Here is a 261796-nt window from a genome sequence, read left to right as displayed (position 1 = left end):
GATAAATTCACAAACCTAAAAATATAAACCTGGATTGTTGCTTAGTGGCTAAGTCGTGTCTGACTCTTGGGGATCTTCCCGACCCAGCGATCAAACCTGAGTCTCCTGCATCGGCAGGTGAGTTCTTTACCGCTGAGTCACCAGGGAAAGCATAAACCTGGATACAGAGTGTAAGTTTCTAAGGATTAAAGACTATTGGAAAATGGGCAGCATCTATGAGTGGAGAGTGTGTACAGAAAACTCTAGCAGCCAAAAAGCATAGGAAATATATGCAGCCTTTAGTCAAAGAAACACGAAAACAAACAAAACAGTAATTTTTTGTCGATCTGGCTTCCATTAGCACTTGGAAAAAAATCACTGTCATCCAAACTAGGTGATTTTGAAGGGTTGCCTCAGAAATCTTTTAAAATCATGTGCCTTTCGATCCAGTAACTCAACATCTAGGTATTTATTCTAAAACACTCGTGAAAGTGAAAGTGAAGTCACTCAGTCGTGTCTGACTCTTCGCGACCCTGTCGACTGCAGCCCACCAGGCTCTTCTGTCCATGGGATTTCCCAGACAAGAGTACTGGAGCGGGTTGCCATTTCCTTCTCCAGGGGGTCTTCCCAATCCAGGGATCGAACCCCAGTCTCCCGCCTTGCAGGCAGACGCTTTACTCTCTGAGCCACCAGGGAAGTCTATACCTAAGAGCATTTATCGTAGAATCAAAATCATAAAATTGACAATGACGTAAAATACCACTACAGTAATTTCCTGTTACCACTCATCTACAATTGTTACATGGAACAACGCCCAAGTGGGAGAAAGTTCCAAAACAGCGTCTGATGTAATAAATTGCATTTGCCCTCTATTTACACACACACACACACACACACACACACATGCACGCACGCACGCATACACACACCCCGGGGGTATGAGAAGCAAAACTCACGGAAGGATCCTAAAACAAGACACTAACAGTGGTAACTCCCTAGCGGTCGTACCATGATTGGTCTGTATGCCTCTGTATTCTGTACATGAGTGCCTTATGTCTATTATGGGAAAACACTGATTAGAAGATGTAGGCAATCGTTACCCCCCACCTGATAGACGTCCACATTGATTCTAAACCTCCCTAACTCAGGATCTGCAGCAGGCCGGTTAAGATTCCCATCTGTGCTTTACAGATGGACGGAGGGAGACAGGCAGGTGGAGCTCCTTGCCCACGGCAGGCAGCAAGCACCCGGCTCCATCATCTGGAAGACAGGCCACCACTGCCTCACTCTGCAGCCAGGAGGCGGGCAGGACCCCAGGTGGGGGCAGTGCCTGGGGAGCTGCCAAAGGACACCCACTGTCCAGGGCAGGGTGGGAACCGGGGCGCCCAGGCCCCAGAGCTGCCTGTGCACATGTTATCTGAAACGCAAGATTAAGCCCACAGTCTGGGTTTTCCAGCCCAGATACAGAACCCGTACTGGAACCGCACATGAGAAAAAAGCCTCTCGGAAGCTGGTACTGCCCATCTGTGAACGTGGCTGGCAGCGCCCGGGGCGAGCCTGTTCCCCGCTCAGGGCTCTGCTGACTCAGGCCGGGATCCCCCTTCTCCAGCCACAGAGGCTAAATCATCTGAGGTCTGCATGTGGTACCGGGGGATCCCCACGCCGCAGGCCTGCCCTGGGGAGCATGACCTGTACGGGGGCGGGTGGGGGGTAGTGGTGGTGGTGGTGGCTGGGTCCAAGAGAAGCGCTCAGCCCGCTGGGACGGCGACACGGCCAGCAGGTGGCGGCCCACGGGTAGCACTGCTTTCTGCACAGCAGTGCAGAGGGGCTGGTCCCCATCCCGCCCCTCCTCCTAACCCCACTGAGGGCCTGGCCGCCGACCAGCTTCTGTGCCAGGGCCTCTTCCCTGGGAACTGCCTCCTGACATCAAGCCTTAACTTCAATTTTGGAGCATCCACACACCTCCAGATAATGCAAATCCATGAAAACCTGATCTCTCAGCACTACCGGTGAGGCCTGATGAATGATAAGAGAAAAAGCACCAGGAAGGAAAAAATGACATTAAGAATGAAAAGCTTCAATTCTGTCCCACAGGGCTTTTGAGTGAGGTCTCAGCCTTTTGCCTGCCTTGAAAAGAGTAAATGTCTGTTTCCGCCACCCACCAGTCAGCATCACCCCCTTGCCTGCTGACACACGCCCATGTCACTCAGGACCAAGATGCCAGGTCACCTGCCCGTCTGGGGAACTGACGGGTAGCCCTGGATGCCCAGGCTGCACCACCATGTCACCTGTTCTGCGAGGTCCAGCACAGGAGGAAGAGGAAGAGGGACAAGGAGGGACAGCCCCACGCGCCCACAACGTGGCTCAGCCACCCAGCGCGGCCACACCGGGGGAGGGACCAACGCCAGGGTGTCCGCGTCTGACCCCCATCCCTACCTGGAAGGCGACTTCAGGGGCGATGGCCGGATGTTCCGAAGTCACTGCGCCAAAAAGAACTATCTTGGAACCGAGGCAGCAGGACTCGGCAGGTCAGAATTTTGGCTTGGTCCCCAGAGATGTCACGTTGCACCGCAGTTCCCTCTAATCAACCGTCACACCAAACACCACTGAAACCTCTACCTGGGGTGACTTCACGTTCCCTCCTCTTCAGCCTTCTGCCTTTTTAGACCGCTCTACCCAGCACGCAGCCCAGCCCTTCCTCGCTCTCGGCTCCGCTCCTCACCCTCTCGTGAGCCGCTCCTCGCTTCCTGCCCTGGAACTGGGAGCCCTGCAGACAGACCTCCAGGGCTGCCCACCTCCCACCACTCCACGTCTGCTCTGCCTTCTCACCCAGGCCACCTCTCCCCTCGGGATGTTTCTCCACGCGCTGTGTGTCCAAGTCCAGGTCCATCCTACCCGGCACTTGAGCTTTTCGCAGGCCGAGCTGCCTGTCGTCCCACAGGCTGATGCACGCCGCCACCACAGCACGCTGTCGGACCTGGCGTGCCGATGCCGGGCGAGAGCCACTGGACCTGAGTCATAGCTCAGCACCTGTCACGACGCCCGTCCTCCCGCTGACAAGCGACCCCGTGTCTGAACGAGCTGCCTACTGAACACCTGCCATGTGACGTGTGGCAGTGCACTGGACTCCCTTTCTCAACCGGAACTAAGATTTATGAAAGTGCCCATCGCCGGCTCCCTCTTATAATGGGATGCGCTGAAATGAACAATCAGGGCCCCCCAACTAGTAGGGAGACACACTGGGGTTTGAGGGACAAGACCGCGTGATTCTGAGGCTTCACACCCCCGCTGACAACAAAGACCCCAGTCAGCCAGGAGCACAGAGACTCACAGCTATGCGGCCACGGGGGGCTGCCTCTGCCCGGGGAATCGGCAGCTTCGGGGTGCTGAGGTCACACGGCCCGAAGGTCTAGGCAGCAGCCCCTGACTGAGACGTTTGACACACATAGAAGCGGCCCTAGCGCTTTGAACTGTTTAAGAGCTACTTTGATGAACTGGGTGGCAATACACAGACGTTCTCTCTACGGCTTATTTTAACTTTTTACTCGTTTGAAAACAAGATCCTCTCACAATTTAGAAAATAAAAACAAACAAAACAGCCAAAAGCGCCTTCCAACTTAGCATGTGGGACTTCCTGGACCCAGTAACAATCATCTAATAAAAAGCCTGCTGAACACAGTCCCACAGCAAAGCATTTCTTCTGAGGACAGAGCCAAACCACGAGGCCTGCAATCGCCACGTGAACAGAGCTGGGGAGGTGTGGTAACGACGGAAAACGAAACACGCAGTGTCACCGGAAACACACAGAGAACTGCCCCACGCGGGTGACACGGCCACCAACACCGAGTCGAGACGGAATCCACAGATGCCGTTAGAACTGAAAATGCGCAGGGTTGCTGGAAACAAGCCTGCAGGGACACACTACATCCCAACATGTGAGAGCCTGCTGATTGGGGAAGTTAACTCACAAGCACCACCTGTAAGGCAAAAAGAGGAGCCGGTATAATCAGACTTGAAAGGTATTTCAATTAATTAGTCTTGCCCTCAGCAACAGCCGCCACCCGGTCTCATGGTGATGGAGGAGCTGTGTTCAGACCCCTGTAGCACACACCACGGGGTCTAAAAGATCCGGGCAACATCCCCTCGTTCAGCTTTCGGGGGGCGTCTCACATGAGGACGCTGCAGAGGCTCGAGGCCTGACCCTCTGCGGGGAGCCCCGCTGAGCCCGGCAGGGGCTGCTAGCAGGCCTGGCCAGAAGGCACCTCACATTTCCGGTCACACAGCCTGCAGCAAGGCGGGACTTCAGGAGCCGGGCCGTCTGGGAGGGCGAGGGGTTCCTGCTGAACTCCCAGCATGCGACGGCCATCGCCAACAACACAGCCAACTGCGAGGCCGCCGCTTAAGCCTGCAGTTTTCAGAAGGACAACACACTAGCTGATTTAAAACAGCCAAGTCCTTCCACACATACAGGTGGGGTCCATGTCCCCAGCCTATGAGCCTGGGCCAGCTGTGAGGAGTGAAGCGGAAACGACACGGGGATGGCGAGCCGGGTCACCGCGGCCAGGCAGCTCCCACCCCCTCTGGAAAGGTCAGCTGTCCAGACAGTTCCTCCTGACGCACTGCCCAGGGGAACCAGCCTGGGCCAGGAGAGAGGCCCCTCGTGGGCAGCCCGGCAGAGGTCAGCCCTCCGGCCCAGGAGCCAGATGTGAGAGGGGAGGTCCCCAGACAGTCCTGGCCCTGGGGACTGGGCCCCCAGGAGCCCGGTGAGGAGCCACCACACCCTCCTACAGCCAAGGCCTTGCAGAGCAGAGACCCCCGCACCGTGCCCAGTCCAGACCCCAACCCAGTGAGTCCGCAGCACCAGACGCTGGGGCAAGCACTGACTTCTGAGCAGCGCCTCCTGCGCCTCAGACCTGCAGGGACGTGTGGATCTTTAAGCATACGTGGAGCCGAGGGGTCCTCTGACGGCCACCTTCCTGATCAGGACCCAGGGGACAGCGGTGGACAGCACAGACAGCCCAGAGCTAGGAGGGCCCTCCGTGCCAGGCAAGGGAGGCCGGGAGGCCGTGCCCAGGAAGGACGTCTGCAGGGCACAGTGAGCTCCCAGAAAGCAGGTCCCCTGCCACCCAGGACCGATGCTGATGCAACGCTAGCCTCACCGGGCCTGGGGTGGGGGGACAGAAACCACGTGTCAGTTGGTCCCAGGGTCCCCTTGCGGCCGCCAGCCTCCTGGGGCCTCTCTGTGCACACCCGCGGCCCACGCCTGCCCACATCTGGGCACCTCCACCCTGCCGCCCAACCTGCCCCCAGCTCCTGGTTCCTCAGAGGGAATAATTGCCATCAAGAGAGGGCTCCGACAGCATCCCCAGCCCAGGCTGTGTTCCTCGCCTGCCATCAGGATAAAACAGGGCTGGGGGGGAAGCTCACCGGGACCACCTGACCCCCACCCTGCGGACCAGTGGCCACAGTCGGGGTGTTCCCCCAGCCCTCCTCCTCTCGGAGCCATGACCCCCTGCCCCCGCCCCCCCAGCTCACACTGCGCCCACTCCCATCTTAAACAAGACAGAGAAAAGGCAAGACACTGGAGAGAGACACAGACCAGAGGTGAGGCCAGCCGACGGCCGCAGAAGAGGAAGATCAGCGGGCTGAAAGAGGACGGCCCTCAGCCCACAGACGTGCCGCAGAGGAACGTCCTCTAAAGAAGGACGTGCAGGGTGTCCTCAGTGAGCCCCAACAGACGGCAGGGGCAGCAGCAGTCTCTGGCGCCCACTCCCTGCTCCCGCGGCCCACCAGCTGGCCCCACGCGCTCGTCTCCCCCTAGCTCCTCGCCTCCCTCTCCAGGCAGGCAGCCCCCGCCCCCGACAGCCCCCGCCCCCGCCAGCTCCCCTCCCTGCTGCTGCTCTGGCCCCTGCGGCCTCTCAGCCGCCCTGCCAGCACTCTGACCTCCGCCGGGCCGCTCCCTGGTCCACGCCGCCCGAGCCCCCTGATGCCCTCACAACACCTCTGCTAGGATGGGCCCCCTGCACTCTGATGGCACTTGCCCACCCCGCCCTCCCCAGGAACCTCTGCTGACGCTCCCCCAACCCCTCTGAACCCACTTGGCAGGGTCATCAGAACCCTGCATGGCTAACAAACACCCACCCCCAGTCCATGTCCTCACCTCAGTCGTGAGGCCAGGCCAGAGCGCTGGTGCCCCGTCCCTGCCCCTCACACCTGGCCCACGACAGGCCAGAGCGCTGGAGCCCCGTCCCTGCCCCTCACACCTGGCCCACGACCGCCGCCAGCCGCCCCCACTCTCAGGGCTGCACCGCGCAGGTGCCTGCAGCTTCGCCACCTCTGCTGCTGGCACGCTGCCCCTGGCCGCCGCTCGTCACCTCCCGGCGGATGCCCCTACAAGTCCTAACAGTCCCCCTCCGTGTCCACGCAGCAGCTGTAGACTGGAGGGCCAACAGTGCAGCAGCTCAAACCCCCAGCGGCCCCCACCTCAACCAGAGGGACAGTCCTGTCGCTGCCCTGGCCGGTCTCCCCTCTTTGCCCCTCAGGCTCCTGCCTCAGGGCCTTTGCACCCGTCACGTCTATTTGAAACCTTGTCCTTGGTGATCCCTGTGGCTTGCTCACTTTTTCACGTGTTCGTTTAGGTGTCACCTTCTTAAGAGAGGACACTGCTGACCGCCTGGCTAGAAACAGCAGAGCGTCTGCTCCGCCACCCCCTCCCACTCAAGCAGCCTCTACAGTGTCCGCAGCCTGGCGTGCTCCACGTGAGTCCTCCCTGCACCAGGCACACCCAGCACTCAGGGCAACACGTGGCGGAGAGCAGGCTGAAGGGCCAGAGTGGCCTGATGTACCAGCTCACGTAGAGTCTCATTTCCTTTTCACTCCCTCACCATGGCGGAGTCTGCTGGCTGTCTGCCACGGCCTGGCTGCCTGCTCCTCTCTGGCACGTGGGCATATGCTGCCCAGCCACACGGTCTGTGCAGGCAGCGGAGGGTTAGGTGTGTGTAGGCAGGAGGTCGGCTGTGGGTGGATCCCTGGGAACCCCGTGGACCTCCCCTCCAGGCCCCTCGGCTGCCCCGGGTAGAGACACACTGAGCCTGGCCCCCGGGACAGAGCGGGAAGCCCACACGCTCCTGGAAACTCACACACAGGCTTGGACTCCGGCAGGAGCCGTGATGCTGGGGTCTCGTTAGGGCTCCACGTGCCCCAACTAATGACACACCTTCTGCCGCCACTGTGCTTTCCACTATGAACACGGGTCTTTTCAATAGAGTAAAACCGAGGTTAAAAACAAACATTACGAAGGGAAAACTTCAGCCTCTCTTTATATCTTTTTTTTTTGCTATAAAACATGGTTTCTTGTTACATATCAGAATGTTCTCAGGCTGGGAAATCTACAGGGCCATGTGTACAACACTGCCATGGCGACACAGCAAAAGAATACTTCCTTTCTTAGCGACAGATTTAGAAGCCAAGTGTTTCAACTCAGACTTTATTATAAGAACGCTCCGATGTTTGTTTTACCTTACAATCCCAACACTTCGAAAAGAACTGCTACTTGAATGCTAACAAGGCACATGCTGAAGAGCAAACATCACAATGCTCTTACCAAATGAACCCCAGAATGTCCTTATACCAAGAGGAGCATCTGAAAAGACTAAATAAGCTTTAGCTTTAAGAAATGAAATTTCCTTGCACCCTTTAAGCAAGGCTCCCGTGGCTGATACTCACGGCTGAATCCAATTCAACCGAGCACTAATTCATCTGTAATCCCCACACTTGGAACCAACACAACTCCCTGAGGGGACACGTAAAAGCAAATTCACCGAACGACAGAAATCGGAAACCCCCCCATCTGCATAACCAGATATCTGAGACCTCACTTCTAAACGGTGGCATCCTGGAGAGGCACAGTCTTTCTGAGTCAGAATAATTAAGTAGGAGTAAATTTGCTGAAAATCAGAGAGGACTGTTGGGTCTCTTTAATCAATTCTATATAAGAGAAAGAGGCTCACAATTTAAAACATACCAGAAATGTTTCTGAGTTTTTCAGAAGACTGAAAAAGGCTGAATGACACTGGCCCGTGGCTTGGACTGTGGACGGTGCCAGGTGCGGAGTGCGGGCTCCCACCCTGAGATGACACAATCATGGCATTCTCCCATCCGCGCCAGACCTCTGGGCACACCCAGTGCCCTCTGCAGCTTGGCCAAGGCAAGGTCGGGGTCTCCTGCATGCTGGTGAACCCCTCTGAGCTTTGGTGGAACCCCAAATGTCATTTTTGGTTGGTCAGGAATCAAAAAGGCATCCTTCAAGGCCGAGTGTGCTGGTGCTTCTGAGCTCAAGGCCACATATGGGGATCTGGGGTCATGAATATGCATGAAATGATCAAGGTGGGGTTTGTTTTTTGAACCACATCAAAATTAATGCAACATAAACTTTACCATCCTAACCATTTAAAATGTACAATTTACTGCCTTTTAGCGCATTCACAACATTCTGCAACCATCATCACGCATTCTCAGAATGCTTCCATCACCCCAAGAAGCAGCCACATGCCCATTAAGCAGCCTCCTCCTGCCCCACCTACCCTTGTCCCCTGGGGGCCACTGATGGGTTCTGCCTCAGCCTTCCCCTATGCAGGCATTTCACACAAACAGACGTGCGGGGCAGAACTTCGGTCAGGGCAGTCTTGCCAAACTGTCTCCACGCAGAGCCGTGCAGGGGCGTCTGATGGCCTGCACCTGGGGTCCCGCCCACCTCAGGGGCACAGCCTGCCCTGAACTTCCCGGGACGACGTGGCAATACTGGAGCCGCCAGGCCAACGGGAACCCTGGGACCAGCCGACAGCACCCTCGCACACAGTCCAGGCTCACGGGCCTCCACAGCTTCCTCCTGCAGGCAAGTGTGAGCAGGGAGATGAGTGACCAACACAGCCGGTGAAGTTAAGTGACGGGAACCTTTCTGGAGGGAGCAGAAGCCGCAAGCCTGCTCAAAGGCCTCCGGCTGGCCCAGACGCAGAACGGGAGCGGGCACGCTAGGACCCCTCGGGCAGGGGAGACCTCCAGGCCCGTGGAGGTCCTCGGCCAAGTGTCAAAAGTCACTGTTCTCCCCACTCTGTCTAACACTCCCGGCCTTCAGGTCTTGGAATATACTATGACCAATATGATAAATTAGGCAGAATACGTTGCTTTTTCGTGCTTACAGCTTAGTCATGTTCACAGAGTTTGACTTAAACCTTACAGCTGTAACCTGCCCGACAGTCCAGCGTTTAAGGCCCCGCGCTTCCGCTGCAGGGGCCGTGGGTCTGACCCCTGTCAGGGAACTAAGATCCCACACACCGTGCGGTGCGAGCAACAAGACAGAAACAAACACGCACCTTACAGCCCAGAAAGGTTTCCTGAAAGTAAGGTTACGATTCCCCCTGGCAACACATGAGAAGCAACACTGAAGAACCTGAGCCGAGGTTTAATTAGCCTGAAGGAAGCAGGTAGCTCCCAGTCCCCGAGGAGGGGCTCAGGGGGCCCACCAGCAGGGCCCTGCAGCTGCCCGCTCCGCCCACAGAGCAAACTGGGACCAATGGCAGCAGTCTCCCAGCTCCGCGCAAGGCGAGCCCCCAACGGGAGCCACACACGCTTACGGATGGCAAGGCTCAGAGGCATGGCAAACTAAGAATCGTATGATTCAAAAATTTAACGTTTGGAAATAACACCAATTTCCATCAACAAATGAGTGGATAGAACAAAAGGTGGTCCATTCCTAGTGAAATACTGTTCAGCCATAAAGAGGAATGAAGCCTGACACCTGCTACAACCTGGATGAACCCTGAAAGGAAGCCAGATACCAAAGTCCAGCTCTCGGCTAGTTCCACTCCTATGGAACGTCCACTCAGCCACACACACTGAGACAGAAGGCAGAGGAGCAGCTGCCAGCAGCTGCCAGCAGCTGGAGGAACACGGGATGGAAGACTGAGGGCGGTGCGAATGTGCTGGACCCAGGCAAGAGGCAACGGTTTGCAGACACTCTGAATGCACTTAAGGCCCCGAACGGTACACTTTAAAATGGCAAATGTTATGTCGTATATATTTTATAGCACACACACACACGCATGCATTTTCTCAGCACCGAGCTCTGAGCCCCGTGGGGAGGAACGGCACCCCGCTCCGGGGTCTCTGGTGGAGACACACTCACTGCAAGGCCATCAGCTCTGGCAGGGTCTTCAGATCTTCAACAACAGGTGAAAGCAGTGCTCACCTGGGGCTCTGCGAGCTGCATCTTGAGAAAATGAGCCTGTTGTCTTTTTGAATATCCATGTCATAGAGGACAGAGATAGCCGATCGGAACACAGGTTTTTAGCCGTTTCTTTCATGATACTGACTCCGCCTCCTGCCTCTCTGCAGCCCCCTCCAGAGCCCGCCCTGCTCAGCCCCTGGGCACACAACGCAGCCCCTCTCGTCGTCGTCCCCACAGTCGTCAGTGGAGACCCCAACACATGGTCTCCATCCCTCTCCCGGGAGCGGCTTGGGCCTCGCTGGCTGCCCACAGGCTGGGTGCGGTGCAACGCGGGCGGAGAGCAGGTCACGGCCGGCAGCACACAGGGTCACTCAGAAACCTCACCAAGTGGAGTGGCTCACAGATACCCAGGCAGGCACGGGTGCCAGGAAAACCAGCAGGTCCTGCACTCTCGGCCCACCATCTACCAGCCCTAAAACGCCAGGCGTCCTAAACACTAAAGGGGCAGGATGGGAGCAGGAGCGAGGTTTACTGCTCCAGAGTGATCCCAGGGTCACCTGCAGAATCAGAGAGCAGAGTGTTCTGAAGGCCTGGACGCCTCAAGGAGGGTCCCCCACGCAGGACCAGCATGGCCAAGATGCAGATCACGAAGCCACATTCAGCACCAGGTCTGTCTGTCCGCCCGCGTCCAGCGCTCTGCCCCTCCCATCCACCTGGCACCTCGCGCTGCACTGGGCCTCCCTCCACACCCCACCTGCACCACCTGCTGGGACCGACCCTTCCAGACCCCATCGACCAGCTCAGCAGGACCACGGCTCCCTGACAGGCTAGCCAGTCACGTCGTGGGGGAGATGGGCCTACAACATGAAGGGAAGGAGACAAACACTCGGAAACAAGCCGGCTGCCAGTGGGCTGTGCGGGAGACCAGGGCATTCCAGCCAGGTTTCGTGGTTTCAGCAGGGTTTCATAGGAAACCCGCTTTGAGCAGATCCTGAAAAGAAGGAATTTCCATCCGCAGGCAAGGGGGCCAGGAGGGCTGGGTCCAGGGGTGGCGAGGGCAGGTGCCGGGGCGGGAGGAGGGGTGTGGAGGTTGTGCCAGCAGCGGGCAGCCGGCAGCCAGGTGGGCCGGGCGGCATCCCAGTCCCGACGCCGCTCCAGGGGTTAGACTGAGTTCCATAAATAGCCGGCAACCTTTGGTTCTGTCCAAGCGGGCAGTGTGACCACAACAGGGCCCCGGCCGCAGACCCACAGGACAGCGCCAGCAGGGCACCTGCCGTTTCCGACTCCCGCAGGACTTGCTGTCTGAAGCTCTTTCCTGACCATGAGCCTGCACCCTTTACCCGCTGACTGCTCGCCCATCTGTCCCCCAGATCGCAAGCTCCCTGAGAGCAGGAACCCTCTGCTCTGGTCTACTCTCTCCTGGGTGTCCAGGACAGGCCAGAGCAGGTGCCCCCACCCGGAGCCCAGAGGGCGGCTGGGGGAGGGGCAGTGCTGCCCTCGGCCACAGAGAGCGAGGTTCCTGCCCTTGTCCCTGGGCCCGGCTTGTGACAAGACAGCAGGATGTCAGCATTAACTCTTCACCGACAATTTCCACACACTCGGAGTGGCTGTCTGCTTGTCAGCAGTCAATTAGAACGCATCCTCTATGTAGGTCGCACCGTTCGCTCCCATTTTCTCCTGGGGCAGGTCAGAAGCCACGAGCAGAAGCCCGCAACCAGCACTGTGAGACACAGCGGGGTGATGGGCCTCACCCCAGCACACCGGCCGGGTGGCTCCGGGCAGCTTCTTGGGGAGGGAGGGGAAACACGCCGTGCTTGTTTTAATAGCAAAGCATATTTTTTCTTTTTTTGCCAAGCATATTTAAAAAAAATTTTTTAATTGTGGTAAAAGTCGCATCATTTGAAACATACTATTTTAACCATATCTCAGCACACAGCAGCTGGCTTGTGGCGCCCAGGGCACTCACGCTGTTGTACAACTCTCACCCTCATGTGTCTCTGGAGTTTTCCATCTTCCCAAGCTGAATCTCTGTCCCCAACACTCATGTCCCATCTCCCCCCGTCCGGCATCTACCAGTGTACTTTCTGACTCTGTGAACTTGACTATCCTCATGTAAGTGGAGTCGAACAGCATTTGTCTGCACCTGTGAGTATCCTTTACTTTTAAACACAGAGGTGATGAAGAGCAAGCAGGACGGTGGCAGGGAAGGGGGAGGGTCTTTGTCTAGGCCCACAGAAACGCTTTAAACTCAGTCCGGATGCCAGCCGGGAACGGAAGCACTTCTAGACCGACAATCTCTCTCAGACGGACACCCAAACGCAACGCATGCTCAGGGCGTCAGAAAAACCATCAGCATCTGCTGGCAAACATGGGCTTTCATGACAGACAACTTTCATAAACACCTCCTCCAAGCACAAGCAGGTTTCAGAGAACTACGGACACCGCTCACGGGAGCCACCTGTTTCCACAAAGAGCTCTGAGACCTGAGGGAGAGCCACGCTCCTTCACCAAGAACCAACGGACGACCCGTGTCCTTCCACACCGGAGACGGTCACTCCTGCAGCCTCCCACCCACACCGGCTCCACGGACAGGCCATCCAGGTCTGTCCCAGCCCCAGACTCCTGCTGCAGTCCCAGCTGGCAGCACAGACAAGAACTCAGACTCCAAATCAGACTGACTTCTTCGGTAGTTTTATGAAAACATGCATGTAAGTCGTGAAACCACTTCATCAAAGTGGAACGTCTCTCTACACACTCTGGAATTGAGACGGTTCAGGAGCCTGAAACCACACAACGCAGGGTTCTCCTAACTGAGCAGTTCTCCCCGAGTGTTCCTGGGCACTCCTGGGAGGCCCCTAAGACCCTTTGAGGGGCTTCCTGGAGTTAAAGCCATGTTCCTCGAGTCTGAGCCGTCACACGCCCTCTCTGCTGGCAGGGACAGCTGCAGCGCCCCAGCTGGGCTGTCACTAGTCCACCAGCAGAGACACGCTCCGGTGAGAGGAGCAGGAGGCGGTTAACCTGGCCATGTGCTTAAAGGGGCAGCAGTGCCTCCTGAAGCGCTGCCTCAGGCCTTTTCGATCCATGTGACAGAAACAGGAAACGCTTGTTCCCTAAGAACAACAGGATCTCGAGGAAGAGTGACCACACCAGGTCGAGCTGTGGACTGACCCCTTTCTCAAGAGACTGGAGCTGGGACCTGTCCCTCCAGGAAAACGGCTGCCAGTATTTGCTATAATAATAAAGTTCAAACTTCAAAGTGAAAACTAGAATTGTGGAAAACATGTGCTTGCCACCATGAGCGTAAGGCCCCCAAACACTTAACGGGTCTGTGGCGAGCGCAGCAGAGATGTGATGTCCCTGAGCACGGCGCCTCCCTGTGTCTGGGAGGCCGGTGTCTGAGATCCAATGTCCTCCAGTGATGACACGGACACCACAAGGCCACCGGCTACAGATGGCCACCGGCTACAGACGGCTTCACGCCGCACCTGGCCCGGTTTTGGATCCTGCAGGACAACTAGCTTTGAAGAAACTACGACTTGTTGCATTCTGACGCGGTGGCAAAGAGCATGCACAACCACCTGTGAAGACCAGTAACACTCCTGCCTTCCAGCCACACACCAGCATGAGGCCAGATTTTCTTCATATACTTCAACCCAAACAACACATCTCAGCAGACACAAAGCACAAACTGACTGCTGCTTTTATCAAGGTAAACCTAAAAGAGATTTACAAAAGCCTGAAACAATACTATTCCTTTTTTTTAGTTTTAAAAAATGCTTTCATAAAAATATATTCACACTGGATTTCTTGTCAGCACAATATATTAAATGTTGGTCATTACAGCCCATCTAACATTTTAATGCCCTCAATTTTAATATCCTATACAGTAATGATGGCTCTAACCCACATAAACAAAGGGTCTTTTGGCTCTCCGGTAGTTTGAGAATATAAAGAGGTCCTGAAACAAAAGGGTTTCAGAACTGCCTGAACTGATCCTTCTATGGGTGTGGCTTGTCACCCGGATGGTTCCACCGTGCGCTTCTCCAGGAATAAAGTCAAGGGCAGCGCATGCCAGGGACACAGCGGAGCAGACGGAGGCACTGCGGACAGGCCATGAGTGATCTGCTCCCAGCAGAGGCGGAGACGGGCAACACCGGAGGCTGGGTGGTCTGACCACCGGGGCGGCTGCACTCGCCCACCACCAGCACCATCGACCAGCGACGGCTTCCCCATCGGTGCTGCGTCTCGCTGATGTGAGCGCTGAGCACTCCACAGCCCTTCTCTGGGAAACCACCCACGAAGACGGAAAACAGACACAGAAAGTGTCACCCAAGTAAACAGAGAACCAACCACCAGTAAACAGGGAAGTACGTCGTCCACGCTTGTTCCAGAGGAACTGGGATGATCCACTACAGGCCTCAACGGTTGACTGACTCACAAATGTCGTTGGATGAACCCTGCTCGCTTTCTCCCAGTGCAAACAGCCTGGGTCGGGGGAAGGTGGGCACCGGTCTGCGTGGGCAGTGAACTCTCTGGAGCCGGTAACAGAGATGCCTGCAGTGTGCACACTTCCTGTCCGCTTTTCTTTTTTTTTTTTTTTTTTTTTTTTGAGGTTTGGCAAATCATTACGTAACCTCCAAGTGTATCCAGTTATTTTAGTTCAAACAACTATTTATCAAGTGCTCAAGTAAAAGATAAACATCATCCACTTCAAAATACGTCATATTTCACCAGGACAAGATCGGAGCAAACAGGTTCTCTTCACCACTTCCAGGGAGCAAACAGCGTCCCCAGTGGGCACCTCGATGGAGGGTCACTGGCCGGGGCCCGCTCTTCACCAGGTTCGGGATCCCCATGGGTCACAAGACCACAGAGGAGAGGGGAAGGCCCCTGCGGACTCTCAGAAGGGCCACAGCCTGCCCTCCTGTTCCTCAGATCAACCCACACCCTCTCCCCCAACCTCCTGCACTAACACGCCACATGGTGGAACCGGGTCTCAGCACAGTGGCCCGCTATGACGACACATACCAAGGGTGACGGCCGTCCTGCAGGCCAAGGGGAGCAGCAGCATCTGGGCCCCTGGGGCTCACCAGGCATAGTCCTTTTCATTCTGATGTAGAAAGTAGGGGAAACGGGCGCTGAGATCCAGGAGCTGGGCTTTCACAAGGCCCTTCCCCCATCACCCCATCCTGGTCATTACCCTCCACCAAAGCACGTGAAAATGATTGGTGAGCACCAGGGGCAGTGAGAGGGGAAAGAAAGAAACCACCTGAGATGTTAGTAAAGGATGGTTAATGGAAATTCCCTCTGGGGCAAACCAGGGCACCACAGCCCAGAACAGAGTTAGAAATCCACGGTTTTAAAGAAAGCAAAACACAAGTCAGTATCCACTAATTCAAAACAGCATCCCTCCACTCCCCACCCCCCAAATCAACTGACTTCTCTTTAATTAGAATACTGGAGAATCCAAACCCACCTAAGCTAAGTCCATTTTCCCCTTTTACTGTGTAATGAAGTCTGCCCTACTACACGGAACGCCCTTACAATGTCCTGCACATCCGCGTAATTGCGGCAAAGCCAGGCGGCTGCCTCCCCGGGTGCTCGTCAACCCCAGGGCCCTCGCCACCTGTCAGGGCCCTCAGAGTCAAGGCCCCAGGACCGCAGGGAGCTGTCCAGGTCTGAATCCGGGCCCGGTGCTTCCCGCCGTGCGCCCTGCCTGCACTTTTGTGCCTCCGTTCCCTCTCTTCTAAAATGGTGGGGGGGGGGGGCTAACAGGTCCCACTAGGGTCGAGTCCACACCCGAAAAGCACCTGAGTGCCCAGTACTTGGCCAACAGGATGCCCACCGAGCTGCTGCGGCCAGCACTCAGCTGGCTGACCTCTGGCACCTCACAGTCCACAGCCGGCAGCTGAAGCCACGTCACAGGTGTGACTCTCACAGCGCCCTCCTCAGACACAGACCCGTGGCCACTCCCTGCAGGCCAGCACCATTCACTCATTCACAGCTTTCAGTGCGGCCCACTATTACCTGCTTCCTCAGTCCTGTGATGATGCTGTGAACAGCACTCTCAGCTGTACAGATACAGGTATCGACTAGCCAAATACAAACACTGCAAGCAAACCACTTTTAAAATCAACAAAAATGCAATAAAGTGGACGGTGACAGGCTACCACGCAGCACTCAGGTCCTGGCGGCCCAGGAGCGGCCAAGCAGGGGTCAGCCTCCACCAGCTACCTACCCCGGTCCCCAGGCCCCACAGGTGGCTTTCAGTGCCGCCCCGGGCCCCGGCCGGCCCACCTTGCACGACCCTGAAACAACCATCTGAGCAGTGGCAGAAACAACACCCAAGAACCGAGACCAAGCAGCGGGGACCTCTCCACTAGCGGAGCAGCAGCCGGCGTTCCGGCACTGGATACAAGGGCACCCGCGTCACGTTAGAATAGTCATTTCTGCAGAGTGCAGCATATTCTGGGGAGATAAACACAGGTTGGGTGAAACTTTAACACGCTTAGAGTAGAAATAGTCTTGCTTATTTTAAAAAAGGGGCGAGCTTCTTGCAAGGGTTGGTTTCCAGCTCCCCATACAGCTTGGTGACACGTCGAGACGCTCCCCTTCTGTGCACCACGGCTGCCGTCCACAAGGAGGTCTGCTTCAAATTAAAACCCGCTATTGAGCTGCAGCACAAACGGGGCTGCTTTGCTTCTTCTGGGGCTTTGTTTAGAAAGGACTTTGACAATGTCCAAGCAAACAACTGGGGCCAAAGGCGGGAAAGCCCGTCAGAGGCACAGGAGCACCTGCTCCCAGCCGTAGGGGCGCTTCAGAGGCACAGGAGCGCCTGCTCCCAGCTGTAGGGGCGCCTCAGGAGTGCCTGCTCCCAGCCGTAGAGGGCGCTTCACCATAGGGGCGCTTCAGGAGCGCCTGCTCCCAGCTGTAGGGGCGCGTCAGGAGACATGCGCCACAGCACTCTCTGTATCAATCTGTAGTCTCTCATCTCCAAATCAAAGCTCGCCCCCAGTGGACGCGTCTTTCTGGAACATAATGGACGACCCCGTGGACTGATGGACGTGCGGCGACGTGGGGCTCACCAGGGCAGTGGTGGGGGAGCTCTGGGGGTCTGCACTGCGGGGTCCGCGTCCTCGCACAGGCACCCCCGGGACCAAGCCCTGTCCAACTTATCCATGCCCGGGGTCCAGGTCAGAGAGGAGCCTCCCCGCCCGGCCCCGGCCCCTCCTCAGCCACGCCCACCTCCTGCAGCCCTCACCAGCCCCAGGCAGCGCTAGCACAAGCAGGGCTCTAAGTGGCACTTTCAGATTCCCCCAGGAAGGGCTCGTTTCTCAAAGAAGCTGCGACATTTCTTCCACCTGCTAACATCACCAACCCACTCAAGTATTCCTGCCTGGGAAACCCCATGGACAGAGGAGCCTGTTGGGTGACAGTCCAAGGGGTCACAAAGAGTCAGACATGATTTAGCGACTAAACAAAAAAGTCACTGCAGTAATAAGAAGTAACATGCGTTGAGCACATCCCAGGCACCAGCAGGCACTTTCGCATGTTAACTTATTTTACCACCACAATAAAACGGCTGTTAAACATGATCTCTGTAACAATCAGGCACGTTGAACACAGGTAATGAAACAATCATATGACACTGATAACTATGAGTAAGTATGCATAATCAACATTTGTTGGAACTAGATATCTCTCGATATTAGATATAAAATATAATACAGTATGTTGACAAATGTTCTGCTGGCTCTCTGATACATCATTTTACATGAATACATAGTTATCACCCCCATTTTACAGGCACCAGAAGTAACGAGATGCCACGAACTGGGACGCAGCTGCAGGGGCCCTGCTCGCTTGCCGGGGGGCTCCCCTGAGGAGGGGAGGGCCTGGGGGAGTGGAGCAGCTCTCAGCCTTGGGGTCCAGTGTCCACTCAAGGGGGACTCACAGGGGTCCCGGAGCCCACCTTACACATGGGGTGTCTGTAATTAACCACAGAGGGTAGGCACGGCTAAGAGTATGTGCTTCGTTTCTGTTAAGCCGCCTGTCTCCAACACACACACCCGTCCACCAGATAGACCCTGATGACCTGCTTCCCAGCAACGGCACTGACGATGCAGCCAGGAGGCGTGGTCCTGCCCTCTGGCAGCTTCCAGTCAGCGAGAGACGGGACTTGGCCGCCCCTCACAACTTCACTGGGGACGGTGTGAAGGAGAGGTGCATGTTCCAAGCGCGTGTCGGGATGGTGAGGGGCCTGCAGCCATGGAGTGCCCAAGCTCCCCGACCCGCCGGACCGTTGCCAAGGCGCTGCGGAAGCGCTGGCATGGCACCCTAGGGGAGGCGGTGGCGAGGATGGTCCCACAGCTGAGGGGCACGCAGCCACAGGAACCAAGCTGCGGCTGTCCCTGGAGGCCACCACCCCACACAAGTGCCACACATCAGCTTTACTTTAAACATCACTGTAAACATCCCCTCAACAAATGTAAACAGCCTTCGGAATAGCTCATGGTATTAGGTGAAAAGAGACAACGCAAAATTTTAAGTGTAGGCTGATCCCAGCTATCTATGTATGTACAGGAAAAAACGTCTGGAAGCAAACACATTTGCTACTTCTTCCAACGGTCATTACCTGTGGATTTTTTTTTTTTCAATATCTTCTAAATTCTCTGAAATAAGCATGTATTCCTTTTATCATGAAAGATAAAATAATTAAAAAAAAAAAAAAAACAGAACCAAAAGGCAACAGCGCCTGTGGTCACCTCCCAACAGTAAGAAAGCTCGAGGTAGACCGGGGCGGGGTGGGGCGTGGGCCCTGCCGGGGGCACACTGCTGCTCCTGGCCTAGGAAGGCCGCTCCCGGCCCTCGGGCCCACGCGGGCGGGCGGCGTGCGGGCTCCTCAGTGTTCCTGCAGCGCCTCCGCCTCCGCCTCCGCCTCCGTGGGGCACAGCCAGCCCTCCCGGCGGCCGCCTCTGGGCACCCAGTCACCACGCTAACGGTTCCAAGCGAGGCACCTACAGCAGCAGGGTCCCTGAGTCTGCCCCATTCATTCCCTTTTTGGCCACACTGTGCGGCTTATGGATCTTGTCCCCCAACCAGGGATTGAACCCACGCCTTCGGCAGTGAAAGCCTGGAGTCTTACCCACTGGACCACCAGGAAAGTCCCTAAACTGAATCTCTCATTTACTAGAAGAGCACAGAGGGAGAACTCAGGAGGACTCCGGACCGAGTGCCCCTGGCCAGACGGTGAGCAGCCACATGCAGACCGGCTCTCCAGGTAGCCAGCCTGTCTCTTCAGGGGCGGGCAGCAATTCTGAAACTACTTTCCATGTCTGCTCGGCCCGCACAATTGAGCAAATACACTGGGGGCAATGAGACCTAGACTTCTCACTATCTGATGAAGACCCAACTATCTGATGAAGAAGCTATAAATAAAGAGGAAAGCTAGAGTAGGCCCAGAGATACTGGACTGAAATCAGCAATGCCAGCAAGGATGCGGTTTTTAATGCACACACAGAGAAACACCTGTGTGTACGTACAGGCGTGTGAGTACACATACATCCCATGTCCACTGAGAAGCAGGGCAGGAAAATCACAACAGAGGCTGGAGTGTCCTGTAGGTCCAGAAGGGAAGTCACCAGAAAACAGCGGGGGTGAGCTGAGGAGACACGGCGCAGCCTGAGCGAGCGCCCACGGAGAGGGCACAAAAGACGGGGGAGAGAGGGGCTCCAGCCTTCTCACGCAAAGAGGCGCGCGGGGCCGGGACAGCCAGTGAGGCCGGCCCCCAGGCTGGCCAGGGGCTGGCCAGGAAGCGGACCGTCATCTAACAGCCAAGCCTGAGCAAGACCTTCAGGCAAGCTCGCAGCACCGGACCAAAGCCAGTTTCCCGACTTTGGTAACGGCCCTCCAAGGAGCAATACAAGAGGGTAACACCGGGGGGCGCCAGCGTGGGAATGCTGCACCTCTGGCCCCTCTCCATAAGTCTGACATCGCCTCACAGTAAATGAATATCGGGGTGCGGAGACACGGGCCTTCTGTGGTCTCTACTCTTCTGAATATTTGAATTCTTCCTTATTAAAAAGTCTTTTAAAACTCTTTCTCAAAATTATACTCCAATAAAAAAAATTTTTTCTCAAAGCCTGCAGACTCAACTTAAATCTGCCCGCCTCTACCAGTGCACCGCCTCACCGCCCAGCCAAGCCCCAAAGCAATCAGACATCTTCCACACCGCCTGCCTCCTGGCCCCCACGTGCTTCGCCGGCCACCCTTGGAGCCTCTCCAGCGTGCCAGTCTTGGGCATCTTCAAGCCCCCTCCCCCGTTCTCCACCCGCAGCCAGGGGCTCCCGGGAAGCACACATGGCAGCTGTGCGTCCCTCACGCTTGCCCCCAACCTTCTGCATGGAAGCCTGTGTGCTCAGGGCGGCCTCTGCCCCGGCCCCGCCTCCTGCCACCACCCCCCACAGGCCAGGCTGCCCATCACGTTCCCTCTGGAATGTGCCCTCCTCCCATGTCTCCCAGGGATCTCTGGCGACTGAGTGGTGCTCCCCTGCATTCCTGACTCAGTGAACTCGGGGTGGGGGACGCAGGAGGCGCCGTGGTTTGCAACCAGCACTGTCCTCTGGGCACCGGGCAAGACGCCTAGCACACAGCTGGCACTCAGTATGTACCCAGAAAGTGAACACTTTTGACTTCAGACACACAGGCCAGAGCTGGATATTGGACTCTTACCTTCTCCCCACCCTGTTAAATTATGAAGCTTTACTGTATTTATCTAGTTGTCCAGGTTCCAAACATCCTCTAAACTCTAGCACAAAGAAATGGATGTACCTTACAGCTGTTAGGTAGATCTGAGCAAAATGCACCTAAACCTAATATTTTTTCTACTTTGGTAAGTAATAAAATATGCCAGACGTGATATATTACACTACTAACTTCACTTTCTAAAAGGCTGTGATGACAATAATCGCTGTTGCTGAGGATGTGGAGAACCCGAAACCACTCCGTGGAAACAGTCCATCAGTTCCTCTCAAAGTCACAGAGTAAAACCCAGCAATTCCACTCCTGGTACGTGCCCAAGAGAAACAAAGACATATGCCACACACCAACCCGTAGGCGAACGTTCACAGCAGCAGTAGCCACGACAGCCGGAAGGCAGAAACCACCCAAACGCCCATCGATCACAGATGAATGGATGAATAGACTGTGACGCAGCACACAACGGACCGGTCAACCCCGAGGCGCTGACACACACTGAGGCACGAGCCCTGAAGACGCTCGGGGAAAGAGCTGCGGAAGGCCTTGTGCTTTATGACCCCCTTACATGGAATATCCAGCGGAGGCGGAGCCGCAGGCAAGAGGCCTGGTGGTTCCCGGGCCTGGAGGGAGCGGGCAACGGGGAGGGACTGCTCAATGGGCAGCGTTTCCTTTTGGGGTGATGGAAATGCTTCGGAACTAGACAGAGGCGCTGCGTACCTAACCCTGGATGCACTAGAGGCCCCTGAACTGTCCACTGTAAAACGGTTTATGTTCTGTGGGTCTCCTCTCAATCAAAAAAAGAGCCTATGACATTCTGAACACCACGGCCTCTCTGAAACACTGACGATCTTTCTTCTCTGCCTTTGTTGACATTCAGACACACTTGGGACAGACCATGCAAGTAACAGAAAGAGCCGAGGGCAAGGGCTGCAGGCCCGCCCCAAGCTCAGGCAGGGAGGCCTTCCTCACTGTGCCGAGCGTGCAGAGCAGGGGCCGGGGCCTGGAGCGGGGGGGCCACGCCAGCACCGTGCAGAGCCAGCCAGAGCCACCACCCCCCCCACCCCAAAACGCAGCTCTGCAAAGGTCGCCAACAGCCACCGCTCGACAACATGGGCTTAAACAGATCTTATTTCAGAAAAACACGCAAAAATAAAATAGAAACTACTCTTCAAATAAGCGCTTGCTGGGACACCAGGAACTATCAGATAATTCAGCGGGGTGTGTCTCATCCCACAAGGATGCCAACCTCCAGGCCAACCGGGTGGGCACCACCCTTACCCATTGCCCCCGTGGCGGACCCTGATAAACCCCTCTGGGCGCCCCCTCCTCCTGTGATAAGCCCAGACTGGGCTCAGCCCCTTTCTTGCCACGATGCTCTAGCATCCAGGACTGCCTCCATCTCAGGTGAGATGCCTCCTGCCGAAATGAGACTCAAATCCCTTAAAAAGCCAACCAAGTTCTTTCTTTTTCTTCTAAAGACAAAAGACCAAAAAAAAAAAACAAGAAAGAAAATGCCACCCAGAGCTCCTGTAGCCTTACAACCAAATTTCTCACCATCGCTCCTATTTACTTCACAGCACTATTTCTTAGAGAGGTTTCACCCAGACACGCTCTTTTCCTTAATGCACCTCTAGAATCCCGTCACTGAGAGAAGGTGGCTCACCAGCTCCGCGCCCCAGGACCCCATACCTGGTGAAACCACAGCTCCGCCCGGGTCCCACACCTGCCCAGCCCTGCCCAGCCCTGCCTTGGGTGTGCACAGGCCCTAACGCACTCCACCCTCACAGCAAGGGAGGCACTAGGCCCCGGTTTACACATGAAGACACTGGGCTAAAGCCAGGCACGGGTGCCTTCTCAGGCTCCCACTCCACGTGCCCATGGAGCTTCTAACTGGGTGCCTTCCAGGCCTGCCTCCTGAGGGCACAGCTTTGGACAAGAGCTAAGGAAGCCAGGAGGGAGGCGGTTAGTCTTGACTGCCTCGCCTCTACTGGCCAGGTCAGCATAGCTCAGCGTCAGAGACTCTCACAACACCAGGAGCCAGCTTACTCACCGGAGGCGAGCGGAGAGGCTGGGGCATGGAGGGAAGACCACCACCTGCCTCTGAGAGGCTACACGTCTACCTCTGCACGGATGGCCGCTTCCACTGTCAATTTAAGCAGACCCACTGGCAAGTGGCCCCCGTGACCCACTTTCCTCCACACGGCTCGACAGCATCCCTGCGAGGTCGCCCTCCACTCCAGAGGCAGAGCACCAGGGCGGGCTGGGGGCAGGGTTTTCAGAGCGTGCACAAGTTTCAAGTCAACAGGTTTAACTTTTGAACAATCAAGAGTTGACTGCAATAAGGATTTACTGAGTAAAAAGAACACAGACTACAGCAGACACCAGAAAGAGACAAAAGATAACCAAGACGTCCTGGGCAGCAAGCAAAGAGAGTTTACATCCGGACAAAGAAGACAGACCCCCACCACAGCACTGGGTGCTATATAAAGATGCAAAGTGGAGGCCACAGATTTTTATCTCCTGGATTTCTTAGAATTGCCTTAAATTTAGCATATCTATAAAAGAAAACTGACCCCTGCTGCTCCTTCCTCCCCGGGGTCAGCACTGAGAGGCCAGCAGGTCAGCTGGGGGTGTGGTCTTCACCCCTGGCCCCGGCCCAGACACACACTGCCCTGCTCGGCACCGACCTGCCACCAACAGGGAAACTGACCACGACCCCACCAGACACAGACTGAAGAGTCCTGCCACCAGGCCAGACTACCCCTTTCTGCAACACAACTGCCAAGTGCTCTCAGAGGGTCCCCATAACCTACAGAACAAAAGAGCCCTACACTCAGCTCACTTTTAGGTACCCACAGCATCACCCCCCAAACCTCTGATGTCACACCCAGTGCCCGCCTACCTGGACCACCTCTCTTCTCCACAGGCTGCCGTGCCTTCATTCAGGCTGCTCACTTCTTTGCCTTAAGACAGATCCAACCTGATCGGCCAGCCGGCCAGGGAAGTTTTTGTTGTGGAAACAGAGTATCAGTGTTGTACCAACTCTAATGAATTAATGGAACCTAATGATACAATCAACAGCAGGTAGTATTCACACTTAAAAAAAAAAAAAACCCACCAGAACCCAAGAAAAGTAGAACCTGCCTTTGGATCTGACCACTACTTTGCAGGAAATTCACACGGGACAAACACGCTGAATTACACCAAGGGGATGCCATCAGCCACGTCCAATCGGTGGAGACGATACTACATGTGAGCCAGGGTCTTCAGCCCAGCAATAGTAAGCACCGGGGAAGAGGAAGGCGAAACTAGAGGCTGAGAGTGGGACTGCTCAGGGCAGGGGTGGGGGGATGAGGAGCAACAGCTAACGTGCACAGCCTTTCTTTGGGGACAGGAGACAAGAACATCCTCAGTCAGACCGTGGTGACGGCTGCTCAAGTCTGCATGTGCTAAACAGAGCAGACTGCGATCTACACTGAGCTTCCCAGGCGGTGCAGTGGTGAAGAATCCGCCTACCAATGCAGGAGGCACGGGTTCGATCCCTGGGTTGGGAAGATCCCCTGGAGGAGGAAGTGGCAACCCACTCCAGTGTTCTTGCCTGGGAAATCCCATGGACAGAGGAGCCTGGCGGGCTACAGTCCTTGGGGTCGCAAAGACTCGGACACGACTGAGCGACTGAACAACAAAGGTACGTGAGTTCCACGTCAATAAAGCTCTCCCTTGAAGGCGATACCAAAGAGACGCACCAGCCAGTCACGTGTGGGCCTCACCTGGATCCCAGTTCAACCAACTGTGAACAGATCTGGACTCTGAGCAGGTGGTGCGGGACACTGGCAACCAGGGGTTACGGGAGGGGGCGGGGGAGGCGAAGACAGACCCCCTGCTCTCTCGGGGATCTTCTGGCCTGTGCAAATGACCTGAGACGCCTGGGGTCTGCATCGAGCCGAGGTGCAGGACGGGCACCAGGGCCCCCAGGGAGCGGCTCCCGGGGAGACAGGCCTGCCCCCGGGTGCAGGCGCGGTGGCACTCAGGCTCCTCCCCATACGTTCCAGCTGACCCTGGCTCAACTCCCATGCGCAAGCCCCTCCGGGCCGGCTCCCTGACTCTACCAGCCCACGGACATCACTGAAAAAGCTCTGTCCAGCCGCTCCTGGGCTCCACGTCCCCCCAAAGGCTCCGAGCTCAGCCTGACTTTCCTCTCTCCCCTTCTTCTGGCCCAGGTTGCTCCAAAATGCCTTCTCAGTGCAGCTGCACTGGCCACCATGCCACAGGGCCCCGCACAGCACACTAGGCAGGGGCCCCAGACACACCGTTTTTGCACACGCCTTGCTTCGCATCTCCATTCCCCCTCACATGAGCTCCTGCCATTCACCCCCAAAAGCTTGCAATGCCTCCAGCTCAAGGCTAAGTTGTAATTACCAGTTTTGGGCCTGAGATGCCCTCCAAGTCTAATGTATGGTTCGTGGATCGAGGCACACGCGTTCACATTTAACAAGCGGCACACTTGTTGGGGCAGCAGCACGCAGAGGGAACCGAAGGTCCCAGCAATGTCCCCTGGCCCCAGGCGCAAGCAGAGCAGCGTCTCCTGGCTCACCCAGCTCACCACCTGCAGACAGAGCCTGGCGCTCCCTCAGCGTCACCCCACAGGCCGTGCCCATCCACTGCCCAGTCCTGTCTGCAGAGGCTTCGCTACACAGCTGGGTCTACTCCGAATGACTCTGCCAGGGACATGAGCAAGCATCAGGGCTAACCTTCCACTTCCCCAGTACTGAGCTTCCAAAGCAGCTGTGGCCCCCTGGCACCTGTGGCATTTATCAGCGATGTGGCTCTTAGGGCTTGTGAAGTAAAGACCCAGAAATCAGCCAGGAGGGTCATAGAGAGGAGCGGTCACTGGGCAGAACCAGAGTGGGAGAAGCCACTGTGTGCAGAGGAGACCCAAGGATAAACTGACCGTGGCGGGGGGACCGCCATAACTAGGCGGCACCTCTTGCGTCCTCTCCCCAACCAGAACACCTCCACCATCAGGCGTTCTTTTCCTGCACGAGGAGGAGACTGAGGTCCAGGGAGGCTGAGCATGCGCCCAGTCCTGGAGCCAGGACTCAAGTGAGGTCGGCCTGACCTGGAACCCGTGCTCTGGGCTTGCGTCACAACGACACCCAGCTCCCAGAAGCTCCCAGCAGACGTGCCGACGGCCTGGGTTCTGTCCAAAGTCGTCCTTCTCGTCGCTCAGCATCTTCCTCTGCTTTCTTCCCACTTCTTACCTGTACTTCTCTGTTGTTCCTACAAAAAGCAGATGGTGCCACCGTCTGCAAGGCCGGGAGAAGGCCTCCATTTTCCCGGCCCTGCTCGGCCCGCTGCGTGGACGGGCCCACGGCCCACGAGAGCAGCGGCGAGGGCCCTGAAAACACAGATGCTGCTGAGTCGGGAGCATCAGCCAGGCTCTGAGACTCAGAGGCAGTTGCCCCCTAGAGCCCCAGCTACAAAGCACCCTGGTCACGCCTAACACCCTGCCACCTTCGCGTCCTACATAAGCTCAGTTAAAGCAAGGCTGACCCAGGGGGCCTGAGAAGGGGCTTAGCAACTTTCCAGTGTAGGGGCTTCCCCGCTCCCAGTTCACACACAAAGACCCCCACCCAGCCCTCGACCACATGAACGGCCGGCCGGGCTCGAGCTCCTCCACCGACACGTGCCGTTGTGAGAACCGACGCTCAGAGACTGTACTGTTTCACTTTGAGTCAGAGCTGACAGAACATGTCAAATGACTATGACCTATGAACCTCAGTATTTTGACCTTTTATGTGCAACTCTCTAAGAACTAGAGCTCAGAGCTGAAACACCCAGAAGTAACTTGAAAAAAACCCCAAAACAATGCCCCTTGGGAGACTTCCTGGGAGGCAGGAGGCTCCGAGACAAGGATTCAGATACAATGAGACAGTCAGGTAGAAAGTATCTGGATTCCTAAGGTGGCTGGTTTTAACCCTGCCACAGTTCTGTTTATTTGTTGCTATGGGTTCTTAAAGATGGATACATAACAATTTTCACTGCGAATTCATTGGAGTCCCCAGTAACAACCTATAAAAGCCTCCTTCTGCCCCAATTCTAAGTTGCATCCTCAGCAATATGAACCATAACTACAGTCAATGAAAGGCGAGGTTGTCATTCAATCAGACCTTTAAGCTTTACCAGGCAGGGAATCACAGGTAAACTTCACTTCTTATGGTCCATCATAAAGGCCCCTTTAGCACACCCACACTCTCACCTAGACACACACCCAAACCCCCACCCACCTCGACTGGCAACCCCACTCTCTGGAGGCTGACCTCCAAGGTATGTTTCAGGCATAGGCTCCTCCCAGGGGGCCGACCTCCAATGAAGATGCTCCATGGGGGCTGCTCCAGGCTCATCTCAACGTCCTCTCCTGCCCCGCCTCCCAACACCAATGGGTCTCAAGCTCCTTCTAAAAAACAAGCACCTGGGACATCTGCAAAGTGTAATTTCCTGGGTCTTCAGAGGCTTCCCTTGTGGCTCAGCTAGTAAAGAATCCGCCTGCAATATGGGAGACCTGGGTTCAATCCCAGGGTTGGGAAGATCCCCTGGAGAAGGGAAAGGCTATCCACTCTAGTATTCTGGCCTAGAGAAATCCATGGATTGCATAGTCCATGGGGTCACAAAGAGTCGGACACGACTGAGAGACTTTCACATTCAGGGGCAGAGGTGGAGAAAAGCCTTTGGGTGGGTGGCGGGCTGCACCCCCCTCCCCAGGGCGCCAGGTCCCACTCACTGAGCCCAGGCTGTGGGCCAGTCCATGAACTCGTGTCCACCTGAGCCCAAGACCCCATCCTCCACCTCCAGCGCCGCCTCGGCCGCCTAGAACCTCAAACTCGCCGCGTGCACACTCGCCGCGTGGTTCTCCCCACACAGACTGCTGGTCCTTCCCTCCTCCTGGGGATGAGGAGGAGCGAAGCTGCAGGAGAGGCAGGGCTTCCCCTCTTCACCCCGCGGCCCTTCTGCGGAAACAGCCCCGCGTAAAAAGCGGGCTCCACCACACTGAATGCTGAAGATGCCAAGTGGCCGGCCCCAAAATGTCGCTGAAGATAAGTGTGTCTAAATTAAAGTCACGAGCAGCTGGGTCTCATCAGCCTTCCCCAAGGAAGCCCAGGGACCCTGAACAGCCGGCTTCTTTCTAGAAACAATTAAAGGAAACTGGGGGGAAAGATACACACCCTCTGAAGAAGAGATCTTACAAGTCAGTGGGGTGGGGGGTAGCGGGAGACTCTAAAGATCCTCAAAGGCGTAAAACCAAATTCATGTGTGAACTTTTAATAAAATTCAGGATCCAAAACAACCATGAAGTAAACACACTTCTGAGATAATGAGAGAAATTGATTATGGACTGTTAAGTGTGATAACAGCATTGAGTTTTAAATGCCCTCATCCTTCAGACACGGTACTTAAGCATTCAGGGTGAAACCACAGGGCTGGAATCCACTTTAGACTATCTCCACAGAGAAAAGGGGGGAAAAGGAAGATGTGAAGCAAATGTGGAAAATCTTGATAATTGCTGAGGCTGGTGATGGATATATGGGAGCATATGATACCAGTCACCCTACTTCTGTGTACTTTAGATTATTTCACAATAGATACTGTTTTAAAAGTCAAGCGATACATTTTGAGTGTTCATGATAGCAATTCACAAAACAAAAATATATTTTATCAGACTGGGACTCTGTCATAGTGTTGCGTAACAGATTATAAAGAATAAACCCTACTGGCATTTTAAAAACTCTGACATACACCTGAAGTTAACAGGAAATAATATTCTTCTGAACCGCATAAGTTTTAGGAGCTGAACCTTTCACATTTTTTTTTTTTCCTTAAATTTAAATCCTTCTTCAAGGTTTAACAGATCCATCAAGGGAAGCTGGACCGCTAGCCAGCCATGCCCTGCAGCAGCTCCCCAGGGCGAAGCGCCGTCTGCTATTCAGCAAAGGTGCACGGTTTCTGGGAGACTGGCCCAGATCTCTGAGATGACTGGGGTGGGTGAGAAGCAGCAGAGTGCGGGAGGAGTGAAATGACTCTAGAAACCACCGTGAGAGCCCCTCATTCTTAAAGCCACAGTCCTGTTCAGACAACTTTCCTACAAGACCTCCTCCGTGTGGCAGAAGTTACTTTGTAGCAGGTCTGTGAGGAATGTAACCCACAAAAGTCTGAGCACAGTGAAAAAACTGACCAACAAGCCCCCTTTAGTAGGCAATACTGAGATTCCCTTTAAGGTCTCTAAGCGGTTTGGAAAGAAAAAAAAAATTTGTTCATCTATGAAGGTTCAGGGTCACAGGAGAATCCACCCATCCTAAACCACTAACTCTTTCGAATAATTTTAAAAAAATAAACAAAAACAAAAAACTAAAAAATAGTAACTACCTAACTTTAGAGTCCAGATACCAATTCACATACATAATAGCATTTCGTAACAGACATAACACAGTCCATAACAAGACTCTATTTTTAAAGTTAATTTACTTAGTCACTTAATAAGGGTATTAAAATGGGAAGTAGCAAAACTATTTGTAATTTTTTCTACAATCCAGTTCAAATGTCTTTTTATTATTCTAAACTAGGAAATACACTAAAAAGAGTTTCACCGAAGAGACTCTATTCCAGATATCCCTCTTAAATAAAATTAAAAGCCTGAGTGTGTAGAATAAAACTGAACTGTATCACAGCCTTATAATTACAGCACGCTTGTAGAGCCTGAAATTTGGGTTCATTCCCATCCTGCCGTTCACTGGCTAAGAACTATCCTACAGACTCATTTATTTTTTCAACCAAAGCTGTCCGATTTCAGAGCAGGTTTATCCGCGAACAGTGAATGAGAGGGCCCCTCCCCACCAGGCCACGATGCACAGGCCCACATCAGAGCAAGATTCTTCCAAGAGCCATGGAGAACCCGGAACGAGCCTGGAGATCCAGAGAACTAAAGCTTTTTGGAAAATAAAACAGACGAGAAAATATCCCAGTGCACAGCACACAGCACTGGTGAGCGGTTCTTCCTGAAGCTCGTGTTTCAATTATACTCTAACACCCGAGCACTGGGTCCAGTCTACATGTAACAGGTGTTTCTTCTTGGGGGTCAAGGTCAAAAGGACCGAGAGCCACTTCTCTAAAGGGAGTGTATGGAGAGTCTGCTTGGAATCACACACATCGTCCTACTGCTCGCTGGCTGGCTGACCTTCGAAAGGCTCATAGCCTCTCTGTGCCTCTGCAGTCCATCTTCAAAATGACCATCAGCAACTTAGCAAGCTGTCCAGTGGATCAGTGAACGTCAGACATAACACAAAAGCTTGACCTTCCCCAAGGTTCTTCACTTTTTCTGGGCCTCCAACTTTTACATTGAAAATCTGAAAAAATGTTCAGTGTAGTGGCTAAGACTTGCTGGGTTCCTTCAGAGGGATGGACGGGGAGATTCTCACTCACCTAGGTGTGTGGGCTACCCTGCCACATCATGGGTGGGTGCTGCCCACCCGTTCTAAGAAGCCAAGTCTGTCTGCCCCCAGGACTGTGACTGTGACTGGAGCCCTGGGCCTTTCCCCACCAGGGCTGAGTCACCTTCCAGTTAAAACCATTCTTCTATCAAATTGCTGACAGCAATTTAAAAGTTGCTCTGGCTCAGCCTTGGAGAAGCTTTCTAACTGAGTGACATCAGAAAACAAGACAGTGAGTATTCACAAGGCACAGAACTGTTAGTGAATAGAAAGTGTTAAGGGATCCAAATGGATGAGAAGAGCCTGAAGAGGTCCGGCCAAAGCCCCAGCAGCAGGAGTCTTGGGAGGGCCAGGGCCCACAAAGGGCAGGACCCAGCCGGCAGGGCCTTCAGCCCGCTGGAGCCTGGTGGACAAAGGGGACAGGATATGCCCTGTCCAAGTGGCAGGGCCAGCGGGAAATTTAGAAGCCACGTGCCTGGCGGGAGAAGGGAAAAAGCTTAACAACATTTGACCATTTTCTTGCCTCAGCAAGTTAATCGCCCTTCTACTCTGCATTCCCCCCCAAAAAGTTCTTTAAAAAATGTGTTACTGCTCTAAGTTTTTCAGAACTTTTCTAAAGAAAGGGAGGCCGGCTAGTGAGAAAAGATGCTAAGGAAATCAGCACATCTCCTCACCTTCCTCTAGTTAATTGTAAAAGGCAATTAACACTTGAATAAGGAGCCTGTGTGTCTGGAATGAAAATGAGACGCGCGCAGGTTAGGGTTTTAGGGCGCCTTCCTATCCCTCTCTGTCCGCGGTCCTAACTACCAGCAAGAATTGGCCAAAATTCAGCATTTCCAGACTTTCCTTCGGAGAAGGGGCCGCAGAAGTGCTGGCAAAAAGAAAAACGAAACTGAGAGCGCTCCAGGCTCGCCGCGGCTCGGTCTGCGCCCAGCGGCCGCGCTCCTCCCCGCGCCGCCCGCACCCCGAGTTCAGCGCCCCCGGCCGGGGCCTCTCCGCCCCCGGGCGCTTCGAGCGCGGCCCCGGCCTCGGCCCCGTCGGCCCCGCGCGGCGCAGGGGCCCAGGCGCCGGGCGCAGGAAGCCGGGCAGGCGGGCGCCCGGGCCTCGGGCCTACACGCGCGCCGCCCGGCCCAGTCCGCGCTCCGGCCCGGTCCCAGCCCGCCGGGCTGCGGCGGAGACGGGGCGCGGGAAGGGCCCAGGCCGCGCGGGGCGCCCCGACGACTCGGGCCCGAGGAGGAGGCCGGGGCCGCGCGTCCGCCCTGGGGCCGAGGGAACGGCCGGCAGCCCCCCGCGACCCCCAGGCCCCCCGATCCCCCGGCCGCGGTCCCCCGCCCGCCCGCGCCGCGCTCGCGCCCGGCCCGCCAACCGCCGCGGGGAGGAGCGCGCGGACTCACCGGGGCCGGCTCCCGAGTACATGGTGGCGCCGCCGAGGGGCTCCGGGGCCGAGGGGCGGCCGCGCGCGCGCCACGGGCCCCGACGCCGCGAGCCGCGAGGGAGCCGCCGGCCGCACGATCCGCCCCGGCGCGGCCGCCAAACAGGTTTACCCGACGCGGCCGGGGCGGCGGGCGGAGGCGGCGGCGGCGGGCGGGCGGGCGGGGGAGGAGGGGAAGGGGAGGGGAGGGGAGGGGGAGGGGCGAGGGAGCAGGCGGGGGAGGGGCGGGGCGGGGCGGGGCGAGGGAGCGGGCGGGGGCGGGGCGGGAGAGGAAGGGAGGCGCGGGAGGGGCGGGGCCCGCGCGGCGGGGGCGGGGCGAGGGGCGGGGCGGGGCCCGCGCGGCGGGGGCGGGGCAGACCAGCGCGGCGGCCGAGGCGGGCGCGGGGCACCGCGGACGCGGCCGGCGCCGGCGAGGGTGGCGCGAGGCCCCGTAGCGGGGGCGCACGCGGGGCCGGGGGGACCCTGCAGCCACTCAGAAGCGCGACGTCTCCTCCGACTGGGCGGAGCAGGCGGCGCGGCGCTGCCCCCCCCACCCCCGTCGCCGAGACCGGGAAGAAAGAAAAGAAAACACAGCCCTCGCCTCCCCGCGCGCGCGAGCGGACCCTTCCCCATCCCGAGCCCCCACCGCGCCGGGCGAGCTGGGGCCCCATGTGGACGCGGTGCCGCCCGCGCCAGGGCCCCGGCATCGCAGCCAGGCTCTTTTAAGCGATAAAGGAGGAAACGTGAATGTCGCGAAGGTTCCTCCGGACCCGGAGCTTGAACTTGAACGCGCCCGGGTCCTCGCACACTACCACACCGCCACCTCCCGGCGGAGAACCTACCTAGAGAATCCCTGTAAAGAGCTTCAGGTTGTGGTCAATTTTAGCCGCTATCAGTGATCAGATCAAACTGTAACTCCTCATTCCAGCCCTCGGGGCCTCCCCTGTTCCTTTACGGACCCCCTCGTGCTCCTCCGTACATCTCTGTGTTCGCCCCCCTCGTGCAGAAACGTTCTCCCTCCAGCCAAACCCTTGCATCCAGTTTTTGTTTTTCGGAGCCATTTCCAGGGAGGCCAGCCAGAGGTCAACACCTTTCTCCCCTGCTTGATGAGGGACTAGAAACCGGAAGGTGAAATACAATCCAAAATTGCTTGTCATCTTTTTAACATATTTGCCTGCTGCTTTCTTCCTCGGGTAAGCAAGTATTATCTGACACCGTGTACCTGTGACTGTGTTCCGCTGGCCTAGGATGGTACAAAGATGAACGGGAGTTCTGCCTGCAAGCGTCCAATAGGTTTGTTTCTCTCTCTGCAATTCTCAAGGACATTCTTAAATAAATGCACGAGAATCCACCTGCCCTCCAGAAAGAAACGTAAAAAGGCTTCCATCTTCACCGAGTAATCGATATGAATGAGGGGGTCCCGTGGCATCAGCCTCAGAGATGTCCATTCTTCCCCATCTAATCCTCTGCCCACCACCCCCACCCTCATAGCCACCCAGACCACCTCTCCACCTGACCCTCATGCTGTGGAAACCCAAATCCACAGGTGACCCTAGGCAGCTACTCAGCTGAACGTGTGTTTAGGAGCCCAGGTAGCCTGGGTAAGAAGGTATGCCAGGGTGGGACTGGGTACCATCCGGATGTGCCATCAGCCGTAGAACAGGTGATGAGAAGGATGTTTGCTCACCAGGTGGAATCTAGCGATGGAGATGAACACCCTTCATGGAAGTAGGACAACGTGGATGAATCTCTCCGAGGCTGAGTGAAAAAAGCCAGAAACCATACTGCATGAGTCCATTTATAAAAGTTCTAAAACTAGGCAAATAGAACTCCTTCGTTCAGGGAAGCATCATTGAGCAGTAAAATGCTGAAGGAAAAGGTGGTTCCCTAAGCATCAGAACGGGGGTCCTGATGGGGGTAGGGGTGCTGAGACCACCAGAGGCCTGGGGCTGTGGGCTGAAGCTGTTCTGCCCCTGAAGGCGCTGGTCATTATCTTAAGCTGCCCATTTATTTTTATAGACTTTTCTGTACCTTCGCTATATTTCACCATAAAGACATTTAAAAATCATAATCATAAATGTCATTCTAGTTAGGAACCCTTCACGCCCAGTACTGCTCCGTTCCGCGCGGCTCCCTCGCGTTCCCACCGCACTAGTTTCCTCTTTCCTGGCCTCACCACTTTGCTACAATTGCCGCCTCCCTTTGTTTCAGCTCCGCCTTCCGCTTCTTTGATCGCTTGTGTTTAGTAACTTTGTTGCAAGGGCTCCTCTGAAAGTCCGGCCAGACCAGGTCTCCTGAGCGCTTCTCCGCAGAGAGTGCGCAAGCCTGCCCACCGCTCCCGCTCCTCGACGAGGGGACCCCCCTCGCCCACCTCTCCAGGTGGCGGGAATCCGGCTGCTTTCTGCTCTCCTTCTCCCACTAGCTCCAGGCCTACCTCGTGAAGCCACGTCCCTCTCCTATCCCCTCCTCCCAGCTCTTTCTCCTGTGTCCCCAGTATGCCAGTATTCACCATCCACGGGAAAAAAAAAAAAAAAAAAACAGGCCCCTCTGCCTTCTGCCTTTCCCCCGAGGAGTGAGTTCACTTGACCCACTTAGTCCAGTCCACTCAGCTGTGTGTGAAACGCCTCTAGGCCCATCTCTGTTCCTCCAGGCTTTCATCCAACATTTGGGTGTTGACCACATGGGGTGGATTTGCAGGTCTTCTGGGGCCCAGTCTTTCTCCCTGATGTAATTCACTGCTCCGTACATACTTGAATCCTATATGGATCCCTCTGCCTGGCTAGACCTGCAGGGCTGTAGTCACAGCCAGGGATCCCCCAGGTCTGCACGTGGGAGTCACTGGATCTGGAGCAGTAACCCCACAGGAAAGCAAAAGACACTCGGAAAACACTAGGCTTGCTGCTGTGGTCATCAGGCCCATAGGCGCTCAATGTAGGGTTCCTTTGTCTCTTCAAGACTAAAGTGTGGCACTGAAATAAAAGTTTCCAAAAACATGTTCTGCATGTGATAAATGAGGGGTTAGGAGGTTACATAGACTAAGAAGTACTGAGTTAAACAAGACTGAATAGATGCGTTGACTGCAGCCCTTCTCAGAGCGTTTAACACAGTATTGAGTTTTGATTCTAGGGATTTCCCTGGATCCTATCATTTCAGGAACAAGTGAAACACATTTGTTTCATTTTGAGGGAAAATGAACAAATGAAATACATTTTTTTCATTTCAGGAAAAATGTGCCTACACTCCTAAGCAATTTCATCACACTAACCCGACATTAAACAGAAACCAGTTAGTGTGAATACATAAATCACTTTTGTCATTTATGCACTCAACAGAGGCTAAGTCAAGAATCCTGAACACACAAACAAGCAGGGCCACCTCCTTGAAGCACCCACTGCCAGCTGTCATCCCCTGGAACCCGGAAGCCTGGGGTTCCTAATCTATGACCTAATCTATGTCCAGGAGACCCAGTTTACTTCGGAGTGTGTCTGCTCCTCCATGTAATGAGGAAAGAGCAGCCAGGATGCCACTGACATGAAAAAAACTCACTGAAAGTAAGAGGAAGGATTTAAATGTAAACATAAAGCTATAAAACTTTAAAAATAATGGCGAGAGAAAATCTTTGGGTTCTATGGCTAGGCAAACAGTTCTTAGGGACAATCCATAAAAATAAAAGTGGATACCCTAGACTTCATCAAAATTAAAGCTCTGTGAAAGCCTCTGTTAAAAGCATAAAAAGAGAAGCTATAGAGTAGGAGGAAATATTTGCACAGCGCACATCTGACAAAGGCTAGGATCTAGAAATAGAAAGGACTCTCAACATTCCACTGTAGAGGAGCAAACAATCCATGTGGAACGTGGGCGATAGAAATGGAGAGACGCTCACGACAGAGGCGATGCCCACGCAAACAGTCACGCGAAAAGAGGCTCAACATCACTGACCACTAGAAAAATCTGAATTCAGACCACAATAACAGCATGCACCTATCAGAATGGCTGGAATCAAGAAACAGTGACAGCAGCAAAGCTAAGGAGAACTTGGAGAAACTGGATCAGTCCTGCTTTGCTGGTGGTAATGTCCAATGGTAGAGTCTTCAGGGAAAGCAGTTGGGCAGTTTCTCAAAAATCAAACATACAGCTACCACATGACCCAGCAAGTCAAACTCCTGGGCATTTCTCCCAGAGATGTGACCACTCGTGTTTACAACATAAACCTGTATATGAATATTTATAGCAGTTTTATTTGTATAACCTAAAACTGGAAACAACCCAAATGTCCTTCAGTGGATGAATGGCTAAACTAACTGTGGTTGGTCCACACCATGGAACACTCTTGAGCAGTAAAAAAGAGCAAATGATACACAACCACTTGGATGAATCTCAAAAATTATGCAGAGGGAGAAAAAGCCAATTCCAAAAACTTACATGTTGTATGATTGCTTTTATATGCCACTTCTGAAATGACAAAATAATAGAAATGAAGAACAGATTAGTGGTTGCTGGGAGCTGAAAAGGGACGGGTGGTAGGGAAGATAGTGGGTTATGAAAGGGTGCCATGAAGGACCCTTCTGGTGGTCGAAAAGTTCTGCATCTTTGTCAAGGTTAATATGCTGGCTGTGATATTGTATGGTAGTTTTGCAAGCTATTACCCTTGGGGAGATGGATAAAGGGTACCTGGGATCTCTCCATTTTATTTCTTACTTAACTGCACATGAATCTACAATAATCTCAAAGCAAAAGGTTAATAATACAAACACTCTTGTGTGCTAGAAGCCCACCCTTGCAAACACACAGATACCATAGGACAGAATTATTAGATTAATGCCAATGCGTCTTGCAAGGAACTTCTCTTTCCTGCCTGGAGAAGTCAGGTCCCAGACTTAAACCTCTTAAAAAAAACAGTTTGGAAGTACTTTCTGGGGAGTTACAATACAAGCCGAACTCCCAAGCAAGGTCAATTTCCCGGAAGCTCTGTGCATGTCACCTGTGTGGTCCCCCTCAGGTTCAAGGTGGGGGCTGTAGGTCAACTACCAACCCTGTAACTCCCATTCTCTGTAACCCCCGTTCCCCACTGCTCAAGTAGCCAGTTCCATCCCTACCATCAAGGACTGTCAGAAAAAAAAAAAAAAAAAACAGGAACATACGTGCACTGGCAGAGCTCTACCTGTTTATTTGTTGGTTTCCTTCATCTGTCATTGAAATACTAAACAGACACATTGGGTGTCTTATGGGATTACCCATTGAGTGCAAACTACTGATCATCTGAAAAGAGCTGAAACGCCACGGAGATACCATGCACTCCTGGAAGAACGAAGTTAGTAGCTGAGCTGCTTGGCGATTCAGGTGATGTTTGGCACATGTCTTTCTTTATACATAACATCCCAAAGTGTCACGCGGCTGGCTACTTAGTATACTGTGCAGGCTGTATTCTCCTGACTGCCACCTTTATTGGGGAGTAAGAGAAGAGGCCAAAAGACAGCCCAGAGACAAGAGGGTTGGCGGTGGAACTGGAGCCTTCCAGACCCCTCAGCTCTGTCCACCCCACAGTGCCTGGAGGTGAGCCAGCAGGAGGGCCATGGAGGTGAGCACATAGTGTCATGGTGACCTGGTGAAGGCCTCTTTCTGACCTGCCACCACCACCCTCTAGGGGTCTGATGGCCTGGCGCCTAGCGGGACAGGGTAGAGGGCTTGCATGTCACACTCTGTCCTCTGTGAGCTCACATTCTGCTTCCCAAGACAAGGTGAGTCCTTTTGGTTTTATGAACAGTCTCTCCTTAAGCTGCTGCATTTTTGTCATGGGCCTTGATCTTCGCTCATGTCCACTGATGTCCACTGACCTCCACCTTCCAGCAGGCACACTTACTTGACGCCCCTTCAACTCAACACAAGATCCAGGTCCTCCTTGAAGGACCCCGGGTCCCACCTGCCAGGGGTGGGTGACCCTGCCTCCCTTGGTCCCAGCCTGAGGACAGCCCAGGTGTCTGGAGAGGACTACCGCGGCCCCACCAGGCCACCGACTCCTTTCTGCTGCAACTTCTCCTGATCCATGTTCTCCCGAGACCTTGGGGGTGAATGAGGATGTGGTGTATGCAACCTGCAGTGTTTCCTGGAGTCAAAAGAAACAAATACAAGCTATTTTTCCTATAGGGAGAAGCCATTAAGCAAACATGAAATCATATAAAGTGCTAATAAGTATTCATTTTTAACACAACAATAGCTTTATACTGTCATTCTTATCATTTAGTGTGATGTTTCTTCGAAATAATCTACCAATGAACTACCATTCACCAAGGATTTTGTCTGTAAGGTCAGTATTTTTAGATTAACCATAATTCTATATACTGGATACAATTTTTAAAATTAAATGTAAGCAGAATGAAACAATACAAAATCCAGGAGTTCATGTATTAAAAGATGTGCAAAACACATCAGAAATCTATAAAACGTTACCGAGACATTTAATAAGACCTAAATAAACAGAGAAAGAGAGCATTTGCTAGACTCACTAATGTAAAGATGTCACTTGTCCCCACACTGATCTATACATTCACTGCAGTCCCAGTGGGTTGCTTCTGTTGTTGCTGTTGGGGTGGCAGCAGGGGACGGGCCTTGACAAGCTTACTTGCAATTTGTATGGAAACACTAAGGGCACAAACAGCCACGTCACTCTTGAGAAGAAGAACCAGGTGGCAGGGTTTGCTTTCCCAGGTCAGGACTTACTACGAAGCCGTAGTGATTAAGACAGAGTGGCACTGCCCTATCAACAGACAGAGACGGATGGGAGAAGACAGAGGGGAGAGAGCAGCCACGCATGTGCGGGCTTGACTGATGAGGAAGCGGGCACCACAGAGCACCGGGTGACCACGGCTTCCTCATAAAAGGCGCTGGGGCAGTTAGGGATCCACAGGGAAAAATGCATCGCAGCTCAATTCCGGGGAGATTCCAGGCTCACATGAAAGGTGAAACAATAGCAACTTTGTAAGACAGCACAGTGATGTTGGATGGCCTCACCGACTTGATGGACATGAGTGAGCAAATTCCGGGAGGTGGTGAAGGACAGGGAAGCCTGGCGTGCTGCAGTCCACGGGGTCAGAAAGAGTCGGACACAACAACACAGGAGGCTGCTTTCATGGGGTAAAGATTTTCTTTCTTTCTTTCTTTCTTTTTTTTTTGACCACTCTGCATGGCTTGTGGTCTGTTCCCAGACTAGGGAGCAAATCCAGGCCCCCAGCGGTGACTGAGTTCTAACCACTGGACTGCTAGGGAATTTCCCTAATGTTTCATATGAGACATTCCTCTCCATCACTGGCCAACCCATCTCCGTGACCAAGGAAGTCAGCTCTTCAACACCAGAGAACTCCTGGCCTACCTGTAGACATCGGCCCCTGAGGCTCCTGGGCCTGCCCTCGTCCAGTCGCCACACTTTTCAAAGTGTCAAAAGCTTCACACGCCATCCTGTTGCTGGTGGGGGTAAAGACACAGCCAGGTGTGGCCTGCCTCCTTGGGAACAGCCCTCAGCCCTCCACCCTGCTCTGCCTGGGGCCATCCTGACCGCCTCACCACTTGTTCTCATGCTGCTCTGAGCCTGGTTTGAGGGAGTTAGGAAAAGCGAGCCCAGAGGTAAATCTGGGTGTTCACACTGGAGGAAGTCACAGGCCCACATGCTTGTCTTCTGCCTACACCTAGAACCTCACCTCTGCTTCTGACTAGAACCAGGCTCTTTGTCAATGTAAAAGAACTGGTAAAGAATCTGCCTGCCAGTGCAGGAGACCCAGGTTCGATCCCTGTGTTGGGAAATTCCCCTGAAGAAGGGAATGGCAACCCACTCCAGGACTGTTGCCTGGAAAATTCCATGGACAGAGGAGCCTGGTGGGCAACAGTTGATGGGGTTGCAAAGAGTCAGACGCAACTGAGTGACTGACACCTTCACTTTCAAGCCGTGCTGGGGTTTCTGTCTCGGGAAGGTCATCCTGGTGAAGCTAGATGGCCTGTCTTCTCTGAAGAGGCCGTGGGTGGAGCCCCATGGACCCTGAACCTGCTGGGATTAGCATGGCATCCCCGCTGGGGCCTCCTGGGCTGGTGTGGTCAGTGGCGAGACGACACCGTTCTTGTGCCTACTGTGGGGCCTGGAATGCCACTGGGTGCTCTGTTGTGGTCCCCCGGCACCCACAGAGGGCCCCTGTGTCCTCCTCTCTCCACGGCTGTGCACATCGGGCGACCAGAACTGGGCCACGTCTGGACACAGTACAGTCAGCAGAGGACGGGAGGGGGGACTCAATCCACCTTCTTGCTGGGCTTTCGAGTTGAGAAGAGTCTCCTTCCGCCTTTCCTGAGAAAGCAGAGCTGAGTGCAGCTCTGTTGTTCACCTCCCGGTATTTCGAGCTTCCCCCAGCCCCAGGGTCTGTTCTTGGCACCACATGTATCTCCTCCTTCAGTCCTCAGGCCAGGCTTGAACTAAGTGCTTCATCCGATCCTTGACAGCTGCCGCCTCCCGATCAGGCGTGGAGGGGCTGTCCCGCCGAGGGGTCCATAACCCATCTCCTGGTTTCCTCTGACCGTGAGGTTCACTGATGCACTGGTCCCCAGCTTTGTTCACATACTCCCTAAAGTCATTTAAAATATGTTTTATCCCCCTCACACATTAAGTTGACACCTAAAAGATTGCAGAAGTTTAAACAGCTACAAAGAATACAATTTCTGGCATACTGTAAATATTGACACTTAAAAATAAAACTGTCGTATCACTTTTAAATGTAACCAGATGGGATATGAATACCATATCGATTTGACATTCACCATGATACGTTACAAACAGCACACGAGGAACCTCATCATCACTGAGACCCGCCACATCTTTGTTACCCGCAGAAATCACCTCTACCATTTGAGAGTCACATGGCTCACTCTACGACTTACTTCTCTACAACACAAACGTGTATATTAATTGAAATGTTGAATTTTTTTTAGTTCCTGTGAGGCTCTAAGTGTTAAAAAGAAACACACAATTCTTCTGGATTTATTGATCATCACAATTATCAGTTCACAACTGATCAAAACACAAGTATATCATACATTTGGAGGAGTAATTCTTAGCCATGAAAAGGAAACACGTCTTTTAAAGCAACGAATGGGGCTTTCCTTTGGGAATAGCTCAGGGACCCAGGAAGGACTGCTGGCCCGATTCCTGGAGACAAGGCTCGTTCCTGGAGAGGTCAGTGCCGACACTGCCCATGTCAGCGGTGCGACTGGAAAGCTCTCTCTCAGCAGCGTGGCGGCTCTGACCCCTCACAGGTGACATGCCGAAGTCGAGCGGTGACCTCCCTGCGACAGTTCTGTGAGATGGTCCACGGCTGACCCTTCAATGAGCTCTGCCCTCAGGGTGAGGAAAGCCCTGGGCTGGAAAGCACCTGGCTTTCACAGGGGCCTTTACGACCCTGTCAGCAGAGGCTGCATGAAAGGCCTGGCAAGTCCAGACACCGACTGGAATTCAGCACTCCCGGGCCTTCTCCCACGGGAACGGGGTGTTTCTCGCTCCGTTGAGGCCAGGCTCAACCACGTGACCCGCTTAGGCCACCAGGATGTCAGCAGAGCTGCGCTAAGAGGCCTGAGGTGCGGCTGTGGGGTTCGGCCCGGAGCTTGACCCCTGCCCCACCACGCACCCAGGTCACTGAGAGGATTGCTCCTCGTCCTGGCCCCTGGGTGGCCGAGGAGCCTCCAGGCCAAGCGGAGCTGGCTCAGCTGGCCGCCAGCTGGTGTGGAGCTGTGTACTGAGTGAGTGAGGTTCCACCATGAAAGCTGACCCAAAACCCCAAGGGGCTTTTTAAAAATGGGAAACTGACAAACTGATTTCTTTTTTTGGGGGGGGCGGGGGGGGAGGGGCCACACCATGCAGCTTGCTGGATCTTAGTTCCCTGACCAGGGACTGAACCTGGGCTCTCGGCAGTGAAAGCCCAGAGTCCTAACCACTGGACTGCCAGAGAATGCCCTCAGATTTTATATATAACTGAGAATGAGTTAGAAGAGCCAGAGGGAGATACCCGGAAAAAAGAAGAACAAGGTTAGATGACTCATGCCAGTAACTCCAACACTGATTATAAAGTGAGAGTCATTCAGGTGACATGGCCCAGGCAGATTTTCTTATGAATGTAAAGAAAGAGAAAGGCATGCAGTGCTTAAAAACAATCAGTCTACCAGCTCACGTGCTGTGTTTTCTTTTTGCTGTTGGAAATGGGAAATAAGAAGGTTGGAGATAATGAAATGAGATGAGGATTGATCAGAATTAGAGCAGTTCTTGAAATGATTTAATAAATTGGTTTTAGCTACCTCATTGACTAATGCCCATTCACGATGAAAGAGACTGTGCAGACATCCTATGCAATGGATCTTGAAAACTGGGATGGTTCCAGAAAATACTCCAGCTTAATCACAGACTGTCCCAGCTCTGTGAAGGGGCTTCTCTTTCCGCCTAAGGACATGACAACTGAGATGAGTCCTGAGGTTAGCAAAAAAAGAGAACTGCTAACATACACCTGCAAAGGCATTTTTGGCATTTACACTCCTTATCAATGTCTTTGCTTTGCTTTCATGAGATGCCCCTCAGGGCATGTTGGGAACACCAGGGCAACAGTCCAGGTCACCCCTTCCCCAGCCCCACTCCACCACCGCCCTGGATTCAGAGCACCCAGACACAGCAGAGTCTGGATCCCAGGGCCCCCAGTCCTGGGCTGGTGGTGAATGGTCTCCTGAGCTCAGGTCCAGGCCCAGGGTAGACCTGGGGCTGGTGAGGGGCCTTCCTTCTTCACAGGGAGAAGCGTCTGGGGAAGTGGAGCCTCGGGAAGGGGACTTCAGAGCGCTGCCCCCCAGCTCGGAGACTGTGGTTCATCCAGGTTTTGGGACACAGACTAACGACGCCCTGCAGACACTGGACGGGGCTCCCTGGGTCAGGAAGCGCGGGAGCCACATGATGAGATGCAGGCTTCTGAGCCATTCCCACATCACTGCTGGAAGGGACTGTGGTCCGTATCTCCCACACAAGATGTGAAGAGGGCACTTGTGTGTTACGATGACCCACATCCAGGAAATTTAACTGCTAGCTTTCCACCTCCAACTTTATCCACAGGACCAGACAGGGCTGGGACAGCTGTGCCAAGCGCTTCCAAGATGGTGGCGGACAGAGAAGGGGCCTGGTCTGGGCCACGCAGATGGGTCGGTTCCCCGGTGAATCCCTACGGGACACCCGAGATCGTGAGCCTCAGTCCCCCGCACTTGCTCTCTTTTTCTTATTATGGTGAAGTGCACAGAATGTAAAAGCTCCTGCTTCGAAGTCCACGTCCAGTGGCTTCGGCACATTCATCACGTTGTGCTGCCATCACTCCGTCTAGGCCCAGAACTCTGTCAGCGCCCCAGACGGGAACCCTGCGCTCAGCAGCACCCGCTCCAGCCCCGCAACTGCTACTCTGCTCTCTGGGTCCGGCCTCGCAGAGCAGGCGTGCGGACAGAGTCGTGGAGCGTGGCCTCGTGTGCCTGCCTCCTTGCACTGACCATAACTTGACCCTTGGCGTCCTGAGGGTCCTTTTTACCTCTAGGGTGACGCGCCCATCGTTGGTTTCCAGGTGCAGCTGTGACGGAGGTGAAGGTGGGTCCAGCACCCAGAGCCCCTCACCCGTCACACGCCCAGGACCTCCAGCAAGGGCACTATCCAGGGGCTGGGAACAGCTTGGCCCCAGCTCTGGAGTCTCTCTGGCCTTTGTGAGGGAAAATGATGCTGAATGAGCCAGCCTGAGCGCTCAGATTTTCAGCCCCAGGAGCCAGGGATTCCCATCATTTCTTATTCGGGGCCTGTTACTAATAAGACCCAGTGTGGCAAGTGTCAGGGACATTCCTGCTTGGATGTGGATCAAGCAGCTGCAAAGCAGAGCTTCCATCCCTGAGAGTGGAATCTGGGCCCAGTGAGCTTGGGGGTGGGGCTGTCCTGGGTCCACAGTCTTGGTAAGGCTGGGCCTGGCTTGCTCCTGCCCAGAGGAACAGGGACCTAAGTCTGGCCGCATCTGACCTGTCCTGGGGTCACAGGAGGTGAAGCCCCTCACCTTTGAGCAGTGTGCACTGGATATGACGCTGCCCTCTCCAGACCTACCCCCAATCCCAAGGGACCCCAACAACAGGGGCAGTGGTGGAGCCCCACAGGTTCCAAGATCACCCTTGTCCCCTGAGACACCTGCCCCTGAGGGCTGTCTTAGAGAAAGACCCCTCAGAGCTGAGCAGCCAGATCCATCAGGCAGGGCCAGGCAGAAGGGAGAGGGAGGCAGCGGCAGACTCCATGGCCTTGAACGACATCTCAGGACCACCAGAAGGGAAGGTCCTGGGAAGTCTTTCAGAGCAAGACTGGGAAAGACTTGACATGGAGTTCAAAAAACTAAGATTCCAAGTAGGAATTTTGAAGCTGAGTAATATCTGAAAGTAATGGAAGAATAAGTAAACAGAAAAACCAATGATTTTTGACCTTAAAGAGCTAAAAAAAAAAAAAAAAGATTTGGGACTTTGAATTCCAATAAAATGTTCCATCAGGAGCAGAGAAAATAGCGCAAAAGAAAGACGACGCAGCAGAAGGAAGAGGCACCGCTCATGTGCTCACAATGACCCACTCATGCTCTCACAGCTGGCATTGGGTTTGCAGTGACTGCGTGTGTGCGTTTGGGGGTCACCCCCCGACTCCCCGCACCTCGTTTCCGGTGACTCACTTTGGCAGCACACTTCTCATAATTTCCTGGGAAGTGACTCATTAGCCGTCTTCTCCAGATTACTTCCCAAGGTTGGGAAACCGACAAGCCAGGGTCCGAGCAGGAAGAGGGGCAGTGGAGGTGGTCTGGCTGAGACCAAGGGAGGTTGACTTATTCTTCCATTACTGAGGCTTCTTGCAAGAAAGGCGATTTGCCAGGAGCCCCCTCCCTTGTCGGGGCAAGTTGTTGGAGGTCTGTGACTCTAGCTGAGGGTGAGATGGGAAGACAAAGGATGGAAGTGAGGTCTCTTTTGAGAGTATCTGAGTGTCCCTGGGGGATCCCTGGGGAGGTGAGGGCTTGGGGATGGGGAGGTTTGGTCCTTTGGGGACCGGGCCTGGAGAAGGCACAGCAGGGAGGGGCTGGGCTGCACTCCCCCCACCAAGGGTGAGGCTGGTCCAAGGGCAACTCTATTCATCACTTCCGCTGTACAGTCATAAGGGATTTGATTTAGGTCATACCTGAACGGTATAGTGTTTTTCCCTACTTTTTTCAATTTAAGCCTGAATTTTTCAAGAAGGAGCTCATGATCTGAGCCACAGTCAGCTCCAGATATTGTTTTTGCTGACTGTATAGAGCTTCTCCATCTCTGGCTGCAAATATAATCAATCTGATTTCGATACTGACCACCTAGTGATGTCCACGTGTAGTCTTGAGAATCCCTTGGACTGCAAGGAGATCAAACCAGTCAATCCTAAAGGAAATCAACCCTGAATAGTCATTGGAAGGACTGATGCTGAAGCTATAATACTTTAACTACCTGTTGGGAAGAGCCAACTCATTGGAAAAGACGCTGATGGTGGGAAAGATGACTGAGGGCTGAAGAAGGGGTCGACACAGGATGAGATGGTAGGATGGCATCACCAACTCAACGGACGTGAGTTTGAGCCAACTCCGGGAGATAGCGAAGGAAAGGGAAGCCTGGTGTGCTGCAGTCCATGGGGTTGCAGAGTCAGACACAACTTAGTGACTGAACAAGCCCATGTGCCTTAGACTCCACGTGCTGCTGGCTTAGACCACCACAGGCTTTCTCCGACAGCGCAAGCCAGCAGTTTGCGCTCGGTCCTGCGGGAATGCAGGCCAGGCCAGCAGGGGCCCTTCGGGAGGCTCAGGGGAGAATTCGCCCTCAGCTCTTCCAGCTCCCAGTCGCGCAGGATGCCTGTGGGGGCACCACTCCAGTTCCTGCTCTACCTGTCGCACTGGCTTCGCTCCCTCGCTAGACAAGCCCTCCCTCTCGTAAGGGCCCCTGAATTACACCAGGCCCAACCCTGCAGTCCAGGGTAATAGACCCGTATCAATACCTCTAACTTAATCGTAGGAAGAGTCCCAAGTCGCTCTTCCTTACAAATCACAAAATCACATGCAATCTCTGTGGCCTCCTGTCTGGCTTCTTTCACAGCCTGTGGTCTAGGTCCGCCCATGTTGTGCCTCTTCTTTCTATGGCTGAGTTAACACCCCACTGTGTGGATGCAACACGTGTGGATTATCCATTTGCTGAATTTACTGTCTTCAACAGTCCTTGCGGGCCTTTCAGGATGTTCTGTGTCTAAATCACCTGTGAGCTGGAGTGGCTTCCCCTCTCTCCAGCCGGGATGCCCTGTATTTCCTTTCTTGCCCAGCCACTCTGGCTGGAACTTCTAGCCCCAGGTTGACCGAAGTCATGAAAGTGCCATCTTCGTTTTGTTCCTGACCTTGAGGCAATTAAACATTTTTTGATTTGGCCGAATTTTCTCCTTTTCTTCAGGGCACATGCACCGCTCGTACACTTGTGTAATAAAAAAAAAAGAGAGATGAATTTCTAAAGAGAAGTCGACGCCTGAAGTTTGGGTAAATCAAAAGACTGTTCTTCCCCCAGAGGGGAAAAGAACCTAAAAAATGAGTCTGTTTTTATTGTCAAATTCAGCAAAATAACAAACTAATGTCAGGTATGATCTAAAAGCTTTAACAGATGTACAGCCCTCATCGGTGGTACACAAACCTGGTCAGACCTGCGCTCGGAACATGGCAGGCAGCCCCACTGAGGGGACCCCGCATAGAGAGGCTGAGCTGAGCCCGCCTCCTCTGAGGGTGCCCGCTCTCTGGTCCGTGAGGACCAGCACCATTCCAGGCAGGGGCAGGCACTGGCCCACCGAGGATACAGGGTGAATGACTGCGCACGTGTGAACCCAGCCACCGACAACCGCAAAGTCCATGTGCCACCACGTGGACGGGCCTAGAGATGATCGCTCTAAGTGAGCTAAGTCAGACAGGGAAGACAAACACCATGTGATAGCAGGTACATGTGGGATCCCCCAAAACGATACAAATGGACTTATTTATAAAACAGAAACAGACCCACAGACTTGAAAACAAAGTTACGGTCACCAAAGGGGAGATCGATTAGGAGTTTGGGATTAATAGAGACACATTGCTGCTGCTCCTGCTAAGTCACTTCAGTCGTGTCCGACTCTGTGCAACCCCACAGACGGCAGCCCACCAGGCTCCCGTCCCTGGGATCCTCCAGGCAAGAACACAGGAGTGGGTTGCCATTTCCTCCTCCAATGCATGAAAGTGAAGAGTGAACGTGAAGTTGCTCAGTCATGTCCGACTCTTAGCGACCCCATGGACTGCAGCCTACCAGGCTCCTCTGTCCATGGGATTTTCCAGGCGAAAGTGCTGGAGTAGACAACAAGGACCCACTGTTATCTGTTAGTTATACTCAGTATCTTATAGTAAACTGTGATGAAAAAGAATCTGAAAAAGAACACATATATAGTGATAAAAGAATCTGCCCGGCCAACGCAGGAGATGTGGGTTTGATCCCTGGGTCAGAAAGATCCCCTGGAGGAAGAAGTGGCAACCTTCTGCAGTATTCTTGCCTGGAAAATCTCATGGACAAAGAAGCCTGACAGGCTACAGTTCATGGGGTCGAAAAAGAGACACAACTTAGTGACTGAAAAATAACAATGTGTGTGTATATACTGAATCACTTTGTTGTACACCTGAAACAATGTAAATCAACCATACTTCAATTAAAAAAGGTAGAATAGAAAACACTATGTGCACCCCCATGTTAAGTAAGAATAAGAAAATTTTAAAACAATAGCATCAGAAACATAGAACAGGAATACACAAACAAAAGATAATTTAAGACCTCTATTCACACTGAAAACAGCAACGCATTACTGAAATCAAAAATTTAAAGAAACAGAGATCTATTAAGTTCACATTTTTGAAGACAAAATTCTCCTCAAACTGACCTATGAAGTCAATAAAGTTCCAATGACAATAATTCTTTCACTGAATTTTTGGGTAAGATGACACTGGGGTACAGTTAAGAAAGTAAACAGCCATGTCCCAGACTGGGAGAAAATGTGTGGAAAACAAGAATCTAACAGAGACGTATATCCAGGACACCCGTGAATTCCTACTGCCCAGGGGCAGAATGACAAATGGCCTGATTTTAAATAGGGCGAAATATCTGAGCAGAGACTTCCCAGGAAAGATATATAAATGCCCAGTAAGTATAGGAAGAGACTGTTCGACATTATCGTACATGAACACAAATTAAAATGAGATGGAACACATTCACTAGAAAGTCTGAAAGCGTAAGAAACTGATACCACCAAATCTTGGTGAGAAGCTGGAGCAGCAGGAAGCTGTGCATGTATCTGGCTGGGGTGGAAAACAGTTTCTACACGGTAAACAGACTGGCAGTTCTTAATAAAGTTCACACTTAGCATAAGTTCCAGAAATTTCACTCATAGTTGTCTGCCCATGAGAAGTGAAAACACACATATGTATGTATGAAAACATACCTATATTTGTATGTAAACATCCACGGCGGCTTCATTCATAGTAACCAGAGACTGGGAGTTCCCTGGTGGTTCAGAGGTTAGGACTCCATGCTCCCGATGCAGAGGGCACGGGTTCCATCCTGGTCAGGGAACTCGGACCTCACATGCCACGTGGTGCAGCCAAGAAAAGAACTGGGAACTGAAAACAACTCAGATGTCTCCTCCACCAATAGGTGAACAGGTGAACTAGCTGTGAGGCTGTCAGACCACGAAGCATCATCAGACATAGAACGAACCCTGATGAACAGCGACAGGAGTATCCTAAATCACAGCTCTGAGGAAAGAAGCCAGGGACCTAAGGGCAAGACATGCAGGGCAAGACCAGCTCTCCAGTGCAGGAGACCCGGCCAGCCGCTGCCTCAGGGGTGTGGGGACCGGCTGCATGGGGGGCTGGACGTGCTCGTCTGAAGACAGTGCTCCAGTCATTCCCTCAGCGGGCTGACAGTGCGCGGTTATGTCTCAGTAGAGTCGAGAAGGAAAACGGGGCTGTAACCGCTCTCTAGAGGCAGTGGCTGGGGGGCGGGGAGCTGGGACTTTGGGGTGCTGTCCTGCTCCCGAATCTGGGTGTCAGTGACACCAGCGTGCTCCTTTGTGAAGAATTCAATAACCTCAATGTACTTGTGCCCTTTTCTCCGTCTAAATTACTCTTCAATTAAAATAGCGTTAAAACACACGCATTTGGAGACAGATGGAGGGTGACGTTGTGAGCGGGTGTGTGTTCACTTCTTTCACTGCTTTTCCTGCCCAGTGTGGACCAGCATCAAACTGCCTGGTCAGGCAGCAATTGCCTGCAGCACAGTGAGGCTGAGTCCCAGGACAGGACTTCTGACCTCAGGGCCCCAAGCCGGTGCCCAACACATCCACTGTCTGTCTCCACCCACTCTCACAAACAAGATGGATCTCCTGACCGACAGGACCTCTCCAAACTCACCTGCAGCTTGTGGTGCCGGAGGGATGGAGAGTCAGGCCAGGAGGTGGAGGACAAGCACTGCAGCCGGGCTCACAGCCCCGCAGCTGAACCCAAGATGCAGGCCGGGCAGCTCACTGACCACCCCAGCGTGTTGTATTCAACCTTACAATCACCAGCTTAAAGATGAGGACGCAGGGACTCAAGATCCCAACAAAGACTTGGGAGGGCAACATCCCCGACCTTCCTTCCAGGTGCAGAGGCCCAGAGGGAGGGGCTGTGCCCCGGCCTTCGGGTCCCTGCACTGGGAGCTGGGCTCTGCCTTCCCCCCAAGGGTCCCTGGCAGTACAAACCCCAGTCTGGCAGCCCAAAGGCTCCAGGAGATGAGGCTGGGCCTGGGGCCTCATGCTGATGGTCTCCTTAAGAGAGCAAGATTCCCGACTCTGCTAACCAGGTAGCAAGCACGGCACGCCTGCAGAGCTTGATTTCCCATTTCACCGTGAAGATGGAGGGAAAGCTTGACTTAGGCTGGGCAGTTCTTCTGAGTGGTGTTCTTGACTTGTCAAGAGGACAGAGAGTAAAATGAATAATTTTGGGGAGCTTGTCTGTATATTACTTGATCTGACAAGTTATCTGAGAAATTTTAAATGATCTAAAGGAACAGAACCAAAAGAAAGGGTATTACGCCAAGAACTTTACTGGCAACACCTTTTTAATAGGTCAAAGTAACTGTACAGTTCATTATATTCTTCCTGAGAATAATTTATATCCCCCAACAAACTAAAGGGAGGGTGTATTTTTCAAAATTATTTAACAGAATGGATGGTAAAACTGGACATCAAAGGAAAACCAAATCTCTGTTTCGCCCAATTCTCTCCTGGGAAGACAGACACAATGAAGGGTTAGTTAACTCCAGTGGCTGTAAAATAGTCAACATGGCTTTAATCTTTCTTTATAAATTATATAAAAATGGAAAACAGGGATGGTTCCAGAACTTCTTCTCAATGCAGTTTGGAGGTGCTCTGGTACAAAGCATTTCTGCTTCCGAGAGAAATAACATCGCTACAAAAAACTGGCACATTATTCTGGTGAAAAAAGACAAAAGTTTTTAGTGTGTTCTACAGCTAGTTTCCAACCAAATGTTTCACACACCCACATGAAAGTAAAAGGCAGGAAGGAGGAGAGGGTTGTAGTTTTTTTTTTTTTCTGAAATGACTCAAGTCTTCAAAATATAGCTTTTATATTCTTCCTCTGTAAAGTGGTATTAGCATATTGCAACTGAAGAGTGTTCTGACGACAAAAATTCCAGTCTGGATCGCAAGTCTGCGGTTGGCAAAGGGCTTCTCAGCCCCGTGGTTCCTGGAACCCTCCGCTTCCTCCTCTTCTTCCAAAGCAAGGTCTGGCCAGTTCAGGAATCAGCACGTCACCGCCTTGGCCATTTCCACGAAAGCATATTCTGACACAAGCGCAGCCTGTCCTTCATCATTCTTTAAGAGCTTCTCACATACAGCTTTTACTCTCAGAAAAACGCCACACTGTGGATCCCGGACTTTTCTGAACACCATGATTAAAGAGCCGAAACAAAAACAACCCAAATCAAAACGCAGTTAAACTTATGTGAGATTTCCAAGCAGCCGTCAGTCAAAACGTTGGCGCTGGGCCTCGAGGCGGGTGGGGCGGGGGTGGGCCGCGCTCAGTGCGGCCTCGGCTGCCCCAGGGCCTTCAGTCTGGCCTGGTCAATGACGTCGAGCAGGTTCTTGGCGTCCACGGCCAGCGCGTGAGCAGCCGTCAGCATCTGTTTCTTGTACTCCTGCTGCAGGCTGGTCATGACGTACTGCTGGGCCAGTTTCATCTTGTTGATGAGCTCCCCCAGGTCGGAGTTCAGCAGCTTCTGGGCCATCTCGATCTGCAAGGACAAGAGGGTCAGGAAAGCTGCCTGTGGTCACTGCTCAGGGGTCTTGGGTGCTCTTCTTAGCTGCCTCCTAAGAAAGAGACTCTCTTCCCTAGAAAGAAGACGGAACTGGGTCTCCGCCTCCAGGCCTGCATGCCTCTACTGCACCTGCCGCAGGACCTTCCTTTGCTACACGGAAGGTGGTTCAAGGGTGTCAGGAGGCCCCGCCCCACTTGGATGTCAACTCCAGACCCTTCCAAACAGATCAGAGGGCAAAGCGGGGGTCGCCGTGATCTCTCTACCTGCTCTTTAAACAGTCAGCGAGCACTTTTGTGTACAAGGCCCCCGGAGCTGTGGACACAGAGATGATCAGAGAAACTACCCCACAGAGATGGACCTGGAGAAGAGCAGGTCACAGCTCTGAAGAGCAATAGAGATGCCACGGGGGGCGCGCCCCAGCAGCTGGCCGGGACCTCACCCGCTTGCTGGCTTCCACCGTGAAGGGCCTCATGGGCCCCCCGCTCACCGTGCTCCTGTGAAACGCAGCAGGGGGAGGCCCGAGGGGTTTCAGGAAGGGGAATGCCATAACCCAGAAGGGGCGCTGGTGTGTGAAGGGACTGAACCGAGGTGGGGAGAGCTTGGAGGCAGCGCAAGCAGCTGAGAGAGGCTGTGGTCCCTCAGGGAAGAGGGGCGAGGGAAGAGGGGCGAGGTCATGATGATGGAGAAGCAAGGCCTAACCTGAAACGTGACAGCAGACTGCGTGCGTGCGTGTATGCGTACATGTGTGGTTCATGCTGGGCAGGGTGGTGGGTGCACACTGGTCCCACTGACAACCGCAGGAAGAACGTGCGGTAGGGGTAGACTCCCGCAGAGAGCCGGTGCCCAGGGCTCAGGGTGAGGGCCACTGACAGCAGAGGGGCGGCCCTGAAACTTCGAGACCTGTAGGTGTTGAGAGAACTGCGGTGGAGAAAAGGTGTCTGTGAACACTGGGGGGCACCTTGGGGTGGTCACACTCAGGGCAGCAGAGAAGAGCTGGAGGGGGTGGCAAGCGAGGTCGGAGGGAGGGAGGTTCTGAAATCTGGGGGTCTCACCAGGGAGTCAGGACTTGGGGTGGCCTCCGGGACCCCTGGCAGGAGAAGTAGAGAAGTGCTAACACTGGGCCCAGAGGGACCCGGCCAGGTAGACGGGTGGGAAGGTGGGAGGAAGCAGGAGAGCAGGAGGCAGGGAGCCGTGCGCAGGAGAGCCAGCGACAGGGCGGGGCCGTGGCAGGCCTGGCAGCTACGGCTGCGGTCAGACCTGGTCATGCTCAGTCGGTAAAGAATCTGCTTGCAATGCAGGAGACTTGGGTTCAATCCCTGGATGGGGAAGATCCCCGGTAGAAGGGAATGGCCACCCAGTCCAATATTCTTGCCTGGAGAATTCCCATGGACAGAGGAGCCTGGCGGGCTACTGTTTCCTCATTCTGGTGCAAAATTGTTAATTGTAGAAAACCAATTAAAGTTCTAATAAAGCAGACAAAGGCGCTAATCTCCTAACTGGAGAGAAACATAAAGCTACACGGTGACAACCAGGCAGAACCATTTTCCAAAATGACGTTAAGTGGTGTCGTGCAAGGGAATCGATGTCACATACAGAAGACCCGCGCAGGAGCTGTGCCCAGCTGCTCCGCGTGTCCCGACACTGGCTGGGCGGGCTGCCCAGGACACAGCCTCCTGAGGGGATGCAGCGGGGAGGGGGGACCCGGAGCCTCGTGGCCTGGTCCCATCGTGGGGGACAGCGAGCGCCTGAGCAGCTGGCCCAGGAGAAGCACAGAGACACGCTGGTGTCAGGGGCCCCGTGAGTCCTGGGCTGTAGCCCACCAGAGGGAGAAGCCAGAACATGACGCTGCCAGTCGGTGTGAAACCCCCGTCATGGTGACTGCCGAGTAAGAGAACAGCCCCGCTGTCAGGGAAGGTGAGCGGAAACACCACAGGCAGGGGCATGACAAGCACAGCCCCTCCCAGGGGGCACCGGAGATGCAGATGCTGGTGAGCAGACACAGAGAGACTGCAAACATGGCCCAATGGGGCAGGCGGCAGACTGGGGCGGGGGGACCTGAAAACTCACGGTGCTGTTCTGGAAACTTTCTATAAGTCTGAAATCACTTTAAAATAAAAAGTAAAGGAAAAAAAACTAAGAAAACAAAAGCAAGGCCTGCTGGGCTGCAGGACAGACCATGGGCCACCAGAGAGAAAGCAGCAAAGTGGACGCAGGAGACAGGGGTGGCGAGGCGAGGGAAGTGAGCAGGGCCAGGTGTGGGCTGCAGACGCTAAACTTACTTACTGGTCACAGGTTTTCACAGCACTGCTTTCAGTGGGAATTCGGGGTTGCTCACAGAGGAACTCGAGGAAGCGAGCAGGAGGCCTCTCTCAGCCCAGCCCGCTGCTCCGTCCATGCTCCCGAGGACTCCACGGGGCCCGCAGTCCCACACCCATGCTCCCACCTGCCCTCAGGACGCCCTGTTCTTCAGGGCACGGGCACCATTCACCCCACGCGGGCCCCAGGATGGACGGCTGGTCCTCAGAGTCCCTGACTGGGGCGGTGGCCAGAAGGTCACGCCCAGCAGAGCAGTCACCACAGCCCCCAGGGCCCACACGCTGCCCTCTGGATGAGGCCCTACCTCTCGGTGGGTGCTGGCGGGCAGGACAGGAATGGTCTCATCCACCGTGGCCAACAGCGTCCTCAGGGCCAGGCCGACTTCCTAACAGACAGGAGACCACACCAGTGTTAGGACGCACACCAGGCAGCTCCATGCCAGCCATGACGGTGTCTCCTTCCAGCGACAGGACTTTCATTTCCTTTTCACTACTTTGGGGGAAATTTCTGTATTTCTTTTCCACAGTCCTGAGCCTGATCTTGTTATGAGGCAGATTCAGATCTCTGGACACCCACTGCCCTCCTGTCCGGGGAACAGGGGATCAGGCAGGGAAAGCGGGCTGCATGTGCACAGAGACTCTCTTCTCACCCTGGTGTTTTCCGCAGCCTCCAGGGGCAGCTGGGAAGGCTGTGGCTGTTGCTACATGTGGGAGCAAACTCCAGGTGGCACCAGCTCTGGGGCCCACGCTGACCCTGGGGCTTCGTCCACTATGCACACGGGGCACAACAGCCCTCCCCTGGCCACTCAGGGTTTAAAGGGACCAAGTGTAATTAAAAATGGTATGACGCCCTGGGGGTCAACTATGTAAGGACTCAGGTGCTAAGTTATGCCTGCAGCATGGATAAGACCAGTAAGGACAAGGTGCTTCTTACCACTTGATCAACTGACAAAAAGTATCATACAGTTAAAAAAGCAGCTTCTGTAAAGTCACCCTAAAAAGTTTTATTATGTACAAAATCCTGACTGCTTTTGTATACAGTTGAGTTTATCAGTATTTAGAAAAAAAAAAAGCCTGTGGTTCCTGCAAGTTGACCCTTAAGAACTGTGGTTACAGTTGCTATGGGAGTAGGCTGCAAACTCAACCAGAATGGATTAACTGGGCTGTCCACAAAATAGCATGGCTTCCGAGCAGCTATTCCACACTGGGGTTTAAAAACAGCTGTTCCAGAGATGCCTCACTGGTACACTAAAAAGGTTGTTCAATCCTGCAACTCTACAGAAAAAGGAATAATCCTGTTGAAAAGAAATCGGAAACAGGATGACCACGTAGTCAAGCAGTTCCACTTCTGGGTGAACGCCCTGCAGAGCTGCAGAGCTGCAGGCAGGGTCTCCCTGGGGTGCTACAACCCGGGGAGAACCTGCCTGCCCTTTCAAACATAACTGCCTCCCCTGCCCTGGCGGCACCAGACTGTTGGCGGTCTCCTGCAGCTGTTCTCACCCGAGACCACCTGAACCAGCTGCCACCGTTGATGGCTCTCCTGCACAGGACACTCTGGGACCGAGGTCAGGAACAGCAGTGGTCACTGGGAGGCGCAGGCCTTCTGAAGCAGCGGGATGGACGGGCCTGAGGGGCGCGGGGACCCGAGGCCATGTGCATGACGGAGCTCAGCTTACCTTCACCATGGGGACGTACTCCTCTGGCGGGGCGGGCTGGATCTTGCTGGACATCTCGATGACCGCTCTCACCAGGCCCGTCACGTTCTCATACACCCTGTCGTTGGACCGGTCCAGGTTGGCAGTGGGAGGGGGGCTGATCTCCTGGGGCTGAAGCTGCCAATACAGAAGCCGGTTATCTTTCCCTTGTCCAGCAGATGGCGACATATCACCGCAATGCGGCTAGGAAGGGTCTTTAAGAGAGATCAGAGTGGATCACTTAAGGGGTCTTGTTTTAGGGGACACACTTCAGTCTGAGGATGATGGAAAGCAGTTCATCCAAGTGACAAATGACTAAGGCACAACTTTTTCTAACTCTGAGCTCAGTTAAAGGAAATGAGAGGGAATCACACGTGCTGTACTCGAAGGCCCGCTTCATTCAGAGAGGTGATTCACAACTCTAAACCCCCAAAATCATTCAACAGAAGAGGAAAAACCCAGGAACCCCACGCCTCTCTGAGGACTCATGGTGTAACAAGTGGACAAGTGCAAGTCCTCTTTAAACGGACACCCTCTGTGTGCTGGGCGCTGCTGCAGCGGGGGCTGTGCGGGTGCTGCTCTGTGCGGGAGGCCCTGCTCCCTCACCCACAGTCGAGATGGGGTGAAATGAAGGAGCACATGTGAAGGTGCCTACCGCAGGGCCTGGGCACACAGGCTTCAGCAGGTGCTACCCAAGACAACCTGAGCCCTGAAGGCTGCACCGAGGCCCCAGAGCAACCGCCAGTGCGTTAAAAAGTCCAACTGGCCGCCCAGGCATGAAAGGACAGCATGCGTCTATCCTGACAAGACCCAGGCACAGCAGCAGCACTTGTCCTTGTGGACCTGCTGCCAGCGCTCAGCCTCAAACTCTGGGGGCCATCTCTGAGCCCCGGGACAGAAAGCGACAGGAGTGCTCCACCACGGCACAGACGCTCGTGGCCCCCTCTGCGGCAAATACACGTGCTGCCCTGGGGAGAAACCAACCAAACGCGTCCTCCCTGGGCTCCCTGCCTCCTGGTCCAGCTGTGCGTGCAGAGCAGGGTGTGACAGAGAGCTGGACAGACACACAGACACCATGTGCTTACCCTCCATGGCTATTGTCGAACGGAAGGTGAGGACAAGTTAGAGGAATTTGTCAGAGAAAGGGAAAAAAGAAAAACAGTATTAATAAAGGCAGCAGACAAAACCCCCGTAAAAACACACGAGCAGAACCAGAGGAGCAGGTTTCCGCCTGTCGGCTTGGCTCGCTGGCCAGCCAAGCGCAGCCGCCGGGCGGTCTGTTCAGGGCACCCGCGTATACAGTAGGGGTCTGCCATGCACCATGCTTGCTTCCATGAATGAATGAGGAAAACAACATGCAAAGCCCGAGCGTGACAATCCAGCAGCCGTGCAAGGATCCATAGAATCAGGCTCTTTTATAAAGGAAGGAGGCCTATCTATGCTGTGTTCACACAACACTGCCCGCTGGACTCCTGAGGTTCAGGAGGAACGGCACACCCTCAGTCCCTGAGTGGCCCCCAACACCCGACATCCTTGGAAACGGGCTTCAACCCAGCCATCCCGCTGTGACAGAGACGCCTGGCTGGGGGCTGTATTTAAAGATACCAGGAGCTTCATTTAAAAACCAATGAACAAAAAAATACTCCTCATTTGAACCAGTTCTTATGGCTGGGTTCTTCTTTTATTTTAAGCCTAGAAATTTTATTTAATGTTTTCTTTTCTCTATAGCTTTAAAGCTATTCTACTGTAATATGACCGACAAAGTTAACTGAGAGAAATATGGATTTCTTGACTTTTCTTTAGAATTGTCTGAATTCTATATCCTTTGGTATAGAAATTCAGCGGAATCCTAAATTCTGAGGTCCAATCCTCCACGCTGTGTGTGCTGGAAAGGGGGAAGTTGTTACTAACAGCATCACTTCTGAGAGCAGAGGCACTGGCACTGAGATGCTGAATGTGGCGGGAGAGCCGGCTCAAAGGGCATCAATCAGTGTGGAGAGGGGGGCTTCCTCAGGTGTGGCGGCCGGGGCTCCGACAAGGAACCGCAACTGGACTCCCGGAGGAGAGGGTGGTCTGTCCTACTCTGTCTGAAGCTCGTTCTTTTGTGTTCATCCTTTGCCAGCTCTTGTGAGGGTAGCACCACGCTGCCAGGGGCCACTCCCGGGGACCCTCCCAAAGCACCAGCTTGCTTTGCAGACAGCTGACACTGGCCTCCTATTTTCTGGAGCTTGACCACTTGGAGGCCCCTGGCAGAAGGTTAGGACACACCACCAACCCACAGAGACACAGGTAATCCAACCACTCGTGGTGGGAGGGGTCGTCCTGGAAGACTTGGGTAGTTCCGAGCCGAAATGTAAAGCCACCGAGCAGAAACTGAGACTGGTTTCTGGCTATTATTTGGATGAATAACAATTTTACCAGGTAAAGGTAAGCGTTTCTGTATTAAAGAGAGCGCTTCTTTCAGACTGGATTTGATAATAGAGATAAATACTTCACACTTATCAATCAGAGTGTATTTTAAGTAAGCACACTCTTTCCACAAAGACTTCTACTTGTTCAATATCCTATATATACCCTGTAACAAGGGTATTTCCCCATTATATTTATTCATATGTTAGTCCACATGTTAAAAGTGAACACAGGTCAGAAGTCTAAGCTGGTATCTGATCTACTTTTAAAGTTGGCTTTTCACCGCAATACAGGCCATTTTGAGAATTTCTTGTTTTGCTTATGAAAATGAAAAAATGTCACTAACCCAATTTCTCTCTTCATTTTTAAAATTTATGTGAAGAAACCACATCAGGAAAGGGTTTGTCCTCTTCTGCTCCTCTGTGCTGCTAGCGGAGTCACAGGCCCGGAGGCCTGGCAGCTGGGGAAGCCAAGCCCCACACCGTCCCCAAGACGAGCACTCTGGTTTCTGGGAGCTGGTGACCTGCTCTTGGACAGGGGTGCCTCTGGGCCCGTGCTAATCTCTGTGTTGCCCCCTGCAGGGGCCAGGCTGGTCTCAGAGAGCGGCCTCTAGGCTGCAGGCTGATGCGCGCCTGGACATGACGTTTTCTCTGCCTGGACAACCTCTCTGACTCTCCTGCCTCTATGAGGAATCAGCCCCTTGGCTTCTGGTGTGAACCTGAAGGGGCAGCACACAGCATGTGGACGAAAAGCCAGGTCTGCGGCTAAATGCTGGGTCAGCTACAGGGAAGCTGTACCTTTGAAATGCCCTTTAACTTCTGGGAACTGGGGTGTCTCATGTGAAAGCTGAGAAAAACGGTAAGACCACCAATCCCATGAGGCTGATGTGAGCTTTAAACTACACAGGGGCAGGTTCTGCCACAGCAGCTGGCACTCAATAAATGGTGGTTGTCAATGAAACACAGCTTCTCAGTACTGATCACAGCTACTGGGTTCTATCATGTACCTTTTTCTAGGCACCATGAAAAAGGAAAAAATACCAATCAAATCCATACACCATCTTGATTTTAGAGACATATTCTGAGAGAACTGGCCTAATGGGGAGTGGAGGTGCCCTCCCCTTGAGTGTGCACACAGCAGGGGCAGCTGGAGCCCAGCACATGCTGCTGGGCACACCCAGTTGCGGCCGCAAGGGGAGGGTCGAAACCTGCACCCCTGCCCCAGCCACGCGGCCGGACTGGGAGACACTGCGCCTGCTCAAGGTCTTGGTCCCCCAGGCGTCGGGCTCAACCCACCTGTACCATCAGAAGGTGTCCTAGCACTTCACCTCAAAGAAACATCCCGTCTGATAAGAAAACTCTCTTCAGATAGGATCTGACTGAGGCCCTGGACTATCACGTGAGAGAACACAGGCAAAGAGCTCCCAGTAAGGCTGGTCCTGACTCCAAGCGGGGTCTGGAGCCGACGGAGGAGCCCGCCCGCCCCACCGCACATCACTGCAGGGCCGTCACCTGGGATGGAAGGCGCTCACCTTGACGCCCTCGTTGTAACTGTCCCCGGGGCTGCCGAGGCTGGCCAGGCTGCCCAGGTGCCCGGGGGCTCCGGGACGTGGTGGCTTCTTTGGTGGCGCTGCAGGATCTGGTAAAGGAATAAGCCCCGTTGAGTAATGTCTGTTAATGGAAAGGATGGAAACGACTCCCAAATAAACGGAGTTATTACAACAGGCGCTAGTCTCAGAGAGGGCACCCTGCGGGGGTGGGGGCGGGGCATTTCTGGTGCATTAGAGCCATAACTGCTGTTTTCCAGTACTCTAGGCATGGGCTGAATTTGGTAAACATCACACATGCTGTGGTCTGCAGCGGGAGAAGCGTGAACACATCATGAGGCATTCCAAAGCTAAGAAACTACACTTCCTCCAAATTACACAAACTGTGTGATGCGCCAGAATCCATTTCTTAACTTACCTGGTTTGCCCACAGGCTGATATATGTGCTGGTTTCCAGTCTGTGGGGAAAAAAAAGACACGGGGTCAGTGCAGTAGGGTGCATCACAAGACAACAGCCGCCCCGCCCAGGACACCTGCGCTAAACACTAGGCTCAAAAGCCAACGAGATAGGGGAGGGGGCTGCCTGCACGGCCTCGGGCGGGGCGGGCGCTTAGGCTAATAAGCACATAACACCCAGGGGGTGTGGGGTCAGGGCCGTCACAATTCCAGAATTTCTTTAAAGAAATTATGTCCACAGACGTCTCCAGTTGGCTTACAGGAGTGTGAAATCTGTGCCTGCGTCTGGATGCGCCACCACCCCACCCCCATTAAAAGAAGGGGAGCCACTGGGGACAGCAGCGAGAAGAGGCTTTGCAGCACTGGGACATCTACGTTGTCACTATCGCCTGAAGGACCTGGGGTGACACCCCCTCTGATCTGCACTAGCCACAGGCCAAGCCAGGAAACCAGAGCACCCCAGGCAGGCACACAGACGACTAGCCCTCGTCTAGGCTGTCGTGCCTACAGCTGCGATCAGAGCCACCTATCCTAGGCTGACTGAATGAAAACAAGTATGTTCAGAACCCTACCCTACTTTTGAAGAGACTTGCCTTGCTTACTCTAAAACAATAAACTGGTTAAAATACAAGTATTTTAAGGTGCTTTACTTTTTACTGAGCAGAGACCCACTTCTTTAAAACACAAGGACCATGAGACAGCACACACAGACACAACTGCTCCTTACCCAGGACCACAGCGGCTCCCACCAGGTCGCTGAACACTCCCTGTTTCAAAGACTATTGATCACAGTGTGGGGGTTTATCTCAGGGTACTCTATTCTGTTCCACTGACCTATGTGTCTGTTTTTGTGCCAAGACCTTACTGTTTTGATTACTGCAGCTTTGCAATACAGTCTAAAGCCAAGAAGGGGGATTCCTTCAGCTCTGTTCTTTCCCAAGACTGTTTTGGCTATTCAGGGTCATTTTTATTTCCACACATATTTTAAATGTATTTTCTGTTAAAAATGCCATTAGTATTTTGACAGGGGTTGCGCTGGTCGTTTTAGCAATGTTACTTCTTCCAGTCCAAATCCACAATGGATCTTTTTGGGCATTTGTGTTGTCTTCAGTTTCTTCCATCAGCATCCTACAGTTTTCAAAGTACAGGTCTTTTGTCTCCTTACATTAAGTTTATCCCTAGGTATCTTATTCTTTTTGATGTGGTTGTAAATGAGATTATTTCCCTAATTTCTCTTTCTGATAGTTCATTCTTAGTGTATAGAAATGCAATAGATTTCTGTATGTTAATTTTGTATGCTGTAACTTTACTGAATTCATTGATAAGTTCTAACAGTTTTCTGGTGGCATTTTTAGGATTTTCTATGTATAGTATCATGTCATCTGTAAACAGTGACAGTTTTACTAATTTGAATTCCTTTTATTTCTTTTTCTTGTCTGATTGCTATGGCTAGGACTTCCAATACCATGTTGAATAAATGTGAACAAAGTCAGCATCCTCGTCATGTTCCTGATCTTAGAGGAAAACGCTTTCAGGTGTATGGCATCTTTTCAGCATAAGGAAGGAGCACTGTGTGTGGAGATGTTAAATGGGGGACCGTGTGATTTTGCACATGTGGACTAAAGAAGCCCAACATTCTGTCCGTAAAGCCCACCGTGTGTGTGTGTGTGTGTGTGTGTGTGTGTTTGAATGCCGAACACTCTGTAGAGCCCAGTGTGTGTGTGTGTGTGTGTGTGTATGCGTGCATGCACATAGGTGTATGATGGGAAAGGTGATGGGAAAGGCCAGACCCTCACATGTGTGTGTGCGCACGCGTGGGTGTGATGGGAAAGGTGATGGGAAAGGCCAGACCCTCACGTGTGTGCGTGTGCACGTGTGTGTGTGTGATGGGAAAGGCCAGATCCTCACGTGTGTGTGTGCACGCATGTGTGTGATGGGAAAGGCCAGACCCTCACGTGTGTATGTGTGTGATGGGAAAGGTGATAGGAAAGGCCAGAACCTCACTAGGGTGTGCGTGTGCATGTGTGTGTGTGTGATGGGAAAGGTGATGGGAAAGGCCAGACCCTCACATGTGCGTGTGCACATGTATGTGTGTGATGGGAAAGGCCAGACCCTCACATGTGTGTATGTGTGCACGCATGCGTGTGTGTGATGGGAAAGGTGATGGGAAAGGCCAGACCCTCACGTGCTGGTGACTGGCCACGTCTTCCAGGGGCCAGGTCTTAGGGGAGCTGGATTTTATAGCACAGACTACAGAAAGCTATGCATCCTGGAGCTGGCTGACAACCTGGTCTCATGTATGTATGTTTTAATGTATGTATGTACATATGTATGTAGGCAGGCATGTGTGTCTAGAAATGAAGTGGTTTATATCTACCCAGAAGCCTTATTAGGGTGGAAATTTATCTCCTTAAGTCCATTACCCAGCAAGTGGCAGTTTCCCTTTTTTACTGGGAATTTAAGTTTTTTCTTTTTTTATTATTTTTTTCTTAATTTATTTTAACCAGATATCCACTGATGGAAATCCTAATAAAATAATTTTAACTACTCTCACCTAAAGAACAGGGAATATTTCTAGCAGGCTTTAAATGTATTTAGAATAATAAGAAGCTAGGTCTTCAAAGAGAATTTCAGGCATTTTCTCCTACAACATCCAGGAGAAATATCTGCTTGAACAAATTTTCTGTGAGTGTGGAAACGTTTATAAAACATGAAATGAGAGCATACAAATGCGGCTGGACGACAGCTTGTACGTATTTCAATATTTCAGCTTACTACTGAAAAGACCATGTTAGTAATGGGGGAGAAATTTTGTGTACTGTATGTTTTAATAATCTTGGCTGGAATGCTGGTTTCAGTTATGGAACGAGTTATTGTGTTCTATACGACAAATACTAAAAAGTATGGACATCCCATGACACAAAGAGGTCCAGGTCCTGACGAGTATGTGAGCTGCTTACCGGGGCCTGAGGACCTCCGTCCTCCCTGTCAATGCTGCCTCGAGAGAGCCGCACGTCAGGTTTCTGGAGAAACAAGAGCAAACCATACAGTTTCATTCTTGGCTTGAAAACCACTGATGTGTTTCTGTACTAAGCATCTTGAAGAGGCGAAAGTTCCACAGTTTCAGAAACACTCTCAAAGCCCAGAGGTGACAAGTGCAGGTCAGCGGGCCCAGCAGAGCCCCCTTCTCCACACGCATGCACAGCTAGCAGAACTGGCCTGTGCCCTGCCCCACGTGACACACGAAGATGGGCCTCACCTCTCTTCCTAGCAGCACGCTCTTTCCTGAGAAACCCCTGCCCTGGGAGCAGGCACCGATGCTGTCTTCCCAGCAGGTGGAGGCTTACTCCTACTTGGGTGTGTTGCCAAACCAGCAAATGGTCCGATGACGGGTACCCCCCTCCCATGGTGCATCCAGAATTCAAAACCAGACAGAGGAATCTCGACTTAATAAGAGTGGGCGAATTTCACTAACAGAAGACTAAACAAAGTAGGCCGCATGCTGTCAGGGTGTGGAGCTTGGTGGGCTTCCTCCTCATGAAAACAACACCATGCAGTGGCCCCAGCCTGCCCCACAATGGTGCGGGTTTCACAGAGCCCACAGGCAGCCACACCAACACCTGCCTCTCCGTGCGAGACACACTGGCCAAAGCCCATCCCAGGGTACATTCCCCTTGCCCTCTCCAGGCTGACCACTCATTTCTTGGTCTCCGCCAGTGAACCGTCTCTTTCAGAAACCCTGTATTTGGCAGAGATCACACCGGAAAATGGCAACCCACTCCAGTGTTCTTGCCTGGAGAATCCCAGGGACGGGGAAGCCTGGTGGGCTGCCGTCTATGGGGTCACACAGAGTTGGACACGACTGAAGTGACTTGGCAGCAGCAACACAAGAAAAACTACTCTTGTGAGGGAAAGAACGTCCTGATGAGGGCCGGGCGCTGAGGACACTAGCCACAAGCGCCTGTTAGAGGTGGCGACGGAGAAATGAGCTTGTCCCTCACTTTACTTAAATGTGTTTTCAAAAGTGAAACCATCTCATATAATTCCGTAGCCTACCTATGACATCACACAATGGAAAACAGGCAAACATGGGATAATGTCACACAGTATTCCAGAGTGTGAATGCTGTCACACACAGAACAAGGTGGAAGCAGCCTGGGCGCTGGCACTAGTCATCTGATGTACAAGTTCATTCTCAAAGGGAAAAAAGTACTCAACCTCCACTGTCCTCAGGGTAGAAAATGCCACGAAAGCAGAGCAACGCAGGTACGTAGGGTGTGGGACTTGGGTCAGGCCCCTGCCCTCACGAGCTGTGAGACCTGGGCCTCAACCTCTTCATCTGTAGCACGGGTGGGAGGTGACACCACTCGCTGCGTACCACCCCAAGCCTCGTCAAGATTAAGCCAGGTAATGCTGGCAAAGCACTGAGACCACCACGTATGCGTTAAGCACAACAAATGGCTCACCTGCCGTTTGCTGAACATTTGGGCCATTTTCAAAATTTCACCTGTATGAACAGGCTCTGGGTGAACAGCTCTGTGTACAAACCTTTGACTAAATTCCTGAGCACTTCCCAGGCACATGTTTCTAAGAGCCACAGGGTTTGAACATGCGAAAAGCTGTATGTGTCAGCCACCAGGCTGCCTCTCTGTCCCGCGCCTGCCTCTGTCCATGAGGCCCTGTGCCCCAGCACCACTGGACTTCACTGAAAACCCGCAGCCACTCAACAAGCGAAGTGCTACCTGTTGGGACTCCCCCGCCCCTTCCCTACGTGGCATAATGCCTGTTTCTTCTTGCCACAGAGGTGCTAAGCTGCCGTGGACAAGGGGCTTCACCTCTCCTGATCCAATTCCTCACCCATGTGATTATTACAAGGATTAAGTAAGTGCCTGGCACAGAAATGGTTTTTCCAGAAGTCATGTATGGATGTGAGAGTTGAACTACAATGAAAGCTGAGCACTGAAGAATTGATGCTTTTGAACTGTGGTGTTGAAAAAGACTCTTGAGAGTCCCTTGGACTGCAAAGAGATTCAACCAGTCAATCTTAAAGGAAATCAGTCCTGAATATTCATTGGAAGGACTGATGTTGAAGCTGAAACTCTAATACTTTAGCCACCTGATGTGAAGAACTGACTCCTTGGAAAAGATCCGGATGCTGAGAAAGATTGAGGGCAGGAGGAGAAGGGGACGACAGAGGATGACATGGTTGGATGGCATCACCGACTTGATGGACATCAGTCTGAGCAAGTTCTGGGAGTTGGTGATGGACAGGGAAGCCTGGCATGCTGCAGTCCATGGGGATGCAAAGAGTCGGACACAACTGAACTGAACTGGCACAGAAATGGGCACATATGAGATGTTTAGCAAATATGTGCTGAAGGAAGGCTCCCAACTTGAAGTCCTCTCCCCGTGCACCACCCTGTCTTCAGACCTGGACCATGGAGGAAACTCAGAGGACTGTGGCCTGGCTGGGAGCAGAGTCCCGTCTGGGACCCTCTGACCCCATCCTGACGCTTATCTTTCACTCCCGCTAGCTGACTCTGCCACGAGGGGGAAAACAGCTCCAACATTCATTTCCTTTCTCAGAACACAAAGTGGCCTTTATATACTCAAAACGTTCTCATTTTAAAGTTAAAACCCTGCCTTCAACACAGCCCTGCATTAGAGAATGACTGTGCGCACAGCAAGCAAAATAAACAGGGAGCAAAGCTTCTCTCCTTGAAAGCAGCACCCAAGAGGAAAGCAGGACCGCCCAGCGCACTGAGGTACCAGTCAAGGCTGATGGCTCTCTCTTGCCAGTTTGCAGAACAGCTTTCACCGCCGTGGAGCCATCTCAGAAACTGCACGGGCTCATGACATCAGAGAAGGAGGTGGGGACACGCCACCAAGATCCCACTGTAGGTCACGGCCCTGTGCTCCAGGCAAGAGCCTGCCACCCTGACAAATGTGTGCCGACAGAGGGAGAGGGACCTGAGGGATGCACCACTCTCCAAAGTGCTCGAAAAAAAGTCACATCACACAACGAGGTAGGGCCTAAAATTGGATGCTTCGATAAACAGCTGCTGATTCTGATCTATTAGAAAAAAATCTGGGAATCACTATTGACAAATCAACGTTAAGTTTTCAAAGAAGAAGGTGACTCCACCAGGATGCAAGCTGACCTCCCGAATGGCGTGGCAGCTCTGCACCCAGCACAGCCCAAGGACCAGGGCGGGTCAGAAAAGACTTGTTGGTACCAAGGCGTTATGAGACAGAAGCAGAGGACGAGCATCTTTGGAAATTTCTAGAGCAATCTAAATAGTAATTTTTAGGTCTTTTGGAGCTCATAATACAAGTTTCTATATCTTTAAAAAATTTTCCTTTTTTCTAGTAACTGCTTTTTATTTTACTAGAGTATCAGGTCTATAATAGTTTAGAAAAAAAAAAAAAGGTTGGGAGCGGCCCGCAGGTATTCTGGCTGAGGTGCACAGTCCAGACTCTCAGCAGCACTGCCTCCTGGCTGATAGAGAGAGAGAGAAGGCCTTGGAGAGACTAATGGTGCACTCCCCCCGCCCCTACTGTTTACAGGTTACACACTTAATCCTCAATTCCACCCAACAGAAAAGTGCTCTCGCCCTTTAGAGAGTACATTATAACTACTTCACAGATGAATACATTAAAGCATAAAGCGGTCAACAGTTATGTGGGTCACGACAACTAGGACTCTAAGCCCTCACCCGGTTGACCCTGGAGTCTGGGCTCGTGCACTCAGTGTGCCCTTGCCCTGGAACGCTCTTCAGCCGCTAGGCCGGCCCTGCACGCCTCCCTGGGCTCCGTCCTCTCTGCCACTATCGGGGGCTGACCTGGGGGGTAGGCCCGGACGGCAGGAAGGATGGAGGGCCCCGGGTGGTCAGCCGGTGGCGGCCACTGGCAGAGTCTGAGTCAGAGAAGGACAGGATCAGAGCCGAGTTTTAGAAACGTCACCACAGCTGGGGCAGAAGACACAGCTGGGAGGGGACAGGACTGCAGAGAGGCCAGGCGTGGCATTCACTCCCCAACCTCCTCACCTTGCTCCCCAGTTGGTGGGGCTGCGCTTCGTCCACCAGTCACCCAGAATGACGGCTCGCTTGCTCTCGGCTCCCCCGCCCCGACCCCGGCTACCTGACCCAGAGCTGATGCGGCAGCAGTTAGTCAACTTGTCTCATGGCACCAACACTGTTTTGATCTTGAAACCATAACAATGACAATGATAAACCATTCTTGCTTATGAAGATCAACAGGAAACTCCAATGAAAAATCATGAACAAGATAAACCAGGACCTTAAAAGGATGTCAGCCATGACTTACTGGGGACTCCTCTCTGGAATGTGATTCCAGCATAAAACTAAGCAAAATGCTTCACACACTTCATCATGTTAAACCTTTTAAAAGGTTTTAAAAAGTTATTTTTTGAACTATAAAGCCAACAGTATACTTAATAAACTATTATAGACATTAACTTTAAAAATAAAAACAGGAAAAGCAGGCAAGAACTTATTTAATATCAAAGTTGGCAAGAGATGCTTCAGGGGCAATATAAGATACGTAACTGAAAATGAAGGGAAAAAATGTTTTTAAAAAGTGACAACGGTGTATTCAGATAGGCCAAGGAAATCAGTCAAAAAGATTTCATGTGATAAATATTGTTGTATACAAGGTAATTTCCTAAAATTTAATGCATATTCATATACAAAAACAATAACTAAGAATGACTCAGATGGTAAAGAATCTGCCTGCAATGTGGGAAACCCAGGTTCGATCCCTGGGTCGGGAAGATCCCCTGGAGAAGGAAATGTATTCTCACCTGGAGAATCCCACAGACAGAGGAGCCTGGCAGGCTACAGTCCATGGGGTCACAAAGAGTTGGACACGACTGAGTGACTAAAACAACAGTTAATGAGAATGAGACACCAAGCTGTCAGTGAGGGAAACTCTGAATGAACAGGCAGTGATTTAATGAGGGAAGAGGTGGACTTAGAGGAGATTACGAAGCTGTACAGGAGGAACAAGGGTCAGGAACAAACGACGGAAATGTCATGAGTTCGGGGGACAGGGACACCACGCCTGTCACAGGACACCACGCCTGTCACAGGACACGGCACTGACTGGAACCCCGTGGCGTAGGTTACACAATTCATAACACAAGTTGGAGGTTACTGGAGTGACAGGCAAGTTCTGCGTCCGGAGAGTAGGTTGTATGGACTCACACATTTATCAAAACTCATCCAACTGCACACCTAGGATCTGTGTCTGTGGTATGTAAGTTATCTCAGAAGGAACAAGCCCAACAGCTGACAGCCGGCAGAGTCTCCAGCCTTCATTCTGGACACCTGCCATCACTCAGACAGCGGAGCTGGGCTTAGGCGGTCAGCTTCCCCACAGACCAGCTCTTCACAAGGCCTCCTGGGCCTGTCCGCCTTGAAACCCCAATCTGTGTGCACCCAGGCACCACAGGCACCCAGCTCCACAGAGGGTCCCCAGCTCCCCGTGCTCAGAGCAGCTCACAGCCTTGGCCTTCCTCAACCCCCAGGAGCAGCTGCAGACCAGACACCGGTACTGCAAGACGTTCAGCCTAATCTGGAGAGTGTGTGACAGTCACTTTTAAAATACAAGTCAATGAGGAAAAACAGGCTATCTGTCTTATAAACCACTGGCTGTTGATTGAACTGTTTCTGTGCCTGAAGGACTCCCAGAGTCCTGAACATGGCTGTACCCCTCATCAATGGTGTCCGGTCCCTCAGCACAGAGGGTGACAAGAGGCCCCGGGGGATGTTTATGGCCCAAGGGACCAGCCCTGGTCCCCTGGGTGTGGGGCTGTGTGAAGGCTCCCTGAGTCCTGCTCCATCCAGGCATCCTTCCCTTCCACTATTTCAGGAAGGAGGGCTGACGGGGGAGGGCTAGGGAGACTGAGGACCCTGTGACACGCAGAGACCGCTGTCACCACTCCTCTGTCCCCAGGGACTTCTGAGGGGCTATTAGCAACAGCTGTCCCAAGAAGACGCTTCCTGCCAGGAACCCCAGAGGCATATGGGCAGAGGGCTGTGCCCCTCAGACTGTGAACTCAAGGACCTAGGAAGGCAAGCCCGGGGCCTGCCCGTCTAGCCACCGGCCTGTAGTGGCGAGAGGCAGTGTCTTGTGTGCAAGCGGCCACTTCAGTGGGAGTCGTTTCTGTGTGAGCACAGCAGCCATGCGAAGCCACAGAAATGGTTCTGTGTCTGAGCCCACAATGCCACCACTGACGTCCTAGAAATTTATCCGGGAAAAGTCAGTTGGGAAAAGCAAACAACCCACTACTACAAGTCTGAGGGAGACAACGCTCCTGCTCTGGACAAGATGAACCCTGCCGCCATCTGGCGGGACAGCGGGTGCCCCGGGGCTCGAGGAGCGGAAGCACCCAGCGTGTGTCAGTTACCAGAAACCTCTCCTCCTTCTCCAGCCAGCGCTGGTCCTCCTCCATCTCCTGCTGCTGCCGGATCAGCCGCTCCTCCATCAGGTGCGTGGGCAGTGCCTGCCCGAGGCCGCGCAGGTCCAGCGCCGCCGAGTCCTGGGTGGAGGGGGGGTGGGGTTGAGGAGGGTCACTCTCAGGAGTCCACGTATGGTGCTCTTACTTTTTTTCTGTGTGTCTTTCCAAAAAAAATTGAGCAGAGCAGCAAGGGTGGTAGAAATAGGCTCTCTTAAGCTCTGCTTGTGGGAGCCACTTTTCCTTGGGCTTCCAGTTAACATGGGTGACACAACTTTAACAGGTATACAACTGTTCTCTTGCAGGGATATGTTTAAAGAAGTAATTCAAGATGTGTGCAAAGAATGCATCATTAAACAGAGCAAAAAAAAAGTGGAAACGATCTGGAAGTAAAACAACGGGAGGAGGGTTAACTGTGACACATGCATGTTATGGAGTGTAAGGCATGTTTACTCCAAGGAAAAGAACACGAATAGCAGACAACGACAGGCGTTCTTGGATTCAAAGAAGTGTTTTTCAATATCACAGGAATGGTTCTTGGTTTCACCAGGAAAACTTGGTAAAAATTAACACGGGCGGCTGAGCTGGCCGCTGGCCTCATGTAGGGCTCTGGTTTTCAAATGAACGGACTAATGATGGTAGCATCTCTTTATCTTTTAGTTAAAAAGATTCACAGACCCAGAGAGCATCTGATCTTAGAATCAGGTCATCTAAACCAAGAAATCTTAGGATTCAGAATGAAAGGTGCCTTGGGTACAGCCTCATCAATTAACAAGGCAAAGCCCAAGGACATCCAATTTACCTCCACGCTGGGCTGCCACATGGATATCTCCTGTGGTCTGTGATTCCACGAATCTGTTTGGTCCAAGAGAGATGCCTGACCTGGGTAGATGCTGCCAGCCATGGCTGTGACTCCATGTGGGCCAGGGTAGCCAGAGACCTGCGGATGAGCGAAGTGGCCAGGTCACGCTCTGACACAGTGTGGCTTCTGCACAGTCCGGCTTCCAGGTGACAGGAAGTAACTAAGACTGCAGAGGACAGTGTGGCAGCAGAGAAACGGCTCCCCAAAGATGTCCAAGGCCTGATCCCTGGGACCTGTGAACACTACTCGGCAAAGGGATTGCACAGACGTGATTGTAAGTCAGGACTCCTGGGACGGGGAGGTTGCTCTGGACTATCCCAGTGGACCCAAGGAGATCATAAGATCCCTAAAATGCAAGTGGGAAGCAGCAGGGAAAAGAAAAGGGGGTGTGACTACTGAAGAAGGGTCAGAGAGATACTGGAGTTTGGAAGATGGAAGAAAGGGGGTCATGAGTCAGGAGTGCAGGCACCTCTAGAAGCCAGTAAAGCAAGGAAATGGACTCTCAACTATGGCCTCGAGAAAGGTCATCTGTTAGCTTAGACAGCCAGTGCACATGTACACTAGGAAAGCACACATTCTCTACTTTGCACACTTATTACAATGCTGAGCGCAGACCATCCTCAGATGCAGAAGCAACAGGAGGCCAGAAACACGGCTAAGCTGTCGCTCTATAGGCCCCTTCCTGCCCAGCTCACCGTGACGCCCCCAGCGAAGAAGAAACAAGACCCCCGCAGGCCTGTCCTCTCATGAACCAGGGCAGGTGGTGGGAAAGACACGGCTGCACAGTCTGACAGTGATGGTGCGGGCAGAGAAAGAGCGTTTAGTTGGATGTGGAGAAAAATGGCAAGGCAGAAAGGAAGTAGGAGGCGTTTCTCTGTACGGTTCTTGCTCAGTCAAAAGAAGGAGAAAGAAAGGAATCAGAGTTTGCTTCCCTAACTCATCAGGCTGCTTCTGGATGGCAGGACTGTCAGCTACTTTTTAATGAGAGAAAGTGCAGTGAAGTCTGTATTTCCAAACATCAACACACCTTTCAGTGAAGATCTCTATGCGCTGATTTATACCAAAATTCCATACTGATGACACACAGTAAACTTTTAAATAACTTATATAGACAGCTCTCACAGTTTATTTGAATATTTTAATCAAAAAATATTTTACTAAACATGAAATACTATTATCAGTTACTATGTTTCAGTCAGAAGGGATATATTACTGCCAGAGAACTTTTAGGAATTTTCACAGCAAACAGATTTCCAACCATCTAAGGCAGTTTTTCTATGTAACTCCCAACCACGTGAAAGGATCAAATGAGCCTTTCAAGGCAAAAATGCCTGCGGGAAATGCCTTATCACTGTCCGTATCAAGGTGAGGAAACCTGGCGCTTGGCAGAGAATTGTTCCTGTTTGATGAAGACACACGTGTTGATTTATCAGTATCAGCATAGTGTTACTGCCCCACTCTGAACGTGAAGAACAAAGGAACACACCTTGTACCTGCAGCGGATGCATACCTGGTAGTGGTTGGTCTGTACCATGTGCTGTGGGCTGGGGTAAAATCCTTCACTGGACCTCGGACTGGGATAACCAGGTCTGCTGGGCTGTGGACAGATCAACAGAGCATCATATGAATAGTGTTTTGATTGTTTTGGTGAATCTGCCTTTTGTTAAAAAGAATAGAAAAAACAATTTTCTCTAAGAGCTTAGCTGGAAAGAATGATATAGGGTGTGAAGACATTTCATTGGGGTAACAGTCTCATCAAATAATGCTGGACATCAGGATACCACAAGTGAAAATGAAGCTGGATCCTGTCCACACAACATACACAGAAATTCATTCTAATGGATCATATCTCTAAACCTAAGAGCTAAAACGATAGAACTCTTTGAAGAAGAAGGCTCGGGGGTAAATCTTTGTGACCCTAAAGTGAAAGTGAAAGTCACTTAATCACATGCGACTCTTTGTGACCCCATGGACTAAACAGTCCATGGAGTTCTCCAGGCCAGAACACTGGAGTGAGTAGCCTTTCCCTGCTCCAGGGGATCTTCCTGACCCAGGGACTGAACCCAGGTCTCCTGTGTTGCAAGTGGATTCTTTTTGTTTGTTTGTTTTTTGCAAGTGGATTCTTTACCAACTGAGCCACAAGGGAAGCCCTTTGTGACCCTGGGTTAGGCAATGGACACCAAAAACTAGTCAACAAATGGAAAAAAAGATAAATTGAACTTGGTCAGAATTAAAAACTTTCGCATTATAAATAACGAGGTTAAGAAAGTGAAAAGACAACTCATGAATGGAAGAAAGCTTGTGGGATCTTAGTTCTCTGACCAGGGATTGAACATGACAGGTCCTAACCACTGGACTGCCAGGGAATTCCCACAGAGTAATTTTTTAATCTTTTTGAGCCACAAAGTAACTGGACCACTTAGGTTCGACTGTGTAGGGGGACCTAGTCATGAATAAACACAAGGGAAGGGGTAAGTTCACACAATAAAATAAATTTTCATCAACAGAAAACAGGCAGTGGGGTAGTCTGCTGACCCATGTTAAAGGCTAGAAAAATTTCTGATTACAGAAAAAAGCCTCAAAATATACACTTTGAAAATGTCCTAAAGAAAGAAATGTGAGGCTATTTAAATTTTTAAGCTGGCTTCACCTTTGTTCTGTAATACAAGGAAGCCCAACTACCTCCACCTCCACCCATGAACTTATTTAATAGCAGAGCTTTCAAAACTCAGTCACATGAAAATTATTAAAAATCACAGAGATTGAGATACAAAGTCACGTTTAGATGGAAAAGGTTCTTCAGTTCTGTGAGTTTTAGGGGACTGCTGTATCATTGGTGCTCATCACCAACCACACAGAGTTCCTCACACTTCTGGAACCAAAACACGTGCTGTGAACACACAATCTCATCTGGTCGTCCCAACACCCCTAAGAGGCAGGGAACACTGGTACCCCCATTTCACAGATGAAGAGAGTGAGGCCGGGAACCAGCAGGGAACCTGCTCGGTCATCTAAGCCACTTGTGAGTAGATCCACTTGACTTTTGGGCCTGAGAAATGAACTCTGAGGCTCTCCAGTGCCGAACCATTCCACAGATGTGGCTGAGAAAACAGGCAAACCTGTATACACGCAGGAGCCTGTGGAGGCCGCAGGACCTGGGGTTCATAGCTTTCTAGTGGGGACCTAGGGATTCTATTGTTGCTAAATGAGGAGAGACAGAGAAATGTTCTGCTCTCGTCACTAACTGGCTCAGAGACCCCTCAGAATAAATGAAGCACGTAGCCCTCCTTCCCTGGGCCTTAGTTCTCCCACTGGTGGAAGAAGCCAGACTACAGAAACCTTCACCTCTAAAGTTCTGAAGAACTTGGTCAATAACCTGCATTTACTCTAAATGCGTAATAATACTTCCTGTTACACAGTTTAAAACAATGACCAAGAAAAAAAATGGGTACAATATTTAATAGCACTTTGTGTTAAAACAGATTTCTGAACACTTTTCAAAAAGGGAATGAATTGTCAGAATTCTTTTAATATATTTTTAGTTCATCAAATGTCAAATAGCAGTTAGCCATTAACTGCAAAAGAGCCTTTTATGTATACTGTCCAGAAAATGATCTGAACTGGATTATTCTCTGCAAACAAGCTGGTGTGTGAAAACACCATCCTGTCCACGGCAAAAGGAGGACAAACAATCCTGACCTGAGGGGAACGATCAAGGGCCTCCCGGCCCCAGCACGGCTGCGCAGCGCGGAGGCCTGGCCACCGGCTGCAGGCCGGGAGGACGGAGGACAGGGCCGGGATTCTGCTGACCGACGTCAACAAGCGGATGTAACGCACTGCCTGCTCCACAGACAACTCAGCCGCTGGCCACAGGCGAGAAAAGGGCAGAAAATGTGTTCCAGGTTCTCAGCAGAAGAAAACCAAACCCCAAAGGACAGAGTCAGGTAGAAGCAGACTCCTCTCAAAACAAAGCAAACAGTAAAGCATTTATGGCTTAGGTCCCCAACTTCTGCAAAGAGAAACCCCCGAGCCAGGCGTGCTCCTTTCAGCCTGATGATGGGTGGGGGGGTTGTGGCACGGTGGGGGTCAGGGAGTTTGTGGGTCACATCTAATCCAATCATCCATGGCTTCAAACAGCTGGAGGCTGCAGCACAGATTAAGAAAATGAGTGCACAGGAGGGTGGTACTCAGAGAAGCAAATAAAAAACCAAAGTTGCAGTGGTCTTAGAATAACCCGGTTTGGTTTTCTCCACACAGATAGCACACAGCTGCCTACACCAAACCCTCAAGAGTCAGCAGGAGGAATGCCAAGGTCGGGTGGGGGCCTCGCTACCTTGGGCGGCGCTTCATCGGACCCTCCGGAGTCCCAGGATGCGGTGACCTGCCTTCTGGACTCCATCCTCATGCGCTCTTCTTGTTGGACCTTCTCTTCCTCCAGGATTGTGCTGGGGAGACAACACAGGATGTGAGGGAGCTGCTGCCAGGAGCTGGAACACTCGGGACCCGCCCTGCCACCAGGAGCCCCAATGAGAAAGGGAGAGGGGATCGGGTTTCCAGCTTCCCAGAAGGACTCCAGAGAAGCCTGGATGCAAAGGGCAGGTCCGCTCACAGCCACAGCCCAGGTAAGGAAAGACAGCTGGCTGGGAAGAGAGAAGCTGAAAAACCAAAGCGGAGCCAGGATGGACGGTCTGGACGCCCGGCTCCCTTCAGCAGGACCGTTTCCCAGAGCAAGCCCCACGGAGGCACCACATCAGCGCTGTAGGAGACACACCCCAAACGGCCCGGACTACCTTCCTGCCAGCTTTCACTTTAACCAGCACTTCGTCTCATCAGGAAGAAAGGAAACTCTTCTGAAATTCCTGCTGCCTTCACACACGCAGCTCACCACCGGGTCTCGCGGCTGCTCACCCACCAGGCAGCTCAGGGCTCGGTGCCCAGGCGCCGGCACCCCCTCAACCCCAACCTGGGCCAGCAGGGACCTCTGTCCTCCGGGCACAGAAAGCTGCCCCCACCCACCGCCCCACAGCTGCATACTGAGGCTGCCTCAGCCCCAGCCTCCCAGGGAGGCGTCCGTGAGAGAGTGAGGTCAGCTGCCCCAGAGCCTCCCCTTCTAATCTGGGAATCGCCTGTTTGCAGAAGACGTTCTGGCTGCCGGAGGCAAGGGCAGGCTGCTTCTCACGCAGCTATAGCAGGAGATGATGCACAATCCATCTCCTGACCACCCTGAGTCAGCAAGCCCTCACTAAACATGGAAGGCTTTCTTTTTTTTAAAGGGAAGGGAATGTTTTCCTCAATGACCACATTAGCACTTAGAGAAAAGCAAAATTTAGTCAGAATAGCCCATCCCCTTTTCAAAATATGATTTCGGTTTCCTTCCCACTCCATGTAGACAATCATGGCTGAGAAAACAACACAAAGCTTTTAAATGACAAGGCAGGACCGGTGGCACCCTCGAGGCAGCGCGCTGTGCCCGAGCGCCAGCACCGTGGGGACCTGGTGCAGATCCCATGATTCATGGGTCAAAATGTGCCGTGTATGCCTGTCTGAGAGGCTGTGGCCCCCACTGCACTGAGAACTGCCCGTTCCCACGTGCCCAGCGTGAGCACGGATCCTGGATCACACTGCTCCAGTGACGACGGGACAGCAGGCACTGAAGCCAGCATGGGCCGAGCGTGCGCGTGGGCTGCCAAGGGAGACGGCACGCCTCAGGCCCACTCCTCACAGGGGACACGGGCAGGCCAACGAGAGCAGGGGTCCATCGGCCTGAGAGAGGGGCCCCCTCCGATCACGAGCACCCTGCTCTCAATCACCTGACCCTCAAAATAAGTGACAGACTCCAAATCAGAATTTCCAAAATTTCTGTAGTTTTAAACAACTGAAAAGTCCCAAAAATCAAAACAAAAACTTCCTCAAATTGTTAAAATACAGGCAAGCTGTGAGAAGGCCAAGTGTGACATATTTTTAAAGGCAATGGGAACTCTACTTCAAACAGCCCCCATGAAGGCACTTTAACCCATATGGCCTGTCTTCCGAACTGGGTCACCCTGACCTGAAGGTGACTGCCCCCCACAAACACCTCCAAATGGATCACGGGAGGCCCTTGCCGTCGGGAGGCCCCTCGGGCTCCCCTAACCCCGACCCTTGCACCCACACTCACGGTGCCCCTCTTCTCTGACCCACTGACTCCCTTCTGAGTCTTCCTTCTCAATCCTTCATCACCTGCTACACTGGGCACGAATGCAGGGGTAACCAGGCAGCCTCACAGCCAAGATAACATGTCAGAATGTTTCTGAAGAAGTAATTTGTTGCTTAGAGCAGCTCAGAATATAAATAACTCATAAAGAATCTGGTTTTACAAGGGGAAGACTCTTCCATAGATGGAGTAAGAGTGCCCATGGAGACATTTCTGAGCTTTTCTCTTTACAGTCGCTGAGGAACCCAGAGCAAAAAAACTGGAATGTGCAGAGTGTCAAGGAGGTCAAATTTAAACATATTTTCCCAAACTACAAATATTTTTAGTAGCAATACATTCCATTTGAGAGCTTTTAGCTGCCTAATGCGAACTGGCAATGAGCCCGCATGGTTCTTCCTGGGACGGTGGTTTCTAAGTCTCAAACCCGCCGAGAGATAAAGCAATAGAAGATAGTAAGACTTTTCATTTAACAAACATTAGAGCACGTGGTAATCATTCTTTGTTTTATCCACGAGCCTTATTTAGTAAGAGAATTGGGCAGAGAGGGAAAAAACTATTTAATGTGAGTTTTGTTTTTACTTTCCTTACTTTAGGAAAAAAAGTCAAACAAGTCGTCGGCTCAGAGTCAAAGGACATGAACATGTGAAAGCATGCTCTGATTCCAGCAGCAGCACCCCTGGGAACCTGGCCTCCCAGGCTCCGCAAGCTGCCGTGGAGAGGTTTCCCAGGATGTGACTTCACGTCTAAGGTATTTTCATGGAGAGCAAGAAAGAGGTCTGACAGCTTCTTCATTCCCACCACGAAGCGGAGATACTAAAGCAAATTTCCAGTGCAAGCTTTTGAGTGGACGCGGCAACCGGTCCTGAGGGGGTGACCAGCTGCTCCCACCGTCCCAGTAGAAGGGACAGAGCTGGGAGCTGGGTAACCACAGGCAACCAGGCCATCTCAACTTGTGTCCTCGTGTATAAAGAACAACAACACTGTCCGTCCCATTCACTGTTAGGATGGAGAAATTTAGTAGGGGAAGGAAGCCAGTAGGACATTTCAGTAAATGCTATCTAGTTCTGTACTTTTAACATGCCTTGGGTTTTTTTTTTTTTTAATCTATTTCATTTCTGCAGTGTTTTTCCTGATAGTGATTATACTGCTATTCTCTCCTTTGAAACCACACTTCTTCTATGCTTAAATAACTTAAAAAAATAAAAGAAATAAGATTGTACTTTGATCACCTAAACATAGTGATTTTATGATGACATCACAAAATTTGCTTTGGATAGAAAATCAGTCTGGATTCATAGCTACTTAGGCTAATCTGGAAAATACCCAGAGAAAGAGCAGCAAGAAACTGAAGGGAAAAAAAAAAAAAAAAAAAAAAGCCAAGAGGGAAATGGCTTGTTTTAGCAAGTTCATGGGAATACCAGTTTTGAAACATGATCTCTTATAATTACCCAACATTACCTCACCACAAAGGAATGGAATTGACCTTTCAACAAGCACTCCCCCCAGCCCCCGCCCAGGGATCTTTGCAGAAAACAAGTCTGGAGGCCTGAGACGAGGCTGGGATGGTGGGATGGTGTCTCTGCAGCCACAGTAACCTCGGTGCTGCAGCACAGGGTTCTCCCCTTTCTCTTATAAACACACACAGCAGACCCAGCATCTTGTTTCACAAACACAAAACCTGCATTTCTCTCTACTTACTATGTGTCTCAAACTTCAGGAAGTTATGCACTTCTGCTTGGCTACAGTGTCACACATCTCAAAATTATTTTTAAGTTATTTCTACTAGAATCTTACTTTAAAATGGTGACCTCTCTGGTATTTTGGGCAAGTTGGAGAAGCTCCTATGTGACCCCTCTTCTTGCAGACTAGGACAGAAGAGACAACCTGGACAACAACTAGGGCCTGAGACAGCACTGAGCAATCAGGCTCTGGGGGGAGGGGCGCTAGGAGCAAAGAATAGCACTGGGCAAGGTCCCACTTTGATGGCCACTGGCCAAAAAGCTGGCAGCCATCCTACTGGTTTGAAGAACCAGAGGACTGAGTTTGGGTCACCACAGCTGGTGGAAAATGAGGGGGGGAAACCCAGGAAGAAGAGAGCCAGGGAGGGGGTACTTCAAATTCTGAGTATAAATTCTGCCTGAATCACTTGCTAACCCCTGTACCATGCACATATAGGGCAGGCTCTAGGCAGCCCAGCTGAGACTGAACTCAGCTGAATTGAGATTGGAGCTCACAGAATGGAGACAGCTTGCAACTGAGACCTGCCTAGTTAGCTGCCTGCTAAATCAACCAACCAACCAACCAGTCTTCAGAGGAATGACATTGAATCCAGAGTTGCCAAGACTTATCAGCCACAAGTCAAGGGCATAATCTAAAACCGCTTGATATGCAAACACGCAAAATGTAACCCAGTCTCAAGAGGAAGAGAAATCTAAAGGAGGCCGACTCCAACGGCGACTCAGAAATTGGAATTAGCAAGCAAGGGCTTCGAAGAGCTGTCATTTTCAAGGGCATATAGGAAATGCGTTCATAGTTAATGACAAGATAGGAAATGTCAACAGTTAAATAGAAACTATAACAAAGAGTCAAATGACAATTCCATAACGAAAACCAGAATATCTGAAATAAAATCTCCACGGGACTGGATGATCAGTAGGACGGAGATGAGAGGAGAGTCAGGGAGACTAAGGATAAATATATCAACAAAACTTATCCGGTCTGAGGGACTTAGAGAAAAAAGACTGGGGGAAAAGAGAGAAAGAACAGAGTCTGTGGACTGTTGAAGGACGCTATCAAAAGATTTAACATACACAGAATGAGAGTTTTAAAAGTAGAGAGAAAAACTGGAGCAGAAAAAAATAGCTGAAGAAATGACACATTTACAGACTCAAGAGGTTCAGTGAAGCCCAAATACAGTGAATAAACCACACCCAAGCACATCCTAGTTATAAACTGGTGAAAACCAAAGATAAAGAGCAGATCATGGAAGCAGCCAGAAAAAAATGACACATGACATAAGATGAAGAATAAACTGAAAGGCCAGTGACTTCTTGGAAGACAGTGAAAGAAAGCTTTAAGGTGCTGAAAGGGAAAAAAAAAAAAAGGAAAATGCCATCAGTTCAGAGTTCTGTATACAGTGAAATGAAGCTCAATTCACTTTCAGATAAAAAAAAAACACCACCACCACCCCAAAATAACCAACAGGTTCACACCACAAGAAATGCTAAAGAAGTTCTTCAATAGATAATTCAAGAAAGGTCTTTAGGGAAGAACAAAGAGCACTGTTTGGGGTTAAATATAAGATTACCCCCTTACTTTCCTTAAAAGGCTATTTAAAACACAAAGTGGAATCTTATAAGATTACTAACATATATGAATATGTATGATATCTAGAGCAGAAAGGATTGAGACAGTAATTTAAAGTGAAATACAAAGATTAAGTCTAAGTAGACAGCATCACCAACTCAACGGACAAGAATTTGAGCAAGCTCCAGGAGATGGCGAAGGGCAGGGAAACCTGGTGCGCTGCAGTCCATGGGGTTGCAAAGAGTCGGACACAACTGAGCGACTGAACAAGAAGATGGTGAAAAGTTAAAGATGTACAGTTTAATACTTAGAGCAATCACTAAAGTCTGACACAAATGGTATTTCTAAAGTGCAAGTTTGGGGGGGGTGGTTAAACGAGAGGAAGAGGTGCAGAAGGTAAGCCCGTGGCTTCACAGCACCAGCCCCCTTCACCGAGAACGGATTGGGTGCCCCAGGGGCTGCTGTGTCCTCCAGTCTAGGTGAGATGCCCACGGACTGGGGACCCACACGGAGCCAGTGCTGCTCCCGTCGGTCCTGGAGCTCCCGCACCCACCTTGCCTGCCCGCCCCCTTAACCTGCAGCCACTGGTCCTCCACTGTCCAGACAGGAGGGCAGCTGTCCACGTCTGCTCCACTCGTTCTCCAAGCTTTCAGGGAGAACCCTGAAGACGACATTCGGGGAAAGGGGATTAGGAACAGAGAGAGGAGAACTGTGCCAGAAACAGGTGAAGGGAGGAGTGATGGCAGCTGCCTGGCAAGTGTGAGGATTTCACTGTGGGCGCCGGGGGAGGCCTTCGGATGGTAACTGGCAAACATGTGGATCCCAGCTGCGGGGGGAGCTTCATCCAAAGTTCTCTTACAAATAAGACAAGGCAGGGAAGCCAAAAGAATGAGGAGGAGTGCAGGGGCGGGACAGCCAGCGACCCCCCTAGTGGGGAGGGGCCACCCTGGAGTAGAGACCAGGACACTCGTTCTGGGCTGGGGAGAAGAGGGCTGGGGTCTTGCACCCACCCTGTGTTGGCTGCATGATCCAGGCAAGTCACAGGGTGTTTTGAGCCTTGAGTGAAAAGGGCAACAGTATCTCATCCTTGAGAATTATTGTGAGACCAGTAAGGTAAATGGTCTGTGAAGCCATGTAAGTACAAAGGGTTAACTTTTATGAAATTTAAGTTTAAATCTCCCTAGAAATTTGTTTACTTCATGCAAAACCAAGCTGCGCAGCTGAAGGTAAAGCAAAACCACACCTGTAAAGGTCTGAACATCAGGGTCTGGGGTCCCCACAGGGAAGGAACAGGTATGAGGTAATTTTTCATGGAAAACAGTTTAAATTGTACATTAAGTTCCTATTAAATTTATACGTACTATTTATTTTTTACTACTGGGAAGGCTAAGGCCTCAAACATTTTACACTGTAAATACAGGAATAACTGAAACACAGGCTACTCTTCTAGATAAGATCGAGACCAGCAAGATGGCAATGAGAAGGAAAATGCTGATATGATGACGAAGGGGGAATTCAGACACCACCTTTGAGAGGAATTTTGGAAGCAGATACAAAACCACCTGAAAAATACAGCGAAGAAGCACAAGTAATCTCGTGTTATTAGTCAAACCTAGAGTTTTTAATCTAGAGTTCACATTTTAGGATAAATGAAGAATCAGAAAGGATTAAAAAAAAAAACACCCATAGAAAACGTCCATAAGATATCTACAAAATGTCAAAAAGATGTGCCTTGCATTTTGGGATCTGGAAAATAATAGCAACCACTTTTAAATGTGAATAATTAGCTTTTTTTAAAACAGCAATCATTTTCTGTGCCCAAGACTTCCAGGTCCCCTGTGGATCTTCAGATGAAGCTTTGTTTTCATTATTACTTACCAAGTGTGTGTGCCCACCACAAGCATGAAAACTAAACGCATTTTAGATGACTTTATCTAGTCCTGGAGTGTAGGTAGGACTCATGATTCCACTCTTCCGGGGAGTCTAAGTCGTTCGCCCAAGGTCATGTGTGTGCTCAGTTGCTTCAGTCGTGTACGACTCTTTGTGACGCTATGGACTGTAGCCCCCCAGGCTCCTCTGTCTACAGGGATTCTCTAGGCAAGAATACTGGAGTGGGTTGCCATGCCCTCCTCCAAGTCAAACAGATTTCTCGAAGGCCAGTTTTGCATGATAAAGTTAAGAAGCAAACACGACACTATCAAGTTGCAACAACACACACACAACAGCCAGCACTGCCGCAGACCCAAGCTGAAGACAAGGCTCTGTAGTGCAGACACAGGGTGAGGACTCAGCAGGCAAGCACAGGCCCTGGCTGACGCACGCTGGGCGGCCTGCCTCCGGCTGCCACAGGGCCCCTGGGAGACTCAGCCTCACAGAAACTGACAACACTGCTCCCACGGACTTGGGGACCACAGAGGGCCACAGCGGGCAGACGCAGCACACACAGGACGGACGGACAGCACAACAGTGACGACCCTTCCAAGTCCCTGAGGGGAGCCCTGTGCCTAAGCCAGAGATGCTGCCTTTGTTCTGCGGGACTTTCTCTACCCGACATGCAAGCAAATTTAAGAAAACCAGCTGCAGAAATCCATGGAACAGTGTTTTTCTTTCTTCTTTTTCCTTTTGAACTGAACAGTGTTGAGTTTGCCCACCAGTCATAATCATAGCCGGAGAGCTTACTGACTTTAGCTGAGTCTCAGATCAAAGCGCAGAGCCTGACAGTTGACAGACAGCCTGTGCCCCGGACTCAGGTGGACTTGTCTTGAATCCTAGGTCGTAACCCGCGGTCAGTCAGCCACCTGGCCTGTTTCCATTTCCCCACTTGTAAACTGATGATGACAACATCATCTACACCTCCAAGGACCATGAGGGTTCAGATGAAGTACTGTGTGAGAGTTCACGGCACTCAGTCCACGCTGGTTTTCAACGCTGTGATTTCTACGGGTGACTGCAGAGGATGGAGACCTGCTCCCAGTGGACACAGTGTCAGTTTACCGGGCTTCCTAAAGTGCCCAGGGACTGGGGGGCCTTCCAGGCAGACACTTACTAGGTCAGTGTTCTTTAGGATCGAAAAGATCAGGTAAATTGTTTACATTTAACCTACCCTTCACATGTGAAAACGACATGCTTAGAAACAAGGATCAATTCCCAAAGGTTTAAAAAAACCATGGCCGGAGCAACAGGAGCTTTCTTCACTGCCGGGGGTGCTGCACAGGCGCATCCACTTAGAAAAACAGGCGCTGTCGGTACATAAAGCTACAGCCTACACGCATGCAGATGCATGAACATGCACCCACCAGGCATTTGTGCACACATGTTCCCCAAAGACACATCTGGTATGTCCACACAGCAGCAGTCTTGATGCTGTTTGTGTTTCAAAGCTCCAAGATGCAAAGTAGTAGAGGAGAGAAACTACGGTAGTCATAATTGGTGCACGTATAGCAACGAGAATAAGGTACAACTAGCTGAATAACACAGTGATCTCAAACTAAGTCTTGTGCAAAAATAAGTCATAAACAAAAAAGTACACACTGAATGATAGCATTTACGTAAAGCTCAAAAACAGGCAGAACCAACCGATGGTGAGTGGTTACCCTTGGAGGGGGAGCACTAATTGCAAAGAGGTCTCTCTCTAGTGGGTTTCCGGGGTGCAGGCAATGCTGTTTTCTTGTTCTGGTTACTGTGCCCAATTTATGAAAATTCAATGAGTTTACTTCTTGGCATGTCTGTAAGTTCACATCTTCGCATGTCAACAAAAAATTTTTTAAATAACAAAAACTAAGGTACAAAATTTAAATGGATAACTTTATTGCATTCATTTGTCTAAAAGGGATTTAAGAAGCCACATGTTAAATGTTTTCCTGAGATAAAGCTGACAATCTCTTCCTATAAGGAAGCACAGATGTCTTAGTCACACAGAGCACTGCTCAGCAATGCTGACTTTGAACATAACCTCCAAAGGGGAAAATACACCCGTGGTTTATGTGGTCTCCCTGGCACAGTATCTGCCACACGATGAACTGAATCAGCAAGGGACTAAATGATTCCTTCACTCAAAGAATATTCAGTGCACTCTTATAACTTGTCAGGAACACAGTATGAAACGCTAGCGCACGCACTATGAGAAAGTTCCTACTGAGGGATTTCTTACTCTTGCCAACAGGCTGCTGAGAGTTGGACCTCATTCTCCTCAGTGGGGCACATTTACGAACAAGTACCAGGACAGGAGGGGGACTGGCCTTCCAGTCAGAGCTGACCCATCCCAGTAGGACCCTCTGCCAAGAGGAGTCTCTGGGAGCCACTATTCTTAGGACACAGTGAAAACAAGCGGTGGTCCCATCCCAGAGGAGAGGAGCCCATGAGAACTGAGTCTGTCTGCACTGTTTCTCTTGCGGCAGACAAGGAGAATGGGATTGGGGAACATTTTTAAGTGACCTGGGATGAGGATTCCCCAAAATTTATTATTTTCTTTTAATCTTGCATATAATAAAACTTTCAGAAAAGTCACTAAAAGATTCTATTTTCTTGTTTGTGATTCATTGTTATATATAGCTATCCAAGCAAGCTATTATGTTACAAAGTTATATTTTATTTGGTTTAATTGGTAGCCATATTCTACATGTTCAAATACAAAGTTAAGCTTCATTTCTGACTAATACAAAACAAACAGGATAAACTAATACTCAATGACCTGTGCTACCTGTTCACAAGAAAACATCTATAACCTGAGACCTGATGTTTTTATACGCGTGTGTGTGTGTAAATTACTTGCACTTTGCCCTAAACCCTCACCCGGGACACTCTGGGGAGCTACCCCACCTTCACGCCACCATCCTCCAGCCACGTCAGCACTGCCGTGTGCCAAGCATGGGCTCGGCGGCTGTGTGGTCCTCACTGGGTCCCGGAGCCTGGCCTGGGGGTCGGGCGACACCAAGGTGAGTATGACGATCCCTGTCCTCAAGGAGCTTCAGTCTAGTAGGGGATGAGACGTACTAGACTGTGAGCTCCTCGAGGGCAGGAAAAGTGTCTGGTCCTCCTGCCCAGTGACCAGCACCGGCCCAGCCACGTGGTGCCCAGTGTTAGGGCAGCTGACTGGACCGGGCCACGGCCACCTGGGGCTGCGCAGGGTGAGCACGGCCAGAAGCAGCCAGAGCTCCGGGCAGCCTGCGGGCAGAGCAGGGAGGAGGCCAAGGAGGATGCCAGGGCCCATCTCAGCAGGTGCGGGCGGGCGCCTTCCAGGCAGAGGCGCAGGTTAGCGTGGCCACGGTGTGAGAAAGGGCAGGAGGGCACCGGCTGAGACTCAAGGAGCCCCAACTGCTACTCTGGAAGCCTCTAACTGACAGGGGGGCAGCAGGAACCCAGTGAAAGCTGTCCTGAGGAGGGAGCTCGGGTAAGACTGACGGGTGAGGCGTGCAGGGCTGGGGGAGTGGGTCTGCAGACATGGAGGTGAGGATTCCCTAGCGGGTCAGCTGGTGCGCGCAGGCAGGCAGGGAGTTACTGATGGCTTCCCAATGCTGGTGGAGACAAAGGCCCCACCATGACCCACAGAAGGCAAGGGCAAGAGCCAGGCAGGAGGAGCCGCAGCAGCTGTGCTCCAGGATACACAGTGTTGTGCAGCGGGAAGCCCAGGCCTGGGGCTGGTGAGAAAAGGTAGAAACGAAGCTAACGGCAGATGGAGCTGGGAGCAAAGCCACAGGGGATTAAGACAATGAACCCAGAAGGGGCTGAGGGGACGAGAAGTTGGTCGATACCCCGAATGATGGGGAAGGACGAGCTGTGGCATCCAGCATCAAAGTGGAGAGGTTCAGGGACAGAAACTCAAACTCAGGAAAGGTCAACAAGGAACCAAACACACGTAGGAGCAAACCATGAAATAAAGCATGCCCCAACAGTGGCAGTGCATATAGCTGAACTGTATGGAGACTTTCAGCCTGGAGAAAGCGGTCTCAAGAGACCTGAGGGGCCATCACAGAAAGGCCCTGCAGCAGGATAGAGGTGGTCGGGGGGTGGGTGTCGCGGGAGTCATGGTGCGGCCAAGGACATCGAGCCCCGCCTCCTCTGCCGGACTTCAAGATCCGGGGTCAGGACTGTGCATGCTCCCGCTGGACCCACAGAGCCTAGCCTAGAACGAGGAGACGCAGCACGACAGCTGCTGACTGGACAACTGGCTCCCACCTCGCACCCAGGCCCTGCTCCCTCCTGGAATCATTTTCTGTGTTGAGCCGCCTGTGCTGAGCCAGGCTGGAGAGGGTTCAAGCTCTGGGGGTGACGGCAGGCTACAGGAGCTGCCCAGGATTCTGCACCCTCACATTCAGTGATTTTGTGAAATACAGCAAATAAAGAAACTTACCTAAGATCAGGGAGTACCCCAAATAGGAGCCAGGTGATTTGGCATATTAAACCATGGTACTGGCTGGCTGGGTTATGTATTATATTAAAGTATCCTGCTGATTCAAGTATCAAGCCGCAATCTAGACTTAATTCAACAACTGGTTCCTGAGCACACACGAGGTACTGGTCCTAAGCTCTGCCCCGGGGCTACAGGAATGCGTAACCTGGACGAAGGCCGCCCACTGGCCGGTCAGCTCTTTGCAGCGCCTCCGGACACTCAGCACACTGAGGAGCGCCGTGTGCTCCCTCTGGGGACGGGGCTGCTGCAGGCTTGGGTCTAGCGGTACCTGGCACAGAGCAAGGGCCACAGAAGGCAGTCGAGCAGGCGAGGTGGGCATCTGAGCTATGGTCACACAAGCTCTGAGAGGGCACCACACGGATGAGCCTGTCTCTTTTCGGGGCGGGTGGGATTAGGGAGGTGACACCTGAACTGGGCTGTGAAGACTGAAGAGGGGCACCCCGGGGGCAAACGAGGCGGGGGGGGGGGGCAGGGGGTGGAAGGAAAGGCAGCGAGCAGTGCGGGGAGGTCCAGGTGGTCAGGGGCTGGGTGCAGCTGGAGCGGAAGGCGCAGTGTGTGCATAGAGATGGACAGCTGAGCGGGAACCAGGTCAGGAAGGACCCGGGAGCGGCACCGAGCAGTCAGGCTAGGGAGATCTGATCACCTTCTCAACTTTAGGAAGACTCTAAGACACGTGCTTCTTAAGACTAACGAGGTGTAAATAAACACAAATCAGTAACGTAATCATGCTTGCCCAAGATGTACTGAGTAGAGGATCTGCCAGGGAGAGGCAGCCAAGGCCTGCCCCCACCCCTGCCCAGGCCCAGCCCCCAACCCCACTCCTACCTGAGCTGAGCTTTGAGCTCAGTGAAGCGGGGCCGCCGGCTGGGGTCATACGCCCAGCACTTGGTCATGAGGCTGTAGAGAGTGGGAGGGCAGTTGGGAGGCATGGGCAGTCTCTCCCCGTTCTCGATGCGCCCAATCACATCATTGTTCTTCACGCCTTGAAAGGGCTTCACGCCATGCATTAGGATTTCCCACATACACACACCTGTGGGGCGGGAACAAAAACACAGCCGTGAACTTGGCAGGAGGAGGGCAGTTCCCACATTTCAGGAGTGACTTCAGAGCTGGCATATGGGCCAAGTAAAGCAGCGTTCAGTTAGCTCTGCTATCAAACAGAAACAGAAACACTAGTTTAGTAGGATGGGAATAATGAAACAGTATTATCAAGAAAAAAAACATCATTTGTCTAAGAGGTTTATCCTTTAAAAAAATCTACACTAGAAAACACACCAGCCCCCAGCTACAGTGATATTTCACAGCATACCTCAGTGAACTAATTTTAAAGAGGCTGAATGCATTTTAGATTCCCCTCCACTTTAGTCCAACCTGCTCACGATCACAGCAGCTGACCCAAGGCCTGACAGAGAAAACCCTACAGTTCAAGTCTTAACGCGTTCAGACTCTCAGATTTCTCTCAAGGCCCCGTCACTTGGCGCGCTGGCCACGCAGATGTGCCCGAGAACATGCCCCTTGGAGCTTCTGCTGGTGCTGAACTCTCTAGATTCAACACCGCTCATCACCTTCATCACAGCTCTCCTCTTGCAGGTGCCTTTGTGAGTTCGTTGCCCTGCCCGCCACCCCCGACCCTGGAAGCTCCCATCTGCCCCACCACAAGCGTGCCCTGTGCACCTGGTGCCAGGGCAGGGGCAGAGGGGCTGTGACTGTCTTTCGGCATCTTCAGCACCTAAGCTGGTGTGTGCCTCAGACAGGAAGGCACAACTTCACGTCAATGTGAATTAGATCTGAAATTAGCCAAAAGCCAATGATCTCAAAGAGTGTATGACCACCCCACCCCCACCAAAAAACTGCCTTACTTCTGTTTTTTTTCTCACCACTAATTATGACAATATCACTAGTAATGACAACACCAGGTATCATTTCTTGAGACTTCAATGTGTGTCTGGAACTCTTCCTTGAAATTTACATCATCCTTAATCCTCATACCTTACATCTTTTTAAAAACTGTTGTTTATGAAATCTAAGATGCTATGGATTTTAAGATGCATTATTATTTTACATAACCAGAAAGGGAAGGAATATGCTGCCAACTAAATTATAATGGGATCCTTTGTTACCTCTTAGAATTATTTTACTCTTACCAAAGAGCTCTTTTAAACTCATTCAGACAAGAAAGTAGCACCGATATGAACAAAACCAAGTCTACATAAGAATGACAGCAACTGTGAGATGCCTCTGATGCGTCACAAAGCCTAGCTCCAGAAATGCGGAGAGAAAAAAAAACAAAGAGGCATCGCAGACCCTGAAATGTGGAATTCCCTTGAGAGGTTAAGCAACCTGCTCCATGGGTCACAAAGCCGACAGTGAGGTCTTAGGATCTGAAGCCAACTGGACTGCAGCCCCTTCTCCAATCTCAGGGCACCGTTTCCTGTCTGACTGAATTCCTTCTTTCACCTAATATGGGTTAAGGCACTAAGTGGTTGTTGAAAGGCAACAACAAAGAAGCAGAAGAAAAAATGAGAACACATACTTGAGGAACATAAAGTTGTTTTTCTTTACAGGAGAAAGAAGGTGCATAAACTTTAACAGAGCATCTACTGGGAAGCTGCCTGAGATCCAGCAGAGGAAATATGCACAGAGGACCATGCATGGGATCGACGTGGGCATGTTGTGACTGAGAGAGGAAGTGCAGGGAGAGCAGAGAGAGGGAGCCCATGTCAGGGTGGCACACCTGCTGCACACGTGGAAAGGGGACAGTCAGGCGACCCTGAAGGTCAGAACCAGTTTCAACGGGAGGAAAGGATGTCAGGATGAGATGTCTGGAAAGTAGGGAGGAGACGGAGCATCATCCACACCAAAAAGGTGAGTCATTTAAAAATGCAGGTGGGAAGAGGGAAGAAGCGCAGCAGGATGAACGTCAGCCACACGCACACACGCCTGGGGGCTCTGCAGGGACGCAGAGGGAAAGAGGGGGATGGCAGGGGCCACCAGAGCTGGTGGGGGCGAGCAGCAGCGCTGCAGGACGCAGAGGGACAAGCCTTCCAGCCTTGAGACAGGCTGGGAAGGAGGCCAAACTCCAGAGAGAGGTGAAGGGCAGTCAGTCTCAGACACGCTGGATTTGGGGGCCATCATGTCACCTGACGGGCAGGTCAACCGTTTATATCACTCACGTAAAAGTGACGCCACACAGAAGGCTGCAGAGAGGAGGGAAGAGAGCAAAGAGCTTACCCCCCTGAGGGAGGAAGAGGCCCGCGTTAGATGGGTGAGGACGGCGTGTGATGGGGGGGGGAGGGCAGGGGAGGGCAGACCAACTTCTGACTCTGATCAGACAGCGCGAAGTTTATTCCGTAGAACATATGAACTGTAATTTTAACCACAGAAGTTCTCAAATACTCACCAAACATCCACACGTCACTAGCTGAGGTAAAACGTCGAAAATTGATTGACTCAGGAGCCATCCATTTAATAGGCAATTTTCCTTTGGAAGCTGGAAGATTAATTTCAGAAAGTAAAACCTCCCTGCTATCTGCTTAGGGACCTCACAGTTAGAGCCAGCTGAGATTCCCACTATGGGGTCTTTGGGAGAACCACTTTCCCCTTCCTTTCAGTGCTGGTCACGCCTCACAAACAGCTCACAAGTAACTCGCCTTGCCTCCTCCGTGTCCCCAGTGTTCCGTGTCGCCATTACTGTGGCTGTGGCCACCCCGACAGTGTGCCCAACACCTCCCAGTGGCTCGCTCTGCACTTCCCCAGGGGTAACATGCCCTGTGTTACCGAACAGCCTGCGGAGGAATCTCTTTTCATATCTTTTGCCCCTTTTCTGCCCGTGTTCTTTCCCTTTTCACCTGTGAGGTTTGAGCATTCTCTCTATAGCCCAGGTAACAGTCTTTTGTTGGGGATGTGGTTAGCAAATATCTCCTCCCACTCTGTAACTGGTGGTCTTTCCATCCATCTGCCCAGGTCTTTTGCAGAACAAAAGGTTTTAACTTCTGATGAGGAACAAGTTATTACTTTTTCCCTTTTATGCATGTTTTTGGTGTCAAATCCAGGGACTCTTTACCTTACCCTAGATTCAAAAGATTTGCCTCTATTTTTCTTCCTAAAGTCTCACAGTCTTAGGTCTTATAACTAAGTCTATGATGGGTCTGAGTTAATGGGGAGTGAGTGTAGGTTGCGGGCCGTTTCTTGCCCAGGGATGACCAATTGCTCTAGCGCCTTCACTGAGAAGGCTGTCCTTGCTCCATGGACCTGACTACACACCTACGTCAAAGCTCAGCCGAGCACACTAAAATGTAGTTTTTTAAGAGCTAAAAATCACTGAACATACTTCCTACTTGTCACTCTGATTTCTTACCTTTGTAGTAAGTACTATCTTCCATGTATCGGGATAATCCAAAGTCTCCTAATTTTACACAATCATTTGAGGACACCAGAACGTTCCGAGCAGCAATGTCCCTGAAAAGGAAGAATGTGGAACAATAAATTTTAATATGAGGGGAAAACCCCACAAATTGATCTGTATTATATAAAGACATATAGGTACTTTGAAAGACAGCTTATATATAATACAAACAGGAACTTTATTATACACTGAAAAAGAGAGATGCTTTTATTGTTTTACTTCAAATACTTTTGGCAGATATTTACTCACTCAATAATATGGTGATTAGTATCCTGAATAATGGCAAAGAAAATTCTTAAATAATTAAACCACTTACTACTTTTCATACAGTCACACTGCCCACTGCAATAACTGATGGACAGTATAGGGCCAGGGTGTGTAACCCTCTGTTACTAACAAATCTCATTAAATACAATTAAAATGATCTTCAGAACACTTGCAACACAAAATACTAGGCAAATGAATTGTAAGGGCTTTCACTTGTACTCAAATGAGAGACCCAGATTAAGAACAGAAATTCTGCAGAAGGCCAACAGATGTTACTTATGACACTATGGTGTCCTAGATAGTTCCACAACAATACGTTTGAGGTCCACAGTGCCACATAGAGGCTGTCAACAGTATCTGTGGAAGGAACCAGTGATCTGCTTCAAACTCCATGTGAGGAAAAGCCCTCAACTCCATGAGGTCCCATGCCATGGCACTACACAGCAGGACTTTCAGCGCTGTCTATGTAGGAGTCAAGAGGGGCAAAGGGCCTCAGGCACCGTGAGAACCTCTTTCCGCCCACCCCCCCACTCAGAGGCAGCTCACCAGCTTCATGACTGGTCTCACCTGTGTACAAATCTTTTACTCTCCAGATATGCAAGGGCTGTACTAAGCTGATAGGCATACAGGATCAAAGACGCTAGATCCAAACTGTATTTCCTTACTTGCAGAAACGACCGCAGCTTTTTCAACAGTGACCAAAAGGAACAAGAGAAATAATTAGTGTCAGAGACTAAAAATCAATAGCAGAAGAGCTACATTCAACAACGATCTGGAAAGGTCCAAATGCATTTCTATTAGAATGCCTTCAATTCTATCCTAAAAAAGAAAAAAAAAAAAAACAGGCATAATGAAAGAGACACATCATCTCAGAAATCATGCTTAATTATTCTTCATTTGAGATCCAATTGCAAAAATTAGAGTCCTAAAGATTACAGACACATTTCTGAAAATATACAGAAAGATGGTTCCAGGGAATGAATAAAGGTGTGGTATAAAATACCACCAGATAATGAGAGCTGGAGAACAAAAAAGAGAATCTAGTTACAAAACAAGCCTCCTCCACAACCACGGTCAGCCCACCTCCCCAGGCCACCCCATGCCCCAGGCCGACCTGAGCACAAGGGGATGAAGACAAAGGGGAGGTAAAAAAGCCCCCCTTCGCCACCAGGGAATCTTGGGTGAAGAAGGGTAAAATGGTTACGTGTTTACAGGTGTTTATGCACTAGGCTTACGGGTCCATACTATGCCCATCAGGACTAATTCAGCTAAATGCTAATATAGCAAAGAAGGCAGATGAACTCCAATCCTACACAATCTCCCTACACATAAAGTGAAGTGAAGTCGCTCAGTTGTGTCCGACTCTTTGCGATCCCATGGACAGTAGCCAACCAGGCTCCTCCGTCCATGGGATTTTCCAGGCAAGAATACTGGAGTGGGCTGCCATTTCCTTCTAGCATTATTAATGATCTAAGCCAGAAGAATTAGCAAATTCTCCAAAAACAAAAGCAGAAAAATGTGAAAAAAAACAATTTATGTAAACACCCCATTTTATTTGGAAAGGTGTGGGAGAGGAAGAAGAGAAATCCTAGAGGCCTTAAGATATTTCCTTCACCAGAAAGTTTTGTCAGGACTGGAAGTGGCAGGTGACCAAGTGGTTATTTTTTCCCCTCTCTTGCTGTTGCCTAAAGAACATGCCCAGTGATTTGAGAGTGAAAGAAGCAATGTTAGAGAGGTTTGGGTAAATGAATGCTGAATTTAGGTAGATAAATCAGAACCATTGTTTCACCTTTGGGGGACTTCACTTTGGAGTGTCTTTTAGACCATCTAATGTTAGCCACAGTTTCTTCTTAGAGCCTCACAGAGCTGTCATCAGAGCTGGGGAGGAGATCAGGGGGTGCCACCAGCAGCGCCCTGTACCCAGAAGGCAGGGCCAACACCATCGTGAGAGGACGATGGGCCCAGGCCATCTCTGATTCCCGGAAACTAAAACCCCGATTCTCACTAAAAGCAAAACTGCCTGGTGTCCTTCCAGAAACAAGCAATGTGCACAATGTGTTAGATGGTTAACCTATTAGATTTCAGCACCAATGTCACATGCAGACATCTGGAAGGTTCACCCCAAGAGGGCCCATGGAGCCACCTGGAGACGGACAGAGGGCGGGGCCCTGCCGGCCCGCCCATCTATGACTCAGCGGCCTGGGTGGGGACCCGCGTCCAGGTGGTGGTGACACACCGACTTCTGCACTCCAGAGGAGGTCAAATAAGGACATCTGCCCACACTCTGCTACGTTTTAAGAAACCGTGACTCATATTAGTTGGTCTGAAAGACACTGCAAAGTGAATTCCCCCAAAGAGGAAGCAGTAGTTCTGATTTACCTGAATTCAGCACTCATTTACCCAAACTCCACTAACAGTTTTTTCACACTCAAATCAGTGGGTGTGTTCTTTAGGCAACAGCAAGAGAGAGGGAATAAAGAGAACCACTGGGTCACCTGCCACTTCCTGTCCTAACAAAGCTTTGGGGTGGGAAGACCCTGCCGCCTCCACTGAGCTAGGGGACTACTTGGGAATTTAATGAGGACGCTATACTACTATAGTATGTATATGCACACATATACACACTCTCCTATGTATACTATGAGAGTGCACGTCACACACTTCCCTGCGGGTGCAGGCGCAGGGTGTGGGGGGTGGGCACCTCTCCGAGCATGCACTATGTATATGCACGCATATACACACTCTCCTATGTATCCTATGAGAGTGCACATCACACACTTCCCTGCGGGTGCAGGTGCAGCGGGTGGGGGGTGGGCACCTCTCCGAGCATGCACTATGTATATGCACACATATACACACTCCCCTATGCATCCTATGAGAGTGTACATCACACACTTCCCTGCGGGTGCAGGTGCAGTGGGTGGGGGGCGGGCACCTCTCCGAGCATGCACTATGCATATGCACACGTATACACACTCCCCTATGTATACTATGAGAGTGCACGTCACACACTTCCCTGCGGGTGCAGGCGCAGTGGGTGGGGGGCGGGCACCTCTCCGAGCATGCACTATGTATATGCACACATATACACACTCTCCTATGTATACTACGAGAGTGTATGTCACACACTTCCCTGTGGGTGCAGGCGTGGCAGATGGGGGCGGGCACCTCTCCAAGCATGCACTACGCATATGCACACATATACACACTCCCCTATGTATCCTATGAGAGTGTGCGTCACACACTTCCCTGCGGGTGCAGGCGTGGCAGATGGGGGGCGGGCACCTCTCCAAGCATGCACTATGTATATGCACACATACAGACACTCTCCTATGTATACTACGAGAGTGTATGTCATACACTCCCTTCCGGGTGCAGGCGCAGCAGGTGGGGGGACGGGTACCTCTCCGAGTGTGCACAGCTCCATGATGATCCAGACTGGGTTCTCTGTGATGACTCCGATCAACTTCACAATGTGAGGGTGGTCAAACTGACGCATTGTTACTGGGGAGAAACAGGTGTCCACCATCATTGTTTTGAAGATCTTTCAGTTTCCTGAAGACGAGTTCAGTTAAGACTCGGGGCTAACAGGAGTTCCCTGGGGGTCCAGTGGTTAGGACTCAATGCTTTTCACTGGCTGAGAAAACCTCCTTTTCTTTTCCAGGGACAAATCTGACCTGAGGCTAACTGTCCAGGTTTTCCTCTGGAAAGCTGACCGAGCTGGAATGTGTGATTCATTCTCTAAGAAATACCCTTCATGGTAAAACCACCTGATTGGTAAATTGCTGGTGGGGCAGCAGGCGCTTTCCTGAGTGTGAGTGCTGCTGGGCGTCCCCTGCAGGGCCCCAGAGTCCATGCCGGTGGCTTTGAGAGGATTTCTCCTTGACCTGAGAGGCTCTGGCATCCACCACTGTGGCTGTATCACCTCCCAGCACTTTCAGGGCTAAGGAAGCAGTTCCTGGACCACTGTGAGGACTTCCCTGTGGGGAAATGCCAGCATGTGGCTTCCAGTCCTGAACTCCTCTCAGAAAGTCTGATGCCAGAAGTGGCCTGTGGCCGTCACGTGAGTGTGACTGCTTTGCTGAGCCTAAGATGACCAAGAGGGCCCCGCACAGGTACACATACTTAGATGTGAGGACCTATTTTTAAGCATGTACACATTTCTAACATCAGGTTAAGGAAGTCACCTGCCCAGTACTCTAGGATGACTGAGATGCAGGACAACATTCCTAGAACTATAGAACCTCAAACCTGGAAGCAACTTTATAGGCAACCTAGTGCAGTGGTCCCCCCAAAGCACCTGGATTTCACAGACTATTGAAATGAAAAAAAAAATTGTTTTAATTTTGGGGACCAATTCAGGGTTGATTTTTATGTTGCTAAGCAAGGACACAAGCAACAACACAGGAGAAAATGTCTCGTCATACCCACTCTAGTACGGAGCCCAGTGCGGACTGCAGCTCAGTGCCAGGTCCATCTGGGGAGGACAGGCCTCTCTGCTTTCACTCTGGACACCACACAGCTGACCCTCCACATCCACAGGGGACAGGGCCCAGGACCCCCGGGGGGGAACCAAACTCTGTGGACGCTCTAGCGCATCTGAAAACAGCGCAGGATTTGCATGCAGCCTGCGCACAGCCTCCGTGTACTTTGACTGTCTCCTGCAACACCTAATACGACGTGAACACCATGCACACAGATGCCAGAGTAGAGCAGAGTCAACCTTTGCTTTTGGGGACTTTCTGGGATTCTTCTCAATATTTTCAACACACGGTTGGTTGGATCTGTGGATGTAAAACTTGTAGATAAGGAAGACTGTATATCCTACCATCGCACCCAAGGACTACAGCAGCTCTTCTTGCAGACTGACCACACCCTCACTTAAGAGAACTCAAACCCTTAAGGTATTCTCCCCTCAATTTTTCCCACACATTTCAAAAACAGGACCTGTTAGTTTAAAACAAAGAAACAAACAGAAAACACCACACACATCAATACCTGGCACAAAATCCAAAATGTACCACTGAAAGTCATCTCGTCAGTACAGTTCATCACTTCAGTATAGTGTGATGGCTTGGGATAGACATTCAGGAACTCAGTATATTTACTCTTATTTTCAATTGACTTACCATCACTTTCGGTTTTGTTACCCTTAACATATAGTTAACAAGCTTTTCTATTTCCTTGGGAGTAATTATTGAGAATACTGCACAGAGCAGGGCTAAGAGGAGACTGCGGCCGCCAGGAAACTATCTGCGGGACTGAAGCCCACCAGGCGCAGCAGTATGACTCATCACCCAGGGCCAGGCGCACGGGCCAGGGTGGCTGCTGGCTTCCACAAACCAGAGCCACTGCAACACAGTCTTGCTCGCTCCTTTTTGAGTTGTTTGTGGCTCTTCCACACACTGATGGCAGAGCTGAGCAGCAGTGACAGGGACCACCTGGCCTGCAGAGCCCAGGATATTTACTACGTGGTGCTTTATAGAAAGAGTTTAATGACCCCTGATCTAGGACATACTGCCACACTTACATATATAGCCTGTCAAAGCCCTGCAGGATTTTAGGTATACTGCCTGTAGCATGTTTCTCTGAAATTACAGCCTTTCAAAAAGAAAACAAGGTTAGTTTGACCTGACTACTTACAAAATGCTAAAACTGATTTTTGTAATGATGATTCCAAAGTCTTACAAAAATCACAATACCTACTCGGAAAAATTTTAGAGAAAGGTAAGCAAATTTTAAAAGTGTACATTTTTGAAATATACAATGCACTTTACCACCAAAGGAAAAGCACACAGGCTGTTAGGTAATGCTGGCTGATATATAGTCCGTGTTTTCTCAGCCTCGACGCCCTGCAGAAGCACACTAGTTGAGGCGGAAGTCATCGCCAGGCCCTGTCTCGTACTCCAGTCAAAGACCAAGGAACAGGATCAGGACTTGCTCTGACTTGACTGATGAAGTGACCATCTGGTTTACTCCATGACTTATCACTTATTGGGCCGCTGGGTGGTAAATATTTATCGAAATTCCATGTACATGTGACGAAAGACACCAAGATTCATTCATGCGACCAACAGCTACAACCAACTTCTGTGAGTTAAGCGCTGTGCTGGCTCTGGGGCTGAGCCGTGAGCAAAACAGACACGGTCCCTGTCCCCACTGAGACTTACAGTCTAGAGGGAGAGAGAGGCATCGTGTATTTAATTATGGACACTTGGGAAGGGAAAGACCAGGCTCCCGCGACAAAGCCTCTGAACAAGAGGCCCTTCAACTCTGCTGGTCGGGAGGAACAAGCCCCGTGGAAGCAGGATGAAGGACCCAGCCGGAGGCAGGGGAGAAGGAGCTGACGTGCACACAGGCAGGACCAGGGCCTGCTCTCCACAGGGCTGTCCTCAGGAGAGGACCTGCCACACATGACTCTCTACGGCGGCCCCTCGGGATGGTCTGGGCCCTGTTCCCCACTCATTCTCGGGTTCCATCCTGCAGGGACTGTGTCTGTCCTGCTCACCGCCCAACTCCAGGACCTGCGGGCATCACTACGTCTGCCCAACCCCAGTGTGGAGATAGTTACGGTACAAAGTGCCAGGGGATGAAGGGGGCAGTAAGTCAATCTGCCTTCACACCCCAAATGTGATAGCCCCCCTGGAGAACTCTGTACCCATGAGCTTCGACAAATACAGATATGAACTGCATGGCAAGAGAATAAATGTAGCTGCCTCATAAAAGTCAAAACATTGTTTTTCTTCTTCAGAGACTGTTTGGATTTCATAGACAGAAAGTCAAAATGGAGTCCCACAGAAATGTCTACAAACTTACAGGCTTCTTGAAGGAACTTCTCTCTCACACTGTCCGAAGTACAATTTTTACATGTTTTAATTGCAACCGCCAAAGCTGGATTCTCCTATGATGGGGACACATGGAACAAGAGGTCTCTGTGTTAATCAGTGAGCACATTCAGGAAGGGCAGTTTATTCTGCACCTCTGTGGATTCTGGATCAGACAGAATCAGAACTATAAAATCTTAACAGTGGGAGGAACACTTAAAATCCTCTGTAGAAAATCCCCAGAAAGCAGACATGTAAGTAAAATGCTGCAGGTGACTCGTGTCCCACAAACACCTACCCCCCACCCGTGGTGCCTCCGGGACTCCTGCAGGGGCTCAGGCTGCATCGGGAACAAGGGCCGGCAACCCTGTGCACTGCCAGCTGATGTCCCAGCGGAGGATACGGACAGACACCGTGAGCGAGACACTGAGACGTCGCAGAGCAGGTTAGAAGGTAAGCTCCTGGAGGGAGAGCGGAGAGGGGACGAGAGCAAAGACCTACAGGAGGGGAGGGGGCGGCCCTGTGGCTTCTACCCTGGAAATGTATGTGTTTATCCTATCCTTTGGCTTTGGGTGGTCCCTTCCAGAATTATCTATTTCTCTTATTTCAGGTGCCCTATTCACCAAAAAAAAAAAAAAAAAAACCACCTCATTAGAACAGCAACCTGATTCATAGTATGTGTTCAATAAATATTTGTGGAATTAACAAACACTTTTAATATTTTTCTTTTAAATGGAAAGGCACGCTTACAAGTCATGGCCAGGGTGCGTCTTTATTTTGCATATCTTAAAAGTATCCTCAATTGCATTAATTTGTTTTAGATTTCATGCTAACTGTACACTGTGATTCTAGGACACGCTCTCAAGCAAGAGCAACATAAATGGCCACAAGACTAACATAGACCCGGGGGACTACAGTCCCTCTCCAACCCTGTGGGAGGTGTCCCATGTGGCAGGACCACTCTGGAGGGAGCGGTCGCCAGGCCCCCAGAGGAGAGCAGCTGGCTGGCACAGAGGTCTGTCTGCTGAACGCCTGAGCTCGGGGCCTTCTCACAGTCTCCAGCGACACACCACACTGCTCTGAATTTGAGACGGCAAACTTCTAGGACAGCACCATGACTTCTACCTCTGTGTGAACCTAAGGCTGACTGATGCATTTCAGAAATGACATAAAATGCCCATTTTTACAAGAGATCTGAATAACAACAGAAACTTCCGTAAGACCATAAATCAGTCGCTTCTGTCAATTCACACTCAAATATTGAACATGGCGCTTTCATAAGACAATAGAAGCACTGCTCTCTAACGATGCATGGCTTCAGATGGATGCTAAGCCTGAGATTTCGGGGCAGCATGTGGGCAAAGGGCTATAGAATGGTTACTGATGACACAGGCTGAATGAAAGATGAGAACGAATAAAAGGCAGACCAGCTCTCAGGAGCTAACTTTGCCAGTCTGGGTTTCTGAACATAGCAAGTGAACTGACGTATATGATAAGCCTTGCAGAGGACAACGGGAAACACCCTGAGGAAGCAGGGCCTCACGAGGACTGACAGGAGCGGGTCATGCAGGAGGCGGCGCAGGCATGGGGGAGCCGCCTGACAGGACCTACCGGGCTCGTGTAGGTGCCCTGGTGCACATCTCCAAACTGGCCCTCTCCAATGCACCGGCCGAGTTCTATTCTTTCTCTCTGAATCTCGTAGTCCCTGGCTGCAAAACACGATCCACACACCAGAAGACACTTCAGTGCAACATCCCCAGTGCAGAAAACATGGGACACATTTCATTTCATCATCATCGATGAGTAAGAGTTTCATTTGTGGCACATCATTCTATGAAAATGCTTTGAACAGAGTGGAATTCTCTTAAACGAGTATTTTAAAAGGAATTTATGTAACTGTTATGGCACTGCTTTAATTATAAAAATGATGAGTTTTTTACAAGGTAGGTTTTTTTCAATATTTTTGAATGTCTGATTCAGTTGATTAATTTGACAGTCTGCTAAATAATTGCTCCAAGTTTGTATATTTAATTAATATATACTATTAGTTCAGGTATTAATATATGAAGTCTACAAATGGTTATTTAAAGCAATTATTTCACAAGTAACTAAAGTCTGTAGACATGGAGGGAAAAAATTGTGGCATGAGTAAGTTCGTGTTTTAAAAGTTTAAGAGTGTTCCACTTCATTATAATCCTATCTATATTATTCAGGGAGCTAAACGAGTTTAAAGAGGTAGCTTCTAGGACCAGCTTTAAGTCAGAAGATTTGGGAACAAGGTTAAATGTATCACATAATAGATTACGAGTATTTTATATTTTTGAGAGCATCAGCCTCAAATTAATGTATTCAATTGTTATGATTTATACAAACCCAATTATTTGGAGGCACATGGAAAGAAACTACCCACTGGGACCCTAGGAGATGATTTTAATCCAATGACCTGCTTGGTATTTTGATTTGTTCTAATTTGTCAAATTAGAAATCACATGGAAAATTCAACCCAAATTTTAGATGGTCATTTTCCTCTTTAAAATCACTTTAGCTGGTAGTTCCATTGATTTAACAGCATGAGTAAACCAATGAAAAAGTTTAAAAATAAAAGTTAACTGGAAACTGAGACATCCCGTATCATTCCATGGGTTGCAATTGCAAGCAAATGCAGTTATTTTAAAGGAATCCTGTTACCTTCATCTATTCCATAGCTTTCTGTATCGCAATTAAGAGAGAAAAAAAGTGAAGACCTTGCTTAGAAATAACTAATAGCAATCAGGTTAAAAACAACAAACTCGGAGAGTACATTTCTATATTTACTTTGTCAAATATTTTGACTACTAACATGAGTCAAAAAAGAGGACCAAACACAAGTGACAACACAACATCCTCAAGCTAACGCGATGTGATGTACAATGCTTTGCATTTCTATCCCATAAACTCCTTATACAATAACCCATTTTTCTGGGGTTTAGATAAAAGTTAGCATGTTGGACATTTACTACTCAACTATGAATAATATACGAATAAAAATATGGATAGTCTGCAAGAATGTACAAAAGACTAAGTGGCTAACCGAACCTTGAAACCAAAATTTAAACATTTCTCCAAATTGCTACTGTGAGTCACAGTAAACACATTTAAGTCTCAACTCTTGCCTCCGTTTCAAATCACCAACCCGGGAGCCCTGAGAAAGAAGTTCAGCCACCCCCACCCCCACCTTTTTCCCTGCAGGATACCCACGGGGTTGAGTTGGACTGGGCTATTTCTCTTTATTTTGGTAAATCTCAACATGTGTAGGAAATCCATTGAGAACAACTTTCAAAATATTTATACAACAGGGTAAAGAATCTGAAACATTTTACAAACACACAGAGCTTTACTAAAACCAGGATATTAGATGCTGAATTATTAGGCCTCGAAGGCTTAAAAGGAGGACTCCTAATCAGGCCTCTTTAAGAGGTAGGGTTAACTTTTTTTTTTAATTGAGACATGCCCTTGAAATTTTCCAGAGCTGGGACTATACACACTCCACCTGGAGAGCTGGGGCTCCCAGGCTCTCCTCACCAGCATGCCGCATGGCAGAGAAGTAGAGGGTGACATTGCCGGGCTGCTGGGGGGCGAGGGGTGCTAAGGAGTCCTGCTCTCCCCACACCTCCCACCCCGAGGTGGAAGGACTGGATGCAGGAAGCTCTTTGTAATTGCTTAGTCAAGGGCAGTAAGAAATGAAACCTCAGAGGGGAAATGTGACTCATTAAAAGGTGTGCATTCAAAGAACTGTATGTGTGTGTGTGTTTAAATACTAATTTCCTACAGACAGGAAATGCTTTAATCATTAAAGGTTATATATTATCACAGAGCAAGACCACAAGATTACAAAATCCCCATAACTGAACTGACTTACGATAGATATTTGAGTTTCAGGCTTCTGACCTGGCAGTGGGCACGGAAGGCTGCAGAGAGTATTTCTACTATGAACTCAGTAAGGTAGTAAAATGACAATAAACATCTAAAACATTTAAACACAAGATATTTAAAACTCTGTCAAATCTGAACAGGAGCAAAACCAAAGCTACTCACTGGAGGGCATGGTGTAAGTGTCCTCTTCATCTATGATCTCTGCATAATCATCTGTTTCTGTAGGAGAGGAAACATGTATGTTGGAAGAGGTTAAATCTCTGACCCCCTGGCCTTGAACTGATTTGAAAAGGCAAAATGATCTGCCTGCATCCCCTGCTATGCTGACATATTTTTAAAACACTATTACTCAATTTTTGCTCACACATGAGTCATTTATGGAAATAAAGGTGACATCACGGTCCACCATGTCATAATACACAGACTTGTTCCTCGGAGAGCACACAGACTGACACAGAAAACCCTTGTGGAAAACAGAAGACAGGAAATGACTGTGTGCATAACTCAAATGCACCAAGTGGTTGGGGCTGACCGTGAAGCCCCGCCTCCCTACATGGAGCACACGTGCAAAGCCGCACCGCCGTCCACTGGGGCTTCTCCAAGCACAGCTCAGACTTCATTCGCAATCAGACCTCACAGCATATTCTGCATGTTCTTCAGAAAACAAAATGGCACGCGGACGTTTGAGATAACTTACTTTATCTGTTCAGAGTGAAAGCAACCCAGGAATTGCTCTTGTAACTTTTCACTCAGATATTTGAACAGTGTCTATTCATGTCAAAAGGGTAAAAGATGTGTCAAAAATAATCAGAATAGCATAGAAATCGAGTTCTTCTCTGGTATAAGTTCCAATGCTTCCACTAATTCCTCTCAGTAATGCAGGAACTTAACGACCCATCTCCATATTAATGGGGGGAAAACTCCTTTCGAGGAAAACACACACTCACTTGGATAATAATTACACTGAAAAATCACTCGGGTCTTCTCTGTTTTTCTCATACTGGAAAGACAAAAACCTTGAGTAGCTCTGTGCACAGGGTTTAAGCTGCTGGGCCAGCAGAGGAGGCTATAAGTTCTAAAGAATTGAAAGCTTTCTCTTCTGTGCTGCCATTATTACCTCACTCAGATATTAAAATTATAGAAACCAGAGACAATAGAGACTATATACTGTTTATAGTCACTAGAATGTCAACTGTTCTGCATACTGCTATGCTAACAACTGAGATCAAATGTAAAAGTAGTTCGAAGAATTCATTTCTTAACTTGTCATCATCATTAAAAGTAATTCAAGTAACAACAAATTCAACTGGCAGAACATAAAGTCCATAAACAGGCATTCCTTTAGGTATTTGGCAAATGTGACCTATTCCTAAGCCCTGTATGACAGGTGGATAATTTATGTTATTCTTCCGTGTTTATAAATATTAACTACTTTCAGGATTAAAGAAAAAAATTATTTAATCTATCCCACACCTTACATTCCTACATTTCTCTCCCCTATCTTGTTCTTAGGACATCCTGTTCTCGATGGATGCCAGGAGTGGTGGTGGTTTCTAGGTCTGCAGCCTTGCTTTTGTATAAGGTGGCTGAGCAGAAACTGTGAAATGAAATTTGGGGACAGAGTGTGCCGCCAAGGCTGGGGTGAGGAAGAGGACTAAGTGGGGGACCGTGTCAGGCTAAGGCCACACAGGCGGACCCTCAGCCGTCCACACTGTCGGCAGTGTGGCAACTTGATCTCCTGCACCCACAGACCCACCCCCATGGTCCTCTTTCACATACAACACACACCCCCTTAGAGGCAAAACACATTAGCTGACCCTGGGAAGGCTGGATTCTGCTACAAAACTGCCCAGAACTCTGGCCATGCCTCCCTCCCCTAGCCGCCCTGTTACCAGAGCTGCCCTGGATTCATCATCAGCCCCTGCCCTGGGCTCTCGGCTCCACTAAGATGTCAGGGGCCCAGGACTCAGCGGGCTTCCCAGGGCCACTGGGGTCACCGTCTGCCCGTCCTTCCATCTCCCTAAGTAACAGTGTCTGCCGCCTGGGTGCCACCTGCTCAGAGAGCCCTCCTGGCCCCCAGCCACTCTCAATCACGCTGCCCAGCGTGCTCTGCTCAGGGCCCGTCACTACCAGCTCTCTGCTGGTCCCCTGGCTCTTGGGAGCAGAGCCCCCGGGGCAGCGGGCCCTGCTGCAGCTCATCTACAGTCCTGTTCTCAGCCTGCAAACCAGAGCCGGCACTGGGGAGGCACCCGGTGAGTGCCCACTGAACAGAAAGAAGGCGTGCACTCCAGGTACACAAGAGGGGTCATGAGTCTGAGGCGCAGGAGCCAGGCCAGGCAGAGCTGCACGCGGGCGCCCACAACCCCCTGTCTGGGCTTCACCGGTGCCCTCATGTGTCCGATGAGAACACGTCCGCCTGCGGGGGTTGTCAGGATCACAGAGACGCACGTCAAGCTGCGGTGGGCCCTGCAGATGACAGGTGACTGAGGGCTGCGATCTCCTTGGTGCCCTCTGCTTCTGAGGCCTCCCTTGGCAGGAGCCCTCTGGGTGGAGCTGCAGCAGCTCCCAGGACTGCCTCTTTTTATAAAACCCTCAGCAGAGAGACAACCTCTGAACTGCTCGCAGGGAGAAAAAAGAAGATGGCTCATACATCAGGCTGGCACACAAAACTGATTTGGGAAAAAACAAGCTGCATACACTTTAGTTTACACCATCACAAGAAAGAGTCTGCAGTTTCTGTCTTTTGGTGCTACATGAATGCTACAAAAAAAAGCTCTGGGGATTATCCCAAACACCCGGGCGTCACTCGTGATCAATGTGGGTGTGGATACTGTGACGCCAGGTGAACAGGGAGTTCTTGCTGCTGTGTTCTTCTCAAGCTGGTTCTCACGTGGCAGGGTCAACACTGGTGAAGGCACGTGCACCTACAAAGGTTTACCATGACCTTCTATAGATAGAAGGACTTTTCAGGTGAGAATACTTGGCGTATTTCTCCAAGAACTCTTGATATGGATTTGGTTCTAGTTTCCATTTTTCTTGACTGGTTTTTATGATGATGGGCTAGAACGACACTGATATCAGAGGTACTTTTACATACTCATCGGTCCCTGAACAACTGGAGTCCACCCTGAAACCACCTGTCCCCCAAATATGGGAGGAAAACACAAGGGAAAAGGAGGCAGGTTGAAAGATCTCAGCACAAATGAAGGGAAGAGCTGCGTGTGCTCCACTTAATCATGGTGGTCACGACTAACGGAGACCTGGGCACCTGCCAGACACCATCACAAACAACTACGTGCACCATTGCTTAACCCCAGGAAAATCGTACATGGAGGGTCCTGCTCTCATCATCCTGTTTCCCAGGCTGGAACCCGAGGCCCCCAGAGGCACTGGAGGGCCCTGCAGGAAGGCGCCCGAGCCACCGCGCTCCGAGCTCTGCTCTTTGTCACCTTCTGCGCTTCTGGGGGCTTCATCTTGTGAGACCAGACCCCCTGCGTCTTGAGACCTCAGCACGCTCCCCTAAGTGTGCTCGGGGACTTCACCCCCAATGTGGGTCCAGCTTTGCTCTGGGCTGTGCCCAGGTAGGCTTTTGTGGGTCTGTGCACTTGGGAGACAATTTCAAACCATGAGTTGAGTATTTCAAAATGAACACTCTGAAAAATGGAGGCCTCTGAAACCATGCATAACACTGTAATCTGAAAGGTTTTTCAGACCATGATTTGAATATTTCAAAATAAATACTTTGAAAAATGGTGACCTCTGAAACCCTGGATAACACTGTAATTTACAGTGTTTGGTGTCACAGTACGTGGTAAAATAAAAATGATGGGAAGACATGTTAAAAGGACAGAAACTGACAACTGAAATGAGGAGGGAAAAGTATCAAGTTCTCATTTTCAAAGGTGGTGAGCCAGACCTAGTAAAGTCGCTCCGGAAACCTGGACACGCACATGGGTTCTGCTCTGCCACCCAAGGGCCTGATGCCTCTGGAGTCCCTGGGAAGGCCCAGTCTGGAGAGTGGGAGGGACGGAGCAGCAGACACTTGGCTGTAAATATCAGAACTGGACCAGGATCTGCAGCCCACCAACCTCCTGGGTGCCCTCGTCCCCTTGTGGGGAAGGGGGCGGGCGGTGAGAGTCTGTCCCCACCTCCAGGCTGGGCCTGCTGCCCTTGGCGGGCCTGAGGACGCACCGCCCCCAGAGCAGCGCATGCACGGGGACGCCACTGCCCAGCAGTGCAGTGCGACTGAGCGATCACAGCTCCTCACGCCACCTGGACAGGCGAACCTGCGGTCAGCCTTGGAGGCCGCAGGGACGGCACGTGGAGTGGGTAGGGGCAGGGGGCGGAGAGCTTCAGGAAGCCAGGAAGGGTGCTGCTTTGCTCTGTGACCTGCGCCAGGGTCAGCACACTTTTCCTGTACAAGGTCAGAGAGTAGGTATTTTAGACTTGCTCCTCACAGTCTCCACTGCAACCACTTAACTCTGCCGCTTAAATTTCAGGGGTGAGCAGACTGGTCATGACCGAAGGTATGACTGTGCTCCAGTGAAACTTACTGATGGACATGGGAATTTCACATAGTTTTGATGCCACATTCTTTGATTTTCCTCACAACCATTTAAAAATATATAATAATCTTGTTTAGCTCAAGGAGCAATATAAAAACAGGTGTGGGCTATAATTGGACTTTGGGCCTTCGTTTGTGGATCCCTGCCTTATACTCAAGGATTAAATCCTTAGGGCTCAGCAGATTCACCTGTAAATGAGGATAATAATACTCACCCTGTTTCATAGTACTGGGAAATCCAAATGTGAGGAAAATGCAAAAAAAAATGTTTTCTTTAGATAAACAATGTGGTAATAACTACTTGCTTGTACTCATCTGTTTAAATTTGTATGCTTTCACAGTAATTCTTCAACAACCACCGAGGCCTTCTACACATGAAGACTCCAGGGAGCAAGTGCTTTGCTGCAGGTCACCCAACTGGTCAGCTGGCGAGGCTGGAGCCTGGGCCCTGGCCACTCACCCAGCAGCCCTGAACAGTCAGTCTCTCACCCCTCTGCTCACCAGTGAAGACAACACCTAGCTACGCTCGGAATCCCTGCTGGGGGACTCGGCAGTCACACAGATAAAGGGCAGTCACACAGATAAAGGGAAGACACACGGGGAACCCTCCACGGAGGAGCTTCCAACCAGCCTCCACCAAGCAATCAGCCGGGACACAGAGCCCAGAGCTTCCGGCTCCAAGTCCCGTGAGGCAGACACATTCTCCCCGTCACACTTAGTTCAGACCTTTCACTGCAAGCACTTTGCTCGTAAGGATCACGTCACTGACCCGACAGACAGGAGCATAGACAGAATCTTCAGTCAAAGTATTTTTCTCATTGAATAGTGAGGAAAGGTGTAATCCCCCTTAATTTTATTTTATAAAATCTCACTCCTTATTATAAAAGAGTACAAAGCTTCATGCAGGCAGCACACAAGGGAAATGAACAACAAGGCACTGCACGTGACTTTTAAATTTCTAGTTTATGGAGTGGTGCCCTCAACTGCCTGAAAAACAACTGCTGACAGCTCCTTAATTGCTTTCGTCTCTGTGACTCTTAGAAATCACTCTTCCTTCTTTCCTTCCTGCCACGCCACTCCCGACTAAAAGTCACTATACACACGAATGTGGGAAAGTGTGTGGCTCTCTCCCACTTAATGAGGAATGAAACAGTTTTGACAATTTCCATTTATCTCTAGTTCTAATAATGAGATCTCTAAAATTCTCTATGAATATACACGACTCAAGTTTACCAGTGAGACGTGGTAAAGAAACTGATGGTGACCCTTCTTGGGCTGAAACCCTGAGCAACTCTAAAGAGATCACCGGTTCACACCATCACTTGTTTCATACATACTCTGTTGGATCTAAGCCACATTTTGCCTTTCATTAAAAACTGAGTGGTATTTATATCCATAAATAATCATCTCACATTAGCAACACAAACGTGAAAATAAATATTACCGTCCCCACTAATTTCATCTGTGGATCCAGGTGGCATGCAAAGAAAGGGAGAGGAAGGGAAAGGGGAGGGGAGGAGAAAGAGGAAAGGAGGGGGAGAGAAGGGAAAACACTATTAAAATGACAAGCAAATCATAGTGTAAGGAAAACACAAAAACCACCCCCTCCCGGTCTAATTCAGAAGGTAAAAGAAAGACTGCAGGATGGAGGAGTCAGCATGTTTACTTGACTTGAGGGCATTAGTGCGAGTTTGAAGCCTCCTCACATTATCCCAGGTAAACAGCAGTTTAGGTGCGTTTCTGCCACATTAAGCAAGGCTAATTTGATTGCTTCTCACCGTTAAATGTTAAAGACAAGTCTACTATCCTCACAAGGAACGTGCATCCTCTTGGACAGAAATGAGAACCACGGGTCATTAGTGTGTGCACAGGGACAGCCCTCAGCAGGGCTCCTCAGGGGGCCCCGGGGCTCCCGCTGCTCCTCCTGGGGCTCTGCCGATGCACTTCCTCTCATCTACACAGCATGTGCAGAAGGACCGTCCTGACTGCTACACCCTCATCATCCCCCTCTCCTAGATAACGCTTCCGGGGCCCTGGCTGCCCGTCCTCTGCAGCATCCCTGAATATCTGCCCACGAAGCACGTGAGGAGACCCCGGGGCTCACTGGGACCATCCTCCTCCATCACTCACATGCCGTGTTAGGAAACCCACAAGGGAAAGGTGTGGTACCTGCCGGCCCCTTTGAGAAAACACTGAGATCACACAGGAAGAGACTTCTCGCCCTGTCATGCATTTAAACACCAGCGAACAGGCAAACAAAGAGTCTTCTATCAGGACGGCCCACAGACAGTCACCTTGAACCCCAGCCCACAGGCCCTGGCCGGGCAGCACTACACTGACCCCGGGGCCGGCACCATCTACAAGCATCGTTAGACTGCCGCCTGGCCGCAGTGGTCAGCTGTGGTTAAGGGGAGAGCCTGTGCAAAAGCTGAGTGCAGTACCCGCAGAAGGAGGTTCGTGGGCACAGAAGACCAAGGGGAGGAAGCGCCTAGCCTTCTTAACCTTAGGTTGGCAGTGACTGACTCCTTATACAGAGGCAGGAGGAGGGAAGAGAAAAACAGAAACACATTATTTCAATACCAGAGAAAACTTATGTTACATTGTAAGGCATAGCTATAAAGACAAGTACAAAGTTGCAATGCTTTTATGTGACTACTGGTACACTTGATTTCTTAATATAATTGACTTGAGAAACATATTAATATTTTAAAATGCAGATTTCCCTCTTAGGAAAGAGTAGCACTAGATATTGAAATTTTAAGCAAGACATGAAGAGGTCAGCCAGCTCCACAAAGCCAGCGAAGCGAGCAAAGGTACAGATGCCTTTATGAAGAATAAAGCTGACACACAATGACACAAGTAACAAAGACCCATGGACACAGGCTCTCATGAGCAGCTAACGTCAACCGCAAAGAGAGCAGAGCGGAGAGCGAGCAGTGCGGAGAGCTAGCGGCTCTTGATCTGTAAAAGAGCTTTATCAGCACTTTCCCCCAAACCATCAGCAAAGACCCAGACCTTAAGTGTACACCTCAAATAAATTGCTTTCACATAAAAAACTGGAGCCAGGGTAGCTGAAAACAAGGCTTCGAAGCCCTCCGCCTACCAGTATCTGCTCCTCATTCACTGTCATTCATGTACTGAAAACTCTCTTGAAAGCCAATTCTCTCTCTATTAGGCACTTGCTGGATGAATGAGACACATGCCAGCCCTCCTGGAGCTGGAGACATGGCAACTGCAGCACGGTGAGGGCCACAGCAGACACGTCGCAGTGGGGTCAACACAAGGGCGGACCAACCCTCTAATATGCATGGGCGATACCACGTGACGGAGAAGACGCAGCTGGCACACACAGCTCAACTGCAGACCACAGGGCACCGTCAAGAAAGCTGAGGACCCAGGGTGGGCCCGAGAGGGCAGGGCTCAGGGTGGGAACGGCGGCAGCTTACTGCCACGAGTCCACACTAGGAGCAGAAACGAGAAGAATGGAAACAACTTGGTCACATTTCCACAGAGTGTGCTGTGATCGCAACAACGTGAGTCGTGTCGTTGAGATCTGCCCACCTGCCTCCCTCAACCCACACCCAACTCCCTGACCAAACTCCTCTCAACCTTAACGATCAGAGTACAGGAAATTCAGGAATACAGGGGCCAGAGAGGGACCCGCGCAGCACAGCGTCACACAACTGCAACTGGCCAGACTCAGGGCATGGGGCACGGTGCAAGGGACACGATTTCCTCCACAGATAAATACAGACAGCACACAGAGACTGGAGGGGCATACAGCCAAGCTCACCCAGCACCGCTTGTCTGACGCCCAACTGGACGATACTAAGTGTGACAATGCCTTAACCAAGGAATCGCAACACGGACTGGACAGTTGGCATTAAGGAATTATTGTTAACTTTCTTATAGCATAATAAAACTGCTTTTAAAGTCTTCATCTTCTAGCAACACTTATAAATGACTATGCCTTAGAGGTGCTTTAAGACAATCAGAGGTGATGGTTTAGTCACTAAGTTGTGCCCGACTCTTTGTGAGTCCATGGACTATAGTCTATCAGGCTCCTCTGTCCATGGGACTCTCCAGGAAAGAATACTGGAGTAGGTTGCCATTTCCTTCTCCAGGGGATCTTCCCGACCCAGGGATTGAACTCGGGTCTCCTGCGTTGCAGGCAGACTCTTTACCAACTGAGCTATAAGGGAAGACAATCAATGAAGAGTAAGAGGGTGGAGGCAGGGATGAAGCAACTAGATTTTAGTTACTGAATCTGGGCGATGAGTATCTGGAGATTCACTACATAAGTTCTACTCTCTCTACTTCGTATTTTATTTGGAAATTCCCAGGATAAAGAGTTAAAAAGCTAAAAATTCAAAAGTACAACAATATCCATTCACTCACATGATCCCTTGCATGTAAAAGTATCATATACATTTTATCTTATGTCATGCAGTTTGATTTTTAATAAATTCCACAATTATTATGCATCCACGACACATGACTAGAAAGCCATGAGGTCAAATTCCGGAATTTATATTTTAAAAGTTTCAAGCCTTCCTTTAAAATTTTTCTCTGTGAATGAAAAAAAGAAAAAAACAACCAACCCCCAAAATTGGGTCTTCGGACAATATCTGTTTTTATATTTCATACGATGATACTTGGGCTTCTTGTATTAATAGTAATAAATTTTAAGGTTATCAAAGTTTATTCATTCAGTTCAGTTGAGTCGCTTAGTCGTGTCTGACTCTGCAACCCCATGGACTGCAGCAAGCCAGGCCTTCTTGTCCATCACCAACTCCCGGAGCTTGCTCAAATTCACGCCCATCGCATCGGTGATGCCATCCAACCATCTCATCCTCTGTTGTCCCCTTCTCCTCCTGCCTTCAGTCTTCTCCAGTATCAGGATCTCTTCCAGTGAGTCGGTTCTTCACCATCAGGTGGCCAAAGTATTGGAGTTTCAGCTTTAGCATCAGTCCTTCCAATGAATATTCAGGACTGATTTCCTTTAGGATGGACTGGTTGGCTCTCCTTGCTGTCCAAGGGACTCTCACAAGTCTTCTCTGACACCACAATTCAAAAGCATCAATTCTTTGGCGCTCAGCTTTCTTTATAGTCCAACTTTCACATCCATACATGACTACTGGAAAAACCATAGCCTTGACTAGACGGACCTTTGTTGGTAATGTCATGTCTCTGCTTTTTAATATGCTACCTAGGTTGGTCATACCTTTTCTTTCAAGGAGCAAGCATCTTTTAATCTCATGGCTGCAGTCACCATCTGCAGTGATTTTGGAGCTTCCCAAAATAAAGTCTGTCACTGTTTCCATTGTTCCCCCATCTATTTGCCATGAGGTGATGGGACTGCATGCCATGATCTTAGTTTTCTGAATGTTGAGTTTTAAGCCAACTTTTCACTCTTCTCTTTCTCTATCATCAAGAGGCTCTTTAGCTCCTCTTCACTTTCTGCCATAAAGGTGGTGTCATCTGCGTATCTGAGGTTATTGATATTTCTCCTGGCAATCTTGATTCCAGCTTGTGCTTCATCCAGCCTCACATTTCCCATGATGTACTCTGCATGTAAGTTAAATAAGCAGGGTGACAATATACAGGCTTGACGTACTCTTTTCCCAATTTGGAACCAGTCTGTTATTCCATGTCCAGTTCTAACTGTTGCTTCTTGACTTGCATACAGATTTCTCAGGAGTAAGGAGAATAAGATGGCTCATCAGCCAAATACTCCCAAACCCTGGCCACCATGAGGGACACTTTCCTACCGACCAGAGCTCGGAACATACAGGTCAGAGTGCTCTTGAGGAAGAAGCAGTACACAGCCCCTCACTGAGTAGGGCCAACAAGGAGCAGCAGGGTACACTCTACTCTGGAAACTATATCCAAAGGACCTGAGGACAGATCTGTGGCCTGGAAGGAGTTTACCCGAGTAAATATCCTCTGTAAATTTCTGTTGCACTCATGATTGCTCTGATCTCATTCGGATTCTTTTTCATCTGCAAGTGTCCCCGCTGGGGGTCCTACGTGTCTGCCCATCTTCAGCCTGCAGCTGAGGAGCAGGAAGCCAGCCTGGCTCTGGTGCTTCTTTAGGGCATTAGCCTACAACACACGCTGTGGGTAGTTCAGAACCCATGGGACTCCTGTAGAAGCAAGAGAGGAGAGGGCTGCAATCAGGCAGCAGCCTCAAATCTCAAGAGAGGCAAAGGAGTCCAGACGCTGTACAATGGTGCGAAGAGGGAGAGTCCAGATGCTGTAACGATGGTGCGAGAAGGGGTGCTGGGAGAAGGAGACAGCACAGGGGGTGGGGGTGGGGGGGCGTAGAGGGCAAAGGTATTCTGCCGATCACAACTTCCTCCTTCAGGTACAACACGATCAGTCACCCTGCCGCCACCCAGCCAGAGACCGCTAAACGTCTCTCCTAACCCCACACTGACCACAGGACTCTAGTTATGACTGTCGGAATCAGAAGCGTTTCCAGTAAGACAAGTACTGTGAATAAGTCAAACCCCCAATACTTACCACATGAGTGGGTGAGTGAAAGTTACTCAGTCATATCCGACTCTTTGTGACCCCATGGACTTCTGTACATGGAATTCTCCAGGACAGAATACTGGAGTGGGTAGCCATTCCCTTCTCCAGGGGATCTTCCCAACCCAGGGACTGAACCCAGGTCTCCCTCACTGCAGGCGGATTCTTTACCAGTTAAGCCACCAGTGCACATAAAAACCATCAGTAGCATTAGTTTGATTAAATTATGTCATAAGGCACATAATTTACAAAAATTAGCCTCACATGTAATAGGCCAGCAATCTCCAACTTTTTTGGCAACAAGGACTAGATTTATGGGGGACAGTATTTCTATGACTCAAAGGGAGGGGGTGACTCGGGCGGTCATTTGAGTGAAGGGGGGCAGTAGGTGAAGCCTGGCTCCCTCACCTGCGGCTCACCTATTCCTGTGCAGCCTGGTTCCTAACAAGCTGAGGACCCAAGGATCGGTACTAGTCCACAGTCCGGGGGCTTGGGGACCCCTGTACTAGGCGACAATACTCTAAATTAGGGCACTTAAACAATTCCTGAAAGCTTTCACTTAAAATCAAGCTTTCAGTATAGACGGAGACTACCTTCTAAATCAGTTACCAAGAGTGAAACTAGGCTGTAAACCAGACGAAAAAGACTCATTCAAACTTGAAGGCAGGGCAGATATTTGGATTCCAACAGAACAGTCAGAAATGAGTCAACACTATGCTATTGCTATTCCTGATATACGGAAGAAAAACCACTCTGAAATCGGACTCATACTCTTCCAGGAAAATACTCCTCCATTCTCACACCGACACCTCCTGCCTTCCAACATCTCCGTGTGGTTTGATGAGAAGACAGTGGGTTTCAGAGCCCAGATCTGGGTTTGCACCAGGCTCTCTGCTTTGGCTAGCTACGTGAGCCACACCTCACCACCCCAGGTCACCTGTGAAGTGGGAAAGGGAGGAAGACTGTCCTGAGGCTTAAACAAGACAATGCTTGTGCGTGTGCATAATCTCTGAGCCTCACTCGTAGGTAGGTAACTACTTGTATTTACAAAGCAGTGGCAGCGCAGCCAATGAATAGCAGGCTTAGTGCTTCAGAGACCGTGAGAAAAAAGGAGAAAAAAACGCAATTATTATAGATAGCATCACTGACTCAATGGACATGAATATGAGCCAACTCTGGGAGACAGTGGAGGACAGGGAAGCCAGGCGTGCTGCAGTTCATGGGGTCGCAAAGAGTCAGACATGACTTAGCAGCTGAACAACAACACATATACCACCTAATATTTTACAGAACTTCACAAACTACTTCTACATATATTAAGTAGCTGCTTTAGAATTTGTTAACGAAGCAGCTTAATGCAAATAACATTTATTTTGTCAACTTTTAGTTTAGGATAATTTTTAGTCACTATATGTAATTTTATTTTATTATTATTATTTTTTAATTATAAGACAATTTTTAAATAAATTGTTTTTTAAGATTTAGCATCCTCATTGACAATCCAGAAACAGTCCGTGCTCTTTGGAAACACACACATAAAATGGTTAAAAGTGATTCCCCAATTTTCAATGACAAGGTAGGAAAAATGAACATGTTCACAGTTATAGCTGAATTCTTCTGTCCTTTTCACCAAAAATCTTATTTTGCTACTAACACACTCACCAAACCATAAGGAAAGACAATTTTTCAAAAAGCTAACAAAACCCAAAAACAGGGATCTAGGTATCAAGCCAAAATCATCCCCTGAAACAGTGCTGATGCCAAAAAAAAAACCACGGATAGGAAAACGAATTTCCATAGCGCATTAGAGAAGCCCTTTTAAACAGCTGGAATGATGCTGCAAGGTTAACAACTAAACCAGAAGAATCTGTTACAAAGCAAAAAAAAATTTTTTTTTTAATTATAATAAACATCCCATCGCAAAGTATCACTACAGAGTGATACATGTGTTCACCACCAAGAGCTCAGCAGAAACAATCAAACCAAACATTTCTAACAACAGGAAAAGGTCATGGCCTTGGTTGTGGTGACAGACACAGGAGAGAAAACACAGTCTTCTGATCTCCAGCCCCGTCACCACAACCCAGACGTGCGACAGGAGCCACAGGCACAGTGAAGTGGTTGTTACAGGTCACCAGCATTTCTGTCACACTTGCGGTCCCTCTGCTTCAGTAGAGGCCTGGTTATTTAAAACAGACAAACAGAGCCTTGAAACACAAAAACCAACCAAAAACCAAAGTTTGTACCTTTGGAATATTTAAAATTCAGCTTCGTTCAGTGAACAAAGCACCTGCATTCCGGGGAATCTTCATCCACACAAACGTTGCTCAACCCCCCCACCCACTCAGGGTGCCCCTCTCTGACACACAGAGACCCCTTAGGACAAGCGAAGGAGTCTCCAGGTACTGCTAACTGCACTCCAGAAGAAACACGTTTCCTAAAATCATACACAGAGGCTAGAAAAGTTGACTCTAGGCCCTCGGAGAAGGTGCCCAGGGAAAGGCTCTATTCTGCTGCATATTTCTATAAACCAGCTCATTTCACGCTTACATTAGAGCGAAACTCTAGATCTCAGAGACAAGACTGCATATACTGGACATGGACTGTAAACTGGACCCTACTGAGGATGGTCTGAAACTCTACTTCCTCACCAAGAGATACGCAGGAGGGCCTGGAACCCCTGATCATGAGCTGGGGACTGTTTGTGCTGCCATCCAGACTTCAGCCTTCCCACTGGCTGGCCTCCAGACCCCTTGCCCCAAACTGCCTAGGGGTGCATGCAGAAGGGTTCACCATGACCAGTGCTTGGGGAGTCTGCGAGCCCAGCGGCTCTCGAGGCCACTATCCACTCGGAGGGTCCCTGCCTTTCTCCCTCTGTTCCCCCACCAAAGCGCAGTCCTCCAAGCCCTAGCACCACTCCGCACCTTGCTCGAGCACCCGATTCACCTAAAAACAATCCCTGAGCACTCTGTCCCAGACAGTAACGACAAATAGAACATGTCTTTGTCTATGATGGAGTTGTGGTCAAGGGGATAAGAAGGTTTCTAAGCTTGTATCTATTTAAAGATTATCCACAATAGTGGCATGTATGGCAGGCCAGACAACTCTGAGGAAGGAGAGTCCTGGAATAGGCAGGGAGGGCTTCTAGAAGGGGGTGGCATCTGAAGCCAGCTTTAAAGACTGGGGAAGAGCTTCTCTGTTGTGACTGTATAAAAAATAGGAGAATCAGGCAAGTCCCAGTTTCTCCATCTTCCCAGCTGATTCTTCATCTGTACTTGGGGTCATCTCCCTTCAACTGTTACTGAAAGGCAACATAACCTAGGGGGCAATAACGACCTGAGCTCAGCCCTTGCTCCATCGTTTTCAAGCTGTGTGATACTGAACAAACCCTCTCTGAATTTCTTTCCTCTTGTCTGTGAAATGGGGAGATAATAAAGACCTTGGGAGGTCGTCACAGAGTTAACAAGGTAACATCTAATACGATGCACAGCCCCTTGAGTGCCTAATAAGGAGAGAGCTGTCACCTCGTCGCTGCATGTGCCCCCACCTGCCCTGCCCCGGCCTCTCAGAGCTCTCTGGCTGGTGCTGAGTTTGCCAAGCTCCTGCTGCAGGGCCTGGCGCTCACTGTCCCACAGTGTCTATAGGCCCCAAGTCTCATTGTATTCAGTCAACTGCTCAGAGGGACGTCCCTGGACCCCCACCCTCACTCTCCATCTGCCTGCTTGATTTTAATTCAGCGTCTCTGTCCCCTGCACAGAACATCAGCTCCACATGGGAGCAACCTGGCTCTGTCCACCAGTGCACCCCAGCATCTGGAACAATGCCTAGCACAGAGCAGGCACTCAGCAGCACCTGATGATGGAATTTCTAAGACTGGACTAATAGCCACCTTGCAGGGTTTGCTGGGGTGGGACAAGATGGACTATGACAGAAAAGCAGGTCACGACTGCTGGCCACAGTCAGGCTGAGCCTCAGCCACCACCCCACCATCCTGGAGACAGATGGCTTATGGCGTGGGGAACAGGCATGGCACTCCACTGAGTCTGCGGGTGGCTGAGGTTAACCACAGTACACCCAAGTGGTTTCCAGGCTACCAGATAAGAAAGAATCTTGAGGTTTGGCAGAAGTCCTGATCATCTAGGTGTCACCTTAACAGCTTAAGAGCTAAGTGCAAGGCGCAGCTCTTGGCAAGCCATACTGCTGGGATGGCGTGTTCAAGAGTCTTTGCACACTGTGAGTCCAACTCCACGGAAGGGAGCAAGTCATGAGTGGGGTGACGAAGGAGTAACAGGAATCTAAAAGGTAAGTCCAGTCACTAAATATTCATGGGACATGGAACGTTCTTTGTGGCCTGTGAATGGAACAGCATCACTGACTCTGAAGAATGGAAAGATTTTGATGTGTGATGATGAAAAGGCTGTACTAGCCGGTGGAGCAGTCTGAGCAGAACTACAGGGGGAAGGAGGTGGGCAGAGGGGCCGGACGCCCGACAGAACTGTGCGAAGACCGTGTGGAGGACGGGGGCAGGCTGGATAGGTGGGCTGTGCAGAGACGTTGGGGAGCCTCGGGGCCGAGCTGAGAAAAGATTCTGCCAAGGGAATCGCCTACCTACATTCAATAAAGGGGGGAGCACCCTCAGAGCTGCTGTAGAGAAGAGGCTGCAGGGTGAACTCCAGTCCAGGGTGCCCGGGGAGGACAGTGAAGGCAGATCAGGACTGGGGGGTTGGGAGAGGTGACACCCAAAGTGTCTTAATGGGCAGCTGTGGAAAAAACGCTGAGGACATGAGGAAATGGAAGAAATGAGACCCGAAGCTTCCGTGAGGCCTGTCGTGTTTCATCACCACCCGGAGTCGCGATGAGCCCAGCACGGTGTGTCAGCTCAGCATTGCACGGAGTGGCTGCAGAGCATGGGGGCGCCCAGGTCGGTGAGGACCACCAGTGCCTCCCAGCCTGTCGCCCAGGCCCACTTCCAGTCCAGCGGGGGAGGACTGGAGTGCTCAGGAATGACTCAGCGCTGGCTGGATAGCTCCTTTTCTGTGGAGCACGGCACAAAACACCCTCTGATGCCAGCAACTGACAGAGTCCTCCACCACCGGGCCGCTCGGGCAGGCGGTAGCCTCTCTCTCCAACTAGATCACAACCCCGGAAGGCCTGCTCCCCACCTGCCGAATCTCCTGCGCCGCCGCAGACTGGAGATGCTGAGCTACTCAGCCCCCGCACGTCACCTTGGGCTGAGGGGGGGCTGCCAGCGTCCGGCACCACCCGGCAGCACAAGCTGTGGCACTGAACAGGCCTCTCCCCACATCAGAAAGGGGTTGACTCCTGAGCCGCAGGGCTCCCCCACACGCCTGCCCCACGAGGTTCCTCACTAGAGCACCTCTGCTAAGCAAGAAAGCATGAATACCAACACAAATATTTCTTGACAAGGGGGTTGTGGGATGTTTGTGGATGATAAAAAAAAAAATAAGCAATTATATTTGTATGCTGGAACATTAACAAATAATTCAGTCATCAACTAGGCAAATACATAAAACTAAATTATAGGTAAAAATTCACTCAAGGTAAATTAAACTAACAGGAATTAGACTCCTTTTAAGTCAGACTGTCAGACAGTAGAGTTTTAGGAAACTGTTATTTTAGAAATGTGACATAGATGAGAACATACTATATATGTGTGCATATGGATATACATGTGTATATATACATGGATACATACACATGTATAGCATATGTATTTTAAGATGTCAAACCTGGGTCCATAGAAGATGCTTTTTCCCACCTTTCCTCTATTTTCTACATTTTTAAATGGGGGGAAAAGGTACATGTATTTTGAGAAACATATCAGAGAAAGCACACCATGCTCATCACACCAGTAAATAGTTAAGATAATGTTTATGTCAATATCTTAACTATATTTTTTAAAAAGCAATATTCAAACACCATTTTATGTTAACTGTTAACAAAAAAAGCTGTTTAAAAATATTCCACATCTCTTGAACTTCAAAAAATAATAAATATACAAAGCATGTCACGTTAACTTCTGAACTGCAAGCATAAATTATAATGGCAGCTTTGAAAGCAAACATTTTCACTCTAAATATAATTAACATGGCATTAAAACTGAAACATAACTTGAAATTCTAAGTAATTTGTGAGTAATCTACTACTGTAAAATTATACAAATTTTAAAGTTATTTCTAAGTTTTAAAAATTAAATAACTTTAATCCTTAACGTTCATAAGCTAGCCTAGAAAGATGTAATCCTCATAAGAATGAGCAGAGGTCAGACACATGGGGCCCCCTCCCACCGCTGTGGGCACCCCCCTGCCACCCGCGCGGCCTCTTACCTGACACGGAGACCGCATGGGTGCGCACGCCCTGCTTCTCGCTGTTGGCCAGCCTGGAACAGAGGTGCAAAGCGTGAGCGCCCCACTCTCCAGACTACGCTGCTGGCATTCACGTGCACGCCAGCTGCCCAGAACCAGGACGGCTGTGCCCTCTCCCAGGGTGACTTTGTGAAATACCAGATTCTACCACCCGAGGTCCTTAAAGCCTGCTTCAATGTTTTAAAGACCAGAAGTGGAGACCGACAAGGAAGGAACGCTGAACCACAACACTACTGAACGTGGTGCACGTGGCTTGAATTACTTTAGATGCTGGGCTGCCAAGGGGAGACGCCCGCGACTGAGGAGTGCTCTGGACACAGCACTGGCCCTGCTGCCGTTAAGAGTGTGTCCAAGAGCAGGCAGGACAGTGACACATACCGTCATTATTTACAGACTGGCACAGGAAAGGTTAACACATCGGATTATTTGTTTCATGACATGGCTCAACAATGGTAGTGTTTTACACATACATCCACATAAAGTAACATTTTGGCCAAACGTTTTAAGCACATTAAAAAAAAAAAATCCAAGTATGGTTCAATTCAAACTTTTTGAAAAAGCATAAAACAGAGAGGAAAAAGGAACCCTACAGTCTTCAGGTGTCAAAATTATTTTGCTCTTTTCATAAAACTTTTTTTCTGATACATGAACGTTTACTCTAGAAGTACTGAACAGGAATTCTCCTTAGTAAACAGAATTTATATTGGAAATCTTGGAGCTTAATATATCCCTTTTGAGAACTAGAAATAGTCAATGTGCAACTGTACAACCTCTAGGAAGTGTTAGTCGCTCAGTCCTGTCTCACTCTCTGCGACACCAGACTCTGCTGTCCACGGGGTTCTCCAGGCAAGAATACTGGAGTGGGTAGCCATTCCCTTCTCCAGGGCATCTTCCTGACCCAGGGATTGAACCTGGGTCTTCTGCATTGCAGGTGGATTCTTTACCAACTGAGCGACCAGGGAAGTTTATGGCACAAAGCCACACACTTCAGTTCTTTTACTGAATTTGCTACATGTTTGAAGTGGTATGTCCATTATAAAAGTTTAACCAGAGTGTTCTAACAAACCACCAGCTCCTCCTCCACTGCAGCCACCTGACTGACCGTAACTCCCTCTCAACTGCATTTATCCAGAGGTCACAAGTGCGCGTTCCTAACACACAGGCCACAGTCCTCTGCCTCTGTCCCGCAGACAGCATGCCGGGTCGTCCTCTGCTGTGGGCTGGGGCACTCTTCTGAATCAACCTGCTCACAAGCACCTCTCTGATCAGTGGTAACAACACAATTCTGCTCCTTTCTAGTATCTGTTAGCACTTCTAACCTACTCCCTTACTCCTCACTTTTACGTCTCTATTTACAATTCCTGTGCATTTAATCTACAGAGTCATCTCTCAAAGACTTTCTACAACTGAAGATATCATGAGCACTAATTCCTTGCCTGATTTTAATAATTAATAAACATTAATGATTTTAATAAATATTCATTAATTCATAACATTAATACATATCTATTAAATGTTGTTGGGTTTGTGAAACAATGCCTAAAAGCTGAGAGACATGGTCTCACCCACCCCACCACTCGCCTGCCCAGCTACTGTGTACTTACTGGGTGCCAGATACTGTCCCATGTCATGTCTACATGCCCTGTGGCCCCGGCCATCAGTGAAGCCCGAGGGTGAGAACAGCAGAGAGGTGACTGTTACTCCAGATAAGTTACGGAAAAACACAGGGCTGCTTCCGGGACTGGGGTGATGGGGGTTTTCAGATGAGGTGTTGCGGGGTGAGACCTGAGCAGAACCCTGCTGAAGGAAGGACGTGGGCTCCAGGAGCCAAAGGGAGTTCAGTGTGGCTGAAGCTTGAGCGCAGGAGCAGAAGCAAGGCTGGAGAGGCCACACAGCCTCTCCCCAGCCAGCTGAAGGATGTGGGCATTTATCTAAGAGCAGCAGCATCCACACAGGGCTTTGAGAGGAACGCTCTCTCCCAATACTGCAGAGAAGACCGGCAGAGGCGTGCAGAGGATGGGAGCCAGGGGTCTGAGGCGCTGTCCTCTAAGAGTAGCCCCTGGCTGGTGTCAAGGAGGGCTGCCACCATCCCTACTCATCAGGAAGGCTCCCTGTCCTGAGACCAATGGTGCAAATCATATGGCCCATGATATGGGCACATGGCAAGCACAGGGTGCACACGTGACCAGGCCCGCATGAGGGCGGGGCACCGAGTCTCTCACGAGCTTCCCTGGGAGACCACTCTCTACGTGTCCTGCCTGCGCCCCTGAGAGTGGGCCCCTGGGGCTGCCCAGCCCCTCTGGGCCCCACGCCGTTGCGCTCTCCCTGGGCTGTCAGGCATCGCAGCCACGAGAGCCTTTATGCACCGAGTCCTGGGCATTCCTTCTAGAGAATCCATGCAAGAGGTGGTCCAGGGGACCCCGACACAGGAATCTGCTAACAGAGCCCAGACAGGTGCTAACAGCTGACAACCGGGGACGGCGGTGGGCAGGTGAAGCGCGTGGGCCTGACAGTTCAGAAGCAGAAAGGGAGAGACTGGTAGGGACTGGCGGTGGAGGAGAGGGAGTGGCAGGTCAGAGGTGCCCAGGCTCTGCTCCCTTAGCCCTCATGCAGTGCCAGGGGCGTCTCCTCAAGTCCCTCCCTCTGAGCTCTCGGCACCCAGCTGCATATCTGACTGTGAGCATGCTGCCTTTCATCTGCTCCCCAATCCCTAGCACACTGGCTGAGGACAGAGAAGCTCAGGCCTTCTTTACTTTTACAGATTAAAATATCTACTATGAAATCCGTGACACAAACACATTTTAAAATTAACATAAGTTGCATATCTTTAATTTTCTCACTTGTAAAATAGCCAGAATGGTACTGACTTTCAGGTCTCTATGCAGACTGTCATCACTTATATAGTAACCATCCGAGAACAGACCTCTCTCCTGTTATCACTACTATTCTTGAGCTTCTTACTGAACTTCAGGGGAAGATTCACTTTACACTTCTGACTAAGCCTGAATACTTGTAAAGCAATTATCCTTCAATAAAAAATAAATGAATTAAAACAACAACAACAACAAAAAAAAACCTAAATACTTTAGATGATTCACAACTGATTTCTTTCTGGAAATACTTGTTTCCTGATTTCCTAATCATACATGTAGAAATTTGATTACTCAGGCAAATGTAAAATACAGCATGGAGACTTTCAGTCTCTAATGCAATGGAGTAACAAGGCACACAGAGCGGTACTTACTTTGGTATCGATGGCAAAGCCCGTTCACCTTCTGTGGGAAAAAATGAAAAGAGAGAGATGAAGCTCCCTTGGAAAAGACTGCATGTAGAAACCAGAGAAAGAAGACGAGTCCTCTCCCAGAATTTTAGCAACAACCCTTTAAAAGAAGCTGTTATATGCCTGTGATGGGTTATCACAGCTTTATTTTCAGTATTTATGACAAACATGCCGTCTACAGGTGCAGACTATAGGAAAGGCATTGCCTCTCAAAACCAGGCTAAGGGATAAACAGAAGAAAGCTGTTCTTCCCAGGAGATGTTAGAGAAGAAAGAATTTTTCATAATCAAAGCCAACATTCTTTACAAAGACTGAACACCCTGCATAGGTTTGGCTACTCCAAAACCTATACAGGGAACACAGAAATTCAAAGGAAACAAACCCACTGGCTCTGTAGCTGCCAGAGGAACGTGGGTCCCGGGCAGCCGAGAGGCCAGCAGCCTCAGAGCCTGAGGAGGCCCAGGGATGCAGCTGGGGGAGGTGCTGGGGCCCCGACATGGGGGCCACCCCCCGCCATGATGGCTGGGCTCCGGCCGGGGCATCACAGGGGAGCTCAGGACTTGCTCAGGGGCTGAGGAGACGCGCTCTCCACCCGTCCTTAGTGAACCAGGAAGCACGGAGCCCCTGGTTTAATCTCTCTTATCTGGATTAACCTGGTGGTAAAGCTGTCCCACCAGTCCCCTGGCTCCCCGGGAAAAGGGTTACTCTTGTCTTGGTAATATGAAATTATGACCCTAATTTGCACAAGTCTTTCCTCTGAGGAGAATTTAACCAAAAATTGAAAAACTGCCACTGAGTTTTCTCTAAATTAAAGGAAAAGTTAGATAAGGCCCCACAAGAAGGCCAGGGGTCACACAGCAACTCTGGTGGAAGCTGGTTCGGGCACGTGGCTTATGACTCTTAAGAGTTTTCTGCCCCAGTGATACCACCTATAGAAGCACTTTCTAAATTGAAGCAATTATGGCGGATCACAGAGCCTTTTAACAAAGCACACCTGGGCACATCAGCACTCATCTGTCGAACTTAGACGTCACTTAGAACCGTTACACTCACAAACATATGCATGTTGCTTACCATGAAGCAGTTAATAACCTAGAGAGAACAGATGTGTATGTATGCAACTGTTCCTTAAAGCATGTACCAGGAAAATGGTGCTTTAGAGTTGTAGAAACATATTTTACACTTATTTTAAATTTTAAGAAACTAAATTACAAAGTGTACATGTGCTCCTGTCCACATATTTCTAATTATAATCCATTAAAAACATGTGACTTTAAATATTATTTCAATTAGGCAATATAACTTCACTTTAGGAATCTATTATAAAATAGTCACAAGTACATATGCTGTGATTTAGAATAAAGTAAATTATCAGGCTTAACAATTAATTCTATAAAGACCACATAAAATTGATAAAAGCCTCGGACCTACTAGATTTTTATGAGAAGCGATTTCATTTATGCTGTCTTCATATGAATGAAGAATTTAATATGTCTCATTTCATGAGATTTGATATCAAAATATTTCTTCCAACAAGGGAAAAAAGTCAACTAAAAACCAACCCAAGAAGATGTTAAAGCTTCAAACATTTAATGCCTAATGTCTGAATGTTATTTTTTCATATACCAACAAATTGATGAACAATAGTTTGGTAAATTAGGGTGAAATGAAACAATTATTTACCAAAAAGAAGACAGGTGCTATAGTACATTTAACATTTTTAACAGAATACTATCTTTATGTGAAGCAACTTTCCTAAAACATTTAAACAATGCTCTTCATTTAAAGCACAAAATGAAAACTCAAGAGCTCATGAATGCAAAAATTTTAAATGAGAGGAGTCTTTAGATATCTCCAAAAGCAACTTCATTACTGTATTTCACATTAAAAAAGCTATCATAACACACACTCCATTTTAGGGGGAAAATAAATAAATAGATTTTATTGGTTTGATCATGGTGGAAAAAAAGTTCTGCCAGATTATTTATGTCCTAGAATTCATGTACTTACTGGCCTTTTGGCTGATGGCTTTATTTTTATTTTTATTTTTATTTTTTTTAATTTTAAAATCTTTAATTCTTACATGTGTTCCCAAACATGAACCCCCCCCCCACCTCCCTCCCCATAACATCTCTGTGGGTCATCCCCATGCACCAGCCCCAAGCATGCTGTATCCTGCGTCAGACATTGGCTGATGGCTTTAGATACGGTTCTCAGAGTATGACATCCTGATACTAACAAAGGTTTAAACAAAGGTCCCAGCGATGCCTCTGCTTCATCCCCCACCCCCACGCCCTCCACCTGCTGTCAGCACAGAGAACTGGACCGCTGGGCTGCAGGACTCTGCAGTGTCTACACCAGGAGTGCGGGGCCTCATCTGTGTCCCTCATGTCTCCCCGACTCCTCCTGTGATCGTCCTTCCCACGGCAGGGGTGGGGGAGTGCTGGCAGGGATCTTGCGTCCACCTGCCCGGAGCGGCAGCATGATGGGGGCGACTGTGGACCTGGACCCACCTCCCGCGCTACAAAGCAGGTGCTGCTCCTCCTTAAGGACGAGAAGTCCCCAAGCCAAGGCTCATCCGGTGCAGTCACGATCACATGGGATCGAGCAGCAGCTCTGAAGTCTGTGACACTGTAGGTGCCCTGAGCCGCCTCCAACAGGACGCCATTCCCACCCTGCTTCCCGCGGAGACCACGGAAGCAAGTACCACTCTTCTCGCCTTCCTGGATGAACTGAGGCACAGGAAGCTAAGTACTTAGCAGATGGCACGCGCTCATGATGTGAACCCATCGGTCAATGTAATTCCAAAGCCTGTTTTTTTCCTGCTTTGTTTCAGAAATCCAAACCCTCAGAAACACTGTGTCTTAACCCTCTGCAAAAGGCTGCAGAGACTCAGCCCCATTCCAAGGATTCAACACATCATGCTTCAGACTGAGTTTGTTCTCTGACTGCTCTAAGCTTTTGAGAGCTTTAACAAAAAATAGGAAAGAGACTTTATTTATGAGTCATAGGGACTTAAAAAAAAAATCCCTTGAACATAATCCCAAAAGTTTATTAAAAAAACACTAATGGTAACTGAGACAATACTTTAAGGCTGTCGCTCAAATCAAAAGGGTCTGAACACAAACCATGTGTCCTTTAAGCTCTATCCAAACCCAGCTCATAGGCTGTGAACTGAGTCGCTGCCCTAGAAAAGCAGGAATACAGATTTGCTCGGCTGAATTATTTGTTTGCTCTTCACGTTCAGAGTGACCTGAAGGAAGGGCTCGGGCTGCGGGCGAGCCTGGCAGCCGCGTGGAGTAGGCTAAGGCAGGGGGCGGCTCACCTTTCTGGGGCCGGATGATGAAGGACTGTGTGGCCCCGTGCACCAGGCGGCAGTACCCGTCGATCAGGTCGGCCATGTTCTCGGCGATGGTCAGGGACGGGGCTGTGACCGTCAGGGGCTGGACAGGGGAGAAGAGCCAGAGAGAGCGGTCATTGTTCCTTCCGCTCCTCAGAGGGCCAGCTGTGCCGTGACATCAGATCGAGACGCACTTGAGCCCAGAGAAGAGTGGGAGTGAGACGAGATCTGTCATCAGGTCTCAGTGAGAAGGGAGCGTGGTATTTAAGGATCTTATTCCTAGAATGTGTGACAGAAGGCAAAGCCAGACAAAAAAAGAAAAAGACACTTAAATCGCTTAGAGTCACTTTCTAGAACAAAAAGAGGTGGGGAAAAAAAATGTTTCCTACAGAAGGTCTGGCCCCTTAGGCATATTCTAATTAAGAATTTAGAAAATTAGTAAGCTCAATTATGGCTTCTTTTAGAAACTAGACAAGTGTGGACTAGATTTTTATCAACCATCCATCATAATTTTTCTAACCTTAAAGAAAATTAGTGGAATTTCATTATTTTGAGCATGCAGAGCATGCTCTACCTAAGAGCTTAGAAATCACTTTTTTCAAGGCAAAACACACAATTATGATACATTTCCTAAAAGACCTGTCATTATGTTATCCAGGAGATAATCAGAGTGGTATTTTTCCTTTCAAACACAATTACGTCCCAACTCACATAGTCTTCATAACTTCCTTCTAAAGGAACAACTCAGCTCGCCTGCATCATCCTAAGTATTGTTTGGGGGCAGCAAACAGAAAGGAGGACAGCCTGAAAATCATGATGCGGACAGGAAATTACTGAGAGATTTTCAGGAAATTTGAAGGTTTCAATATTTCATGGCATCATTGGTTTAATTCTGAGAATCAAATGTACTGCCCGGAGCCTCAGAAATGCCAGGATTCCAAAGCAGGAGGGGCAAGAACGAGATGAGAGAAGCCTCGCGAACAAACCCGCCTCAGCGGGGGCGGCAGCAGTGCAGAGCCCAGGGGTGCGAGTGGGGCCAGGGGAGCGCCCACATGGGCTTCATGCAGAAGCAACCCTGCATGTGCCGCTCCCCGCCCCTACCCCCCACAGTGAGCATCACATACAACACCGTCCAGGAAATAAGGCAGTAGCACAGCTTACAGAATTTATATAATTTTAAGAGGTTGATTTGCATGATAGTATTCGTTTTTCCACAGAAAGACTACATTAGTTTTTAAGTGAACTGACGCTTTTGAACTATGGTGCTGGAACAGACTCTTAAGAGTCCCTTGGACAGCAAGGAGATCAAATCAATCAGTGAATTCTAAAGAAAATCAACCCTGAATATTCACTGGAAGGACTGATGCTGAAGCTCCAATACTTTGGCCACCTGATGCGAAGAACTGACTCATTGGAAAAGACCCTGATGCTGGGAAAGATGAAGGCAAAAAAAGAAGAGGGCAGCAAAGGATGAGATGGTTGGATGGCATCACCAACTCAATGGACATGGATTCAAGCAAACTCTGCAAGACAGTGAAGGAGAGAGAAGCCTGGCATGCTGCAGCCCATGGGGTCACAATGAGTTGGACACAACTTAGCGACTAAACAACAATTTATTATGCAGGGTTTCCTAGGAGGTTCAGCAGTAAAGAATCTGCCTGCCAAGCAGGAAACACAAATTTGAGCCCTTGGCAAGGTCCCCTTGAGGAGGAAATGACAACTCACTCCAGTATTCTTGCCTGGAGAATCCCCCTGGACAGAGGAGCCTGGCGGGCTACAGTCCATGGGGTTGCAAAGAGTCGGACGTGACTGAGCAACTGAGCACAGACACACACATTTGTTATGTGATGCTCATTACGTAAGAGAAAGCTGTGATTCTGATGATCCATGAAAACTTCATCTGTATCCTCAAACAGTCATTTCAATAAAGGGCTAATTTAGAAATAATGATTGTTTCAGGATATGGCAATCCACTCCAGTAATCCTGCCTGGAGAATCCCATCAACAGAGGAGCCTGGCGGGCTACGGGCCTAGGGTCGCACAGTCGGACAGGACTGAATAGACACAGCATGAGCAGAGGCTATCTCCTTCATCCCCCCTTACCTCAGGTGCCCCTGCGATCTTCAGCTGCAGCGTCCCTTTCCTGTCCTTGTCTTCACTGTTTGAATACTGGATGGTCTGCACTTGGTTGAAGTCGGCCAGGTGTGTGGGCTTTGGGAAGAAAAGGCAAACATTTGACCACAGATGCCAGACACTCATGCACTATCCCGTGTAATTTCCGTGGTCCCCACCCCACCCCACTGACAGGGTGTCTGGGGAGCCTGACTGTCCACCTCGCCCAGGAGGAGGGGGCCTTTCTCGCTCTGAGGAGTTGGCAAGGACCTGCCAGGGCCGCCTGCTCACCTCACGGTCAGGGGTGTGTCTGTCCTCTGTGCTTGTGCAGGCAGAGGGGCGCTTCCCCTTCAAGGGCTGGACGAGGGGGCGCCCGTGCCCCAGCACGAAGACACACAGAGGAGGAGGGAGGGAGCCCCTGACCTGACTCTCCGGCTGACAGTCTCGGTCTCAGGGAGCATTCTGCCCTGCTTCTCTCAGCAAGAGGGACCCGTGCCCACTCCCAACACACCATGAGCAAGGAACGTCTCTGACCTGTTCTGGGGTTCTTCTGAGGGTTTTGGTGCTGGGGAGACAGTGGGCATCTGAAGGACCCTTCCACATGGACACACCACCAGAGACTCTGTTCATTTCCCAAGAGGAGTGGGCTTTTCTTCTCATGCAGACACAATGTGCCCATCAGTCCCCACCCTCCAGCATTTCATGACAGCCGTCAGTCTGCAGGGCCGAATCCCACTCATTTACTCAAGACTCTCAGCCCACACAGGGCCATCTCCTCTCAGACACCACAAGTGCCAGCCCCTTCCTGCCGAACTAAAGCACACTTACATTGCAGCCCTTGTCTGTGAGGTAACTGATTCCTTCCTCAGGGCCAATCGCCAGCTCTACTGAAATAATCCAGCTTGACTTGAAGGTGAAACAGGTGACGGCAAAGGCACCAGGAAGAAAAAGAGGTATTTTAGATAAAGAACCACTGAAACATTAAAGCACCAAAGCGGGGGCTAGACACGCTTCTATTCATCTATGTAATCAAATAATACAAAACGTGTACAACTCCAGGCTTTCCTGGTGGCACTAGTGGTGGAGAACCTGCCTGCCAGTGCAGGAGACACAAAGAGACTCAGGTTCGATCCCTCCAGGGAAGATCCCCTGGAGCGGGGCATGGCAACCCACTCCAGGATTCTTGTCTGGAGAATCCCACGGACAGAGGAGCCTGGTGGGCTACAGTCCAGGCACAGAGCGTCAGACATCACTGAGCGTGCACACGTGCGTGTACAACTCCATGGTGCAGCATCTGCTGAGCCTGAGCAGAGACAGATAGACTGAGCTTCCGGTGAGCCTTAAGCCAACAGTTTCTTTGGGAAGATTATCTGAGTAGGTAAACTAGCCCTGAGACAACAGTTAATCAATGAATCGCTGGGCTGGGATTAAAATAAATCTAAATATGAACACAGGCATGCTATTAAAAAAGGATTGTTTTAGTCTCACGTTGACACATTTTCTTTTTGTATTGTTTTCCCATTCTACAGTGGTAAAATATTCTCATGTTAAACATGTGACCAATTAGATTCCAATCAGAAACTGAGGTATTCATGGAAAAGACAGAGAGAGCCCACCGAGTCCCCTACTACAAGTCCCCATACTTACACCAAGGGCACACTTGAAGCATTCTTTATCAAATCTGTACACTGGGGAGAGGATCTCAAAGAACTTCAAAATACTTTCTTCTCTGTTAAGATTGGCAAACTGTCTAAATGTTTGTTGGATCAATTTTCTTAGTGTTTTGGCCTGTGTGATAAAATCACAAACATCTTTTCAGAGTCAACAGTAAGTGAAGACCACAGCAGTAACCCCTAACACCCAGGAACATCTCTTCCCCAGCACCACGTAATACCACCTGCATTCACCAAACATCATTATTTATCAGAGCTCTGTTTCTTTTTTAAAAAATAATTATAGTAAAATACACACAACATATACCATCTGGTGGCTAAGATGGTTAAAAAAAAATGTGCCTGTGATGCAGGAGACCCGGGTTCAATCCCTGGGTCGGGAGGATCTCCTGGAGAAGAAAATGGCAACCCACTCCAGTATTCTTGCCTGGAGAATCCCATGGTCGGAGGAGCCTGGTGGGCTACAGTCCATAGGGTTGCAAAGAGTTGGACACGATTGAGTGACTAACACTTCACTTTCAGCTGTTTTAAAGTATACAGTTCAGCTCTGGCTCATCAGAACAGGGGGGTCCTGCGGTCAGCAGAGGAGGGGGATGAAAGCCCTCACACACCCCGCACTGCCCGGGGAGTCGACACGTCCTTTCTGAAGCAGTCTGGTAACAGAAATCAAATACCTTAAAACCACAACCTTTGAGACGTTATTCTTCAGGAATAATGAAAGAACTAGGTGAAGACCCAGCAATGAGGAGGTTCCATGCAGAAGTGTGCAGAGGACCCCACGTCGGGGCACACACACACACGCACGTGAAAATAAGACAGCCTGGCGTGGTGGAGATGCCGTCACAGGAGCACACAGGAGGCGGGCCTCATGCAGGGGGCCACACACACCACGCTTGAGGGAGACAGGGCGGGTCGGCACGTCCGTCCCAAGAGCCGTAGTTACAGGCACGGGGCCGAGGTGCTCCCACAGGTAAAGCAGCTGCGAGAGAGCTGCGTGGGCAGAAGCCTGCACAGGAGGCCGACAGCTGGCTGTAGCCAGAGCCAGGGCTCGGACAGGCGAGACAGGGGTGGGATCCAAGGCGATCTGAAGAGACCACAGACGCTAAACTGAGGAGAAGCATAGTGAGTTTCAGGGCAGCAAGGACTGAATCTCAGATGTTGCCTAGAACGTGAGTGGTCAGCCGAGGATGCTCTGCAAAGAAAAATCCAGGGAGCGCATTTTGGAGAAAACTCGTCCAAGCTCTGGCCAAGAACCCAGGGCCTGCAAAGGGCCGCTCTCACCATGGCTGAGATGGTGTCCAACCACCGTTCTGACTCCAGGCTGTGCAAACAGTCTCTGACTCTCCTCTGCAGGATCACATTCACCCACCTGAGATCTCCACGACACCTGAAACCTGATGGGCCGCCAAGAGAACCTCCCTCCCCCGTGGCCGGGCCAGCGAGACCGTGCTGATTGGCTCCGCACTCGGATGTCCCTCGAGGTGCCCAACCTCTCCGGCTCCACCCCTCTCGCCATTTCCGCTGCGGTGTCCCCATATCAGAGACACAAAGGGCCGTGCGCTGCCCCCGGCGAGCAGGGGTGAAGTCACTGCCCCACACCAGAGTCCAGTCGATGGCTTGTCCTCTTTACCAAAACCCTCAGCCACAGGATGTGCATGGGGTCAACTAACAGCACACCTGATCACTGAACCTGCAGGAAAACTTCCGAGTAACTGGGCAATTGAAAGTAGTAACTATGCAGTGTTAGCAGTCTGAGCTACAGTTTTACGAATCTGTCTCATCCAGCTGAATCTGGGGGAAACACGTCACGTTTACTGAATGCCCATCCCAGTTTTCACTTTGGCTCACTGTGCATTTTACGTGCCACTAGGCTAAGGTGCAGGAAGGCACAGTGCCGAGCAGCAGCTGCAGGAGCTGCAGAAGCTAGTGTACCCGCTCAGGGCTAACTTCCTGGGACACAGGGCCACACCCCAGCTTCCCACCAGCCAAGAGGGGCACCTGGTCAGGAGTGAGTACCTAAGCTTTCTCAGGGTCTCTGCTTCAATGTGGCCACCCAAGAGGACCAAGAAATCTCACAGACAGCACCAGTGCTGGGCAAGAACTAGAAAACGCTTGCTGTCTGAGAGGAGCCCCAGATTCATTTCTAAGAAGGATGCCTTAGAAAGCATCAGTTCTTTCCTTCTTTCTCAATAGGGAAAAAGTTCTACAAAAACTGACTCCCTAGAATCTCTTGATATTAATAAATATACCTCCCTATTTACAGGGTTTCAATATCCTCTCTGTGTTTGAAACAAGGCATCTATCAATGACAGCTAGTTGGTTTTCAACCAGTCCATATACAGAGAGAATAAGGCAGTATTACTAGGATGAAGCATCAGAAATTGTTGCTATTCAGCCTTCTGAACAACAGACATAATCCCATGTTAGTCAACCTAACATTTATCAGATGCTGCTCTTAGTAGAACAATGGCCTCTGAGGGCCTCCTGGATGAAAAGGTCAGTATAATCCTAAAGAAAATATGCCAGAGAAGAAAAATACACTAAGAAACAGGAATCGAGGAGTTACGTTATCTCCCCCTCCCAGATGCTAACTGTAGATCTGTAAACAAGTGCATGTCAAGTGTGTTTTTCTAACTTGAGTTGTAACTGACATACAAGGTTGTATTAGCTTCAAGTGTACAACATAACGATTCAACATTTGCATACATCAATACTGTGAACTGACTGCCACAATGTCTGGGTAACACACCATCTCAGTTACACTTTTTTTTTCTTGCGATGAGCACCTTTAAGACCTACTCTCCCAGAAACTTTTAAGTACGTGACACACTTCTAATAACTACAGTCAGCGTGCTTTACATCACATCCTTGGGACTTACTTGTAACTAGAAGTCTGCACCTTGTGACCCCTGCACCCATTTCACTCTCCCCATGTCCCACCACCTGTTCTCTATATCTATGAGCTTGATGTTTTTTCTTTTTCTTTTCATATAAGTGAAGTTATATGGTATTTGTCTTTCTCCGTCTGACTTCACTGAGTACAACGTCCTCAAGGACCATCCATGTTATTGCAAATGGCAAGATTTCCTTCTTTTTACAGCTGAGTCATATTCCAGTGTGTGTGTGCGCGTGTCTAAAGCATGCCTCCTTATGGGGATCCAGACCAGGGGGGCACTCTCCATGCGGAGGCCAGGACTCAGAGGCTGAGTGAGTGCTGAGCAGGGTGCTTCTGTACTCACCACCGGAACGAGAATGGTGACTAACTTAAGTGCTCCTGGGAGGGGCCTAGGAAATCACTCTATTACTCTGAAGTACAGATACTTAACTGTGGATCTCGTAACATTTCTAATCCTGAAATGAGATTTCTACTGTGAATTATACTCAAATAAGCTGAAATCTGGCTCTTTTATTTGTGACACAATTTTAGATTTACAGAAGAGCTGTACAGACAGTGCAGAATTCCCATCGAACGCCCCGCCCCAGGCCCTGAAGTAGACAACTCACACAACACTGGCACATCCGTTAGGTAAGAAACCAGCGCTGCCAGGAGGCCCTCACTGAGATGCTCCCGTCTGCCCACGGGTGCCCCCGCTGCTCCAGGACCTCACACCACACGTGCTCACATCCCCCCACCTGCCCCCACAGCTGCCACAGCTCCTTGATACTTCTGAAGAGTAATAATTACAGTTTTGTAGACAGTTCCCTCATGTTGCGACTGACTTAGTTTTACTGGTCCAGTGTTTTTAAAAACGTGCCTCTGGCACTAAGATCAAAGAGAGAGAAGTTTTACCTATCTTATAAATTATTCTTAATAATCAGGCACATACACCCCAATCCTATTTGCCATCAATCAATCAATCATAGCTTAAGTTCCATCAAATATAAGGTAAACTTTTGACACTTCAGGGTCATCATTAACTACAAAGGATGTTCTAGAATCCAGATATGAAGGGGAAAGGCACAGAAAACAAAGTGGCTCTTGGAGAAGCAAATATTAACTGATCAGGCCATCCTATAGGTTAGTCTGGAATAAATAAGAAGCTGCGTCACGGGGGTCTCTCACCTCGGCCACACTTACATCGCAGCACCTGAGGCCGGCACCTGGGGTGGCCTATTTTGAGTATGAGGACCCATTTTAAAAGTAGGATAACTTCTTGAACTCCCAAATGCCAGCAGCCATACCTCTTGGGGTAACTGCTCACCTGCACACAGCTCTGAGCAGGCTCTGCATGATTCTGAGGCCGCCCCAGGACTCACACACGCCACTGGAGGGCCTACCAATGTGACACAGCCGCTTTCACACCCCTCCCTGCCTCCTAAGGCTACACTGGGCGATGCGCTGTTCTGTCCAGTGACGGGGCAGACGCCCTGAAAGATGGTGTCTGACATTCGTGAGCGCCTCCCCTCCAGTCCACCCAGCAAAGGCCAGACGGGCACACAGGGCAGGCTTCTGTGCCCACACTAGGGCCTCAAGCTCCAGATCAAACTGAGTCCCACGCGACTCAAGGTGTCAGGTCAGAACCTTCACCAATGCAGGCCAGCTCCAGAGCCAGCTTTCTGAACCACTATGCTTGGGCGTCAGTGGACAGGACGGTGTACACGTGGCTGCCCCAGTGTGGAACGTGACCTCTGTGACACAAAGTCACAGCAGCAACAGCCACAGTTCCACAGTTTATAAATTAGACAGTGACATGTGCTTGTGCTATGTGTGTGTAACCCCTGGGTTGGGAAGATTCCCTGGAGGAGGAAATGGCAACCCACTCTAGTATTCGCGCCTGGGAAATCCCATGGACAGAGGAGCCTGGCGGGCTATATAGTCCATGGGGTCACAAAGTTGGACACAACTGAGCGACTAAACATACACACACATATATATGCACACACACACACACACACACACCGATGTGCTAAAAAGCCACACCAATCCTACCTACCCTATTTCCTTTGTTGTGGAAATAAGAAACCAGGTCCAAACCATGAGGCTAGGAAATGGCAGAGCTCTTCTGAGCTTGACTCTAACTTGACACAAAGCTGTATTCTCACAATGCACTCGACCGTGTTCTAGAAGGGCTGGGGAGCCACACATCACATCCCTGATGTCCCCTCCCCTGCGGTGGGAGCTGCAAACAGAGGCGGGAGCTGGCACTCTGCAAGAAGTTACTAACAGGAAGGAGCGTCCACCAGTCAAGAGAAGACAGACCTTCAGAGTGCATGTCTATGCAAGCAAGCACGCACACATGCACGTGTACACACACACGCATGCACACACACACAGCATCGCCTATGGCTGCTTCACGTGCTGCTTCTTTACTTCTCTGAGTTGAACCTGAGACTGTAAAGACTGAGGTGATGCGTTCACCACTGTGAACACAACGCTCCTGGTTTTGTACTTAGCTGAGTGCACACACAATCAAGACACAAAACCACGATTTTCTGGGAGAAAGCTCCATCTTTAAAAGCCTACTTCCCATGAATATGACTAGAGTAACTGTCAGCTTCTTGCATTAAGCCTTTTACAGGTAAGAGGGAAGAGCACGTGGCACGGGGGAGGTATCTGCCTAACACGGTCATCTGATTATGACAAAGACAATGCTAATTACCTTGACTGAATCCAGTAAACTCCTAGGGAAAAACCGCTTCAAACCAACATCTTTCCTGAAATACAGAAAGAAGTGAATTAACAAACGATACCACCAAATCAGTAAATATAATGACATTGTTGCTAGAACATAAAAGAAGTTTAAATTATTTATCATTCCACACATTATTTGAGAAGGAAACACATATATTAAAGCTCCAAATGACTGGCATAGTCATGGAACAGTTGGGACAAGTAATTTTCTAGATGTGTGCAGAAAACATTGAGACAAGTTGGTTTGTGTAACCCTTAACTATTACAAACCCTCTAAAATATTGCCTCTTTTACAATGTGTAAATAAACTGGGTTTTTTTTTTAATACTCTTTGAAAGTTAGCCTTATAAACCTCAATTCCAGCTGCGTAATGCTATATTTGTATAGAAAGTAGGCTGGCCTGATTAGAAAAAGATTTGAGTTATACCAGGGATGCTTAAATTACCTTAATCCTAAAATCTGATGATCCTTAAAAATAAACATTAGTCAATGTTTAAAATCTAAGTTTCACATAGAAAGCAAAACAAAAAGAGAAATTAAGTGATTGGGCTAAAGTCAAAAAACTGAATGTGAGGACATGTTGGAAGTCCCAGTGATTTTCTTTAGATCAGGCTACAAAATCAACCATTAATAACAAGTGCTTCACGGCATTCTAAGCGACAAAACAGGTGGAGAGAATGGCTCCTTCTCACAGGAAAGACTGAAGGCTAAAGGGGAAGGGGATGACAGAGGATGAGATGATGGAGAGGCATCACAGACTCAATGCACATGAATCTGAGCAAACTCTGGGAGACAGTGAAGGACAGAGGAGCCTGGAGTGCTGCAGTCTCATCAGTTCAGTTCAGTTCAGTTCAGTCGCTCAGTCGTGTCCGACTCTTTGCGATCCCATGAATCGCAGCACATCAGGCCTCTCTGTCCATTACCAACTCCGGGACAAAAAAGTCTGACATGACTGAGCAACTGAACAACAACAAGGTTTCTACTTATTGATACTTTGGATACAAGTGAGCCAGGCTTTTGGCCACTAGGTGGCAATCATCGGCTAGTAAGATGAAGCAAAGCCCCTGGACGTGAAAGATGATCAGGAGACACAGAAGATATAAAAGGATCGTGGAAAAAAGTAAAATACAAGTATCTTTTACATTAAAAAAATAAAATGAATATAAAATATAAAAAAATAAAACAAGGATGACTTCGCCCTTAACTATAAGTGAGCAGGTACTACAAACACCACCACAGAAAACAAGTCAGAGTTTATGTGGTTGACTCCACATCCAAACATTTCAATCCCCTATTTCACACTCTACTAGTTAGAACCTAAATCAGCGAACTCCTAAGTCCTGGTCTCAGATCTCATATCCTTTTATTATTCTATGATGATGATGGTGATGACAATGTTTAGTACATCCATACAAAATCCTTGCTCAGCTCCCATGACACACTGTTTACTGGTTTTACTGATCAGCAAATTCACGTAACTCTTGGCTTGCCATTCTTCTAATCACTCTTGCTTATAACTTCCCTTTCTTATCTTTTCAGATATGAACAAGGGGAAAGTGTCCACCCAAGTTCTTCCCTCTCTTGCTGCCTCCTAACAAGACAGGAACTTAGCATTCTAACGATTTGGGAGCTAATCACTATGGGAAGTGGCAAAATAAGGACATAAAAGATAAACTAACACCCCAGAGTCTTAAGGGCATCGCTCCTGAGCATTTTCTTCCCCGTTTCCCTGGTCAGGAACTTGCTTTATGCAGAGAGTTCTGCCCTGGAATTTCGGCTTTGCAGAAAAATAGATCTTAAAGGCTGTGATGTAATGCCTGTCGACCTCAGGTGACACCTATGTGTAACATGGGGCCACGCTAACTCCTACTGATGACAGTGGTGTTGAGAGGAAATGGGGAGGTGTTAAGGACCTAGAACCCCATGGGGGCAGTTTCCCCTCCTCTGGAAATACCACGGCTACCCCTGCTGTCTGGTGAGAGTCTGGTCTACATGCCTGACCAGCCGTGGTCTTGAGCAGAGGCAGGTGTGACCTGATGCTGCCACGAGCAGAATGGGGAGGAAGTGGGGACACAGGCAGGTGGGTGGGTGGAGAGCAGACTCGGGAGGTGCTCTGGATGCAGAGCAGTGCTCAGGAAAAGGTGATAAGGGAAGGCTCATGCATGGAGATGGGGAAGGCCAGGGCCAGCTTCGGGAGGCCCAAGGCTGGAAAAACTTTATTCACACATAGATATATGTAAAAAAGTGAAAGTGAAATTCAAAGTTGCTCAGTCGTATCCAGCTCTTTGCATCCCCATGGACTGTATGGTGCGTGGAATTCTCCAGGCCAGTACACTGGAGTGGGTAGCCTTTCCCTTCTCCAGGGGTTCTTCCCGACCCAGGGAGCGAACTGGGGTCTCCTGCATTGCAGACGGATTCTTTACCAACTGAGCTATGAGGGAAGCCATTAAGCTTATTATAAATGAATTCTCATGTCAAGGATAAATTTGTTTCTCCTTTGCCACTACTTCTGAGAAGATTCAGACCCTGTCTGTTGCTTTAACTAATTAATACTTCGTGGACATTATTCCTCTCAGATTTAAAGCTCAGGCAAAAAAGCAAACCAAAATCAACTTTAAAATATAACTGTAATGCACGTTACCATACAGTATCCCTATCTTATCCTCACTCCCAAACTCTCAAGAATTGAGTATCATTAAGAATACTACTAAGGTCCCTTAACCTCTAAAACGATACCTTTCAGTCTCTTACAAACAGATAAATGTTAAAATTCTCTAAGTTCAGGAGAAACTGTCATTGCTTCCTAACAAACCTCTCACCCTAGGCTACCAGGTGGCATCTATGCATGATGGATGGGTGGCAAGATTCAAGGAGCCTGGCGCCCTGGTGATGAGGAACACCGACTGCCTGGCACAAAGAGAAATAACCTTCTATCCTGGTTAAGCCACTGTCAATCAATTCATGTCAAGTCTGTGAGCTTTCCCTTCATCACTGTATTATCACAGGCAACTAAAGCACTAGATCACTAATGACAAGAAGGACAATTCAAAAAAGAAATGAAAACAATGCACCATTGCAATCAACCTCAGCTAATTTTAAATCAATTTACTGAGGAAATACCAATGGAATATCTAATAAGCAGGAGATACTGCTAAGTGCCAGAAACATCAGGAGCTCCCTACATCAACACAGCTTACTCTAACAGAGAAGAAACAGTTACACAAACAACGACAGCAAGACACCTTTCTTTAAAAAGCAAACCACTTCATGAGGAAACGAGCAGAACTGAAAAGTGACATGGTTTACTTAAAATACTTTCACAGTACAATTCTGTACTGTGGAGAAGAATCATCAGTACGTAAGTCTTCCTTCTACAATGTCACGTTAGGAACCATAATTCTAACACTGTATTATTAGCTTATTTTGGTTTCATCTGTCATTGTTAGCAATGGCATTTTTAAGCTGGATAACAAAACATTTTTCTTAACACATTCCTTCTGACTCCTGTCTGTGATTTATAAGAGACATAAGTAAAAGAACCATCTGTGTGCACTCCAGAATGCGCCCTTGCACTCTGAGACCCCAGGAGGCCAAGTTTTGGGGTTGGGGGCTAGGGTTCCCCTCTGCCTACAGAAAATGCACCATGGTTCTTCCAGAGTGGGAAAGACATAGAAAAAAAAACACTGGTAACTCTTTAGTTGATTTAAAAGTAAAGTACAAAAAGTTCTAGATAGTGTTTTTCCCACTCTCCAAAGTTGGGCTGATTTTTTTTTTTTTTTTTTGCATAACTGAAAATAGCCATTTTGAAATGTGGTAAAGGTGAAGGTTCACTATATTACAGATTACTGATATTGTCCATAAATTTTCTGGCAGAAACTAAGAAGCTATATGGACTATTTCAGATTTTCTCCTTATGGGCAAGGAAAAAGAGAACCCAGAATAAACTAATAAAGAACAAGTAACATTCTGCACTCATGTGTAGTTCTTTTCCATACCGAGAAAAAATATTCACACTTCTAAGTGGCTCTAGGCTACTAGCAAACACAGTAGAAAGGACGGTGTGGACCCACTGGACGCTCTGGCTACCCATCCCCAGGCAGGACTGCCTCAGGGAGCACAGAGCACCACCCCCGGCCACACCGCGCCCGCAGCCCTGACGGGCCTTTCAACAGCTGCAGCAGAAGACAGAACAGAGGGAAGACCACAGTTAGACTAGACTTGTGAACAGAGTGACGACGCTGTGAAAGGCCTGCACTCAACACGCAGGCAAGTTTGGAAAACTCAGCTGTGGCCACAGGACTGGAAAAGGTCATTTTCATTCCAAACCGAAAGGAAGGCGATGCCAAACAATGCTCAAACTACTGCACAACTGCAGTCATCTCACACTAATAATGCTCAAAATTCTCCAAGCCAGGATTCAGCAATATGTGAACCGTGAACTTCCAGATGTTCAACTTGGATTTAGAAAAGTCAGAGGAACCAGAGATCAAATTGCCAACATCCACTGGATCATCAAAAAAGCAAGAGAGTTCCAGAAAAACATCTGCTTTATTGACTCTGCCAAAGCCTTTGACTCCGTGGCTGTGGAAAATTCTTCAAGAGACCACCTGACCTGCCTCCTGAGAAACCTGCATGTAGGTCAAGAAGCAACAGTTAGAACTGGACAGGGAACAACAGACTGGTTCCAAATCGGGAAAGGAGTATGTCAAGCCTGTATATTGTCACCCTGCTTATTTAACTTCTATGCAGAGTACATCATTAGAAATGCTGGACTGGATGAAACACAAGCTGGAATCAAGATTGCTGGGAGAAATATCAATAACCTCAGATATGCAGATGACACCACCCTTATGGCAGAAAGTGAAGGAGAACTAAGGAGTCTCTTGATGAAAGTGAAAGAGGAGAGTGAAAAAGTTGGCTTAAAACTCAACATTCAGAAAACTAAGATCATGGCATCTGGTCCCATCACTTCATGGCAAATAGATGGGGAAACAATGGAAACAGTGACAGACTTTATTTTGGGGGGCTCCAAATTCACTGCAGATGGTGACTGCAGCATGAAATTAAAAGACACTTGCTCTTTGGAAGAAAAGTTATCACCAACCTAGATAGCGTATTAAAAAGCAGAGACATGACATTACCAACAAAGGGCCTTCTAGTCAAAGCTTTGGTTTTTCCAGTAGTCATGTATGGATGTAAGAGTTGGACTATAAAGAAAGCGGAGTGCTGAAGAATTGATGCTTTTGAACTGTGGTGTTGGAGAAGACTTTTGAGAGTCCCTTGGACTGCAAGGAGACCCAACCAGTCCATCCTAAAGGAAATCAGTCCTGAATATTCATTGGAAGGACTGATGCTGAAGCTGAAACTCCAATACTTTGCCACCTGATGCGAAGAACTGACTCATTTGAAAAAACCATGATGCTGGGAAAGATTGAAGGGAGGAGGAGAAGGCAATGACAGAGGATGAGACGGTTGGATGGTATCACTGACTCGATGGACAAAAGCTTGAGCAAGCTCCAGGAGTTGGTGATGGACAGGGAGGCCTGGCATGCTGTGGTCCGTGGGGTCACACAGAGCTGGACATGACCGAGCAACTGAACTATGAATAGAGTACAGATGCCCTCCAAGAGCAAGGCAAAATAAAGGAGATGACAAGATGGCAAAAGCAGAGTTTCACCTCCAAAGACACATTAAAAGAGAAATTCTAAACAGTGTGCTTTAAGAAAAAGGGCCCTGCTATCAGAAAACAGGCTGAGCTCCAAGACAGTGTTCAGGCAACACAGTGAAAAACAAGCAGGCCTGCAGGGCTCCTCCCAACACACCCACAGAGCTGGAGGCGGAAGAGACCCTACAGGTGGGGATGCGGCGCCAGGGCTGAGCAGGCACCCGGGGAGGTCCAGTCATGCTGCTCACATCCTGGCTCCCACGGGAAGGCCCCACCCCCACTGGATCCCCCTCAGCAGCCACCTGGGGGCTTCAGGAAGCAGAGCGAGACAGTCCAGCTCCCCAAAGTCACTATCAGATACAGAACACAAAACGGCTGGCATGAAAAGCTTGAAGAAATAAAGAGCACAATCCTTATCTGTCCTTATTTAATTTGTTAAGAGGCACAACATATGGGACATGTGTATCCAAAAATACACAACCACAAATATTTAGTACACCATGTTAATATATTAGGTTCAGAAGTCAAGTGATGAATTCAAACTATAACAAGACAGACCGCTCGGGGTGCTAACTCACTTGTCACAACTGATACAAAAAAGGCTCCTGTAATTGCAAAAGTAACTATCCCATCTACTACCACTAGCTATCATCTCAAACGGTTCTACCTGCTCAAGACTAATTCCCCCAAACATTCACCTCTACTTTTATTTTAAATGAGCATGTCTCCCCGTAAAACCTTGTTTCCAAAATGATGGCAGATTACATTTTCACAGTGTGATACAGCTTGGCTGACCTGCCATGTCAAGTCTTAGAGACAACCTTTCACTTCACTGCAGTAACATCCTCCAAATAGCACGAGAATTTCAGTAATAATAAGGCAGGAAAAGGTGCTGGCAAAAAAGCTGTACCATTGCTAATGAAAATAAAACTGGAAACAACAAAAACCAAAAATTTTTGGTGAATTAATTATCAAGAGACAATTTGTAGAACTTTCAGTCTCCCAAGATATAAGCCCCACTTTGTCTTTTATGCATTTTAAACAGTCTAACAATCTAATGCCCACTAATTTCACTACTGGAAAAATGTTCAGTTATCCTAAATACCCTGATACACGAGCAACAAATAACTCCCACATTTTAACTAAGCAAAAAAAAAAAAATCCTTAATAAACTTAGAGAATATAAATAATAATAATTCAGTATAAATTAGAAGTGAAACTCCATCCCAATATGGTTAAATCTACAGAGCCAGAAAAGTTTATTATTTATGTGTTAACAAGCCAAAGACTATTAGCCTTAAGACATTTATCAACAAATTTAAATGTTCGCTAACCCAATTAATGATTAATGTCATCAAGAATTATTTTCTTAATAAAACCTTCTGTTTTCAGATACAAAAATTTTAGACACAGTACTGTTTAGATTCAACAATACATTTTTTTCTAAAGTAAAGATAAACTAATAAAATCTAAGTCTGAAAACGACTCAGCTCTGAACACGCACAGGCAGACCTCAACGCCACACTTACTCCAGCACTTCGTAGTTAGACTTCTTTTCCAGGGCGTTGCCGCGCATCTCCCAGTACGACCGCCTGAAGCAGAGAAGAGAGACACTCACAGATCTGCGTGGAGAGCGTCTGCGATATTAAATGACTAAAAACTACTGTGCAGCTCAGTCACAAACATTCTGACAAACTACCAGTAGACAATAAACTTGATTCTCCACATTAGTCCTCCTTCATCAGGCAGCAGAAATCAGTTAACACACTGAAGCAAAGGGTCCAAATTCGCTTTCCAGAGAAAACTGTAAAGGAGGAGACCAGTGAGAGATGGCTTTTTCCCCCTCTGGGATATATAATTAAGGTTGAAAACAAATGTTAATGAAGTTGCTGAGAGTTATACTTAATGATCTGTGGGTCTTAAAGGAACTGTTATTTCATAACCTTATACAATATAAAAAACAGGGATCTCCTGGGGAAATTATCACTGTTTTGAGTATACATAATCAAGTTTTAGCTAATTTAACCAACTCATCTTAAACTGGCAGCCTGGGGTAAATTTTAATTAAAATCATAGCTGACAAAGGTAGAAATATTCTTTTATTCAAAGTTTAAAATGGTGACACAGAATACATGACAAATGCTACCAGAAATAAATGCATTCTCAGCTTCCCATTCCCCTCAATGGTAGCCATCGGACACAGGTGATGGTTCACGTTCAAGTTTATAGCAGTAACACCGCACGTCTGAGTGCTCAGTGTCTGCCTCAGCTAGTGGCTGGCACGAGGATCTCACAGACACTTCCTGCATCGCAGAAGGTCCTCCTGGGGAGCTCAGCCTTAGACTTGCTTACACACTGGTGCTCTTATCACTGCATTCTAACTACCACAAAGTATCATCTTAAAAGATTCTAGAATCAGCGATTTAACCTAATTCAGAATATTCTTAAATTTTACCTAAATTTTTATTCAGTATTTTATTGATAATCTTTACAAGGAAAAGGAAAATACCTAGAAAAAAATAAAGGAAAACATTGCTAAATAAAGACCTCAATGTCTAGTTATCTTCTTACCGTATTTCTAGACAACCCAACTTCAATGCAATGTCCTGGTCCACTTGGTCAGCGATCTCTAACATATAATCGCTCTTCACCTACAATAGAAAGGAATGGGTAAAACCACGTCGTTTTAAGAGTACGCTGTAGACTTAGTAAATGTGTGCTGGGTGTCATCCCCATACTTCATATGCACTGTGTCCAGAATGACACTTGATGCTGGGTATAAAATGAGCAATATCAGAGATCAGTGAGTCAGTCTTCTTTTATGAAGAACTTTTAGCATCCATGAGCACTTAAACGTCATCCGAATCACGGACCCTCAAGCGGCTCTCTATACCCTCCCACGTTGTTGAAGGTCCCTTTCCATGCAAACTTGTGTTCAAATTTTCTGAACTCAGAGTGCAGCCCCAGCAGCATTTCTGGACCTGAACACAGGCACAAGGAAAACTGACATTGTTTCAAAATCCATTTAATCCTGCAACTGACATGCTTCCACCTAACCATCAATTGTAACTCCTGAACCTGCAAAGTGACAACGTGCTTGAAGTGGGACATAAAGAGAAGGCTCTAACAGAACATTGATGGCTGTCTTCCAAGCAATGACTGTGAGGGACTGAGGTCAGTATCTGAGGGTGCTTATCAGTGTGAAAGTATTTTCAAAGACGAGACACGTAAAATCTCACAGACGAGCATCAAGAGACCAACATCTGCAATTGACTTTGATGGCGGAGAGCACGCATTTTGAACCTAAGAGAAATGTTCTTCTCCCCTCAAAAGGAACTCATTCCTCTCGTTAGTAGGCCTATCTTACAAAAAACTGCACTCCATTATTAAATTATTAATTTCCCCAGTACAGAACTCAGTGTAAATCAGTCTTGTCTAGTTACACAAGTATTTCAGGATACCCTCCACTTTGCCTCTTGATCCTCAATCCTAAAACATTCACTCTGGCCCTTCCCAGAAAAAAGAGTGCTGATCTCTGCTCTAGGAAAAATGCCAAAGATCCTCTTCTTCAACGACTGCTACCCAGCCTGTCAGTTCACCTGCTCAAAAGATTTCTACTCCCCAGTTAACTACTCCGTCCACCTCGTACTGACAGTTCATCATGATAACTCCCCTTGGAAAGACCCCCAACTCCCCAGTCTCCCTTACCCCTTCATTTTAACTGCTTGGTAAAAACAGTGAATACTGAAGCCAACCACCCCCTCCCTCTCCACACTTACTGCTGTGCAACTAGAGAAACCCTGCTATGTGTTTTGCTTTAAATTCATGATGACAGACCTCAAGTGGTCACCAGAAACTGCCTGGAAACTCTGCGATGCCTGCCCACGAAGCTTGGCAACACACAGATTTGTATTTTTTCCAGTCAACCTGCCACATCCCTTTCTTACAGAGAAAACGAAAGTCTTCTCTTTAAAGCTCCAGAACCCACAACCTGAGGGGCGCCTATGCTCACCTACTCGCCCCCTCTCCCAGGACGGGAGCCAGGCCCACTCAGCCAGCGGCGCGCAGCCACCTGGCTCTGACCTAAACGCCATTTCCGCTGAAACCTCTGCTCTGTGTTCTGCCTTAGCACCCACACCTGGGTAGTCAAGAAATACTGAATGACTGAAGAGAGAGCCCATGAACGAAAGAATAAAGCCATCAAACTGGCATGTGGATACCTCTGTGTGTGAATGCTATTTTCCAGGTAAGAGTTACAAGCATTGATCATTTCTGTTCCTTATACATAGTAGGCATTTAATGATGCCTACTATGATTCAATGGAATGAATCAATGGAAATGAATTACTCAACATCTCACTAAATCAAGTAAAAAGCTGTGATTCTAGAATCACTCTACACTTCAGCTGTCTTCTTCTATACAGCAAAAAATAAGTCTAAATTTTAAAGCTAACTTTTTGCATCATAAAGAGTTTTATTACTGAACACAAAGAAAATGAAGAGATAAAAACGGTATCTATGTGAGTTAGAGAAACACCAGTTGTTCTGAGCGACGCGTTCACTGGGATCTCAGTTTACGGTCTGGCGCAGACCTGGAAGCAACCAGAGCAGAGCATCAGCTGCCCGCTGAAGAAAACACGCGGTTACAAAACTGCCTTAAGATTAACTACTAGGACTTTAAAACGCTATTCAAAGGTGGGAAAGTGTAATCACGTTTTATTCACTCATCAAAACCATGCTCATATTAGTTGCAAAAAAGAAACAGAGGTAAAATTACTTTAACCATCTTTATGGAAAACCCCTTTATGTACAAACATGACGTGAAACGTCTGAGAGTTGTTTTTCCTACAGCAACGACCTACTACTCTTGACTGAGAGCTGTGTGCCCACGGCCTGAGGTCTGTTTGTGTCTGTGTTCTCTGCAAGGTGTGCTGATCCACATGGAGTAAGCTGTCTCGGCAGAGCCTCCCCCTCCCCCACGCTCCAGAGGGCGTGTTCTCTGAACCACTGTGCACATCACAACCTGATGCTGTGCTCATGAAAACTTCTGCAAGATGTAGGGTTTTTAACACTCAGTGCTCATTTCTTTACAAAACATTTCTTGACTAACTTTCACCTCTTACTAACTACCGGGAGAATTCATTGCTTTCTTTTGTGAAATAAGTGCAATTTATTGAAGATTTACATGTGTGTGATATATAGTTGCTTTGAGTAAATATACTCATTGCCACGTCAGATAGATTTATGTATGACTCTCATTTAATCTTCACAGCATCACTGTGAGCAGGACAGAACTATAATCCCCAATTTAGAGCCTTAGAAAGGGCCTAAAAAGACTGACGGTGACAGCAGAGGTACTGTATTACTCAGGGGCTAGGAGGTACACTGTTTTAGATACATTATTTGTAGCCTGTACAATGACTCTTCCTTAAGACAGGCTTCGGTCCTATTTTATACATGAAGACCAGAAAACTTAATTACTCAAAATTAATGTACTCAAGGTCACACAGCGAACACTACAGTTAAAACTCAAAACCCATCCACTGACCCTCACTACTCAAGCTGCAGTGTGTACCTACACCTTCTTGTGAACTCTGAGAAAGTGCAGACGTTCTCCACCAGAAGGCAGATTAATGGCCAGTGAGGACCACAGCACATCGCCCCGGTAGCCCATAGTCTAACACGATAGCTTCACACGCACCTCCTACTTCATCTTGCCACTCGCTTTCCATCGTGTTCTCCTCTTATACCACGGATTACTACTGTTTACGAACGCCAAATCCAGCAAATCTGCAAGTGTTTTCCAAGCAAAGACCTTTGAAAGTTGTTTACTGTATTAAATTGTTTCCATATTGATGTCAATTTCCTACTTAAAAAATAGGATGTATCTGGACTTCCTTCTGTGGGCAAGTATTATATTTACATTCATGAGCTTTTTCATCATATTAAGCACAGGTTTTACTATAAAAACCTCTCAGCACTAATAAAAAATTCTAATCCTAAATTACTCCCTAATTTATTCCATGTGCCACATCAACGCTTTGGCTTTTGAGATTTTTTTGGTCTTATTTTGGTCTCATGAGATTTTTTGGTCTTATTTCAGTCTCTTCTGAATGCTTTGTCAGCTACATAAATTTATCACACAGAACTGAAAGTCCTCAGTAGTGTGTGTAAAGAAGATGGGGCTGAGGGCAGACAAACGTGTATATAACCATTATTGCCCGCTGCACATAACCATTTATATGCTACGCCACCTGAGTGATCCCAGGTCGTCGGGCAACTTGGCTCGACGGTCAAGCACTCCTGCCTGTGTTCTGCCAGTTCGCAGAGTGGAGTGTCTGTGTGCAAAAGGAACTCAAAGGCAGTTCTCAACCAAAACAAACTCTTTGATCTTTCTCTTCCATACATAAGCTTTAAAAAAATATAAAGAATTATGCTATCTTATAAGTCAAATGCTTTTTAAACAACTCACTAAGTTATTTCACATAGCATTTATTAATAATAGGTATTTGTTCAAAAGGCAAGCTAAAAATATCAGCAGGGAAGAGTGACTGACCAAATAATCATTTCTGCTTCCTATTTGTAAAGTCTTATATAGAAAAGATAAACAAAAAAATATGGGTTGAATAGTATTGGGTTGGCCAAAAAAGTGCTTCAGTTTTAAACTAAAACTAAAAGACACATTTTCATTCTCACCAAGAACTTCACTGACCAGCATATTCACCCTTTTATTTCACAAACTTCTACCATTTTTCAAGCAACTTCATAATTCCATCTTCCCAAAACTTTTTATCTTTTTGTGCAAAGAACTGTTCCAGGTGCCTTTTACAGTCTTTCAGGGAATTAAAATTTTTTCCAATAAGGGAATTTTGTAAAGGCTGAAATAAATGGAAATCAATGGAAATGCAATGTCTGGTGAATATGGCAGATGAATGAGAACTTCCCAGCCAAGCTGTAACTGTTTTTGCCTGGTCATTAAGAAACATGCAGTCTTGTATTACCCTGATGGAAAATTATGCATTTTCTGTTAACTATCTGGTTGCTTTTTGTCCAATGCTGCTTTCAGTTGGTCTAACCAGGAGTAGTACTTGTTGGAATTAATTATTTGGTTTTCTAGAAGAAGCTCACAATAGCAGACTCCCTTCTAATTCCACTACATATATAACATCACTTTCTTTAGATGAAGACTGGACTTTAGTGTGGTTGACGATGTTTCATTGTGCGTGCCCCACGATCTTGTCCATTCCACATTATTGTACAGTGTCTACTTTTCATCACCCATCACAATTTGTTTTAAAAATGGAACACTTTTCATTACATGGAGGGAACTGCACGTGGAAATACAGTCAAGGAGGTTACTTTTGCTTAATTTATGTGGAACCTGAACACCAAGTGATGAACATAACTGAGCTGGTACAACCGACTTTAAATGCTTTATTTGGATATTTTGAGTATGCTAGCTAACTCCCATGTGATATAACATTGATTGCTCTCAAATAATGTCTTGATTTAATCACTATCAACTTCAACTGGTCTACTTGACCGTGGAACATTGTCCAGAGAGAAATCTCTAGCAAGAAACTTCACAAGCCACTTGTGACACGTTCAATCAGCCATAGCACCTTCTCCAGACACTGAACAAATTATTTTCTGCATTTCAGTTGCATTTTTACCTTTCTTGAAATGATAAAGCATAGCATGCTGAAAGTGTTGCCTTTTTCCTTCCATATTCAATATTAAAATGGGTACACAAAAATTCACCAACTTGGCTATCTTTTTTTAAATGCATGCTGATATGATAGCTGTCACATACAATATAACAAAATTTTTTCGAATGAAGTTAAAAACTACTAAGTGCTACTAGAGCCATCTTACAGAAAAAACCAAATGAACCTTTCAGCCACCCCAATATAAGCATGACAGAGTTTACCTAACGACAACAATAAAACTTTCTGAATCACCAAAAACATACAGGAGTGGAAAAACAGGAGAAAAATGTACGTTATTAAATCTACTTAAAGACACACATCTTTCACTTTCATGCACTGGAGAAGGAAATGGCTACCCACTCCAGTATTCTTGGCCTGGAGAATCCCAGAGACAAGGAGCCTGATGGGCTGCCGTCTATGGGGTCGCACAGAGTTGGACACGACTGAAGTGACTTAGCAGCAGCAAAGACGTACAGAAAATACATCTTCTAATGAGTCAGGCTTAGACTTCAATTTAATTTTAACTTCTTTCTGGAACAGGACAGCTGATAATTCCCACATTGAAAATTTCACATTATAAACTAAAAGTTCCCACTTGGAGCTGCCATTTCAAAACGTTTTAACTGACAGAAAGCTTTACACCCAAGAAAGTACAGTTAACGAAATATTTCTGATAGTTATCTGAATAAAAATGTGTAAAAACTAAAAATTGGAGTAAAAATAACAGAAAAGTCGATCAACAAAAAATAAGTGCGTCTTGGCCCCTCACACCTTTCTGCAGTTTAGGTTCTAAGCCATAAAGTGACCATAAAGCTTCCCACTGCAACTCTTCTTGCCAAATAAGCCACGAGTTCTGTTACATTTAATGTTTCCTAAGAGCAACTAGATGGATACACTCATTTTAAATCTTAACATACTTGTAGGAAGAAACAGTGACAACAGACGCAGGCATCTCAGAAGCTCAAAGTGTCAGTAGTGCCAAATGGGTCCCACATGACTTCAGCATTGTTGATGTAAACCTAGTTAATATAACAACTTCTTGACCAAACAGGGACATGGCCCTTCAAACTAATGGCCACCACGATTTGCAAAAGGTTGCCAGTCAAATACACTTTTAACAAGTCAGAGAGATAAAGAAGAATAAAATGTTATATGGCAAAGGAAAAACTCAAACTCAAGGCAAAACATACTTTTCGTGCTTTATAAGTCATTAGCTTTGGCATCAAAAAAATTATTTGTTTAGAAATAAACAATAAAAAAATCTCTGGTGGGGTTAGGAGTCCACACTAAGATCCCATATGCCACGCCGGGCAGCCAAGAAAACTTATTTTTTCAGACTCCTGCTCTACAGTGAATAGGGTTATAGCAAGATTCTAGTTTATTTTTAGAGTGTGCTGATTAATATCTTTCAGAATGTTCTAAAATGGGTCAAAACACATAGTGGCTCATTTGTGACATATCTCACTTGTAGTCACATTTAGGACATCTTTAAATGTAACCATGTGCATCCACAGACCCATCTCCCATCAGGAAAGCGGCCCTCTACGCCCACTGACATGTCGTGTTCCTCACGACTCCACCCAAAATAAGGAGCGTGATGAGCAGGGGCTTGGGCGAGGCTTCAAAACAGGAATAATAAAATTACAGTAGTTTATTAGAAGCTTTCTTTCTCTTTCATGGGATGGAACTGATACAGAGGAATTCTTAACAAAATTCTTTTCTTCTTATTCTGTTAAAAGAACCAAAATAATTAAAAAATAATAATAATAAATGATAAAATAAACCAGACCACCTGACCTGCCTCTTGAGAAACCTGTATGCAGGTCAGGAAGCAACAGTTAGAACTGGACATGGAACAACAGACTGGTTCCAAATCAGGAAAGGAGTACGTCAAGACTGTATATTGTCACCCTGCTTATTTAACTTATATGCAGGGTATATCATGAGAAATGCTGGGCTGGATAAAGCACAAGCTGGAATCCAGATTGCTGGGAGAAATATCAATAACCTCAGACATGCAGATGACACCACCCTTATGGCAGAAAGCAAAGAAGAACTAAAAAGCCTCTTGATGAAAGTGAAAGAGGAGAGTGAAAAAGTTGGCTTAAAACTCAACATTCAGGAAACTAAGATCATGGCATCTGGTCCCATCACTTCATGGTAAATAGATAGGGAAACAATGGAAACAGTGACAGACTTTATTTTGGGGGGCTCCAAAATCACTGCAGATGGTGACTGCAGCCATGGAATTAAGAGATGCTTGCTCCTTGGAAGAAAAGTTATGACCAACCTAGACACAATATTAAAAAGCAGAGATATTAGTTTGCCAACAAAGGGCCATCTAGTCAAGGCTATGGTTTTTCCAGTAGTCATGTATGGATGTGAGAGTTCGACTATAAAGAAAGCAGAGTGCCGAAGAATTGATGCTTTTGAACTGTGGTGTTGGAGAAGACTCTTGAGAGTCCCTTGGACTGCAAGGAGATCCAATCAGTCCATCCTAAAGGAGATCAGTTCTGAATATTCACGGGAAGGACTGATGTTGAAGCTGAAACTCCAATACTCTAGCCACCTGAGATCCTGGGAAAGACTGAAGGTGGGAGCAGAAGGGGATGACAGAGGATGAGATGGTTGGATGTCATCATAAACTCTGGGATGGACAGGGAGGCCTGGTGTGCTGCAGTCCATGGGGTCAGAAAGAGTCAGGCATGACTGAGCGAATGAACTGAACTGAAATAAACTGAATTACTGGAAAACACAAGAACAAAAAACACTCAGAAGTGTTCACCATTTCCCAGTGTAGACCCTAAAGAGTCCCACACGTGAAGTTCAATAAAATACCAGGTTCATAAAACACATGCACGAAAACATGCCACTGTGATAAGAGCCAGCACAGGCCACACAATGGTCCCGAGTTCCTGTTTGTCACTGACATGTGCCAACAGCACCCCTGCACATATGCACACAGGTGCATCTTATTCCTTTAGAATGAATCTCCCAAAGTGGAATCATTAGTTCCAATCTTATGAAACTGCCAGTATGCAACTTAACTTACAAAACTGTCAATGTCAACGGTGTCACATACAAATCTGAACCTATTTAAAGCTCTTGGTATTCTTGCCAATTCATTAGTTCCGACAAATCATAGCGTTTTTCTTTTTTCTTCCCTCTTGGTAATTCTGGCATATCTACCTGGCCCCATGTAGCGTCAGTTAAGCCTGATACATGGGCCAAGGTGAGCAATAACACTGGCCATCAACACAGGAAAGGGACATTACTATGACTACACTTCTATTTTCCTTTAAATCACAGGTACTTGGTAGGACATTATAAAAGCATACAGGAAACAAAAGAAATTCTCAGGATCTTCCCGACCCAGGGACTGAACCCAGATCTCCTGGACTGCAGGAAGATTCTTTACCACCTGAGCCACTTGGGACTAATTATTAGGATGAAAGTGAAAGTCGCTCAGTCGTGTCCAACTCTTTGTGATCCCACGGACCATACACTCCATGGAATTCTCCAGGGCAGAATACTGGAGTGGGTAGCTATTCCCTTCTCCAGGGGATCTTCCCAACCCAGGAATCGAAACCAGGTCTCCCACATTGCAGGCAGATTCTTTACCAACTGAGCTATCCTGTGGCTTAGTTGGTAAAGAATCCGCCTGCAACGCGGGAGACCCCAGTTCAATACCTGGGTCGGGAAGATCGGCTGGAGAAGGCATAGGCTATCCACTCCAGTATTCTTGGGCTTCCCTGTGGCTCAGCTGGTTAAGAATCCACCCACGATGCAGAAGACCTGGGTTCAATCCCTGGGTTGGGAAGATTCCCTGGAGAAGGGAAAGGCTACCCACACTCCAGTATTCTGGCCTGGAGAATTCCACGGGCTGCATGGTCCATGGGGTCGCAAAGAGTTGGACACGACTAAGCGACTTCACTTCACTTCAGGCTGAAAAGAAACTCTAGGAATGGATGAAAGCAGAGGAGGGTGGCGGGGCGGGAAGGTGTGCACGCAGAGCACACGGCAGGACGAGGTGTGTCCCATCCCACAGCAAGCTGTGCACACTCAGACCGGGACTCGCACGTGATGTGCTGAGTCCTCAAAGCTGGGTCCTGTCTACAGGCCGGAATTCCAGGGTGGCAGACAGTAGTGTCTCATTTCATCAACATAAAGACTCTCTTCAGGAGGTGTTATATACCCCCTGTGAAGAAACTCATGAGTGCACCTGGCACCATGGAGCTGTGACATGTATGACCAGCACAGCACACCTCCAAGACGCCTCACACCCCTTAGGCTTTACAGGGACCACTCACCTGAGTCACAGAGACTGCACTGAGACACATCCCATCAGTAAGGGAAAATCTGGGATAGGCCGGCGCGGGTGCTAGCTTTTAATCATATACACAGAAGCAAGGGCTTCTGAAAGGAAAAACTAGGACAACCTAGTAACATTGTGAAAGGAACAAAAATGTTGCTGACTTTCAGGTTAGCCTAGAAATTATAAAAAGGAATAACTGAGAGCTATTTAGGCCCGTCTCAGGCATCCTGGAATCAATGTCACTAAAGCAGTCACAGATGTCTTCAGTGGGTGGATTTCTTTTTCAAAGAAATTACACCAGTGATTCAAATCATCTACAAGAGAGAAGAATAGAAGTACGTCGCCTATCTAAACCCATCAGCCTCTTACTTCCTCACTTTCCTGCTCCAGTTTGTTCAGTCTCTGAGTCCATCAGATCCACCCACTAAATCTGCTTACTACCACACCGTTCTACCTCCCAACTTTCTAACTTCTTGCCTAAACCCCTAAAGGGCCCCCAACTTGCTCGCCAGCCTTTTTAAGATCCAATCCACCCCGAGTACTGCCACCTCATTAGGGTGGGCTTATTAAAAAAAAAAAAAAAAAATTCAATCAAGACATTCCTTACTTAAATTCTTTAAATACTCTCAACAATCTGCAGGAGAGAACCTAAAACCTGCTCCTTACACAGTGTGGTCCCAGCTCTCTCGCCCATTTCCTTTCAAACCACTTTAGCACAGATTTCAATGTACTTTGTTTTATAAAGTTCATCTCTTCCTCAGCTACAAAGTTCCTTAGACGACATCCTGCAAGGGAGCCACCTGGACTCGACACCTCCCCTGTGTCAGCACCCCTCCAAGGTAACGTCACATCACTTGTGCTTGCAAACAGCATAGGACCGAACAGAAAGGAACTGTTTACAGGAAGCTCACTAGATGGAGATTTCAGAATTTATGCCACATGTATTTACTGTCTAACTAAAACCTTATAGGAGAATTTAGAATTTATGCCACATGTATGTATTATCTACCCTTATGGGTAGTAAGAAAGCTACTTTTAGTTTAAAAAGTCACTTCTGGTTTTACACAAACTGCTACTGAAATTATATGGGAACAGTTGGCTCTGGATAAACATCTGACAAGTTTGTTGATATTCAGGCATGATAATTATACTTGAATTAAAGATAGAGCAAAGGTTGTATCACTTAGGACTTACTGTTTCTACTTAAAGTAAGTCTTAAGATTTGCCCAAGTATACAAAAATTCACAAAGTAACAAAAACTCCTAATTTCTTATGAGGTATAAGAATCTCACTGCCATACAGTGACAAATTCATATTCTCCCAAATGTTAGACTTAATCTAGTTCTAAAATAAAACCATGAAATAAACAGGATTGAAAGAAACAAAGGAAAAAAATGCATTAAAGCACTCTTCTATACCTGTTGATAGAAGAAATTCAAAGTTGGCTTGTCTTCAGTAAACTGGTTTAGAAATCCTTTTGGCAAATAACGAATTCTCAATTCATATCTAAAAAATAATTAACAAAGGAAAACAATTAGAAATTAGTCATTTCTTCTTCACAGTCCAAACAATATTGAGTATGGCACTGCCAATTACTGAGATATTATTCTAAAAATAAGTTTAAATATAATCTGTAAATGTTTCCTTTTGCTGCAAAAAATAAAAAAATAAAACGTGCATGTGAGTGTGCTATAGCCCGAGGTTCCCGCAGGAGACAGAAGCTGACGAGATACCCAGAGTTTCGCCCAGAAGTCCCTCCAGCCCCACCGCCCGAGGGCAGCATCACGTTCTGCACTGGGAAGGCGAGTTCTGCCTGCCTGGAGTCACACAGGATGTGTCTGGCTCCTTTCAGGAGACTCCTCTGTCTCTTCAGCCCTGCACTGTGCAACACACCCCAGTGACTCATCCACGTTACCCTGAAGGCTGTTGAGTGGTTTCCACCTTGGGGCTGTGAGGAATAATGCTATGAACACTTTTTATAGTCCTCTAAAAAGCAATTTTTCTCAGGAAGCCAAACCTCAAGAATGACCAAAACAAATTTCACCAGAGCGCTCTCTCTGTTCCTCATTCTGTACATATCTGTGTGTCCACCCATATGCACTCTCGCAAGCACGTACGCCATCTCTGCTGGGGGTACACCAAGAACACACCACTGGATCACAACACGCACACACACTGTCCAGAGCAGACATGACCGAAAACAAGCTACAAGGCTGTAGCAGCGCACACTCCACTTCCACGCGCGGGAGCCGCACGGGCGCTCTGGTTCCACGTTCCTCACCTCTACTTGCACGTCCAGCCTTTTCATGTTAGTCACCCTAATGTTCACTTCAAGAGCGCACACTTGCTTTAATCAGTACTTCCTTGATGAATAACAAGAATGGGCATGTCTCTGGCAGCCGGCCATTTTGGTTATCTTCCTTAGTGAAGTGTCGTTAGACCTTTTGTCCTTTGTTTCTACTGAGCTGTCTGTCCCACCCCACCCCACAGATTGGTAGGTATTCTTTAAAAATTTTGGATGCGAGGCCTTTGTTAGACTTAGTGAAGATATATCTTCTCCCACTCTATGGCTTGCCTTTCACTATTTTAACGGTAATTTTAAAACCTATTTTTTTAATCTTCTAATTTTAATGGCATCTTTTGTTTTTATGCAGTCCTATTTATCTTTTTCTTTTCAGCAAATTCTTTTAGTGTTTTGTTTATAAAATATTTGCTTACACAAAAGTTAAGAGTTTTTTTTCTAAAAATTTCATAAATTGATCTTTTAAAATTGTATTAAGCTCATGAGGAAAAAAAACGCAAAGGAGTCGATACAATTCTTCTGGTTCAGTTAAGGGTGGTTCAATGCAAGGTACACATACACAAGTTTTGCTGAGATTTTCAAGGGTCTATCTTATTAAAATATACAACTGTCAAACAATAAAGTTCCACTGTACTTTGAATCTCAGGAGTTCAATAACTTTCTGTAGACATTCTCACTGGACAACTGTTGATAGAAGCAGAATAATTTCATTTTGAGTTTAGGACTTAGCACGCACCTTACAGGCACCATTTCTCTTAATCAACATAATAATCAGAGAACAAGAGCATAACTATTCATATTCAGCAGAGTAAGAGAATGACGCTCAGCAAGAATAAGCAGTAGGCAGCCAGTTTTCAGGCTGGAAGCTCCAGGATCAACAGGCTGCAGGAGGCTTTGGTATTAACATTGCCCCATTTTAATGATTAAAGGAAAAAAAAAAAAAAACTGGCTGTCTGTTTTGGCCTGCTAAACATTTGGCAGCCTGGCTACATGTCCAGGCTCTTAACATCATCCCGACGATGAGGATGATGATATCAAATAATGTTCAGGGACTACTCGGGATGTCACAGAAGTCGTGACAAGCATTTTAACCAGATGACCTCTTTTCATCAGCAACAACCCCCAGGAGAAGCAGAAAGAAAGCTCTACATCAAGACCACCTGTGCCTGGGTTCTGGCTCCACCCCTTGTTCTCTGTCTGCCATCACTTCTCTGCGCCTCAATTTCCTCACCCAACTCTTTGCGACCCCATGGACTATACACAGCCCATAGAATTCTCCAGGCCACTGGAGTGGGCAGCCGTTCCCTTCTCTGGTGGATCTGCCCGACCCAGGGATTGAACCAGGGTCTCCTGCATTGCAGGTGGATGGATTCTTTACCAACTGAGCCGTCAGAGAAGCCCTCATCAGGACGCTGGGAGAAGTGAAAGGGCTGTCACTGCACACATCACAGCCGTCTCGACGGCTGATCCACCGTATTAGCCATTACTCAACAAATATTTCAGCACCAGTCATCTACAGACGCGGTTCCAGAGTGGAAGACACTGGTGAATAAAACAGGCAGGAAGTACCAGCCTTCGGAAAATTTCTATTTTTGTGGTGGCAGCCAGACAGCAGATACGTTGAGTATCTCTGAGGTGGTAATATGGTAAAGACAAAAGCAAGGTAAGGGGAGTAACAGACGACGAAGCAACATTCTGTAAAGGGCGCCAGGGAAGCAGGCCGACTCCGGACATCTGAACAGAGACCTAAAGGAAGACAGGAAGGAAGCAGGGCAGTATCGGCAGGAAGAAAACAAGCACATGCCCTGTGGCCAGAGGCTGCCTGGAGGAACGCAGCCACAGCCCCTGTGAGTAAAAGGGCTTCAGGGAGGTGGGGAAGAGAGGCGGGCAGGCCACACAGGACCCTGCTCGTCACAATCCCGGGCTCGTCCTGGTGGGAAAGGGGGCTGCGGTAACAGCACAGTCCTGGCGCCCAGCCAGGCGGGCTGTGACGAGCAGACAACAGGGCCACAAGGAGGCCGGGAAGGGACTGGTAATAGTGACCAGGTGCCCAGTACACCCCATCTTCCTAGATGGGGGAGACCAGACTTTGAGGACATCCGCTAATAGCCAAGGTCCCACAGCTGTTAACAGGCAGCCCTGGGATTCCACTTCAGCAGAAACACGCCTGAAGGCCCAGAGGCAGCATGAACCTAAGAGAAGACACCTATGCTTAGAACAGAGAGGAGTGTACGTGGGTTGGGTCTTGCTTGTGGGGTTGGGCAAGGTCTCTAGATTGTGATGGGGTTTCCTGTTCCCTGCTTCAATCCACTACAATCTAGCATTTCCTCCCTCACAGCCCTACTGGAACTCCGCTCAAGTCTCTGAGTTCAGTTCCGGTCTAGTCACCTCACCCCAGTCCTTAAACCCCACGCCTGGCACCCACAGGGTCCTGGCCCAGCTGCGCCGGCATCCCCTCTCCCTTCTCCTCCAGGAAACTGTCCATTTTCCTCATAGTGAAACTTCTGCTACTATTCTAAGAGCCTGGCTGTGTCTTGATAAAACATTTCCACGTCTCTGCTCTAGGCCACTCCATGATTTCTGAACAGCGGCTAACTACAACACGCCCCAGATAAGATCATCCTTTCGCTTCTGCTTCTAAGTAATTGTTATTGTTCAGTCACTTAAGTCATGTCTGATTCTTTGAGACCCCATGAACTGCAGCACGCCAGGCTTCCCTGTCCTTCACTATCTCCTGTAGTTTGCTCAAATTCAAGTTCATTGAGTTGGTGATGCCATCCAACCATCTCATCCTCTGTCGCCTAAGTTAATATACTACCATTGACGCTGCCAACACCTAACTTTCTCAGTCTTATCTCCAACTATGAGCACCAAGATACCCACAAGTTCACCAAGATACCCATTAGTTCATTAATGAACTAATGATGGGGAGGAGTAGGAAATATTTTTGAAAGTTGAGTTGGATGAATATTCAGATAACCCTGATACTGAGAAGGCTCAGCTATTCAGACTGCGTGTAGTGAAATAAACAAAAGTACAATTTCAGGAAACTACACAGATGACCCTTGGAAACAGTGGGGTGTGGGCAGCTCTTCTTACACAGACTTCCCATTTTAAAAGCCTAGAAGGGAGGACAGAAATTCACCACTTGGCAGAAATTACACTAATAAATACTGCAAAAAAGAATCATCAATGATGTTGAGTGGGCAAAAATACAATGAAAGAGAAACTGCAGAGTCTCTGTATTTCCTCAGAAGATATTACTTAATTACAAAGAGGGGGGAAAACAACCTTCTAGCAGAGAAGCCTCGCCACCACCTTAAATCAAATGATCCAAGTTAAAGTTAAGTTGCTCACTCGTGACCCCATGGACTGTAGCCTACCAGGCTCCTCCCCCCATGGGATTCTCCAGGCAAGAGTACTGGAGTGGGCTGCCATTTCTTTCTCCAGGAGATCTTCCCGACCCAGGGATCGAACCCGCGTCTCCCGCATTCCAGGCAGACGCTTTAACCTCTGAGCCACCAGGGAAGCCCAGTAAAATGAATCTTATCATCATCAAGGACTCACTGATAAAATGCTAAGTGAAAACAATAGCTTGACTGTGGTGCTCTTCCCCAAATGCTTAAACTCAATATAATCATGGGGAAAAATAAAACACCAAACAAACCCAAACTGAAGAACACAGCACAACTACCAGCCAGTGCACTTCAAAAGGGCCAAGGTCACGACAGACAGAGACAGCCTGAGGACCTGCCGCAGATCAGAGGAGAGCCAAGGCGACAGGACACAGAAGTGCACGATGCTCTGGTGGGGATCCCAGGCTGGAAGACGGACACCCTGAACCCTGATGACATCTGTGGATCAGTTAGTACTACCGCAGCAATGCTAAGGTCCTAGTTTCAACAACTGAACTGTACTTAACTAAGGTTTTAACATTTAGGGGAGGAGGGCTGAAGGGTACACAGGATTTCTGTGTACTGTTTCTGCAACTTTTTGATAACACGTTAAGAATAAAAATAAATTCTCACAAACTTAAGACTGACTGTCCTGTAGCTGTGTTAACAAAATACCCACCAGAGCCAGTTTTAAACCAGCCTGGTCAACAAACATCAGCTTTTTGTAGCCACAGACCAGCCAGAAATCTGTTCATTTTTGTGCTGTGTCTGGTGCAGATGTATCCAGTAAACGTTTAATTAACCAATCAGCAAATTTGGAAGTCTATCCTGTTTCTCTAAAAGGTGTCACTTCCAAACTTGTCAGAATGTTCCTCTATTTACTGTCTTACTGATTTAAATATTCTAAAGAATTCTTGTTGAATTCAGTGTCATAATGAAAAACTAGCCTTTCAAATTAAGGTATATGTACAGATAATATCATTTCAAGATAAAATAGAAAACTATCAAAATACAATCTAAAACTTCCTCAGCTATCATTAGTCATTTTCTTTTGTCATCTATGAAAAAAAGATACCTTTCCTCTAAATAAAGGACTTTTTTTTTCCCTCCTGCAAAAGGTCTGAAAAAAGAATCATGTCTCTGCAGATCGAGGAGCTGTTCATCAGCCGTGAACAGGGGAATGTGAACCACATCTGATAACAAAGAAAAGGACTTTCTTTTTCACTCGCTCTGCAGAAGCCCCACAGTTCTCTCACAAAGGCTAACAGAGCCTCCTCTCAGGCCTGGCTCTCAAAGCCCTGAATCCCACACCAAAAGGACCAGGCTGTTTATCTGATTAACCTGCTCAGAAGTCAGACCACTCGGTGTAAGTGCTTTCAGAACACCAAAATTTAGCTAGCTAGAATTTAATTATCTAGGTACCAAACTTTTAAAGTTTAAATCTGCTTGGGGTAAAGCTCTCAAAACTGCATGGCACTTATGGCTACAGGACAAACTAGGAAGGGCACTGTATTCGAACTTCTCTGGCTGACTCCAGAGCCTAGCAAACACCACCTACTCAACCGGGATCTCCCAGGACCCCGGGCACAGGCGAGCAGACTGGGAAGGAAGCAGGGTGCGTGCAGCGCAGGGGCTGTGGGCTCTGCCGCAGACCTGAGGCTCCACAAAGGCTCCTGAGGGCCCTCACGAGGCTGGAGGCTGGGTGCGGTCCCCGCAGAAGCCCTGGACTGACCATCTCCTCCTGACCCTGTATCTACAGGTCCCATATTGTCTCACCCACCTCATGTGTTCCCAACAATATTCTTTTATGTTTGTTTTGCTTTTTACTTGTATATGATGCTGTATGTCATCCTCTGGGACTTACTTTTTGTTTTTCAACTGAGGTAAAATTCACATAAAAAACAACCATTTCAGGGAATTCCTTGGCGGCCCAGTGGTTAGGACTTGGGCCTTTCACTGCCAGGGTCCAGGTTCAATCCCTGGTCAGGGAACTAAACTCTCACAAGCCACATGGCATCCCTAACTCCTCCCAAAGCAGCCATTTTAAAGTGTGCAATTCAACAGTATTTAGTTGCATCCACAACACTGCCCCAGGACTGCCTTTTGTCACACACTGTCACCTGGCTAAGTTTTATCCAGAGTTCCAAGTCTCGATGCTTTCCTCATTCTGACTCGCACAACATTCCACTGTGAATATTCTGTCACTGGCTATTCCATGAACGTCCTTGGGTCTCCAGCCTAGTACAGAAACGCAAGTCTCTCAAGGACAGAACCTGAAGTGGAACAGCAGGACCAAGGCCATGTCACGCAGAGGCTAAGCTGCAGGCAAGATCTTGAATTGTAAAGAGCGCAGCCACGCGCAGCCCTGAGCTGCAGCTGTGGTGACTGATGCTACTCTGCACCCACTTTCAGGCAACGGTTACTGGGCCCACTCAGCCATCAGTCAGTGCTTCAGTGGGCCCCTGCCCAGGTGACCAACCATCAGTGAGCGACCTCAAGGGGTGCCGCTCAGCCAATGGTCAGTGCTTCAGCGGGCCCCTGCCCAGGTGACCAACCATCAATGAGCGACCTCAAGGGGTCCCGCTCAGCCATCGGTCAGTGCTTCAGTGGGCCCCTGCCCAGGTGACCAACCATCAGTGAGCGACCTCAAGGGGTCCCGCTCAGCCATCGGTCAGTGCTTCAGTGGGCCCCTGCCCAGGCGACCAACAGTCAGTGAGCGACCATTAGTGGTCCCGCTCAGCCACTGGTCGGCACCAGATGGTGACCTAGGGGGCCCAGGGGGCAGGCCATAGGCTGTGTCCTGCAGGGTTCCAGAGCCCTCGTCAAGGACACCCACTGGCCGGGCCCAGGTCTTGAGGTGGCAGCGACCCTCTCTCCCATCCCTGCCTCCACGACCTAATGGTAACAGCAGCCTGCATAGCATGCCGTCTGCAGGACCTGCCCCTCCCTGCCTGTTTGGGTGGCCTGAGGAGCCTGAGGGCCCTTTGGGTCCTGGGCACCTGGCTCCCTCAGTGATGACAGCTGGGCAGGGTGCGGGGGCCTGGCACTGAGGGAGCCACCAGCTGGGCTCACCTCCTCTTAGCCAGAACTGGACCTCGGAGAGGGAAAGCTGTGCCTGGGGACCTAGCCCTTTCTTGCCAGAACAGAGAATAACATTCGTTTGGTGGAGACTCACAGGAGCATCGTTACCTGGCCATGACCTGACCTTAGGAACAAAGGCTCTGACCCCTAGCAGTTTGCAACAGCTAGCCCCGCCCCTCCCTCACCTTTCCTAGAGAACAGCTTTGCTGAAAGCTCTCGTACAGCTTGGGGTTTTAAAGGCTCGAGCCAGCCATCTCCTTGCCTCCCCCTCAATACGCCTTCCTCTGTTCCAAACTCTTTTAACGTTTTAGTTTGTTTGGCTTCACAGTGCGTTGGGCACCCAGACTGGTGTTTCGGTATCATCATCAGATCCTTAACCTTTCCCGCTATTAATACTGTTGCACAACGTATTAATACTTTTTGTCAACCAAACAGTGTAGATGGAATCTACTGGTCGAGATCCATACCTCCCTGAGCACTAAGGAAGCTGACGGTGTCTTCCTGTGATGACAGGTCAAACCTGTCTGCTCTTTTATGAAAATACCTTCATGTTTCTTGCCCATCTGTTAGGGAATTTACCATCCTTATGTTTATCAGCCGAACTCCTGACACCATCTTCTGTCAATTACACGAGATGCAACTTGTTTCTGCGTTTTTCCTTTTGGCCACACCTCATAACTTGTGGGATCTTAGTTCCCCAACCAAGGATTGAACCCAGACCCTCAGCAGTAAAAGCAGCTAAACCACCGGAACACTGAGGAATTGTCCTTTCTGCACTTTCTAAAAATACATCTTTTGATGTACAGAATGCTTTCATCTCATAAAGGGCAAATTTGCTATTCTCATCTTTTAAGAATGAACGTTTTTGGGTTACTAAGAAAATCTTCCTGCTCTAGTGCCAAAGACACATTCACTGTATGTCCCATTAGAGACACATTCACTGTATGTTTCACTAAACTTTTTTTAAAAACTTGATCCACCTCAGGTGGACTTCCGTGTATTGCTCAAGGTAGGATCTAATTCTGTTGTTCCTCTTCCTATGAGGACATGTATGAAACCAGCCCTTCCCTTCCCTGATGACATGTCGTGACAACTCCGTAGGGCCACCCTGCCTGAGACAGTTACTACCAAATGTGTGCTGTACGTGCTTACAGAGGCATTTGAAGAAATGAAGACTCAATTAAATAAGCTTAGCTCTCAGATTTACTTAACAATACGAATAGATGCTATAGCAGATAGTGTGAAAAATAAAAATCTACGCTCAAAAAACTCACAGGAGTAGAAACTAACGTCATTATTCTGATGGGTCCTGGCACTTTCGTTTCAGTGTTCATATCCTGCTCAGAACTAAAGCCAGAGCTGCAGCTGCCCTCATGGACTGAGGGAGGAGATCTCCATGTTCTGTCTCCTGTAGTCACACACTGAACACAGGCAGGGAGAAAGAGCTGGTGCGTGAAGCCAGTTTCCACTCTGCCACCCACTGAAGCTGTGTGACTGTGGGCAGGTTATCAAGCCTCTCACACAATGTCTGACATCCAATAAGCAGCAAGCTAATATGAGAAGACTGTTACTAAGTAGTACTATTCGGTTTCTAGTTGGTAATTTTATTATCACTGATTCACTTCCCCTTAAACTGTATTTTACCAGGTGCCTACTTTTTCCCAGGCATGACCAGAATCCAGCAGTAGAGCAGTGAATACGATGGAGGCCCTGAGGGAGAAAGACTGTCCCAAGCAGGCAGGGGGCTCTGCAGACAGAAAGGCTGGAGAAGGCCCCGGGGAGGAGGTGACGGTGGAGCACCTGCCCTAACGAGGGGAGGGCCGAGCCATGCCGGCAACCGCAGAGCAGCATATGCAGCAGCGGAGCATCGAGTTCAGAGGCACTAGGGACAAGCCGCTTGGGGTGTTTAAGAGCCAGTGTGGCCAAGGCTGAGCAAGTGGAAAGCTGGAAAAGATAAAGGCAAAGAGAGAAATGAGACAAGAGCTGTTCTGTTCAACAAGAAGGCAGGCAGCAGAGAAGAGACCATCAAATGAGACCCCAACCTGAGCACCTATGGAAACTGAAACTTCAAAGAGACCACAGCTGCTCCAGTGAAGGTAGGGGAGCAGGAGGTGGAGAAAAGACCAAGAGGTAACCACAAACCTGGAGTGAGCTCCGGGTGAGCTGGGGCCGGGGGAGGGGTGGGGGGTAGCTCCTGGAAATTTCTGAGTGGGAATGGTTTACACATTTCTTTCGATGTTTACATTTTAAAAGATTTGTTCACAAATTCTGAGCTCAACCTTGTACCGTATCTCAGTATAGCTGCTTCTCGCTCCTCCAAGTACTATTCTCCTGGTCCATCATCTTCTGTGACTTTTTCCTGGGTTATTGTAGTAACCTGTCCATTGGTTTCCTGAGGTTATCCAAGTAAAGTGTGAATTTGACGCCAAAGGCAGGTCTAGGGAGGCTAGGGAGAGGTCAGTGGAGCAGCGCCAAATATCAACGTCAGCAGAAGACAGTGATGGTCAATGAAGCAGGAGGAAAACCTTCACCAGAAGAGTCTGGTATCCAGAAGGCTGAGTGAAGAAAGCATGCTTGGTATCCATAGGGGCTTGGTCCCAGAACCCCACAGACACCGAGATCCCGAAATTCTCATGTAAAATGGTACAGTCTGTGCACAAAAGCTGCACAAACAAACTCTCATACACTTGAGAGCATCAGGATTATTTACAATGCAGTGTACAATGTAAATGCTATGTAACCAGTTACTGGCACAGCAAGTTCAAGTTTTGCTTTTTGGAACTCTCTGGAATCCACCCTCACACCCAGAATTTTGGATCTGTAGTTGGTTGAAGCCTGGTTCCCTGGCTGCGGAACCAGGGAACCCACAGACACTGAGGGGCGGCTGTACTTAGACAGGACTACGTGACTGGCTGTAGCCAGGAGGTTCTGCAGAGGGCAGACTGGACGGTGAAGGGGCAGAGCCCATTAAAGCCAGGCTGTCAGGAGGCTGGGCCTTTTCCTTTGAACCATAAATTACTTAGAAACATGTTTTTAAGTTGCTTAGTATACAGTTATGTGCAGGATCCTGTATTTCTACATTAGAGAAAACAGTTAAATACATAACTTAAAAACTACTGTTTACTAACTGTTGTTTGTGTTCTTCCCTTTATTAGAAAGGTGAGTCCTATTCCTTTAAGACTAGTTCTGCTTTATATATTTTGAGGAATTTATAAGTTTAAGAGCTACATCTATTTCTATACTTATTAAATTATTGGTGAAATGAGCATTTTACTGTTACATGGTTGCCCTCTACATCCATAATAAAGCTTCTTTGCCTGAAAATTTATTTCACAGGGTGTTAACAGCACAATACTCATCTTTTTTCCTGGTTATTATCTGCCTGGTATATTTATATTCAAGTTTATGTGAGTTTTTCAAATTGAAAGTCAGGACTCATTAGAAGGCAGGAAAATTCTTTTCACTATTCATTTATTAATTCATTTTACTAACGTAGAACAAAACAGAACACTGCCGAGAAAACCGTTTGACCTCAGCATAAATAATAACGCTGATTATAGTTTGGTGAAATGTGTAGGTCCGGGACATATAAACAGCTGAGACACACATACAGGCATACACGTGTGCTAGATCTCATGGTAAAACACATGGCTTCCTCCGAGTCAAAGAAAAATGTTTGAACGTCACTGTTTCGGATACATCCTGTGAACAGCAGACAGCTTGGCCTCACGTTCTAATCCACTCTAGCAGCCTCTGGTAGTCATCCACTGCTAGCACCTGTGCATCTCACTTGTGACTTCTATTCATCTTGCTTCCCCACGCTGCTTCTGCTTCTTTCCTTCTTTTTGATCCCTACGTTTCTCTAGTATCTACTTGCACAATGACCATTTAAGCTATACTTCTAATGTTGGAGCTGTTACCCTCATATTTAGCTGACCAAGCTTTATTCTATCACCCCTGTTCCAACCTGCACCCAGTACTGAGCTCTACTTTTTTTAGTATAAAAAAAATCTGTTCTCATTAGTTTTCCTTCATGAAGCCAGTGCTCACTGATATCTGTTCTTGAGATAATTTAACCACGCAAACAAATATAGACTGCCAGTTATATTTCCTCACGACTTTGAAGATATTATACCACCATTTTCTTGGCATTGATGATGCTGTGAGAAGTCTAATTTTTCTCTGCTTGTTTTTAACATCCTTTCATTTTCTTTTATACAACACTATTTTGCTATAATCTGCCAAAGTATGCATTTAGATTTACCCAATTTTTTTCTGTTAATCCTACATTTAAGGACTCATGTCACTCACTGATTCTAGAAAGTTCTCAGCTATTTTCCCTTCAGATTATTTCCTCTTCCTCATTCTTTTTATTCTCTTCTTCAGAGTTCCTGTTAGAAAAGGGCTGACCTTCTCATTCTTCATGTTACATAAATCTGCTTTCATAATTTCCATCTGTTCATCTCTGTGCTATGTTTTGGGCAAGTTTTCTCAGATCCATCTTCCTGTTTACTAATTGTTCAGCTATGCCTAATCTGCTGCTTTATCTATCCAATGACTTCCAGAACTTCTGTTTTGTTCTTTTTCAAGTATGCTTGATTATTTTAACAGCCTCCTATTCCCACTGTTAGAACAGTTTGTATTAATCCTCACGCTACTGAAGATATCACACATGTATCACCAGTATCTCTGATCACATTTCCTTCTTTCATCACCTCTACCGACAACCCAGGCACCTTCACTTATCTCGTAAGCCTAGCTACACTCTCAGTTTTGAAGATCACATTATTCCCATGGAGATGGGCATGTTGATTTTAAAAACCCATACTGTGAAGTCAGATAGCTAAATCCAAATGGAAACTGTACCACAAACTATGTGAATGCAACTTAAATCCATTTTGTTGTGCCTCTGTCTTCATCTACAAAATAAGGATAACAAGTCTTTACCTCCTCGGGTTTGGGTAAATGAAATACAGAGTTTACAAATTATAAACAGCACGCAGCTGGCACAATGCCTGGCTCCTAACAGCCACTCAATGGTGACAACACATCAATGTCATCATCTTCACCACCGCTCATTCAAGAGGGTCAGTCAAATCTTCCTTACTTATGAGGATCCAGGCTCCATTAAATAAAACAGTGCCTACATCCTTATTACTAAGGTTAAATAACCTGGCTTAAAAGAATGAAAACAAAGCTTAGATACCCCAGGATCTGCATTCAACAATTTACTGAGGACTAAGACTATTGCTATAATGAAGGCTGCCTCTGACATGTTTCATAAATTCAGAACGTTAACAGAATTGTTTTAATTAAAAATACCTAGAGATATGTTCAGGTAACTTTTAGCTATTCTTAGTTTTTAAATACTTGCTTAATTAACTGAACAAACAGATGGAGGTCAAATCTTTTTCAGCCATTGTTGAAAAGTAACCAAACTAAATTCTTACAGACTATCTTGTTAGGTCAGTTCCAGCTAACTTGACAAATTTGAAAATTATATTTCTCTGATAAGCTGTAATTGGGATAGTATTTTTATTCAACTAAAGGGTTACTCACCTAAACATGTCTGTTTTTCTTTTTAAATGTCTAATCTTATCTATTTAGATCCTTGAAGGGAAAAGTAACTGACATTTGAATGCTCTCTTTATGCTACAATCATCTTTATTTCTGCAGCATTATCTATAAAAACAGGGGCTCCTGTGGAAGAGCTCCCTTATACTTCTCGCAAACATTAAGTGTTTTAGGTGTACAATTTCCTACAAACACCATGGTTTACTGAAAAGTGAAAAATAATTATTAAGAGAGAACCAGGGAAAGGACAACTATAGGGACTTCTTTTATTTCACCTTGAATGATTTTAGTTTCATTAGAGTCAGCATGACTTCACTGAGATCACTTCCCAGCCTCAATGCTGTATGTGAACGTCACACAGACACCGCCTCTCTCAGGTGAGCTGCGATCACTGGGCATGACGGAGTGAGCTCTGCAGCACATCAATACGGCCATCAGGTGTGGTCACTTCCAGGCACGAAAGGGTGCCAGCAGCACAGGGAGCAGAAGCACTAGGACTCGGGAAGCGCTCAGCGCAGAGGCTGATGGGGCAGCACTGGCAAGAGAAGGGTGAGGGGCCAAAGGCCGTCACAGAAGAGAGGAAGCCGGGAGACGGCTCCAGCAAGCCCACGCTGGGGGCGCCCGAAGACAGGCTACACCGAAGTGCAGAAGAGAGCGCTGGCTAACTAGTGCCGACCACCTCTGTGTGTACAGGAGTCCCAGTGACCATCAGTGAGAAAAGTAAACACAGATAATCATCCTCTCATGTGTGTTTCTAATACACAAAACAAATCACGTCCGAGTCACCCCAAAGTAGGTTTGTAATCTTACTTCCACTCCTCTGGTGGGTGGGCAAGTTCATACTTCTCCCTCACATTGGAGACACCCATATCCAAATGGAGCCAGTGAACCTCCTCTGACCGCAGGTGACTCAGGCGAAATCCATAGCAGGCCACGTGCTTTACTTTGTGACTGTCCACTATCTTCTGAATGATGCCCTAAAACATACCCCCCACAGAAATGACTGTTATAAACAAAAACTGCATGCTAGAAATTAATGCAATGTTCATTTCTTTCAGTTAATCACCAGAAATCTTTGGTAAAAAGAGTATCAATTTAAATAAATCACTTAATTTTACTTAGGAATTTTTCACAAATAGTATTTTTATAAACAAAGAAAAGTGTTTTTAAAACCACAAGAAGAGGCGCTGCCCCTTTCTTTATTGATTTCTGCAGCTCCACCACTGAATCACCCCAACTCGTCCACCCACATAGGCCACCCCTTGGGGGGCTTCCTAAGAATGAGACCTGGGGAGGGTTACACTTTCCAAACCAACAGTATTGCTGAGAACAAGCTGCAACCTTAGTATCATTAAAAAAAAAAACACACATACAATTAGGAATACAAAATTAAAGTCATGTTTCTGATAATATTGATGACATATAAAAAGCTACCTCAAGTTGGGCCTAACCATCTGCTCTCTACTGGTTAATATACAGCAATCCACAAGAGCCCCCAACCTAATGCTTCCAACATGTGTGTCCATGAGTTCAGAGGAGATGAGGGCAACCTCTGAAGGAGGGCATCAGAGAAGGCTCCCTAGAGAAGGTGGCATTTATCCCAAGCTGTGGCAAGGTGCTCTCAGAGGTGTGGTAGTCATGTGTACACGTCTGTAAGTGGGCAGCACACGTGGGAAGACCCACTTGGGAATACGACGGAAACCACAGGCCGTCCTCCCGTGAGGGCGTGTGAATCATAGTCCACTGCACTCTTCTCAATCTTTTAGGCCATTAATGTTTTCTTAAATGATGCAGATATTAACAAGAAAATGTCTATTAAGAAAAATCAGTACTGTCTACTAGAGAAAACACTGATTTCTAACAATTAGCAATTAACTGAAGTTATCATATAACTTACAATGTAAAAGTTCTGCACACACTAGTATTTCTTTTCTGTGACACAATGCTGTTGATAAACAATTAAGGGTGTTCCCAACCCTACCCCAAAGAAGAGATAAATAACGTGTCCTGTATACAAAACTGTCAGGGACCCAGGGAGTCCACACCACGGGCAGGGTATGTGCCATGCTCCCATGCCTGCTGACCGCCCTTGTGGACTCCTCAGTCCCCAGCACAAGGCTGTGTATGCAGCCCAGGAGTGGCAGGGGGAAGACGAAGAGAAAGGACCCGGCTGGAAGAGCCATCCGCAGCTTCAGAAGATGAACTCTCACTGGATCTATAGCCTACAGAACTCAGGCAGGGGGACTAAAAGAGAAAATCGCATCCCACTCCTTGCGACTCCATGGACCATATGTTCCAAGGAACTCTCCAGGCCAGAATATTGGAGTGGGTAGCCTATCCCTTCTCCAGGGGATCTTCCCGACCCAGGAATCGAACCGGGGGCTCCAGCATCACGGGCAGATTCTTTACCAGCTGAGCCACCAGGGAAGGGGGACTGGGATGAGCATAAAGCATCCCTCTGGCTTCTGGATACAGGGCCGCTGTGAATTCAGTGCAGGCTGAGCACTACCAGAGGGTGTCCTGCGGGGCGTTGGGGGGAACTGGGAGGACAGAACCCAGATCCAACCCCAAGCTCGCCTGCAAACCTGTACTCTGGGGTGTGAGCTCTGCCTACAGGAAGGGACATCTTTTTCTGCTAATTCTCTGAAAGGCGACTTGTGCAGCCTCTCCTTGCCAACATCCAAATCCCTGGACTGCAAAGGACAGGAGCTGGCGCCTCTTTCAAGCTCCCACAAAAGCGCCTTTGTCTCCTGCTGCTGCTCTGCCAGCTCACTACCGAGAGCACACAGACTCTGGTCACCTGTCCATCCCCCCTCGACCCCACGTCCCCCAGCGGCAAGAGCTCCAGAGCAGCCCTGCTCCTGCGAGGGCTCTGCACCACGCCTGCGCCTCTCGTTCTGTTGCTGTGCTCCCGGTCGGGCAATCCCTCCACACCCAGATGCAGGCAGGTAAGGCAGGTGCAAACCATTCCTTACACTTGTGCTTACTGTCGACACCCCAGGAAGAACCCCACCTTCTCTGGGTATCTGCCCTGGTGACCTCTCACACAGGTTACCCTCATGTCTCTGACTCGTGGGCACAAACTGGAGCCCACCTGCAGAGAAGCGGTGTAAATTACAGGGATTTGGTCCAAAAAATGTGGCGCTGACTAGGGGGGAAAGTAGGTTCCTAATCTTGAGGTCTTAATGGAACAGACTATTTCTGTCAGTTCACTTGATCACACTGCCAGAAGACACCAGAATAATTTTAAGTCTGGGTTTGTGTAACCAGAGTCCCCATACTGTAGGATCTGGTACCTAAACCTGATCCTACAGTTAGCAATTTCACTCTCCACTAAAAAAAAAAGCAATAAACATAGACATTTCCTTTTATTTCACTTTCACGTTCCATTATGCTTCCATATTGATTTCGGTTCTACTTCTCATTCTCCAGGACTCTCAGAAATGTCACTTCTCATTCCATAGGGACAGCAACCAAGACTTTGAGTATAGGAGGTACTTAAATATTTGATGCCGAATGCACATAAGTACTCAGTAACAAGTAATTCTGAGAACCAACTATGCGGTCTGGAGAACTGAACAACTTGAGAACTAAATGCTCAAACACTACCACATCCACAGAACACATGCAAACGTCAGTGTATGTCTATGATTTCTGGGATACGTATCTTTAGAAAAGGGACTGTCTCTAGAGCACTGACAGGATGAGGGCTTTTAATACGCCACTCATGGGATCCAAATTAAACTTCTCATCCTGGCTTTAAAGGCTCATGATAAACTATTCCTACAATACACAAAACAATACTTAGCTACTCTGTAACCTCTGCTGACTCATTTATATCACAGCCCAGGCCTTGGAAACACGTAAGTTTTCCTGACTGAATTCTCACGTTAGACAGTCACAGGAAAGGGTTCTTCCCAAATTTGAAAGGAAAGGGTTCTTCCCAAATTTGAAAATAAAAGAAGCCAGTGTCTGCATGGTGCTCACATCTCATCATGAACACAGCAATTCAGCCATTTTACTGCTGGGGGAGGCTTATTTTCTTTTTTAGCTTCCCTGTTCTGGGGCAAAATGGGGATGGAAATGCAGGTAATCCTGCCACAAGCACCCTTCCAGCTGTCATCACACATGTACAAGCGCTGCTCAGAAACAGATGCGCGGGGTCCAGAGCTACTGCCAGTGTGACATTTTGATAAGTACAGCCAAACTGCACACCAACAAAACTATACCAACCACAACTGACAACACTACAGACTGTCCTTCATCTTACGCCAACACTGGATCTTAAAATGTTTATCAATTCATCTGTCAATGGACATCTAGGTTGCTTCCTTGTTCTAGCTTTTGTAAATAGTGCTGCAATGAACAATGGGATACACGTGTCTTTTTCCGTTTTGGTTTCCTCAGGGTATATGCCTAGGAGTGGGATTGCTGGGTCATATGGTGGTTTTATTCCTAGTTTTTTAAGGAATCTCCATACCGTCTTCCATAGTGGCTGTATTAATTTACATTCCCACCAACAGTACAAGAGCGTTCCCTTTTCTCCACACTCTCTCCAGCATTTATTGCTTGTAGACTTTTTGATGATGGCCATTCTGAGTGGTGTGACGTGATATCTCAATGTAGTTTTGCTTTGCCTTTCTCTAATAATGAGCGATGTTGAGCATCTTTTCATGTGTTTGTTAAGTTATCCGTAGGTCTTCTTTGGAGAAATGTCTGTTTAGGTCTTTTTCCCACTTTTTGATTGGATTGTTTGTTTTCTGCACTGAGTTATATATGTATTTTGAAAATTAATCCTTTGTCAGTTGTTTCATTTGCTATTATTTTCTCCCATTCTGAGGGTTGTCTTTTCACCTTGCTTATAGTTTCCTTTGCTGGGCAAAAGCTTTTAAGTTTAGTCAGGTCCCACTTGTTTACTTTTGTTTTTATTTCTGTTACTCTAGAAAGTGGGTCATATAAAAAGGAATGCATTTGAGTCGGTTCTGATGAGGTAGATGAACCCAGAACCTATTATACAGAGTGAAGTGAGTCAGAAAGAGAAAGATAAATATCATTTTCTAACGCACATATACAGAATCTAGAAAAATGGTACTGAAGAATTTATTTACAGGGAGATACAGCAATGGAGATACAGACATAGAGAATAGACTTATGGACATGGAGAGAGAGGAGGAGAGAGTGAGATGTATGGAAAGAGTAACATGGAAACTTACGTTACCATATGTAAAATCGACAGCCAACAGGAATTTGCTGTATGGCTTGGGAAACTCAAACAGGGGCTCTGTATCAACCTAGAGAGGTGGGATGGGGAGGGAAAGGGGAGGGAGGTTCGAAAGGGAGGGGATATATGTATACCGATGGCTGATTCATGTCGAGGTTTGACAGAAAACAGAACAATTCTGTAAAGCAATTATCCTTCGGTAAAAACAGAAAAAGAAAAAAGAAATTCAGGAAGGCAAGGGTGTAGTGGGAAGATGAGAAAAGAAACAGATTCTGCCAGAGAAGCAAGAGCAAAGAGAAATGCCCAGGTACACATTTTAGAAAAATCACTCTGGCTCTAGAGAGGAGGAATAGCTAAAAAATGAAAGTTAAGGACACCTAATAAAAATAATTGCAGTATTTTGGGGAAAAATAAGTGGTTTGAATAAGGGGACTAGACACAAAAATGGATAGAAATAAATGTACTTTAAAAATATTTTGTAGGTAGAATAACCAAGATTTGGTGACCTTGAGAAGATAGCCAATACAAGGATAAAAAAAAGGAGATTGATGCATTCTGCCTCAGATAGCTAAGTAGATGTTTATGTCATTCACTGAAACACAAACTCACGTGAAAGCGGTTTGGAAACAGGACGGCAAAATGACAAGTACATTTCAATGGATTTTAGATTCAGCTTTTTAGACTATCCAAGTAGAAATGCCCAGTAAGCACTTGGTTATATGGGTCTGGAGTTCAGCAAAGTATGTTAATCGATTAATCACAGGGTAGGATCAGTATACTCTTTTAAATAGGCTAAATCAGGGCATTTCTAGTCACTCACTCATTTAATAAGTATTCATTGATAGCTACTTGGTCTGAACATTCTTGCAGATTTGGGGTTCTGAGGAAGGTAGACACAGTATCCATCCTTATAAGGCTTGGAAATTGGAGACAGAAGGTAGGAACCAATGGCAGTGGTACCTGAAGCTCTAACCATTTCAGTAAGTGGACTGAACTTGGTAGTGCACAATCAGCAAACAGCATTATTATTTAACCACCATTTCCTTCAACCATATTCTGTAAAATTTCCCTTATTTTTTTTTTTTACAACAGTGAACATCTTTGCTAGGTCCTGTGGCTTTTAATCATTTCCATTTATATAAGGAATTATATACTCCTTTAAATCATATATGGAGACTTTTTCCGTAATTCTATAAGTGTATTGTATTATGAATCTAACCTAAACAGTGTCTGCTTCTTATTACAAATGACACTGAGAGAGAAAAGAGAACACTGAAAAACTTAAAAAAAAAAAGTTTATTAATTTGATGGACCAAGATTGGGGGGGGGGGGTGGTTTGTTGTTAAAATTTTAATTTCCATAGTTACCAACTAGTGAGATGAAGCTGTCATTCAGTTTTTTCTGGAAGTTCCTGTTATGATTTGCTTGGTTCAATGTGGCCACTTGTCTTTTAGACAGTGCTCTCAAAGGAAGTGACCTTCTCCTTCCCTGGGTGGAGAGCACTCGTGCAGCTCTGCCCTTCACGTCCATTTACTCACGATGTGTGCCCCTGCCCTATCATTCAGTGACCACCTGCAGAGCCAGGTGATCCGGTCTGGTGCCAGCGATGCAACCATGGCAGGACGTGAGCCTGACCCTTGAAAGTCAAAAGCTGAGCAGAAGGACGTGACAATGAACAATGCAGCAAGAGAATTTGTCTGTGAAGAAGGTGAGGCAGGGGACAAGAGAAAAGGGATATCAGATGCGTTCAGCTATCTCCTCACGGATCACTGGTAGCACTTCGCTGTTTATTAGAGGAGATATCTGAGGCCATGAGCGTAATTCTCAACACTGTCCATCTCATCATTTCTATGAACAGCCAAGTGCACTCATCAGGACGACGTGTCTTTTATTATGTCCAGGGGTCACTGTTCTCAGTGCGCTCTCCTTCAGATGCTCTTCACATTCAGGAAACCAACAGGTTCCTACCATCTTCTCTGGGCACACCCGTACAGGTCGGAACCTATCATCACTCAGTTACCAAAACAAGATGCAGAAATCCAGCCCTGCTCTGGGGAAGGCAGCACATCTCCTGCCCCTGGTCTGGCAGCAGACGCGGGGCCCTCCTAACAGTCCTCAGGACAAAGCAGGCACTTCTGTTTTCATGATCTACAGTCACCCTTGGTTCCTCGTTGCTGCCATAACAAATGGCCGCAAACTCAGGGACTTAACTAACACAAGTGTGTGACAGTCCAGCTGTGCAGACAAGTCTGAAGTGGCTGTCACTGAACTAAGACAAGGCATCAGCAAGGATGTGCTGTGTTCTGGAAGGTCCAGGACAGGTGACAAGGAGCCAATCCCATAGGTCCCTGGGGGCCCCTGAAGAACGGGGAGCTCCTGGGGCTTTTGAGCAGATTACTGACAAGGAGACTGGCATGTGAGAGGAAGAGACAGGAAGCAGGACGTAAAAGGGGGTGGTGCCAGGACAGACGGCCACAAGGCACAGTGGGAGAGGAGCAGGCGGGAGCTCCTGCAGGGCTGGCACGCTCACTCCAGAGAGGAAGGTGAGGAAGGCTCCGAGTGCAGGACTGATGCGCTCTGGCTCTCGTATCAACAGGATGGCTCAGGTGGCCGGGCTGTGAACAGACGGGGCAGGTACAACGGGGAAGGCGAGCGTCAGTCAGGAGACCCAGGGCTCCGAGAAAGGTGTGCCGGAGAGGCCCTGGGAGGTGTGGGTTCCAGGTACGTATAAAGACAACATGGACAGGACAAGCTAACATACTGGACGCTGGGTGTGAGCAAAAGCACACTGCAAGAAAGACACTGCAAGGGGCCTACTTACCTAAAAGAAGGGGAAACCCTTCATTTGAAGCACGGGATGGCTCTTCTGGAGGAACAAAAGTGAAGACAGAGAAGAGTGGCAGAGATACAGTGTGGGAGCATCACGTCTTCAACTGAAGATGAGACCAGCCAGAATGGGGTGCCGTGTGGACTAAGCAGAGCGCGGGATGGAACGACGGCCATGGCTGCAAGGACTTACAAAGACCGAAGAGGCCAGAAGGGGCTGGCAGGTGGGGCCTGGGCCAGCCTCTGGCATTCACTACAGGACTTCCTTCCAGGTCCACATCTCTTCGCGCTCCAATATGTCATTTACTTGAGTTTTCAAAGGCAGCCTACAGAATGAACTTTCCACGTCCTTAATGCTCTTACAGACACCTTCATCCCACATGTTGGTGGCTGACAATGTATCTGGTTTAGACTTCAGAGACACAAGGTGTTTCCCCCAGGGCCTCTGAAGACCCTGTTTCAGTGTTACCCTGCATCTGGCATCACTGAGAACAGTCTGATGTAAACACCGCCCTTCTTCCTAAGCAGGAGACTTCTCCGGTAGAATCTGGATCTTCTCCATACACTAACCTTGGCTCTTCTGCACTGACCCCAAACTTGTCTCCAGAGCTGCCTGGAACATGGCGCTGACACTAGCCTATGGTCAAGAGGAGTGATGTTTGTGGCCATGGGCTACTGATTACAGGCAGGACACAGGAGCCTGGATCCCTGTTGAGGAATCATGACTGGATTTACGACTTGCACCTGATGTTGGTGGCATGTGGCCACAGGGCGAGGCTGGTTATGGAGATGGAGCGTGCCCATGTGCCCATCTCACAGATCCTACCTCCTCACACCCAGGCACTGCACACATGGCTAGTGACGGCCGGGAATGTAAAGGCCACGAGGCCCAGGCCTGCGATGTCCAGAGCCCTTCAATGAGCACGGTCCTCCTACTGCGGCTGCTCTATACGCTCCAGCTATTCACAGCGGAGGCCTGTGAATCCTATCAGCAACCACTATGCTAGTAGTGTGTAATTAGCATATATATGTAATAGGAGTAAAATCTGTTTTAATTAAAGAAAACTCTGTGATGAATTATAACAAGAATTCTGAGTTTTCTTGGTAAAAAGGAATCTGCAGAGGTTTTGGTTCTCCTGAGCCAAGCAGCCTCTCAGAAAACTACTTTCTACAGAGCACAGCTGTCCAGCAGGAACATAAAGCAGGCCACGTACACCGTTTAAAAATTTCTAATGGCTGCATTAAAAAACTATAAAAAGGTACAAGTGAATTTAATTTTAATGATAATTTCCTTTAACCTAATATGCCAAGAACAAAACTAACAGATTACTGATAAGCTATTTTACATTCCTTTTTCATACTAAATCTCTGAAATCTAGGGTTTATTTTTACTTTGTTGTTGTTCAGTTGCTAAGTTGTATCCAATTCTCTGTCACCCCATGGACTGCAGCACACCAGGCTCCCCTGTCCTTCACTATCTCCCGGAGTTTGCACAAACTCATGTTCATTGAATCAGTGATGCTATCTAACCATCTCATCCTCTGCCACCCCCTTCTCCTCCTGCCTTCAATCTTTCCCAGTATCATGGTCTTTTTCTACTGAGTCGGCTCTTCGCATCAGGTGGCCAAAGTATTGCAGTTACAGCTTCGGTCCTTCCCAATACACTTATTATTTTTTTTTTTTCCCAATACACTTAGAATACATCAACTCAGACAGCTACACTCAAGTATTCAGTAGTGGCATACAGCTACATCGGGCAGTGCAGCAACAGGGTCTGAGACTCAATCTAATTACTAAGCAACTCTAGATAACGATAAGCTATCTCCTTTCAGAAAATGGTTGGCCTTTAGATCCGTCTTAATTTACATGGAAATCCTGCATTTTCAGATGTTACAGCACTAGATGAAAGTGGGTTATGAATAATTCCCACCTGCCATCACATTGATCCAGTGTCATGTGGATTTCATGCTACTCCCGGGGAAGGCTGAGGTCAATCTATGCCAATCGAGGTTTCTTTGCCTCATGCTGAAAATCAATCACCAACTGCTAAGACTTGCTAAATTCTAAACACTGATCAATTACTGTGAAGTACAACAACTTGCTCTTTGGCCTCATAGATTTGCTAATATTGATCTTCATAGAAGTCTGAGAAATACGTTCTCATAACTTATGTGTTTTTATCTGATTTAAATTTTTCTTCACAATACGAATGTTTTGATGCCGGTAAGGTTCTGCTGCTGCTGCTAAGGTTCTAACACTGGCTAAAGGCCGACACGTGCCCAGTGATCACTGGTTCCATCCACGGTATGAATCCTCTCATGTGCAGCACGTTTATTAAAACCACAGCACATCTGTCACTGAGCCTTCCCAAAGTGAAACTCCTGATGTAAGAAACTCTTAACATCTCCTAAATGTCTTGGGAAATTCATAACTTTTGAAAGGCTCCCCTCCTGCACAAATACTCTGAACTCTATTAAGGTTGATGCAATGGTTTAAAGAATTTCCTCTCTTGTATCTGAAATTTATACAATTGCAAAATGCCCTAACAGCCTTCCCATAAATGTCACATTTACAAGGTTTCCTCTCCAGAGATTGCATTTATAAGGTTAAATATGAAACAGAGCTATAGATAAACTAGAAAAAGTCAGCAAGTGTCATAAAAAGTTTGTGAAAAGAGACTATTTCAAGTACAGCACATGGATAGATACTAATGCATATTTCAATCCTAAGTGAATGACTCTCCTTTTAATAACCCATTTGAAGAATCAGTATTACAGTACCACAGAGGTAACAATATTACATATAATTTATATGTAATATATAGCCTTAAAGTCTAAGTTCTACCACTTCCTTTGTTGTGCTTAAAAATAGTTAAGGCATGTAAGTTAATAAGCAGTAAATTAATCTCGTTGTAATAAAAGGGAAGGAGTGTATCTGATGGTCCTCCTCACTGGACGCTTGTCCTCCTTAAAGATGAATATGGACTAAGCAGAGGAGCAGCAGGGAGGAGGGGCTTCCTCAACACTGGATCAAATAAACATCCTGACCGCTTACATTCCGAACTCGGTTTTCTGAGATTCTGGTGCTCACCCCTTCCTCTCAGCCCGCTCTGCCTACACAGTGCTGCCCCCACAGCTCTTCACCACCCACTCTCACCAGCACCCGGGGGAAGCCCCGACCAGTGACTCCCTTGTTGCCCGTGCAGTGACGCCCCGCAGGCCCGGCCACTGGGGCCCGGGGAAGTGCCGTCCGCACCGCGCTGAGGTTAAGGCCCCTGGGACCCCACCCACAACAGACTGGGGGCTATCCAGGCAGGATCTTTCACATCCCGAGAACCTCGTCAGGCGTGTGTATACAAGAGACATTTGTTTTTTAAGAATCTGTCCTGTCTGGAATCATGCAAAAAGATTCAAAATTACACTTTCTAGAAAACAATTTATTTCCACAGAATTTTAATTGTTTTGTTTCCTACATACTTCAAGAATTTTTTTCTAAAACACAGGAAAGAAAAACAAGTCAATGGCATTATATATGATGCAGTTATTTTTCTAAGAAATTTTACATAAAACTCTAGTCAGTCACATATTAACTCAGTAAGTACTACAGAGAAAAGCTAGCATCGCTGATATACTGGAATAACAATTATTACCCTGCCTTTTCGGTGTGTGCCATTAACATTTAACCTAAACACACACTGAGGGTGTATCCCAGGAAAATATACTCACCCTGACGTCGGTTGCATCTCCATGCCTGATAATACTGGCCCAAGTGGTTGGCTCACTGTTGCTTTCAAAATAATGAAAGACCTTTAATACTCGCTCCATGGTCCCAGGAGAACGCTCCACACCAGTTCCCAGGTGAGTCTTGGTACTTGAACTCGGTGTGTGATTCAAGTTTGGGTCAAGGTAAGCAGCGGCCATTCTTTTGCTCGATGCTAGGTATCTGTCATATTCTGGAAAAGAAAATAAGTTTTATCAGTGTACAATATTTGAAATCCACTGGTTAAAACATATTGTACTGATACACTAACGTAACAACATTGTTCTTTGTTCTCTCCCTATGATGTGTTGTATGTAGGTGAGCCTGAGGAGACCTGAGACCTGAACCCGGATAATCACTGTTTTCCACCACCAGCCCCCTCCCACCACCCCCACCACCTCCACCCAGAGCAGCACCTGATTCACAGCAGCATAATAAATATTTGTTAAACAAATTACTACAAGTCTGGGAACCTTATTTCACCTCTGTTCAAAAGTTGCTGTTATCTATAAACAGTGTAACAACACCACCACCCCCTTTAAATCACAGACTCTAAATTTGTCAGAAATATCTCAAAGGAAAGCAAAATGTGTTAATTTTACTGCCTAGTTTCAAAATCTTTTATTTTAGTGATCTCTTTTGCTCCCCAAATTAGACAGTAAGGAGGAATAAATATAGTATCAACTGCTTCCTGAAAAGAAACATTCCATCTTTGGAGTGGTCAGAAGAAATGATACACTAGTGATAAAAAATCACTACAGTTGACCCTTTAATAAGGCAAGTTTGAACTGCCCAGGTCCACTTCTATGCAGATCTTTTTCAATGGTAAATAAACACTACAGACCTACACAATCCCTGGTTGGCTGAATCCCCAGGAGTGGAAATGCAGGTACAGAGGAGCCCTCACACAGGGGGCTGAGCACAAGTTTCACGTGGATTTTCCCTGCACGAGGGATGGCACCCTGACCCTACGCTGCTCCCTGGTCAGCAAGATGCGTGACAGGGAGCGTGTCAGGGAGGTGCTAAACCAGAAACAATGCACAATCCAGATACCCCTGTGGCCAAAACTCAATGGCAAAATCCTTCATAAACCTCTAAAAAAGTAGGTCTAAACTTTTTCAGAGGATAAACCATTGTGATGTCACCATAACAGAAGCTGCTTTCCATGACAGAATGTGGTTCTGCTTTATCAATTTGAGCTTTGACTTGCTTGTCAAAATTCCATTTGTGCTATGAACTCTCAAATTGGCCAACACCTCCACCTTATCAAGCCTTCCTTGACCTTTCTGGACAGTTCCATGTGCAAGTCTGTTAACCACTACCCACCCTTAGTGGTGGTGTTCCTATCTGTCTTTCTGCAGGACTAAGGATTCAGAGAGCCTGGCATGTGGGTTGGTCAGTCTGTGGGACGGTGTCCACTATGGAAAGAGAAGTCCTAAGTGCTGCTCTCTGCTATACTGACTCCTCTGCTTCCAAACAATTAAAGAGAATTCTCTGCCGTTTGTGTGGTTCTCTACTTGGTTTTGGCCCATGGCTGAAGACGTACAACTGGGGCTGCCAACTCTCTGTCTGCCTTCGCCCTCCTTCACCAGAGAGGTGGGCTCCAACTGGAGTTTGTATCTGTAAGCCTTCTGCAATCTGTGGCTGGCTGTATTTTTTAGACCTTTTCAAGATTAACCAGTTACAGGCACCTGCTACTTATACACACTATAGAATATCTTTTTTCAAAAAACTATCAAGGAAGAAGAAATGAAAAGGTTTTTAAAGTTGGCTTACTTGTGTAATTTAGACCCCTGTTCTTCAAACCATCAGTGGTAAATGACCAACTCTGTTTTCATTTCCAACCTGTCACAAACCAATACTTTGTAAAATACAATGGAGAGGAATTTCTAGAAAAATGAAATTTAAAAATAGAAGACATACAAAAGCCAAGCACAAAACTCCTATCATTACAGTCAATGAACATAAAACTACCATCAAGTTGCTATGGTTTCCAGACGCCTGTGCCACATTCTGCCCTTACTTCGTCCTACACTGTGGACAGTCCCAGCAGAGCCCCAGTCTGTGGGCCACCGCCAGTCAAGTCCCCGCTCAGGCACCAGGCTGCCTGGGGCAGCAAGAGGCCAGTGCCCACTGGACTAGGAAACGGGAAAGCGGACGGACTGTCAGTGGCAGCTGCTGACCTTCCAGCTTCAGGACTCCCTTTCACTCGCACACTAACTTCTTTCTTGGGAGAAGCAAGGCAATCCCAAGGCAGGGAGGTGTAACGACACAGGAGCTGACAAGCCTTGGCACTGACCGCGAGGTTCACTGCACAATCCAATATTAATGCTCCGTTTAAGACAGCATAAGAAAAAGGAAGAAAAGTACGAGGACCACAAGAATCTTACTCCAGAGCTGCCTTGCTTATACTCACTGTACCTACTAAGATCCCACCAAGAGAGTAATCTCAGTAAGCTTGTGATGAGCTGGCCCTTTAATAAAACTGGAGATGCTTGCCAAACTATGAGAAGCGAAGAAGGCAAATTGCTACAGCTAAATTTTTTTTTTAATTAATGACATCAACTAGTTTGAAGAGTTTTAAGAATTTGATAATAACCCTAAAGTAAATCCTTAAACAACCTAGACAAGTGTGAAAACTTTCTCCTTAATTTTGTTCTTTCACCCATGATTTGGGTTTATTTTCTCATAAAATGACTAACCTGAGTATCCTAAATGTCCCACAGTGATTTTACTAGACAGAGAAGCTAACATTATTTAAATGTTTGATATTGTAACATGGAAGGATATATATGAAACTCCAATACTCTGGCCACCTAATGTGAAGAACTGACTTATTGGAAAAGACACTGATGCTGGGAAAGATTGAAGGCAGGAGGAGAAGGGGACGACAGAGGATGAGATGGTTGGATGGCATCACTGACTCAATGGACATGAGTTTGAGCAGGCTCTGGGAGTTGGTGATGGATAGGGAAGCCTGGTGTGCTACAGTGCATGGGGTCACAAAGCGTCAGACACAACTGAGTGACTGGACTGAACAGAACTTGGTATTATAATGTCAGTGTGTTACAGTTTATATTTTCAAACTCGCCCCTTTCCCAGTGCTCTTCTTCCAATGTGACTCTGACACCTCTTTCAAGAGGCATAGTCTATGTTCCTTCCCCTCAAACTTGAACTGGCTCAAGACTAGGCTAAGATACACCCTAAGCTAGGTCATTAAAGGCAACACCAAAAAAAAAAGAAAAAAAATGGAAAGAAGGAACCGAGGTTCCTATGGTGCCCTTGGGATGTTCACTCACGAATTCCACCACCACACTAGACAGAAGTTCCAGCAACCCAAGATCAGAGCTCCAAGAACCACAGCTCCAGCTGAGCTTCCCACTGATGGCCGGCATCACCTCTGGAAAACTGAGACAGAGCCACCTTGAAAGACCCCCAGGCTCCCAACTGTGCTGCTGCAGACAACACCACACAGAAGAGATGAGCCGGCCCTGCTGAGCCCTGCCCAGACTGCAGACCTGAAGAGAACAAAAAACTCGCGTCATCTGAAGCCATTACGCGTCAGATGTCTTGTTTTCAGCAACAGACAAGTGATTCAGTGTATGTTCAGCTAACGTATGCAGCAGTGCTTCTTCCTTCACCTGGAAGTATGGGACACAAAATGACAACCAGAAGCTGTGTGGACAACGCTGGCCTCCTTCTTTGCACTGTTAAAGATACAGAGTGAGCGTCTTTTCAGTGCCTGGGCAAACGCCACATGCCTTCCCAAGTCTGGGTCACTTTCCTTCTACATTTTATTCTTTGTAATTTCAATGCCATGAAACACCTGAGTTTCTCTAACACAAACTTTTTGCCACGTCACTTCCTTAGTGACCTCTGTTCCTGTCACAGTTCTTTTCTTCACTTATGTCAATAAGACATAAAAGACACCTACCTTTACTAAGTTCTGTTGGCTGCAAATCCAGAACATCTGGCTCAAAAGCAAAGTCAGCATTCCTAGAGTTGGCTATTTTTTTCTGTAACTTCGTGTATGTTCGATTAGAGTCCTACAAAGTTATTTCCACCGGGTAGTAAAAGTTTTTGCCATACTGTGTACTTAATTTCTAAGATCCCTAATTAGTTAGAGATATTGGAGACTTAAAAAAAAATCCTAAGGAAATCAAGAATGGCAAAATATAACATATATCTTCTTTATAAAACCCAAGTTAATAGTGTGCTGATAAGATAAATGTATTTCAGATGGAAAATTAAGAGCATTCAGAGTATGATAACCTATTTGTTTATATTTTAACTGTGACCTGTCATGGTGACAGAAATCAACTCAGGTTTCCTTTCTGGGGGCATTGACTGCAAGGGGCCAGAAGGGAGGCTGCTGGGAGTTGATAACCTTCCAACACAGATTCGGAAGGGGGCAGAAAACCTGGGCCAGGCTATGTAAGATTTATGCACTTTACTGTATGGATGCTGTAACTTCAATTACACATCTTTATTTACAAATATGAGAACAAAAAAGGTTTGTCAGAAGACTCTTATCCAACAACCAACCAAAAGAAAGATGCAGTGCCAAAGCACACTAGTTAAAACTAATTGCCCAAGCCACAGTTACAAGCCCAGCACAGAAGCAGTTCACACGGACACACCTTATAAACGCCGACTGTTCCCAACATCTGCGTTTCTGCCTCTGCCACTCTCTTACTGGCACATGCATGTGCTATTTTGAAAAACAAGTAAAATGTGTGATGTCTGCAAATATGAAGGTACTCATTTACCATCTTTTATGAAAGGAGTTTTTAACTGCATTTACGATATATGGCCATACATATGCACATGTATGCATACTCAAGACAGATGTCTTTTAAGACTCTATTGAAAAATATGGGACATTATCGCCAAAAAATGCAAAGACACTAATAAGCACAAATTTTTACACGTGGCTGCAAAATTCATTTTTTGTTAAAACTGACATATGAAACCTAGCTCTAAGATTAACAGTCTAGCCAGTACCAACATTCATTACAAATAATTAAAACTGCCACTTACTGAGTGGATCTACATGCAAGGCATACACACACACTGTCTCATTTAATTTCACTTTCACCACAACTGTTAGAGGCGCACAGTCCTAACTCCATTAGCAGGTGTAAAGTCTAAAATAAAAGTCACTATATTCCAGGAACACAAAGCTACTCAGTGGCTGGGTTGTGACGGTCTGAGACTGAAGCTCTGAAAACTCTTTCAGGTCAGGTACACTGCAGGGGCCCATCAGTCTGGCCTGACGACATTCTCTGCCCCTAAAACCCTGAAGCTCAGTGACACGGCCCACTACTCTCAGCACGCGTGGCTCTTCACCACTGCGTCCCAGCAACACTGGCAAGCGCTGAGTGCACACGATGGATCACGAGTGACAGGAAGAATGCTGTGTGAAGCAGGTCCCCGGCCTGCACAGGGACTGTCAGGGAGAAAGCCTGTGAGCTGCACGTCCTGTCGCAGGCACACGTCTGCCTCAACTTCTCTGGCGTTGACTGGTCATGGTGGAGTCACACGACAGGAGGAGGGCCATCTCCCCAGCGTTGCTGGTGGCATTCAATAAGCAGCTACTGGGATGAAAAGAACGGACGGCAGTGTGGCTGGCTGGAACACTGGACAGAATGGGTGCCTGGGTGAACCTGGGCCACACGACACAACCCCCCGCAGGTCTCCTGGGAACATCGTGTCTCCCTGGAGCCAGGTGAATCCCAATTACTAATGAACACATTAAACACGATAGACTTTCTCAAACACTTCTTTGTCACTAACTAAATCTCCCAGATGAAATAAACAGTTACAATATTTTTCTGTATTATTTTATAATTAAAATACTTAACGATGTAAATTAAAGTAGAATTCATCACAGCAGATGATCAAAATCAACGTAGAAAACCTACATTAAATTATTCCTTCAGCGCTTCTAAGTTCACGTCTAATACACCACATACACATCAAAAAGCTTCACCTGTTTAGGAAGAAATTCCTTCAAGGAGTAGGATTCCTTCACACAGTAGGATTGCCACTACCTGATCGCCCCCTCACACAGTTGACTCGTCTCTTTCGCACGGCAGCCCTACGCGGTGGCGCCCATCAGTCACCTCACTTACACGTGTGGTCACTAAGGCACCGAGGTTAGGCAACTGCCCCAAGTCACACAGCTGCGAGTGTGCACGCTGACTTCCACACCAGATCCCAGCCAGTCCAGGGGCAAGCCACAGAGCCTCAGCACAGCACATAGGGGGTGTGCAAGCCCCTGCACAAATGGACCCCACGCCAACCCCTAGGCAAGTTTGGTCAGCTAGGTTACCTGCATCAAAACCACTGAACTACCTTATAATTTTATTTAGTATGTCCTGTACTTTCCACCTACTAACTCGGCCTTCCCCAGCCCTGCATCTAATGCACTTTTCCAGGAACCCCTAATGAGAGGTCCTCCTGAGAAAGGCCAGCACAGACAAGTGCACTGAGCACATAGTGCTGGGAGAGGCCAGGGAAAGGAAAGGTCCAGCTCAGATGTGGGACATGGCCAGGGTTCCTGCACAAGGTGAGTTCCAAGCTGGGATCCTGAGAGCGGGTGTCAAAGCCTAAACCTGACACAAGACAAGGCGGCTGGTGTGGGGAGAGCGCCCTGGGGGCCAACACGAGGCCAGCGTGGCTTCAAACTCAATCAGCAGGGGAGCAGGACAAGGCCCGGTGGCAGAGGCAGGTTCAGAGCCTGGCCGGTGTTGGGGTTTGCACCTGGGCAGGCATTTAAGTCTGTCTGGACCAATCTGAAGGCTTCTGTTATAATCCAGACAGGACTGACTATGGCCTGAGACCAAAGATTTGAAAGCTGTAAAAATATCCAAGAGGACGGGATTGATCAAACTGCATTTGTAAGACAGAAGGAGACAGCCGCCATTTTTCTGGCTTGGCCAGCTAAGTGGGAAATTGATAGCACTCCACTGAGATAAGGAACACAAGAGGGGCAGACCTGTTGGTGGAGGGAGCTGGGCAGGAAGGAAAAGATCAATTCCACTTGGTATTTGTTACTGGGAACAACTCGGGTCCAAATGACTGAGCTCAAGCCAGATGAAGGAGGCACTTCATGCCTCCGGTTACAGGAGGGAAGCGGGGAGCCGGGACTTCTGGACGTTTCCTCTGGAAGCAGGATGAGGGGCGGGCCACCACAGCTGCTCGCAGGCTGGGGAAAGGGGGCCTGACACACACACCTCGGACATCTTGATGTGGGTTCTCTGAAGCCTTCTAAAACACAAACAGGATTTCCCAGCTGCACTCCTAAGAGGAGTAAACCTGCCTTGGGAAAACACTCCCGCTGGTGCATTCTCTCGGGGGGCTTGCCGGGGGCCGGCACTGGGCAAATCAAAACAGCATGAGGCAAGCACTCCCCATCTAGAGCTGACCTGCTGTTCACAAATGAAGAGCCACTGTCTTAACATGCAGAGATTGATCTCAACTGTCTTGATTTGAAACATGCTATTGTAAAGGCCACTCATGAGATAAGGGCCAGGGCTCAGAGGTTTACTTCAAGAATTATTCATGCCGCATTTATGCCAGGACTGTTCTATGCACTTAAAAATGAAATCATTTAATCCTCACAATAACCTTCTTTTACCCACTTTCTGGATGTGGGAAGAGAGAAGCAATTTGCCCAAGCCCACAGGCCTGGTGAACAGGGCTCAGCCAGGCAGGGGAGCTGCAGAGGCCAAGCCTTTGCTCAGCAAGGCCTGCCACCCAGGGTGTGCTGAGTCTGCACCTTCACTTGACAACTCGGTCACCAGCAGGCCGCAGCGCTGCCTGGCGACACAGCAACACACAGCCCTCCTTCGTGGCCACCCCCACGGTGTGTCTGCTGAGAGCCAGCCGTAGGGGGCTGCTGCTCCCGCCTGCTCTCTCACAGCCAGCTGCCCCAGCCACTTGTTCCTGCCGGGCCCCTGTGGGCAAACGCAGGGGACACATCTCCCTGAGAGTAACGGGTTCTACACAAACATTTACTGAGCCAGCTTCTAGTATGGATTAAAAAAGCCTTAACCCTAACCTCAAGAGCATTCAGCCTAATTAGGAGACAGACAGAAAGACACACATACACACACACACACACACTCTCTCTCTGTCTCACATGTGTGGCTAATGACAACTATAACAAGTACAATTTAAAAATTAATTGTAAACACTTTTTAAAAAAATCAGTATCACTGACCATAAAGCCACTATAAAGAACTCAGTAGTTATTTACTTTTCAAAAACTCTGCACCACCCTTCTCAAGGCTTCCGGCCACGCAGACCTCAGTCACCTGCCCCGGAGGCGCCTGACCTCCTGAGTGAGGAGGCCTAGAGCAGGACAGACCGGTTCCCTTCGAGGTGTGCATTTCACCGCAGGGGGGCAGGGGAGTACTGCTGCTGAGGAGCGCGAAAGGGGAAAGGCGGGGAGTGGCAGGAGGGTCCCATTCCACACAGGGTGGTCATGGGGGTACACTCAGGCCTTACTGTCCAAACCAGGAGAGCTGGCAGGGCCGGGGGTGGCGAGTGTTAAACGGATAAACCGGGGCACACGCTTTCCCCACCTTGCCGAGAAGGCCGTATCTAAGCAAAAACCCCATGTCCTGCTAGAGATCTAGGGCCACGTGTGGAGAAAACCCCGGGAAGAACGAGCGGCCCCTTCTCCAGACACAATGAGCATGAGTGAAGGATCTGAATCCCCACTAGACTGGCCCTGTGGGTGAGGGAACCAGCGCTGACAGGACTCTAAACAGGAGTGAAGAGGGTTCACGGCGGTGCTCCAGTCACACCAGTATCCTGGACACAGAACACACCCCTGCTCCTCACCGTCCCCTCCCTCCCTGCAACAGCAGAAACCTGTTACTGTCATGTTCCTGGTTCACCATAAACCCACACACCAGACACACCTGCTCCCTGCGGGGGACACAAACAACTGCACCAACATTTACACAGTGAAGTCCCTGCAAAGTGAGGAAAGGGACCAGCACCAGGGAGACACGCAGGGAATCGGAGCCGGGTGGTTAGGGCTTCCTTCACAGAGGGAACTGTGACCGGAGAGGTGTCCTCGGAGGGGGACTCGCATCCACACCTGAGGAGGAGTTCAAGGAACTGGCGGATGGCGCCCGAGGCAGGAAGACGGCGAGGGGCAGAGGCAGAGGACGTGTGCCTCCCGTGGGGTTGGGTAAGAGGAGGACGGTGCCTGAGGAGGGCGCGACAAGGTCCAAGGCCCAGCCATGGAGACCCAGTCTTCAGAGGTGGGCAGAGAATTAGCAAGGAGTGCCCTCAGAGAAACAGGGTGCAGGGCAAGGCTTCCCTCCTCACCCCTTCCAGTGGCCTTGCACAACTCAAACTACCATCAGTGGAGAAGCCCAGGCTCTCCAGGAACAGGCCCACATCATTCTCAGTGCCTCAGCGTGCAGATCCCTACAGCATGGAGGACCCTCCCCACCCTCTCGGCCAGAATCAAAGATGCCCCAGACTCTACCAATTCAGGTTTCTTTTTCACTCAGCAAACAACTGCTGAGTGCTGTTAATATGTCCCACCATGGAGAATCAAAAAATAATGAGACCCGAGCCTGGCGGCAAGAACCAGGTAACAGGAGACAAGCAACTAGGCAGAGCTGTGTGAGTCACCAGCCACACCGGTGAGGGTAGGGCCCAGCCCTGGAGCCGGCGAGAGACCGAGGGCCACACACGGAGCAGAGGCCTGAAGGCTTCATGGGTGAAGAAGGAAAGTTCCAGCAGGAGCAGCAACATCACAAGAGGCCGACAAGGCCAGCCCAGCAGGGGCCTCTCAGAAAGCTAAGTGTGCACAGAGCTGAGGGGCTGGGGCCTGCAGGAGCTGGGGAGGGGAGAGAGGGTGGAGGAGAGGCGGGCAGGGCCTCATGCAGGCGCAGGGTGGACGGGACCCACTGAGGTCAGTGTGCCCTGGGGGCCGCGACATGGAGGCACTGCTCCCTGTGCTGGGCACTCAGAAACTCAGCTGTCCTCTGGAAAGCATCTGATTTCGTTGACTGTAAACATGCAGATATCTAGATAGCTACACGGTAACTATAAAATGGTTCATACACTTATATAAAAATATACTTTTAACCTGTCTCCCCCACAAGTCCATTAGCTCCTCAAGCTGTCAAACCACATGGCTGTGGTCCCACAGGCATGGCAGAGGACCAGGAGGTAATTCCCAGCGCAGCCATCAGACCCTGGGAACCGACCTGGACCCATCTGTTGAGAGAACTAGAATGCAGCACGTGTGCTGCTACAAGAGGAAACGCAGAGACAATTCACTGCTTTTGTTGAGCAACTTTTAAGGCAAGTGGATTAGCCAACTCTACATAGAATTTGCTCATTCATTAGGTAACATTTATTTATGCCAATTACTTGTCAAGCAGAAAGAAACATGACACAACCCCTGACTTTGTTAAGTTTACCATCCAGCAAAGAAGAGATCAAACAAGTGTAATACACTATGATCAATAACAGTAAACACAAGACAGAAGCAACGACTCAGGAGGGAACATCAGAGAGAAGTTGCTTTAGCGGAGACCTAAGGGTAGGCTGGAGCTGGCTGGGCAGAGGAGGGAGCAAGGAGCCAACGGCAGGTGCAGGAGGCCTGAGAGGAAACTCTGGGTGTCCTGGGCGCTGAACAGTCAACAGGGACGGGAGGCCAACGGCCCAGAGCTGGAGACGAGGGCAGAGCCAGACGAGGCGCCCTGCAGGCCAGGTGAAGGGGCTGCAGCTTCACCTCATTCTAGAGAGAAGCCACCAGGCAGTTTTAATAATAACACCAGATTTATGTTTCTACAAAATCCCTCCAGCAGGTATGTGAAGGATGAACATGTGAGAACACAGGAAGACAAACAGGAAGCAACTTCCACAGCCCAGAGTGGAAGAAGGTGAGGAACCGTCAGGATAAAAAGATGGATCCCTTACACATGGAGGAAAACATCAGAGAGGCACCCTGGGTCTGGTGGTATGATGATGAACTGAGTGGATGGAGCTTTGACACGTTTATTAGACAGAGGATTTGGGGAGGAACCAATTTCAGTGGCAACAAATAAGAAGTTCCTCTGTGGCTGGTATCAGATGCTTATGAAAAACATGTAGGTATCAAGAGACAGCTGACCCCTGGACTCTGAGACACAGAAGAGAGGTTATACTCAGAGATGCATAGATGGATGGATGATGTTTAAAATACTGATACAGAAAAAACATGATTTTAACCACAGGATCCAGAATTACACAAAGAAACTATTAATAGTATACTCAATTTCAATCTACCACTGAAAGACGGGGGGGGGGGGGGGGGGGGGGTAGTGGGGGGAGGGAATCAACAGCACATTTGTTCCTGACAACCAAATCTGACACCTCTCAATCCTTCCTAGTCTTTCAAAAGAACAAAACAAACAATGCACACATTGATATAATCAAAGAACTTTCCAAGGAGGATTTTCTGCACTTAGTAGCCCTGCAGCCAATTACACAGCACTGTAAACATTTACACTTACTTCAATAGTCTGAATTTAAACTGTCTTCAAGCCTAGGAAATTATGACATAGTTGAACACAATTTATAACTACGTCTTCTTAAATATGTTAAAACATGTTAAAATACACGCTTCCTCGGGTGCAATCTAAGGCGGGTTCCCTAACATTAAGTTCATCAGTACGATAATGTTATTATAGAAAAGACTCCAGACTCTTTTAAGGATAAAGGTTTCAGTTCAAAGTACACAAATATGGGTCCTATTACTTTTAGCCTGTTCTAGTAAGGATTTTACACATCTTACATCTGGCCATGGCTGTTCTATGAAGTTAATGTGACCGATGAGAGCCAGTGTGAGCTTCAGGACATCCAGACCGAGCTTTGGATACACAGTCTCTGGGTTTGAGGTCTGTCTCTATCTAAAAGAAGTGATTTTACACTTGAAAATAACCAATTCAGCCAATTCCTGGATAGGAACACTGCTGTCTGTATCACACAGCAAAAAATAATTGGGATGAACACCTAAGGGTGAGAGAGTAAGCAGAGAAGGCAGAGGGGCCTGTCCTGAGACCGTGCCTTCACACTGACACCCATGGGGCCCTGGACTCGGTCCCAGGAGTGGACAGGGCACAGCCCCCCACCTACCCCACCCCCCGCGCTGTTAGAACCTGCTCTGCAATGGTCCACCTGAGAAGACACCTGTTCCAGCCCTACAGGCAGACGGACCTGACCTCAACACCCTCTCTACCTTTTCCCTCTTGTGTATAGGTGAGCTCCTTTCTCACGCCCACAGCCCACCTCTATCAGAAGATATTCCAATAAAAATGTCTCTATTTATTTACTCTGCAGTCAGCAAACATAATGGAAAAATAACTGCCTGCAATCGATTGCTTTGGGACAAGCAAAAACACTATAATCTCTTCCAAAGTTCATACTTCTAGTAAGATATTTAGATTTTTTTTTCAATAATAAAATATTCACTACTAAAGTAAAGCAGCCTACCCATTTTGGTCTTATTCATATGTGAATTATATGCATTCTTAACTTCTAAACGCGTTCCTCAAACACGTGTTACAATGAAATGCTACATTTTGTGTTTTTATTTTTATGTAACTGAAGCCTCTAACCACATTACAGGGGAAAGTTATTTATTCACAGCCCTGCTGATCCTTAGAGACAAGCCCACCTTGCAATAACAAGGGGTTTCCAAATAAATACACAATCTTTACAGTGAATAAAGGAAACCAATTTTTGAAATAGTAAAATTTATGTTATTCCTTTTCCTATAGTCCTGTTTAAACTAAAAATTAGTCTCTTTATCCTTTAAAAACTTCCACATGGCAGAATGAATGAGGACATCTTGATTAAAACTCAAAACATGAAACTTTAAGAGACATAGGACAGGTTACAGAAAAAAAATATTTTACTCACTTAAATGCATTTTCACGAAAACAATTTTATTTACTATTTGAAATGCTCTCTAAATGGTTTTATGCAATATTTGCAAACCCATACCAAATATTTTCCATCTTTCCTTAAATTTAACTGTAAATCTATTCGAAATAAGTCCTGACAAACTCTTATCCACCTTTTTAGTGCAAAAGCATGTATCTCAATAAAACTTAAACTGAACAGATTTTTAAGTATTTATACCTTTAGCCCAACACACTGGAAACGGACTACAGCCGCTCTTCTCCATAGACAGCGCCTGGGGTTCCAGGGCCCCTTGGCCCACCACTTCCAACAACATAAGCTCAGTCCTAGAAAGACCACGCCAGGAGTCCGCGCACCAAGTCCCCGGTCATCAGTCCCACTGGACTTCCTTCGATCCACATTCAAGACTAAGCTTCCCCTCTGCGCTCCTTTTTTCAGAGCTTGAGGCAAAATTTGGGAGGTGTTCCTTCTGTAATATTTTCCAGCAGCTTGAAGAATGCCTCTCAGTTACAGAATCTTCTCAAGCTTCCGCAATCTGAAACACAGACCGTCCTGGCCGGATTAAGCTCCTGAACAGAAAGAAACCAGCAAGTAACATGACCCCAAGGATCTCTGTTCCTTGATTCATTCAGGTAAGGAGGGCGAGAGGGCGGGGAGGAGGGGACAGAGAAGGAGGTACAGAGGGAGGAGCCCTGGGCCGCTGGGAGCCTGCACCTTATTAATATGCTAATCTCACCCTTCTGTTCAATTCATCCGGCTGACTTCTGTTTACAGAACTGACAGGCGATTCTAAAACTGGGTAAGCTGCAAATCAAGTCTGACCCAGATCAGGTCTGAAGGCGCCTGTGCAAACAATTTTTGTTTTCAAAGTCGTGCTTCTGGCATTTTACCAGCCTAATTCTGACCTTATAGTTAAAAATAATTACCTTAATGAAAGTAGAATAATTTTGAAAATAAAATCCTGATCAACACTAAAAACAAGTCTGTAAAAACTATGTCCATAGGAACCCAAATATATTTGAGATTAAGGTATTTCTTCAGATTGATACTTGTAAGTTTGTAAATTTATAAAAACTATCTAGAAAACATATAAAAACAAGAATGTGAGGTTGCCAGATACTTTCAAAATTAGTTTAATGGAATACTGAGGGATCCAAGATGCATTTTTTTTGGTTTAAAATATAATGATAATTTCATACTGAACAAGCAGGAGAGAAAAACAGTCTAATAATCTGTAAGAGCAACTTTCTTTAAAAATGCAAAGCTACTTACTTTCTTCATTCAAACTGAGAGATAATCAAGGACATCTAAAAAATTCAGCTATCTGAACACATTCCACACTTAGTATCCGAGCAGTGAGATACTATTATCTTAGCAGGAAGATAATAAATAACTAGGCTCCTAGAACCTTGCCTGAGCACAGTTTAGCCCTCCTAATATATGGGTAATTTTGTTAGTAGAAAACCCCACACGCTAATAAAAAGACAAGTACTCTACTTAACTGTGAACAGGATCTTATGACTTCACTAACTTCTGGGGGGTGGGGGGTGGGAACTGAACAAAGGCTGTGTCCAGGGATGCCTCAGGGCCAGTGTTAAGCTTCAACAGCTCGAGATGCTGCTCTGTCCAGCAGGCTTTACCTTCGGGCTCCTAACTGCAGGCCTAACTCAAGTGACTGCCCCTACGCCACAGTGAAAACTAACATTTACCACAGAAAACTCTGAACTCAGGCAACAGTGGGAAGAAAGGGGGCTCCAGAAAACACAGGCAAGCCGGCCAGAAAGAGAGCAGAAGAAAGAGGCAGACAGATCCGGTGTTTGTCCTGAAAACCAGCCCAGGCTGCCCTGCTACCGAGGCACCGAGGACAGAAAGGCCCAGTGCCGCCAAGGGGGCATCAAGGCACATCCCAGGTATCTGGGCATTCGGTTCAGCCCCATAAGCAGGGCTCAAGGCTTAATCTGAACCATCAACCAACAGACTACAAATGGCCCGAGCAAACTGGGAGTCTCTGTTGGAACGTAAGATTCTCAAAAATGTAAAAAACAACTCAAAGCTACCTTTCCTTGTCACCAACTGTATTCCACACAGCAAATACTGATTACATCTAATTTTCACATCGAAGCAAAAACAGTGCCACCACCGCTTCAAAAAACGAGTAAAGACAGGGCCTTTCAACCAGGCAGAGGCATGGTCACTAAGACCACCCGCCGTCCTGAACAGGGTCTCCACCCTCAGCCCAGAAGGCGAGGTGGCAGCTGTCCAGAGCATCGGGTGGGCCAGAGCACATTGCAGGGAGGGAGTGTAGCGCAGGCGGACGGCGCCCAGGGAGAGCGGGCGTGATGGGGGAGCCTAGCGTCCAGATGAGGTAACCAGCCAGCAGCAGCTTTCTCTCCCTCCAACCAAGCTAACTGATACTTTGTTTCAGTATCCGAATGTCACCTTTTGGTGTGCAAGGTCAAAAAGCTGGAAAGATACAGAGAAGCAAAACTTCTCCAGGACAGGAAGACCTGAGGAAGCAGCAGCTACAAGGAAGTTCAGCGCCTCTGGTGGTGGTGGGTCAGTCCCTAAGTTGTGTCCAGGACCCCATGGACTTGTAGCCTGCCAGGCTCCTCTGTCCATGGGATTCTCCAGGCAAGTATAATGGAATGGGTTGCCATTTCTTTCTCCAGGAGTTTTCCAAAGCCAGGAATTGAACCAGGGTCTCCTATCTTGCAGGCAGATTCTTTACCAACTGAGCTACAAGGGAAGCTCTCAGCAGCCTCGGGGCTGCTGAAAAGAAAAAGAAAAAGCCACGGGTGTGAGAGCAGAGAAGGATGCAAGTGCTCTGGGAACGGCAGGGCAGCACCTGCGAGTCAGCCCTGTGCCAGCTGCTCTCACAGGAAACACAATCCCAACAAAGCATTTCTTCCCCCGTGTCTACAGAAGAGGATCCTGAGGTTCCAGGTGGACCTGCCTCAGGTTGAAGAGCTGAAAAAGGACGAGTCCCAGCCAGGTTGGTGTTATCTCTACTCCTGTTTTCTTTTTGCTAAACATTAAAACACTTCCTGCTTTTAAACTCCCAATCCAGTGACATCTTGAAAAGAACAGGAAAGGCCTACAGTTAATGGCAACAGAAGTGAAAAAAGTAAGCAATCCCTTTAAGCTCTGATTTATGAAATTCTACATGTTAATATAGAAAGTTCTTTGATATTTAAAACAACTTCTTTGTAGTATCTGTCTAGCTAAGAACAACTAGTTAAGTGTAAGTCCACTTAACAAGTAAACTCTTAATTAAAATTTACAAGAAAGATTACTATTTGCTCAGGCCCCAAGCCTTAGTCACCCTGACTCCTCTCTCTGTCTCTGAGGATCAAAGCAATCCATCAGCAAAACCCATTATCCTTGCCTTGAAACTATACCTGGGCCGTGACCTCTCCCTGCCCACTGCCCTATGTTTGCTGCTGTCCTGCACATGGGTCAAAGCCATAGGCCAACCCCGCTCCCCCATCTCCAATCCGGCTGCCCCATACTCCACTCTCAACCCAGCAGCTGCACCTGACCCTTCCTTTCAAATCAAGCAAGCACACCATTTCACTCCTTTGCTAAAACTCAACAAAAGTTCTCCAGATCCCCAAGCAGGTAACCTACACACTGAGCATGGTCTGCAAGGCCCTGAAGGCTGCCCTCCCACCCACACCTGGGGTCCTCACCAAGCCCAACCCCGGGGTCTTCTCAGCTCCAACCACACTGACCTCCACTCTGCCTTGAGCCCACACCAGGCATGCACAACCGCAGGGCCTTTACACGGCCTGTCCCTCTAGGTGGGACGCTCCTGTCTCAGATAACCACAAGGCTCAAATGTTACTCACTCCACTCACCTCATCTAGAAGTCCACAGCCATACTCTAATCCCAGTTCCATCTGCCCCAAAGCACATGCACCTCCTACAGCCCCCCATGATTTATTCCTGCCCTTTGTCCCCTGCCCAGCATCCCCTGCCTAGCTGCCCCACCACAACGCGCTCCACAGCGGAAAGGACACCACTGAGTCTGTGCACTGTCCCCAGGGCCTCACTGCTAATACAGTCAATACAATGTACAGGCCGCACTCCACACCTCCTTCTCACCCCGTGGGTAAGGAGGAGATGGCAGAGGGCAGTCTAGGTTCTAGGTGTGAGAGCCTGACACTAAGCTCCGTGACAGCATGGCCAGCCTTGGTCCTGGGCACTGCTTCACCTCCAAGATCCAGCAAAGGGGTTTGAAAAAAACCCACAGAATGAATATGTTCATCGTACTTGTTGCAAATCTTGCTTTTCCTCCCAATAAGAATGGAAAAAGAAAAACTGGTATGAATTTTAGGAACACCATATGGAAATGCCCTTCCCCATCTGACATAAAAAATAAACCACACTAGTGAAGTATTCTGATACACCGAACAGAACTTCCACTGCAGATGTTAAATAGAACCAAATGATACTAGTGTGTAAGATTAGAGAAAACCACTGGAAGGCCTAGCAAAGAATGCTATGAACAAAGTTAGTGAGCAAAAGAACACTTCACATACTGTGTAGGTCTGCCCATTCTGGCTTCCCTACAGAAACCTGGCCTGAAATAAGAAAGTCACCAGGGGGGACTTCCCTGATGGCCCAGTGGTTAAGACTCTGCTCTTTCGATGTTGGGGGGCGGGGGGGGGGGGGTGTTATTGCTCAGGAAACCAAGATTCTACATGTCCCATGGTGCAGCCAAAAAAAGATTAAAAAAAAAATTTTTTTTTAAGAAATAAAGAATCTTTAAAGTAAGAAAGAAAAGAAAGTCACTGGGAAAGAACTATTAAGAAACAAACTGCTTACAAACATAACAACAGCGGCTCACAAAGATACAACCCGGATGTTCAAGTTCTCATACACTTCTCACGGTTTCCACAGTTTGCCTTAAGTTAGACCAAAACTCCTCGGCAGTACTTCTTAGAAGAGTAAAGCACTGGTAAATGGTTTTATGTCAACCAACAAGAATTTATAAAAACATATAATGTACTTCACATTATATATACAATTCAAAATTTATCCTCTCTTGCCTTTCTGTATGCCTCATTAATCAAAAGTTACAGATTTAAATAAAATCAACACTTTTACAACATGGTACGTCCATTAGCAACTGATAGGTACAATATACCCAACTTATGTCAGTTGGGTGCCTGTTCTAAGCTTACTTCCATTCAGACTCAGAGAATTATCTGTTCAATGTCACTGTGACTCAATGTCTCCATCACAAACACAGAAAAAAAAGTTTATGAAAGTTTTAATATCAATAAAAATTATGACTTGGTAAGAACTAAAGAAACTTAGTCTTAACAATGGATATTAATTACCTTCTGAAGACAAACAGACAATAGGTCTCAAAACACAACATACTCCAAAAGGTGATGGTACTGGTATTACTTGTTTTCCCAGCCAAGTTTCGTGACAATTACCATACCTCCCTTCTGTTACTCTGGAGGAGCCCTGGGGAAGTTGAGGAAGGCACTGACTTGCAACTGGAAGATGCAAAGGAGCCCCACTTCTACCCGTGGGACGAAGAAAGAATCATTTCACCATCCTGAACCTCAGTCTGCTCACCTGGAAAACAAGGACAATGACTATCACTTACTGAACCGTGAAAATGTTAGTCACAAGACAGCACAACAGCAACACTAATAATAAGGAAAATACGATAATGATGATACCAAGCCAAGCCCAGTGCCAAGTACTTTTAAAATACTGACTTATTTAGTTATTAAAAACCACTCCCACGAGGCAGACTCTATCACCTCCACTGCACAGATGAAGAAACTGGAGCACAGAGAGAGAACTTGTTCCAGGTCACAGGGCTTCTAGGAGCAGAGCTGGAAATCAAACTCGGCCAGCTAGGCCCACAGTCTGTGCTCCCTACCGATCTGCTCAGTGTCCGTGCGTGCTCAGTTGCTCAGTCATGTCCAGCTTTTTGTGATCTCATGGACTGTAGTCCACCAGGCTCCTCTGTCCGTGGAATTTTCCAGATAAGAATACTGGAGTGGGCTGTCATTTCCTTCTCCAGGGGACCTTCCTGACCCAGGGACTGAACTCGCTTCTCTGGCATCTCCTGTACTGGCAGGTGGATTCATTACCACTGTGCCGTCTGGGAAGCCCAACTGGCTAAGTGCCTTACACCTATTTTCTCAATTCACACAACCAATGATGTAGATGCTGTTAAAATTCACAAGTGACAAGTGAACAAACTGAGGAGCAGAGAACTGAAGTAGCATCCCTACCATCAAGCTAGCTGGGTGGAGCTGGGATAGCACCAGCCAGACCACACCCTTCAATCACCACCCCGGGGATGCTACCTGCAAAGGCTGCAAAGCTTTCCAGTGAGGGGTGGGAGGCAGGGCCCACCTGGCCTCTGGAGGATGACTACTGGGTCACGGTGAGGACCAAAGGGACAAAGAGGAAGAGAAGAAATGTGCCTGAGGACAGAACACGAGACAGACAGGCCACTCTCTCCCCAACACAGCACCCCACGGTGGTCCCTGGTGTCAGCAACCCTGCCCAGAACACACTCAGACAAGATGCTGAGCCTGCAGCTGGTAGCTGAGAGACACATCCAAACCACCAGGAGACACCCATCCACCCTAATGGATGAACCCACACTCGAGAGACGAGACAGAGGGAAATGTCTTCTGAACAGGCAGAAAGCCCTGAACCTGTTATTAATCTACATAATTCTGAACTAGAGGATTCCCAGAGACACTGCTGCTGCTGCTGCTAAGTCGCTTCAGTCGTGTCCGACTCTGTGCGACCCCGTAGACGGCAGCCCACCAGACTCCCCCGTCCCTGAGATTCTCCAGACAAGAACACTGGAGTGGGTTGCCATTTCCTTCTTCACCCAGAGACACTAGTTCATAGCCATTTCTTATTTATTTTGCCACATAAAAGATCAGCACTAAATTCCAGGTTAAGAATCAGTTGAAAGTTTATGAGGGGAAAAAGGACCCTGAAATGTGTGAGAAGATGCTGCTATAGTTTTTCAAAATACAATGGGCAGCAGGGGCACAGTAACACAGGGTGAGAGAAGACATTCACCGAACCGGAAGTTTCAACCTAAATGTATTTAACATGAAGTAGAGAGCAGTTTTTGTGTATATTGACCAAAAAGACACAAATAATCAAAGGCAATCAAGTAGTTAATTAATATGTTGAAATTGTTCAACTTTGAAACTTTTATTGAACAGGCATATACATACCCAACTTACCTGATCATTTCATCACCATATATTTTTTACCCTACAAATCCAATTTATCCATAGTTTGACCACTCACCTTATTCAGCAAACAGTGACAGTATCAAAGCACTGGCTCCCCGAATCAGGTAACTGAAGCGGAAAGAGCCCAAGAGAACCTCTGGCATCTGGTTAAAAACCAGGCCATGCGGCTGCAGGTTGTAAGCAGACAGCTGTAGCTAAAAGGGGCACTGGGGCCAGGGGGACCCCTGCTGGTAAATGAGCCTCTTCTACAACCTACATTCCTGTGCTATAAAGAGGGACACATCAACCACCTACATTTCAAATTATCCCTCACAGTGGCCTGGAAAAAGAAGGCGTTTCTACAGTGTAATTCAACAGAAGCACCCAGCATGGATCCAGTCTTTCCTCTAGTCATACCCCGAGTAAGAGGCACCAATGAGGCTTCTCTCTGTCCAAACACAGCTGCACAGTGGCTGGCTTCGTTTGTCCATCTCCCTCCTCCATGCCTCTCGTCTTGTCACACTGGTGTCAACAGATGCTATTCCAACTCAGCCAGAAGCATATAAAGTCACTTTTTCAATTCTACCCCAGAATTTTTTATCATTAAAAAGTTATTAAACTCAGCCATTAAAAAAAGGAAGAAACAATGCCATTTGCAGCAACATGGATGCAACTAGAGATTACCATACTAAGTGAAGTCAGAAAGAGAAAGACAAACACCATATGATATCACTTCTATGTGGAATCTAACATACGGCACAAATGAACCTATCTATTAAAGAAAAGACTCACAGGGAACAGACTTGTGGTTGCCAGGGAGGAAGGGGAGAGGGGAGGAACCGCTGGGAGTCTGGGTTGGTAGATGCAGACTGTTACATTCAGAATGATAAACAAGGTCCTACTGTACAGCACACAGAACTATCTTCAATATCCTATGGAAGCCATAAGGGAAGAGAATACTAAAAAAAGAATGTATGTATGTGTATAACTGAGTCACTTCTCTGTACAGTAGAGATTGGCACATTATAAATCAACCATACTTCAATTTTTTTAAGTTATTAAAACCAATGCCACCCTTATCAGGATGATTATTACTATTTTTTTAAAAAAATATGAAAATAACAAGTGTTGACAGAGATGTGGAGAGACAGAAACTCTTGGATACCATCAGTGGGAACGTAAATGGTGAAACTGCTACAGAAAAGAGCGGAGGCTCTTCAAAGGAGTCAAAACTAGAACTACCACATGATCGAGCAGTTCCACTTGAGGAATCCTACATCCAAAAGAACGGAAGGCAGGGTCTTGAAGAGATCCACACACCTCTGTTCACAGCAAGTATCCACAACAGTCAAGAAGCAGGACACAACCCAAGTGTGCATCAACAGCTGAATGCAGAAACGCAGTAGACGTTACAGTGGAACATTATTCAGCCTTTGAAAGGAAGGAAATCCTGTGACCGGTGAAATAAGCACAGGTACTGTATGTGTACTGTATGACTCCACTTACTCGAGGCATCTAAAGTAGTCAAGCTCATAGGAACAGAAAGTAGAACAGTGACTACCAGGAAGCAGGGAAGAGGGGGAAAGGGGTACAGAGCTTCAGATTCGCAAGATAAGCCAAGAGATCTGTTTCGTAACAATGTTTATACACTTAACACCACTCACCTGCACACTTAAAAACAGTCAAGACGGCAAATTTTATGTTCTGTGTTTTTTGCCTATCCCAATAAAAAAATGTTAAAACCACTTTAAAAGAACGCATCTCACGTTTCACAACAAATCTGCAAATACGACACAATTATGTCTACCTGTATGGACATGGGGGAAAGCCTGGAGACATCAGAACGAGCCTGCAGTGCAAGAGGAAGGAAAAAGAGAGACAACAATCTATCCTGGACTAGGCTAGATACCGGCCCAGCACTGCTGACACTGGCCAGGCACTGGACAAGGGGCTTTATGTGGCTCACAGAAATTAACCCCTGAAGAAAATCTGAGATCATCACTAGTATCGCCATTTTCAAGAAAAAGGAAACAGGCTTACAGAGGTACAGGACATAGGATCCAATGAGACTTCGTAAAAGTAAGGCCACACATGACTCCAAAGCCAAGACAGTCACCTCTCCATCTCCTTAAGCCTGAAAGCCCCAAGCTGTCCATTCAGTTTGTTTGAAATATTCCTTGAATTCTGACCTTGCCACACAGTAGATATGTGACCTGGGGCACTTTTTTTCTTTTTTAACTTCTCTTTGACTTGATTTTCTCATCAGTTAAATGAACTTTAAAATGACATCTACCATTCACAGCTGTTGGAAGAATTAAATATCGTAACATAAAGGACTTTGACATCATCAGGGTATTATTTTGCATCTTCCGGGCTGGCACAGTGACTTAATAAGCACAGAGCCCAGGTCTCCAGCAAGCTGAGACCTCACAGAGGACAAATACACAAGTACCAGTAACCATGCTCCCGGCAGACTGGTGGAGGAAACCCCCAGTAAACTTCCTCTACTGTTTGAGGCTTAAAATGATTCAGAGGTTTATCTGAAACACTGAAAAAACTGGGAACTGCCTCCATGCTGACAAGAAGGAGAATGAGCAAATAAAGCCTGGAACATTAAGATGAGTGACTACATACATGTGTTAAAAAAAACGGTGTTTGCTGAAAATTTTTCATTGATACTGGAAAATACTCATTAATTTAAAAAAAAGGAACATATTCTATAGAGAATTAGGTAACTCCCAGTTCTAAACTGCAAGGATTTTCAAGAAATATATTTTAAGTAATAAAAATAATAAACACAAAAAATTACTATTTTAAAGAAATGATATCTAGTAAAGTTCCCATTATTTTTCTAAATAACACACAGTCAAACACATCAAAAGAGAAACTGAAAAAATATTCAGCACGGGATTGACAGTTAAAAACAGGAGATCAAAATCTTTAGGATGGAGTTGAAAGAGTATACAGAGGAAATTTTTAACTTTAAGCACTTATATTTAAAGGGCGAAAACATGAGTTGTCTGGGTTTTTTTTTACCTTTAAATAAGAAAAAGCATTAGCAAATTAAACCCAAAGTAAGTAGAAATTAAGAGAGAACAAGGAGCAGCGCTGGGGCAAAAGGAAAAATGAGTAATAATGACCGTGTCTTCATTAAAAGTTTGGTTCTATCCATCATGGACCTTTTGCATTGATTCTTGACTTCTAAAAATACTGCTAAAACATCACTTATCTTGATAACTGAGTGTTTTGGGGTCCCTGAGAAATGCCTTGCCAGAGTCCTGCCCACACCTTCCCATTCCCACACTCCACTTCCACCCACTGGCCCATCCACCACAACCCCAAGGCTCCCCACACCTAGTGCAATCACCTAGAGCTGTGTGAAACCAGAAACATTTCTGCCCAAGGCGTGTTAAGTACAGTCACTCGACTTTAAAAGTTCCCTCTGAGAACGATAAAAGGATTCAATACTTCTTTTTAAACACGAGAATCACAGTAACTAAACTGTAAAAGCATATCTATTTTCTGGAAACAGTTGCGATGCATTTTTTACACTGAACCAACAAACTCCTGAATTCATTAATGTCTGACCTTAAAAGAAGGCGGCAAGCCCTAAAAACGGGTAAGCAAAATCCATGCTTGCTTAGGGCTATTTGCACCTCTTAAGAAACAGCAGAAACCCTTCTAATTTAGGTCCTAAGAGCTGGAATAAGAGCAGCAACCACTCAAATTCACAAGCCACATGGGCAGAGCATGACGGCTTCACAGGAGAGGACAGTCTGTAACAGCTCATTTATTCAAAGATTCCTCCTTCCCCCTTTTTTTGAGATGTCTGAATCCAAGGGAGGTGCAACAGCATGTCCCCTAGAAAAACAGGAAAAGTGCATAAAGTACAATAATCAGAGAGATGCTGGGGAGTGAGAACAAGGGGGCCTAAGACTTCAGAGGGCGAAGAACCACAAAACCGAGCGGGTCTCCTGCAGCTACTTTGAACTTTGGTGTTTATTTGCCAATCGTGTGAAAAAGAAGGAGGCTGAGAACCCTGGCTCGGCATCCACAGAAAACTGCCGCCAGAGGTCAGAGAAGCATGAGAGGCGTTGGCAAGCTAACAACCTAAAAGCCAATGTAGCATCCTTCCCACCACACATTACTCAGCAATGAAAGGAAGGGCACTGACGCAGGCTGCAGTGTGGACGAAATCAGAAAACATTATGTTCAGTGAGAGAAGCCCAACATCAAAGTGTTTAACATGCATATTAAATAAACACTATATAAAAGTTTCAACCTAAGTCCCATGCAAGTTTTAAATCTAAAAAATGATTTAAACATTCTACCTTTACCTACAGTTCTTCAATCCATTATAAGATATTCCAGAAAACATTTTTTAAAAACTTCCTAGAAAGATCGTCTTTTAGAGAAGAAATTTCTTCAGTTACATAAAGCCATTATACAGCTTATTCTTCTTTGGGGATATGCCCTGTGCACGCATCTTTAACTAATAATTAAGTGGTTCACTCAAAAGCAGGAAGCTAAACATCAGAAACAGATGAAAAGGTATCTAACAAGAACAACTGGAAACATTCAAATTCTGATTGTAGGGGGAAAAATGAGACCTAATTATAAAACACAGGAACATGGGTCTCCTATAATGTAACAGTTACTTAAAATATATACACCAAATTTACATTTTTAAAAAATCTATTTTGCTTCCCATTATGTGATTGGGAGAAGAAGGGCCAAGAATCTGCAAAAATACTCTAAATTTTCTTTTTATAACATTACTGCATACTTTTATAGTTATTTCCCGGGGAAATTGCAATTACTCCAGTTGTGCCTTTGCTGCTGCTGAGTTGCTTCAATCGTGTCCGACTCTGTGCAGCCCCATAGATGGCAGCCCATGAGGCCCCACCCCACCCCCCGTCCCTGGGATTCTCCAGGCAAGAACACTGGAGTGGGTTGCCATTTCCTTCTCCAATGCATGAAAGTGAAAAGTGAAAGTGAAGTCGCTCAGGCGTATCCAACTCTTAGCAACCCCATGGACTGCAGCCTACCAGGTTCCTCCGTCCTTGGGATTTTCCAGGCAAGAGTGCTGGAGTGGGGTGCCATTGCCTTCTCTGAGTTCTGCCTTTAAGTAACTCCAAATCTGATTTTGCTTTTAAAAAAAAAGTTATGAAATAAATATGTCTGTATAAAATGCATTTGAAGAATTTATGAGAGAACATGCATTTATTTTTTGCTCTACATACACAGTCTGGATATGATTACAGGTGGTTTAAAGCATGGTCCTCTCACTGGGATCCTTGAATTACCACCTAAGAACTCAGAGTACAGGAATTTCCTAATGTATATTTCCCAAGCCTTAAATGGAAATCAAATATTATCTTTAAGTAAAAAATAGAAGTATGACTTCATCTAACAAGAACAAAAAAGAACACAAAAATAACAGCATCACCACTCGCAGGGTTTCCTGTAAAATGTAATTACACATTCCGAATCCCAAGATTTCCGGCATTTACAGCTCTTTCCATGTGACCTCGAAGTTATCACCTATACTTGCTACAATATGATCTCTACATACAGTTGCTGACTGAAATTCTTTCTTCTGCTGAAAACTATACTCAGAACAATTTCATTCCAACATCCACAAAACTTAGTCAATCTCCACCTCATTCTCACAATTGTCTAAGAAACCCAAGTCTCCTTTCTGTACACAATCTCCTCTCTGTACATCTATCACAATCCACAGTAAACCCATTTTTGTCTCCTTTACAGAGTCAGGCACTGCAAAAAGGCGGCACCCTTGGAGTCTGTTGCACAGCTAAGGAAACCACCCTGCCCTGCCGTCTGGGAAAGCTCCCAACAGCAGCCGCAGCGTGTCCTGAAGTGGCACCACCATCCTGATCACTGCACAAGTGCCATGCAAACACCATGCCTTCTACCCTCTTCCAGATAAAATCCACTTAAGAACTGACACCACTTTCACAATCAGAATATCCTGCAAGAAAAGCTACATCCTGCCCCCTTTCCCATCTTCTTACCTGAATAAAAGTAAGGTCTGGGGAACCGGGGGTTTTGGAAGCAAAGAGAAAGGCAGATACATTTTCTTCACCCATCTAGAAGTATGCGTCACACAGAAAACTCCTCAGTACCTGATAAGTGCAAGTTTATGCTGAACTTCGCACCTAAGTCAGGTCAAGTCAAAGTCGCTCAGTCGTGTCCAACTCCATGGAATTCTCCAGCCCAGAAAACTGGAGTGGGTAGCCGTTCCCTTCTCCAGGGGTCTTCCCAACCCAGGGATTGAATCCAGGTCTCCCACATTGCAGGAGGATTCTTTACCAGCTGAGCCACAAGGGAAGCCCAAACTAAAGATTTACTCTTTAAAGATTAAAAGTCACACTCAAGAGAACAAGCACATTTTTAGTGATTTTTTAAATCTTTTATAAATTATGACAAAATTAAGCACATATGTGATCCGTTTTCTCAAATATGTTAAATACCCCTGTTACTGACATACAAGGCAGTGAAGTTCAGCTTTGAACAGTGAAAATGCAGCTCTAAGACTGACCAAGTCTCACTTGCCCTCAGCTACCAAAAGAGGATCAATTTAGGATCAAGAGTTTCCACATAAACGCAACAGGCAGCCTGCATCAATGCTGCAGGTCCAGAAGAAAACTACCACTTGAGGACACCCAAATCTTTCCCATTTAAATCTGAAGAATGAGTATGATCTTGGTGCCTGGAAAGTAACATTCACCTCTTGTTCCAGGTTATGTCTAATGTGATACAGAGGTTATGAGAAAATGTCATACATACACCCAAACACCACTATTCTACCAAGCTTTTCCATTTCAAAACCACTGTCACTAGCAGGTAGAAACTACGCAGTAGGCACACACTTCATTTTATGATGCGTCACTTCATAAAGGCTTACATAATGAAAAATCAGTATTTACGCTGTACTAATCTCAATTTCATAAACTAACAAAGATATTTTTTTAAGGGAGACACTGTTACTAAAATGTACACAAAAAAACTACAAGAAGAGCCAAAAATGATTCCATATTTTCAACCAACCATCTGCAAGACTGGGGAAAAACCTCTCCTTCAGCAGCGCAGAGCACAGGGCTGGGGTCACGCAGGTGCTGGGTAGTCTGCGGACTGATGACAATCTCAGGCATCTCCCTTCTCAGGCTCACTCACCATGCCCCAGCTACATTCACTGCTCGTTACACTAACACATCGCTGACGGATGGCAAGTGGCTGGAAGAAAATGACCTCTGCTTGAAGAAGCTGGGATTAACGGTTACATTCAGGACAAACAACACAGCCTGTGGTAACCCAGACAAGAAAAGCTATTTTGCATGAAACACAATGCAGAATACACCAAATATCCCGTATCAGTACAATAACAAAACAAAATGGAAATTAAACCAAAAGAAAGAACAGGCTTCCCTCTGTCAAAATGGAAACTGCCTGAGATTCTGTAGATAGTAAAGTCAGTAACTAAGAGCACACAAATGCTGTAAATGTCACCCTGCTTATGTAACTTATATGAAAAGAGGACATCATGCAAGACGCTGGGCTGAATGAAGCTCAAGCTGGAGTCAAGATTGCTGGGAGAAATTATCAGTAACCTAAGATATGCAGATGACACCACCCTTATGGCAGAAAGCAAAGAGGAACTAAAGAGCCTCTTAATGAAAGTGAAAGAGGAGAGTGAAAAAGTTGACTTAAAACTCAACATTAAAAAATGAAGATCTTGGCATCCGGTCCCATCACTTCATGGCAAACAGATGGGGAAACAATGGAAATAATGGCAGACTTTTTTTTTTTTGGCTCCAAAATCACTGCAGATGGTGACTACAGCCATGAAATTAAAAGACTCTTGCTCCTTGGAAGAAAAGTTATGACCAACCTAGACAGCACATTAACAAGCAGAGACATTACTTTGCCAGCAAAGATCCATCTAGTCAAAGCTATGGTTTTTACAGTAGTCATGTATAGATGTGAGAGTTGGACTATAAAGAAAACTGAGCACTGAAGAATTGATGCTTTTGAACTGTGGTGTTGGAGAAGACTCTTGAGAGTCCCTTGGACAGCAAGGAGATTCAACTAGTCCATCCTAAAGGAAATCAGTCCTGAATATTCATTGGAAGGACTGATGCTGAAGCTGAAACTTCAGCTGAATACTCTGGTCACCTGATGCGAGGAAGTGACTCATTTGAAAAGACCCTAAAAAAAAAAAAAAAAAAAAAAGACCCTAATGCTGGGAAAGACTGAAGGAGAGAGGAGAAGGGGAAGACAGAGGATCACCGACTCAATGGACATGAGTTTGAGTACAAACTCTGGGAGTTGGTGATGGACAAGGAAGCCTGGCGTGCTACAGTCCATGGGGTCACAGAGAGTCAGACACAACTGAGCAACTGAACTGAACTGATAGAGAAAGACTGGATAGACAAAACAGGATAGACTCTTGCAAGCAAACACTACTCAGCAATAGAAAGGAACCAACTACACAGCAATATAGATGAATCTCTACTACATGGTGCTAAAAATCACCTTTCACAGTTTATACGCAGTGTACCATTCTGCTGACATAAACTCCTAGAACAGGCAAAAATGACCTGAAGTGGAAGGAACATAGTAGTTATGGGGGGAGGAGGGCAGCGAGTGATTGGGACAGGGACTGTGACCATGGAGGGGCATGAAGGAACTTTCTGGGGCCCTGGGGCCCTCCCAGGCACTAAAGCCTTGCTGTGTCCTCCATTTCTTGTTTCAGCCTCCAAGACCCTACCTGAGTTGCAAAGGGCAGATTCAAACAGTTACTAATTAGAGGGGTAAGGGAATGCAGAAAGAGAGGAGGAGCAGCAGAAACACCAGTACATGAATAAAGCAGGGTCCTGGTTCCTCCTCAAAGGGTAGATAACGTGTAACCATCTGATACAGGTCTTCTACAGCAACTAAGGGCCCCACCCAGGTGGAGGACCGTAACTTCAGGCTGAGCAGAACCCAAACTGGATGGAAGCGGAAGACTGATGATTGAGATTCCTTGAACACAACCTGTTACCTCTCACCAGCCAATCAGAGGAGGGTCACATATCCTGCAGTCACCCCCTCCCCTGGAATTTTGCCTCAAGAACCACCCAGGATTCAGGTCTTTTGGGCATGAGCTACCCATTCTCCTTGCTTGGCCCTGCAATAAACTTTTCTCTCCTTCAAATTCCAGCATTTTGGTTTGTTTGGCCTCCATGTGCGTCAGGCACACAAACTTGAGTTCAACAACAAAATGACAATGGTGTCTACATTTTGATAAGTGTATGAGCTGCAAAGGCAATGTTAACTTTTGTAAATGTGATAATCCCATGAATTACATCATGGTCATTCTGTTCTTTTCCTACTGTTCATGGGGTTCTCCAGGCAAGAAGGCTGAAGTGGTTTGCCATTCCCTTCTCCAGTGCACCACGTTTTGGCAGAACTCTCCACCACGATCCATCCATCTTGGATGGCCCCACATGGCACGGCTCACAGTTTCACTGAGTTAGACAAGGGTGTGGTCCATGTGATCAGTTTGGTTAGTTATCTGTGATTGTGGTTTTCATTGTGTCTGCCCTCTGATGGATGAGGATAAGAGGCTTATGGAAGCTTCCAGATGGGAGGGACTAGTTGTGGGGAAAACTGGGTCTTGCTCTGGTGGACAAGTCCATGTTCGGTAAATCTGTAATCTTCTGCTGACAGGTGGGGCTATGTTCCCTCCTTATAGTCTGGCTTTGGCAGAGGTAACGGTGACCTCCTCCAGAAGGGTCTATGCCAGCACACTGCACCTCCCAGGACTGCTGCAGTCAGTGTCCCCAGCCGCACGGCAGGTACTGTGGGCCCACGCCTCCACCGGAGACTCCTGAACACTCACAGGCAAGGCTGGCTCAGTCTCTTGTGGGGTCACTGCTCCTTTCTCCTGGTGCACACAAGGTTTTGTTTGTGCCCTCCAAGAGTCTGTTTCCCCAGTCCTAACTCATCGCAGTATCTAAGTGGTAAAGGGTGTGACCACTGCAACCTACTCTCACAGTAAATACACGTGTACATGTACATGGAAAGACAGAAAGAGAGGGTGGGGTGGGGGAAGGGAGAGAAGAGGAAAGCACGGTTGGGGGAAGGCATGCAGGCAAATGTAACAGAATGTCACTTTAACATCTGGTGAATCTAGGTGAGAAATCTGTATGCAGGTCAGGAAGCAAGAGTTAGAACTGGACATGGAACAACAGACTGGTTCCAAATAGGAAAAGGAGTACATCAAGGCTGTATATTGTCACCCCGCTTATTTAACTTATATGCAGAGTACATCACCAGAAACGCTGGACTGGAAGAAGCACAAGCTGGAATCAAGATTGCCGGGAGAAATATCAATAACCTCAGATATGCAGATGACACCACCCTTATGGCAGAAAGTGAAGAGGAGCTAAAAAGCCTCTTGATGAAAGTGAAAGAGGAGAGTGAAAAAGTTGGCTTAAAGCTCAACATTCAGAAAACGAAGATCATGGCATCTGGTCCCATCACTTCATGGGAAATTGATGGGGAAACAGTGGAAACAGTGTCAGACTTTATTTTGGGGGGCTCCAAAATCACTGCAGGTGGTGACTGCAGCCATAAAATTAAAAGACACTCCTTGGAAGAAAAGTTATGACCAATCTAGATAGCATATTCAAAACCAGAGACGTTACTTTGCCGACTAAGGTCCGTCTAGTCAAGGCTATGGTTTTTCCAGTGGTCATGGATGGATGTGAGAGTTGGACTGTGAAGAAGGCTGAGCGCCGAAGAATTGATGCTTTTGAACTGTGGTGCTGAAGAAGACTCTTGAGAGTCCCTTGAACTGCAAGGAGATCCAACCAGTCCATTCTGAAGGAGATCAGCTCTGGGATTTCTTTGGAAGGAATGATGCTAAAGCTGAAGCTCCAGTACTTTGGCCACCTCATGCAAAGAGTTGACTCATTGGAAAAGACTCTGATGCTGGGAGGGATTGGGGGCAGGAGGAGAAGGGGATGACCAAGGATGAGACAGCTGGATGGCATCACGGACTCAATGGACGTGAGTCTGAGTGAAGTCCGGGAGTTGGTGATGGACAGGGAGGCCTGGCGTGCTGCGATTCATGGGGTCGCAAAGAGTCGGACACGACTGACTGACTGAACTGAACTGAATCTAGGTGAAGTGCGATATTCAGGAGTTCCCTATACTACATCTTATAACTTTTCTATAAAAGAAAAAAAAATTTTTCATCTAAAAAAACAAAATACACTGTACACTTGAAACACTGTAAAGAAACTATACTTCAATTTTAAACAATTAAAAAAAAAACAAAAAACAAGGAGCAGCAAACTAGAAAGGGTGCTGGAGGGGCTTTCTGAGGCAGTCAACCCAATGTAGACCACTGTCATTTTGCTGCTGAACCCAGTTCATGTGCTCAAAGCACAAGGAGGCCCAACAAACCAAAACACTGGAATCTGAAGGAGAGAAAAAGGTTTATTGCAGACAAAAAAGCAAAAGGCAAAAGCTGTGTTACCGCATACTGAAGGCGACAAGCGTTCACACTGCAGATCTCAAGTCACCCAGAAAGGCTAAAAGTGAGTCTGATATCTTTCAGTACATTTTGTTTAAGACCTGTAAGTATCCTTTGAAAAATATAGGAAAATAAATATGGTTACATATTTTAAAGTGTATAGTCCACTATTTTTTTCCTATTCTGCATATACAATAACTTTAAGCAACTCATACGAAAACTGCTCAGGAGACACTACATGGTACCCTCCACACGAGTTGGCAACAACACGAGCCAAATCAAAGCGAACACCCCGCAAACTGTCCCCAAGTTCATGCAACAGGAGCCCCGCAGCACTTGGAAATGCCATCAACGTAAGGAACCACCCCAGCCTTCTCAGCCTCTGGACCAGGATTAAGTTAATGCGGGGTCCAGAGGAAAACACAGGGATGGAGCCAGACAGCAAAACGTAAGCAGGACAACTTCACCCTCTCTTCTGCTCCTCAATATGCTGCCGAGAGGCCACTAGCAGATCTTGGCCATGTGCTCACTGTACAGAGGACAACAGGCAGGAGCTGCGGTGAGTGGGGCTGGACTCACAAGCTGGGAAGCTTTATGTGTCCAGGGGTGAGCAAGGAGGGCTGCGACACAGAGGGGCATGTGCAACAAAGGGGCAGAAACCAGCTTCACTGTACCACTGACTCTGCTGTAACCACACAGAGCGGCGTTCTCCCATCATAAAATCATGAAGTCATCATTTAAAACAGTGGCCTTCTTTCTTTCTAAAGTCAAACAAATTTTGATTTTTAAATAAAAATTAAAACCCTCACACACAACCTTCCACTTTAATTTCCTTCCCCACTCTATACATAAACAAGGGCCTATTGGGAAAAATGCTAAATAACTACTGTGGAGGACATCAAAAAGCATCACAGAGCAATAACAAGCACCCCTCCTGCATGCTTCTAAAAAACTGTACTTACAATTGCAACTGAGTCTTGAGCTCAGTGAAGCCTATGTGTATCACTTTCTGTGTGCACTCTTGGTATTTCTAGCAGTGTGAAATATACCTGTATCCTACAATTACAGATGACTGAACAAAACAGCTGAAGACTGCATAATTAAATTTGTCTCATTAACCAGAGAAAACATTATTTATTAATTGTAAACTTTTCTCCAGAGCTACAAGAACTTGAAATCCCCTAAAATAATTTAACTTTTAAAACATCTTTTATTTATGCTAATTACACAACATCTGTTAATATACAATCATGTTATATGGAGATAAACTACATTATTACAAAGGCTTTAGAGGTCAGGAATAAATAAGCATACAAAACTCAGCCAAGGACTTCAAGGTTACACGGTTTCAGAAGCTGTGTCTATGGCTAAAATCTACTTCATTTAAACTTCCAGGGTAACTCGTCCAGAAAAATAAAAGTTTAATCCAGCCTGAAAGAAAACCTGAGCTCAAGTGTGTGCAGTATCTGTGTGTATACACACAGAAGTCACCTATCTTTGAAGCCTGGGGTATAATTTCCATACAGGAAAACCTCCGGTTCAGGAGCTCTGACGAATGTCCTCTGTGGCGCGGCCACCACCACGCGAAGGAACGGCCGCTTTCCGTCACCCCAAGGAGGGTCCTCACGTCCCCGGAAAACAGGTCTCTCTCCGGCAGCCCAGGCAGCCACTCAGCTCATCTCTGCTCTCAGAGCTCTGCCTTTACCAGAATGTTACATCAATGGGAACCCCAGCAACACAAACGCTTCATGTTCTCAATGGGCAGAATGCTTTGGAGACACACCACTTTGCTGCCTATGTGGTAGTTAATTCCTTCCTGTTGCTGATGCTTAATAGGATTCCACTGCAGGGGTGGACCCCAATCTGCTCATCTGTTTTCCAGCTGATGGGCATTCAAGTTGTTTCCATTTTAAACGATTATGAATAAAGCTGCTATCAACATTCATGCACACGACGTAAATTTTCATTTCTCTTGGATAAATACCTCAAAATAGGATTACTAGACTGTACAATAAGTATATATTCAATTTTATAAGAAACTGCCAAACTGTTTTCCGAAGTGGTTATACTTTGCATTCCCACCAGCAAAGCAAGAGAGTCCTGTTTCACATCTTTGTCACTGGACACTGTCCCCTCACGTTGTCTAGTTTTAATGGTAACCATTCTAACTGCATTGCAATGGTACTTCAATGTAGTTGCCGTCTGCTCTTCCCCAATGATTAATGATGCTGAGCATCTTTCTGTGTGCTTATTCTTATCCATATGAAATGAACAAAATACCTACTCAAACCTTTTGGCCGTATTTTCAATTGAAATTTTTACTGAGATCTTTTCTTTACAGCTGAAGTATAGGGACTTCCCTGGTTGTCCAGCAGTTAAGACTCGTGCATGCCTAGCAGGGAGTGCAGGTTCAATCCCTGGTCAGGGAACAAAGAGCCCGCATGTCATATGGCAAAAAATAGAACTTTTTAAAAAAACTGAAGTATAGTTGCTGTACAATATTACCAAAGTTACAGGTATACAATACAGCAATTCACAATTTTTAAAGGTTATGCTCCATTTATAATTACTATAAAACACTGGCTATATTGCTCATTTTGCAACTTACTTTATACCTAATAGTTTGTACCTCGGAGAAGGCAATGGCACTCCACTCCAGTACTCTTGCCTGGAAAATCCTATGGACAGAGGAGCCTGGTAGGCTGCAGTCCATGGGGTCGCACAGAGTCGGACATGACTGAGTGACTTCACTTTCACTCTTCACTTTCATGCATTGGAGAAGGAAATGGCAACCCACTCCAGTGTTCTTGCCTGGAGAATCCCAGGGACGGGGGAGCCTGGTGGGCTTCCATCTCTGGGGTCACACAGAGTCGGACATGACTGAAGGGACTTAGCAGCAGCAGCACACCCCCACTCCTCTACTGTCCCTCCCCAATACCCTCTCTCCAGTGGTAACCACTAGCTTGTTCTCTGTAAGTGTGCTTTTTTGTTGCTATATTCACCAGTTTGTTGTATTTTTAGGTTTCAAATATAAGTAATAACATACAGCACTTGTCTTTCTTTGCCTTATTTCATTTAGCATAATACCTCTCAAGTTCATCCACCTTGCTGCAAGTGTTCTTTAAAGAGACGTCTACCCTTTGGGGAAACAGTGTCAGACTTTATTTTTGGGGACTCCAAAATCACTGCAGATGGTGATTGCAGCCATGAAATTAAAAGACGCTTACTCCTTGGAAGAAAAGTTACGATCAACCTAGATGGCGTATTTAAAAGCAGAGACATTACTTTGCCAACAAAGGTCCGTCTAGTCAAGGCTATGGTTTTTCCAGTGAAAATGTATGGATGTGAGTGTTGGACTGTGAAGAAAGCTGAGCACCAAAGAATTGATGCTTTCGAACTGTGGTGTTGGAGAAGACTCCTGAGAGTCCCTTGGATTGCAAAGAGATCCAACCTAATCCATTCTAAAGGAGATCAGTCCTGGGTATTCACTGGAAGGAATGATGCTGAAGCTGAAACTCCAGTACTTCGGCCACCGCATGCGAAGAATTGACTCACTGGAAAAGACTGATGCTGGGAGGGATCCAAAGTCTATAAAAATTTCCACAGGAATAGTTGTCTCCCCACTTCTAGGGACAGGAACGGACCCATTTCCCTAATTTTCCCAGTATTTGGTGAAACCACCTCTCTGCTCAGTCTGAGCCGGGAACCCCAGACTGTGACCCACCAGCAGAGCTCTGCACAAACAGCGGCGATGCAGGTCAGCACAGGCAACACCAACACGCCAAGAACGTGCACTATGGTCGTGCAAAGCCATGCACCGCGGTCGACAGCAGCTGACAGCACAGAAAGGGGGTGCAGCGCTGAGGGAGGGCCTGCGCCTCTCCGCTGCAAAAGCAAGACCCACAGCAGGACCATCAGGGCAAGGGTTTACGGTAAAGGAATTTGAAAGCTTGATGACCACCATATGAAACCTTGGGCAAGTTTCTTAACGTCCCTAAGTCCAGTTTCTCTACCTCACTGAACTATTATAAAAAATTAAATACTAATCTGACACAATGACTGACACATAAATGGCAGCTATATGATTATGATTATGACTATTTCCTTCACCCAAATTTCTGAATCACAATGTAAGACTGGAAACAAAGACACACTCTTCACAGGGCTATGAGCATGAAACTGAAGCCTCACACAGCAGGTAACGTGCATGCAGAGGACCCACTGAACTCAACATAGGGTCCTCATCATACACGAGAACCGCCAGGCATTTACAGAAGAGCTGCCTGGAGCTGGCAATCACTGAGAGTCTTTGTGGACCTTATTTGTCAAGATTTTGCCTCAGTACTTCAAATGCAGTGATACTTCTTTCAAAAGGATCCAATCGAAACCACCTGGGTCTTGCATGGCCTCATCACGAATGCTTCCTTCCCTCCAGGATGCTAAGACTATGCCACACAGGTGGGACTGGTGCTCACACACCTTGGTGACATCTCCAACCCCTCTGATGCCCATATGCCCTGGTGAAGCCAAACATGGAACAGCTTCTTAAATGCCCTGTTCATGCCTGACAACCAGAGCAGCTCGACAGCACAGCCTGGCTCCACTGACTGCTCTGCACAGCCAGATAGATGCCAACTGTGTTAAGTTTTTGTGTCAGGTGTTCTATAAGGATTTTTTCCCCATGAGTCAATACACGAAATCAACAGTTTCAGATTATCACTTGGATTCAGGAGTTCTGGTGTCTCCTAGGCTCAGATTTGGGGACATTAAAAATGTACAACAAATGTTAAACAATCAGAATGCCACATTTCCCATGAAGCCTGCTTACATCTCTGAAGAGTGCAGTCTCCACACCATCCAGCTCCACCTCTGTGCACGTTCTTCCCTGGAGCGCCCACCCCTGCTACAGCCAGCCCTTCCCATACTCCCGCAGGCCCCTCTGGGAAACCACTCTCCCGCGCTGCACACAGCGCCACTAGGCTCAGTCACACACCTCACATCAGAAAACCAACAAACCAACTAAAGCTGAAGCTGCGGATGACACGGTTCTACATGGAATGCAGCGTCTGGCAGGTAACTTCCAGAAAGTCCACAAGGGAAGCGGTTACAGAGGAGGGTGATGCAGAGTGGAGCTGGGGCTGGGGAGGCTAGGGAACCACTGCTTCCAGCAGGATCTCGCCCGCTACCATCTACCTTGAATGGTAATTACATGAATTAGCAAAAATCCACCCTGCAGTCCCTCCCCACAGCCCTCAGGATAAAGGTCCGGCTCCTTACCTGGGTTCCGCACCCTCCTTCACAGTCAGGCTGCTGACCACCCTCTAGCCTCACCTGCGAACACGTCACCTGTAAACACCTGCAATCACTGCTCTAAGTAAACTACACTCACATATCCGCAAAGGCCAAGCTCTCTTGCCTGGGCCTCTGCATGAGACGTTTTCGCTCCTTGAACACTTGTGTGCTGGGCCACACGCTCTCATCGTCCAGGGTCCACGTGGGCACTGCAGCCCTGGGGTGCCTGTGCCAACCAGGCTGGTCCCGGCCCTGTGAGCACAGACCCCCCCGCACTGTCTGCACACTCTCTCCCCACGGCAGAGGTCGGCACCCCAACCAAACCGACGTCATACAAGAACACAAACCATGTCCATCCTGCTTAGCACCTAGGGAAGTCTCAGGACAATGTCTGGAATTCCAGAAACTAAAAGACAGGTTTTTTGAGTAAACGGCCCCAAGAACTCAGAGTCCAATCTATCTCAGTTGTACTCAGTTGTCTTGATGCTAAAAAGACACCTTTATTAACAAAATGGCGGTCTTCAGAGGGTCTTGAGGCAGCCTTCCTTCCTGTCTACCACCTTCCCACCAACGCTAACACTGAAAATAATCTCCACACGTATTTCAGTGACTCAACTCCTCCAAAACTTTGCTTTGCTTTCCTAGAATTAAGGTTGCAAAACACCTCCATCCCAAGTTCCTGCCCTCCAGCACACACACCAAATCAAACAAGAACCAAGAACCAACACTGGCAAAGCAGCTTCTGCAGGGGCCAGGAGGACCAGGAGCTTACGATGGCACACTCAGGGGGATGGGGGTCTGGCGCTTAGCATCGCAGCTCCAGGCTGACTTTGGGGGAGGCCAGACTGACTCCTTCTGTCTGACTATCTGTCTGGAGGAACACCAGTTAGACAGTTATCTTTCTGAGCTTAAGTATTTTCAAATACTGGCGGGGAGGGGACAAGCCAGAATCAGTAGACTATCAGCAGTCCTGGTGCTAAAAGCTCCACTGAGCTGGGGAAGAGGCCCCTGGCTCATCAGGGCTGGCCTGCCTGACGTCTCACCGCCCTCCCACCAGGCCTTTCTTCCGCTGCATCGTATTTCAAGAAGAATTCTCAGTGCCTTCGACTAAATATTGCCCCGCATGTACACATCGCTCCCTGTGCTGTACCAAGGCGAGGTGTTTTTAAGCGCTAATGTTGCTGAAAAGCTACGCTTGATATTCTGCCTTGCTTGGATCTACTAAGAGAAGTTATTTTGTGGCAAGCATTAAACATTCCTTCATTCCGTATTTAGTAAAAACCACCTTATGAATCAAACAAAAGATGCAGAGGTGAAATAAAAAATTTCTTTTATTTTCAAGACTCTCAGAAACAGACTTGCACCCAAGTGGATGTTACAGTCACAGGAACAAACGTATCATCTGGATGGAGGGGGATGCAAAGAGCTGGGCTGTGACTTCATGACCTGCAACACCATCACAGCACGCAGCCCAGGCTCCTCACACAGCCAGTAAAGAGTGGGGTGAATTGGAAAAACAGGACTAAGACTTCCGGCCCTTGCTCGGAAATTGAAACTGCATGACATAATTTCCCTTCCCTAATACCTAGCCTCTGTAGAGACAGAGCTGCTTGGGGGAAAAGAGAACAAAGCAGGAAAGTGAGCTGACCCTCAGAAGGAAGTAGAAAAACTTTAACCAGGGCCCTGCCACCTGGACATCCAAGACAAAGACACTGGCCAAAGTGAAATTCAACACAGTTATAAACTGTCATGAGGTCTGAACCCATCAAGTTCAAGTTCATGAGGCTTTTACCAACACAACATATTGGTACAACAGAGTGCTGACCAACGCCAGCACCCCAAGAGACACACATTCATTTTCTCTGGCTGCCTGTCCTCAATTCACCACCAAACTCACCAGAGAGCAGTCCTCAGACATCAGACAAACTGGGATAGAACCTCAACTCTACCACTTCCCCACTGTGGGGCATGAACCAAACCCCACAGCTACAAACAGCCACATCATAAAGAGCCCAGTCTCTCGGGCCCACTTTCCCTCCCAGGAAGTGACCACTGCTGACATCTGTGAGCACGTCACATACCTCTCACCGCCTGTGCCTGGGGAAGGGCTATCATAACGCCCTGCTGGATGGGAAAGCCAGGTGTAGGCAGTTAGTAAAGCGTAAGTAGCTAAGCTGCCATCTGAATGCAGAGCCCCTGAGAACCAGGTATCAGAGGAAAGGGCACAGGCCCTGAGTCAGACAGAGTCTGCATTCCAGCTCTGCACTGGGACCTGCAGCCGCACTGTCCTTCAGTGACGCACATGTGGGAGGGGAGTGGACCCGTCGCATACCCTGGTATTTATCAGGTACCAGACCCTATTCTAGGCTGCCCAAGTGACGCTAGTGCTAAAGAACTTGCAGGAGACGTAAGAGACACGGGTTCGATCCCTGGGTCAGGAAGATTCCTTGGAGGAGGGCGTGGCAACCCACTCCAGTATTCTTGCCTGGAGAATCCCATGGACAGAGGAGCCTGGCGGACTACAGTTCATGGGTTTGCGAAGAGTTGGCCCTATTCTAAACCATGTGCTGTATTTGTAGTTGTTAACCATATATACAAAAAGGTATATAAAGTATAGAAGGTATACATATAGAAGGGACTAAATAACTCCTATTTTTCCTCCCACCTTCTCTGTAAAATTCACTATTTCTTGTTTGTTTCCACTGTGTGTCAAAGAAACCCTATGACAGGGGAAAGAAAAATCAAAACAAAACAAAACACCAAGACACAAGCGTAGCAAGAGAATCAGACTCACAGTTCAGAAGGCCACCGAAACTCCGTGAGGAAGTCGCAGGGTGATTTACAAACACTCCTCCTCTCTCTTTCCCCTTTCCATAGCAGTCACAGAGAACCTGACAAGGAAACACAACGTGCATTTATAAAACCACCTCTCCACCACTTTTTCAAAGAGCCACTGTGTTCACCCCTCTCAGAGCCAGTCTCATCACCTACCACACATGCAGCGCCAGACCTGGGATGAGGGGTAAAAACATGCCATCAAGTCCCTGTCTTCAAACCTACATTTCGGTCAAGAAAACACATGTGAAAACCTGGAGACTACTAAAACGTATCAACAAGCATGCATTAATACGACACAGAGTTAGCCAATAAGCTCAGGGAAAGATCACAAACAATATATACAGCTACTTCACCCTCTCCCGCTAAAATTACACTAAAGAGACATTAAAAAAAAAAATTGAAAACAAAAACACAGCTCAGGCAGAACTGACAGTGGAAAAAGAAAATTCTGGAAACTTTGAGAAAAGCTTCTCACACGGAAGATAAAGACGAAAACAAATTTTTAAAAAAGAGAAGAAAGAAAAAAAACTTGGAGGAAACAGAAACTATGAAAGATTGGAAGCATAGTAAATGACTCAGCAGGCCAAGAAAGCCAGGTCCTAAGCCAGCAGTGGAAAAACTAAGACCCGATTCCACGTCCACAGGCATGTCCAGAAGGCTCAGAGCGGGCAGCACTGGTGTGGGCAGGACAGGGCCTGGCCACAGGGAGCAGCAAGCCCACTCAAGCCGCAGCCAGAGCCTCAGCCCCAGGCGTCCAAGTGCTGCCCCATCCCTGATGGCCACTCCCAGGAAGAGCAGAGTGGCTCTCGACCGAAGGCCCCCTGCCCAGCTGGACTACACACAGGCGGACTTTATCACCGTACAAAACTCAACGGTGGGTCCTCACGCTCCCCAGCCCTCAGATTTCTGTAGTCAGAATTCCACACAAAAGAGACTAGAGAATATTCTTGGGGAATATAATCAGACCAAGAAGAAAGACCTGAAAATACATTGGGGATTCCCCAACAAATCGTCCACCCATAATACCCTGATGTAAAAGTCAAAAGGCCCTCCCCATGTCAGACAGAAGGAAGGGGTTCTGGAGGGTTGGGAGGTAAGGAAATAACTTGAGAGAAACAGAAACTCTACAGTCAAAAACCTAGAGATAAGAAGATGCTGCAATCAATAAACAAAAATAGGATGCTCATGAATATTCAAGAACCTGAACATAGAAGTAAAAAACTAAAAAGAAGGTTAAGTTAAATTCAAGACATCTCCCTGAGAGCAGGATAAAAAAACGAAGGAAGAAAGGGAAGGACGGTGGGACAGAAGTATACTGGAGAGAAAGACTAAGAAAAATACGACAGCCAAGACAGTTTCGTGGGTAATAAGACTTCCAGAGAGAAAGAACAAGGAAACAGAACGGATGAAAACATCAGCACAATCACTTGAAAAAATTTTCCCAGAGGAATGAAAGTTACCAGAATGAAGGTCCCTACTAAATAAGCAGGACAGTAGATGAAAAGAAACCCACACTTCATGACATTTTAAGAGAGCTGGATAAATTTTTAAATTCCTACAAGCTTCTAAAGATGGGAGGGGGAAAAGTTACATTGAATAAGAAATTAGAATAAGTTTCTGAACTGAAAACCAGTAGCATGGAGCACAGGAAGCAATGGATCAGAGCGATGCCGACAGAACTCCACACCAGCCACACCTTAATCACACCAGCCACAAGTTAATCACCCTCCTCAATCACGCTCACTCCCTAACCTTCTGCTCCAAGCGTCCTACCTCAGGAGGCCACTGGAGAAGGTCCTCCACCGAAATGGAAGCATAACGAAGTAGGAGGCAGTCACGGGAGAACACGAGCTCCAACAAGGACGTGACCGTGGAGGGAGCTTCCAGAACAGGAGCTGTGGGCCAGGAGAGGAGGACGGTCGGAGCAGAGAGGCTCTGGAGGAGGGAACATGGGAGGCGGCCTGGCCCTGCCCAAGACCCTGATCATCCTTCTCAAGTGATTCACCTCTGGACGCAGTGCTCGACCAAGACAAAGAAGTCAGTCAAGGAAGATGAAGACAAGGGGTACCCCAAACACGAAACCCAACCCTAGAGAGAAGCCCAAGGGCAAGAGCAAAGAACGACCGGGCAACGCTGCAGGGAAGGCATGAGAACAGCCAGCTGAGAACACGGGAGAACAGAGACCTCCAGGAAGCCGAGCCCAGAAAGAGGACGTGAGGTTCCGTATGCCTGACCCTGTGGAAGATTTACTAAAAGGCTACCACAGAGAATGTGAAATTAAGCAGCATGTATTAAGAGAACTAAGAACCCGGGGGCTGAGTGCTCCAAGGGAGGCGACAATCCCTCGCACTCCCTGTGGTCTGTCCACAGAACGCACCCCGGTCCCGTCATCAGTGACCCACTTCCCTCTGCCTCACTCACCTGGAGACCCTGCCAAAAGCCATCTCTCAGCAGTCACCTTCCAGAACCCACCACAACGCTTGCTACAACAGTGCACATGAGAACCAAGGGTGTTTTTCGTTTATTCACATACTGAGAATCTACTGAACACACCTGGCATTCTTCCAGGGAACTAGAAGTCAAGACATAGAAATAGAAGACTCCTGTCCTTCAAGAGTTTAGACTATTTTTACTCCTGAGAAAACAATTATTTATCCTATATCCTCATCTTCCCCCAATGATTAAAAGTTCACCAGTGGCTCACAGAATTTCAGTACTCCAGCTACCACTAACAGAATGGGACCCCAAGACACAATGGAGCTTTTCTGACACGGTGTGCACCGTGTAATACGAAGTGTCGACCTGAAGTCGGGAACGTGCTTCCTGTATGTTAGGGCCTGAGGCCTTTCTGGATCAAGCCCAGTCTAACTCTCCAGAGTCTAACATCTTTCACCGGTGTCTCTGAAGAAGCCTACATTCGGGAGAAGTTAAACTACTTCAGTTTACAGAGCACGCACGCCCTCCCTCACACCTCTGTGCCCCTGGCAGTCCCTCTGCTGGGGCCTTCCTGCCCGGACTGATCGGGAGTGCATCTGGAGGGGGCCACACCCCTATCCTGCGCTCCCCCAGTCCTGTCACTCACTAGAGGGGCCTCTGGAGTCACTGACACATGCCGTGCACAGCACCAGGCACTGGAGCACACATCAGTGAACAGGAGAGACACGGCTCTGCCCCCAAGCACCCTTGGGGTGTAGCTTCTGATTTAACACGTGTGTGTGTGTATGCACGCACGTGCACGCACACATCCACACGCATGTGTGTTAGTCACTCAGTCAGTGTCTGATTTCTCTGCGACCCCATGGACTGTAGCCTGCCAGGCTCCTCTGTCCATGGAATCGTACAGGCAAGGATCCTGGAGTGGGTTGCCATTCCCTTCTTCAGGGGATCTTCCTGACCCAGGCATTGAGCCCGGGCCTCCTGCACTGCAGGCAGACCCTTTACCATCTGGGCCACGAGGGTTCACCCACTAGGGTGGATGTCAAATCTGACCCCACCTGTCAGCCCCTCCCTCCACTCAAACACAAGATTCTAGGAGCAAGACAGCCTCCTTCAACTCTGCAGCCTCAGGACCTACACACTATTAAATAAAGCCAGAGTGAAGTTCTGACTCCAGCTGGTTGAAAGAGGTAAAAAAAACTATGTGCTCTTTAGAAGCTCTCTGCTTTTTTTTTTTTGGGGGGGGGGGCGCTTCTCTTCTATTAAAGGAGCACAAACCTGAAAACACCATTCATTAAAATGCCAGTCTCTTGCAACTGTCTTTCTCCTGCTTGCTGTGAAAGGCAAAACATCCCAGTCACTCCCCAGATCTGGGTTTTGCTCCCCACTGATACCCCAATAATATACACTGTATCAAACACCTAGAGCACTTAATCAATAAACATATACTTGATGCCTGAGTGACAATGCATGAATAAATTAATGGATGCACTGACTTCTGAGCGCTTTACAACTGCTCTTTGCTTCACTGTAAGGAGAATTCAAGTAGGTAACAACATTCCATTCTATCAACAGGAGGGCTGCTCACTTGCCGTGTTAGCAGTGGGCGACAGTGCCTGCTGTGTGCCAGCACTCCTATTTATCCCATGAGCTAATCTATCTTTATTAAGAATATGAAGTTCTGCGTCTTAGCAAACACACAAAACTGATAAAATATAAGCATAAAAACTGAACTAGTTCAAAAAGAGTACAAAATCAAACATTTCCAAAGCTGTATAATTAAAATGCATAAGTAAAATCTTTTGCTCCAGACAGATGAAGAGAAACTAAACTTGCCTCATTATATAATAAAATATACTACCAGGTCCCTGAAGATGGCTGTAAGGTGGATAAGCTCCACCTTTCTGGCATGAACAGTTGTGTTTTAAGATGGGTATAAATAGACACCCGGGCTACTCTGAACCCCTTTCCCTTTCTAACAATGTGAACTAAAATTTTCCACCAGTCACACACTCTAAACCTATGTTTCTTTCACTAACAGGTAAAATATTTCCTTCTACCACCTTGCTCATCTTGTTCTCATTTCAATGCACAATCCAACTTGGCCAGCTTTCTGACACCCATCTCTCACTAAGTCTCAGAATCAACCCTGATCATCATACAGTTTCAGCCTTTCTCCTGAGCATTTTGCAAGTACCAGCTAGCTCCTCACAGTCCTAACTGGTTACTATCATTGTTTCCATTTCACATGTAAGAAAGTTACGTCTTACTGAAATTAAATTGTCCAGGTCACACAGCAAGCAAGGGAGGAATCAGGGATTCAAGTGTTAGCTAGCTTGAAAGTGTTAGTCACTCAGTTGTGTCCAACTTTTTGCGACCCCATGGACTGTAGCCCACCAGGTTCCTCCGTCCATGGGATTCTCCAGGCAAGAATACAGGAGTGGGTTGCCATTCCCTTCTCCAGGGGATCTTCCCAACCCAGGGATCAAACATGGGTCTCCTACACTTCAGGCAGATTCTTTACCGTTTGAGCTACAAGGGGAGCTAAAAACTAGCTTACCAGCACTCTTAAAATCATGGTGCTATTCTGCTTTCCCAAAGTAACCAGATAATTTACTGTTAAAACAATGAACAAGATCTGGGCTTTCCAAAGCAATCACAACAGAAAAAATCTTCCTAAAGCTCAGTAACATTCAACACTTCACAACTGACAAATAATAGTTGGCTCGAATTGAGCATATAGGCTGAACCCCTGGAGAAGAATTGGTCTTTTTGATGCTAACAGTTAAATAAGGCCCAAACTCACCATTTCTTAGCCCACAACACTGCAATAATGTAAGTTAACTGTGAAGGTCTCCAATGTCCAAAATACACAACCTCTTCATGTACATCGCCCTTCCTCTAAGCTCAGTCTACCAACAGTTTCATACTTAGGCAAGCTGGAACCCATATTCTTAAAAAAAAAAGAAGGTCAGAAGCAACTTTCTAAAAACCAAAAATATATAAACAATGTGAATATATTATGAAAATCATCTGGGCAAACAAAAGCTTCTTTATGCTTCAAACTAGCTTTCTAGCCAAAAATACTCTAATACTGCACGGTGGCGCTGCTCACAGGTGGGCATGCCATGTCTCGGGCATCTGAGAAAGGGCTGAACACAGGGTTTGCCATCCATCTGTACTAAGCACTGACTAAGTGAACACAGTAACAGGAAAGAAAGAGGGGAAGTTACTAAGTTCTGAAAAACCAGCACTCACACCATCACCAACAGACTGCCCCACTTTCTTCTCGGGGCTCAGATGGCTCCTGCTCACTCTAACCAGTCCATTCTAGAGCCCCCAAGGCTCTGTCCTTTCTCCTGCTGGCCGAGCTTACCTCCCAGGGAGCTGAACGGAAGTGCTGCCTCCTGCTGACAGCTCTACCATGTGTTTCTCGCTCAGGCCGCGGCCTGGCTGTCGTCCTGGACCGACTGCTGCCACCCTGCATCCAGCACCACAGAGAAGCCAGAAATGCTTCCTGCCCCAATTCAGGGCTGGAGGAAACTCTTGCAAGACTGATGAGATGAAGGAGAAAAGTACTCCCCAGAGGCAGCTGTGGGCAGGAGCATAGCTGCAGGTTGACATGGCAGCCAAGACCTTGGGTAGGTTCCAAGGAGAATTTCAGCTGCCCCAGAGAGAGACCTCAGGAACCATCTGCTTCAATGCACTGAGATTAGCGGTAGCAGCACCAACTGTCCATATCACCGCTGAGCCCAGAGGGACCCCAGGATGCACTCAGTGTGAAGGCTGCTTCCCCGACCTTCGACCCTGCCAGCCCTTCCAACACAACGATGGATTCCTATGTTGAAAAAACCTCTAGAGTGGCTTCTGTGTTCCTGACCAAACCCTGACAGATATACTGGATCTGGGACCAGCTGCAAGCCTGCTCAAAGAAGTGAAAGGTTGCCCAAGGGAACTGCACCAAATGCCCAACAGAGCTCAGGCCTGATCTTCCCTCACGAACCTCCTGTGCAGAGTGCTCCACGTTTATGAGCCCCCCATACAACGGCCAAGGCCACAAACAGTGGACGCCACCCCTGATGCTTCCTCCCACACTGCTCACCCAATCTTGTCGGCTTTCCCTGCAGAACATGCCCAGAAACTGCCCCGGCGCCATGGCCACCAGCACCATGCCGACCTGAGCTGCCGGCATCGCTCACCCGAGTGGGAACAGCCGCGGAACAGAGGACCCCTGCACCTGCCCCAGCCACCCCAGCACCTGTTCTTAACACAGCAGGTGACTCGGATCTATCTGACACACCACGCCTCTGCTCACAATCCTAGATGGTCCCTCAGTTTACATCAATGTTTGTACGGCCAAAGAAATGCGCTGAGAAAAAACCTGCTCAGGACTATCAGTAAGAACAGATGCTCAGAGTTGAGGGTGCAGGAAACAGCATCAACAGTCAGTCACAGAACAAGGCAAACGACTCTGGGGGCTTTCCCTGGCTGTTTGTCAACAGATGTTATTCAAGGAGTCGATGGTCCTGAGGAACTGGCTTTCAAGAACAATGTATGTGGACTACAGGGGAGAATATTTTCAAAGAACTGGACAAAACACTAAATTTAGTATTACCTGAAGCAGAATACAAATGCTGAGTGAAAATACATGGGAAGCAGGAAAAGGGTTGGCTAGACAAATTTACAAAGATCGTGAAAACGTTAAGATGTTTAAAGCATTTAAACATGGTTATTTAAACTACAGTTATTCACAGGGTTCTTCATCAGTAGGTATTCTGTGCAAAGTTTTCTAATCTCCTGCATGTTGCTGAACCAGCAGCATCAACAGCAAAGTTCACTGAAATATTCTGACTTGTCCTTCCACACAGCACTTTAGCAGTTTGGGGTAGGTTTTGTTGTGACTTGTTGACCTCAGAAGCATGACTAAAACTGCTCTGAAAGAGACCCTCCGTCGACTACTACTATTACTGAACACTAGTCAATGAAATTAGCTTTAACCAAAGACTGGCTAAGGGCTTCCCAGGTGGCGCTAGTGGTAAAGAACTCACCTGCTAATGCAGGAAACATAACAGACAGGTTATGTCTGCATCAGGAAGATTGCCCCGGAGGAGGGCATGGCAACCCACTCCAGTATTCCTGCCTGGAGAATCCCATGAACAGAGAAGCCTGACGGGCTACAGGCCATGGGGTCACAGAGTTGGACACGACTGAAGCTATTTAGCACACACAAAAGACTTGATAACATTTCTTAGTGAACCCAACTTAAAATTCCTAAGCTGCTTATATGAGGCCCTTCTACTGCAGTAAAGTCATTTCAATGACAGCCAGCATCTGAATCACCAGGAACACCACGCTTCTTTACACATTCCCCAAGCTACCAAAAGTTATGAGAAGTGAGATTTCCATTCCCACACAAATTCACAGCAGATATATTTTCTGAGTTTAAGCTACAGTTCCAGCAGCATTTTTTGAACCTTGATGCAAGTATAATGAAAATTTACATATTTCAAAATCCATTTAACTATGCAGTTGAGCCCCCTCCAACCATCAACCGGAAGTGATTAACATGCAATACGATGACACACTAAAAGGCAAATATCAAGAACCTAAGAGAATTCTATAAATGCCTTCCAAGCAATGAATATGCTCAATTGAAATGATATACTCCTGCACAGATATCAGGATCTGAGAGTACCGATCGGCATAAAGACATTTTCAAAGATGAAATACCTCCTTGTTAGATCAGCATTAGGAGACAAACGTGTGTGACTGACTCTGATGACAGGCAGCACTAGCTTTAAAACTCCAATTAAGAAAAGTGTTATTCCCCCCGCTTCTTCCCTCGAAAGAGAATCCCATTCTCTCATCAGGGGACCAATATGAAAAATCATGCTCAGTTATAATTTGGATTCTGTCCAAGAAAAAAATTCTGTCTTCTCTCTTGTTATAGAAGTATTTACATAATATCCTTGATTTTGTCTATTAGTCTGAAAAACCTGAACTATTTCTCATGTGCCCATTCACATAAAAGCCTGACAATCCTGGTTTTAGTCAACCAACATCCCCCACCACCCCGTCTTCTGCAAACAGGTACAGTTAGGACATATCTCACCCACCCTCAACTTTCTCAGTTGATTTTCTTTTTGACTTAAGTCTACCATTTTACATTTATCCCTAATAAATGCTAATTTTACCTTATTGATTTTAGCACTTCATTACAACCTGTCAAAATATTTTAAAATTCTGATTCTAAAAATGAGCTATCTCCCAGCATGACTCCTGATCTTTATTCAAGTTCCGAAGGAAAACATTAGGACAGGTGTCAAGTGTGACACACTTCTGGAGACATCTTCACTTAGAAATTCTGATTTTTTAGTTTTGTAGTAAATTATACCACGTGTGGTCGCAACATATATCGTATCCCTAAAAGCAGTAGTTTCTTGAACTCCCTAGTCATGACAGAAATAATTAACTTGTCTAGCGATAATTAGGCTCCATGCAGTAAAGGGTGAACTTCGCCAGAGGAAAGGCCAGGGCCACGTACAGCTCCCAGGAAGTCACCTCTGCGCCCTGGCACCTCCTGCCTGATGAGGCTGCCTCGGTTTAGCTGGGCCTGAGGTCACACATTCCTAGGTAGAAACTACCCTCAATTTTGGTAATGGCAAATCCTACTTAAAAGGGACACGTGCCCACCTCTCACAGGCATGTGACTATGGAGAGAAGCCTAACTGTAAACTTCAGCTCTGCCTACCTTACAACAGCGTGCTGAAAACATTCCATGCCTATCAGAGTCCCACACACCTGGTCGACCTCCTATGTACCAAATACGTGTCTTGCTGTTTGTCTCTGGAGGAGAGGAGAGGTGGGGGAAACATTCTAATAGCCAGTTGCTGCTGCTAAGCCACTTCAGTCGTGTCTGACTCTGTTCAATCCCACAGACAGCCCACCAGGCTCCCCCGTCCCTGGGATTCTCCAGGCAAGAACACTGGAGTGGGTTGCCATTTCCTTCTCCAATGCATGAAAGTGAAAAGTGAAAGTGAAGTCGCTCAGTCGTGTCCGACTCTTAGCGACCCCATGGACTGCAGCCTACCAGGCTCCTCCGTCCATAGGATTTTCCAGGCAAGAGTACTGGAGTAGGGTTGATATGGCTCTAAATGGAGTCTAATGGGACTGTATGCATTTGGGGTTACCTAGCAGTTTGGGATGTATTACATGGAAAGTAAAGCCCATGATTTGGATGATCAGTCTAAACCTGTGCAGAGTGCCAGATGTATACAATCTATTAAGGAGTGGCTCCCCTGGGTGCTGGGCTCCTTCTTAGTAATCCCACAAGAGCCCTGAAGTTCTCTCCACAGGGAAAAACACACAATTCTGCTTACACCTTAATTTCTGGGGCTCATGGACCCAGGAAAGGATGTTTCCTCCTCAAAGCAACCACAGCTACTCGTATTTCAGAGCAAACAGCTTCACGAGCGGGTCACCTCAGGAGAGTTACCTGGGACCCCTCTTGCCACCCAGCCACAACATGAGCCTGGTCAGGACCCAGAGATTAACTCAGAAAGCAGCTTCAAATCACCCCCTTCTCTCCAGCTACTCAGCTGCACCCTTGATCGAGGCTTTCCCCATTTATTTGGACCACATCATTATATGATTAAAGGAGCGCAGACTGTGAAACTGAACCCTGTGCTCCGCCGGTTCCCCTCTGAGCAAGCCAACCGGGCAGCCATTTCCTGAGTGACAGGCGCCTGCTTCCTGCCTCCCCTCCAGAGCACATCTCTGTAGGACCACAGCACTCATCCCATACCAGCCTCCTCCCGCCCCACACATCTGCTCTGGATCAGAAGCAAGTGCAAACATCCTGCCTTCCACACCAAGCTCACCGCCCTCCTCCCCAACCCGTGCTGAGCTCCAGATCTGACAGGAACAGCCCACTCCACCCCTGCGGCCCTCACACCTCCACGCCTCTGCACAGGGCGCTCCTGCTTCCCACTGAACTCCTACAGATCCTTTCAGACACTCAGAACCTGCAGAGGCCACTGCATCTGGTCCACAGCCAGGTTTTGTAAGGTCCCTGCACTAAGAATGTATTTTTTTACCTTTGTAAGAGGAAAATTCAAGAAATATGTGGCAGGCCATCTGTGGCCTGCAAAGCCTGAGGCGTCCACTGCCTGGCCTTGAACAGAGAAGTCTGCCGACACCGGAGCCTCACCCGCACTGGGGCCGCATCCTCGGCCCTCAGAGCACCGGCCATGCCCGTTGCTGACCTGAGCCTGCCCCACGCCGCCCGCCTGCATCACCAGGGCTCAGTGCTGCACGAGGCACAGGCAGGGGTTCACAAACGCCAAACAAACCAATGAGTTCACCTGACCAGTTCAAGAAGAAGCCAGGGAAACATGTGAGTGGTAAAGGCTAGGCCTGTAGTAATCCAGCACTATGTAAGTCTGAAAAAGACTCTGATCCTGGCACTTGACATTTGCCTACACTTTACAAAGTAGCCCCACACATACCCTCAAAGGCAGAGATTATAAACACTAGACTTTATAGATAAGGGCTATCTGAAACTGAGACTCTGAGAAACTAAACAACTTGTCAAAATTCACAAGACAAAAGGCAGAGGGGTAACATCTGAACCCAGGCCTTCTGCTTCCCAGATGAGAGACTCCTGTTAAAAGAGCTGCCTCTCTACACAAACCATGATGCCTAAACCTCTCAACTAGCAATACCTGAGACATCAGGGGAGGAATAAAATTTAACTTCTGACCTATTATTTAATTTTGATACTTTTCAAGTCAATGCTACTTTTTGTAAACAAAAATGAAATGAATACCCAAAATAAGCACTTGGCTAAAAGACCCTGCTATAACCACAAACTAAAATTTTCTTCCTTTTCTTATTTTCAGTCAGTCTTGAGAAGGTAAAATTAAACAGCTTAATTAACAAATGCCTGAAAGGAAGCAGCTGCAGCCACAGCATGAACCTAAGCTGAAACAAACTGGCAGTCGAGGCAGTCACCTGTCCTCAAGCTTCAGAGTCCAAGAGCTGCTAACATGCATTAACACCTCGACTTCAGGCTGGAAATAAAACAAGCGTTTCCAGAGGCAGAAGTGAGATGTACTTAGGTGTCCAGAACTTTGAGAGATAGGGTCAAGATACAGCCAAACTGAACTAGGATTTTGGGCTTCCCAGGTGATGCGTGTGGGAGGCAGGAGACACAGGCTCGATCCCTGGGTGGGGAAGACCCCCCTGGAGGAGGGCATGGCAACCACCCAAGTGTTCTTGCCTGGAGAATCCCAGGGACAGAGGGGCCTGGCGGGCTACAGTCCACGGGGTCACCAAGAGTCAGATATGACTGAAGCAACTGAGGGCACACATGGATCTATTAGAGATGACATTAATTTCAGAGACATGATTCCATACAGAACACATTTTCTTACTAGAGTCCCATTTTAGAAATAAGTCGCAAGGTACATCAAAGAATATTCATTCATTTGGAATTTATCAAACACTAAAATAAATTATGAGTTATCAAAGGAATCTTTATGGAAGTCAGAAAACACAGGGACTTCCCTGGTGGTCCAGCAGCTAGGACTTGGCACTTTCACTGCCAAGGCCCTAGGCTGCATCCTTGGTGGAGGAGCTAACATTCCACAAGCAGTGTGGCATGGCCAAAAAAAAAAAAAAAGAAAAAACACCTAAATATCAAACATATTTACTGAATGGAACAATACATGCTTTATGAATAAATAATAAAAATATCTCATAACAAACTGTAAGCCTTCAGTATAGAAAGATTCCTTAAATAAGACAAAAAAACTAATCATAAAGAAAAAGACTGGGACTTCCCTGGCGGTCCAGTGGTGGAGACTCCGAGCTCCCAGTGCAGGGGGCCCAGGTTCAATCCCTGGTCAGGGAGCTAGATCCCACATGCTACAACTAAGACCCAGAGCAGCCAAATAAATAAATAAAATTTTTAAAAAAAAGAAAAGAAAAAGACTGATAGAGTCAACGATGTTAAAATTAAGAACTTTAGTTCTAAGACATCTCAAAAGTAAAAAGATAAAACATAAACTGGAAAAATATATTCACAGCTTACAATGACAAAGGATAGTAATCCACACATACAAAACAGCTACTAGTCAATAAGAAAAACATAAGAAGAAAATCAGGCCAATGTCTTCTCTTCATAAGAAAGACATATAACCAATATATTAAAAGATTGTTAACCTAATTAGTACTAAAAGAAATTCAATGTAAAGCCGCAAACAGATACTATTACATAACTACCAAAATGCCAAAACTGAAGAAAACAGAATCAACTACAGCGCACTGGCAAGAATGCAGAGCAGCCAGGAGTCACTTCCCTGCATCAGTGGGATGCGAGTTGGCAGGGTACCCTGAGAGCAATCTGGCAGGAAGCAGGCAAGCTGAAGGCTGGCCAGCCAGAACCGGCATCACACCCCACGTGGGCAGGCGAGACATCCACGCACGTGGGCACCAGAGGCTGGAAACAATCCAAATGCCCATCAACTGGAGACCACATTACACAACAGAGAAAGTGAACCAACACTGACCACGTACAGCCCTCCAACAGGTCTTAACCACAGTGCTGAGCGGAAAGAAGGCCAGTCGCAGAAAAACAAATGTAATGTGATTCCCTAGTAGAGAATTCAACACAAAACTGACACAAAGAAATGATAAATGCAATATTCATTCAGTGACCCCTGTTTTAAATGTTGGGGATACAGTAGTGAACATTTTGCTGTCAGATTTTCTGTCATAGTCAAGTGACAAAGAAAATAAAGGTGAGTAAAATAAAAATGATATCAGGGCTTGAAGAAGGAGGTAGCTCAGGGGGCTGAAGGAAGATGGCTACACAGGCTTCACAAAGTAAGAGGGGGGCCGTGGTAGGGAACAGGTGGGCTCAGGGCAGGGGATTCTCCATTGTTGCAGCTGGCCCAGGCTAGCTTTCTTCTCTAAACCACGGTGGCCGCATTGTTTGTTTTTGTACGGCCCATGAGTTAAGAACGATTTTTAACTGCGTATGATTAAATAAATTACTAAAATAATAACAGAACAAAAAATAAGAAAAATTTAAAAAAATAAACAAAAAAGAAAACAAAAAAACAATAAAATAATAACGGGCTTCCATAGTAGCTCAGTGGTAAAGAATCCACCTGCCAATGCAGGAGACGGGGGTTCAATCCCTGATTCAGGAAGATCCCACATACTTCAGAGCAACTAAGCCCAGGAGTGACAACCACCGAACCTGCACCCTAGAGCCCAGGAGTCATACCACTGAGCCTGCTCTCTAGAGCCCGGGAGTCACAACCACAGAACCTGTTCTCCAGAGCCCGGGAGACACACCTCTGAGCCTGCACCCTAGAGGCCGGGAGTCACAACCACTGAGCCTGTTCTCTAGAGCCCGGGAGTCACACCACTGAGCCTGTGCCCTAGAGCCCAGGAGACACACCACTGAGCCTGTTCTCCAGAGCCCAGGCGTCACACCACTGAGCCTGTTCTCCAGAGCCCGGGAGTCACACCACTGAGCCTGTTCTCCAGAGCCCGGGAGTCACACCACTGAGCCTGCTCTCCAGAGCCCGGGAGTCACACCACTGAGCCTGCTCTCCAGAGCCCGGGAGTCACACCACTGAGCCTGCTCTCCAGAGCCCGGGAGTCACACCACTGAGCCTGCTCTCCAGAGCCCGGGAGTCACACCACTGAGCCTGCTCTCCAGAGCCCGGGAGTCACACCACTGAGCCTGCTCTCCAGAGCCCGGGTGTCACACCACTGAGCCTGCTCTCCAGAGCCCGGGAGTCACACCACTGAGCCTGCTCTCCAGAGCCCGGGAGTCACACCACTGAGCCTGCTCTCCAGAGCCCGGGCGTCAAACCACTGAGCCTGCTCTCCAGAGCCCGGGCGTCACACCACTGAGCCTGTTCTCCAGAGCCCGGGCGTCACACCACTGAGCCTGTTCTCCAGAGCCCGGGCGTCACACCACTGAGCCTGTTCTCCAGAGCCCATGCTCTACAACAGAAAAACCTGCACAGCAACAAAAACCCAGCACAGCCAAAAGTAAACTTAAATTTTAAAGAAAGAGTAATAACATTTTGTTGCATGTGAAATTACATGAAATTCAAATTTCAGGGTCCAGAAATAAAACTGTATTGGAACACAGACAACTCATCCCTTTGCCCAGAGTTCACGACTGCTTTCGCACCACAACAGCAGGGCCGAGTCCTGGGCACAGACAGAAGCCCTAGGTGCCCTCAGAGCCTACATGTTCCCTGCCTCGGCCTCTTCCGCCGGAGCTGGCCGGCACCTCTGTGGCCTCACATACCTTTCTCTGGGAGGTCAGAGCACTCTTAAGTCTACAACTTACTCACATCTCACACATGTTCTTCTGTATCTCTTCAATGTTTAACGAATCATCTCCTGAAAAGGACTAACATACTAAGCGCACTTCTCTGATGAGTTTTGTTCTATTAAAGCTTCATGCTGCTTCTCCATCCTAATGACTGTTTAAAAAAAAAAAAAAAGACATATTGCTATCAGGGGCATTAAACAAACACTGCAAAGCAAGCGACGTTTCTTTTGACTCAAGTACAAGAAAAACAGAAAGAAAGAGAGAAAGGGAGGGAGGGAGGGAAGAAAGAAGGAAGGGCCTTTCCACTCCAGGTTCTGAGGCTGTGGAGAGATCCAAGGCCTTGCTTAACACCCAGCTGGTTAGGACTATTAGATGCCTCTGAGCATCATCAACTTTAAAAAGATGTACAGTGACACTTGATCCATTCCCGTCCCAAAAGAAATGTGTCATAAATCGTTATGTCACATTTCACCAAGAGCCATGACATCTGGCCAACATAAGCACATATGTTCAAAGCAAGTTCCTTCATGGCTTTTAAAAGTAAACCAGTACCACTGATCGAGTTAACAATCTTAACGAAGACCATCGTTAACGGTGGCAATGAACATGGAGAGTTCATTACAACATTGTTTTTGCATATGTCTGAAAACTTCCACAAAGTTTTCAAAATAAAATTGAAAACTCATATTTTAACTTGATCACTGGGAATTAAGTATAATTCCCAGTAATAAACTGAACCACAATAAACTTAAGAATGTCTCAGGACTTTCCCAACAGTCCAGTAGTTAGGACTCTGCGATTTCAATGCCAAAGGCCAGGGTTCAAGTCCTGGTTGGGGAACCAAGATTCCACAAGTCGTGCGGTGCGGCCAAAAAATAAAAATGAACTTCTCTTTATTCAAAAGACAAAAAGAAAAAAAAAGAAAAAGAAAAAAAATCCACCGTGTCAGTGAAACTGCACGACAAAATGGGAGGAGACAGTGGAAAAATATATAACCAACAGAGCACCTGTGTCCTGAACATATAAAAAAGTCTATGAATAAATTTTTAAAAACTAACATAAAAATACAGGCACTCCACAAAACAGTGAATCCAAATGGGCAGTAAATGTATAGAAAGATGTGTAACCTCATTATAACCAGGAAAAGGCTGTTTAAAACCACAAAGCGATAATACTGTGGGAGCCACCAGGAGAGGCAGGCAGGGGAGCCTGCAGGAGCCCACGGTGTCATCAGAGGGGAGGCTGCTCGGGGGCCCAGGAGGGCCATCCACGGACACCCACTGAGAAGCTGCTCTTGGCCAGGCATGCCAAGGGCAGTCAGCCCTCCACCACCTCAGGTCCTCCATGTGAGGCTGAAAACACTGGGGAAAAGCCCAGGAAGTTCCAAACAGAGCAACTTGAACTTGCTGCACTGGCAGCGATTTATACAGCGTTCCACTGTGCCAGGTATTGTAAGTCATCTAGAGACGTTTATAAAGTACACAGGGCAGTGTGCACAGTTGTATGTAAGGGACTTGAGCACCCAAGGAACCTGGTATCCGAGGAAGGTCCTGGTCCCAACCCCTCGGACACCAGTCACATTAATGGAAGACTACTAACGAGAACTTTAATTTCACTTGGCCAATTTTAAGGAGACAGAGATTGTTCCAAAGAGCTCTATCCACCAGCTCATTTCTATTATTTTTGCCTTCATGGAGCTGCACAGCTGACTGAAAGATTGGGGAGGCGGGCAGAACTCACATGCAAACAACCTCCTCAGTGTTCTGAGATTACATTTAATTCCATCTGCCTTTGACAAGTGCTTCTCTACCTCTGTAACAACTTTCACAGTTATAGACCCCCTTCCCACAAAGCCCCCACAAAAGCTACTTGGTTTAGTCTGGGTGATTGACTCCTCCCAGGACCCCAGCAGGAGGGTCCTTTCTTCCATCATTACACAATTACTGACCGACCATGCAGCACGAGAAAAGACAACACAGAATCCTTGTTCCCAAGCTGACAATATGCTATTTACCAACGCGTGCATCTAACTCTGCACAAGGCCCATGGTCGATCCCACTGTGGTACACTAACTTTTACTCAGTCTGCCTCTCAAGAAAAAAAGAGAGGCAAAACCAAATTTATGAAATTCAGGTACAAATGTAATGCTAGGCATAGAATCAATTCACACAATACCGCTTCATCAGTCACCCCAAGACTTGGCAATCACCCTGACTCTAGCAAAAGCTAGCCAATTCTTCAGCACCAAAACAAAACCACCAGGGAACGTGTGCCTTCACACTCACATGCACACACTCCCCTGCTATTTGCCAAAAGGCACAAGTCCGGGAGTCATACAAGCTGCTACTGCAACATGAGATTGTTCATTTAAAATCCACACCAGGATTCAAAAGAACTGAGTGGGCTCAGCAGAAAACCTTCAAAATCTCTACACAAAAGGAACTGTGAGGTCTTCTCAAGACTCCAAAAACATATTTAATAGTACTGTTCGGAAAATAACCTTCTTAGCAAATCTAAAGAGGTTAAAGAGACCACACTCATACGTACCTCTGCCATCTCTGACTTATGTTTGCCTGCTACAACTTGTGTTTCTCTTGAGCCCTCTAAGGCAATGGCTCACAAACAGCATGCACCAAAAGCACAGCAAGCTGGGACTGACAGCCAGCCCCGCCCCCAGAGCCGGAGTCAGTGGGTCAGAAATCAGGCTGGAGCCTCTGCACTTCTGACCTGGGACGACCCTGAGAACCACTGCCAACACCCTGGAGCTCCCTGGACTCTGCAGGTGTGTGTTTCCCCACATGGTACAGCAGGACTAAGGGGGAGCTCGATGAAGCAGAACAAACTACTCTCTGCTACCCAAATGTTGACACCCCAAATGACCGAAAGGTAAGGGACCTGTCATGGCAAGGAAAAGCTGGCACACCGTATAACTGGCATGCAGCAACAGGAAATGGGTTTTTAAAAATTGTTTCAGGGCATAATGTAAAACTCTTGTATGGCAGCCAATGAAGTCAGCTGATTAGTAAAAGACACACTAGAGCTTCTGGACCAGTAATCAAGGAGCTTTTATAAAGCCCACTCATTTTGTGTCACCTTGATTAGTCTTCTGTGTCTGGAGAACTTAGGATGCCTCCTAATGAACACAAGATCAATGAATACAGGATCAGTTTATAGAAAAGAACACTTCAAAATCATAAAGGGGAAGAGCAGTATGTTTTCCCTAGTTCAAATATGATGATAGCAGTAATCTAAAATAAAGCAGACAGAAGTGAAAACAAAGATAATCCAATTCTTCCCTAGTATCAAGTTTTACATGGTTTTAAAGAGAGGTCCTTCACCAAGGCAAGTAAAGGCACAGATGACCTGCTGATGTAATAGCTGTCCTCCAACCCGGGTGGCTCAGTGGTGAAGAATACGGCTGCAATGTGGAAGACCCAGGTTTGACCCCTAGGATGGGAAGATCCCCTGGAGAACCGAATGGCAACCCACTCCAGCATTCTTGACTGGAGAATTCCATGGACAGAGAAGCCTGGCAAGGTACAGTCCATGGGGTCGCAAAGAGTCGGACACAACTGAGTGACTAACACAAACCCACAACCATTAACAAGTTTCAGTTCTACTCGATAAATATTGTGCTAGGCACTGGTGACCCAACAGTGTGAAAAACCAAGTTTCTGCCTTCATGGTGCTTAGATTCTCATGAGAAGACACACAAGCCACTAAACACATATAATGTGTAAAACTGTAAGCTCTTCCTTCAGGCCAGCAAAAACAATTACATGGTGCTTTGGTCACCAGCAGACACAAGCACCACGGTTCACAGCAGAATCCAAGCTACAGGACTTTCAGTATAGACAATGGAGGCAGAAGGGAGATTGCAGGCACAGACAGCCCACAGACAGGAAAGCTTAGGTTCTTCTAACCCTTGGTTTTGGTTCACAGGCCGCAAATAAAGGAGCAGAGTATGTGCCGACTCTTGAAAGAATGGAAAATTCTAAGTTGGTGAGAATGAGCACATTAATTTCAGAAACATTTATAGAGCAGCAGTGTGTCAGAGATTATAAATACTAGGATTACCACAAGGGGCTCATACCTGTGTGAGAAATGTGCAATTTGTTTTTCCCTTACATACCCCTTGCTTCCCACAAAACTGTCTTCAAACAACACCCACCCTCCCAAAAAGGTCACCAATGAAAAAACTGTAAACGTGAAGGTTACTAACACACATCCTTTGACAAATAAGAAGGATCAGTCACTGCATCATGCATTATACATTTTATCTACCTGATTCTAAACAGATGTCAAATAATGAAACAATCTTGGTATACTCATCACAATGGTTACCTACACTATGTTGACCAGATGAGAACTTCATAATCCAAAGTATCAGGTTCAAGTGAAAATATAATTACCTAGACTTTCCCAGATGTGGTCATTACACTAGCACTCTACTCCCACCGCAGGAGACCAGGTTAGGGTTTTACTGGCTGCCACCCTTCCCACCCGGGAGGCTGCACACAGGCTGTCAGGAGCTCACACTGCACAGTCCCCCAGGTCTGGCCAAGCTGGGTCCACCCTGTGGGCTGAAGACCCAAGGTGAGCGACTGTAACTCTAGGCTTCCAGTGTTTCATTTGCAAAAGGATGCAGACCGAAGTACCGCTCCAGTTTTCTCAAGGAATAAAGCAGAGAGAGCACTACAGCACTCGGCTCTGCCCTGGCACAGGGCGTCTAACACATGCAGCTTACAGGGCAGAGCTTCTCCAGTACTTAACTCATCTGTAGAAAGGCAGTGACACCCACCACCAACACGTGGCACCCACACAGGTGCCCAGCGATGTTATTCCCCTCTCACTGGATAATAGTCAAATATATAACTTAAGTCATTCTTCTTCATCTGAAAAATGAGTTTACAATAAATGGCAAGGTATATAAGTAAGATTTAGGTAGGGCCACTTCAGTTAAATGCAAAGTTTGTAAGCAAAAACCTTCATGTCCTTCATGTCCTTGTGGTGATGCCACTAGCGTTTCCCTCTGAGGTTTCCAACTGCTGAAGAGTGGCGATGGTGCCACTTGGGGAAATATTTCCTACTTCTGTCTATAAATCATTTCCTTAGTGTTTACACAAATCACACTATAATTAACAGTTTTGCTAAAATATTACTTTTTTTTTTTTTTTTTTGGCCACACCATGTAGCTTGCAGTATCTTAGTTCCTTGACCAGGGACTGAACCCAGGTATTCTGCAGTGAAAGCATGGAGTCCTAACCACTAGATCACTAGGCAACTCCCTAAAAATTCTATTTAAACTGAAATTTTCACTATATTTGTGCATCTGAATTTAATTTCCATCATTGAGCCTAGTCAAAAAAAAATGCAATTGTTATAGATATGAACAGAGGGGGTTCCTCTTTTGATTTCCAATCAGAAACACACTTGTGCAATTATAAATGGTAAGATTTGGCAGAATTCCTAGAAATTAATACCAGAAACTGGTAGACATGAATTTCATTTCTCTTGCACTGAGTTGTCTTTTGGGAGTCGTGAAAAGAAGGGGGAAAAAAAATCTGCCAAAATGTCAGTAGAGAGAAAAAGCAATAAAGGGCTCAAATAATCCACTAGTAAACACTGAAAAGAAGGGGAAAAAAACCCCTAACTCCTGAACGTGGCTGGGTGAGCAAAAAAAGACACAGGTGGCCTGAGGGGAGCCACACCTGCTCTCCCTTCTCTCCCTCATCCAGGGTCCTTCTGAGGATGGGTGAGCAACTAAGCATTGGAAGCCTTCTGTGCATTCATAAACTTCTTGGAGCTTAGTACTATCAACTCAAATAAGGCCATTTCCTTTGCCGAAACTTTCTTAAGCGAACATTTTAAATAATCTATACAGACGGCATTGAAAATTCTCAAAGATTCCTACAGTAATTTCTTGATAATTATTTACGGGATTTTATAAGAAGAAAACTAATGAAAATATGTTTTTAAACTAGAGTATTAAGGCAAAGTAAAGTACTTCAGAAACTAAATTTTTCTGATTTACTAGCCAAAAAAAAAAAAAAAAACCTCATTTCACAAACATGATAAAAATATCAGAACTTTTTACCAATGGCATTTTTTGCAGATCTAGAACAATAACAACAACAAAAATTCTAAAAATCTGTATGGAAATACAAAAGACCTCAAATAGCCAAAGCAATCTTAAGAACGAAAAACAGAGTTGGAGGAATCAGGCTTCCTGACTTCAGACTACACTATAAAGCAACAGTAATAAAAAATAATAGAACTTTTCATGCCACTGAAATTTAAAACCAGATTTATTCTAGATGAAAATATATCTAAACTGAAAATGTTTTATTTCAAAAGTTAAAGATTTATATATTGTATCTTTTGTTATCCTTAAAACAGTATTATCCACAATATTTTGTTTAAAACAATCTTTTGTTATCCTTACAACAATATTTAATTATTTTTTTGAAAATTAAGACACCTCAAAGTACATGAAAAAAGGTTTCCATAAAACCTTTAGAGATATGAGCTAAGATCTCACCTTGCTAACTCAAAATAACATGCAAAGATAGTAACTTTCAAAGTTTTCTATTATCCATACCACTTTATTACATCACAGACTATATATGTATTCACAAAATACAACAGAGTAATTTCTTCTGAGGGAACTCACCAGTATTTCTCTTAAAGGGGTAGGCTTTAACAATACAATTTTGTTATTTAGACAATTTTGCCAACCTTCTAGTAAGAAAAGTTATCTAGCTGAAGAACCTAGTTTTGAGAATTGGAACATTAATGTCTATACTTTCCAACAAAGGACACAGCGTTACAGAAATGAGTTTAGTTAAAAACTAAACTGGGCTTCCCTGATAGCTTAGTTGGTAAAGAATCCACTTGCAATGCAGAAGACCCTGGTTCGATTCCTGGATCAATAAGATCTGCTGGAGAAAGGATAGGCTACCCATTCCAGTACTCTTGGGCTTCCCTTGTGGTTCAGCTGGTAAAGAATCCGCCCACAATGCAGAAGACCGGGGCTGAATCCCTGGGTAGGGAAGATCCCCTAGAGAAGGAAAAGGTTACCACTCCAGTGTTCTGGCGTAGAGAATTCCATGGGCTGTATAGCCCATGGGGGTCGCAAAGAGTCGGGCAGGACTGAGCAACTTTCAGTACTCACTAAAAACATTTTCACGATCCTTATTGCTACTCCTAACTCCCACCTTTCCCAGACACTTTATGACCATTACACTAGTGGAACATCACTCCTGAGCTAACACTTAACTATGCACTTTCGGGGACCCACAGCCTCAGATGGGCTCCTGTAAGAGTGCCAGCATTCTTTGCCTGGCTTCATGAATACTAGGTTTTGGATTCAGGGTCTTTACTTAGCCAAGCACTTGCTCCTCAGTGCATCACCTCTGAATAATGTACAAGTCCTTCTGTTCAGTCCTTTCCTGAAGTCTTATGTGCGGGCGCGTTTAAAATGGAACATGTGTTTTAAACAGTACTTTCCGGTGCTCATCATTAAACTGGATTATTTGATAATGACCTGAGAAATTCTCCAGAGAAGAATCCATAATATTTATCTTTAGTACATGAGTGTTCAGAAGATGCTAATGGTAAACTTGCCTAGCTTTTCCCCTCCTAAGATAGCCAAAAATATGAAACCATATACTCATAAAGATACTGTCTCAGTATCTTTATGAATTGAAAGTTGAAACACAAACTTCCTCTCAAAGTTTCATGTGTTTAAATACTACAGGGTTTTAAAAATTAACTGAACAGCACAATTGGACCAAAATACTATCCAGACTACAGCTCAACAAAATAACCTGAATGCTAACTTACTGTGAACCTTAAATCACGTCATCCACATACTTTCCTCCCGCTTTTCAGAGGTTGTCAAAAGACAGGACGACTAACCTGAGGGCTTGGCTGCGTCATTTCAAAGAAGAGAGTTATTTTCATTACCCGTTTGACAAAAAGTTTTAAGGGTGAGGCTCTGGTATTTCATCTCGAACAGTGATGGCCTGTTTTTCCAACCACGAAGAAGTTCACATCCTAAGTAAGAATCCCAATGATGGTCGTGCAGATTCAGGTAAGTGCAGATTCTCAAACTCTGACACAGCCTTCAACTTGACCGTATTTCAAGCGGTTCCCATATTACCACAATATTACTATTATGTTAGTCTCACTGCCAAAAACCCAGCTGCAGGCTAACTGAACAAGAATTAGACACTGTTGAAATGGCTCAAAAAACAACAACAGGAAAAAACCTTTACCCTTAGTGCATTAAGCTACAAAATGCTGCAGTCAAATAAAAACAAGTATTAATAGCAGCGTACACGTACACACACACACGCATCCATCCTCCTCTGAGGAAGAAAGGGGTGCCAGGGAAGGACCCGGAGAGAGAGACAGAGCCAGCTCGCAGCGGAGTTGGGGGCTGGGGCGGGAAGAGGAGGAAACTTGGGAAGCGCAGCGAGTCCGGCCAGGTCTACGGCGGCCGCCGGAAAAGCTCCGGGCGGCAGAAAACTTGAGCGCGGGTCGCGGGGCCGCGGGCGGCCGGCCGCCCCGCACGCGGGCTCGAGGCCCGCCCGGCCCGGCCCCGGCCGAGTCCTCTCCCGGCCCTTTTGTTGTGGAGGCCCTCGGCCCGCTCCGACAGAGGCCGGTGGCCTCCCCGAGCCCGCGGCCTCCAAATACTCGGACTCTCGAGCCTCCGGACCCCCGGCCTCCTTGCGCCCCCCCCAGAGACCCTGCTTCCCGGAGCCCCCGGCCTCCCCCACCAGCCCCCGGCCTGGAGACCCTCAGACTCTCCGGGCCCCGCACCCCTCGGCCCGCCGGGGTGCCCCAGCTTCCTTCACGCCCCTGCCTCCCGGGGCCTCGGCCGGCGCGGGAGGGGCCTGTCCCCGCCGCACCCGCCGCCGGGACAGGGCGGTCCGGCTCCGCTCGGCCCCTCAGCCCTCAGGCCGCCGCCCTGCCAACCAGCAGCTCCGCGAGTCGGCCCCGCGCCCCGGCCCCGGCCCGGGCCCCTCACTCACTCCGACCGCGGCGGTGCTGGCAGGCGAAAGCGAACGACGACCGGGTGGCGCCGCGGCTGACGGGCCGCGCTCCCTCCCACGCCTCACGCCGCGGGCGCACAGCGGTCCCGGCCGGCGGCGGCGGCGACGGCGGCGGCGGCGGGCTCGCGCCCTCGGGGCCGTGCTGCGTCGGCGCGGGCCGCGCGTGCGCGGCGTCCGGCTGAGGCGCGCCCCCGCCCCACCCCCGCCGCTGCGCGCGCTCGGCCGCGTCCCGGGAGTACCGCGCATGCGCGCCTCGGCCCGCGCATGCCCAGCGCGCGGCCGGGCTCGGCCCACCGGGCTCGCGCTGAGGGGACGCCGGAGCCGGGCTGCGGGCGGGCGCGGGCGTGGCTGCGGCCCCGAACGGCGGCCTCCGGGGAAGCCCTGGCTGGGGGCGGGAGCGGCACCCGGCCAAGCGGACGCCCCGAGGCAGCCGCTCTGGGCCGGCGGTGTTGAGCGGACTACGGGGTAGCCTCTCACCCCTTCCCTGCCCGGAGCCCCAGACGCGGCCCTTCTGGAGGCACTGCTCCCCCGGTCGGCAGCCCCACAGCCGGTCCCCAGGGGCCGAGGCACGAGTGTGGAGCCCCGCTGTGTCCCCGCGCCGGCCCGGGTCCCCTCCAGGCTTCACGCCCACCCTACTGGGTTCGGTGTCCAGGACCCTTTGCAGAGAGGGAGCGGGTTCAGGGGCGTCAGAGCTAATTCTGGGCGGACCCAGGTTTGATCTTGGAAGGTGGACCTCTGCCTGAGCACCCGCAGGGCGCTGACCTGGGCCCAGAACCCCCAAGGCGCGGTCCCCGAGGGGCTGAGGCTTGAGACTCACGAGGGGATGGCAGGGGGGCAGCTGCGACGAGAGCAGGTTTTGCCTGGAGTACGGTGGGGGAGTGGGGTGGGGGGCGGGGTGCTGGGTAAGAAATGCAGATGGCTAGGAGCCTCGCAGTCTTGCTCAGGTGCCTGGATCTTCTGTACTTTAGGCAGCAGGGATCCTTTGGAAGATTTTAAGCGGAAGTGATATCTGATTTGTGTTCTTTAAAAAAAAAAAAATCACGGGCAACCTTGCGGTAGGAAACGAAACCAGAAGCAGAGCAACTTTCATTTTTCATAGTGTCACTTTGATCCCCGCCACAAGGCGAGAGGCGGGATAGGCACACCGTTCTTTTGAAAGGTGAACTCCCTGAAGCTCAGACCCTCTCTCTGTTCCCTTCTGAGAAGCTATAATCCGGTTATAACTAAATCAGGGAGAATAAAATGCTTTCGCTTAGCAAGAGTTCTGCAATTTTTAAACGTTTCCTTTTATCGTTCTTTCGTGACTATGTAAGGTTGTTTTTTAAAAACTACATTTAAGATCTTAAGAAATGGTGTCTCTCCATGTTAGCCCCAGGGCCTTTGCACTGGCTGTTTGCTCTACCTGGAAATCTTCCCCTCTGCTTGGATCTTCTTACTCCCTCACTTCCTTCAGGCTCAGATGTCATCTCATTAGATATCAACCGTCACTCTATGTAATAGGAATCACCCACCACCCTCCACCCTTTCACACACAGGCTCCACCCCCTCATCTGCTCTGTTGTTGTCCAAAGCACCTGTTGTCCATCACAGACCTACACTGTGTGCTTGTTTATTTCTGCATCGTCTCCTGCCTCCACTAGAATATTAGATTCCCTAGAGCGGATTTGTTTTGTTCATTTTTGGGACCCTGGCAAATAATAAAATATTTGTTGAGTGGTGAATGAAGCTTCGCGTGGTGTGTAGCAAGGAATTATTTTCAGAAGTATAAGGATGGAATGAGAATAGAAGAAGAGGACTGAAGGACAAAAAGGAGTTATATTAATGATATCTTTGGGGGATTGCGCTTAGTGTGTAGACTAAAAATGGGCACCAAATTTTTTATACTTCTCCCTGAAAGAAGTGGAATCTACTTTTTCAGGTGGTACTAGTGGTAAAGAACCTGCCTACCAATGCAGGAGACGTAAGAGACACGGGTTCAATCCCCGGGTCAGCAAGATCCACCAGAGCCTCCTCCATTGCAACCCATTCCAGTATTCTTGCCTGGGGAATCCCATGGACAGAGGAGCAGGGCAGGCTACAGTCCATAGAGTCGCAAAGAGTCGGACACAACTGAAGCTACTGAGCATGCACCCATTTGGACCGATCTTGTTAACTTGCTTTGACCACTAAAATGTGTCACAGGTGATGTATGATTTCTGAGCTGAAGCCTCAAGGGGCCGTGCAGTTTTCACTGTCTTAAACAAGCCCAAGTGAGCCTAGTTAGTGGTCACTGAGGCACCCAGGCCAACAGGCTGCCAACCACCAAGAAGATGAGTGACGCTGCACTGGGCCACCCAGCCCCAGAGAAACTGTCTGCCAATTGCAGCCACCTGAGACCCAGAGAGACCTAGAACTTCCAGCTGCACCCAAACTGCCTAGCCAGACAGTTACAAGCGAATAAAATAAAATCTTGTGGTTGTAAGTCTCTCATTTTGTTACACAGCCATAGACAACTGATACCTTGTTTCCTCAACTTTACCATGATATATTTGAACTTGATGCTTAATTCTTTCACTTAATAAAGAAAATAGGGAAAGGGTGAGAGGAAGAAGCAATGCAAATGAGAAGGGCAAAGAGGTACAAAAGGAGGAAGGTAAACAGTCAGGAACGCACTGTCAAACAGACCCTGCTTATCCCTGGAGCATGCCTGCGGTGCCTAAGTGCTCAACCTCTGGAGATGGAGGAACAACAGAGCTGACCCAGGCTCAAGTTCACCAGCGTCTGATGCCGTAGGTTGCATAGCATCTCTGAGCCTCACTCCTCTGTAAAAGGGGCTTGCAAAGGATGAGGAGCAAATGGACCATCCCGTAAAACATTCAGCAAAGTGCTTGGCATTGTATACCCTCAGCAAGTGTTCTTGCTTAGCTGCAGCATCAATGTACAGATTACCAATCTTGATCATGGACAGGATACCCAAAGGACCCCCCCAGAGCATACTGTTGCCAAAGGTCAACTGTACTTGGGCTCTGTGAGTCAAATCCTGTAGACACTCTCCAAACCTCCTAGCAACTCTGCCCCATGGATGCTGTGATCATCATCCCCATTTTATTGATGTGAAAACTGTGGCTCAGAAAAAAAGCGAAACCATCAAGACAAACAGCACGGCTGGAATTCAAAGCCCCAATCTGTCCAACTGTGAAGTCTGTGCTCCTCCCTCTCCCTGCAAGCCTCTGCTGCACTCAGGCCCAGCACAAAAAATAAAACACAGAACACCATTTGGCTTCTCCCTTTCTGCGCTGCGCCAGATGGGCCGAGCGCTGACCTTGTATGGGAAGCTTTCAGGAAGGGCTTCCTGTGTCGGTGGCAGAGCAGCTGCACCGACCCTGGGAGCAGGTCCCCCTGGAGAAGCCCCTCGGCTCTCTCATCTGGAGGGGGCTTGGCCCCAGGAGGGACTCGCTCACCACAGGGAAGCAGAAACAGATTTAAGGTCAGAAGGTGGATGCATGGTAACAAGGGTGTGCAAGCTGATGACCGAGTCCCAGGTTACTGCCCACTTCATGGCACTGACCAGCCTGCCATCTGCCTAAAGAGGCTGCTGTGACAAAAAGTGGGACCCAGGAGACATGTGCCTGGCCCACAACTAGGCTCATTGAGATGTGCCCCTGGGAGCTGTGGGCTTGGCCCTGGAGTGTCAAGGATCAGAAACTACTCAGGGACCAGGCAACAGGAAGTAGGGGAAGAAGAGACGAGGCCAGGAAACCTGGGTTCAAATTCCAGCTCCGCCACATGACAACCCAGTGGTCCTAAAGTAGCCACTCAACCTCTGAGCCTCAACCTCTTCATCTGTAAAATGGGAAGGGAAGGCGACTGCAAGAGCAGAGGAAAGGGTCGAGGGTGTCCCTAGGGAAGATGCCCCGAGGGGAAGCAGGCCAGAGGAGAGGCAGCATGAATGGCCAGAAAGCAGAGTTCCTCCTCCACGCTCTCCTCCTGCACGCTCTGAGCCAAGTAGAGGCGAGATGGGCCCCGACCACAGGGTGCGGCTCTCCCGCAAGGAAACTTCTGGGCTCACAGGACGCCTAGACAGTGTATGCGTGTTTCACTACATGTTTGAGGTTTCACTTTCCTAGGGAATTTAATGTAGGAAGTAGGCATGTGGGGTTCTTCTCGCCCACCAAGGGTGGGGAGAAAGGGTCACGCCCCCCAGCAGTGCCTGCAGTGGGCATGTCTCTCCTATAAACATCTGAGAGCAATTTATCCCAGATGGGAGGAGTGTCCCCAGCTGAAGTTAGGGGCGCCCCAGCCCCCCTGCTCATACAGATCACCCTTCCCACCCCACCCCCAGGCTGTTCCTGGTCCCTCTGATACAAGGAGCACTAGCAGGACCTCTTCCAGGCACCGCCTCCGCGCCACACCCTCGGCCTCCCCCATGAGTGAAAATGAAGGGACCCTGCTTCCAGCAGCGGATACAGCTGAGGTGCCGCATCCCAGGGGTTCTGCTCTCAGGCCTGGGCCCCCTGCTCACTTCCCAACCCCCACCCCCACTGCGCACACACACAGAGGGGACACCCTTCCCCGGTACGGTGCTGAACAGATCCAGGCCAGGGACAACCCCTTGCTGCTCCTGACCTGAGGTAGCCCTTTGGCCCAGAATTTGCAGTTAGAGCTCAAATCAGAGTGTCCAGGGCTCCCATGCACCAGCTAGGGCCCCTCACCAGCCTCCACAGAAGAAAGGGAGCCATATTTCCTGAGAAATTCTGCTCCCAGAGTATCTATTATCTCATTTAATTCTCATAACCAGCTTGGATGCATCCCAGTAAGTGCATTTTATAGATGGGTAAACTGAGACTAGAAGGGAACGGCTACCCAGCTCAAGTCTACCCAGCAAGTAAGCGACAGACGCAGGATCCAAACCAGCTTATGTGGCTCTGAAGCTGCTCTCGGGCACTGAGTTCCCAGCTCCATTCTCATATTTTCCGTTTCCATCGAGATCTTGACTTATGCTAATTCTCAGTGATCCAGAGCAGTAGTTTGGGAAAACTACCTGAAGTAAAAGATCAGCTTTTTTTTTTTTTTCTTCCAAATCCATGTGAACTGATACTTTTGTAAAATGCAACAAAAATAAATTATTAGAAATAAGTGATTAACAGATACATGTGTGTGCATGCTCAGTCATATCTGACTCTTTGCAACCCCATGGGCTACAGCCCACCAGGCTCCTCTGTCCGTGGGATTGTCCAGGCAAGAATACTGGAGTGGCTGCCATTCCTTACTCCAGGGGATCATCCTGACCCAGGGAGGGATCAAACCCGCATTTCTTGTGTCTCCTGCATTGGCAGGCAAAGTCGTTTCCACTGTGCCACCTAGGAAGCCCAATTAATAGATATATACTACTGTATATAAAATAAACAACATGACCTACTGTATAGCACCAAGAACTATATTCAATATCTTGTAATAATGTGTAATGGCAAAGAATCAAAAAAAAAAAAAAGTACATTTTTCCTGTTCTTCCAGTCACCAGTATAAACAATTGGTATCTCTTTTGATATGTAGTGCTTCTGCGTCCATACAACATGTGTGATATCTGCACATATGCACATCTACACATTTAGAGTAACAGAAATGATGGAAATATGATGCAAAATATTCTTCAACCTCTCTGCGAACCACTGTGAATACCACGCTGAGATGGGGAGATGATCGCACAACTCTGAAGGCACTAAAAGACATTGAATTATACTTTTTCACGAAAAAAAGAGGGACCCGACTCACTTCAGGTCCTGAAACTGCAGATTCAGGCTGATGAGGCCTGACTCTGCCTTGCAGCTCCAGGTTCTGGTCTCACGTAGTTTTTCCGTTGTAGTAGCAAAGTGGTCCCCTCCTGTCCCCTCAGCAATCTCTGGAGAAGAGTCAGCTCCTTTTCCTGTAGTTTCAACCCAAGTCTCAATGGCTCTGGCTGGCCAGGCTTTGCCAGGTACCATGGCTACCATGGAACTGAGAGGAAGCAGCCTCGCTCAAACCAGGCCTAGAGGTGGTGCGAAGGGAGAGGCTGTGAGCAGGCAGAACAGCAGCTGTGTCCTCCTCATCCCTCCCCTCCGGTCATAGGACCCCGCTGGCCCCTCAGGACAGGTACTCCCCACATTTCACGTGGTCCAGGGACTGTGGTCCCCTCTTCCCCGGGTGGGTGGCTGTCTCCCAGGATATAGCCCTGGCGTCCAACAGAGAGGAAAGCAGGCCCAGCCTAGGAGACAGCTCACTGCTGACCAGCCTGCCATTCCTCTTTCAGTTTTGGGGATGTGCTGCTCACGCCTCCCTTACATGACTCAGAGTCAGCCTGTAAAACTACGGGCACACAGCAAGCCCTCAATTAGAAACAAATATTAACAGTACTGTCTCTTCCCAAAGTGTCTTTTGACATTGTTTCTTCTTTGGGTCTGATTTTTACAGTTTTAGATTTACAGAACAATAGTACAGAGTTCCCATATGCCCTGCGCCCAGTGTCCCCTGTTATTAGCATCTTACATTAGTATGATATATTTGTTGTAATTCATTAACCAACACTGATGCATTGTTATTAACTGAAGTCCATAATTCATTCAGATTTCCTTTGTTTTCTCCATTTTTCTGTTCCAGGGTCCCCTGTGGGAACCCACGTGGCATTTAGTTATCGTCTCCTGACCCTACACCAGAAACTTGAATTTGGCCATGGTGGAAATAGTTACACCGTGAAAACTGGCAAACCCTTATGGCAGAAAGTGAAGAGGAACTAAAAAGCCTCTTGATGAAAGTGAAAGAGGAGAGTGAAAAAGTTGGCTTAAAGCTCAACATTCAGAAAACGAAGATCATGGCATCTGGTCCCATCACTTCAAGGGAAATAGATGGGGAAACAGTGGAAACAGCGGCAGACTTTATTTTGGGGGGCTCCAAAATAATTGCAGATGGTGATTGCAGCCATTAAATTAAAAGACACTTACTTCTTGGAAGAAAAGTTATGACCAACCTAGACAGCATATTCAAAACCAGAAATATTACTTGGCCGACTAAGGTCCGTCTAGTCAAGCTATGGTTTTTCCAGTGGTCATGGATGGATATGAGAGTTGGACTGTGAAGAACGCTGAGCACCGAAGAATTGATGCTTTTGAACTGCGGTGTTGGAGACAACTCTTGAGAGTCCCTTGGACTGCAAGGAGATCCAACCAGTCCATTCTGAAGGAGATCAACCCTGGGATTTCTTTGGAGGGAATGATGCTAAAGCTGAAACTCTAGTACTTTGGCCACCTCATGCAAAGAGTTGACTCATTGGAGAAGACTCTGATGCTGGGAGGGATTGGGGGCAGGAGGAGAAGGGGACGACCCAGGATGAGATGGCTGGATGGCATCACGGACTCGATGGACGCGACTCTGAGTGCACTCCGGGAGATGGTGATGGACAGGGAGGCCTGGTGTGCTGCGATTCATGGAGTCACAGAGTCGCACCCGACTGAGCAACTGAACTAACTGACTGACTGACCAGTCAGGGTTCTCCCCTTCCCAAGAGCCTATAGCTGAACACTTAGCAGCACACCACTCTCTGTGTATACGCTATGTCATCTGATGAGATGATATTGTCAGGATTTGGAAACAAATAATACAAGGATGTAATACACAAATCTTCTTTTTAGTCTGACAAAACAAAATTCATTCTAAGCACCTGTCAATTGTGTACCTACTTTTTGCTTTCTCTTAGTGAGCCTCTTAATAATCACGCTACAGTTTTGAGCATCTGTTAGGTACTAGGCATATGAATCCATAATCTCTTATCATCACTTTCAAGTTAGATGTTATTATTATCCCGGTTTATGGATGAGAGAACAGACCCAGAGAGGTTACGAGGCTGCCCAAGGTCAAATCTCCTCCTGCCACAGGGCCTCCCATCTGGCTTGGCGTGTACTTGGGCCTTTCTAACCTGAAACCACCTAAAAGTCATCGGACGTGTTGCAGCTTTGAATTACAATGAGTCTTCTTATCTACCGCTTCTGCTTTTCCTGAAATGCCACTTATCCTTTGGTTGGGGCTCTTTTCCTCTTCGTCGGCTCTAGCTTTGTGCTCTTGCATTTAACTGTGATAACGATAATGGCTTTTTCTGCAAAGTTATCAAGCCAAAGTCAGTGGTATTCTTTAACCTTCAATGGATAATGAATGTGTGTGACAACCCACAGGCCCTGCACACACTTCAGCAGCGGGGTTGGAAGGTATTTACAAGCATCACAGCGAAAACTAAGTAACAGGAGAAAGGCCTGCCCCCACCCTCGGAAGACGCACTCCACAAACATTATCATGGTGGTTCTTACAGCCTCCTTGTCAACAGTATAGGTGGTAGCGAGGTCACTCTGAGCAGAGGTTGAGGCCGGGAAAGGTCCGTGGCTCCCTGAGGGCATCAGCAAATTGGCACCAGAGACATGAGGGGGATAAAAGAAATGGGCAAAGCCCAACCAGGGGATCGCTTCATGCTGAACCCAGTGTTTCCTGAATGAAGGCTTCCCTAACTACTCCCTTGCCTTTGGTGCTCTGACTTGGTATTTCTCAACTTGCCTAAGCTGTAAACTCCTTAGGAGAAACAAAGTGACTTGAGCATTTCCTAAAAAGAAAATGGAGTTCCTCTGTCTTCACATTGGAGACCGTTGTCCCAGCTGCCTCCGAGGTGCGTTGTAACAAGTGGACCACCTGTGCACGGGAAAGAACTCCTGGCTTCCTCACGGTACCTCTCGCTTGCATGACATCCTCTGATAGGTGGTGGTTTAGTCACTAAGTCGTGTCCGACTCCTGTGACCCCATGGACTGTAGTCCACCAGGCTCCTCTGTCCATGGGATTTTCCAGGCAAGGATACTGGAGTGGGTTGCCATTTCCTTCTCCAGGGGATCTTCCCCCTGGGTTGATCGTCCCAATCCAGGAATCAAACCCAGGTCTCCTGCATTGCAGGCAGATTCTTTACAGACTGAGCTATGAGGGAAGCCCCCTAATAGGAGGCACCTAAGATACCTGTTGGATGGACACAGGAATGCTCAGTGTTAGCAATCATCATTTTTGCTTTACTGTGTCCATAGTTTGTCCACAGCGCCCAGGACTCTGACCATGTACAAATGGGCTCTGAAGATACATTTTGACACGGAGAGGCAACCCAGAGATGCCTCCACTAGGGGCTGAGGAAATCCAGGCTTGCCTGGGTTGGTAATTACCACCTCCACCTGGAAAAAACCCTGATGACTCAGCTGGGTGGAGACACCACCTATGCCTTGGGGACAGGAAGAGAGCTGGGACCTTGGCCAGCTTCGGGACAAGGAGGCAGCGCCCTGGGGATGTCAATGCGGGTTCCGGGTTCCCCGTGCTTTGCAGGAAAGAGCACAGCATGGGAGCCGCCAGCTGCTTCTCCCGCTCAGCGATCCCTCAGCCCCACTCTGTCCATGGACTTCCATGAGCTCCAGGGTGGTGGGGGGCGGTGGGGGGGGGGGTGGCGCTTGAGCTCTGAAATCCTGTGAATTCACAAAAGGGTGACATTTAGTCTGTGACAGGCATTAGCGGTCCCCCACAGGGAGCTCTCTGGGGGCAAGGACAGCCTTGTTCTCACACAAATCACAAAGCTGGCAGTGAGTGCTCCATAAATAAGCCATTTTCCCTGCTTGAAAACAATGCTCTAAGAAAATTCCCACACCTCCAGCGGACTGACTTGTGGCAGCGGGCAGATTTCGAGGACAAACAAATCACGAGGCACTTGATGTTACAAACCAGCTGAGGTCTTGTGCAGATTAGACCAGAGCCCCAAATCGGCCCACGAGAAGGCAGCCTTGACACGGGCATCTGGAACAAAGGATGCTGAATTAGGACCGTGGCAGGCCAACGAGGCCGTGAATGAGGGATTGTGGGAAGGACTTTGATGTAAACCCAGGCAGAACCGTGTGTACTTATCTCCTAGGGGATCCACCCACTCTGATGCAAGTGGGTGGCCTGTATTTAAATATGGGGATTTGTTTGCATTTCTCAAGAGAACAGAGGCTTTGAGAGCTGTAGGGATATGTCATCCAGTGTCTCCTCTCTGGGCACTGATAACACCAGGTCGAGGGCTCCCGTTCACATAAGCTTGGTCGTTTGCCTTGAAGGGTCGGGAAGCAGAAGCTGTGACCTCGGAGGACCCCAGGCACCACTGAGATGCCACCTTCTGTGTCATCCTTGAGGCCTGTCAAACCTGGAGCAACTTCTGCTCCCAGCTTTCCTTCCAACTGTTAAATTGAGCCACAAACATTCATTGAACACCTGCTAGGTGTGAAATGCTAGGCCGAGTGCCGTGGAAGAACAAGGAAGTCCGCTGCCTGCAGTGCTCAAGGCCTGTGCGGACCACAGGGGCACCAGCTGGTGGGACGGGGTCAGGCGGGAGCTGCTCCTAGCGGCGTGGTCCTCGGCCCAGCCCCTCCCCCTCCATTCTGTGGCTCCTTGTGGGTTCTCACTCAGCCTCCATGGACACCCTGGATGGGTGACCCTCATATCGACACCCTGGACCAGGCTCTTGGCCAGAATACCTAGCTGAGGGGCCGAGGGGTATATCAAACTCGACGTACCCCGAAAGGAAGCCCTCCTCTCACACCAGGTGATCCTTGCTCCTGGAACAGCCTCTCTTCACAACCTCTGTCCTGCATCCCCAACTCCTCCCTCTGCCCCAGTTCCCTCCACCCAACCCATTACCAGTCTGTCTCTTTTACCCCCAAAATCTTCTCTCATCCATCCCTCTGTTTTCATCCCTAGGTGGTCACCCACCTGGATCCCCAGGGCCAGTGTGGTTCCTGGCCTGGGTCTTTGCATCTTCCCCTGACATGAGGGATAATCTGTATCTGTCCAGTACACTCCTTTTGCACTAAAATCATCCAGAGCCCCTTTCTGTTGCCTGTGCCCAGATGACCAGAATCGGCTCCCTCTCAGGCCCCCTGCACAGCGAGCCCTCACCAAGCTTGGCCACCTGGCAAGTCTCCGTGTCTCCTGGCAGACTCAGGGTTCTCACTCTTTGCCTCACTCTTCCTCCTGCTTCCTTAGGACAGCGATAGTCACTCCGTGTCCAGATCTCAAAGGCAGAAAGGCTTCTGAGACTCAGTCTGGTCAACTGAGAGACTCTGCCTCTCAGGAGCCCCGCAAGGCCCTACAAGGACCCCTCCTGTCAGTCTGTGCCCAGACATGCCTAAGGCACAATGGCAGTAGATAAACACCGTCACCTGCACCCACCTCATGCCTCACAGAGCGTCAGTGCCCAGGCAGATTCTCCCAAGGAAACGGACAGTCCCTGCCGGGGTACCACTGCCGGGTACCAGTTACTGAAGTCACTGCCTCCCCTAGAACCATAGCTAACCGGCCTGCACAACTGTCCAGGGAGCCAGAGTCAGCCTGGCAAAGGGGAAGAGTGCATCTTGTCTCTGCTGTTTCTTAACTGTGTGACCTTGAACAGTCACCTAAGGTTTCTGAGTCCCATGAAAAATTAGTGGCGCTTCCTTTTAAAGCAGTTATGAGGAGGGAGCAAGGAAAGTCATATGAGGTGCACAGAAGGTGTTTGATAAATGACAGCAATGAGTGGTCCTTGGCAAATGGGAAAATTCCCCCGTTGCCTGCCTCTTACCCACCGCCCTTCATCCGGGCATTTGAAAGAAGGGCTGGGGCAACTCTGGCCTCTCTACAGCCTTTCCCATTGAGTGGGGAGCGAGGAGACTGGCCGCTGCCTTGAGCAGGCTTGGTTCCCACTCTCCTTCTCTGCCTGGCCTACCCTGCCCTCTGGTCACAGGAGACAGAGGAGTGGACGACACAGATTACAGGACAGGTCCTGGGAAGCCTGGGGCGTGGCCAAGTGTAATTTACACCGGGGTGTATAATGGTGGCCGTGAGTCAAGCCTTCTACTTACGTTCAGTCTTACTCATAATAAACCTGCTATTTGAATCTCCAGTGTCTTTCTCATTTGGTCTTGAACTCAGGAGGGAAAGAGGAAAATGTCACTGATTTAGCAACCACTTGGATAGCATTCATGCGTGCCAGGCCCTATTCTAAACATTTTAGCAATCTTAACCCATTTTTGGCCTATGAGGTATTAATAGTTAGTACTATAACCCCCATTTTACAGATGAGGACACTGAGGACCAGAGAGGGCAGCTGGCTGCAGGGCCCAGAGCTCAGAAGTACCTGAGCCAGGGTTTGAACCCAGGCAGTTGTGAAATGGAGTTACTTCCTGCCATATCAGTAAACAAGGATGTCACAGTCATCCGTGATTCCAGCCCTCCAAATGTGAATTCCTGAGCCCAAAGGGCAGTCTGGAAGGAGAATACCTGCGCTATCTGACAGCCAGCCCTTGAGCTGCAGCCACTTCCTACCGTGAACTCCGAGGAACTCAGGATATGAAAACACATAGGATACTGGCCCCAGGTAGCCAAAATGCATGTGCTTGTGTGAATGTTAGCCACTCATTCATGTGCGTTCATGTGATCACATGGACTGTGACCCGCCAGGCTCTTCTGTCCATGAATTCTCCAGGCAAGAATATTCCTCCTCCAGGGGATGTTCCCAACCCAGGGATCAAACCCAGGTCTCCTGCATTACAGGCAGATTCTTTACCACCTGAGCCACCAGGGAAGATGCACATGAGACGACTGATTTCACTGAGCCTAGACTCTTGCATCTTCCCATACATAGAAAAGGACTAAATTCCTCAACTTGAGATATCTGGTTTTCTTTAATTCACAAAATACTTTTGATGTTCAGACACCCTGCCCTTCGTTGCAAACTTCTCTGTAAACTGACTCCTCCCCCGCCTCCTCTGAGCAGTTCTCTCAGGGTCATTTGAGATGCTGTCTCCCGGACTTGAAGTCCGAAAAACTCCCACCAAATAAAACATAACTCTCAACTTTTGTTCGCTGCTCAGTCGTGTCTGACTCTTTGTGACTCCATGGACTGTATGTAGCCCACCAGGCTCCTCTGTCCTTGGGATTCTCCAGATAAGAATACTGGAGTGGTTTGCCATTTCCTTCTCCAGGGGATCTTCCCGACCTAGGGATCGAACCTGGGTCTCCCGCATTGCGGGCAGATTCTTTACAGTCTGAGCCACAGAGGAAGCCCACGACTTCTAGGTTGTGACTATTTTTTTGGTTGCCAGGCCCAGGTCCCGAGTCCACCCTCTTTGCCACTGCTTCTCTAACACTGATTCATTCCACCAAGCATTTCGCCCTGGAGAATACATTAGTCTTATATATATCCCTCTTTTAAGACAAAGCAGAGGCTGGGAGGAAAGAGATAAGGAACACGTGCTTCCTGGAGCTCTGGGTCTGGCAGACTCTGCCATCACTGAGAATCAGGGTAACTCTGAGCAGGAGACGGGTAGGCCCCAAGAGAGGGGTCACAGGAGCACGCGGGGGTCCCCCCTCATCTGCACGCCTGGAGGCGGAAATGACCAACTGGACATCAAGATACAAGTGCCACTGTGAACAAATTTAATAAACACATGGAAGTACAGCAGAAGAGAAAAGAGGGGAAACGTCACTGCAAACCAAAGGCCGGCAGCAGTGTGAGCAGGGGCCCGGGACCCCGCAGTCCTGGGAGGAAGCACCTCAGAAGTCCTGATGCCACAGAGACAGGTTCGCTATTCAGAAGCGTGTGCTCCTTTTTCCTCAAACAGTTAATGCAAATCGAGCGGCTGGGTGCACAGGCACGGGGAGGACTAGCAGCAGCCTCTGCAGTGAGAAGAAGCTGTGCTGTGACCTCGCTGGCCTGGAGCAGGGCGGGCCTGGAGCGCAGAGCTGGGCAGGTCTGACGGCTTTGCCGGTCCCGGCTGCGTGACCGGGAACCTCCAGGGTCTCCATCTGGGGGGCAGGGCCCTCTAGGGCATGGTCCACACCGGCTGTCATTGTGGCCTCACTGTTCCTGCAGGTCTGGAGGGTGTGGTTCGAGAGGTGGGATGGAATCCGGTCAGACTGGGTGGGGATAAGAGAAGTGTTTCCAGCAGGACCTCAGACTCTCTGGTTGTTCCCCTGGAGCTAGAGAGGCCCGAGCAAACGGTGACCTCCCGGAGCGTGTGGACGAGCCCGCACAGAGCGCCGTGGGGGCCTGGCCACTGGCCTGCCGCTGCCACCCTGACCGATGGGCAGGGCCATGGCCCCAGGAGGCGGGTGGCCCGGCCCAGGCCCACCCTGTCTGGGCAGAAGCCTGGCTGGAGGGCTGGCTTCCTGGGCGTGTGACCGGTGCAGTCCCAGAGGGCCGTGTGCACCAAAGGGGGATTCGTGCCCGGGGTTCAAGGCTCTGCAGTCACCGTGCTGAATTCTCAATAGTTTTATCTTTGAAGCTGTGTTTTGTAAGTGACGTCCAGGGATAACGAAGCAGGCTCCAGGGGAGAGGCTCACACAGCCCATCTCCTGCCCACTTCCCGCCCGGGCCCCACGCTTTCCCAGTCACCTCCCTGCCTCTTAGTGCCCAGGGCCCAGTCCAGCCGCATCCTTCCTGCCCCCACCCCCGAGGGTGGGGCACAGTGGTGGCTGTCCCTGCTCTCAGCTGGCAGTACCACAGGATCCCCCTCTGCTCCAAGTACCAAACGTGTCCCCGGGCTGAGGGTACCTCCTGTGAGGGTTGGGGTGATGGCCCCTGGGAAGGGGAGAGAGATTTCCTGCCTTCATTTTGCCCTGGGCCCTGCAAATTACTTAGCCGCCCCAGTGTGGTAGGGGCGAGACAGAGGAGCCACCGCCTTAAAGGAGGCTCTGTGCTGTCCCCCTCAGGAGGGAGGGCTCACCCTCTGCCCCCCCACAGGGCAACAGCGTGGCTCATCCCATCAAATTCTCAGTCTCCTCTTGGAGCCGCCACTGGGTGATGCCCACGTGCAGAAGGACGCTTCCTAGGGCCTTTGCAGACTACATTACAGCTTCCAAGAGGAGCAGTGCCTGGCCGGGCTGAGAAAGGTGCTCTCCAGGCTGGAGGAACACTTGCTTCAATTCCTAAGCTTGGCACCTTCCTGGTGTTCTGGGCTGGACCAGACTGAGGCTACATGGCAGGGGAAGCTGCTGACGGGGCAGAGGAGGACAGGCCCAGACTGCGTGGCCTTACACAAGAGCCACAGAAGTTTGGATTTTATCTTTTTGGCCAGTTCTCAAACTTCATCAGCTGCCCAGGAGCAGAGGCCAAAGTGGCTTTATTGAAACAAGACATTTCCTTGAAGTTTCATAACGTTTCCTGACAAATATGTGAGTCGTATTGCGCAAGAGCCCCGAGCTTTGTTTTATTATAAAAATATCTGGAGGGACAGAGTGATGCAGGTGGTCCAGGGGAGAAAAACCTTCCTCTCCTCTAGGAAACACTTCCTCTCGTGGGAGAAGCTCAGGGAGGGGTAGAGGGATGGATGATCGACACAGTCAGAAACTGGTAGACCCGTGCAGTCATAAACAGGTGTTTTAAAATATGGCCATGGATGTGCAAAGATGCATAAGACACAGCCTCTCCATAAGATGCTGACATTCTGGTAAAGGCACAGTCCCACGTGTGCTAATTATATTCATTTCTTACAGCTGCCATATCAAAGGACCACACATTTAGTGGCTTAGAGTATCACAAATTTATTCTCTTACAGGTCTGGAGGTCAGATGTCTGTTATGAGTCCCGGAGGGCTAAAATCAAGATGCTGGTTCCTTCTAAAGATGCTGGTTCATTCCAAACGCTGCAGAAGAGACTCTGATTCCTTGGCTTTCCAGCTTCCAGAGGCTGCCTACAGTCCTTGACTGATGGACTCTTCTTCCATCTTCCAAATGCGTCGCTCCAAACTCTGCTTCTGATCACATCTCCTTTGCTGACTGACCCTCTCACCTCCCTCTTATAAGGACCCTTGTGATGACACTGGGCCACCTGGATAACACAGGGTGATCTTCCCTTCTCATGGTCTGTAGTTTACTCTCATCAGCAGAGGCACTTCGTTCACTTAAGGCCACATCTTCACATGCCCAGGGATTGGGACATGGACATCTTTGGAGGATTATCACTGTCTACTGCACTCAGTATGACAAACAAGTCAAAGTGGGACAAAGGGATTTAGTGGTCCAAAAAGGGAGCCGTGACATTTGACTGTGGCGACTGGGAGGACTCCGTGGAGGAGGTGGTCTCCAAGCTGAGATGACAGCGTGGTGAGCATTCTGGGCAGGAGGCAGCCCACAAGCCGGGGTGCATGCAGAGGTGGGGAGGCCGAGACTGCCGTGGGATAGCGAGGCGCTGACTCTGTATCCGGAGAGTAGAGAGGATTCATAGGCATGCCCATCACGGTGCCGGTCAAAGCCCCAGCTGGTGAGAGCAGGACAGGGTGGGCAGCTCACGTTCCGGGAAAAACCCGTGGGCTGGCCATGCCACCAGCCTGCTGTACCTAGAGCTGTCCAAGCAGGCTGGCTGGTCTGTCCCAGGAGCTTAGGCTGGAGATATGGAAACAGCGCTGGCTCTGGTGGTGGGAGCAGAGTTCAAATGCTCCACAGTGAGCAATACTGAAGCAGGAGGGGGAGAGAGACCAAGAGGAAGGAGCAGGTGTAGGAAACCTGGGGTGAGAAGGCCGCTTTCGGCAGCAGGAGCCCTGGGAGGAGATGGGGGCCCCTGAGTGCCCCTCCTGGCTCTGGAGAAGCCAGGCCCAAAGGTTCTGTGCTCTCCTCGACCTCCTGGCATTCCTGTGTCCCGTCCTGGTCCCAGCCCCTGGTCCCAGGGCGCTGGTCCTGGCGACCTGAGACACCCAGTGAGCAGACCAGGCCAGGAGGGAGAGCAGGAACCCCACGGGCAGGCTCGTCCTGATGGCCTCCCCGCTCCCCTGACACAGACAAGGCCGTCCCTGCTGCCCGCAGTGACCACCAAGGCCCTCCTCACTCACGCCCTTGGCTTGACGCTCTGCTCCATCCCTGGGTGTGTGCGTGGGGCCTCTGGAGCTGAGCCACACTGGAGCCCCGCTTCCTCCAGACAAGGCAAGGGGGCTGGTGAGCGCTGTGCGGGGGCCTCCGAGGGTGCTTTAGAGCCACCTTACTGAGTAGTTACACTGTCCCCATTTTACAGGCTAGGAAATCAGGTAGGTGGCTTTCCCAGGGCCACGTGGCCATAGAGAAATCTCTTTCCGAGGGACCTGCCCAGAAACCTACTGTGATTTCAGAACGTGCCAGTTCACTACTCAATTCACCCAACGTTATTAGTGTCTACGGTGAGCTAGTCGTGGAGCTATCTACACACACGCTGCACAGGTGCTCCTGGGGCTTATGCAGATGGTTTCAGATACTACAAAGTGCTGTAAGAAACAGCAAAGGACTCTGGTGGGGACCGATCGGCGGTCAGGAAAGCCTTCTCTCAAATAAGTCTTTTGAGCAAAGTCCGGAATATTGAGAACAAGCCAGCTGTGTAAAACTCGGAGACAAGAGCATCCCCCGCAGCTCATTAAATGTTTATTCATCTATTTATTAGGGGCACATGTTAAATCAGTAGTATTTAATTCCTGGGCTGCACTTAGAGTGACTTTGGGACAGTAGTAGGAAGTGGCTGTCGAAGGAGGGGCAGCAAAGAACCGCAGAAGCCAGAGAGGGGGCCTCAGCCTGGCTCCCCAGCCCCACCGGCCTGTGCAGTGGAAGCTCCAGCCTGCCTTGCAGCCCCCCTGCCCAATGCAGCCTCCGCCTCCATGCATCTCTCCCGGTTCAGAGGTATCGCCCCTCCTTCCGCAGCTCCGTTAACACAGGTGCAGGGCCCAGATCGACTCCCTCCCACATGCCACGCCTCCTTCTTTCTCTCTGCACACAGACTTCCCACCACCTGATTCAAGGCTCAGGATGAGTGTTCCAGAAGCTGGCGGGATGCAGAGTTGTCTCCTGCACACACAGACTCCATGGCAACCGCAACTCCGTGACAACAGCAGAGGAAGCCAGGCTGGAATTTGCCAGCCCAGAGAGCGGACCATCTGGGAGGCCAAACCCTCCACATGCTGCCCCATCTCGGTGCTCACGTCCAGGGAACTTCTGCGCAAAGCAGAGGTGACCTTTCAGCGGCATAAGAATAAACAGTGGGCGCCTGTGAAATCCCTTGAAAGTATGCATTTACTGTCCCAGAGCAACAGAAGAGGAAGCAACAGGGACGAGATTTGCACTGACGGGCAAGGTAGGTTTTAGTGATGGGATTTTGTGTCGTCCACAAGGGGAGGGATTCGCCATACAAAAATATCGGTCTAGTTAATTTATCTCCAAGATTCCGTTTTCAATCCCCTACTTTCATCTACTTTCCACGGAGGCGAATAAATCTGTGTATATTTGAATCAAAGGCCCCAATGTATTCAAACTTCTGGGGCTCCACAGGCCTGCCCTTCATTCTAACAATAATAGTCATTTTCCTACAGAATATATAGCATGTTCTGGGAACTCCAAGAGGCCCCTTCACATGTATTATCTCACTCTTTGCAACGGACTTATGAGAAGGAACCACAATTATTTTCTTTTTAAAGATGAGAAAGGGTGCTAAGAGGTGTTAAATCCCCAGGCTCATCCAGCTGGAAGGAAAGGCAAGAAGGAGCTGAGGCAAGCCCACCCTGCTCTAGAGTGTGAGCCCTTGACTGTCGCTAAGGGATCAAAGCAACCTGACTGATGTACTGGTACAAACGCCCCTCTGAAGTTCTCATGTGTATCGGGAGGACTTCCTGAACCAGGTGCTGCTGTGTATGGAGGGTCCAGCTGTCTGGGAATGCCGAAGTCCAGCCTGGCAGACCCCGAGGCTGTAGCACACACTGTAAGGGGATGGAGAGAGAATGCGTGGGTGGGAGTCAGTTGGGCGGTACTGTGGACATGATGCCCCACAGCAGTGATTTGCTCTGCATCAGGTCGCCTATCCCTTCACACGTGGCTCTCCTGGAGCCCACAGGCCAGCCCAGGCCCTACTTGGCGGTCTCCCCCTTCACCCTTCTCCAAGCCTGAGTCCTACTTGAGCTGCCAGAGCGAGACGAGCCAAAGTTGGGGGAAGGTGCAGCCTCCCAGGGCCCGGTCGGCTTCTTGTGCAAAAACAGGTGAGGGAACATGGGAAAAGCGAACCCCGCTTCTGTGTGCATGACCTGTGACCCCATCTGCTGGGAAATGCGGCCCCCAAGCAGACGCAACCCAAACGTGAGAAGCACCCGCGAGCCCCTTCCACAGCATCTGGAGACTGATCGGATAGCAAGGTCTGGAGCAGGGGGTTGAGAACGACCCTGAAGTTGGAGCCCAAGGGCCTGCATATGTCCACATCCCTCCTCTTGGCCACCGTACCTGGCCCAGAGACAGACCAGGGGCAAGGGTGGGGAAGGGTCTTGGGAGTGGAACTGGAAGAGGGTCTGGTGAGGACCACCTCTGGGCAC

At 48.3% G+C, this 261796-nt stretch overlaps 1 protein-coding gene across 8 annotated transcripts; it reads right to left on the bottom strand.

Annotated features, from left to right (window-relative positions):
• Window positions 1–50114: 50114 nt before the first annotated feature.
• On the bottom strand, window positions 50115–192002 carry PTK2 (protein tyrosine kinase 2). Of its 8 annotated transcripts, XM_068983831.1 has the most exons (35): window positions 191906–191956; window positions 178708–178934; window positions 167746–167912; window positions 154002–154089; window positions 143132–143211; window positions 142090–142152; window positions 134864–134918; window positions 129238–129378; window positions 128419–128496; window positions 127582–127689; window positions 125464–125581; window positions 122103–122133; window positions 118820–118872; window positions 108380–108463; window positions 107383–107400; window positions 101537–101593; window positions 100151–100171; window positions 99074–99171; window positions 97455–97539; window positions 94042–94142; window positions 91206–91321; window positions 90324–90424; window positions 89367–89456; window positions 86792–86996; window positions 74392–74503; window positions 71569–71655; window positions 69999–70136; window positions 69149–69280; window positions 62679–62741; window positions 59681–59720; window positions 59248–59354; window positions 56393–56401; window positions 55290–55445; window positions 53919–53999; window positions 50115–51274 (listed from the first exon to the last, which is right to left on the bottom strand). In XM_068983831.1, exons 1-35 carry the CDS (start codon window positions 191949–191951, stop codon window positions 51062–51064), a joined length of 3369 nt encoding a protein of 1122 aa, XP_068839932.1. In that variant the 5' UTR covers window positions 191952–191956; the 3' UTR covers window positions 50115–51061. The 8 variants fall into 8 exon arrangements, with proteins under 8 accessions (XP_068839932.1, XP_068839934.1, XP_068839937.1 ...); XM_068983833.1 differs by lacking the exon at window positions 108380–108463 and having other exon boundaries at window positions 191906–192002; XM_068983836.1 differs by lacking the exon at window positions 191906–191956 and having other exon boundaries at window positions 167746–167755; window positions 178860–178929.
• Window positions 192003–261796: the final 69794 nt, after the last annotated feature.

Source organism: Capricornis sumatraensis, chromosome 11, assembly GCF_032405125.1.
Source record: "Capricornis sumatraensis isolate serow.1 chromosome 11, serow.2, whole genome shotgun sequence".
NCBI classification, from domain to species: domain Eukaryota; kingdom Metazoa; phylum Chordata; class Mammalia; order Artiodactyla; family Bovidae; genus Capricornis; species Capricornis sumatraensis.
The sequence above is the reverse complement of the archived record's forward strand: the minus strand, read 5'-3'. Positions and strand labels throughout refer to the sequence as shown.

Excerpts from the sequence above, each read along its gene's own strand:
- PTK2 (XM_068983831.1), bottom strand. The coding sequence starts at position 191,951 with ATGGAGAAGAGCGGCTGTAGTCCGTTTCCAGTGTGTTGGGCTAAAG. Across the intron at positions 108,464-118,819 it reads CCATGCGGTCTCCGTGTCAG|GAGTCAGTCACTGCCAACCT; the intron begins GTAAGAGGCCGC and ends CCTCTGTATAAG. Across the intron at positions 74,504-86,791 it reads GAGCTCAAAGCTCAGCTCAG|CACAATCCTGGAGGAAGAGA; the intron begins GTAGGAGTGGGG and ends TTGTCTCCCCAG.